This window comes from Myxocyprinus asiaticus, chromosome 20, assembly GCF_019703515.2.
Source record: "Myxocyprinus asiaticus isolate MX2 ecotype Aquarium Trade chromosome 20, UBuf_Myxa_2, whole genome shotgun sequence".
NCBI lineage: Eukaryota > Metazoa > Chordata > Actinopteri > Cypriniformes > Catostomidae > Myxocyprinus > Myxocyprinus asiaticus.
Window position 1 is genome coordinate 31,443,292 of NC_059363.1, and position 288,358 is coordinate 31,731,649.

A 288,358-nucleotide genomic window follows, 5' to 3' on the forward strand; every position below is an offset into this window, starting at 1 on the left:
ATTATTTCATCTTTGAAAACAAAAAGTAAAGCTGTCATTTCAAGAAAGTTAAAGGTGATCAAGGATCATTCATTTCCAACTAACTGTTTTCCAAAAAAAGTCAATGTCAATGTCAATGTCAGTTTATTTATATAGCATAGTTAAAACAATGACAGTTGACCAAAGTGCTGTACAATCATTGCAATATAAAACATAATTGAAATATAAAAACATATAAGTACTCAATGGTAAAAAAAAAGCTGTTCAGAAATAAAAGCTGTTCAGAAATAAAGTGCATTACACATCAAAATACACCTAAGATTGATTAAAAGCTAGTGAAAATAAATGAGTTTTTAACTGTGATTTAAAATCTTGTACTGTTTAGGCAGTTCTAATGAAAACATGTAGGCAGTTCCAAAACCTTAGAAGCCACTACCGCAAAGGCACAGTCACCTCTCATTTTCAATTTAGACATGAGGACACTCAAAAGCCTCTGATCAGAGGACCTGAGTGATCTCCCAGGCTGGTGAGCAGACAATAGATCAGAGAGATAGGATGGCGCTAGCCCATTTAAGGACTTGAAAACAAAGAGTAATAACTTGAATTCAATTCTGTAACGAATCGCAACCAGTACAGGGAAATTAAAATAGGAGTTATATGTTCACGATTGCGTACACCTGTCAAAAGCCTGGCAGCAGCATTTTGAACCATTTGCAACTGTGCAAGAGATGATTGGCTTATTCCTAAATATAGATCATTACAATAGTCAAGTCCAGATGAAATAAAAGCATGAATCACCCTTTCAAAATCCTTGAATGAGAGAAAAGACTTGACTTTGGCCAAAACTCGTAAATGGAAGAAGCTAGATTTGACTACAGAATTTATTTGTTTATCAAGCTTAAGGGCACTATCGAATAAAACACCCAAGTTTTTCACTAACAGTTTAACATAAGGAGATAGTTCGCCAAAATGAATATTATGAATACCAGACGTCTCAGAAGGGCAAAACACAATAATCTCAGTCTTAGTCTCTTAATATTTAGTTTATTCGTTTACTAAGATAAATAAATAAATGTATTATAATTTATTATAATTCATTATTATAATCACAGAAAAGTGAGATGTTTGAATACTGTACAAATAATCCATGTGCTCTCTAAATTTGAGGTCATAAAATGCACAATAGAATTAGGATAATGCTGTTTAAAACAGTTTTCCTGGAATATAGCTTGTCACACTGCAGGACACTATGGATTGGCCTATATAATCCATCAACATAGATATACTGTATATTGATGGATAAAATTGTAACAATTTTTTTTTTTTTTTGGTGCAATATTTTGCAATTATTACTCAACAAAGAGTCAGAAATGCAATTATTTGCTGTGGGAAAAAATATGCACATACCCTATAGCTTTTTTAATAGGTGTTTTTTGTCCATCATTCCTTTATACAAAATTCCTAAAACTGTGTGATGTTAAGCGTTATTTTTTTTGTAGCAGACAGCAACTCTAAAAAGAAAACAGCACCTATTTATTATTGATTGACTATTTTCAAAGCATTGACGAGCTGCTTAAAATACATTCTTTTACAGCATTTGTCCACCATTCACAACATTCAACCATGCACAATAAAATATTAGGACATTTTGGGCAGTGAAATGTTTTGCTTATAATTGTATTATAGACTATAAAATAAATGTATTATGACAGAGTTTGTGTATGAAGCTAAACTTCATATTATGAGTTGAATTTAGCTGGTTATGACGTTTTTATTTTAAATGTTTATTTAATTTTATTTTTATTGTAAACCACCAGGTAACTTATGCACAATTTATTTTTTAGCCTATATCTCTGATATTTTGAAGGACAATTCTGTTAAATGTATGACTCAAAATTATTATTCTCCATGTTTTTGCGGTTAAAGAAGAGCTCAGTGAAATTTTCTTTGGTTGGTATTTAAAGATTTCAGACTGATTGCAGACCAACGTGGCTGCCGCTCAAGCAAATATCAATTATTATAATTTTTTTTATCTTCTGCAGCAGCAGCTGCGAGATGTACATGGACGCATCAGGGATTTAGGTACACGACTTGGCCCTAATATTATCAGTGGGCTTTTCCAGTGTTTTTGGATGTAGCATTCTCAGTGAGTGTTAATTACTACTGTGTTAACTCATTTGTATGTACTGTATTTTCCCAAATCATTCGGCAGATCGAGAAAAAAGATTCAGAAAGAAATCTCAGTATAGACTATTATTTCTTTAAATTGGGATAATTTTAATTAAAACTAAATTAAATTGAATTGACAAATTAAAAATGAAGTAGAAATAAAAACTAAATTAAAATTCAAAATAATAATAACTCTGGTTTTAATGTCTAACGCAGCTTTCACTTTCTTTGGTGTATGTTTGAGTGGAGGGGAAAAAGCAACAAATTATTGAAATGTCAACAGAACGCAATAAGAATTTTGTTGAAGGACAGTTTTGTCTTCATACACATAAAGCATTTGCTTTCATTCTGAAACCACTTTGAAGTTTGTTCAGCAGGATACTAATCATAAAATGTGAATATGAAATGCAACAGAGGTGTTTTTGTTACATTTATATTGACAAACTGTTTTTCTTAGTTGTGAAGTTTAAAATAAGCTTAAAATTGATGTTGAGTTTACAGTTACAATTTTAATTCAGATTCATGAACAGATTCATTCGGACTTGACTCAGACTTGGCCTGTTATGGACTCGATCTCTCTCTCTCTCTCTCTCTCTCTCTCTCTCTCTATATATATATTAAGTATTATTATAATGAATTTTTTTTTTTACGGAAGTCTTCACATTTTTGTGAAAGAAAATCTCTGGTAGATTGTAGTCATCCGTTTCCACCACCAAGCAATCCAGTTAGTGTAAGATTCTTTGAGTCAAAGGTAGGAAATGATCTTCACCCTTTTCAGATCTCTCCAGGAACTTTTTTCCAATAGTCCTGCTCTTTATGTCTAAAAATTCCAATCTGATTGAGTGACGCTACACAATTTCCAGAAAACAGGTGGTGCAGCGGTTCAGCTGTAAAGTCCTGTTTACAAGGCACTGAGTAAATACAATGAATGTATGTACAATAGTTGAAGAATTCTGGATTTGCCAATGTTTGCAAGGTTAGTGGAAATATTTCTTAACCCTTAGTTGCAACTAATATAATACTGATATAATTTGTTCTTATTACTCTGATTACAAAGTCCACACACATTTCTGCTAAGTCTTTCTGTATTTTCTGCAATTATTTGAATGACTTGTTTCAACACTGGTCAGTTATTCTTGTATCAATTATTTCAAATAAACCTGCCCCAGGCTGGTTGCTTTCAGCTTGGTCAGATAGACCTTTCTTGTCTAAATGGTCAGTTCTTGGCCAGAATAAGCTGAAAAGTGGACCAGACTTTATATTAATAGACAAAAGTCTGGCTACGTGAGATTGAATCCTGACTGACTTCACATGCAGGGCAAAGTTGAACCCAGTTGCCTTTTGGATTATTGACTGATACACTTTTGTATTGACTAAAACAGTCAGATTGATGGTTGGGACTGAAAATCATTAGGCTGCTCCAGTTGCAGTAGAGGGTTATCCAGGACCCGTCATATAGAAGGATCATTTTTATAAATATCTATCTCCTTTGCTCTGGACCCGAATCTCCTCCCTGAGTAAATTATGTGCTCAGTATTTCATTTCAAGACAGCCACTGACTGACCAATGAAAACTGACTTCCTGCAGTAATCACACTGATGAGAGAGAGAGAGAGAGAGAGAGAGAGAGAGAGAGAGAGAGAGAGAGAGAGAGAGAGAGAGAGAGAAGAGACTTTCCATGGTGGCTGACATCACCATTCTCTCTTATGTTTTAGCCCCTCCTCTCCAGCCTTTGGAGAATCAATTCCCAATTGATAAAATTCCACCCTAAAAGTCTCAATCTACATATTTATTTTCTCATAGAATATCCTGTTTCACTCAGAAATATGTCAGATTATGGAGGTAAATGGGTTGTGGATGATTTTAAGGAAGATCCATAAATTTTTAAGAGATACAGTATAAACATTGGGCATTTTGGTCAGACATGTGAAACTATGGTGTAAAGTTGAACACATTTGTCTGATGTGTAACATCCTTTTCAAGCTCATCAGTTTTTGTGTGCTGAAGCGCAAAAAACAAGGAATATCCCCCAGGGTAGACTGCTAATTCTGCCTTTTCTGATAGGCCATCGTTCAATTGCCTGGACTAAATGCATTTCCAGACAAAGATGATCTTGCCTTAAAGCTTACCCCAAATAGTGTGACAACATGATGTCATGAAAAATGATATGTTAAATGAACCTATATAACAGCTTTTTTCTAGTTAAGACCTCAAGGTACTGTATGTGTCTACATAGAAACTGATTAACCATTATCCTACCCTGAAAAATATTGACTGGAGTAAAAAGTGAGAAAACTAGCCTGCTTCTACATCTACTGTATACTGCTGCATACTTTTCCGTTTTAGTAAATATGCAATTGTCATGTTTAATTATAAAACAGGGCAATTGACCTTTGAAGGGGTGGATTAAATGGCATATAAGCACAAACAGGATCATGGGTGCTGATACAAGAATGATCTTTTAATTCTGTAAGGATGCAGTCTTAACTGTCGCCAAAGGTACGTGTGATAGCCCCAGGTACCACTCCGGCAGCTTTTTTCACAGATACAGCATTATTAAAGGTGCCCAGGAGAATTATGTCCTGCAGCAGGACAATGTAATTCATTATGCATCGCAGTTAAACACAGAACATTTGTTCCATTCACACTTTTCCCAGCAGGGCTTTAGAGCTTTTCTACAGAAGGTTTTCCCAGTAACCGATTGTTATTTAAGAAACTATTCATGCTGTTAACCTCTCTCTCTCTAATTCCTGATTGAATCATGAGCTAAGCTCAGATGACTTGCTTCTCTAGACAATAATCATGAGAGACTTGAGCCTTTTTCCATGATGAAGGATATTTTATTGAAACATTGTTAAACCCGCCACAGTTTTGACTAACAAATGATAACAGGTTAGATGCTGCAGTCTTATTTATTTGTACTATGTTTCTGAATTTAAAGAAGCACTGTACTGGGAAAAAATGATTGTTGTGCTTATCAGAGATATTGCTCCATCTGAACAGACATGTGAAAACCATGCCTTAAAGTTTCTTTGCCATGAACATGTGTTGCAAACACATTAGCACATGCAGTTGAGAGCAGAACAACATGGCGTGTTATGGAGTGTTAAAGGTGCTGTAAATGATTTGTATAATTCCACGCATAAAATATCCATATTATCTGACAGATATCACTCAATTAGGTGTCCTGAGAAATCACACTTGTCCCCATCACAGCCATAGGCTCTGAAAACAGCAATCTGTAAGAATGAGTGGGAAGCAAATATGAGCTGCGAACACTTCTTGTTGCTATGGGACGCCAAATAAACCAGTAAATGAATCTTGCATATGAAATTTACAAGAATTTTGCAGAACAAGAGTTCCCATCTAGACTTGACTGATTTTAGCTGGCCTAAATCAGTGGCTACCCTGGCCACTCATTATTTTCACATGCAAATGAGCTTGCGATTCAAAAATATTGTTATTTGTTATTTTTGCTGTAATCCTTAGTATATTAATGTTTACCGACATTAAATAAGACCAAATTAAGACTAGGACTTTATATAAAGACAGTAAATAGGTGTCATGATTCACTGTTGTTTTGCCTCTTGTCATCTGTCTCTAGTCTCCCTTACCCTACATTTCCCATAATTCACTGCCCTGATCACTACCAGCTTTTCCCTATTGTTCTCACCTGTGTTTCATTTACCTCGTTTATCCCTGTGTATATACTGCCCTGATGTCTGTTTTACCTTTGTCAGTTGTTGTATGTTCTCTCCAGTTCTTGTACCGGCTGCTATCTTTGTTATAACGTTTGTTTTGTTTGCCTGTTCCTGTGTTTACCCTGTTTTTTTGTATTTGATTTATTTTCTGTTAAATTAAGCTGCATCTAGATCTTGCTCTCGTGACTTTCTTCAAATGTTACAATAGGGTTCATTTTGATTTCATGTTGATTTAAACTAATCATTTCTGAATACTAAGGAACTACTAGTGTTGTGTACTAGTGTTCTTACAGATAACAGCTCAGTAGCTCATGCTGCCTTCCTGACTGTAATCATGTGAATGGTCTGAATTCTCCAGCAGTGTGTGAATGTGTGTGTGTGTGTGTGTGTGTGTGTTTACTGGGCTTAGCTTTCAAGGATTGTGTCAGCTGATGAGAATTCGGTGGGTGAGGCACCAGGCAGGACAGTCAGCTGAGGGCTCAATCCCTGTGGGGAAGTATGTTTTTAATTCAGAGGATCAGTGGAGTCTGTCTGTGGTGTAAACCTGCCGCACACACAGATACACACACTTAAAATGATTACATTTTTTTCCTCAATAATCACAATCGCTACTGTAGTATATTTGAGAATGAACAGTATGTACTCTGAGTGCATTAGAGCTGGGATGTCCAGTCGGCATTGCTTAAGCTGTGTCTACCATTATGGCATATGCCACTTACACTATTTACTACAAGTCAGATAATGAATTGTTGCTTAGTGCACCATTATTGCTTTGTGCATTTCAAGGTAGTTTGAGGTAACTGTTCCCTCAACCATGAACTTTAATAATCTGTAATAAATCCATAATATGCCTAGTCATAATGATCATTAATAGAACAGAGAGGTTAATAGATCTTTCAAGGTGAGGTATAATTTTTTCTGTTAAAATACTTAGGTCAGGCCTATTCCTATCCCAACTTAATATGCAGAGGCAGCTATAAGTAGGCCATTTGTGGGTTGATTTCCCAGAAAAAAATGGTTCAACCAATGGTTTGAGTTTGCAGATGGGGGTAGTGTTTTGGAAACCTGTTTAATAACAATCATTATTTTTGCAGTTCCGTTAAGTGACACTAGTGGAACAGAAATGCTAAACTTTACCTTTAATAATCAGTTCCAAATCCATAATATCCAGTCATAATGCTAAATAATAGAACAGACGATTTCATTTTTAAAGGACTAATAAATTAACAGCATGTAATGAGGAGTAAGCCCTTGCCATATGCTTTTTGCTGCTACATGCACAATTTTGTCAGTGGAAACGTCAGGACTTGGCCGTTCTCCACCTTGCTGGTTCGGAGCAGCTTGTTCCATTAACATGGTCCTGCCCTGACAGAGCCGCCCGCATTAGAGTCACAGTAAGGGGATTAGTTGATGGACATTTCTGCCATGCCTGGTCAATTATAAAAATGAAAATCGACAAAAGGTCGGCGTTTATATACACTCCATGTCACAAAAATCTTCACTTCACTATGTAAATGCACATACATGTATGGATGTAAACAAAGAGGTTTATAGTAGTCCACTGCATGAGACAAAATGGGATTACATTTAAAAGGGATAGCTCACCCATAAATTCTGCATTCATTCACTCACCTTCATGCTCACCGCGTTCATCCAAACCCGTATGACTTTCTTTCTTCTGTGAAACACAAAAGAATATGTTAGGCAGAAGGTTATTCTCAGTCACCATTCACTTTCATTGCATCTTTTTTCCACACAACATGCAGTGCTGGGTAGATTACTTCTGAATTGTAATCTGGTACTGATTACAAATTACATTAATAAATTGTAGTCAGTAACCTAATCTCTTAGATTACATTTTAACCTGTTAATCCTCATTGACCCCACCCATGGGTTTGACTTTACTTTGCTTAAATTATGCACATCAACTTTGTAAACTTATCAATAGAGAACCCTGCTCCACCTGTTCGGGTCAAATGTGACCCAAAACATAAAATAATGTTTTTTTAAGAAATGTAATAACACTCTTCACTAAAGTAAAAACACTAATGTTATGCATTTCTTTTGCGAATTTATGGTATTTTTAATTTACCTCTAAATTACTCAATCACTCCATTCATGTTCATATAAAAAAGCACATTTTATGTTATCTTCTCTTCAATAAAAAAAATTTCAGTAAATTGAAAGATTGTCAAAACATCAAAATATTTCATGCATTGTGCATATAGTCACTTCGTAAAAAATATAATTAGCCTGATATGAAATCAGTGGAAGCCTTTGAGAGATCATTAATATAGTCAAGCAAACCTGTGTGTGTGTGTGTGTACATGTGTGTTCTGTATTGTGGATGTTTTGTAGTCTCACCTCTTCGCTTATGTGTGTGTCTGTTCTGCATTTTGTCTGATTTATTAAGTTTTATTTGACAAATAAAAAATAATGCTTTGTGTTTTAGTCTCTCCCATTCATTTCCTCTGATGGGTACAGCTCAGATTAAGGAAATCATTTTTATATAAAAAACAATAAATAATTCAGATCAAAAATGAAAAATGAATTAAATTAAGGGTTAAGGTAATCTAATCTGATTGCTTTGGATTACTTTTGGATTACTTCTGACCTAATTATTGTTTATTTGATGTCACATACATTCTAGTAGGATAAACTTTAACATAATGTTGCTTAAATGCATATTATGCAGTAAAGAAAATGTACTTAATGGATCAAAATATGAGAATTGATATGATTTTGTGTGTGTGTGTGTGTGTGTGTGCGTGTGTGTGTGTTTTACTCGCCATTTGTCTGTTTCTGAGTGAAATTTAAAAAGGCACTTAAAATGTTCTTACTTCGGCAATTTTGGCATTTCAAACCCCATCTATGTGTGATAACAGATCATAAAAAACAAAAAGTCTCAAAAGTTGTCACAAAAGCAAAAGGGCATTCATTAACATTTTTTAAGCCAAGTACAAATGCAATTTGCTAAACTAAAACTATTTTTACCACACTAATGCAGTCGTTTTGGCATTCATGTGTGGATTACCACTCCATTTTCAGCGTAATTATGGCTTTTGGCTTGTATCAGGTCTGTTTGTGCAATTCCACCCCAATGAACCATCCCTTTAATAGACGTACTGTTAGTAGAAGGTCGTCTTACCTCCTAGTTTTTCTTAGCTTCTCCTCTCTTTTTCTTTGGCATACACTATATTCTCATTCTGTATAGATGAAGCCAACTGTCATGTCCTGTGTTCATACCCCAGCGCTGTATAACAATGAAGTGGAGCATGAAATAAAGTCTAACAACCTGAACATCAACATTATTGAACGCCAGCAGAACTGTTGTGCATTTAAGGAGTCAAGCTTCACTTATTTGTAACATAGGCCTTTCTGTTATCAACAAGCACCTTGATTATAACAGCGTACAAATCCCTATGGATCAGTACACTGGTAAATGTAATCAGACGTCCTCTGGAATCAATCAAGTCTTTCATAAATGCATGCATAAACGATAAAGACTAACATCACATTTCAGTATTGCCACCTACATCAGTACGGATCTTTTCCATGACCTTTCAGCAAATATATAGGCTTAATAAACACTGTAAGACTTTTCAATGCAACACAAAAGGGGGATGTTAGGCTGAACAACAGTCACCATTGAGAGTAGCCTAACATACTGCTTAATATCTCCTTTTGTCTTACAAAAGTCACTAATTGAGAGTGCTGACTTCATATTCTGTCACTGCCTTCACATCCCATTATGTTCGTTTGCCATCATTTTGTTTACTAAGACACTTCTGTTTGACCTTTTTCTCTCTAGTCTAGTGTCATTCATGTGACTGCTAGTACTCATATCAGAGCAAACATGCAGTTGATGCTGTATCTCAGAAGTTTCAAGAGCGCGCCAGTGTGGAATGTTTGGCAGTTCTCTGTCGCCCTTCTGTGGTCTGATTGGGTAACTGCGTTCTCAAAAGAGCGTCAGTGTAATTTTATCTAAATAATGTGGGGTGATTTACAGTATTATTAATAGCTAAATTTGCTGGAAAGATCCACAGCCTTCTAGGATCCTACTAGGACTCTGCCCCTTTTATGAAACATTCCCTTTTACATGTCAATAATTCTCAAATGGCTTGAACACAGCTGCAAACCATTTAAAACTTCATGTGAAAATAGTCCAGTGTGTGATGCCATATGTTTATAATAGTTTTTCTTACGGTCAGTTACTCAGATTCATGAAGCAGAGCTTGTCTATTTCTGAACTGATGGTGATCACACTGCAGAGTCTGCATAATATAGATTTTTAAAGTCATGTTTATTGCTAAATAAATAGACACTAGGTTTACTGCACACAACACTGTTAGTGTTTTATTGAATGAAAGGGGCTGCATCATTTTGATCCATTTATATTATTAGTCAAGTTTTCTTGAACCAAATAACAAACAAACAAACAAACAAACAAACAAAAAGTCATGATTTATTTTTGTCAAGACCATTTCCTATCTTCTTTCTGCCCCTTATAAAATAAGTAAAAAAATGCCGTCTTTAATACACCTCTCATGTTATCAAATTCTTCATTAAAATGTGTTTAATTTTATTTCAAATAAATGTAAAATTAATTATAAAAATGATATTTTAATGGTGGGACATTAAAAAAAAAAAAAAAAAAAAAAAAGCCAAGGAGATATAACCATTCTGACATAACAGACAATAGAAGAAATACTAGTTTTAAAAATAATATTTTAGTGGTGGGGCATAAAAAGTAAAAAATGTTGAGGTGGTAGAACCTTCCTGATTTTGTAAAAAAAAAAAAAAAAAAAAAAAAAAAAAAAATATATATATATATATATATATATATATATATATATATATATATATATATATATATATATGTATATAATATTTCAGTGGTGGTGCATACAGTCAAAAAGAATAACAATAAATAATATATATATATATATATATATATATATATATATATATATATATATATATATATATATATATAAATAATATTTCAGTGGTGGTGTATACAGTAAAACAATAAATAAAAATTTTCCAAGGTGGTAGAACAATCCTGATATCATTAATAAAAACAAAAATTTATAATTTTAAAAATTATATTTTAGTGTTGGGGCATAAAAAGTAAAGAAATGTTGAGGTGGTAGAACCTTCCTCATATTGCAGAAGAAAAAAAAGGTGGTAGATCCTATCCTAGAAAAAAAATGATTTTTTTTAATTTTGTTTATTAATTTTTATAAAAATTACGTTTTAGTGGTGGGGCATTAAGTTAAAATAATATTGTTTTGTTTATTACTTGAAAAAAATAATATTTTTGTGGTGGGGCATAAAAAGGTGGTAGAACCTTCCTGATATTGTAAAAACTAGAATTTTAGTGGTGGTGCATACAGTATAAAATGCCAAGGTGGTAGAACCTTCCTGACCTCATAGATAACAGAGAGAGAGAAAATAATAATAATAATAATAATAATAAAAAAACATACAATGTTTTTTTTATTATATATTTGTGGTGGGGCATAAAAAATAAAAAATGTCTAGGTGGTAGAATCTTCCTGAAATTGTAGAATATACTGTATATATGGTGACATGTTAACTTATACAACTTTTCATTTAAAAAATGTGTTAGGATGTTGAAATTAATGTGAACCAAGATTAATAAAAATGTTTTGTAAAAGTATTGTTCATGTAATTTGTAATACTTACAGTATAAGTAATTTGTATACTTATGGTGTAAAGAAAATATGTTATTATTTACTTCATTGTTACACCATTCGACATTTTGAGTCATTAAATCCAAATCCAACATTTTATTGATAATATTTTTCTAAAACATATAAAACCATCTTGTATACAAAGATTACATTACATTTGTTTTAAACTAGATTTTCATAATTTCAAACATTCTTATGTATTATCAATCCATATACATCACCCTCTTTGCTTGTGATATTATTAACATAGTTAGCAGGTTTCCATGAATATAGTTGGTGCCACCCTACCTTTCAATATTAATAAGAGTTCCCAGTACACCAATTGGAAAAATGGTGTCTTGTTCTGGTGTTTAGGAATCATAGATCATATGCTTCTTATTCCTTATTGCTACTTCTCTGCAACGGGACGGGCCAAGTTTCTGAACACTGAAAAAGTTATTAAATATGGTCAGTCTTATGTTAATGTTTTAACTTTTTTGGATGTGACAAAGTCATAGATTTTGGAACAAGCTGATTTTTTAAAGCTCAGTTTCAATAGATAGACTTTTTGGACTGCGGAGGAAGTTTTGAGTTCTAAAAGTTTGAGCATGTTTACATAATCAAACTGTTTTATCTCAAATGAGCAAAGTGATTTTGTTTTTTAATGATATGACCCCTTTAACTTTGTCTTTTGACAATGTTATGGTATGATCTAATATTGCTAACACAACAGAATTGTGGGATTGATCATAAAACATATTTGTATCTCTTCATAATAACAGGACAACACTCTTAATTGTTTAAAAAGTATTTATTGTGCTGCAAAGTAACAAACGAAATAATACAAGAAACTGGGGGGGGGGGATTCCTACAGGAATTCGGAGTCCATTTTTCAACTACCCCCTTTTTTTTTTTTCATAAAAAATAAAAATCATGACCCATCTTGACATTATTATTTTTTTTTACAAGAACATTAAACACCAGTAGTATACAAACTCTAGAAGGGCTGATATTTCACATAGAAAGAAAAAATAAGAGGGTGGAGAGGGGATATGGGGACAAATTTCTAGAAGCTCCTCTGGCTTAAATTTTTCATTGGAAGGACCATTCTTTAAAAAAATAAAAAAATAAAAATAAAAAGACATTGTTGCTCTCTTTGAAGAGCCAAAAAATAAAGAACAAATACTCTATGAAGTCTTGTATTTTGAAACGCTCTTTAAGAGGCAGACGCAGCAAAAAACATTTGTGATTTGAGCTGCGTCCTCTGCTACTTTCAGTTTTTTCATTCATCAATAAATTATTAAGGTCATAGACAATATATTACATCTCTAATTTTTACCTCTCCCCCAACCATTTTGTATTTTTGTATTTTTTATTTTACTTTTTTTAAAAGTTGTTTTGGTGAGTGACACTCAAGTATTTACAACAATACTTGGAGAATGCACTAAAAAATTAAAGACTCCACCCCATAGAACCCAAATAAATGTGCCCAAATCAAATTCGGTCCGTGATGTTCGCCGGCTTTCAACCATGAACTCAAGCACAGAGTGTTCAGAGGCAATGAGGAGGAAATGTTGTTTTGTGTGGAAATTGCATTTGAACTTGAAAGTGGGCTATGCACATATCTCGGATTGCTCATTAAATATGGATGACATCTTGCTGAAATGCTGCCAAGTTTACTTTTGTAAGAGCCGTGTGGATGTATGCTTGGCCTCTCCAAAGCAATGCTCCATTACTAATTCTTGTTTACCGTTTGTCTGATGCTTTTTGATTGGTTGTGAATGGACGACAGGACTACCAATAAACTGTTTCATTTCCCCCCAAAAAAAACAAAAAACAGAAGTGTGGTAAAGAATAAAAAGGAGCGAAGGGTCCAAATCTGTGTATTTAGCCTTTAACACTCAAGGGCAAGTGCTTATTTGTGAGTTACTGTATACATTTTTAATATCTACACATTTATGTGCTTGAATTAAGGCAAAACAATGACTCTGTGCAGGGGTGTAGATTCCAGGGGGGATGGGGAGGTACCCCCTCAGTAATCAATACAAGCAAGTACAACTCCCCCAATATTTATACCATGATCAATGGAAACATGTAAATGCTTTACGCTGCAAACCCCCCCCCCCCCCTCCCAGTGTTCAAGCCAAATCTACGCCCTTGACTCTGTGGCATTGTGATGATAATACAGTAAATTATATATGAAGGCTTTGTTATAACAAGATTGTGAGTAAATTGCAGTTATAGACTCAAGCTCTGTAACAAAAGTATCATTGGGTGAATCTCACAAAACCTGTCATGTCCAGGTCATTTTTTCACTCCCAAATTGAAACTCAACATGAAATTATATTTTGCTTAAACAAAATGAAGTCTCACTCTCTCGCCTTTTCCCTTCACAAACCCTTACAGAAGATCCAACCAGCCACAACTGAAACATGAAGACTAAACATACACCAGGACTGATAGGCTAAACAAGACACAGCTGAAAACAATGAGGAAGAGAACCAGGAAACCAGACATGAAGAAGGCAAAAATACATTTCAACATAAGTGTCGACTGAAAAAAAAAAACCCCACACAATAATGATGTGACAAACTGTATTACAGTAATTTTTGTTTTGTTTTTTTACAGTGAAAAAATCTAAAAACTAGAACAAAAAATAATTGCACGCTCAAAAAAAAATCTTCTTAAGATTTACACATTTAAATTTGATCACAAATTTCCATTAAATTGGACCGAGTTATCTTTAAGAAAATCAAATAAAAAATAACTAAATATTGTACGTTTTCTTAATTTAATTTTGTAAAACATTTCACAATTCAATTTGATATAATTTTTGTGATGAAATTGAAATGCTAAAATCTTAAAAATAGGCTAAAATATGTTTTTGACTGCAATTTTAGTTTTCTTACATTAAAAAATAAATTCTAATGAACAACCACTGAGAATAATGCATGATGCAAAACAATAAATCTAAAGTAAAATATCAGGACACATTCTGGTAATGAGAATTTGGGGGAATAAATCTGGTTGTCATGAAAATAATGTTGTATTAAAAGAAAATTGTAATGGTTCTAAATTTTCTTCATGCAAAATATAATTTATAATTTTTTCCTGTTGTCTTTAGGGTGAAATGTAACTTGGACATGTTTTTTAAGATTCAGCCCATTACCACTGCACAGGGTCCCACAAGGTTGTAGTGGGGTAACAAGGGCAACTCTTTAAAGCAATTTGTTAGAAATCAAAATAAAACCAAAAAGTGCCAAGTTGTATAGTTCTACAAACAATATCATATACAGATAAAGACAAACTATTACAAAGCTACAACCCTGCCCCCTTTCCCCTCCCACTGCCCCGCCCTAACCCTCCCCCTCCCCCTCACTTCAACAGCTTATGTCCATCAGCATTCCAGTAGTTCAGACACCTGAAGGGACTCAAGACAGGGGAATGATGAAACAAGAGCTTCATCATTCAGCTGTCACATCACAATGGATGGCAACATGACATGCCTTCACTTACAAAAACAAAGGCTTTGTTCACACTGCACAGATACATTATATTTGAAACATTTGAAATCTGATCTGATCATTCAGACTGAGATGCACTTCCAAAAATCTGATTGGAATCGGATTTAAATCACATCTGCTAATGTGGTTTGAATCAGGTCTGACAAAATGTAATGTTTCCTTTTCTGTTCATACTACAAAAAAACCCCCAAAAAACCTAAATGGATTATGACAAAATATCATATTTTTGCTGCAGGTCTGAACAAAGCCAAAGTGGGCCCCAAAATATTTGAATGAGATAAGCTTTACTATTAGCAAAAACAAGAGGGAAAAATACACACACAAAAAAGGATTGAATGAGATGTTTGTCTTCTTTCTGTATCATCATCATCATCATCATCTGTGCTTTTCTGAATTATTGTCAAACAAGAAAGGCAATGGCATGCCTGTCATGATCAGTTCGCTAGTATAAATCTCGTTTTTCTCAATCATAAATACATTCATTAGGAAAATTAACTAAGAACCTTACCGATGTCATGTGTGCGTACATGTGCGTTTGTGTGTACACACTCGTACGTACATGCAAACACAAATACATACACACACACATATATACTCACATAATATTTCATGCCTTTTCTTTTTAGCATTAATATGTACATAAATGTTCCTATAATTAGTTTTGGATTTTTTAAGCCAACTTTGTTCTCAGCTTAAAAACCCGAACATAAAGGTGCCTCAGTAATGTTTCGAAGCTTCCAGAAAAGGAGGCAGTTTCATGAACAGTACAAATAAAGAAAACAAAAAACAAATAACTAAAAGCATAGTACGTTTCAAACCGCCTACCAAAAGTCATCAGATCAGATTTTTGAAGCTCATTCATGAAACACGGGCAAAATGTTGCAATCTTGTATAAATTGTTCGTAAAACCATTCTTACGTTAACTGTAGACAGTTAAGTAATTTTTGTGTAAATGGTTAGTGTAAATCATTCAAAATGTTCAATTTTTGTTTATGTCATCAACTAAAACTACTAGGATGTAGTAATATTTCCTAAAATATGAAATGTCAACAATTTGTGTGGATAGTTTAGAGAAATTACTAGTATGTAGTAATTGTTCATAAAGCCAGTCTTACTAAAATTGTCGAAAATTTTGTTGTGTAAATCGTTCATGTTCTACATGTCTGTGTAAATCGTTTAGAAATTACTAATACACAGTTATAATTGTTTGTAAAACCGCTCTTACGTAAACTCTCGACAGTTTAGTCATTTATGTGTAAATCGTTCAAACTTTCTATTTTTGTGTGAATTGTTTAGAAAAATTACTAGTATTTAGTAATTGTTCATAAAACCATTTTCCATAAATTGTCTACAATTATGTAATTTTTGTATAAATCGTTCAAATCCTTACATTTGTGTGATTATTTTTAAATTAACTGTTTTAGTAATAATTCCTAAAAACTATTCTTGCATAAATTGTTAAATATTGTGTAAATTGTTTAAATCCTTCAATTTTAGTGTAAATTGTATAGAGAAATTACTAGTATGTGGTAATTGTTCATAAAACCATTCATATATTGTTGACAATTTTGTCATTATTAAATCGTTTAAATCCAGTTTTTTTGTCTGAATCATTTAGAAGTTACTGCTACATAGTAATAGTTGTTTGTTTAGAGTAATTACTAGTATGTAATACAGTTGTGCTCAAAAGTTTGCATACCCTGGCAGAAATTGTGAAATTTTGGCATTGATTTTGAAAATATGACTGATCATGCAAAAAACTGTATTTTATTTAAGGATAGTGATCATATGACGCCATTTATTATCACATAGTTGTTTGGCTCCTTTTTAAATCATAATGATAACAGAAATCACCCAAATGGCCCTGATCAATAGTTTATATACCCTTGAATGTTTGGCCTTGTTACAGACACACAAGGTGACACACACAGGTTTAAATGGCAATTAAAGGTTAATTTCCCACACCTGTGGCTTATTAAATTGCAATTAGTGTCTGTGTATAAATAGTCATTGAGTTTGTTAGCTCTCACGTGGATGCACTGAGCAGGCTAGATACTGAGCCATGGGGAGCAGAAAAGAACTGTCAAAAGACCTGCGTAACAAGGTAATGGAACTTTATAAAGATGGAAAAGGATATAAAAAGATATCCAAAGCCTTGAAAATGCCAGTAAGTACTGTTCGATCACTTATTAAAAAGTGGAAAATTCAGATGTGGTTGTTTCAAGGAGCACAATACGACAATACTTGAACAAAAATGAGCTGCATGGTCAAGTTGCCAGAAAGAAGCCAATGCCACAAAATAGCCCAGTTACAATATGCCCGACAACACCTTAACACACCTCACAGCTTCTGGCACACTGTAATTTGGAGTGACGAGACCAAAATAGAGCTTTATTGTCACAACCATAAGCGCTATGTTTGGAGAGGGGTCAACAAGTATTGTGCTCCTTGAAACAACCACACTGTCTTTTTCCAGAGCGGCCTGTATTTCTCCTGAGGTTACCTGTGGTTTTATTTCTTTGTATCCCAAACAATTCTTCTGGCAGTTGTGGCTGAAATCTTTCTTGGTCTACCTGACCTTGGCTTGGTATCAAGAGATCCCCAAATTTTCCACTTCTTAATAAGTGATCGAACAGTACTGACTAGCATTTTCAAGGCTTTGGATATCTTTTTATATCCTTTTCCATCTTTATAAAGTTCCATTACCTTGTACGCAGGTCTTTTGACAGTTCTTTTCTGCTCCCCATGGCTCAGTATCTAGCCTGCTCAGTGCATCCAAGTGAGAGCTAACAAACTCATTGACTATTTATACACAGAAACTAATTGCAATTTAAAAAGCCACAGGTGTGGGAAATTAACCTTTAATTACCATTTAAACCTGTGTGTGTCACCTTGTGTGTCTGTAACAAGGCCAAACATTCAAGGGTATGTAAACTTTTGATCAGGGCCATTTGGGTGATTTATGTTATCATTATGATTTAAAAAGGAGCCAAACAACGATGTGATAATAAATGGCTTCATATGATCACTATCCTTAAATAAAAGACAGTTTTTTGCATGATCAGTCATATTTTCAAAATCAATGCCAAAATTTCACAATTTCTGCCAGGGTATGTAAACATTTGAGCACAACTATAAATGTTATAAAACCGTTCTTGCTTAAATTGTCGACAGTTTTGTAATTTTTGTGTAAATCGCTCGAATCGTTACATTTTTGTGTGAATTATAAAGAAATTTCTAATAATAACTGTTTGTAAAACTGTTCTAACGTAAATTGTGAAAAATGTAATAATTTTTGTGAGAAACTTTTTGTGTAAATTGTTTAAATCCTTACAAGTATTAAGTAATCATTTGTAAAAACCGTACAGAGTATTGTGGACAATTACCATAAGATCTATTTTTACGACAAATGGACACAAGCATTCATTCTGCTTGTGCTTCACAAATGCAGCCCTTTGACTTTCTTGGTAAATGTTTCCTAAAGGACACAAACTGTCCTCACTACATGTTTTCATCCCTACGAAATGAGGTTTAAAGAATCAAAGCAAAAAAAGCAGCACTTGTAAAGCATAGCCTCAAATCCAAACCAGTATCACTTTGTTCTTATGTTAACTTTGTCTTGCTTTACAATCCTTAGATTCGTTTCAGTAAATTATATATTTAAGGAGTGTAAGTCAATCTGCCCTTTGTTGTGGGAAAAAAGAGCAAATGGTGTTTGTATGGTTAAATGGGAAATGCTCATACATGTTAGCAGAGATACAACATAGAGAACCGACACATCCATTTACCAGGAAGATCTAATGTCCACAGAGTGGTTTACTCTATTGTCTTCCATTCGTCTTTTGAAGAGAAAAAAAAGCTTGGCCAAACTCACCCACAGCACTGGGGAATCAATATCTTACAGTAGCATCTCTTAAAAAAACGGGTCTGTTTGCTACAGCAGACCTACTTTCTTTCAATTTTTCCTCTTATTTTCCTCCACACACAGTTCAGCATCTCCTCTGCCTCGGGGAAGTAAAGGTCTTCTCGCCCTCCTCGTCTTCTCACCCGCTCTGGGCATATCAGATAACTCAGAGAGAGAGGCTTTGGTTCAGCGTTAAATGTTCACACAAGCACTTGTGTCAAAAATCTCTCCTAAAACTTTTTCTCTTTTCATCCGAAAAAGTAGGAATGCAGGGAAAATTGCGTTGAAAAAACAGCGGTTGTCAGAATCCCAAATGTACATTAGACTTCACAACTACCTTCAACTTATGCCTGGGCATCCACGAAAACTCACACTCACATAAAAATATGCTCAACCTATCACAAATATATTCTGGAAGAGTCCTCACTGATATAAGAAATCACACTCATAGGTGTGGTGTCCAGCTTCAGGTGAGGCTTTCAGATATTTCTTCTCTTTTTTTGGAGTGACGTATGTGAATATTATATTTGTTATTCATTATCAGGGTCTCTTCTGTCCACTTGGATTTGTGGCTTTGTCCATCTCTATAGTATTTAGTAGATGTTCGTGTGCCAAAAAATGTTTGGCAGCTGAACATAGGCTCAGTCTCTCGTTTTCGTTCACTCACTCTCTCACTCTGTTGTTGCTCACGCAGTCTGGTAGAAGTTGTCAGCTTGCAGGTTGTTGTGTTTCTGCATGCTATAGTAACCACTGTATCTTGAGTCAGGATCTGCGATGCGGAGCATGCGCTGGGAACTGTCCACCTGGACTTTCGTCCCCTTCTGGCAGTCCACATACACCAGCTGGTTATTGAGACACATGGGCTGTATGACAGAAACAACAGAACACAAACACAGTCAGCTGTCTTAGAATTTTCACATTAGCACAGCCAAATAGTTTCAGGCCAAGAAACTGCTCATATAAAACGCTAATGGCGTTTTCACACTGGAGCTTTTGTTGCGCAGTCTGTAAGACCTCAGAGTTTGTTTTGTTTGTTTGGTGTGACCGCAGTAGTATGAGCCGAAGGGCACAACAAGCAACTGCTTGTTCATGTGGATCACAGTATGGTTCTAAATTAAATTGAAAGCAATATGGCGTAACTTAGCGAAGTGAACTGCAATTGGTAACAACTAATTTGTATGACTCAACATTTCCTTTGCATTTCATATAATGCATCTGGTTTCAGTAATAAAATCAACGTGACAATACTATAAGGCACCTACTCTTTGTAAAGATGCTTTGGAACAACATGTATTGTGAAAAGCGCTATATAGATAAATTGAACTGAACTGATAAAAAAAAACATGAACATAAGTAAAAAATACAAGTCGTTACCAAATTATAGTGGTATACAGCTGCAGCTGGTACACACGGTGGTACTGTCTTTGATGACGCAAATGAACTGTTGTTCAGAGCCTAATAATATGATGTGAAAAGAGCTCTGTGGTAGGGGGAGAGGGGGGTGGAATCAAACTTAAGTTCAGATGAAGCAATTGAAGCAAGTGTGAAAACACCTGAAAATCGTGATAAATAGCCCATGTCTTGTGATTGATTGTAACTGTGTAGGAAACTGAAACATATAGGCACCTTTGTGGGTGTGCGGTAGCAAAGCACGGGGATCCACTGCTTACGCTGGTTGACCAGCAGCAGGGCGGTGATAGTGAGCATCATCATTAGGATAAGCAGTGCCACCCAGGCCCAGTGCAGACCAGCATCCTCACTTGGCAATGGCGTCTTACCATCTAGGTATGGCATTTGCAAACTCCTGAAATCACCTAGAACAACCCACAACACACCTGTTGGTACGTTTTGCTCCTTTGCTCACAGCTGACAGCAATAAGTCATTGAGGTGATGTCGAATTTTTCAGTACCCATCTATACCATATGAAATGCAAATATGGCTTGATGGTACAGTAAAATGCCTGAAAAGCCCCACAGTGGAGTCAGCAATTAAGGTAAATGCCAGAATCTTGTCAGAAAGACCCACTCACATCAATCTTTACAAAACAAACATGGGAAATAAAGAATAAATGATAGATTCCAAGCACAGAATATCAAAATAAACAAAAAGCTTCCTGAAAATCTTTGATGATGATGAAGTTTGATGTAAATTACTTTTTGAAGGTTAGAAAATGCAGATGAAGAATTCTGATTAATTTAGCTTGGATGACGAAATTTGTCCTACAAACTCTGAATGACAAGCAGATTTAATTGTGGTTGTTCAACAGAATGTATATACTGTATATAATATATATATATATATATATATATATATATATATATATATATATATATATATATATGTGTTTGTATGTTGGTATGTATCTATGTATATATATATATATATATATATATATATATATATATATATATATATATATATATGTATTTATGTATGTATGTATGTATGTAAAATATACGTACATACATACTAGAGCTGTCGATTTAACATGTTAATTCAATGTGATTAATTTTATATAAAATAACGAGTTCAAAATTATGCTGCCTTCACGTGCTATCCCTCTCGGAAGTTGCACATGAACGACCCAGCAAGTTGTAATCAATGGCCGATTTAGGCATGGGAGACATGGGCAGTCGCCCGGGGCAGCATCTTGCTGGGGGCGGCACGGACCCCTCTTCAGCATCCCCCCTGCTGAAAGGGGGGTTCGCCCAGGGTGCCATACAAGCTAGAACAGCCACTGGTCATAATTACGAATAGGAAACTCTGAGATAGTTTTGATACCCAAGTTTCCAAGATGGGAGGAGTCATAAACTTTTCAACATGGCGGAGGAGAGTATATATATATATATATATATATATATATATATATATATATATATATATATATATATATATATATATATATATACACATACATACAGTGCTGTGAAAAAGTATTTGCCCCTTCCTGATTTCTTCTATTTTTGTGTATTTTTCATACTAACTTGTTTTAGATCTTTAAACTAGATATAACATAAAACAAAGGCAACCTGAGTAAACACAAAATACAGTTTTCAAATATATATATGTTTTTATTGAAGCAATAAAGAAGTTGTCAAACACCTATATCACCCATGTGAAAAACTAACTGCCCCCTTAAACTTAATAGCTGGTTGTGCCACCTTTAGCAGCAACGACTGCAACCAAGCGCTTCCGATAACTGGAGATCAGTCTTTCACAACGCTGTGGTGGAATTTTGGCCCACTCATCTTTGCAGAACTGCTTTAGTTCAGCCACAATGGAGGGTTTTCGAGCATGAACTGCCCGTTTAATGTCCTGCCACAGCATCTCAATCGGGTTAAAGTCAGGACTCTGACTAGGTCATTCCAAAACTTTAATTTAGCTCCTTTTGAGCCATTCAGAGATGGACTTGCTCCTATGCTTTGGATCATTGTCTTGCTGCATAATCCAGTTGAGCTTGAGTTTCAACTCACGGACTGATGACTGGACGTTCTCCTTTTCTGGAAGAGAGCAGAATTCATGTTTCCCTCAATTATTGCAAGTCGCCCTGGCCCTGAAGCAGCAAAGCATCCCCACACCATCACACTACCACCACCATGTAAGTATGATGTTCTTTTTGTGGAATTCTGTGTTTGATTTACACCAGATGTAATGGGACCCCTGTCTTCCAAACAGTTCCACTTTCGACTCATCAGTCCACAGAACACTCTCCAAAAATCTTTGAGGATCATCAAGGTGTGTTTTGGCAAAATTCAGATCAGCCTTAATGTTCTTCTGGGTTAGCACTCTTCCATGGATGGCATTTTTGGCCAGTGTCTTTCTCATAGTGGAGTCATGAACAGTGACCTTTATTGATGCGAGAGAGGCCTGCAGTTCTTTGAATGCTGTCCTTGGCTTTTCTGTGACTTCCTGGATGAGTCATCGATGTGCTCTTGGAGGAATTTTGGAAGGTTGGCCACTTCTGGGAAGGTTCACTACTGTGCCAAGTTTTCTCCATTTGGAGATAATGGCTTTCACTGTGGTTCTTTGGAGTCCCAGAGCCTTTTAAATAGCTTTGTAACCCTTCCCAGACTGGTGTGTTTCAATCACCTTTTTCCTCATCATTTCTGGAATTTCTTTCAACCTTGGCATAGTGTGTTACTGGGTGAGGCCTTTTAGCCAACTTCATGCTGCTGAAAAAGTTCTGTTTAGGTGTTGATTTGATTGAACAGGGCTGGCAGTAATCCTAATTGTCACAATTTAACAGTGCATCTTGAATTATTAGTTTTTATTATTAATATATTAATAAATCAGGTTTCAACAACTTAATGGCAAGTGCTCCGAGTTAATGCAGCTGTGAAAGACGGTGCTTTGAAGTGAAATGTGAGTGAGCAGAACATTCCATTTTACAAATCCATCTTTCTTTGTTTCCTCTGTCCTTGTTTCCTTTCCTTAGATCTTCTCCTAATTTCCTAAGAGGGAGGAGCTAGGAAGTGAGGAAAAGTAGTAAGGAAAGGGAATGAGGATGCACAATTTCAGAAATGAGATGCACCCAGTGACAAGTAAAATCGAGCTTGCGTAGCTCTGCCATGACATTAGTTGGCCTGAAAGAGAAAACCGATGATAGAGAAGACGGTTTACACAAATGCCGCTATAGCGCCCCCATGCAGCAATGCTGAGAATGCAACACATACTTGAGTTGGATTATAAATTGCATTCTGACGAAAGAGAAAACTGTCTGTAAAAGGAGAAATTTTATTTTAATGCACCCCTTGCATTATTTGTTATAGCACCCCTTGAGTATGTAACCCATATTGGTGTTTCATTATGAATTGTGTTATGACACATTTCAGAATGTTACGAAGTGTAAAACAACTCTTGAACTCCTACCTCTGAACTGTGGCATGATATCATTTTCACTGTGAGTGGGCCAGGCTGGTTGATGTCTCTGCTTGTCTCCATGTTGGTCTGTCTTCTCAATTGGCACGTTTGTGGGTGCGTAAGTTTCTATAATTAAAACATCACATGGATATTCAGGCAAAGATTGAAAGAGAGACAGATTGGGACAAAGGGTGTTTAGAGTTACAGAGATAAAGTGTGACAGCACATACATACAAATTGTAACTACAATGAGAGGAATTGAGAAGTGCCCACTTGGAATAAACAGAATCGGTTCAGCGTGAAATTGCAGGACGCAGGCTAATTAAAAGCTCGTCTTCAGAGCTGCGTCTTTGACTGGGAAAGCACCAAAGAGTGAGTGATTACCCAGAGTGCACATGGACACCACTCCAAACCCCATCATTGAGCCAGAGCCAAGTGACACAGCAATAAACCGTGATCAATTGCATTATCTCCCAAATGCAAAGAGAGCTAATTTAGCCTTTGTCCAGCTTCGACTTAATCAATCCTTTTAAATGATTCATCTCAACAAGTCCGTATTTAGACGACGACCCATTCAATTAGAGAGGAGGTTCTAAGTAAACACTGCATTATGAGAGCCAGAGAGAGAAAGAGATTAAGAGTGAGAGAGTGTGAGAGAGAGAGAGAGAGAGAGAGAGACTAGTGACAGAACTAAAAACAGCATAACTGCTGGGTACGTGGAGCAGATTTATACATATATCGTATTAGAGGTCACTGGTTCTTAAACGTAATCCTCAATCACGACTACTATTGCCAAGTTTAGACACTTTAAAGACAACATGAAACAGCATTTACAACTTTTAAACTTCTGCAATGTGATGTACAGTATTTCTGAGTGAAATATATTCATCCTCAAATTAATTTGGGCAGGCCTTTATTTTATACATGATGATTTGATTGAATCCTTAGAAATGACCCAAAATATTGTTTGTTTATCATTTTTACCAACCTGTGAGGCCTTGATTATGTCAGCAGGGAAGAAAAGTAATTTCAGAGGTGGATACATTTACATTTTGATCACAGATAATGAAAATGTTTCTTTTAAGTCAACATGAAAAGGCATTTGCAACCTATTTTACTTCTGTTACGTGACATATTTCTGGGTAACAGAGAGTTTTCAATTAGAAAAAACTATATGGATTGTAAAAAGTAGTGTCTATGTGTAGGGCTGGGCGATAAAACAATATCGATGATAAACATTTGAGTAATTTTCAATATTTCAAAATATTCTACATCTAGACAATCGGATCAGGTATGTTTAGCTAAAAATGCAAGCAGTTCGGCAAAGTTAAAAACAACTAGCTAACTGAATCAGTCATATAATAAATGGGCAGTTAGGGGCAGTGGTGGCTCAGCGGTTAAGGCTCTGGGTTACTGATCAGAAGGTTGGGGGTTCAAGTCCCAGCACCGCCAAGATGCCACTGTTGGGCCCTTGAGCAAGGCCCTTGACCCTATCTGCTCCAGGGGCGCTGTATCATGGCTGACCCTGCACTCTGACCCCAGCCTAGCTGGGATATGTGAAAAAAGAAGAATTTCACTGTATATGTATAATGTGTGATGAATAAAGAAAATTATTAATTATTATAATTATAATTATTATGGTTAGGAAGTATTAGCTGGCTAGCGGCTACATAAGAGCTGCTGTCATGGAAACCAGTAATGAGGCTAAGTATCCGCTAACTAGTAGCTAGCTATCTGACAAGCAATCCAGCTATCGACTAAACACAACAACAACTCCGACGTCCGCTGAAGACAATGTAATTGGTGAAATTGAATCAAAAAAAGGTCACACACCTTATGTAGGATTTAATCCCAAATGGAGTATACTTCTTAAACTTCAAATTAAAAGGTAGCTTACCTGGTGGAGTTTAATTGTAAATAAACAAGTTATTCATTCATTTTTGAGGTCTAACAAACATGGTTTTCATGATACCTTTACTTTCCTATTAATGGTATTAAATGTTGTGATAAATATAGATATTGAACAATATATATAAAAAAAGTAGTTTGATAATATTTTGGCCATATCACCAGCATCTACAGTATATGACAGGTGGTTGGAGGTTAGGAGATGAAAGAGGGATTGGTGACATTCCCCATAAAGGAAAGTTGTTCAAAAGTTATTACATTTTGATAAAAGATTACGAAGACAAACTTTTTTCACCAATTAATTTTTCACAATAATCCTGTGGATTAATAAGTGGATTCCACAATAAGGAACGTGTATTTAAAAAGTACTTCGGGTATATCTTCATTTTGTGTTGACTTTAAAATAACATGCACTCTGGAATTATGCACAATAAGAGCAGGAACATTTATTAAGTATATTAATAAGGTCTATTTTGATTTCATGCTGTCTTCTGCAAATAACACATTTATAATACTGTACTTATAATAAGGAAACTTTCTGAAAAGTGCTAGGGTGGACGTTTAGTCACAGATCTAAATGTTTTAGAACCTTTTTTAAAACTATTTCTATAGTAAATGCTGGATCCCTCTTTAACAGGACATTCTTTCTCGAGTTTAGTTGAATGTCTAATTAAAACAGTAGTCCAACACAAGCAAGATACAACAACGCTTCAGTGTTTTTAACCACACAAGTTCACTTTCCGCAGTCTACAGGTGCATCTCAATAAATTAGAATGCCGTGGAAAAGTTCATTTATTTCAGTAATTCAACTCAAATTGTGAAACTTGTGTATTAAATAAATTCAGTGCACACAGACTGAAGTAGTTTAAGTCTTTGGTTCTTTTTATTGTGATGATTTTGGCTCACATTTAACAAAAACCCACCAATTCACTATCTCAAAAAATTAGAATACATCATAAGACCAATAAAAAAAACATTTTTAGTGAATTGTTGGCCTTCTGGAAAGTATGTTCATTTACTGTATATGTACTCAATACTTGGTAGGGGCTCCTTTTGCTTTAATTACTGCCTCAATTCGGCGTGGCATGGAGGTGATCAGTTTGTGGCACTGCTGTGGTGGTATGGAAGCCCAGGTTTCTTCGACAGTGGCCTTCAGCTCATCTGCATTTTTTGGTCTCTTGTTTCTCATTTTCCTCTTGACAATACCCCATAGATTCTCTATGGGGTTCAGGTCTGGTGAGTTTGCTGGCCAGTCAAGCACACCAACACCATGGTCATTTAACCAACTTTTGGTGCTTTTGGCAGTGTGGGCAGGTGCCAAATCCTGCTGGAAAATGAAATCAGCATCTTTAAAAAGCTGGTCAGCAGAAGGAAGCATGAAGTGCTCCAAAATTTCTTGGTAAGTGGTGCAGTGACTTTGGTTTTCAAAAATCACAATGGACCAACACCAGCATTGCACCCCAAATCATCACAGACTGTGGAAACTTAACACTGGACTTCAAGCAACTTGGGCTATGAGCTTCTCCACCCTTCCTCCAGACTCTAGGACCTTGGTTTCCAAATGAAATACAAAACTTGCTCTCATCTGAAAAGAGGACTTTGGAACACTGGGCAACAGTCCAGTTCTTCTTCTCCTTAGCCCAGGTAAGATGCCTCTGACGTTGTCTGTGGTTCAGGAGTGGCTTAACAAGAGGAATATGACAACTGTAGCCAAATTCCTTGACATGTCTGTATGTGGTGGCTCTTGATGCCTTGACCCCAGCCTCAGTCCATTCCTTGTGAAGTTCACCCAAATTCTTGAATCGATTTTGCTTGACAATCATCAGGCTGCGGTTCTCTCGGTTGGTTGTGCATCTTTTTCTTCAACACTTTTTCCTTCCACTCAACTTTCTGTTAACATGCTTGGATATAGCACTCTGTGAACAGCCAGCTTCTTTGGCAATGAATGTTTGTGGCTTACCCTCCTTGTGAAGTGTGTCAATGATTGTCTTCTGGACAACTGTCAGATCAGCAGTCTTCCCCATGATTGTGTAGCCTAGTGAACCAAACTGAGAGACCATTTTGAAGGCTCAGGAAACCTTTGCAGGTGTTTTGAGTTGATTAGCTGATTGGCATGTCACCATATTCTAATTTTTTGAGATAGTGAATTGGTGGGTTTTTGTTAAATGTGAGCCAAAATCATCACAATTAAAAGAACCAAAGACTTAAACTACTTCAGTCTGTGTGCATTGAATTTATTTAATACACGAGTTTCACAATTTGAGTTGAATTACTGAAATAAATGAACTTTTCCATGACATTCTAATTTATTGAGATGCACCTGTATTTTCCTGTAATCAGTTGATGTAATCTGAATGGCGCTGTATTGTGAATGCACAGCACGTAACTCCTGACCTGGACACATAGGGCAGCAGCTGCCCTCCACTGTGATTGGCTGATGGCAGGGTACAGCAGGGCAGCTGACAGTCGAGCATAAGGTCTGGCCTTGCAGGCAGTAGCAGTGTGTGCAGCTGTCAATGTCCCATCGCTCCTCGTCCATGTACGTCTTTCCATTGAAATGACACACAGCTCGCGGTGTGGCGTCTGGTGAAGAGGTAGCAGAATCACTCAGTCATAACCGTGTCATAAACACCCACTTATAATCAGATGACAGCAAGGCAACTGCTGATTATATCCTTTTCTCTTTCAGTAGCCACTTTTATACATGAAACCCATTATATTGGTGTAAATTGCCAAATTAACTTTTCCGATATGATATTCGCAAAAGAAACGGGTTTCGATGTTTTATATAATGTATGTATTGCTGACATTCGCACATCCTCACCAGAATGCTGTTGAAGTTGCAGTGAAGTGCCTAGATTTTAACGTCTTTCCACTGAAACAGGAAGTGGGGGCGGGACATGTCAAACGGCTCATCCTTTGCTTTTTAAATAACCAATAGTGGGGCTATTAAAAAAGCTTTTAAAAAGGACTGAAAACCTTTGCCTATTGGCAGGGGTTAAATTAGGATTTTTGAGGTGGCAGAAAACCTTAAAAACAAAAACAAAACAAAAAAACACTACCTTCTCCCCACCCCTGCTGCCACCACACATTTTCTTCCCACTGGTTGCATTAATTTGTGATAATACTGGAACAGAAGAGGGCAGCGGAGTGAGGCAGAGCTCGTGTGTGCTTAAAACAGTGCCGCTTTAAGCAAATATACTGGACCAGGTTCTGATACAGACTACAGGGAAGCATAACACTTATGTAATTGATTTTAAACGTTTTTTTCTAGTGAGCACACTCGCTAAATGGAGACAGAATGCATAAAAAAACTGAACTGGGCCTGCCTGCAGTAAATATAATGAAGTGACGAACACTGCCAATATTATTTTTCTTTTTTTAATCAGAGCTGCCTGAATGTCGTTCTGGATCGTTCCACCCCAGTTTAACCCCTGCATATTGGTTTAACTGCTGACCTATCTCACATACATCAACAGAGAAGCATCAGACATATCAGCGGAAGAGCAAGTTATGACATTTTGTATTAAAGATTATGAGGACAAACAAATATGTACGGATGAGTCCTAAGACCAGTAACATGCATTAAGAAAATAAATAGGGTAAATTTTTATTTCATGCCAACTTTAAATGTAATGTAATTTGCGGGAAAAACCCTTTAACCAGCAGTGTGTGAAATGCAGTTAGTGTAATATAGTATTTGCATTTAATGCTCAGATACCAAGAAGCTTTTTCACTTCAGTTTCAGTCCAATTTGACTAAATTTTTTTTCCACAACATAGCTAGCTGGCTAGCTAAATCGACAGATTTTTGACTGCTCTTTCAGGAATTTGTGATAAAGACGTGAGTCTGAGCTCCACCCCATCAAGCCTTCAGAATTTCTTCAGAATCCCTCAACAGTGCAAACGAATGGGCAACTAAAGTCAGATTGTCAGATTCATCAGCCAATCAGATTGAATTATTTGTTCTTGGTGGGTGTGATCTTAAGGATATGTCCCGGTCGAGGCCTTCTAGCTGGCCTTGAGTGATGCAATCACACTTAAAGTGATGTACGTAATTTGAAAGCAAAGAGTGCAAGATCGTCATCACTGCCGCTATCACCATTGAGAAAGAGATCCTTATGGATTTAAAAACATGAGATGTTCTGCATGACTGTGTGATTGCTTAATTTATTAAACAGGAAAGGAGGACTGAGCATTCAGTGTCAAATCAAGTTTTGAAAAGAAGTGCTCCATTCCATTCAACTCGGAAATTCGGATTTTACAACTTCCTACTAGGAAAAGTGCAATGGAATGCATCTTGAAGTCAGAATTACAACTTGTAGTTTCGTGCAGAAATTCTCAACTCCGATTTTGCTGAGATGCAGGGGCATGATGTCACACAAACATGTTGAAACTCAGGGAGATATACAAAGTGATAAACCTTCACTTTATTAAGTAATATCGATAAATGAGTTCTTTTCCACATTACATGATATTAAAGCTTGTTTAACAAATGCCTGCAGAAACAGGTGTATAAAACATTATAATATCTTTTGATAATCGTACACCTGAAGCACAAATGCTAGCGCTGCAGCATTGTTTAACAGTTGGGATGCCAGAAGACATCTCTAATGAGAGTCAAACCCTTGCTAAGCTAACGGGAGCATTGCAGTTTTGTTTCCTTAAACGTCATCTTCCAAATATCAGGGAATGGAATGCATTTATGGTCGGAGATATCAAGTAGGAATATCCCAGATTCAACTTGAATGGAACGCAGCATAACCATGTACCCTGACGAAACGAAATTTATTGCAAGCAACATTTAAATCGCAAATATTGTTAGATATATTTTTCCAGGTATTATAGACCTCCTTGGTAGATTCATATGAAAAATTATGATTTTTGACGTTCATTTCACAAAACAGTCATGCTGCAGTTAAAATTAGGCTTGCTTGAGCATTAAGTGTCATTTAGAGTTCTGGCTTACGTGCGTGGACGTGTTTTTAAAATGTCAGTTGGTATTATTAGTTGACTGCCACGTAATGTATGATAGGCATAGCGTCTTATTCATTGTGAAACTGTGTTTTCTTAATAGCATGAATCACACTGAAGGCCTAGACTTAAAATGCACGGCCCGCGGCTGTCTATATGGCACATTATGTAGCAATTTGTGACTGATTGTCACTGATGTACGTAAATAACGATTCAAATTTGTATCTGTGTTTCACGCAAAGCTATCAAATGGCTTCCGAAGATGTGGAATATAAAATGATGTCAACTTTATTCTGATGGCAAAGGCTATGTGTGTTAAACTGCCTAGTTTGGGCAAACATGCTTGTTTCACTTTTGCTACACCTCAGTTCAATGGTACAGAATGATTGTATTAAAAGAGTGATGCAGTGTGGTATCCAGAAATGTCCAGGCATGTTATGTTAACCTTTTAGGAGAACAAACCTAGACAGTAGGGGCAGCACTGGCCTTTCCTGAGCACAGGTCGGGGGCAGTTGACGGGTGGGCAGGACTCAGGGAAGCAACTGATGGCTCCATCCAGACAGACACAGCTGTAGCAGACATTGGGTTTCCATGATTCAGCAGCCAGGAAGATATCACCATTCTCATTCCTGCAGTAACTGGGCATACTGTCATTACTGGGCATCTGAGGGGTGACAGGGTCATCTGAAGGGAGAACAAAGAAAATTATTTATTTACTAAGAAATCACTACCACAATGTTGATGGGGAAATATATACAGCTCTGGAAAAAATTAAAAGACCACTGCACAACTATTCCCACTGCAATCCCAAATTCTGAATAAAAATATTGTCATTTAGAGCATTTATTTGCAGAAAATGACAACTGGTCAAAATAGCAAAAAAGATGCAGTGTTTGCAGACCTCAAATAATAAAAATAAAACAAATTCATATCATTTTTAAACAACACAATACTAATATTTTAACTTAGGAAGAGTTCAGAAATCAATATTTGGTGGAACAACCCTGATTTTCAATCTTTCAAAACAACTTTCATGCGTCTTGGGATGCTCTCTACCAGTCATTCACATTGCTGTTGGGTGACTTTATGCCACTCCTGGCGCAAAAATTCTAGCAGCTCGGCTTTGTTTGATGACTTGTGGCCATCCATCTTCCTCTTGATCACATTCCAGAGGTTTTCAATGGGGATCAGGTCTGGAGATTGGGCTGGCCATGACAGGGTCTTGATCTGGTGGAAGCAAGTTTTCTTGCAGGATAACCTTGTACGTGGCTTGATTCATGTGCCCTTCACAAAGACGAATCTGCCCAATTCAAGCTTTGCTGAAGCACCCCCAGATCATCACTGATCCTCCATCAAATTTCACAGTGGGTGCGAGACACTGTGGCTTGAAGGCCTTTCCAGGTCTCCGTCTAACCATTAGATGACCAGGTGGAGGATTGGTGATTATCTGGGGGTGCTTCAGCAAGGCTGGAATCGGGCAGATTCTTCTTTGTGAAGGACGCATGAATCAAGCCACGTTCAAGGTTATCCTGCAAGAAAACTTGCTTCTTACTGCTCTGACAATGTTCCCCAACTCTGAGGATTGGTTTTTCCAGCAGGACAATACTCCATGCCACACAGCCAGTTCAATCAAGGTGTGGATGGAGGACCACCAGATCAAGACTCTGTTTTTACGAGCCGCATCAATAGGTGGCAGCATGACTCAACAAACGTCAGAATGAGAACCACTCACTAAGGAAGCACAACAGGATACAGGAATCTTAAGATGCATTACTCAATGCTTTATTTATCTGAAACAATAATAAAATGTATGAAAATAATTTTTAAAATAAAATTAATTACACGATATGCCGATTAATTCGTCAAATTAATCACAGTTAAATTGCAAGCATCATTATTTGCTGAGAAAATCCCCCAAATAAAGATAATTAATTATAAATAATACATAACAATTCAAATATTTATAAATATAATATGTAGGGCCTATAATAAATATATAATACTCACTGAAATTCAGTTTGAAATAAATTGCATTATTATGGCAGATCAATAAAGCATTGATTAGACAATACAAACAGTGGTTTAAGAACTCAATATTTTGTTTGTTTTATTCTCATATCATGGAACAAGCCTACAGTTAACAGCAGTCTGTTTTGTATTGTTTGTCAATATGTCCAGTTCTTGCGGAAGTCTGTGCTATTTTTAACTGTCGCTCTATATACATTTGCGTGACTCAGACGGACGCATTTGGAGCGTGTCACTGGTATTCAGCATCATAAACACCACATTTTTAGGATGCTGTGTCAAGTTAAAATAGTGGAAATTTTGAAAATCGTATCTCAAAATTTCTGTATTCTGTTGTGCTTCCTCAGTGAGCAGTTCTCATTCTGTTTCTGCGCTGCTTGTGAGGTTTGTTGAGTCGTGCTGCTACCTATTGATGTGGCTCGTGAAAACAGATGTACTTCAAGATTAAATTGCTCATATGGTAGGAAAATCTGTACATTTATTATGGAATTTACGTACACGTTAGTGGACATGATTAATTGTGTAAATTTTTTAACATGTTTTTTATTTTATATATATATATATATATATATATAAGTAATTGTACTAAATTAACATGTTAAATCGACAGCCCTAATATTTATTATAGGGCCTACATATTATATTTATAAAAATTTGAATTATTGTGCATTATTTATATATTTTTTTGCATTATATATATATTATCTTTATTTGGGGGCTTTTCTTAGTAAATAATGATGTATGCGATTAATTAATCTGCATGTCATGTAATTAATTTGATAAAAATTGATTTACAGCCCTAATACATATATTTCTTTATTTTGGGGATTTTTGGCATTGTGACATTTTTATGACAATTAAACACATTCCCTCTCCAATTCTCATTACTGTTAAGTGTCCCGATGTTTTACTTTTTAATTCTGGGATATTATATTTACATTCTTCTGTAATACAGTACTGTAAAACAATACAATAAAAAAATGGTAATGAAAATAAGATTTTTGCCTTAAATTAATGAGAATTTTAGGGAAAAATGTGCATAGTATCACTTTGTAATAACTAATTATTTTGATAAGAAATGTGATTTGGACATGTTTCTGACAGTTTAATGAGACTTACCCTGATCATTGCTCTCAATTTAAATGAAACATTGATTCCGTGGTTAGAAAATCAGTGATATTCAGTTTACTAGTTCAAATCAGAGTCAAAACTAAACAGTTGATGATTGAAAATAACTACTGAAGACATGGATTGCCAGACAGAGGATGATGGTTTAAACTAACCACTGATATTAAAGCATTGCATCCAAGCATTAACTGAAATTATGAACTAAAAGTTTACTAAAATTGTTTCCTATGGTTATCAAGAGGCTGTATTTGCTCCACACTACAACATGTGAGTGAGAAAGTTTCTAACACGGCTTCTCATCCTCTGGTTAAAGCAAGAAATGTCAACACATTTTATTTGGCTAAAACACAGATGTCTTCAACACATCAATATTCATTACAATGCAAACAATCTCTGTAAGACACATATCTTCATTTTGTAATTTCATTAAGAAAGCTGAAACTCATTTCAGAAGGGATGAGAACATTCTAAAGAGCAAAGGAAGTTTGTTATAGTTAAGTAGCTGGAACATTTTCTGAAGTGTGCATCCATTCTATTCCTCTGTCCTCTCTAGCTCTCAGAGTGTTGATCATGTAATTGCTGTGCCCATGCACTATTCATCATTTTCCCCCAAACGCATGCATTATGCACATTCACATTGTGTTAACTTTCCTTCTGTTATAGTTTTGCAAGGTGTCTCACGCATCTACGCTCTAAAAGTCCTCGCAAATATGCACATTTAAAAAAAATATTTTTTTTGTGTCTTCCTTGATTGAGAAGATATTACATCTACCTCGACTCTTTCTTGACCTTATTGTTTTGTAATGTCCTTTTAAATAAAGTTTTTAGTAAGTTACAGCATGCCTGAGGACTTTATCTTTGGCACAGTCAATATTTAAATCTGTAAGAAACATTTCCTTAATGATCGATACATCAATTATTGATCAACACGTTATTTCCTCTGTATGTTTTTGAGGCATCAATTTATTGAAATTAGCTTACATTTAAATTAAAAGCCTAATTTGTGTGCTTTCTAATTCACTGTCAGTTGGACTTGTTTAATGTAGCATGGTGTAGTAGCTTTGGGAGACCACAAGGGGATGATATAACATTTATTGTACTTAATACTGAAGACTGTAGCACACCGGACGAGAAGCTCAGCTTCGCAGGTAGTACAAGGCACAGGTATCACACACAGTTTTTGTACTTTTTCAAGAATGTACAAAGTTAAATTTTGCAGGTAAGTGTAAATGTGCAAACTGGTGTAAATGTGCAAACTGAACAATTAAAAATGGTGACATTTATTATGCAGTTTCTATGTATATTCAAGCTGTCAAACCACAAAAAGATAAACTGAAAATACATAGTGTAGGCCATATGAAAGATACATATACACAATATATCATCCAGTGATGGCTAGAGTAAATAATCCATGTCCTTTGATAATGATTTGGGTCAAATTTAGTGGAAAACTATGCGAGTTGTGCTCCGTGTCGCTGTAGAATTTTGAGCAGCCTCCAAATTCGTAGCTAGACGTCAGCGGTGTGCGTACCTTCATAGAAAATAATTGTTTTGAATTTTAGAAGGCACCAAGTCGTCCGTGTGTGACCCCCTTTAAGTTACCCTGCTGCTCATATTTTACCAAAATTGAGAAATATATATGATGTGACATAGACTCTTGTGCAACGATTAGCCCAATTAGTATCAGGAAAAAATGCAGATATAGATTGATAATCATCAGGCAAATTTTCTAATTATTGATGTGAGGAAAAGCCTAATATCTGTCCATTTGTAACTTCTTTTGTTGACAGCTCACCTGGACAGTGAGGGCAGCAGGAATCCTGTGTTCTGATTGGACTGTGGCAAAGCAGGGGCGGGCATACTTCCGTCTCACAAAGCACACGGCCGCTGTGGCAGGTGCATTGAGTGCAGGAATCAATGTTCCATGTCTCGCCCTCCACAAAGTACTCTCCACCCGGAGCCAAACACACAGATGCCTCGCTCAGCTCTGGCTTATGAGAACTGGACTCTTCTGAAAGAGACAGTGGAGCATTAATGCAATGCCGGAAAGAGATTTTTACCTCTATGCTGAAAAATACTGTGCACTTTGCAAGATTTTTAATGTAAACAAGGTTTCAAAGGTGAATATTATGAATACATGTCTGGGACATATTTTACTCCAAAATATCTATTTATCTATTTGGGGGGGGGGGGAATTCAAATGATTATTAATGGTGATTTTAAAAAGATTCCCATTATTGTATTACAGTAAAAAAATTACTGTAGTAAAAACTATTTTTTGAATTCAGCATAAATTAAAGGCAGTACAACAAATGGTTTTATGGCATTAAGGTAATGACAATTGAGGGGGAAGGGGTGCTTAACTGTCAAAAAAATACACTTAATTTTAAATATAAATGCAAAAATAATCATATATTTTATGTTTTATATTTAATTTTTTCACCCCCCCCCCCAACATTTCCTAAATTGACTTTTAAATTAAATGCACAAAAACAGTATCATTAAGTATCCACAAATCATAAGCTTCTTTACATATTGTGAGGTGCTGACTTACCTGGGCAGGTGGGGCAACAGTGGCCGGTTCGGATGATGGGGTTGTCACAGAGGGGCACAGGGCAAGAAATGAGGGCACACATTTCTCTCCCAGCATGGCAGTAACAATCTCTACAGCCGTCATGCCAGCTCTGCCTGTTCTCATGCCTCTGGCCATCCATAGACAGACAGGAGCCCAGTTTCACTGGCGGAGCTACAGATGACGAGCTCTGATCTACACAGAGAAACATATGAAAGAACATAAACACATTATCTCAATCCCAGCATTCACAAACAATACTGTGCAAAAGTTTTAGGCACTTGTGAAAAATGTTGCATAGTGAGGATGTATTAAAAAATAATGCCATAAATAGTTTTCATTTATCAATTAACATCATACAAAGTCCAGTAAACATAAAAAAGCTAAATCAACATATGGTGTGGCCACCTTTGCCATTAAAACAGCACCAATTCTCCTAGGTACACCTGGACACAGTTTTTCTTGGTTGTTGGCAGATAGGATGTACCAAGCTTCCTGGAGAATTCACCACAGTTCTTCTATCTATTTAGGCAGTCTCAATTACTTCTGTCTCTTCGTGTAATCTCAGACTGACTCTATGTTCAGTGGGGGTCTCTGTGGGGGCAATGCCATCTCTTGCAGAGCGTCCTGTTCTTCTATTCTAATCTTTTCTATTTGCAAAAGTACTGTTTGGGAGTCTAAAATGTAGTTTTCCTATTGACACACTGAAGCTGAAGAAATAAATAACCATCTTAAGACAAATGTTTTTGTGAAACATCTTAAGTGCCCAAAACTTTTGCACAGTACTGTATCTTACAAAAGTACTGTGGCAGGATGTTGCTCTTTCAAGCTCAGGAGAAATAATGACTTCTCATTTCATGTTTCACTCAAAAATCTACTTTGTGTCAGATGCTGTCCTATGGAATGGTATCAGATGTTAACATCATGGTACTTTTTTGTATATCGTAAGACCATTTTTGTACCATGATAAAACCATGGTTCCCTATCTGCACTCACTCGACGTTGTGTCGATGTAGTGACACTAGGGGTCACTCTTGGGAGCCCCAAACACCTCTGATCTTTGAGAAAAGGCCAATGGGAATTGGCGAGTGGAATTTGCATGCCACTCCCCCGGACATACGGGTATAAAAGGAGCTGGCTCGCAACCGCTCATTCAGATTTTCTCTTTGGAGCCGAGCGGTTCTATTCATTGAGCTGAATTCATCCACCGAGTTCATTCACCTTATCTGCTGGATTTATGGTGCATTTCAGCAGCTTCTCCCCCTCTGCACCAGTGGAGTGCAGAGAACGCCCCTGGGGGCTTCGGCAGGCTAAAAGAGTATATTCTCTCTCTAAAAGAGTATATTTTCTTCAACTAAAAGAGTGGCACTTATGGGAGCGTCTTTTTAAAGATGCCTTTCCGTTTGTGTATAATTCCTGGTTGCAGTCGTTACCTCTACGCTTCTGATGGCCACGATCGCTGCCTTACGTGTTTGGGCGCCACCCATGCAGATACATCGTTCGTGGATGGGTCATGTCCTCATTGTGAGAACATGACTATGGCAACGTTTGTAAGAGGGAAAGCCACCCCAGTGGCTTCCCACCTCGGTCCTTCTACCTACGGGTATGAGGCTGCATCGGCTAGCACTGGGGGCGATTTGGGGACCTCAATGGGAGCACCTCCGCCGGGAAACCCCCCAAGGACCTCCCATTCCCCAGCACGCTCATCTGCCCTGGTTGTGTTCTGGGATGAGATCGCCGGCTCATCTCAGAGCGAGTTCGTGTTCTCATTCGGGGCTCGCAAAGAGGATGAGCTGTCGATCGCAGCATTGGAGAGTGGGCTCATCCAGTCCGATGCTGAGGCCTCGGCTGGGCTTCCACTTTGGGTATGGTCGCCCAGTTAGAGGCCGACACGGAGCGGAATCCTCCATTCTCCCCTGAACCCTCGCGGCTCGATGATTGGTTCCTAGACCCAGAGCACCGCTCACGGCCGCACACCACCCTGGTCCCTTTCTTCCCGGAGGTGCATGAGGAGCTGACAAGGTCGTGGAGGGCACCTTTCACTGCCCTATCCCAGTCTTTCAGCTCCCCCGCTCTCACTACCCTCGATGGTGGGGCTGCCTGGGGGTATTCAGAGATTCCCCAGGTGGATAAGGCGATTGTGGTGCACCTGTGCCCGCAGAGCGCCACCACCTAGCGGGGCCACCCGAAACTCCACTCCAGGGCCTGTAGGCTTACGTCGTCTCTTGCGACTAAGGCCTACAGTGCCGCTAGACAGGCCGCCTCTGCCCTGCACGCCATGGCTCTACTGCAAGTACACCAAGCCAAGGCGCTAAAAGAACTGCACAAGGGTAGTTCTGACCCGGGATTGATGCAGGAGCTGCGCTCGGCGACCGACCTTGCTCTCTGGGTGACGAAGGTCACGGTGTGGTCTCTCGGGCAGGGGATGTCCACCCTGGTGGTCCAGGAGCGCCACCTTTGGCTCAACCTGGTCGAGATGAGGGAGGCTGACAAGGCACGGTTCCTTGATGCCCCCATCTCCCAGGTTGGCCTGTTCGGCGACACCATCGAGGACTTTGCCCAGCAGTTCTTGGCGGTGAAACAGCAGATGGAGGCTATTCAGCACATCCTGCCCCGGCACAGTTCAAGACCCCGCACCCGGTCTGCTCGTCGCCAAGGGCGTCCTCCTGCTGCAACAGCACTGGCTCCGCCGCAGCCCGGTCTCGGCGTGGAGCCACTCGCAGGAAGCAGACGCCACCCGTCTCATGACCAAGAACCCGAGGAAGGTTTTGAAGCGCCCCTGAGATGGGTGACCCAGGGACGTGGAGACCCACTGCTCTGGAGCTGGTGGACAGACTACTCCACCCCCGGTGGAGGGCCGGGAGGAGAATCTTTTGTTTCCTTTTTCTTTGATTCGCTGCATGCCCGAGGGGCTGCGGTACCCAAAATTTCAACAAAAGAGCGGTTTCCTAATTCCCTGGGTCACATATCCGGTGCTAACGGCCATCGTTGTCACGACCGCAGACCACTGTTCCCTTATGGCAGGTATGGCGCTCCAGGGGCGCCCCCCTGCCCCTGCACGCCCAGCTGTGGCACAAACACGTCCACGCCAGGCTGGTTCTGATGGACTGCGGGGATGATATTCCTCCTCCCCCCTCCCTGACCGGCCCTATGGTGGGTGTCCGGAGCCAGGTAAGTGCTTCGATGTCCCTGGACTCAGCACGGCCATGGGGTCAGGCTCGAGCCCCCTCGACTTGGCGCCTCAGGCTCCGGCCCACCGCGAGGCCCCACCCGCCAGTACGTCCAACGTTATTGTCCCCTTGGTCCCCCTCGCCCAGAGTTTGGATATGTGGCTTGCGCTCACGATGGCTGACCAGGACCGTCCGACTCAGCTACGCGATTCAGTTTGCCAGACGCCCGCACAGGTTCAGCGGCGTCCGCTTCACCTCGGTGAAGGGCGAGAACGCCGCTGCCTTGCGTGCGGAGATCGCTACCCTTCTGCGGAAGGGTGCGATAGAGCCTGTCCCACTGGCCGAGATGGAAAAGGGGTTTTAAAGCCCCTACTTCATCGTACCGAAGAAAGGTGGTGGATTGCAGCCAATCTTGGACCTGCGAGTACTGAACCGGGCTTTGCACAGACTCCCATTCAAGATGCTGATGCAAAAACACATTTTAGCGAGCGTCCGGCATCAAGATTGGTTTGCAGTGGTAGACCTGCAGGACGCGTACTTCCACATCTTGGTTTTGCCTCGACACAGACCCTTCCTGCGGTTTGCTTTCGAGGGCCGGGCCCTCCCTTTCGGCCTGTCCTTGTCCCCTCGCGTCTTCACAAAAGTCGCAGAGGCAGCCCTTGCCCCGCTAAGGGAAGTGGGCATCCGCATCCTCAACTATCTCGACGACTGGCTAATCCTAGCTCACTCTCGGGATTTGTTATGTGACTCAGTCTCGATGACAGTCGGTGCTGAACTGTCTGAAAGCATTCAGACAGAAAACGGGGGTCACAATGAAACTTTTTCAGAGGCTCCTGGGGCATATGGTATCCTCAGCGGTGGCTACACCGCTCGGGTTGATGCATATGAGACCGCTTCAGCACTGGCTTCAGACTCGAGTCTCGAGATGGGCATGGCGCCTTGGGACAGATCGCATGGTCGTCATGCATCTCTGTCGCCGCCTCTTCAGCCCTTGGTCAGACCTGGCATTTCTTCGGCCTGGAGTTCCCCTAGAGCAGGTCTCCAGGCATATCGTTGTCACGACGGATGCCTCCAAGACAGGCTGGGGTGCCGTATGCAATGGGTACACAGCTACCAGCTCTTGGACCGGCCCATAATTGCGTTGGCACATCAACTGCCTCGAGTTGCTGGCAGTGCTGCTCGCCCTGCGGAGGCTCCGGCCATTGATCCAGGGCAAGCATGTGTTGGACGGACGGACAACATGGTGATGGTAGCATACATCAACCACCAAGGTGGCCTACGCTCCCGTTGCAACTCACCCGCTGTCTCCTCCTCTGGAGTCAGCAGTGCCTCAAGTCGTTGCGAGCCACTCACATCCCGGTTACGCTCAGGGGAGAGTGGAGACTCCACCCCCAGGTGGTCCAGCTGATTTGGAGTCGATTCGGTCAAGCGCAGGTAGACCTGTTTGCTTCCCCTGACTGAGGCCCCCCTTGGTACAGATGCGCTGGCACACAGCTGGCCCCCGGGACTACGCAAGTATGCGTTTCCCCCAGTGAGCCTATTCGCACAGACCCTGTGCAAGGTCAGGGAGGACAAGGAGCAGGTCCTGCGGTGGTAGACACAATCACTCAGGCTAGGGCCCCATCTACGAGGCACCTGTATGCCTTGAAGTGGCGTCTGTTCACTAAGTGGTGTTCTTCCCGACCTGAGGACCCCCAGAGATGCGCAGTCGGATCGGTGCTTGCCTTCCTGCAGGACAGGCTGGAGGGGCGGCTGTCCCCCTCCACCTTGAAGGTGTATGTAGCCTCTATATTGGCACATCACGATGCAGTAGACGGTAAGTATTTTGGGAAACACGACTTGATCATCAGGTTCCTGAGAGGCGCTAGGAGGTTGAATCCCCCCAGACTGCGCCTCATTCCCTCATGGGATCTCTCCATGGTCCTGCAGGGCCTGCGGGGAGCCCCCTTTGAGCCCCTGGTGTCAGTTGAGCTAAAGGAATTCTCCTTGAAGACTGCCCTCCTGACTGCGCTCACATCCATCAAGAGGGTAGGGGACCTGCAGGCATTCTCTGTCAGCAAAACGTGCCTGGAGTTTGGTCCGGGCTACTCTCACATGATCCTGAGACCCCGACCGGGCTATGTGCCCAAGGTTCCCATGACCCCGTTTAGGGATCAGGTGGTGAACCTGCAAACGCTGCTCCAGGAGGAGGCAGACCCAGCCTTGGTGTTGCTGTGTCCGGTGCATGCTTTGTGCATCTATTTAGATCGCACGCAGAGCTTTAGAAGCTCTGAGCAGCTCTTTGTCTGCTTTGGCGGACAGCGGAAAGGGAGCACTGTCTCCAAACAGAGGATCGCCCACTGGGTCATTGATGCCATCGCGAATGGCATATCACGGCCAGGACATGCCGTCCCACTTGGGGCTGCGAGTCCACTCTACTAGGAGTGTGGCGGCCTCCTGGGCCCTGACCAATGGCGCCTCTTTAGCAGACATCTGCAGAGCAGCGGGCTGGGCAACACCCAACAACTTTGCAAGGTTTTACAATCTCCAGGTTGAGCCGGTCTCGTCCCGTGTGTTATCAGGTACAAGCAGGTAAGTTCCGGGACAGCTGGCCGGGTGTACCGTTTGCGCATAGCACCTTTCCCCTCCCCGAGGTGAAGACGTGCGCTTTGACTCCCAGTCGTGTTCACAAATTTGTGGACCCTGGATGACTTCCTCCTTAGCCCTGTGGCAGGTGGGTTTGCGGAGAAACTTCCTGCCGGCCTAGTATGTGTGCTAACTAGGCCCAGTACTGGGGTAGGTGCTCCACATGCGCTAGTTCCCTGTAGGTAACCCCGTGTGATGTATCTTCTGCAAAATTGTTTCCCTTTTGGTAAACTGCATCTTCCTTGGGCAGAGGGCCTCTGCCCCTGGTCACCGTATCTGTAGAGCTCCTCCCCCTTTGGGTAGAACCTACCACGGGACTTTTCCACATGACATACTTCCGACAAAACTCGGTAAGACCATATGGCGTGGCACCCCCCGACGTGGACACTTATGGCCCCCAGTCGGTTAACGATTTCCACTCTTTTTGGGGAGAAAAAGAGGAGAAGAGGCCATGGCTGGACTAGCCTGTCCCCATTTTTTTGGGCAGTTGACTTGTCCCCAAGATACAGGGGACCATTCGACGCTCATAGGAGCATTGGGGGAGGTTACACAGTGGTCTGCCCGTCTCGAACCGCCAGTCCATGTAACACAGTTCAGTTCTTGTGGCATTTCGTATAGGGACCGCTAGTGTCATTACATCGACACAACGTTGAGTGAGTGACAGATAGGGCATGTCTTGGTTACTTTCGTGACCTCCGTTCCCTGATGGAGGAAACGAGACATTGTGTCCCTCTTGCCACAACACTGAGCTACCCGCTGAAATAGCCAGGACCTTGTCTCGGCTCCTCAGCACAAAACCTGAATGAGTGGTTGTGAGCCAGCTCCTTTTATACCCGTATGTCCGGGGGAGTGGCATGCAAATTCCACTCGCCAATTCCCATTGGCCTTTTCTCAAAGATCAGAGGTGTTTGGGGCTCCCAAGTGTGACCCCTAGTGTCACTACATCGACACAACATCTCGTTACCTCCATCAGGGAATGGAGGTTATGAAAGTAACCAAGATGTTTTCTTTAAAGTACCTTGGAATACTATATAAATACCATGTTTTAGGAATATCAAGCAGTATCCTAAAAATATGTGCTAAGCATAGACATTTGAATGCATTTATAGTGTATGCAAAGCATAATTCAAACTTCTTTGAAGGAGGTTGTATTGTAGACACAGAAGTTTGGTTCTAAGAGATGCTTTGGCATATTAATAGTGAAATATGGAAGCCAGAGTATTCAGAATCATATCTACATTTACATTCCAGACATTTGACCTCTTCAGTGAAACACTTTCACCGACTGCTCCTCTGCAGACAGCGTGAAATGACAAAATATGCAAGTGTTGCCTCACATCCCCCAAAGCCCAGAACACAAAACATTCTCCAATCTCATTCTATCTGCCAAGAGCTTCACCTCTCACCGCCTCTTCATAACAGCAGCCGGGCCCCAGTCAATATCACACAACCATTTCACATTGATTAAAATCCTGTCTGGCTGATCTGAGGTGGATGCACACTTTCAAAAATTCAACCCAAACCAGATTAAAAAAAGCCTCTTCTCGCTCTTCCGTCTCATTAAACGGCCCGAGCTTGTGAATATTTCACGTGCCAGCTTCATCATTGAGGCCGAATCAAATGAGAACACAAGAGGTGTATGAATAATGGAGGGGTGCGAGTAACTGTGTGCCTGATTTTGTGTACAACAGGTGGCTCTCAGAATAAATGGGGAAACATGGGGAGGGTGGATGAGTCATGCTGGAGACCCTGGACTCTGTGAATATAATGCTCAGCAGTCTTCTGTGAAACATACGGCACACGGCTCGCACTTCAACACTTTCTGTAAATTAAAGAAATAACACCTTGACATATCGATCCAGCTGCAAGGGGCTGAAGTTAGCACTCCATAACATCAGAAACCAACATTTAAAACAATCAAACCTGACAAAATTCCTTTCTTCAATTATATTGATTATATTTTTTAAATATTTTTTATTTTAAATTTTATAAGTTTAAAGGTGCTGTAAGCGATTTCAGCCATTCTACTTCCACGAGACTGAGCCATTGAATTAGCCACGCCTCCTCTTTCCAAAACTCTACACTCCAAAGATAACAAATTAGCTTTATTGAGACCAACATTATGCAGAAATGGTTGTTTAAAACAACAGCAGCAAAATAGCACCCTCAACAGACAACTGTTATGAACAACATGGCTTAAAATTGGCAGTAAGCCTCAATGATTCACTGCAACTACAAAACTATGAGAAATGCACAAAATGACTGACAGGTCGAAAGCGTCATTTTTATTTGCTGTTTACAGAATCTAGTGCTGTCACAGAGAGAGGTGAGATATCTTACAACACTTAATATCTTTCAGGGAGTACAATTTTGTTTTTTTGCATACCTTTGCATGAAAAATATATATATATATATATATTCGCTTACATCACCCTAAACAAAATTTACATTCATTCTTTATTTAACATTTTATCAAATTTGAACGTTCACAAAAAAGGTTCTGATCAGTGTTAGCTGTCTATAGCAAGGGGTGTTTTATAACATTAAATGCAGTAATAAGTAGGGCTGTTGATTTAACATGTTAATTCAGTGTGATTTACACAATGAATCATGTCCCCAGACCACTATAAGGATTATTCATACCATCAGAGCAACTCAAGCTTAAAGTATCACCTCTATTCAGCAGGGGGCAGTAAGCAAAACTCCAAATATGTAGGCAACACACAGCAGTGCAGACAACAAACCACACTCAGGTTTGCTTGACACTAGTGACAGAACAAGACGAGAACGTGTTCTTGCGTTCAAACACAGCAGGATGGAGCGCAATTCCAAATGCAGGGATCTCGAGTCGTGTTTTTCAAAGTTTCAAACTGCATTTAACTTGACACAGCAACCTAAAAACACTGCGTTTATGACATGACACAACCAAAGTGAGACGCTCCAAAAGCATCCGTCTGATTATATAATACATTTATCTTGGACAGATTGACAAATTAAAATGCAAAATGGACTGCAATGATAAGCTTTTGTTCAAAATGGCAAAGTGGCTTTTATGTTTTTGCCCAACCAACCTCGACTGTTACAAAAAGCGTCAGGACATTGTGTCATTCTCTTTTTTTTTTTTCTATTTCTATTTTGTTCTGTTGTGTAGTTCCATATGCAGTGAAATTTCATTGGTTCAAAATCCTGGTCCCCTGTAACGTTGTTGGGCAGACAAGGCAGGCAGGAACAGACAAAGGAGCAGATGAAGACGATGATGAAGTGTTGTGAACCCAAATGCAGTTAATTCCAATAAATCTAAACATGAAATACAAAGCATGAATCCAAAATGTAAAACAAAACGAAAACCTAAACATGAACTTGACCTTGACTAATAAACTTGACTGAAACTAGACTTGACTGGAAAGGACTTGAGTAGACTAAAAAAACCAACATCCTACATGCACAATACCTGCCACCCACAATAGCAAACACGATGGCATAAAAATACACGGACATTGGCAAACACATGACAATGACAACCAATAACAAGACTGAACTAATAACAAGATAATAAGACAATAAACCAATGAGAACAAGACAAATGAACATGAGGGAAACAAGATAACACATGACTAGACAAGGAAGTGAAATAATTTAAAAATAAAAGACCTGAAAACATGAACATGAATCTAAACATGAAACAAGAACACACAAATATGTTACATCCACATAGCTGTATACAGAATTTTAAACGTCAAATATGTTCTAATTGGCTTTTTTTGTACAGCATTGTGCAGCAGTTTCGCTTTAACTGCTTTCAGTGTGGACAGACAAATTACTTGTCACTGGAAACTTGTCCCAATGCACTTGATTAGGACAGTGTAACAGGCCACAAGTATATCAGCTACTTTACAGTGGCTTTGAATGTGTCTCAACCAATCAGAATTTGAAGCTGGAACCATCCATTTTATATTCGAAAATATACAATCGTTAATTTTTTACAAAAAAAGCAAAAGAAGAGGCCTACCTCTACACTGACAAATAGGACAGCCCAACTCATCGTGCTGGAAGCCCACTGGACAGGTCTTGTCACATGGCAGCTCAGGGCATTTCTTGCAACGGCAGGTATTACAGCCATGCTTGTTCTTACTGATAAGAGAAAAAGAGAGAGGGAGAGAAAACAAGATAGATTAAAAGAGACGTACAGACTTACAATATGCACAGAGAAATAAATTGCCATAAATACAGTATAATAACTAGATTTTTGCCACCATAATAACTTGATTTTTGCCACCACGATTCTAGGATGACTTTGCTTTGCATTTTCTATATAAGATTGCTTAGAAAAGTAATAGCACATTCGTAGCACAAACGGTGCAGGACATTACATGCCAAACTTTGTTCAAGTCTCAAAACCTAAGCATGAGCAATTGTAATAGTGCTTGTCTTGGCAAGACTTCTAAAAAACATGACTTCTTGTTCATTAAAGGTACTGTAAGTGATTTTAGCGTTCTGAAACTTTCACGTGACTGAGCTGTTGTATTAGACATGCCCCTCATTCCAAAACCCTGTCCATCAAAGATAATTTTGAGACCAAAATCGAGCAAAAGAGAAGCATTGTTTGTTCTTTTGGCTGTCAAATTCAACAGTGGTACAATAGCGCCCTAAACTGACAAACATTATGAATCATAGACTCAAAGATCTGCTTCAAATACAACACTATGAGAACTTGCAAAATGATTGACAGGTGAAAAGCGTCAATGTCCGCAGTTTTTTGTTACCAAATTACGTAGGTTAGTACAGGAAGTAAGTCTGGAATTACTAACGACTCGTTTCAGTTGTTCAGAATCGGTTCTTTCTTTTGGGAGTCAGTAACTCCATTTGTCGTGCACTTTGATTTTTGAAACTTTGCAGACTTTTTTATATTCACAAACAGCTATATAACACACTACGTGAAAGGTAATATTTGAAAAACAATAATAGGTGCTCTTTAATATCTTTAAGGGAGTAGCAACATTTTTGGAATATTTTTCCATGGAAAAACCTTTAATTTTGATACAGACACTGGTTCAAAGTTCTTTACAGAGACATTTTTTGTCAACAGTGTGTAAAATACCACTGATATTAGACAACTTAAAATAATGCTAAGATCAAGACTGTCAAATATCCAAACTTATTCTATAAAGAGCCAGTACTCTCTCAAGCAGACTGTGCCACATCAATGCTTTTATACTGTGCTAGCATTACACACCAGGTGCCAATGACATGGTCCAATGAGAGAGAGAGAGCAAGTGACAGAAAGGCAGAAAGAGGAGACAAAGAGACTTTGTTGACCTTACTTGGAGTCCTGTCAACAGATGGCACATTAAAGATGACAACCAATCTAAATGTTCCCTGATGGCCAAGGGTACAAACTTTTGCAGGGCACATTGGCCAGAATCCCGACTGCCCATCACGCACACATAAGCTTGTCTCCATCCCTCATCCCCTATCCGCTCTTATATCTTCTGAATAATAGGGCTGGGAAGCGGCCATGTGAACTGCGTATTTGGTTTGGTGATAAGGAGCTATCAGGTATGATGTCAGCAGTGGGGAATATCAATATTCTTTGTGCAGGTAGAGGAGGAAGCCAGTTCTAAACTGCATGCATTATTCAGGCCGCAAGCTTGAACCTCGGCCATAACTTTGAAGGGGCATAAATAGATATCTAAAATTAAAATCTCAGATGCAAGCATTTGCACTTGTGTGCTCATTCATGACGGCAGAATTGAGGCAGGGAGAAACAATGAGGGGCCACGGGCCGAGCTGTGATTAATAAAGTCTCCTCCTTACTCAACCACACCTGAAGGGATGAATCTCTGATAGGGACTATAGAGATGTAGAGCCAGTTGGAGCTGCCTTCTTGTTCTCTGCACTTATTGTAATAGTTAGCCTCTGGTCATAATCCCAACTCTAAGAGGAGATTGCTAATGATGCCCTGCAGAACAGGTCCAACCTGAGTTTGTTATAGAACCGCTGTGTTAGCAGGGTTACTTTTAAACAATATTCCTAAATGTTTACCCATGGGCAGGCCAAGAGGGACTCTGCTAAGTTCTCACATTTTTCTGCGTTGAATTTAAGGGAAGATCTGCAGAATTTAGCAAAATGGATTTAACTCTAAATAAAAAAGGTAAATGGTGTTAAAGACCCCATGTAAGTTTTGACAAATTTAAGGGCTTGTCCTTTTTTCTTAAATAACCTTAAATAGGCTTTAGTAATGTCACACCCGTGAACCGTGATTTAGTACTTGCTAGTAGATTGCAGGTGGTATTAGGAAGGGACATTCTCATTCTAGAGAGCATTTGATTGGACAAAAATCTGTATTCAATATTTTTGGTCAGTTTTCCCAGAACAGAAAAAAATACTTTTTTAAATTTGCTAAGAGTTCTATTTTGTCAACTTTTAGGAGTACAATAGCATACAGATGGCTTCAAAGCTAATAGTCTAGTGGCCTTTAAACAGAGCTGAGAGTACACTCTAACTGGTAGCTGAAAGCAAAATCTAAATATTTAACAAATGAACAAGCAAAAGCCGGGTGTCCCAATTCTGTGTCCCAATGTGTTCAGAAGGTGCAAATTGCATGTGGGCCTGCTCACTGGATACAAACTAAAAGTTTATACAAAGTAACCAATCAGCTTTCTCAGAGTCTTTGCTAGGTTTACACAAAACACTGACAATTGTCCGAGCCACGGCCTAGCATTTAGCTCATGTATTCAAACACATTGAGCCATGGTTCCCATACATATATTAAAAGATCCCATTTCCCCCTCTTCTCCTGTTCATTTCCAGTCCATTGTCATGTACAAATTAAGCAAAGAAAAGCATGTAAAAGTGACAAATGTAATATTGTAAAAGTGGCAGAAACTAAATAAAAAAATTAATAAAAAAAATAAACAAAAAAGCAAAACAAAACAAAACACAAAGCAAAGCAAAGCAAAGCATGTAAAAGTGGCAAATGCAATGTCATTGTAAAAGTGGCAAAAGCGAAAGCAACAACAACAAAAAAAAAGTAAAGCAAAAAACCAAAGCAAAGCGTGTAAAAGTGGCAAATGTAATATAATTGTACTGTGTATGTGGCAAAAACAAAACAAAACACAACAAAACAAAAAGCAAAACAAAACACAAAACAAAACAAAACAAAAAAGCAAAGCAAAGCATGTAAAAGTGGCAAATGTAATATAATTTTGGCAAAAACTAAACAAAACACAACAAATCAGAAAGCAAAAAACAAAAACAAAAACAAAAACAAAAACAAAAACAAAAACAGAACAAAACAAAACAAAACAAAACAAAACAAAACAAAACAAAAAACAAAACAAAACAAAACAAAACAAAACAAAACAAAACACACTCACACACACACACAAAGCAAAGCAAAGCAAAAACACTGACAATTCGCATCACATAATATGGAATAGTATAATTTTAGCACTGGGCACTTGTGGCGCATTTGGAGCCCAATAATAAAAATTTTAAATCAAATTACTTGCAGTCATTGGATGGAGTCAAAGAATTCGTTCTTTTCTTCTCCTGTCTCATCTTCATGCAACGCAAGGTGTCTCTTTAACCTGCTGCACAGAGTGCACAGCTCCACAGAAGTTTTTACAAATTAGCTTGGCGATCTGCCTGTGTAATTGGAGCAGATTTTTTTTCAGATGTGGAGAAGCAGTGTTTATTTGTGGTGGTGTCAAGACATGGTGTTGTGTAGATTAGGCCTCAGCTTTGCTATCGCAACTAATTTTTTACACAGTGCAATCAGATGCGCTGATCTGAGCTGGCCCTAATTAGCTGTCAGCTCCACACTTGCAGCCAAACACAAACGAGCAACGCATAGAGTTGGGGACCATTTTGTCATTCACAATTTCTGTAGACCATGTGAGGAACTGTGTGGTAGGTGCTTCGGTTTGTAAACAAACGGCTGTTGTCTTGATCGTTTTTGAATATCATTGGAGTATCATTGACATGCAAAATGAAGGATAAGAAATGACTGGAATGAATAAAAATGTTATTATGACATCTGTGAAGTGGAGATAAAGGAGAAAGTAGGACATTCTTATGCTAATCCTAACAGTGAATCACTATACATGATTGATTTTAAAAAATTGGTTTCATAAATTAATAAATTACATGTCATTTAGTTGACACTTTTCTCCAAAACATGTTTGGCTCAAGGGTGCAATAATTGTCCCTTGTGAGGTTTGAACCTATAACATTTTGGTTACCAGCCCAGAGCTTTAAACACAGCACCACAATACACCAAACTGAGCTAAAATAGTTCACTCAATAATGAAAATATTGCCATTATTTACTCAGCCTCATGCTGTTTAAAATCTGCATGACTATGCTCTTTTTGGAACATGAATGAGCACGAGTGTGGTATGAGGTCTATAGTGGAGGGGAAGATTTTCAATGAATAACAACTTAAATTTCAATCTGTTCCTAACACAAAGCTATCATATGGCTTCAGAAGACTTGGAATAAAGTGCACAGGTCATATTAATTCTTGTGCGTCAATAAAAAAAAGTTACTCAGAGGTCCTTCGAGGACAAAAATGTCCGTGTCAAAAAATGCCATAAAAATATTATATATTAATATTATTTTCCACTTTCACTGACTTAGATTTTTTAACCAACATCAGCCCTGATCATAACTACCAAATATTCATTAATTTTCAGGATTTTAACCCTTTAAATGCCAGTTTGTTTACATAATGCCACTGTTATTATTTACACACACACACACACACACACACACACACACACACATACACACACACACACTCACACACACACATACAAAATACACTCTGACATCCATACCAACACACCCACACAATTTTAGCTGCATCATTTATTCAGTTGGCCTGCAGTGCTCTATAATACAGCAAATAGAAAATAGGAAAAAAGCATGCATTTTCTCCATAGGCTAAACATGAGGGAAAATGGCGCCATCTGGTGGAAAATATTAAAAATTACAATTTTGAAGCCAGGGCTCCGGAATGAAAGCATAATATCATAGATCATCAAAGTATGTGCGTACACGCGCGGTCTGTCAATAAAGAATGCATGATCTCAATCTCACCTTAGAGTCACTCATCAACGTGAATCTGTCAAACTCGTTTGAATAGCTTAAAGGTGGACTAAGTCATTTTAATCCAATTCACTTTTTGTCAAATTCTGCAAATATCTCTTCAAAAAACTGGTGTTTGTACACAGCCCTTGTTCTGTAAATGGGAAAATAAACAAAGTGGATCAGACCGATCCATACAACACTATTGCATGTGCGTGAATTTGCGGAGCCGAGCTTCTGAAGGAACAATGATGGGAGGGGTGTGTGTGTTTGGCTGTTGATTTCAATATCAACAAGTCTTTCTCAGGAATCGCTTTATCCTGCAATAACGGCATTCAGATGCCTTCACGCAAATGCTAATTAGTGATATGCGTTACTTCACTGCAAAACAATAAAGAGGGTGAACAAATCATTATGACTTCTCACTGGAGCAGTTTTGGAATTCATAGTGGATATATCTCTCTTGTTTTGGAACATAGTATCTCAGGTGAGTGTGATGTTGAACACTCATGGAGTTATAAGTTGACTGTCTTTGACAGTGACAACAGAACTGATCACATCCGTTTTCTTTATTGCAATGAATGTGGGAGAAATTGGCTCTTTGAAAAATGTAATTTAAATTATTGAACTGTTACATCCCTAATTTAGGCTTTTATATAGGGTTGTATGATATTATATTATAAAATAAAAAATTTGTAAAATAAAAAATGTTCACTATAAAAAAAATTCTTTGCACTTCTTTCAATATTTAAGATCTCTGTGCATCAGATTTGATCTGTCTTACATGTATCCAAAGGGGCAGTCCTTGACGCAGGCCACGGCCTTGCACTTCTTGTGACGTGGACGGCACTGGCAAACCTCACAGCCGTGGATGTCAGTCTGGAAGCCAAAAGGGCATTTCAGAGTGCAGCTGGCAATTAAATCACTGCATAGCTCTTCTCCTGAAGGTTAGAAGGAAAATAGAGCAGAGACTAATTAATTACCTTTTTACACATTAATTACATCCATTGTAATATACATGTTTTAAGGTCAGCTCTATTGAGACAGAGGCAAAAACATGAGAAATACAACAAACATGAATACAATCAAAGGAAAATTCAAATGCGCTGCACATAATAAAACAGAGGAAAATAATATAAATTAATTAAAAACACACCATTTGTCATATTTCATAAAAATATAATATAATATAATATAATATAATATAATATAATATAATGTCTGCTTTTCCATCACTAGCTGGTCCAACTCATCCATAAAAAATAGTTTTGTCAAAATAAATAATATTTATAAATGTATAATATACTGTATAAACTGTATTACAGTATATATAATCCAGAGAGGGGATTTTGGTAGCATTCTTCATCAGCAAGATTAGCATAATTATCTTTTTTTCCTTTTAATTTCTGAGACTAAGATTCACCCAGCCTCACATTGCACACAAAACAATCCCTTAATCCATCTGTTCTTCAGTGTTTATTCTCATAAACAGCTCTACTAAAGCCAGTCAGTGTCTGGAGAGAATACAGCTAAAGACCAGCTGACAGCGTCTGTATGGTACAGTGAAGATGAAGCACTTTACACTTACGTGTCTTGCAACTGCACATCCGGCAGCCGTTGCCGTCCAGACGAAATCCATACGGGCAGCTCTTCTCCGTCAGCGTGCAATTGTTCAGCGAGCCGCAGGCAGGAGGCGCCATTGTGATGTAGGTGGGCTCTAGAATACAAAATTCCCATAGAGGAAGTGAGTCACTCTTGACTAAGTGAGATAGTTAAACAGACTGAAAGAGAATGTGAGGAATGCAGGGTCTCAAACGTGACCATGCTTATGAGTCATGAGAGTCAAAAGCAATTTTCCACAGACCCTTCTTTGAGCTTCAGTTAACAGCCGTGAGTAAGATGATGACGTACAACAGCATGGCAAAGAGATCAAATGTACTGTGAGCACCCGATCTCCTCTCATCTTGTCTCGTCTCCTCTGTTCGCTCGCAATGACATCACCTTTTTATAATGATTATTCCTAGTTAAAACTGATCTGACTGAATCCAAACCTATATGGCTTTTTTTCTTTCTTTCTGTAAAATACAAATGATTCATGAAGAATATTCTTGTCACTCCATTCACATACTGAATGTTAATGAGGACTAGGGCTGTCAAACTTCAAAATTAATAAATACATAAATTCAGCTTGTTCCTCACACAGAGCTACAGTAGTCATATGGACTACTGTTATGGTGCTTATTTTTTGTCATTTTAGAACTTGACAGTGCCAGTCCTCATTCACTTTCAAAAGAGTGGCCAAATGCTTCAGAAATCACTTTTTGTGTTCTGAGGAAGAAAGTCATTTACAGAAACAGAATTGTCATTTAGGATGAACTATTCCTTTAATACTGAAGCTTGCAGTGTATCAGTGACACACAAACCATCTTACCGTTAAGGTTCTGACAGCTCTGACAAGTTTCTTTTTGATTTCTGTCCTCATTGAAAATTATCTCACACTCTGTGCCTAGTACACAGATACAGATGGAAAAGAATCCAACCAAATGGGCAAAGAGAGAAACAGATAAAGTTGTCAAGGTCCATGTAGAGCCGAGGAGGGTGGGGCCGGGCTGGAATGAGACACACCCGGTCCCCAATCAGCCTGATGGGGCGCGTGAGGGATAAAGGTGGCCGGGGACGACAGTTCGAGAGAGAGAGAATTACAGACAGCTGTGCTGTGTTTTTAGTTGTGTGTTTTTGTTTGGGTTTTTGTTTAATAAATTATTATTTAAGTTGTCAAGCCGGTTCTCGCCGCCTCCTTTCCTCTAAACCCCCTTACAGTCCAAAATCAGTCCCACCAGGATTTTGTGACACCTTTTCCTTATTATTTGCCATTTGCAAAATTTGCAGTGTGTCAAAGATGGTAAAAGTGCAAATGCCTGTAATTGTTTAGGTACAAAATAACTGAATATGCAGTTAGCAAGCAAAAAATAATAAATACACATAAAAATACAATACATTTAACAGGGAAACCCCTTGATATGGCTAATGCAAGTTCAATGAAAGACCCTTAATTGTCTTTATTTGAACATTTTCTGACCATTTAGACCAGCTCTGTGAATGTTAAACGCTAGCTCATCTGTGATGTACGTGCACTGTTTAAAAGTCTAGACAAGGATTTTGATATTGAACACAAAACGTTCCGGTTTTACTTTAACATTCGTGTAATGGCAAATGTATACAAAATTGCAAGCTACCACAAATAATGCAGAGAGTGGTTGAATTTGCATTCATTCTTGCGACTGCAAGATTGCAAAATCCGGGAAAGACTGCAAAATGGTTAAAAAGATCACCCAGTTCACCCAAAAAGTTTTCCTTTCATTCTTACGTGGAACACAAAAGGAAACGCGTTAAGGTCTGTGTTTGTTTGCTTTTTCCCATTCAAAGGAAGTGAATGGTGAGGCTAACATTCTGCCTATTGGCTTTTGTATTTCACAAAAAAAAAAAAAAAAAAAAAAGTCATGAAGGTTTGGAACAACATGAGGGTGAGTCTTCATGACTTCTTATATGGTTGATGGCTGTAGTCCAAATACGAGCCATCATAAAATTTTTACTATTTTCCACAGTGGAGTGATAATCCATAATGTGCCCCTACTGAAAAACAGAGATGCTTGTAGAGCATGCAGAAATTACTGACAGAATTGATTGGTTTGTGCTTGTCAAATTGCTCATCCAATCAGCTGCTCTTGTGGTTCTTTTCTTTCTTCCAGGGAACCTTTTTTTTTTTTTTTGCATGCAGAGCTGTGTGCTGTTCTACTGTAGGGAGTCAATCTCAACAAGTATGGTGAATATTTTGACTAACAACGGAGGATCCATCTTAACAGAATAGTTAACTCAAAAATGAAAATTCTGTCACCATTTACTCACTTTCTTCTATGGAAAACAAAAGCAGATGTTAATCAGGTTGTCCAAAATGCGATACTCTATACAATGAAGAAAGAAAGGAGGAGGGGGGTGCTCCAAAAAGAAAAAAAAAAAAGCATAAAGTTTCATAAAAGTAGTCCATATGACTTGTACACTTGTTACAAGTCTTATGAATCCATACAATAACTTTTTGTAAGAACCAGATCAAAATTTAAGTCGTTATTCACTGAAATCCTTCCCCTACACTGTAGTTCTCATATATCATTCGCACTTTCACATATTCAAAAGTGATTAATCTTGTGACACGTGATAACCAATGGCATTCAACATCATTGATGTTAAATCTAGCAAGCATTCTGAGTATACATGAGTGAAAGTGAGATTTGAGAACTACAGTGAAGGGGAAGATTTTCAGCTTACATTTTGGTCTATCTTACACAAAGCTATTGTATGGATTCAGGAGACTTAAAATATAGTTTACAAATCATATGGACTACTTTTATGGTGCATAAAAATATTCATTAAAAAAACGCTGTTTCATTAACGCTACTGTAACATTTAAAGCCATTTCAACACCGGAGCCTTGCTATGTTTCTTCATGTGTGGGCCTGAAAGTAAATGAGCAGCACAACTAACCAAGCATGGCCATGTTCAAAGACTGCTACAAATAAACACTTGCATACTGTATGAATGGAAATGTAAACAGATATTTAATATGGAGTAGTTCAGGTGTAAAACTCCTATTGGTTGTGGGTTTTGCTTCAAATGCGATGTGCAAGTTTCAGGGGTTCAACCCAACCTGACAGCTTTCATTTGCTTAATTACACATGCTGCGTCTGGTACAATAACTTCCCTGTGACAGCGAGAGGGTTTCACCTTGAGGATATGAGGTCTTCTAACAAATAATAATTAGGAAATAAAAATGCACAGAGCGCAGGGGCAGCTGGCAGATGAGCTAAATTAAGCTGTCATGGGACTGGGGGGATAAAGTCAGACTGTGTCCAATAGGGTTTAGAGGACGGGCAGGGCTGGGATGGGACATGGACACGGACACAAGAAAAGAGAAGTGGGAGGGTTTCAGTGCCAAAAGACATCTCTGGAGTGGGTCTGACCTGATCATGTAAGTAACATTTAAAAGCAATGCAATGTGTGGCCTGGGTAGCTCAGCGAGTATTGACGCTGACTACCAGTGGCAAGTTCGAATCTTGGGTGTGCTGAGTGACTCCAGCCAGGTCTCCTAAGCAATCAAATTGGCCCGGTTGCTAGGGAGGGTAGAGTCACATGGGGTAACCTCCTCATGGTCGCAATAAGTGGTTCTTGCTCTCAATGGTGCGTGGTAATTTGTGCATGGATCGCGGAGAATAGCATGAGCCTCCACATGCTATGAGTCTCCGCAGTGTCATGAATGGCAAGCTGACGTGACAAGAAGCGCGGGCTGACTATCTCAGAAGTGGAGGCAACTGAGACTTGTTCTCTGCCACCCAGATTGAGGCGAGTAACCGCGCCACCACGAGGACCTAGTAAGCAGGGGGAATTGGGCATGCCAAATTGGGGAGAAAGCCAAAAAAAAAAAAAAAAAAAGCAATGCAATGTAACGCTCTAAAAGTGTTTAACCTGTAAATGAAATTACTGATAAAAATGTAACAAAGGCAAGGTGAAAAATCTACTCAGCCCTACTCAGAGATTCAAATCCATTCATAGTCTGTATGAACCACTTGAACACTTACGTCACTCAAATGCATCCTATCTATAAGCAATTAATCAATTGCTGTATATCCACAACATAAATCTAATTTAAAACCTGACAATAAAGCAAAAGCACAGGTAAACTTGAACTTTCTGTGGAGGAAAACGCAGTTCTAGTGTGAATAAGATGTTAAAACGTAGCAAAATCAATGCATTTTCAGAAGAAACCATTTTAGTGCCGAAGTGGCCACAATTTTAAAAAAATATGCTGTTCTGGAGAGCGTTTTCTAAATTCTTTGCTTTCGGTGGAGTAAAATGCTGTTCCAGTGTTGATGAGAGGAATAAACGTAGGGAATCATGAGTTTTCAAATGAAAATGCATTAGTGTGGACGTGTCCTAATACTGCGTTCATGTCATGTCAGAATTACTGTAATTACGAGATGGCAACTTTGAGATTCTACTCAGAGCTGTTCACATTTTCATCTTTGGAAGCAATTTATGTCTATGCAACACTCATATCTACAAAATATTGTGAGTATCATCATTTTCATTTATACTCGTAATTACCAACCTAGTCTCATAGAATAAACATTACTACATCTACATTTTTGCAAACTGAGTTTTACATGCAGCGTTCTACATTTCACCGCAGCTTCCTGGTGAAATAAGAGTTGCTACAAAAACGCTAACTGTGCGTTTTATTCAGTCATAGCATGTTGTATTTTGTTTATGTTGGTAAAGCTTTTATATATTTATATGAAATATTTTATTAATACATGTTTATAAATTAAAAAATGTAGGACTATTTGGCTTAAGTTTGATCTGTTACAGTTTGACAAGTTGTTGTCATTTTGCATATTTTGATAAAAGTTAAATGGAATAAAATTAAATATTATGACATTACAAAATACTGACAGCTTTTTAGACAAAAGACAGTGTAAAAAAAATGTACAAATTAACACTGTGCTACAAAAAAAACAATATGAATGTCCCATTACAGTTCCCATCAAAAGCTCTCATCACTAGCTAAGTGTGACTCATAAACATGATGTAAACATATGAATGAGAGAAATGGGAATCGGCTCTGGAATGTGTCCACCAACTCCACAAACAGCCGCATGTAGCATGCCACATGTAAATGTGAGGGCGCAGCAAGAGCAGAGTTCTCTAGTCCTTGTCAACAGGTTTGGCTGTTTAAGACCTCTGTCTAGGGGGATATCATGCATCATTACAGGGGCGTTTATTTCCCCATCTCCCATGTTTTAATAGGGCCACATATGGCACTGCTGAATACATATGACCGTGCTGCTGCTGCTTTACCAAACAAAAAGAGCTCAATCTTGAACTATATGGGGGGTCAAGGTTTGGCTGGTTAGCCTCGTTAGTTAGACAAAGCTTTTGGTAAGACATCTACAATGATATAATGGCATAATTACAATTAATGATGCTTTAAAAATGGTAGAATACACAGACTTTTGTATGGCTGTAAATGGAGATGAATTAACATGATATCAGATAGTTATTTTCAGGTATATAAGAAATCCATGGTTCTATCTCTATTATTGATTGTAAAAATGCTGTTACAAGGCTGCCGACACTGTGGCTCCGACAGCAGTAGACAACATGCTTTGTTATGGTATAAACCAACATGTCCAGAACAGTGTGTGTGACTTCAAAACACAGGTAACATAGTGTCACGGACACAGTACAAACTGTTGTAAAGGCTGAGGCTTCGGAGGCATTGAATATATTCAGTGACTATAATAACTACTGTCACAATTGTATCTGTGACAGAAGGGGCACCATTACTAAAGCAATGTTCCCGATTTGAAACAAGTTACAGTAAGCTCTAACCGCAGCATCTGTGGCATGATCTCAGAGTTTGTAAATACGTCTAGAACAGTAATCCCACAGCTAAAAGCATCATTTAGACTTTGGGCTCTATTTTCGTGAGAGCGCAAAGCGCAGCGCTATGCGTAACAAACATGCGCTATGTCTTGAGAGTGCTAATTCTAAGCGCAATTTTCTTGCCAGTGCAAAGCTCAAGTGGGCATAAGTGGGAGTGTTTGCGCACAAACTGTGGGTGTATTGTATGTTAATGAAGTGGTGCAAAGCCCGATTTGCTATTTTCCTGAGAAACAGGTTATTGTGCTTAGATGTTTGAGAAGTATGTCTGTTTTCAGCGCAAAGTCTAAATTCAGTTTTTACATTTGAAGTTTGGAGATTCCACCAGCAGATGGTAATAATGTTCATGTCCAAACTCTGAAAATATTGTGGAACATCAAATTGTCCCTGACAATCACTGTTGTAGCCGTTTTATGATAAAAAAGAAAGAAGATTTTTGTGTTAAACTATCTAGAGGTCATGGTTTATTTTTCAATTATTATTTTTATATTAACAGTACATTTACAATTGTATTTATGATATAATGTGTATTGATATTTTTCCACCTGTTATCGTAGAGTGATTTTCAAGTCATTGCAAAAAAGTTGGAGTGGGTAAAATGTTTGTTATTTTGATTATATTTTGTTTCATTTTTAGTGTAATTTGAATTTAGAAATATTTTTGTTTCAATAAATTAATAACATTTTTCAAAATCAAAATCGTCATGAAAGTACATTCTGATACAATCACTGTGAACACTAGCCATGATTTGTGTGTCAGTAGATGATAATGATACTTATATACTCTCATTCTTTATAATTTACTGGAGCATACATCCAAATCCTGACGAGAACACATTTTCCATGCGTATAAAAGGAGCGTATCACAAGTCCATATTTCTAATCTTCTAATTCATTGCATACAGTCCATATTACACTACACACAACTTCATATGAATGTGCTGTCTTTGTTTATATCGCTGGTGCAATTTCGGCAAACCCACTTACACCTATACTTAGCTTCATGGCCATTCCCATTCACTTGGCGTGTATGACTTATGGCATAGCGCTGCGCTTAGCGCTAGTGCTCTTAAAATATACCCCTTTAACTTTACACAAAATAATATAAGTACTTACGAGCTACACATTTCTGCTTTTAAGCATTCAAAAACTAAGGGTTGTCAAAAATGTTGTATGCCACATGTTGTTTGAAAAATGTTGTTAGAAGTTGTTATTACATGATTTTATCCAATTCAAAAATGTACTTTAATCAGAAAACTCAACTTGACCAATTAGGTTACAACAACAAAAGTATTTTCTACAAGTTATATTAAAGGGATGGTTCAACCACAAATGAAAATGCTCTCATCATTTACTCCCCCTCAGACCTTTGTAGCTCCAAAAGTTACATAAAGGAAACATAGAAGTAATCCATAAGACTCCAGTGTTTAAATCCATATCTTCAGAAGCAATTTAATAGGTGTGGGTGAGAAACAGATCAATATTTAAGGCCTTTTTTACTATAAATATCCACTTTCAATTTCACTTTTATATCTGTAAGTGAAAGTTAAAGTGGATATTAAAAAAGGACCTAAATATAGTTCTGTTTCTCACCCATACCTATTATCTTACATCTGAAGATATGGATATGGTAGCATGGATTACTTTTATGTTTCTTTTATGTGATTTTTGGAGCTACAAAGGTCTGATCACCATTCACTTGCATTGTATGGACCTACAGATCTGAGATATTATTTTAAAAACCTTCCTTTGTGTTCTGCTGAAGAAAGAAAGTCATACACATCTGGGATGGCATGAGGGTGAGTAAATGATAAGAGAATTTTCATTTCTGGGTGGGCTATACCTTTAAGTAGAAACTGATCCTTGAGATAACAACTGCTTTTCACAGTGCACCATCTGTCTAGCACAATACATAGTCATGAATAGGTACAGTATGAAATACTAAGAAGTTAGTCACCTGGCCATCACAGCAGAAATAATTCTAAACCGTTTGATTATTTTCACATTGATGCACTCTCGCTATGCTTAACCTTTCACTGAAGCCTGTGATGATCAGCAGGCAGACATGCTTCCTTTGATCTATCCTTTCACTGCCAAAAGAGAGAGAAATCAAATAAAGACAGAGCACTGCATTTGAGATCTATTTTGCGATGCAGAAGTCTCACATTGCCTAACATGCCTTTGGCAAAAGGCCTGGTCGACATTGCTGCTTATTCCGGTCTAGAACTGCCCACTTAGAAAGGAAGAGCCATCTGACTGACATGTAAAGCGATCAATCACAGTTCGTATTGTTTCTACTTTATGTTTAGGGGTGGGTTTTTCTGAATTAGGTGATGCCACTATAGACTGCAGTAAAAACAATTAAACCTGATGTGTGTGATTTTTGCATAATATGCAGAGTCAACCATAAGTAAGCAATTTGTAGGCTCATTTCACCTAAAAGTGTTACACTGTAGCTCTTTGGCACTTTCAAAACATATTTATTAAAGTCACAGCAACACTGGTTCGACCAATCTGTTTGTACAGATCATTTCATAGTCAAAACTAAGAAAACTTTTGTTTTGAACGTGGATATCTAGTTTTACTTGCTACTAAGTGCCTCAAACAAAACTCTGAATATCTTTCAAAGATTTGAGTTTACTAACCTGGCAATCTTTGGCAAATCCAGTGATTATTTCATCCTCTAAAGCTCTCACTGTATCATCTCGGTACCTTATAAACACATCTTTGTTTCCAGGCCGACTGAAAAACCTGCCTGCTTTCCAAGTACAATTCATTTGACTCTGCACGCATACACAGGCGGACAGCTATGGAGTTACTGTATACAAATGCAAGTATCTCCTCACACCTTCTTGTTTCCACCTTCGTCTCCTGTTGTTTAGCAGTGATTACTTCTTCTTCTAGCACTTCTTCTTGAAAGCAACGGCTCAAATGTGAGTGTTGTCACCTTGTGAACCAACTAATTAGTGCAAATAACTCCAGTCGCATGTGCATTCTGTGCGTTTAGAGTATGCGTGGTTAAAAAAAATCTGGCTGCAAGTGTTCAGTCCTCGAGCACTCTGCTGATGATGAAATTTGCATCACGCATCCCGCAGGTGGATGCTCAGTATTTGCGTCTTACTGAAGTATACTTTGGGCTTTATTCTTGGAAATTGTGTAAAGTCAGCCAATCAGTTTATAGTTTGCTAGATAGAGAAAGTACTTTCCAGTTTTGTGTGCAACATGTAATTGTCTGTGGGTGTCAGGGTGTCAGAAATTGGCTGGTTAGCATGTTCGTAAGGAAAATCTACGGACACCCCCCCGACCTGGCCATGCGTGCAGCCTTTATGTTTTCAATTACACATTGTTTCTAGTAAACTTGGACATTGAGAGCAAGACAAGATAAATCCACACTGAAGCTTGATTATTACTGTGCATTAAAACATAGTGAATGTTATCAAGCACCACATATAAGAAGTCTTGCTGGCACATTTGAGCTGTAGCAGGCGTCCATCTCTGAATATACTGTGTGCAGGAGAAGCATGCTACATTTACCCGGATTGTTAATTGGTTGAAGGTGCAGAGGGTACATGAGACAGATAAGAAACCTAATACTACTGGTGTAACTCAATTCCACTGGAATCTTCATGGAGTCCAGCCCCCACAGCTACAAAAACCCTGGGGTGTTCAGTAGCTTTTTACAAAGCCTCCTCCACTCATATTGTCAGTCTGGCATTTAGAAAGAGTTGATAAGATTATTAATCATTCTTAACAAGCTTTCCTTTCAGTGTGATCCCGAGTTTATGAGTAACAGAGGAGAAAATGTCATGTAGCTTTTTACAATTTGAGTCTTGAGAAAAAAAAAACTATATTCTCCAGTACTTTTCAAAAGATGATGTCATCAGTCTGCACACAGCCAATCCCTGGAGAGATTCATTATCCAACATACCTGCCACTCATTTATCACTCGCTTGCTTATTTGTGTGTGTGTCTGTGTGTGTGTGTGTGAGAGAGCGAGAGAGAGAGAGAGAGAGAGAGAGAGTGAAATAACCTTTACAAACCCTATCTATAAGAATGTAGTAAATGCCCCAGAGAACTGAGTCGCATTCCTGCATAGTGAGGTGTGCGTCCATATCTTGTGTTGCTTACAATGCGATACAAAACGATGTAAAGCTCACATGCCCAACAAACACTGAGCTGAATGTCAATCCAGCTGCAATGGCACTGGAAGTCCTTCTGGAAGCCTCTACAGATCTGTGAGCATGGTATGACATATCCACCTGCAGTCATCGTATGATAAGCCTCTGCTGGTAAGGGTGAGCAGCAGAGTCTAATGGTGGAAAAATCCACAGAAGGATTTTGGTGTGGCGTTGCATGATGAAGAGACATGGCATGGTAAAGATGTCAGGCAGTAAAGATTTGAGACAGTAGAGATGCTTAGGTTGTGTTGGAGGAGTTGCTGGGAGATCCAGATATGTACCTGCCTGCTTTGCTCAAACAGTCTAGTAGATTATTCACACATACTGTATGTGACTGGAAAGTCAAACAAATATAGTTGAGTGCTAGAGAACATTGTGAGGAAACAGAGGTTTATAAGCAGAAAAGTGGCTCACTCACACATATACACTTGCACTGTGAAATCTGATTCCTTTGAGCAAATACACAGGGTTAGGGGTTTGTTTTATGATTTATTTTTACCTGACGGACAATAAAACGAACAAATAATCCCACAGACTTATGTCGAAGGAGGGGGCAAGTCACATAGGGGTGTTTTTTCACATTTGGGCACTTTCATGTCCTAAGGTTGATTTTCACCTTTTTTCTTTTTGTAGTATGAAGGTCTCAATAAACTGAACTGGAAACTTTTTACCAGGCCTTCATCATTTATTTTTGGTACTTTTCAAATGCCATTTATGTATTGATTGTACTGTTTTAGCCTTGTCACTGACCCAGACCTTTTCAGCATTTATTGTGACAATGATTTAAATAAATAATTTGTATTTTGTAATTAATTTTTACAACTATGATACTCTAAAACAAAGAGTGAAATATACACAAACCACATTGATATTTATTGTGTGAAAATGATTTCTATCCCTTTTTTTTCTTCAAAAATTACCACTGTCCCAAAGTTGTGCTGTCATTTCCACCACACCAAACAATTTTGCCCCTAATAATGTCCCCCCTCCCACAAAAAAGTTAGTGTATTTGTTTACCAACTCGACAAAAGTGTCAGTGAAGAGCATGCTTGAAATGAAATATGAGACAAGTGATGTTTGAAGAAAACAAAGACAATTCAAGCTAAATATCACTTGTGAACAGAGTATTTTCATTGGATGTCATTTCCAAACAAGCTTTAATTTTGCCAAATTATGCAAAGAGTGTGAATATATTATTTAATTGTATGCATATGGATACATAAAATGTTAGCTATGAAATTAAGATTAGAAAGACAAAGGAATCAGCAATTTTATTTTAAAAACCTTTGAAAATATAATTTCCATCACAATAATTTCCTCCACATAATACTATTAAACATAATACACAAATTGAAATGTGCTGGAACTGACACTGTAGTGGGAATTTTCAAAAGTGACATGAATCTTCTGTGATGCATGCACATACACTGTTGGACATTGTTAGTGGACAATAAAAAAAAGTGACAACTTTTAGGAAATCCACATTGCTAGAAGTGCCCAAAGTTGAAGAAACACCCATATAGGAAAAAGTATATCATAAATGCTTGGGGGTGGGCTCTTTTGACTTGGGCCAGTGAGCAACAAACATCTAGAACCCTCTATCAACCACTTAATAACGCTCATTCAACTAGGGATGGCACCGATCGATACCTGGATCGGTATTGGTTCCGATACTGACGTTTTTACCTGGATCGGGTATCGGTCTGACGAGCAGGATCCAAATCCGATACCGCATGTTGGTCATTGACGTTACTGTCAAGCTCAAAGAATGACATAAATAACCTTCAAATCACCATTAAAGTAGACCATATAACTCTTGCATTTTATTCAGGCTCTTACAGTCATCCAAAAGCTTTGTGAATTGCAAAAGGCTGTGTTTAATAATAAATATACAGCCAGTATGCACAGCTAAAAAAGTCTCACTGAAGATTTACTGAACGAGCGCTGCTCTGCCGACACACATATAAACAAGCGCAGAGGCTCGTGATGCGCCGCTCAGCGCAATATGTGATCACTCCACACAAACTCCATCGCAGATGTAGATGACCAATAGTTCTGTCTGCCTATAACATGCATTGAGAACAGCACCGGACAAGCATTTTACCAGATGTTGAATGAGAAGCGTATTACACTACTGTGAATTAGCCTACAAACAAACACTCAAACACAGACTTCCTGGAGCCCTCAGCGCCGGACTTTCAAAATAAAAGCCTTAAGAAATTACAACTGAAATGTATTACCAATGTAAAATACAATTATTATTATTATTATTAATAATAATAATTATAATTATAATAATAATTATTATTATTAGAAATTACAATAAAACAAAATGGGTTCCAAAAGTGTGATTGAAAAGTGGATTGTTATACTTATAAAACTAAAATGAAATAAATAATTAAATAACTAACTAACAGAGAGAGAGAGAGAGAGAGAGAGAGAGAGAGAGAGAGAGAGAGAGAGAGAGAGAGAGATCTGAAACCATTTACAAGTCCAGATACAAGTTAAAAGGTATAAAGAGAACTGGCTTCTTTTCTACTGAAGACTTTCACTGCAATTACTGTTATTTTTGCTGCTGCATCCTGCAGACTAGTTAAAAATAAAGTTTTGCACATGCTCTTATGTAATTGTTTAATTAAATAATGTATTGTTAGAGGTTTTTGCTTCTTTACACTAAGAGCAAAGCAAAACAAAACAACGCTGGCATCAGATCGGGATCGGTATCAGCCAATACTGATAGTTCAGGTATCGGAATCGGATCAGAAGAGAAAAAATTATATGTTCTATCTCTACTTTCAACCATCTGCCACCTAGCAACTGCACAGCAATGCATCGACAATCTCCCTCAAGAGCAAGTTTTGCACAAGTAAGCACCACTCACCTTTTCTTCAGGAATGTTAAAAATCGAGTTAGCTATGTTTTTGAATAAGTTATATAGATTGTGTTAAAGATTCTCCATTACAGCCGATTGATTTTCAAGTGTCCTCTGAATCATTCAAAAGAACCAGATCAAAAGAATGATCTATTTGCATATCACTATCATACACAATCACACTCACTAGAGATCCAAAAAACACTAACACTGACCAACAAACTATGCTGAGGTTAATGGGCAAAAGGACACACACACACACACGACCCAGAAGCCCAAATCCATAAAGTGCATCTTTTCTTACCTTCACACACAGGACAGCACTCTCCTGGAATGGTGACAGGATTGAGGCAGCTGTGGCCGCAGGCGGCCGCCACACAGCGAGCCTCTCCACTCACACACTGGCAGAAGGTGCAGTCGTCCTCACGCCAGTGGTCTCCGTGAGCCCAGATCTGCCCGTTCATGTAGCAACCGGCCAAATTGAGCACCGGGTAGATGGAGTCTGCGTGAAAGACGTTACAAGAAGAAGGCTGTTTATGTACTAACAAACACATTTAAAATAAATAAATGCAGCATACGTGAGGGATAAGCCAACAAATTCATCCTAGAGCGACGGATGAGTATAATTTTTCAGTCCTTGGTTGAAATGATTTATCTTTTCCATAAACCAAGACTGCATATGAGCTTATGGATTGTTTATACAGATGTACAATTAGTGTTAGCCTTCCAACTTTAGTTGGGAAATTTCATTTGATTTATTCAGCGCAGTAAAAGTCTCCAGAGAAAAGCTACAAGGGAAAGGGGGAGTTGCACTTTAATTACCTACATAACGGCAAAATCATTCGCAGACTAATCTCAATGCAGCCACAATCTGATAAATACAATATGAGCGAGAAACGTAGCAAGGTAATACCGAGCTGTAATGCATTGGACAACAGAGTCTACCCATGAGAGATGCATAGCAATCGAAATTACACGCTATTACAGGTTGTATACAAAATAAAACAATGAGCAGTTTTCTGAACTAATTAGCCATGCATGCTCATTAAATTTTGAGAACACATGCACACAAATAATTTAATTTGCAAATTTAATGTCCAATCGGCAGAATCTTTCCTATCATGTAACGTGAAATGCAGACTATCTTTCGTGACGTTGAAAATCCAGTCATGTCTTAATTGCTTTAGGATTTCGCTTTGGTTCTGAATGACATTGCTCATTAAAATAAGAAATCAAAAAATCACCTTCTGAATCAATTATAGGCAGAACATAAACAGAAAATGCTAAACAGGCCCTAAGGCACGATGATGCTAAAGACTTGTGGAGATGATGCTTATTCTATATACAGCATTTATAGTGTGGTGTGTATGCCTGCTTATGCTATTGATAAACTGTCAGAATGTATAATGGTGCTTTCATAATAGACCTTCATGACAGATTTCGGCTCATTGGTGTGAAAGCAGATTGTTGAACCATTCCCAAGTCTACTTGAAAAAGCGGCCTGGGGTTCCGTTCATGAGAACTCTGTGTGGTTTGTAATTGGTATGAAAACAATCTGTTGTAACTCATGGAAGAATTCAGCTATTGATGATGTATAATTTGCATCTTTGTATGATCACACCCAGTCACACCCAGTTGGGTTCAGACCAAACAATCGCACCAAGTGTACAAACCTATTGAACATGAATATTTTCTTTCACATAAAAGGAAGTTGAGTTGCATCCCATTTAAATGATTAGTTCACCCAAAAGTGAAACTTCTGTCATAATTTACTCACACTCATGTAATTCAAAATCGTGTTAATTTTTTTGCTATGAAGAAAAAAGGACCAAAATATATCAGAAAAGCAGTCCATGCCATTCGTGCATCATATTCTAAGTCTTTTGAAGACATACGATAGGTTTTGATGAGAAATGAACCGAAATGTAATTATTCAGTGAAAATCTTGACATCTTTTGTGCTTTCACAGCGGCACCTGTTCAAGCGAGAACTTGCGTTATTTAGCACTAAAAACAACACTAGCTCTCACATGAATATGCATGCCACTTTGAACAAAGCTTCTCTCATAGCGTTCAAAAATTTCGGACGCCTTCAGAACACTTGGAATATTACACATAGGTCGCATGAACTACATTTATGAAACTTTTCTATTAAAAATGCGGACCGGGATTTTCATTAAAATATCTCCTTTTGCGTTCCAAATAAGAAAGTCATACAAGTTTGGAAAGACATGAGAGTGAGTAAACAATGACTGAATTTTCTTTTTTGAGTGAACTACTCTTTTAAAACAACAATCCTGCTACTTTTGGGGTCATCTAACCTTCGCACACAGGACAGCACTCTCCGTCAGGTACGTAGTAGCGTTCGCAGTGCAGCACACCACACTGTGCCGTAAAGCACACGGACACCCCGCCCTGACAGCGACAGAATCGACAAGCATCCATCCGGAACATGTCTCCATCGTGGTACTCCACACCGTTGAAAGTGCAGGCCTGCTTTGTCTCTGTAAAACACAGTCATCCACACACATTGCATTAGAGTTTGTTGCATATACAGTATGATTGACAGCCCAACAAAACAAACAGGGCTCTGATGATAGTGCCATGAAGAATAGATAGTTATGGGGTACGCAGGGACCTAAACGTGATGCATTTGTGTCCGAGAGAACTTTTAGCAGCTGAGTTTCAGATAGCTATAGAATTGATGCACCCTGGTCACCATGGCAACCCTCAGATTATGTGTAACAATGCCCGCGATTGTGCAAATGGAATTGGCCTGTTTTTTTGCTCAAAAGTGAAGCTTGATGAAGATGTCTTTAAAGTATGTACCTTCAAACTCTGATAACTTTAAGCACAAAAAAAAAATAAAAAAAGAAAGACTGGCTGTGGCTGTGATAGAGAAATACGAGCAAAGAATTAGCATCTATTTCTTGTTTTTAGTAGTAATATTTGAATGTCCTTAAAACTAAATAAATTCATACAAATACTAAAATATACAGTGTATAATGTGTTATAACTCTCTGTAGGTCCATGCAATGTAAGTCAACAGGGTCCAGAACATTGAAGATCAAAAAAGCACATAAAGGAATCATAAATGTAATCCATACGACTCCAGTGGTTAAATCCATATCTTCAGAAGTGAGTGGGTGATAAACAGATCAATATTATGACCCTTTTTTTTACTATAAATTCTTCTCCCTGCCCAGTAGGTGGCGATATGCATGTAGAATGTGAACTGCCAAAAACAAAAGCAGACAAACCCTTAGGAGAGAAGAGCACTTAGGAGGGCTGTTTGAAAGTGGAGATTTATAGTAAAAAAAAAAAAAGGACTTAAATATTGATCTGTTTCTCACCACACCTATCATATAGCTTCTAAAGATTTGGATTTAACCACTGTAGTTGTATGGATTAATTTTATGCTAAAATGCATTCTTTTAGAAATATATAATCAGTAAATATATAATCAGTTTCCTCTCCTTGTGCTGAAGTCAAATGATGCTGAAACCGTCCTTGAAACACCTCTGTAAACACCTCATAAATAGTTCCCAGATCACAGTTGTAACGCAGAAGGAACCCTCAGCCTGCCACAAATATGAGGCCTTGGACCATTCTGTGCAATTCTTTCAAATAAATGAGTGGCAGAATTTCAAAGCAATCCATCAGTAGAGGAATTATTAGAAACCTGGAGTCCACAAAAAGCACCCAGAGCCATGTGGAAATTGATCTTTGCATGCTTAGCTGTTGAAAGTTCAGCCAATGCGGCACACAGGGTTTTTAATTCCAGTGAATAATTTTGTCAATTAGTAGAGGCTCAATGAATTACCCAATAATCTGGTGTGGCAACTGCAAGGTTGTCACACTAGACAGGCTTCACAGAGGGCTATGTGAATTTGCTCAGTTTTCAAATCAAAGCTTTTTTGTTCCATGTGTTCCAGGTCTGTCGCTCTTCTCTGGGTGACTACTACTGCTTCTGACAGTAGCAACTAATTGGAAAGAACTGCATATAAATCAATGCACAAAAGAAAAAAATTAAACCTTTCAAAAGTAATAAAACAAATAATATTATCCCCCTGACATTAGGCATCTGTAAACTACTTCAAAGTGCTAGAAAGATTTGCACAGAAGTGTACAGATGGATATACAGACGTTTATTAAAGTCTCCAGGAGCTTAATATCGGGTGTTTTGTATGAACAGGTGTTTTCTGTGTTGTGTGGCTGTAATGATACATACATAGGAACAGGTACAGAAGGGCTTGGATGTGCCTTATTGGGGCAATTAGTGAAGGATCAGTAGGTTATCAAGAGGTCATTAGGTTTGAGTGTGAAATCCATGATGCTGAAGAGATTACTCTTGTTACATTGATCACCTGCTATCACAGTATAAATATTCCCTACCCAATAACATTCAAATTCTTCTCCAAATCCTACACATTCCCAACCCTATCCTACCCCATCCCCACCCTAACTTTTTCCATTTAATTTTTTTAATTCTTGTTTCCAATAAAAATATATACATATCATTTAAAAAAAAAAAAACTTTGCCATTTAGGAAAGAAAAATGAACTCGCCCTACCTTTGAATGAAATTTATTTTTCTAATCCTATTAGCAATTAGTTTTTCTTTTTTTAAGCATAAACCTCACCAAAGTCTCTTAGATTTCATAACAAAAACTTGTTTTACATCTTGTTTTAAAGACGTTTTCAAATATATATATATACAGGTGCATCTCAATAAATTAGAATGTCGTGGAAAGGTTCATTTATTTCAGTAATTCAACTCAAATTGTGAAACTCGTGTATTAAATAAATTCAATGCACACAGACTGAAGTAGTTTAAGTCTTTGGTTCTTTTAATTGTGATGATTTTGGCTCACATTTAACAAAAACCCACCAATTCACTATCTCAAATAATTAGAATATGGTGACATGCCAATCAGCTAATCAACTCAAAACACCTGCAAAGGTTTTCTGAGCCTTCAAAATGGTCTTTCAGTTTGGTTCACTAGACTACACAATCATGGGGAAGACTGCTGATCTGACAGTTGTCCAGAAGACAATCATTGACACCCTTCACAAGGAGGGTAAGCCACAAACATTCATTGCCAAAGAAGCTGGCTGTTCACAGAGTGCTGTATCCAAGCATGTTAACAGAAAGTTGAGTGGAAGGAAAAAGTGTGGAAGAAAAAGATGCACAACCAACCGAGAGAACCACAGCCTTATGAGGATTGTCAAGCAAAATCAATTCAAGAATTTGGGTGAACTTCACAAGGAATGGACTGAGGCTGGGGTCAAGGCATCAAGAGCCACCACACACAGACATGTCAAGGAATTTGGCTACAGTTGTCGTATTCCTCTTGTTAAGCCACTCCTGAACCACAGACAACGTCAAAGGCGTCTTACCTGGGCTAAGGAGAAGAAGAACTGGACTGTTGCCCAGTGGTCCAAAGTCCTCTTTTCAGATGAGAGCAAGTTTTGTATTTCATTTGGAAACCAAGGTCCTAGAGTCTGGAGGAAGGGTGGAGAAGCTCATAGCCCAAGTTGCTTGAAGTCCAGTGTTAAGTTTCCACAGTCTGTGATGATTTGGGGTGCAATGTCATCTGCTGGTGTTGGTCCATTGTGTTTTTTGAAAACCAAAGTCACTGCACCCGTTTACCAAGGAATTTTGGAGCACTTCATGCTTCCTTCTGCTGACCAGCTTTTTAAAGATGCTGATTTCATTTTCCAGCAGGATTTGGCACCTGCCCACACTGCCAAAAGTTGGTTAAATGACCATGGTGTTGGTGTGCTTGACTGGCCGGCAAACTCACCAGACCTGAACCCCATAGAGAATCTATGGGGTATTGTCAAGAGGAAAATGAGAAACAAGAGACCAAAAAATGCAGATGAGCTGAAGGCCACTGTCAAAGAAACCTGGGCTTCCATACCACCTCAGCAGTGCCACAAACTGATCACCTCCATGCCATGCCGAATTGAGGCAGTAATTAAAGCAAAAGGAGCCCCTACCAAGTATTGAGTACATATACAGTAAATGAACATACTTTCCAGAAGGCCAACAATTCACTAAAAATGTTTTTTTTATTGGTCTTATGATGTATTCTAATTTTTTGAGATTTGAGAATTGGTGGGTTTTTGTTAAATGTGAGCCAAAATCATCACAATTAAAAGAACCAAAGACTTAAACTACTTCAGTCTGAGTGCATTGAATTTATTTAATACACGAGTTTCACAATTTGAATTGAATTACTTAAATAAATGAACTTTTCCACGACATTCTAATTTATTGAAATGCACCTGTATGTATGTATATATATAATTATTTATTTATTTTTTTACTTAAAAAATGGCAATAACTTTTTTGTTTTTTGCATTACACCTAAATTATTTCTAACTCAATTCCCTACTCATATCCTACCCTTTTCTAGCCTTTTCCTACCCAGTTTTTTACCCTATTCATAATCCCAATCCAATTCCCTTTCCTATGCTATCTATTCCCAATCCAATTCTCTATTTTACCCATTCCCAACTCAATTCCCAACCCAACTGCCTACCCTATCCAAATCATTCCCAATCCAATACCCTTCCCAACCCAGTTCCCAACACTAATTCTCTATTTTATCTCAAGCCAACTTCTTACTCTATCCTACCTATTCCCAACCTAATATTTTTCATCATTCCATCCCAATTCCCAACCCATTACCAACCCAATTCCCTCCACAATTAACTATTTTGTATATGCGTTAATCTAAAAGAGTAAACAAAATCTAAATGCTCATTTACACTCATATACTCAATGCAAGTAATAATGGTAAACAAGTTTGGCTTGATATCTGAACCGATTGGGCTCACTCTTAAGACTCAATTCAAGCAATAAAATGCCCCTCTGGACCTAATTATGGAAATAAAGATGGAGTTGGGGTGGTCGAACGAGTGAAGTAAGAAGCTGTTTACATATCTTTTATGCTGCGATTGTGAGGGTTTATGAACATGCTCCTCCATTGTGTTTAATTGGAAGTCCATTTGATTTGGAATTCGGAATGAAAATTCCAATGCAACTCCAATCTTGGTGGTAACAGTTTCCTGCTTTTTGTTATTAATTGCAATAAACACTCATTACATCTTAATGATTAATGGCACAGTGTTTCTAATGAGCCTCCTTGTCCTACAGCTAGCCCACAGGCCTTACGGTGGGGCCAGAGCCTGATGACGTGATATGGCAGAGGTGAATAATTAGCAGGGTCATGAGTGATAGTTACGTCAGCATCTTGACCTACCCATATGTTCAGTGCAATGACCCCACCCATGGATCTAATTCTTTAAGAATGATACAAGTGCCCACATCACAGTTAGCCTTTTAAATGTGACTCGAACATGGTGTGGAATGCTGTCTGAGGATGGGGGCAAGGTATTAGCAATTGTTTCTTTTTTTTGTCTCTTTGAATACCATAGTTTATGTAAAACCACTGCTTTATACACCTTCCTGCTGAATCTCGTATATTTTCAAGATAAAGCCTGACCCAAGCCATCTGGAAGCAAAGAGAGATCTGTAGGAGAGCAGATAGTGTGCTCGCCCCCACTTGTTTTGCTGGTTGTTATGACATCATACCAGAAATAAAACCTGCAGATATAAGGTCCCTACTGAAGGCCAGCTTTTCCGAACATGAATTTGCATGCTGGTCCAGGCTGGTTTATGCTGGTTTGGTGCTGGTCTAGCTGGTGGAGCAGCATAGCCATGCTGTTCACCAGCAGAACATAGCTGCTAAAGCTGGTCGACCAGTATGTTTTCAATTTATTTATTTATTATTATTATTTTTTTTTTGTATGAGCTTAACATGCAGAAATTACAAAGTTATATTGTCACAGTCAGGTGCCTCAGCCAGTCGCGGCTGGCATCATCCAAATTGGTGAAGTTGCCGGGGCACCTGAAGCGGGAGCAGGAATATAAAATGTGGTCGGCCGTCTGCTCCTTGCCATCGCCGCATTTGCAGATTGGGTCATCAGTGAGACCCCACTCGTGAAGGGTGGCCCGGAAACGGCCATGTCCAGTTCTTATTCTGTTCAGCTTGACCCAGGCTTGTCTGGGTAGGTCATTTACAGTGGGTTTGTTTCAGTCTGTGGTTGTCATTATTCCATGCATCTTGCCACTTTTTGTTAGCCCAATTGGTGTCATTGTCATTATTTGCTTCTTTCATAAGGTGCCTCATTGTGTTAGAAGTTTTTTTTATTAACTGAAATAATAATAATAATAATAAATACAATTAATTGGTTTTAGTTTTTAGTATATTTTATAATTTGAAACTTTTACAACATGCCCTTGATGAATCTAGAAGGGCAAAAATAGAGTCTGGCTGTCCTGTTGCATTTCGGTTTTTGAAGGGCAAGTCATAAGTGCTGATGTACAAACAGCTGGCTCAGGCTCATGTTGAGCTAGTGTCTGAGCAAGGGCTTATCCCTCTCTCACCATAGCAGGACAAGCAGTCTGTAATATGCAAAGTTTGTCAGGCTTGAACTGGTGGCTGCTTTTCTTAACCCACTGGCTGCCTTGATTTGGGATTTTACTCATCCCAAAGAATTATACAACAGTAACAAATTCCTTCGTAGTTTTATGGAAAAGTCTTTGACTTGGAATCCTCTGGCATTAGGGATTGGACTGCATGTAGGGAGAACAAACTTGAATGGATTTTGTTTAGTATTTGGAATGTCCTTTCAGAGCTGTAATCCTCTAATGTCAAGAAAGGAAATGCTGATTCAAAGACTGAGTTAACTTTTTGGAAGTACTTCGGAAATGGTCCAGATTGTTCTAGCCAGGAATGGGACAGAATGGTTGACTAGTTAGTTGGACGGCTAGTCATTTAGCGATTAATGCGACTAACTAGGTGTTTATCTAAATCTTTTTTTGTAATTCTATTTTCAGCTTTAATATTACGGACAGTATGGTAGCTTTAATTATAACTATATGGACTTTTACAATTAGTATTAATATAAAATTATATTCATAATTCAAGGTTCATATCATGTGTTACGAAAGCAACATACACCGGTCTATTCTGATGTTTTAGCAAGCTAAAAGCCTCTCCAAAAATTTCACAAAAAAGTGAATTTCCGCAAAGTGAAAATGCAATTTAAGTAAATTCCCATCAAAGTACTGCCACTACAGCCATTAAAAGACCACTTTTGAAACAAATCCACATTCCTTCCCAACAGATTTAAAGACAATTATTTTTGCACAATGTTCCCTTTAGAATGTATAATCCGCCTCTTGTGATGACTATGATAGTTTTGTGCAATAAAAGGTTCTAGTTATTTATCTGATTTTAAATAGTTTATTTTTTTATTTTTGCAAGGACCATTATAGTTTTGTGCAATAAAAGTTTACACTATTGCTATTAACTGTCACGTATTCCCTGTTTTTGTGTTGACTTTTATGTTGAAATTCTTGTTTAGTTCCTGTTTCCTGTTAGTTTGTAGTCCTTTTGTAGTTTCATTTTATGATTGGTTTTCCCCTGATTGTTTCCACAGGTGTTCCTGTTCCCTTGTTTGCCCCATGTATTTAAGCCCTTGTTTTCCCTTGATTTCTTTGTCAGTCTTCATATGTGTTGTCATGTTCTGTGCCTGGTTTCCTATTTATTTATTTATTTATTTATTCTGAGTACTTTGTTTATCTTTGATTTCCATTAAAAGCTGCATTTAGATCCTCATTCCTCACCTGCCTCCTCACATTAACGATAGCCCAAATTTCTTTTTTTTTTCTTCTTTTTCTTTTTTACATCAATTATAGTACACCATTTCATCTTTTTCCAAACCTGTGATGGTCTTAGTCACCATTCAATTTAATTGTATGGAAAGAATATGCAATGAAATTGAATGGTGACAGAGGCTAACATTCTGCCTAACATCTCCTTTTGTGTTCCATTGAAGAAAAAAGTCGTATGGGTTTGTAAAACCATGAGGGTGAGTAAAAGATGACAGTATTTTCATTTTACGGTGAATTATCTCTTTAAGTCAGACTAACTGTCAACCCACCGGATAGTCGAAGTACTATCCGGTGTTAAGTGCTAAGTACATTACTGTACATGAAAACATGTACAGTAGTTCTAGAACAGTGGTTCCCAACCCTGTTTCTGGAGGCCCCCCAACACTACACATTTTGTATATCTCCATATTCAAAAATTCTTGATTCAACTCATTGGCAAGTTAGTAAAGACTCTACGACCTGAACTGGGTGTCAGATAAAGGAGATATACAAAATGTGCAGTGTTGGGGGTCCTCCAGGAACAGGGTTGGGAACCACTGTTCTAGAGTTTACCTCAATTTATTTTGTTCTTTGCTGCCAAACAAACAAACTGTTAGCCTGGGAGGTATTTTAACACAGCTAAGGATGCAGCAGTAGTCCTAGCCCAAGAGATGCAGAAATGAATATAAGATCTAAGTTAGTGAATAATGCAAAGAAGGCAGTCAGTTTATGACCAGTTGAAGACTCTGGTATCTCCACAAGTTCATCCAAAGTCAAACACAGCTGAGCCTAAATAATGAATTATTTTGAAAACCACATATCCAAGGGCCTCAGACCCAATGTCGTAAATGACAACCCACTGAACCAAAAAGGCAGAAGTCCAATCCCACACCAACAATTTTGGCTGCTGAGTGTGCCAGGGTAAATTAAATTCAATTCACAAAAAACCTTAAGAAACACCTTTAAAATCGACTTCACACCACTGCAGCAGTGAAGTCACAGTGATTTACACTTGTGCCCTGTCAACATTTCTCTCACTCTCTGCAACTCAATTTCTGTTTGGTGAGAGGAACTACACATGAACAGGTATTGAAAAATTGCACAGTCTCGTTTCTACTCTTTAGCTCTAAAAATTAATCTTTTCTGATTGGCTTCAATTCTCGATGAGTACCAGTATTCTAGTCTTAACAGTTAAGTCGAGACTAGTCTATTTCATACCAGGCCTAATAAAGCTTTTAGCCTCTGACTGAGGTATATTTACATGCATGTAGACAGATGGAAACTGTGCATGCAGAAAGCTCCACATACTTCTGAAAGATGTTCGCCATTCTCAAAGTTCCACACACCTCAGCACTTGAATTTTCTTTTCGTTTTTTTTTTTTTTTCTCTTTTAATTAAAATTGACACCATTTACTTTTGTAATGCATTTTCCATGGGTGGTCATTTTTTGCACTAAAAAAATCTATAAATAAATAAATAAACATAATAATTATAATAATTTTAAGATTTACACATTTCAATTTCATATCAAAATTCAATTAAACTGAACTGAGTAAACTTTATAAAAAAAAAAAAAAAAAAATATATATATATATATATATATATATGTGTGTATATATACAGTATGTGTAAGTTTATATAAGTGTATATATAAGTGTTATTAATTTGATTTTGTTCAAAATTACACAATTTGATTTGATGGAATTTTATGAAGTTAAAATGCTTTAGTCTTAAAAATAGACAAACACTTTAGTAGAATTACCTTAGTAGAATTTAATGCAATGCAAATGAAAATCTAATAACTTGCTGCACCTCTAAAACAACTTCTCAGCTGATGTTACCAATTCCTCTTTTTCAACCCCTCCCCTCCAACCACCTGTCACATAGAAACTACCTTTTACAATCAAGTCAATTACCATTGGACAAAATTAAGCCCTACATTTTTCTCCTATTTCACTTGGAAATACACCACACTACCAAAGTAAAATGGGTTACAAATGCCACTTAATGTTGACTTTAAATATTTTGCCTAATTTGATTATACCTTCATCCACCGATAACCTCCATTTAACACATTTTAGCATATTTAAATCCATTCTGCAGAATTCCCTCTAAAATCAACACAAACAATTTGGAAAAAAAATAATCTGCAGATTCCATCTTGCCCATAAGCAAATCTGAATAATGTACAGTGTTGAATATAGGCATTATCTGATACAAAACCTCACAGGAGCTTCTCTCCCGTCTTGAAACACCATACCTCTGTGTAAATTATTGGAAGAGATTGGTAACCATGGAAACACTACCCAGAGACGCTAAATCCTAGTTTTTTCTGTCTCAAGACTGATCCAACTGGTCTCCTACCCTCTGAGGCCTTGAGGTCAACAGTTGTTAACTAGCCCCACCTGAATTGTTTGAGTGCATGACTACACTAGCAGAGTTTGGGCAAGATGAGGTAAGTGGCAGAAGTCAATTATGTAATCTACAGTATATGTCTGCCCATCCCTCCATATATATGTAAAAGCAAAAAGTAATGACACAAATAAAGAATGTCTATTACCAGTGTTCTCATATGAATTGCTGAAAATCCAGATATACAATCACACTTACACAAAGAGAGTTTTTTTTTTTTTTTTACACAAACTGTATCTGAAGCATGCAGAAAAAAAAAGCCCATTTATATTTAACTCTAAGACAGAATTGTGAAGAGGCAGCAATGAATTTCATCATCTGTAGATTAAAACACCTCCACATATCAGTCTCACAATACCCAAAAACAGCACCAGAGTGTGACCTAAAATAAAACATCCATTATCGTTAGGAGTCTGCTAACGTTCAGTTGCAAACTTGTCCTCATACAGATACCTAATCAGTGTTTAATTTTATGTAGCAGAAGAATCATGGCCACTGGCCAGTTGTTCAGTCTCAAACCAGGCACCACACAAGTCTTTAAAGACTTCAAGTCTTAAAAGGGGCTATATTATCTACTTTAGCATTTTATATTTCCCCTGAAGTTCACTTAAACTGTAAGTCAAGGTTCCTTGCATCTATAGCAGTCATAATTTAGTTTTACAGTTTTCCACCCTCGAAACATATTCTACATAAGCGCAGATGTGGATGTTAGGCCAATGCATTACAAGTGTCGCAGTTCTGTTATGCATACTTAATGTGTATTCTTGCATAACAAACCTCAGTATTCAGCATGTTTCTATCCAAGTTGCAAATGTTATTTATATATATCAAATATCAGAATATTGCAAAAAAAAAAAAAAAAAAAAGCTTGCGAATAAAGCAGTTTCCTTCCCATGCGTTTAAAAGGACTTCTGGGGAAATTGGCGAAAAATAGAGGTGAAAATGGAAGTTGAACCTTTTTGTCTTTTTTATTAAATGTAATAAATTACTTGTGGGTTAGAGTGAGCAGACAAAATGCTCTGACGAACCTCACGCTTGCTAGCCGTCAGTGGCAGATGCATGATTGAAAGTGTGTCTAGCAGTTCTGTGAGGTAATAGTGGCAAATCATTTTTGATAACAGGCTTTGGCTCCGGCATTTAAGAATGACCAGAGCAACATTTGAGATGCTATGCGATGAAATTGAAGATATTCTGAGCAAATTATGCTTTCACATGGCTTGTTGAGGCAAAGTCACATGACTTTTTTGAAGCACATCTACACTGTAGATACACATATATATCTATTTATTCATGCAATTATCAAATCAGACAATCATGTGGAGCAGTGCAATGCATAAAATCATTCAGATACAAGTCAGGAGCTTCAGTTAATGTTCACATCAACCATCAGAATAAAAAAAAAAAAAAAGTGATCTCAGTGATTTTGACCATGGCATGACTTTTTTTTACCAGACAGGCTGGTTTGAGTATTTCTGTAACTGCTGATTTCCTGGGATTTTCATGCACTGCAGCCACATGATTGGCTGATTAGATAATTGCATGAATAAGTAGGTGCACAGGTGTACCTAAAAAAGTGGTCATTGAGTGTATATTCCTCCAGCAAGCGAGGCAATACCTTCAAATGCCTGTGCCTTTAAAATGTATGTGTTATTCAGGTAGCGAGCTCTAAACATGTTGACTATTAAACTGACTTGCTCAACAAGATTCTCTTTAAACTATTGTTTCACCATGACAGAAGTTGACCTGAAAGAGAAAAATGACCGTAGAAGAGGAAGGCTTGCGCAAATGCCCACTATAGCGACCCTTGTGACAATGCTGAAATGCAATGCATACATATGTTGCATTATGGATTGCGTTCTAACACTTGAATTCGAGCTTGTGTTATCCAGAAATGTCATCATCCACTTACTTGCTTAGAGAATGTTTCAGGCATTATGTTAGAGTGGCTGTAAGTTAATGTGCTCATGTTTTTTGATGTCAATACCGTGACCATTTTTTGAACAACCCATTTTTGCAACTCAGTTTCAATAAATGTCTGGATGGACAGTGAAGAGATATTTGTGTTGTGGATATTAGAGTATGTATACATCGTAGATTGTATTCTTCTTTATAAACAGAAAAAAAATTCTTGTTTTTCATGATATGTCCCCTTTAAAACATCTACATTCTTTTGCGATACAAAGATCTAGTCTCACCCTTGGGAGAGGGAAGAAAACACTTTGAACCATGAAGAAGAAAAATAATCTGAAGGCTGAGGAAATTGAGATTCACATCCTCTCAGATGCTTGAGGTGATTTTTTTTTTCCATATTAGAGAAGAGAGAGCCTCTCTAGAAGGACTCAATCTAGGATTTCTTTTTCTCTTCCTGTCCTATAGCTTAACAGGAGCTGCCTCCCAGTGTTTTGCAGTCCTCCCTTATGCTGCAGGCTAGCTTGTTTTGGCTGCAGCTACTGAGAGACAGACTAAATAATGTGATAACGCGCCGCTTCGCAGTTGCACTTCACACTGCCAAGACCCACCACTGTTCTGGACATGCAAATCACTACAACTGCACAACACCTGCAAATCAAGGCTTACTTGTCAAGAAACAAAACAAAACGGTGACTTTGTGTGCATGTTTTTCCATCCTTTATCTGTGAAAGATACTGGCCGCTGCATTGGAGCAGACATAAATAAGAGCCGCGTATAAAAAAAAGAGTGAGCATTGTGCCTTCAGGGCACTGTCAATCATCACAGGCTTCACAGCGCACACGTTATGTGGATGGCCCCTGAGTGACTCCTTTTCTAGCCCTACCTTAAAATCACTTTCCTTTTCCGACAATGCTTTCTCTGAAATGAGAGACAGGCGAAAAATACATGCTTCTCACTGGGCCATGATGTTATGTGTTTTCACTACCAGTTAAACTCTGAAAATGTTATGTCACTTTCTGGTTGAGCCTAGCAAAAAATGTGGTTTCAAGGCGTATAATCTCTAGGAAGAATGGTCAGCTGTTTAAGTACTTTACTTTAGATTTAGACTACATAATCCATGCTTGTCCTCTGAAAGGGAGCCCATTGTTCCCTGATTTCCGTACGTCATTTAGGGCAGAACAACAAGCTACTATTTACAGAGCTATCCTAATGCTAACTGCTTGAGCACTGGCAAGCAACCAAGCTTCTACGAGCTACACGAAACACTTTCGTCTTGAAAGAAGAGGGATCTCTGAACCGAGAGCATGAAACCAGGTCTTATAACCTCCATTACCTTGCTTTCTATCCCCAAGTTAAACAGCTTGCGCAAAATGCCAATTATGCCCTTCTCCATGACAACCCATCTCTGGGTAAACATTAGTGTAATGATGGGTCTTGTAGCAGTAGGGCTGTTTGAATGGGGACTGACAGGTGCACCAGTTCATGTGTAAAGATGCACAAAGCTAATCAGGGGACTAAAAATTTTGCTAATGACAAGCCAAATCTACCATCTGCAAACAGGACAGAGTCACTGCTAAAATCAAACAACAAGTTTGCAAATTCACTTGTTAATAAACACTTTAATTTTATGGAAAAACTGTGCACTTGCAGCTGTCAACAGTCAATGCGATAAGAGGAACAAAGCTGCAATTTTAATGAGTAAACTAACTCAGTGCCAAGCACCTTAATTTAAATGTGCAAGTCATGAAGCGCCACAAAAAAACAGAAAGCAGAAACTGTTGAGGTGCTTTACTTCCTCAGTGTTGTCAAAGAGGATAAGGTACTGCCAGTTCACGAAAATAGAGAGTACTATCGAGCATTTGAACTTTTGGAAAAGAGGTGCCGATTAGCTCAGGGTGGGGAAAGTTCCAGATTAGACTCATACATACACTCGCTAATCAAACTCTTCTCCTTATTTGCTCCCCAAGAGGGTGACATCACTGTCTGAGAGAGGAATCTGGTGCATAAACTTTGTCTGAGAATTATCACTCCTTTGCCATCCCAAACACTTGCCTTTGTAAGTGCATACGGGGGCCTTGGAGCTTGAGGGAGAGATTGGCAGAGCAAGATGGCATTCTGTCTGTCTGACATGCTGCAGCAAGAATCATAAAGCAGTAACTCTGTTTGGAAATGGCTCAGATGATCTACTCAGATATTCAAAACTGTGCTTCTTTAAGCCTAGGTGCACACAATAAGACACTGACCATGGTTTTGCTCTCTGAGACAAAGTGCAGAAATTGTAAAAAGATTTCTTTCCTAAAGGGAAAATCAGCAGTCTTTGATTGCTTTTATGACATGCTCAGTGTTGGCAGATTAACTGACTTTGCAATGAATCTTTGCCTCTGACGAAGTTCTAAAAGTTATTTCGTGTTCCTTTTACTATCAAATTTACTTTAAGTTCGTCCTGAAAAACAAGCATTCCATGACAGACTTTCTTTTCCAGTCAAAACTTGAGTGCAAGGTAGTGTCACTTCAATGAAATTACTGACATAAATGTTTGCTGACAAAAGTTTATTTTTATTTTGTCAATGATCACGAAGAACAGACGAAAAAGAAGCAACATGAGAATAAGCAAACAATATTTACATTATGCTAACAATTATTCTTTTTTTTAACTTTCTTTTTCTTTTTATTTGTTTCTTTTTTTATAGATACATTTTAAAATAATTGAATCAAATAATTCAAACTGCTTCACAAACGGGTTAATTACCTCACTCAAATGCATCCTATATATGTACAGTATACTATAGTATGAGATTAATCAGCTATTTCCGCAACATAAATGTAATATTACAACTTACATCATCAAACAACTTACATCTGCACAGAGCTGTGTCGATACAATCAAATATTGATATATGGTGTTACTTTTTCTTAAGATATTGTATCAATACTTAGATCCATGTATCATGGTATATCATGAAATTTTCAGTGCAGTCAGAGATGCTTCTATGAGGCACGAAAGAGACTGAAATTGATCCTGCAGATTCACGGTTTCTCTCATGGACATTCTGGACTTCTTCTCATTACGCTGATCAAAAAGGACTAGTCGAATGCAAGACAACCACTCATCGATCTCAGTAACAGGTCAAATAGAAAAGGGAATACAGAGAGAAACTACTCCAAAAAAAAAAAAAAAAAACATCATCTTGGCTTGCATGTGGATGGATTTCCAAAATGTAGGATGGCAGGAGAAGACACATTCATATTTATAAGGAAAGCTCTTCCTGAATGGGTACAGTTAGAGGTAGGGCTATAGTTTCTCCGACCAATCAAGTAGCACTTTCCTAAAAAATATTACTGAATCGTCCAGTCAGTATCGCTTTCATTGTGAATGTAAATAACTCTTCCCCTGCCAAACTACATTTGTTGTACATTTGGATACATTGCTGCACTACCATGTTCTCGTAAAACATCCTCGTGCTCTCTGGCAATGTGACGCTTAATATTCCAAAGGGAATCTTTACTAACTCTCACAGTCTCTCCACTCCCTTTCAAGTTCTTCTCCTTCCTCGTTCTTAGCTTTGATTTTTTACTTTGCATTTATGTATACGGTTTGCAACTTCACTAAAACAATGTTTGAACTCCATAACCTCAGGCCTATTGCTTAATTTGCATATTCCCAAACCAGCATGTCACGAATCACGTTCTGGGTTGAGCGAGCAGCGCTGATCCGCTCCGCTCACATGCTCTGTTACATAAAGTATGAAAGAAATTCATACTGTATGTAACAGTTTTAGGCCACTAGTGAAAAATGTTGCATAATTAGGATTCCTTAAAAAATAATGCCATAAATAGTTCCCTATCTGTCACTCACTCGATGTTGTGTCGATGTAGTGACACTAGGGCTCACTCTTGTGAGCCCGAAACACCTCTGGTCTTTGATAAAAGGCCAATGAAAATTGGCGAGTGGTATTTGCATGCCACTCCCCCGGACATACGGGTATAAAAGGAGCTGGTATGCAACCACTCATTCAGATTTTCTCTTCGAAAAATCTCACGCCTGTTCATTCACCTCTGCTGGATCTGACGGCGCATTTCAGCGGCTTCTCCCTCCTCTGCACTAATGCACTGCAGAGAACACCCCTGGGTGCTTTGGCAGAAAAAAGAGAGTATATTTTTCTGAAAGAGTATATTTCTCTAAAAGAGTGGCACGCACGGAACGTCTTTTTAAAGACGTGTCTTTTTAAAGATGCCTTTCCGATTGTGTGTTATTCCTGGTTGCGGTCGTTACCTCTCAACTTCAGACGGTCACAATCACTGTCTTTCGTGTCTGGGCGCGACCAACACGGAGGCAGCGTTCATGGATGGTTCATATTCTCACTGCGAGAACATGACCATGGCAACGTTGCGGTCGCGGCTTGCTTTCGTAAGAAATGCCACCACAGCAGCTCCCAACCTCGGTCCTTCTAGCTACGGGTTTGAGGCCAGCGCGGCTAGCACTGGGGGCGATTTGGGGACTCCAATGGGATCGCCTCCGCTGGGTATCCCCCCGCGGACCTCCCATTCCCCAGCATGCTCGTCTGCCCCGATCGAGCTTCCGGATGAGTCCGCCGGATCGTCTCACGGCGAGTTCGACCACTTGTTCGGAGCCTGCGAAGCTGATGAGCTCTCGAGTGCAGCATTGGAGAGCGGGCTTGTCCAGTCGGATGCAGAAGCCTCAGCTGGGCTCCCCCCTTTGGGGTCGATTGCCAAGTCACAGGCTGATGCAGAGATGACGGACATGCTTTCCCGGGCGGCCGTGAGCGTCGGGCTAGAGTGGAACCCTCCACTCTCCCCTGAACCCTCACGGCTCGATGATTGGTTCCTGGACTCGCGGTGCCGCTCAAAGCAGCCACGCCCCGCTCCAGTGCTTTTCTTCCCGGAAGTGCACGAGGAACTGACAAAATCGTGGGAGGCACCTTTTACTGCCTGGTCCCGATTTCTCAGTTCCCCTGCCCTCACTACCCTCGATGGCGGGGCGGCCAGGGGCTATATGGCAATTCCCCCGGTGGATAAGGTGCTCACGGTGCACCTATTCCCGCAGAGCGCTGCCACCTGGCGCGGATGCCCAAAGCTCCCGTCCAAGCCCTGTAGGTTCACGTCTGTCCCTGATGGCCAAAGCCTACAGCGCTGCTGGACAAGCCGCCTCTGCCCTGCACGCCATGGCTCTCCTGCAGGTCCACCAAGCCAAGGTGCTAAAAGAACTGCACGAGGGTAGTTCCGCCCCAGATGTGATGCAGGAACGGCGTTCGGCGACTGACCTCGCTCTCCGAGTGACGAAGGTCACGGCGCAGTCTCTTGGGCAGACGATGTCCACATTAGTGTTCCAGGAGCGCCATTTTTGGCTCAACCTGGTCGAGATGGGTGAGGCCGACAAGACACGGTTCCTTGCTGCCCCCATCTCCCAGGCTGGCCTATTCGGCGAGGACCGTTGAGGACTCCATCAGCAGATGGAGGCTATCTGGCATATCCTGCCCTGGCGCGGCTCAAGATCACGCACCCCGTCTGCTCGTCGCCAAAGGCGTCCCCCTGCGGTGACTGCACCGGCTCCACTGCAGCCCGCCCCTTTGGCCCGGCGTGGAGCCCACCGCAGGAAGCAGACGCCACCCGTCTCACGGCCGGCCGCTAAGAACCCACGAAGGTCATCAAAGCGCCCCCGAGACGGGCAACCCAGGGTCGATGAAACCCACTATATTGGAGCTGGTAGTAAGACCACTCCATCCCCGGTGGAGGGCCGGGTGGAGAATCTTTTGTTGCCTTTTTATTTGATTTCGCCACATGCCCAAGTGGCTGCGGTACCCAACAGTTAAGCAAAAAAGCGGTATCCTCCTTCCCTGGGTCACATACCCAGTGTGCATGGTCGTCATCACGACCACCGTCCACGGGTTTTTCCTTGCAGGATTGGCGCTCCAGCGGCGGTCTCCCCGCCCCTGCGTGCCCAGCTGTGGCACACATCCGCCCCGGATGTGACAGTCTCCACAGGTTGCGAGGACAGGCCTCTTCCTCCCCCATCCCAGGCTGTTCCGGGGGTGGTCACAAGGAGCCAGGTAAGTGCTTCGATGTCCCTAGACTCAGCATGGCCACGACATGGTATGGTACCTCGAGCTCCACCTGCCAGTACGTCCGACGATGTTGTCCCTTTGGTCCCCCTTGCGTGGAACTTGGATGCGTGGCTTGCGCTTTCCTATCCGTCGCGATGGCTGGTCTGGACTGTCCGACTCAGCTACGTGATTCAGTTTGCCAGGTGTCCGCCCAGGTTCAGCGGTATCCACTTCACCTTGGTGAAGGACAAAAATGCTGCTACCTTGCGCACGGAGATTGCTACCCTCCTACGGAAGGATGCGATAGAACCTGTCCCTCTGGCCGAGATGAAGAAGGGGTTTTACAGCCCCTACTTCATCGTACCAAAAAAAGGCGGTGGATTGCGGCCAATCTTGGACCTGCGAGTACTGAACCGGGCTTTACACAGACTCCCGTTCAAGATGCTGATGCAAAAATGCATTCTGGCGAGCATCCGGCATCAAGATTGGTTTGCGGTGGTAGACCTGAAGGACACATACTTTCACGTCTCGATTCTACCTTGACACAGACCCTTCCTGCGGTTTGCATTCGAGGGTCAGGCGTATCAGTACAAGGTCCTCCCTTTCAACCTGTCCTTGTCCCCTCGTGTCTTCACGAAGGTTGCAGAGGCAGCCCTTTCCCCACTAAGGGATCTCGATGACTGGCTAATCCTAGCTCACTCTCGAGAGTTGCTGTGCGCACACAGGGACCTTGTGCTCCGGCATCTCAGCCGACTGGAGCTTTGGGGCAACTGGGAAAAGAGCAAGCTCTCCCCGGTTCAGAGCATCTCTTTTCTCATTTGGTCATGGTTACTTTTGTAACCTCTGTTCCCTGATGGAGGGAACGAGACGTTGTGTCGATGTAGTGACACTAGAGGTCACTCTTGGGAGCCCCAAACACCTCTGCTTTTTTTTTTGTGCTTAGGAGCTGAGACCAGGTCCTGGCCATTTCAGCAGGTAGTTCAGCGTTGTGGCAAGAGGGACACAAGATCTTGTTCCCTCATTATGAAAGTAACCATGACGTTCCCTTTCTGTCACTCACTCGACGTTGTGTCAATGTGGTGACACTAGGGGTCCCTATACAAAATGCCACAACTATCTGAACTGTGTTACGTGGACTGGCAGTGCGAGACGGGCAGACCGCTGTGTGCCTCATAGCCAACGCACCAGGCCTTCACGTAACCTCCCCCAACGCTCTTATGAATGTCGAACGGTCCTTCAGGAACAAGTCGACTGCCCAACAATAGGGACAGGCTATCCCAGCCAAGGCCTCTTTTCCTCTTTTTTCTCCCCAAAAAGAGTGGAATTTGTTAAGCAACTAGGAGCCATAAGTGTCTACGTCGGGAGGTGTCCCTCCCAAGGGGAATACAGCGCAGAGACCACATCCCGCCCAAAAGGAGGGGGGTATTTTGTGTGGAATACGTCACATGGTCTTACTGAGTCTTGTCGGAAATATGTCATGTGGAGAGATCCCATGGTAGGTCCTACCCGAAGGGGAAGGTGTTTCTACAAAGCATGGTGACCGGGAGCAGAGGGGCCAGTGCCCAAGGAAGAAGCAGTTTACAGACAGGGAGATATCACATGGGATCGCCTTCGGGGAACCAGCACATGTGGAGCACTTACCTCAGTACAGGGCTCCATTAGCGCACGTACTGGGCCGGCAGCGAGTTTCTCCGCAAACTCAACTGCCAGAGGGCTAAGGATGAAAGTTATCCAGGGATCACAGTCTGTGAACACGACTGGGAGTCAAGAGCACACGTCTTCACCTTAAGGGAGGGGAAAGGCACTATGCGCAAGCGGTACACCCGGCCAGCTGTCCCGGAACTTACCTGCTCATGCCTGCCAATACACGGGATGAGACCGGCTCAACCCAGAGATTGTAGAACCTCGCAAAGGTGTTGGGTGCTGCCCAGCCCACTGCTCTGCAGATGTCTGCCAAAGAGGTGCCACTGGCCAGGGCCCAGGAGGCCACCACACTCCTGGTAGAGTGGGCTCGTAACCCCGCAGGGGTTGGCATGTCCTGAGCCTGATATGCCATCGCGATGGCGTCAACGACCCAGTGGGCGATCCTCTGTTTGGAGACAGCACTTCTTTTCCGCTGTCCACCAAAGCAGACAAAGGGCTGCTCAGAGCTTCTAAAGCTCTGCGTGCGATCCAAATAGATGCGTAAAGCTCGCACCGGACACAGCAATGCCAAGGCTGGGTCTGCCTCTTCCTGGGACAGCGCTTACAGGTTCACCACCTGATCCCTAAAAGGGGTCATGGGAACCTTGGGCACATAGCCGGTCGGGGTCTCAGGATCATGACCACGTGATGTGTCCCGCGGCGCCATGCCCATCTCGTGACTCGAGACTGAAACCAGTGCTGAAGCGGTCTCATATGCATAAAACCTAGCAGTGTGGCCACCGCTGAGGATGCCATATGCCCCAGGAACCTCTGAAAATGTTTCAGTGGAACCGCTGTCTTCTGTTTGAACGCCTTCAGACAGTTCAGCACCAACTGTGTGCGCTCGTTCGTGAGGCGCGCCGTCATCAAGACTGAGTCCAACTCCAAGCCGAGAAAAGAGATGCTCTGAACCGGGGAAAGCTTGCTCTTTTCCCAGTTGACCCAAAGCCCCAGTCGGCTGAGGTGCGTGAGCGCCAGGTCCCTGTGCGCACACAACACATCCCGAGAGTGAGCTATGATCAGCCCATCGTCAAAATAATTGAGGATGCGGATGCCCACTTCCCTTTGCGGGGCAAGGGCTGCCTCTTAGACCTTTGTGAAGATGCGAGGGGACAAGGACAGGCCAAAGGGGAGGACCTTGTACTGGTACGCCCGGCCCTCGAAAGCAAACCACAGGAAGGGTCTGTGTCGAGGTAAGACCGAGACGTGCAAGTACATGTCCTTCAGGTCTACCACCACGAACCAATCTTGATGTCGGACGCTCACTAAAATGCATTTTTGCATCAGCATCTTGAACGGGAGTCTTTGAGAGGCCCGGTTCAGTACTCGCGGGAAAAAGATTGTCCGCAACCCACCGCCTTTCTTCGGTACGATGCAGTAGGGGCTGTAAAACCCCTTCTTCATCTCGGCCGGAGGGACAGCTCTATCGCACCCTTCCGTAGAAGGGTAGCAATCTCCACACGCAAGGTAGCGGCATTCTCGCCCTTCACCAAGGTGAAGCGGACGTCGCGTAGCCGAGTCGGACAGTCCGGGTCAGCCATCGCAACGGGTTGGAAAGCGTGAGCCACGTGTCCAAACACCGGGCGAGGGGGACCAAGGGGACAATCACGTCGGACGTACCGGCGGGTGGGGCCTTGTGGCGGAGCGGAGGGGGAATATCATCTCCACAGTCCGTCAGAACCAACCCGGTGTGGGCATGTTTGTGCCACAGCTGGGCGCACAGGGGCGGGGGGTCCGCCGCTGAAGCGCCAAACCTGCCAAAATGGGACGGTGGGTGGCGGTCGTGACGACGGCTGTGCGCACCTGACATGTGACCCAGGGAACCAGAAAACCACTCTTTTGTTGAAGTTTTGGGTACCGTAGCCACTTGGGCATGCGGCGAAAAATGAAACAAAAGATTCTCCTCCCGGCCTTCCACCGACGGATGGAGTGGTCTGTCTACCAGCTCCATAGAAGTGGGTCTCCTTGTCCCTGGGTCGCCGGTCTCAGGGGCGCTTCGAAGCCTTCCTTGTGTTCGCGGGGGCAGGCTGCGGTGGAGCCGGTGCTGTTGCTGCAGGAGGACGCCCTTGGTGATGAACAGACAGGGTCTTGAGCCATGTCGGGGTAGGATGTGTTGAATAGCCTCCGTCTGCTGCTTCACCACCGAGAACTGCTAGGCAAAGTCCTTGACGGTGTCGCCGAACAGGCCAACCTGGGAAATGGGGGCGTCAAGGAACCGTGCTTTGTCAGCCTCTCTCATCTCAACCAGGTTGAGCCAAAGGTGGTGCTCCTGGACCACCAGGGTGGACATCGCCTGCCCGAGAGACCACGCCATGACCTTCGTCACCCGTAGAGAGAGGTCGGTTGCCGAGCACAGTTCCTGCATCATTCCCGGGTCAGAACTACCCTCGTGCAGCTCTTTTAGCACGTTGGCTTAATGTACCTGCAGGATAGCCATGGCGTGCAGGGCGAAGGCAGCTTGTCCAGCAGCACCGTATGCCTTAGCCGTCAGAGACGACGTAAACCTACAGGCCCTGGACTGGAGCCTCGGGCACCCGTGCCAGGTGGCGGCGCTCTGTGGGCACAAATGCACCGCGAGCACCTTATCCACCTGGGGGATCACTGAATACCCCTTGGCTGCCCCACCATCGAGGGTAGTGAGAACGGGGGAGCTGAAAGATCGGGATCAGGTAGTAAAAGGTGCCCCCCATGATCTTGTCAGCTCCTCGTGTACTTCCGGGAAGAAAGGGACCGGGGCGGGGTGTGGCCGTGAGCAGCGCTCTGGGCCCAGGAACCAATCATCTAGCCACGAGGGTTCAGGGGAGAGTGGAGGGTTCCACTCTAGCCTGACGCTTGCGGCTGCCCGGGAAAGCATGTCCATCATCTCTGCATTGGCCTGAGACTGGGCGACCATACCCAAAGGAGGAAGCCCAGCTGAAGCCTCCGCCTCAGACTGGACGAGCCCACTCTCCGATGCTACTCTTGATAACTCGTCGTCTTCCCGTGCTCCGAATAAGAGGTCGAACCCGCCCTAAGACGAGCCGGCGGTCTCATTTGAGAGCCCGACCAGGGCAAGCGAGTGTGCTGAAAAATTGGAGGTCTGTGGGGGGTTACCCGGCGGAGGTGCTCCCATTGAAGTCCCCAAATCGCCCCCGGTATTAACCGACGTGGCCTCATACCTGTAGTTAGAAGGACCGAGGTGGGGAGCCGCTGAGGTGGCTTGCTTTCTTACGAAGGCAAGCCGCAACTGCAACGTTGCCATGGTCATGTTCTTGCAATGAGGACAAGACCCATCCACGAACGATGTCTCCACGTGGGCAGCGCCCAGACATGTAAGACAGCGATCGTGGCCATCAGAAGAGGAGAGATAACAGATGCGGAGAGATAATGACTGCAACCAGGAATAACACACAAATGGAAAGGCATCTTTAAAAAGACGTTCCGTGTGTGCCGCTCTTTTAGAATTTAAAATATACCCTTTTAGAATATACTCTTTTGTTCTGCCGAAGCGCCCAGGGGCATTCTCTGCACTCCACAGGTGCAGAGGGGGAAGAAGCTGCTGAAATGTGCCGTAAATCCAGCAGTTTGAGGTGAACGGTAGGGAGAATTGAATTCAGTGCACTGAATGCAACTGCTTGGCTCCGAAGAGAAAATCTGAATGAGTGGTTGCATACCAGCTCCTTTTATACCCGTATGTCCGGGGGAGTGGCATGCAAATTCCACTTGGCAATTCCCATTGGCCTTTTTTCAAAAAGCAGAGGTGTTTGGGGCTCCCAAGAGTGACCCCTAGTGTCACTACATTGACACAACGTCGAGTGAGTGACAGACAGGGAACCAAAGTCCTTGGGTAGCATTCTTTGTCTCTTTTATTTGCTACGTCTTTCATGTTCTGTATGCTCAAGGCCTGGCCATAGGAGTAGCATTGAAATATTCAAAAGTGTGCTTCTTTACATAGATCTCTTTTCCTGCTCTCAAACTATACTGTTGAAAAGATCATGTCATACCAGCTTAAGGGGGTAAAAGTGGTTTCGGAACAAACTAGCTGGTTTGTTGCTTGCCCAGTGTGGTCTACCAGCTCAAACCATCTTGGCCAAGATGGATAACCAGGTTGAATGCAGTGGTAATCCAGCTGATAAACCATCTAGACCTAGTCTCAGCAATAACGTCAACGTACCACCCAGCCCATTTTCTGATTGTCTGATGGACACTGTATACAAAAAATGGCAACCACTTGCCCAAATTACAAGCTTGTTTTGTCTGTAAAATTATCGGTACTTAATCCTTGGATAGACAGAAATTCTGATCACACAAATCTACACACATTTGTCCTTTATACTTTTTGGTGTTTTCCATGCAATGCTTCACAACTCACTGACCAAGACTGCTGTGCTATTGTTTCACATTTCCCACACCAGTCTATTACTGTGCTAACATTTATTCCAAATTTCCACATTTTTGTGCTTCCTTGTTGATACACATGTGCTTAAAATGAAAGCGACTGCTGCCAAACAATGAATATGGAAAGTCAAGTCCTTAGGCAGTGCAATATTTTCATTGTTGCTATACTGTATCCAATGCCACAACGATCAGCCACATCATTCAAACCACCTGACTAATATTGTGTAGGTCCCCCTCGTGCCACCAAAACAGCGCCAACCCGCATCTCAGAATAGCATTCTGACATGATATTCTTCTCACCACAATTGTACAGAGCGGTTATCTGAGTTACTGTAGACTTTGTCAGTTCGAACCAGTCTGGCCATTCTCTGTTGACCTCTCTCAACAACAAGGCATTTCCGTTCACAGAACTGCTGCTCACTGGATGTTTTTTAGTTTCTGGCATTCTGAGCAAATTCTAGAGACTGTTGTGCCAATCATGTGGCAGCAGTGCAGTGCATAAAATCATTAAGATACAGGTTTGATCTCTGTGATTTTGACCGTGGCATAGTTGTTGGTGCCAGATGGGCTGGGTTGAGTATTTCTGTTACTGCTGATCTCCTGGGATTTCCACACACAACAGTCTCTAGAATTTACTCAGAATGGTGCCAAAAACAAAAAACATCCAGTGAGCTGCAGTTCTGTGGATGGAAATGCCTTGTTGATGAGAAAGGTCAACAGAGAATGGTCAGACTGGTTTGAACTGACAAAGTCTACGGTAACCCAGATAACAACTCTGTACAACTGTGGTGAGAAGAAGGTTGGCGCTGTTTTGGCGGCACGAGGGGGACCTACACAATATTAGGCAGGTGGTTTTAATGTTGTGTGTATGTATTAGGTGCCCTAAGCTTGGCTGTAGGAGAAACAGGAAGGAAATAAACAACTAGTGGTGAAGTGGAATTATTTGAGTCCTTTTATTCAGAGCAACCACTCCTGAGCTTTCGTGTTTGGATGGAGCCTTGATTCTGTTGTCTTTCTGTCAGTGGTTGTTGTGAATATGGAAAAGACCTAAAGAACAGCATACGGCCTGGTGCACGGCGATGTTTCCAGCCTTGATTTGGTGCTAATTTCCTGTGGCTTCTTCCACCTGTCCCCTACAGTCACTTCATCTGAGAGACTTCTCCCCCACCTGCACCAGTGGTGTGGTCGGGGCCATATTCATGTATATGCCATATGCTTACTTTTTCGCAGGGCTGTTTGCATATAACAACTTAAGGATCAATATTTGCATATACCCTCGGTATACCCACTTGTTTTGCTGCTTCAGAAGTCCATAATCTACTGTTGTGTTAGTTTCCCTTTAACTGTATTGGATGCTGTTTCGTGAAACTGGTGATTCTTTGTTGTAATTGGTGCATTATCACTTGAATTCTACCATTACCCGCCCCTGACAACTGCTGTCACTGCCGTCATCGACTGAGGGAATTTATGGAAGTGAGTGGAGAGAGAGAGAGAGAGAGTCACCCTCATGCTGAAGCAGTAGTGTCAGGTAAAATGAATTAACAAAATATGCCAAACGTCCTGTAAAATAAGGAATTGTAACGTAATTAAGGGAAAAAATTGCGTTCGTATGAAATCCATACGCAATGCCATTTGTCCCGTATTTTAGCGTCACACACACAAACTGCTGAGAATGTTTCACAAATTGAGAGAAATTGTCCTGAAACACACAACTTTCGCGTGAGTTGTGTAAGACGGACGGCTTCACACTGAATGCGTTTTTGTGTCCATCCATGCTGTTTTGCAATGTAAAGCAGTGTCTTGTGCAGGAGCGTCTGTATAAATGGGTCATTCCTACAATTCAGTGACATTAAGTCCCCAGTACAATTGATATTGTTTAATTTCACCCAATTACAATTTTAATAGGCTTGTTTAAAAGAATAAATACTTTTTATAATGTTACACACTTCTGTTGGCTTAAAAGTTACATTTTAAATAACTGAAATCCTTTTCTATTGCACTGTGTCATTTCCTCATGTCCCCAAAACTGCACATCAAACATCTTTGACAAAAATAAATGCTAAATCATTGGATTTCTCAGTACACAGTATTTCTGTTAACAGAAATAAAATCTAAAATATTAGTTTACAGATATGATTGCTAGATATCAATCACAGTCTGACAATCAGGGACTGTGTTTGTATGGGTGTGCACGGTGTAGACACATACAACACTGTGATCATTTTGTCGGCTCTTGTGAGTGTCCCTACCTTCCTTCAATCCTTCTCACACACACAAACATACAGTTGCCCCTCTTAAGCCAGACTTGTGTGAATGTATGAATGTTGTTGCATTATACGACAAAATATCAAACCATGTGACATTTATCTTAAAGATATACAGCACAAACACTCTTTTTTAGCAAAACATTTTATAAAAAGATATTTGAGAGAAGGTTTAGCATCATTTGTTTGCAAATGCCACTTGGTTTGATATTTTGTATCTAATGCAATGACAATAAGGCATTTTAAAGTGGGACTTAAGTGTCCACATACTTCTTGGGGACACTGTACGCTTAAATTGTAAATGAGGCCTCTTTTTAAAGCCATGTCCACAGGGGATTTAAAAAAAGCAGATGCACAAAGTCATAAACTTGCAGTGTAACACTGTTTTCTATCCATTTGACAAAATGTTTAATTTGTTTGGAAATGGAACAGACAGTCAAATATTCATCAACAAAACTCTTTTTTATGTTAATGTGTAACAGTGTTTGATCTCCACTTGTCAAAAATACACAAAAATCATACTTTGAGAACTATTAATTAAGTCAAATATGGTCCAAAATCCCCATCTCCCTTTTCAATATTTAAAATTAAGATATGCAATCATATGTAAGTAGTCTTTTATAATATGAAATAGTTTCTCACAAAGCAAATGCAAATTTCAAATTAAATATCAATTTAATAAACATTCTAAATCAAAAGTGACATTTCAATATTTTTGAATTCTTAAAAAATCAGAAAATGATTCTTAATGTGCCTCTAAAAAGAGCACACAAAGAACATAAAAAAGTCTAGAAAGTAATCTTCTAGAAGTCTAGAAAATAAATAAAAAATGATAAGCTATCCTATGTTTGGTTCATTTCAGCTTTTAAATTTAAAAATCTAAAATTCATTAAATATAATTCAAAACATTGAAATAGATAGTTTAAAGATCAAACTAGAGACTGGTGTAGGTGTGTACTGTAGCTGGCTGTGTTTTGTGGGTGTGTATGTAATCTGTCTGTGCGAAGCCCGGTCACTATGGCAGCAGTAACAGGGTTCTATGCACTGACTAGATGACCTCTCCAACACACCCACACATAAACACTAATTAACACACACACACACACACACGCACAAAAAAACGAACATACCGTTGACACACTCAAACACATCGCAGCACCTCCCAGGTGTTCCATCACCACGGGACACGACCTGAGGGGAAGTCCCTGCTGAGCATTGTGAGAAGGTGCAGATGCCAGGCAAACATTCACATCTGAGTGGAGGAAGGAGAAAGAGAGAGAGAGAGAGAGAGAGAGAGAGAGAGAGAAAGATGGGGAACCTGTAATTCCCAATTCATAACAACAAAACTGACTCCTACTGTTGCTTCTAGACGTACAGTAGTGGTGTGAAATGTATTGTGAGTGTGAAACAGGTGTTTTGTGAGCACGTGAGTCATTTTGGGAAATCTTTTTATGTAAAAACTGAATTTTGAGTATGAGACAGTTGTAACCATCTAATCTGAATTTTGAGTGTCAGACAGGTATAACAGTCTAAAGTGGATTATAAGAGGTAGACAGGTGTAACAGTCTAATGTGGATTGTAAGCATGAGACAAACTGTCCAACCTGGACTGTGAGTGTGAGACAGGTTTAACGGTCTAACCTGGATTGTGAGAGTGAGACAGGTATAACGTCTAATCTGAACTGTGAGAGGTAGACAGGTGTAAAGTTTTATCTGGACTGTGAGAGGTAGACAGGTTTAAGACAGGTGTAACAGTCCAGTGTGGATAGTGAGTGTGAGACAGTTGTAAATGTCTAGTCTGGATTGTCAGAGTGAGACATGTGTAACATCTAATCTGGAATGTGAGAGTGAGACAGGTGTAATATCTAATCTGAATTGTGAGAGTGAGACAGGCATAATGTCTAATCTGATAGAGTAAGACGGGTGTAACGTCTAATTCGGATTGTGAGATTTAGACAGGTATAACGGTCTAATCTGGATCCTGAGAGTAAAACAGGAATAATTTCTAATCTGAATTGTGAGAGTGAGATAAGTATAATGGCCTAATTTGGATTGTGAGAGTGAGACAGGTGTAATGTCTAATATGGACTGTAAGAGTTAGTGTGACACAGGAGAGTGAATGTGACACAAGTGTAACAGTCTGATCTGAATATTAAGGGTGAGACAGGTGTAACGGTCTAATCTGTAAAGTGAGAGTGAGACAGGTCTAACAGTCTAATCTGGATTATCAAAGTGAGACAGGTGTAATATCTAAAATGGTTTGTGAGAGTGAGACAGGTGTAATGTCTAATTTGAATTGTGAGAGTGAGACAGGCATAATGTCTAATCCAGATTTTGAGAGTTAAAACAGGTGTAACGGTCTAATCTGAACTGTGAGAGTTAAACAGGTGTAATTTCTAATTTGGATTGTGAGTGAGAGACAGGTATAATGTCTAATTTGGACTGTAAGAGTTGGAGAGTGAGTGTGAGACAGGTGTAAGACAGGTGTAACAGTCCAATTTGGAGAGTGAGTGTGCAACAGGTGTACCAGTCCGATCTGAATATTAAGAATGAGACAGGTGTAATGGTCTAATCTGGATAGTGAGAGTGAGGAAGGTGTAACTGTCTAATCTGGACTGTGAGAGTAACACAGGTGTAAAGGTCCAATCTGGGCAGTGAGAGTGAGACAGGTGTAATGTTCTAACTTGGATTATCAGAGTGATACAGGTGTAATCTCTAATCTGGTTTGTGAGACTGAGACAGGTGTAATGTCTAATCTGAATTGTAAGAGTGAGACAGGCATAATGGTCTAGTCTGGACTGTGAGAGAGAGAGGTGTAACATCTAATCTGAATTGTGAGAGTAAAACAGGTGTAATGTCTAATCCAGGTTGTGAGAGTTAAAACAGGTGTAAAGGACTAATCTGGATCGTCAGTAACTTCTAATACAGATTATTAGATTGAGACAGATGTAACATCTAATCTGAATTGTGAGAGTAAAACAGGTGTAATGTCTAATCCGGATTGTGAGAGTTAAGACGTGTAACTTCTAATATAAATTGTGAGATTTAGAAAGATGTAACATCTAATCTGAATTGTGAGAGTGAGACAGGTGTAACGGTCTAATCTGGAAAGTGAGTGTAAAAGAGGTGTAACAGTCTAACCTGGATTGTGAGAGTGAGACACATATAACAATCTAACCTGGTAGGAAGGGTGCAGCAGCCATCTGCTGTCAGTCTGACCTGAGTCTCATAGCTGTCTGCTGGACACTGGACGGGCTTCACTGGAGGACATTCTACTGTGCTGCAGTCTACACTGAACACTGAACACATGAGACACAACATTTATCACTCCTCATCAAAGCCACCAATTATCACACCTCATCAAATCTCATCTAAGAACATGATGTGCCTTTAATCTCAAACCTCAGGCTTCAACACTTACCCTTTACAGTGGTTAAACTGTTATGTAGTCTGGGTTTAAAGGGCTAGATTACCTCAAAATGAAAATTCTGACATCATTTTCAGTTACACAGAAGAAAGTCAAACGGGTTTCGGAACAATATGAGTTTGAGTAAACGATGACAGATGTTTTTATTTTTGGGTAAGCTATACCTTTAAGATTTCAAAAATCAAACTGAAAAAATATCAGATTTAGTTTTAAAGTCAATATGAAACACTTTGTCTGTATCCCATTTTATTTCTGTAATGTGACACTTCTGAGTGTAACAGGACATTTAATGAGAAAAACAAATCTAAGAAGGGACTTAATTTGATCCATCTAGAATAAATTGGATCATAAAAAAAATGGCGCTCCATGTCAAAATGGAGCCAGACCTGAAAGCGAGTTTAGAATCAAATGTGGAGGAATACTCTCCCCCGAAACACCACCAGCACTACTTTACTATTACTATTTTATTTCTGTTTAAAAGTTAAAATTTACAAAATTACTTACAGTTGTATGTAAGTGTGTTTATTTCATTGTTTTACTTTGTTGTAGAGTGGTATTCACTGCTAGACTTGTGCTGTTTGTTTACTGTCATTTACTGTCATGTGTTGGTGTGTGTGCTATATTGTTCTGACTTGTCCCAGGGTATTCACTGCTAGATTTAGAGTTGTTTGTCCAGTGTGTATAAAACCATTGTTGTTTTTAGTGTCTATAAACAGTGCTTCACTTGTTTTAGAGTATTATTTATTGCTAAAGTGTAGCATAATTTATTTGCGGTGTACTGAAGTCGCGTTTGTTCCCGCACTTATCACCTCGCGCAACCCATAATTTTGGTTGCCCACGTGACTAGCTTTGTTGTGCTAAGTAGCATTAAGGCGTGTCCTGCTTTTTTCACTGTACAGCTCATAAGCATCGTGTATATATTTGACTTGAATGCTGACACGGAAGCAGCAGAAGTGGTAGCCCTCGTGTAAAGCCCTCCTCATGTGAAGACCTACTTGTGAAAAGACCAGCGAGTCTACCTGTGTGAGTCCACCGAGCAAGGACACGACAAGGCGCCACTCACCATTGCACTTAAGTATCTTTTAATTTGAGCTCTTTTCTTATTTTCCTTCTACATACTAACATGTCTACTTCACGAATAACATATGCCTTCAAGCACATCCCTGTTATCTGTTACAGACTGTTTACACAATATAGATGCAAGACAAAACACAACCCACACAACTTACGGCCACTTTGCACTTCTGCACCTACTCCACTCTCTTTATCAGTTGGACTCTGGAACTTCCAGTCAGCTGTGAACAAAGCTGACTTCATTCCAGCCTTTACCACACAGTCCACCCTCAGCATCCTGGCACTGGCAGAAACATGGATATGTCCAGAGGATACAGCAACACCTGCTGCTCTCTCCAACAATTTCTCCTTCTCTCACACCCCTCGACACACTGGTAGGGGTGGGGGAACAGGTTTGCTCATTCATAACAACTGGACTTTTTTACCACACTCTTCTCTATGTAACAATACTATTTTGAATTCCATGTTATTATTACAATGCAATCCACATAAATACATGGTGTTGTCATCTATCGTCCTCCAGGTCGGCTGACAAACTTTCTCGAGGAGTTGGATGTCCTGCTGTCCTCCTTCCCAGAGGATGGCAGGCACACTTGTGGTTCTTGGTTATTTCAACATACACCAAGACAAGCCCCAGGCCACTGAACTGAATGCTCTTCTGGCCTCATTTGACTTAGAAAGACTAAGCACCACAGCAACTCACAGATCTGGCAACCAGCTGGACCTAATTTTTACACATAACTGTACCAACTCAAATATACTTGTTACTTCTTTACATGTCTCTGATCACTTCTTTGTTCAATTCAACATGACTCTCCCATCTACATTAAAACAGACTCCACCTTTGGTTTCCTTTCTCTGTAAACTCCATTCTCTTTCACCCTCTCACCTTTCCACTGCTGTCTCTACCTCTCTTCCCACACAAAATATATTTTCCACCATTGATGTAAACACTGCCACAGACACATTAAGCTCTACTTTAACAATCTGACTAGACAACATCTATCCTCTCTCCTCTAGGCCAGCAGGTACTACACCACCCAGCCCTGGGCTGACGTCCTTCGTGAACATCGGACTGACCTCAGGGCAGCTGAGAGGAGATGGTGGATATCTAAAGATCCAGCAGATCTAGGTAAGTATCAGTCTCTGTTTGCAATTTTTTTCAGATAACGTTAAATCTGCAAAAACTTGCTATATTGCTATATCGCAGCTTGTTTAGAACATTCAACACACTTCTCTGCCCTCCCCCTCCACCACCTGACACATTACTGACAGCAGATGTCTTCGCAACATTTTTTACTAATAAGGTTACAACCATCAGCAATACATTCTCAGCACCACACCCTGTCAAACACCTGTCTCCTCTATGCAACTCCTCTGTCTCTATGTTCTCTACACTAACACTGATGTCTCTAAACTCCTCCTCTCCAACCAACCCACCACCTGTTCCCTTGACCCCATTCCTTCTCACCTTCTCCAGGCCATCTCTCCGTCCATCCTACCTGCACTCACACACATAATTAACACTTAATCTCTTAATTAATAAATCTCTACTTACAGGCACTTTTCCCACTATATTTAAGCAGACTCGAGTAACCCCGCTGCTGAAGAAACCCACACTTAACCCCACACAAATAGAACACTACAGACCAGTCTCTCTCATCCCATTCATGGCAAAAACACTTCAAATCTCTGCCTATCTCTCACAGAAAAAGCTGCTGGATGACAATCAGTCAGGCTTCAAAAGTGGACACTCCACCAAGACTGCCCTGCTGTCTGTCACTGAGTCACTGAGACAGGCGAAAGTTGAATCCAGATCATCCGTCCTGATTCTGCTGGACCTTTTACACCGTCAACCATCAGATCTTACTCTCCACCCTCTCTTTGCTGGGCATCACAGGAACTGTGCTTGACTGGTTTAATTCTTATCTCTCAGGTAGGTCCTTCAAGGTAGCCTGGAGAGGTGAGGTGTCCAAGCCACATCAGCTACTTACTGGGGTACCTCAGGGTTCAGGGCTTGGGCCACTTCTCTCCTCTATATACACAACATCACTGGGACCCATCATTCAGGCACATGGTTTCTCTTACCACTGCTATGCTGATGACACGCAACTCTACTTGTCTTTCCAGCCCAACAACACCACAGTGACTGCTCGAATCTCTGCCTGCCTGGCAGACATCTTGGCCTGGATGAAGGAACACCACCTGCAACTTAACCCAGCCAACTCCTTGTCTTTCCAACCAACCCTGCTGTTGAACACAACATCACCGTGCAGCTAGGGGCAACTACAGTAACGCCTTCCAAAATGGTCAGAAATCTTTGGGTAACCATCAATAACAAACTAAACTTCACAGACCACATCTCAAAGACCGCAAGATCATGTAGATTTACACTTTACAATATCAGGAAGATAAGACCCTTCCTCTCTGAACATGCCACACAACTTCTTGTTCAGTCAGTTGTCATAACTATACTGGACTACTGTAATGCTCTCATTGCAGGCCTCCCTGCATGTGCAGTTAGACCCCTGCAAATGATCCAGAATGCAGTAGCACGTCTGATCTATAATAAACCAAAGAGAGCGTATGCTACACCACTTCTTGTCTCTCTTCACTGGCTGCTGGTTGATGCACGTATCAAGGCTCTGATGCTGGCATACAGAACAGTAACTGGGTCTACTCCAGCATACCTAAAATCATTTCTGCAGAGCTACGTGCCCACTAGAAGCCTGCGGTCGGCTAAGGAATGTCGCCTTGTTATACCAACACAAAGAGGCACCAAAACACTTTCCCGGACTTTCGGCTTCATCATACCATGTTGGTGGAATGACCTTCCCAACTCCTTCTGTGAAGCTGACTCACTTTCTTTCTTCAAAAAATGGCTAAAAACACATCTTTTCCATGAGCACTTAACCAGTCACAAAAAAAAAAAAAAAAAAAAAAAAAAAAAATATCTTGCTGCACATTAATCTGTTCTGAATACTATTCTGATGCTAGTGAAACTTTGTAATATGGCACTTTTCGTACCACTGTCTCCTTAAGATGATTTGCTTATGTTTTCCTCTTTTGTAAGTCGCTTTGGATAAAAGCGTCTGCCAAATGAATAAATGTAAATGTACTCAGTGCACCTTTAACCAACAGGCGGCATAGCCTAGGTGATACCAGTCGAAAAGGAAAGTCCTTTCAGAAGTTTGGCAAGTTATTACATTTTGATTAGAAATTACGAAGACAACTTTTTCTTTGCAAAAATGTGATCAGTTTAAAAGGAGTGAAGTAAACAGGGTCAATTTTAATTTAATGTTGACATGTCAGAAAAGTGGCTTCTACAGTATAAAAAGAACTTAAAACAGATGTTTCTTATCCACAAACACATCTGTGCTTTTAGTGTGTCTCAAAAGCGTATTTTTTTTTAAGTCATGTTGAAGCCGAGTATTTATCTTTGCTCAAGGCTGCCATATTGTAGCTAAAAGCAGAATGACAGCAGAAGAGAAGCAGCAATATTTAAACTAACACACTATGACATCATCTTGGAAAAACCCTGCAAGGAATTCAAATCTATCACTATCTGGGTCCTAGTGTGGATCTTCAAGACTCCACAAACACCCATCATTGCTTTTGCCACAAAAGGAGTTTCTGAATATACTATATAAGTTGCCACCTTCATGCTGTTTTGCGCCTGCTGAAAATACCACTAAGATGGTTTACTGATTTTCTAGCTGTTGGACCAGCAAAGCCATGCATAGCCACGCTGTTCACCAGTTTGTCTTGTCAGACAATCATATACCTAACCCTAAACTCTACGCTAACCCTAACCATTAAACACAACAATATATTAAACACCCTTAAAATCAGAGAAGAGTAATAGGTTGATTCTAATTTTGTCAAGTCTCAACCTTGGCCTTACAACTAACCTCAATTCTGACCCTAAACCTAACACTACAATCTGACTGGCTGATATGAATGTTGCTGTAGGACCAACAAGGATCCAGGAACATTGCAAAATCACACATTCTGCTCATTCACACAGCTCAGTGCTTCACACTGGACTTGCTCAACTCATAGTTACCTGGCTTGCATTCATAGAGATCACAGCACTCGCCGGGTTTGCCTGAGCTCTTGGACACGAGGATGTTGAGGTGTCCAGGCTGGCAAACTTTCCTCAGACACCCTGCTGGGCTGCACACGCAGCGGCTGGGCAGGGGGCAACATTCCCCTGGTGGAGCGTAGCCCTCAATTAATGTGGAGTCTTCAGGACAGCGAGGAGAAAACTGAACCTCACATCTCGCCTTTGAACAGTCTGGTCTCTCCTCTGCAGAGAAAAAGAACAGAAGTTTGTCAGTCTGTAAATAGTTATTCTTTAAAAATACATACAGTACATAGCATTGAGGATTAACTGAGAACTGGTCCTTATTCAGAACTTTTTACATTTTTCCAAAATAAATATTGGGAACTAATTATTTTTGTGGTATTTGTTGCTGTTAAGTGGAATCAGAATCGCTAAATTCTTTAAAATTCCCATTCCTAAACATATATTTCTCTCTCTGTTTCTTCCTAGTAATGTAAGAAAACATTAATCAATATTCTAAAAGTGGCACAGACTGACATTTCGCTCTCACAAATAAAGAGAAACTATGAGCGGCTGCCACACTTGCTTATTTCAAATTGAATATTGACCATGCATGGTCAAAGTCCAGCATTCAAGGTATGACTTGCTTTATTCATCCATTACAAGAGAATAACAATGTAACAAAGGATGAAGGAAAGAAATTGAAAAGGTGCATGGGACAGATATAAAAAAGAGCCACAGACTAGAAACCTCATGCTGATGTGAATGCGAATGAACGCAAATGTCAGCGGGAGAAACGCAGCTGGCGAGCCGTAATGCTGCTGTTGCTTGTGTGCAGTCTGATAACACACGAAAGAGGGGCTGTGTAATGGCTCTGGGCATGCCGCTACATGTTGAAATATAGCCACAGCGATTTTAGTATGTAAAAAGTAGGCTGATCTGGGATAGTGTGGCTCTGCTACTTTAAATCTTAAAGGGATAGTTCTCCCAAAAAAAGAAGACCCTTATGTTGCTCAAACCAGGTATTTTTCTCCCTTGGAATGTAAAAGGAGATATTTTGTAGAATATCCTAGCTGCAATATAACAAAAGTGGACATGTGAGAAACAAACTATTATTCACAGCGCATGGGTCATATGGACTACTTTTAGGATACTTTTATGGTTTTTTAATGGTACTTTTTTTTGTCCTTCTGAATCTTGACAGCTACTGGTCACCATCCACTTTCATACTATGGAAAAGAGCAGCATGGACATGGACAAAAACTTTTTTTTTTTTAAATAAAATTTTAGTTTTGTAACGAAATAAATTAATATGTTGGCACAATTATATTTTTGACTACAAAACTAATTTCAAACATTTAACCATATGCCTTCAAATCAAAAATCCAAAATACCCCCCCCCCCCTCTTTTTTTGGCAGGGTGTGGTCTCCATGGTGCCTTCCCCTTGGGAGGGACACCCCTGACGCAGACACTTATGGCTCCCAGTCAGTTAACAAATTCCACTCTTTTTGGGGAGAAAAGAGAGGGAAATAGGCCTCGGCTGGGCTAGCCTGTCCCTATAGTCGGGCAGTCGACTTGTTCCTGATGGACCGTTCAACGCTCATAAGAGCGTTGGGGGAGGTTACGAGATGGCCTGGTATGCTGGCTACAAGGCACACAGCGGTCTGCCAGTCTCGCACTGCCAGTCCACGTAACACAGTTCAGCTAGTTGTGGCATTTTGTATAGGGACCCCTAGTGTCTCTACATCGACACAACGTCGAGTGAGTGACAGACAGGGAACGTCCTGGTTACTTTCGTAACCTCCATTCCCTGATGGAGGGAATGAGACATTGTGTCCCTCTTGCCACAATGCTGAACTACCCACTGAAATGTCCAGGACCTGGTCTCAGCTCCTCAGCACAAAACCTGAATGAGTGGTTGCATACCAGCTCCTTTTATACCTGTATGTCTGGGGGAGTTGCATGCAAATTCCACTTGCCAATTCTCATTGGCCTTTTTTCAAAAAAGCAGAGGTGTTTGGGGCTCCCAAGAGTGACCCCTAGTGTCGCTACATCAACACAACATCTCGTTCCCTCCATCAGGGAACGGAGGTTATGAAAGTATCCAGGATGTTGTCCTTTGTCTTTGAAGACTGTCGTGTACACCTTTGTATAAAATCTTCAGTTCTTTGACAATTTCAAACATTGTATAGCCTTCATTCCTCAAAACAAGGATTGACTGATGAGTTTCTTGAGAAAGCTGTTTCTTTTTTGCCATTTTTGACCTAATATTGACCTTAAGACATGCCTGTCTATTGCACACTGTGGCAACTAAAAAACAAACACAAAGACAATGTTAAGCTTCATTTAACGAACCAAATAGCTTTCAGCTGTGTTTGATATAATGGCAAGTGATTTTCTAGTACCAAATTAGCAATTTAGCATGATTACTCAAGGATAAGGTGTTGGAGTGATGGCTTATTTTTAATCATTTGGGGCACGGTGACACACGGCCCTCTCATGTGCCTAATTGTTGACAGCATCGTACCACTGGAATTTATCCTTTTCGTCCGATGAGCTGCCAGATTTAAGAAGCGCATCCCGTACCTTCAGATACTGAACCCGCAGTTTTGTCAGCTTGTCGTGTCATTGCTCAGTGGTTCTTTGGTATCCACGAGCATGAAGATCGTTGCAAATTTTACCAAATATCTTGTAGTTCTTGTGTGTTGTATCCAGTTGTTCCTGTATAATCCATCATTGACGTCATGTTTCGAGTTCCGTGCTCGGTCACAGTTAGCGATCACGCTAGATGCGTACCGTGGCTGAGCCAACTGAACCGTGCCCGAGCCCACCTCTTCAAGCGGGCCAAGGCACGGTTCAGCGTACCGTGCCCGGGCATGGTACGGCGCGATCACACTAGTCAAATGAACTGGACTTTGGGGGTCAAACGTGCTTGGGCACGGTACAGATTGCCTAGTGTGAGTACACCCTAAATCAAGCTGTGCAGTTACTGACTGGTTGTTCATATGACAATGTATAATTAAAAATACACAAGTTTTGTTGTAATAAGTGGAATTTTATCAAATAATAAATGAATTGATGAAATATGCCATCACATTTCTTGTTGGTTTAGATTTCTTTATTTAAAATAGTGTAAGGATCTATTATTGGATTGTATTTATCTCTCTAAAAAGTTTGCAAACACATCTTTTACAACAACTGTATTAAATTTACCTCTGATTTGTTATATCTGCTTTGTACAAATCTGAAATGATCTCATTATTTGGTAACAGAGAGCAAAGTGTAGTAAATGCAATAATAATTGCATTTCTCATTTCTAAATAATTCTTTAAAAAAAAGTACTAAAATAATTACTGGAACTGTTAAGGAACCGGAATCGTTAAGAGGAACTGGAACCAGAATCGTAAAATTCTTTACGATTCCTAACTATCTCTCTCTATATATATATTTGATTTGATTTGATTTGATTTGATTTGATTTTTTTTGCAGGAAATTGTCTCTGAACCCTTAATGAAATAGTTCACCCAAAAATTTTAATTCTGTCATATCATTTCGAACTCATATAAATTACTTTCATCTACAAGAGAAGAAATGTCAAAGAATGATGACGCTGTTTTTTTGTTTTCATACAATGAAAGTAAACTAAGTCTGTCAGTCCCTTACATTCTGCCTAAAATATCCTTTTGTGCTGCATAGAAAAAAAAAAGCCATATGGGTTTCAAACAACATAATGGTGAGTAAATGAAAACAGAATTTTTATTTTTAGTTGAACTATCCCTAAGCATTCAATCAATTTCCTGTAGAAAAACAGAAGTATATAATGGCCAAACGATTCTTCTGAATTGATGAATTGGAGAGAAGAAAATGCACAGCAGGGCAAAACCACTGACTTTGTTGACTGAGGTTACAGTACATGCTTTGTAAGCATTACTACGACAATGATTAATTAACTCGCTAAACTTATTATATAGGAGATTTAGTCAAGCCATTAAAAACATTGTTCAGCTATTTGTTTAATCTTGTAGCAAAATCATATCTGATGTATGTAATGCTTGTCTTACAAAGACACTATGGACTATTAGTGCCTTTTGATGTGTTTGGAGGAAAGAGTCCTCCATAGAGATGCTCCTTTTTGAGAGACAGAGTGTAATTACAGTACCTCAAACGTTAGAGAGAAAAAGAGAAAAGGTTGAGAGAAAGAGAGCATTATGCTTACAAATACACAAGAAGAGGAGTGAAGTTAGAGACCTTAAAGCTCCTCACATTTAAGCCCTGTGTTTATATGTCATTATACAAGTGCTTGGGCTATTTGTTTTTGCCCAGGATTTATGGACAATTATGACAACATTATTTTCATTTGCAGACAACTGCCACTTGAATGTGAAATAACTTAATGTATGGAGATGTGATGGGTGGAAATGAGACAAGAGAGAATAAGTGACTTGCAGAAGGGTCAAATGGGACAACCTGTAACACAAATGAGACAGAATATCACCTTTGCAATGATTGACATGCCAATTACTCAAGCCAATGAAACATTTAAAGCATTTTAAGGTATACACTTTTACTAGTATGTGTTTCCTTGGGAATCAAACCCATTTTTTTGTACACTGTAAAAGTGGTAACCTGCAATTGTTACCTCAAGGAACTATTTCTATTTGATCTAACCCATAAAATATATTTTCAATTGAGTAACCCAGTTTGAGGTACATTTAGTTATGTATTGATTAAATACATTTTTTTGACTTGAATAAAACCTTTTAATTTAGATGTTACCATTTGAAGACAAGACAAAGACTCAGTGAATAAGCAAGGAACTTCACATTTGTGGTTTTACTTAAAAATCATGCTTTTGTTTCACCCCAACCACTTAGTTCATAGCAGATAAAATTGAGTTCATTTCAAGTTCATACGTTCATGAGTCCCCAAGTTACCATTTAAACATTTTCTGAGAAAACACCACCATTGAGAGCACTTCCATCCACTTCAGCATCTGTCTTTTTCCTCTGTTAAAACCATCTCAGTGCTCTCAAAATATCCAACAATCCCCAACATATCACCAAATCTATCCTTCAGTGTCCTATGTGTGTTCTGTCTCAAGAGTGCAATTCTGTAGATAAACAGCCTTTAATTTTTTCTAATGCTCAAAGCACTCCAAAACATTGAGGCCCAAGAGTGTGTAAACGTTTTACAACTCATTCCGGAATATTTTTACCCCAACCAGATTGAGGGAAAGGCCCTGATAGGCTTTTCTCTCAGGTATTTACCCTGCAAGCATTTAATAATATGCATAATAACTAGGGCTGTCAATTGTTTCATGTCAGTCAAATGTAATCAAATTAATCACAATTAATTAACGTCCCCAAATGAAGATAATTCAAAGATGTTTATTATTATTATTATTATTATTATTAGTATGGCAGGTAAGTAAAGCATTGAATAGACATTTCAAAAAGTGGCCTATGAAGTCACTATACTGTATTATTAGTTTTAATTTCATTTTATTGGACGTAAGCCTATCAGTGGCCTACAGTCCACAACAATCCAATTTGCAATTGAGTATATCAGTGAGTCTGTTTACATGCACACCAAATATACTGATTACTCCCAAAAATCAGCTTATTTAAAAAAATCTGACAAAGCAATCTGGGTTTACATGATATTTTAAATATTCCTGTTATTCTCTGCTTTTGATATCAAACTGTGAAGAGGCATGCACACAACATGTGTGCACACTGGATACCGGTCAAGGTGTTTACATGCAATGTCAGGCATGAGGTATCATTTGAAATCTTAGAATCTGAACTTTTCAGAGAATACCATCACCTTTGCATTCATGTTACACAAAATAACAAAATAAGGCCTGAAAACATTTGCGTCACAAATTAGCGCCCTCTAGAGGTAATGGGGTAGAAATATTCATTTGAATATAAAATATTTCACTTTGCACTTAAATGGACAAGTCATATATCAAATGAAAGCTCTCATTCTGAGGAATGTGATGGATCCGTTTATTTTGTTACCCTAATAACACAGTTTGAAATATTTTCAAAATAACCACAAAATTAAATATGATTTTTGTAAGTCATCAAATACATACGTCTAATTTGTGCATGGATTATTGCCGCTGTAAGCCCCAAATAGCTAAAAATTTTATATCTGCTTTTACCTTAGGCAGTTGTCTAAACAATGCAACATTTTGTACTTGTCTGTGAGGTTGCTTGACTGAATAATCCTATGATATATCTTAGATGCCCAGAACAAAATGTGCCATCCAGCAGGAAAATATGTTTTAGACTATTGATGATAAAATATTATATATCATCAGATCTTAGCTTAATAATGACACCTAGATTGAGCTTCTAGTCCACTCAGAGGCCGAGATTTTCAATGAAATGATGAGGGTGGTGCATGAACTGAAAATTAGACTGAATGTCTATGGACGAGCAAATCTGTGAGAGCTAAGATGTGTTAGAGCGCCACCTACATTACAGATCTGCATATTGTGATAGAATGTGAAAGAGAAAAAAAAAATATTTTTTCTAGTAATTTCTGCCATCTAGTGGAACAAAATAAGACTTTTCAAAGTGAAACCAGAATTATATGCTTACAAAATTGGGACAACAACAACAACAAAAATTCTGCTTATCATAAGATTATAAACACTCTTCTGAAAAAATTTAGACCAATTTTTGCATTTAGTCCACAGTGTGTGTGAATGTTGAGCTTTTAAATTTGAGTGTGAAAAATTGCAGGAGGCAGTACAAAAAATGTATCAGAGTTTAACGAGTTAATGCGTTTACATGACCACACACGTTGTCAACTTATTAAGCATAATCAGCATAAGAATGTGTATGTAAACAAGCTTAGTCTGTCCGAGGTAGACTTACAGGCCACACCATTCACACAGGACATGTTTTTTTTTTATTCTTGGTCAAAGTTAGACAAAAGTCTTTTGCCCAATACATCGCATTATATTTTCAAGATGCAGTCAATTTAAATGTAGTTCTTTGAAAGAACTTTGAAAGAAAACACATCCTATGTGAACGCCCCCTTACTCATTCTGTGCTGCCTATTTGTGGTAAGTGTGGTTTATCAGGTTCAGGGGCATGAATAATTTTTTATATAACAAAAAAATTTCATATTCGTTTTAGCATTAATTGTACTAAACTAACACATTAAATTGACAGCCCTAGTATTAAGAGAATACCACAAATTACACTGACATCAACATGGCAGGATTGTAGTGCACGCTGTTTAGTTTTAATGGTCACAGTCTGTCTCCCTCATGTCTTCAAGGACTCTTATTTTGAAGTTTTCAACTGGACTACATCTCCCATAGTTCACTGACCTAATCACTTCCATCTGTTCATCATCATCCGCACCTTCCTTCCATTCCCTCATTAGTTAACCTGTGTAAATATACCCTCTAGTTTTGTTCATCATTTGTCAGTCCTTGAAGTGTTGCGTTGAGTTAATGAAGTGTTGTGTTAATGAAGTGTTACTAAAGTGCTAAAGTGTTTCTTTGTTTTGTTATCTTGTGAAGTCAGAGTTTGTTTCCACTCCAGCATTTGTTTCCATTCCAGCAATTATTATTAAAAAGATTTAAAGAATCTACTCCTGCGTCTCCTCTCTTCCTCTTCCAGACACCAACATTACAGAAGGACTGACCTAACAAAATGGATATACCAGCAGTAGCAATCCTCCTCCTCGAACAAGTTGAGGACCAGTTGAGGATCACATGAGTGAGTTTCTCCATCTCGTGAATTTGGTGCACTATGATGACCATGCTCTGGTGAGTTTCTTAAGGGCAGGCCTGAATAGTGCATTGAAGGAGCTGATGCCTCCATTGGGTCCTCACTGGACGGTGGCTCTGCAGCACAGCTTTCACTGTGGGTATGGAGGATGAGGACTTTGTATCTCCTCCCACAGTGGACACCCTCCAGCCTTCCACGGCTCCTCCCTCGAAGCCTTCCCCAGCTCATCCCCCAATGCCTGCCACGGTCAACGAGCCAGCGCCCACACCTGCCGCGGTCAACGAGCCAGCGCCCACGCCTGCCACAGTCAATAAGCCAGCGCCAGTGCCTGTAGCCTCAACCGTCCCCGTATCCATGCTCCCTGCTGGCCAGAAGAGGAGAAGGAAAAGGACTCCTCCTCCCCAGTCTCTGCCCATGCTCACGACCACGGAGGTCGTTCCTCAGACTCTTCCTTGGCTCTGCCCTCAGAGTCTTCTGCGACTCCGCCCACTTCCCCAGAGTCTCCTCCTCCTGCGGTTCCTCCTCCTGACCCAGTCCCTGCCCTGTGGCCACCTCCCAGGCTTCCTGACCCAGTCCCTGCCCTGTGGCCACCTCCCAGGCCTTCTGACCCAGTCCCTGCCCTGTGGCCACCTCCCAGGCCTCCTGACCCAGTCCCTGCCCTGTGGCCGTGCCCCAGGACCCTGGATCCATTCCCAGCCCTGAAGCTGCCGCCTAGGCCTCCTGATTATCCTCCTGCGATCCTTCATCTTCTGTTTCACCCTACCCTCCTCATCCGTCTTTGGGCGCCAAAGGGGGGGGCGGGGGGGGGGTAAATGTCACATTCTGTTTCCATGTCTTCAAGGACTCTTATTTTGAAGTTTTCCACTCAACTACATCTCTCATAGTTCACTGCCCTAATCACTTCCATCTGTTCATCATCCGCACCTGCCTCCCATTCCCTCATTAGTTTCCCTGTGTATATATACCCTCTAGTTTTGTTCATCATTTGTCAGTTCTTGAAGTGTTATGTTGAGTTACTGAAGTGTTGCGTTGAGTTAATGAAGTGTATTGCCAAAGTGTGTCCTTGTTTTGTTATCTTGTGAAGTTAGCTCCATCATTTGTTTCCACTCCAGCGATTATTAAAAGATTTAAAGAATCTACTCCTGCGTCTCCTCTCTTCCACTCCAGACACCAATGTTACACCTTGTAGTTTTTTCATCCTTTGCTGTGATTTCTCTTTTGGCAATGACAGCTGTTCACCACTGATCACATGGACGTTGTTGCCAGGCATCTGCTGCAGAGATGGAAACAGATTGTTACAGATAAATTCAATCTGGGAGCAGCCTTGACCCATGGGAATCTCTACCTCCACCTCCTGAGAGATCCGACAGAATACACTGTCTCTGGCCACTTAATCCAATGAAGTCCAGAAAAAACTACACAATAGATAGCTAATGCCTACTAGCAGATAATCTACACTAGGGATGTGGGAAAATATATATTATCAAAAAACTAGTCAGTCCTAAAGGATATATATAAGAAAAACATATAGATAAACTAGTCGAACTAGCTAAACATCTAGTCATCCAACAACTAGTCAACCATAATGAACCACCCCTGATTTATGCGGTTTACATCAAAGAGCAAATTACTGGGCAAGGACACTTAGATGTTGATTATCATGCAATAAATGTGCTTGTTTGAATTTAGACTAATATTTTGACCAATGAAAACACCAAACACGCATAATTATTGCCTATAGAAAAGCAGTTATTCAAAGCACGTCATCAAATCTGCAGTCATTGACAGAGAGAGGGCTCTGGCTGAGAGCAGTAGTTTGGCTTGGCACTGTAAAGTCATTACTTGATATTCCACAGAGCCCGTGCAGGCTGTAAAGTCCTATGTGGCCACAGAGACAAGGGAGAAAGAGACAGAGACAGACAGTGAGAGTAAAAGTCTTTGGAGAATAAATAAGACCCAACAAACTACAGATAAAAAAGCAGACAGCTCCTAACACAAAACAGCATGCAATTCAGTAAGGATCAAAATTTTGGGTACTTTCTCTAATGTTTTTTTATTTTTATTTTTTTTTTTTTTTATACAATGATAGAGATCACTTATTGCCAGCTATTATAAAATTGTTTTTTCACTGTGCTACATTCACCATTTGTTTCTTCCTGCTTGCACCGAAAAGCCAAGTTCCATCGTGGTGCTTTAAACCATGAAGACGGCTCATTTTATCATATAAAAATTAATTTATAACATCAGTCAAACTCTGATTTTCGCTTCTCCCATGTCAGCGATCCATTTAAATGCAAAATGACAGCAAGAGGATGAAATGTAAATAAGGAAAGTGAGAGAGCAGTTTTCTCAGCCTAAGGCAAACACGAGTGAAGAATGATTTGAAATGCTTCGTGTTTTTCTCACTATGAAGCCGCTCTGAATGAATTAAGGCACTTCTGTACACTGTGTGCAGTTAAAGCATATTAACACTGGTGCCAGAAGGGCTGATATGAGTATTTCTGTAACTGCTGATCTCCTGGGATTTTCATGCACAACAATCTCTAGAATTTACTCAGAATGGTGGCAAAAAAAAAAAAAAAAAAAAAAAAAAAACATCCAGTGAGGGTCAGTTCTGTGGGTGGAAACACCTTGTTGATGAGAGAGGTCAACAGAGAATGGCCAGACTGGTTCGAACTAACAAAGTCTACGGTAACTCAGATAACCGCTCTGTACAATTGTGGTGAGAAGAATCAGGTTGGCGCTGTTTTGGTGGCATGAGGGGGACCTACACAATATTAGGCAGGTGGTTTTAATGTTGTGGCCGATCTGTGTTTATATACACTGACAGCCAAAAGTTTATAATAATGTACAGATTTGTTCTTATGTTAAGAAATGGGTACTTTTATTCACCAAAGTGGCATTCAACTGATCACAATGTATAGTCAGGACTAGGGATGTGCGAGACTAGTCGACAATTCAACTAAACGGTTCTGATGCTGCTAGTAAGCAGTAAGCTGAAGACACGTAAGGTGTCTATTTCTCAAACTAAAGACTCTGATGTACTTATCCTCTTGTTTAGTTGTACATCTGGCCTTCCACATCTCTTTCTGTCCTTGTTAGAGCCAGTTGTCCTTTGTCTTTGAAGACTGTTGTGTACACCTTTGTATGAAATCTTCAGTTACCTATCTGTCACTCACTTGAAGTTGTGTCGATGTAGTGACACTAGGGGTCACTCTTGGGAGCCCCAAACACCTCTGCTTTTTGAAAAAAAAGCCAATGGAAATTGGTGAGTGGAATTTGCATGCCACTCCCCCGGACATACGGATATAAAAGGAGCTAGTATGCAACCACTCATTCAGATTTTCTCTTCGGAGCCAATTGGTTCTATTCATTGAGCTGAATTCACCGAGTTCATTCACCTTGTCTGCTGAATTTACGGCGCAATTCAGCGGCTTCTCCCCCTCTGCACCCGTGGACTGCAGAGAACACCCCTGGGTGCTTCGGCAGAACAGCAAAAAGAGAGTATATTCTAAAAGAGTATATTTTACTGTATATTTTACATGTGTGCCACTGTAAAACAGCGGCACACATGTGTGTTATTCTTGGTTGCGGTCGTTATCTCTCCACCTCTGATGGCCATGATCGCTGCCTTACGTGTCTGCCTTACATGCAGAGACTTCGTTTGTGGATGGGTCTTGTCCTCATTGCGAGAACATGACCATGACAATGTTGCGGTCGCGGCTTGCCTTCGTGAGAAAGCAAGCCACCCCAGCGGCTCCCTGCCTCGGTCCTTCTACCTACGGGTATGAGGCCACATCGGTTATCACTTGGGGCGATTTGGGGACTCCAATGGGACCACCTCCGCCGGGTAAACTCCCATGGACCTCCCATTCCTCAGCACGCTCGCTTGCCCCAGTCGGGCTCTCGGATGAGAATGCCGGCTCGTCTTAGGGCGGGTTCGACCTCTTATTCGGAGCACGGGAAGACGACGAGTTATCAAGAGTAGCATCAGAGAGTGGGCTCGTCCAGTCTGACGCGGAGGCTTCAGCTGGGCTTCCTCCTTCGGGTATGGTCGCCCAGTCTCATGCCAATGCAGAGATGATGGACATGCTTTCCCGGGCAGCCGCGAGCGTCGGGCTAGAGTGGAACCCTCCACTCTCCCCTGAACCCTCGCAGCTCGATGATTGGTTTCTGGGCACAGAGCACCACTCACGGCCGCGCCCCGCCCCAGTTCCTTTCTTCCCGGAAGTGCATGAGGAACTGACAAGATCGTGGGGGGCACCTTTTACCACCCAGTCCTGATCTTTCAGCATACCCTCGATGGTGGGGCGGCCAAGGGGTATTTCGGTGATCCCCCAGGTGGATAAGGCGCTTGCGGAGCACTTGTACCCACAGAGTACCACCACCTGGCGCGGGCGCCCAAAGCTCCCATCCGGGGCCTGTAGGTTTACGTCATCTCTGACGGCTAAGGCCTACAGTGCCACTGGAAAAGCCGCCTCCGCCCTGCACGCCATGGCTCTCCTGCAGGTACACCAAGCCAAGGTGCTAAAAGAGCTGCACGAGGGTAGTTTTGACCTGGGATTGATGCAGGAACTGTGCTCGGTGACCAACCTCGCTCTCCGGGTGACGAAGGTCACGGCGTGGTCTCTCGGGCAGGCGATGTCCACCCTAGTGGTCCAGGAATGCCACCTTTGGCTCAACCTGGTCGACACGAGAGAGGCTGACAAGGCACGGTTCCTTGATGCCCCCATCTTCCAGGTTGGCCTGTTCGGCAACACCATCGAAGACTTTGCCCAGCAGTTCTCGGCGGTGAAGCAGCAGACGGAGGCCATTCAACACATCCTGCCCTGGTGCGGCTCAAGACCCTGCATCCCGTCTGCTCGTCGCCAAGGGCGTCCTCCTGCAGCAACAACACTGGCTCTGCCACAGCCCGCCCCCGCAGACCAGCCCCGGCGTGGAGCCCACCGCAGGAAGTAGACACCACCTGTCTCACGGCCGGCCACAAAGAACCCTTGGAAGGCTTCCAAGTGCCCCTGAGACGGGCGACCCAGGGGCGAGGAGACCTGCTTCAGACCACTCCATCCCCTGGTGGAGGGCCAGGAGGAGAATCTTTTGTTTCATTTTTCGCTGCATGCCCAAGAGGCTGCGGTACCCAAAACTTCAACAAAAGAGTGGTTTCCTTGTTCTCTATGTCACATGTTGGTGTGCACGGCCGTCGTCATGACCACCGTCCACTGTCCCATTTTAGCAGGTTCGGCGCTCCAGCGGCGGACCCCCCGCCCCTGCACGCCCAGCTGTGGCACAAACATGCCCACACTGGGTTGGTTCCGATATTCATCCTCCCCCTTCCCCGGCCAGTCTTATGGTGAGTATAAGGAGCCAGGTAAGTGCTTCGATGTCCCTGGACTCAGCACGGCCACGGGGCTCGAGCCCCCTCGACATGGCGCCTCAGGCTCCGCCTCGCTACGAGGCCCCACCTGCCGGTATGTCCAATGTGATTATCCCCTTGGTCCTCCTCGCCCGGAGTTTGGACACGTGGCTCATGCTTTCCAACCTGTCGCGATGGCTGACCCGGACCGTCCGACTCGGCTACGCGATTCAGTTCACCAGGCGCCCGCCCAGGTTCAGCGGCATCTGCTTCACCTCGGTGAAGGGCAAGAACGATGCTACCTTGCGTGCGGAAATCGCTACCCTTCTACAGAAGGGTGCGATAGAGCCTGGCCCTCCAGCCGAGATGAAGAAAGGGTTTTACAGCCCCTACTTTATTGTACCAATGAAAGGCGGTGGGTTGCAGCCAATCTTGGACCTGCGAGTACTGAACTGGGCCTTGCACAGACTCCCGTTCAAGATGCTGATGCAAAAATGCATTTTAGCGAGCGTCCGGCATCAAGATTGGTTCTCGGTTTTACCTCGACACACACCCTTCCTGCGGTTTGCTTTCAAGGGCTGGGCTTACCAGTAGAAGGTCCTCCCCTTCAGCCTGTCCTTGTCCCCTTGAAGGTCGCAGAGGCAGCTCTTGCTATGCTAAGGGAAGTGGGCGTCCGCATACTCAACTACATCGATGACTGGCTGATCCTAGCTCACTCTCGAGAGTTACTTTTCACACACAGGGACCTGGTGCTCAGGCACCTCAGCCGTCTAGGGATTCAGGTCAACTGGGAAAAGAGCAAGCTCTCCTCGGTTCAGAGCATCTCTTTTCTCAGCTTGGAGTTGGACTCAGTCTCGATGACAGTGCACCTCACGAACGAGCGTGCACAGTCGGTGCTGAACTGTCTGAAGGTGTTCAGACAGAAGACAGTGGTTCCACTGAAACTTTTTCAGAGGCTCCTGGGGCATATGGCATCCTCAGCGGTTGCCACACTGCTCAGGTTGATGCTTATGAGACCACTTATGCATCTATGCCTTGAAGTGTCGTCTGTTCGCTAAGTGGTGTTCTTCCTGACGCGAAGACCCCCAGAGATGCACAGTCGGATCGATGCTTTCCTTCCTGCAGGAGAGGCTGGAGGGGCGGCTGTCACCCTCCACCTTGAAGGTGTATGTAGCCGCCATTTCGGCACATCACGAGGCAGTGGATGGTAAGTATTTGGGGAAGCACGACTTGGTCGTCAGGTTCTTGAGAGGTACTAGGAGGTTGAATCCCTCCAGACCGCGCCTCATGCCCTCATGGGACCTCTCTGTAGTCCTTCGGGGTCTACGGGGTGCTCTCTTTGAGCCCCTGGAGTCAGTAGAGCTTAAGGCACTCTCTTTGAAGACTGATCTGACTGCGCTCACTTCCATCAAGAGGGTAGGGGACCTGCAGGCGTTCTCTGTCAGCGAATCGTGCCTGGAGTTCGGTCCGGGTTACTCTCATGTGATCCTGAGACCCCGACCGGACTATGTGCCCAAGGTTCCCACGACCCTGTTTAGGAATCAGGTGGTGAACCTGCAAGCGCTGCCCCAGGAGGAGGCAGACCCAGCTTTGGCGTTGCTGTTTCTGGTGCGTGCTTTACGCATCTATTTGGATTGCACGCAGAGCTATAGAAGCTCCGAGCAGCTCTTTGTCTGCTTTAGTGAACAGCGGAAATGAAGCACTGTCTCCAAACAGAGGATCGCCCACTGGGTTGTTGACACCATCGTGATGGCATATCATGTCCAGGATGTGCCGCCCCCCGTGGGACTACAAGCCCACTCTACGAGGAGTGTAGCGGCCTCCTGGGACCTGACCAGTGGCGCCTTTTTAGCAGACATCTGCAGAGCAGCGGGCTGGGCAACACCCAACACCTTTGCGTGGTTCTATAATCTCCGGGTTGAGCCGGTTTCATCCCGTGTATTGTCGGGTCCGAGCAGGTAAGTTCTGGGACAGCTGGCTGGGTGTACCACTTGCGCATAGCGCCCTTCCCCTCCCATGAGGTGAAGACGTGTGCTTTTGACTCCCAGTCATGTTCACAAGTTGTGATCCCTGGATGACTTTCCTCCTTAGCCCTGTGGCAGATGAGTTTGCGGAGAAACTCGCTGCCAGCCCAGTATGTGTGCTAATTAGGCCCTGTACTGAGGTAGGTGCTCCACATGTGGTGGTTCCCCATAGGTGACCCCATGTGATATCTTCCGCTAAATCGTTTCCCTGTTGGTAAACTGCATCTTCCTTGGGCAGAGGCCCCTCTGCCCCCGGTCACCATGTTTGTAGAAACTCCTCCCCCTCGGTTAGGACCTACCATGGGACTTCTCCACATGACATACTTCCGACGAGACTCGGTAAGATTATGTGACGTATTTCCACTCAAAATACCCCCCCTCTCTGGGCAGGGTGTGGTCTTCGCTGTGTCTTCCCCTTCGGTGTAACACCCCCCCCCCCCCGATGTAGACATTTATGGCCAAATTATAACAAATTCCACTCTTTTTGGGGAGAAAAATGAGGAAAAGAAGCCACGGCTGTCCCTATTTTTTGGGCAGTCGACTTGTTCCCGAAGGACCGTTAGACGCTCATAAGAGCGTTGGGGGAGGTTATGTGATGGCCTGGTGCGCTGGCTACGAGGCACACAGCGGTCTGCCAGTCTCGCACTGCCAGTCCACGTAACACAGTTCAGCTAGTTGTGGCATTTTGTATAGGGACCCCTAGTGTCACTGCATCGACACAACGTCGAGTGATTGACAGATAGGGAATGTCCTGGTTACTTTCGTAACTTCCGTTCCCTGATGGAGGAAATGAGACATTGTGTCCCTCTTGCCACAATGCTGAACTACCCGCTGAAATGGCTGGGACCTTGTCTCAGCTCCTCAGCACAAAACCTGAATGAGTGGTTGCATACCAGCTCCTTTTATACCCATATGTCTGGGGGAGTTCCATGCAAATTCCGCTCACCAATTTCCATTGGCCTTTTTTCAAAAAGCAGAGGTGTTTGGGGCTCCCAAGAGTGACCCCTAGTGTCACTACATCGACACAACGTCTTGTTCCCTCCATCAGGGAATGGATGTTACGAAATTAACCAGTACGTTTTTTGCCTATTTCAAGCATTTTATAGCCTTCACTCCACAAAACAATGATTGACTGACAAGTTTCTATAGAAACCTGTATCTTTTTTGACATTTTTGACCTAATATTGACCTTAAGACATGCCAGTCTATTGCACACTGTGGCGCCTCAAAAACAAACACAAAGACAATGTTAGGCTTCATTTAAGAACCAAATTGCTTTCAGCTGTGTTTGATATAATGGCAAGTGATTTTCTAGTACCAAATTAGCAATTTAGCATGATTACTCAAGGATAAGGTGTTGGAGTGAAAGCTTCTGGAAATGACTTTTTTCAAATAGTGATGGTGCTGTTTTTTACATCAGTAATGTCCTGACTATTCTTTCTGATCAGCTGAATGCCACTTTGGTGAATTAAAGTACCAATTTCCTTCCAAAACAGCAAAATCTGTACATTATTCCAAACTTTTGGCCGCCAGTGTATATAAATATATATAATATATATATATATATATATATATATATATATATATAGAGAGAGAGAGAGAGAGAGAGAGAGAGAGAGAGAGAGAGAGATACAGTAGATATACTGTATATTACTGCTGTCAGTCTGTGATTAATCATAGATTTTGAAACTGTTGAAATTTTACTCTCTCTATATATACTCTATATATGTTTTTTTATTTTTTTTTATTTTATATGATGTACAATGCATCCGGAAAGTATTCACAGCGCTTCACTTTTTCCACATTTTGTTATGTTACAGCCTTATTCCAAAATGGATTAAATTCATTATTTTCCTCAAAATTCTACAAACAATACCCCATAATGACAACATGAAAGAAGTTTGTTTGAAGTCTTTGCAAATTTATTTAAAAATAAAAAAAACGAAAAAAATCACATGTACATAAGTATCCACAGCCTTTGCCATGACATTCAAAATTGAGCTCAGGTGCATCCTGTTTCCACTGATCATCCTAGAGATGTTTCTACAACTTGATTGGAGTCCACTTGTGGTAAATTCAGTTGATTGGACATGATTTGGAAAGGCACACACCTGTCTATATAAGGTCCCACAGTTAACAGTGCATGTCAGAGCACAAACCAAGCCATGAAGTCCAAGGAATTGTCTGTAGACCTCCGAGACAGGATTGTATCGAGGCACAGATCTGGGGAAGGGTACAGAAAAATGTCTGCAGCATTGAAGGTCCCAATGAGCAAAGTGGCCTCCATCATCCGTAAATGGAAGAAGTTTGGAACCAACAGGACTCTTCCTAGAGCTGGCCGCCCGGCCAAACTGAGCAATCGGGGGAGAAGGGCCTTAGTCAGGGAGGTGACCAAGAACCCGATGGTCACTCTGACAGAGCTCCAGTGTTTCTCTGTGGAGAGAGGAGAACCTTCCAGAAAAACAACCATCTCTGCAGCACTCCACCAATCAGGCCTGTATGGTAGAGTGGCCAGACGGAAGCCACTCCTCAGTAAAAGGCACATGACAGCCCACCTGGAGTTTGCCAAAAGGCACTTGAAGGACTCTCAAACCATGAGAAACAAAGATTGAACTCTTTGGCCTGAATGGCAAGCGTCATGTCTGGAGGAAACCAGGCACCGCTCATCACCTGGCCAACACCATCCCTACAGTGAAGCATGGTGGTGGCAGCATCATGCTGTGGGGATGTTTTTCAGCGGCAGGAACTGGGAGACTAGTCAGGATCGAGGGAAAGATGAATGCAGCAATGTACAGAGACATCCTTGATGAAAACCTGCTCCAGAGCGCTCTGGACCTCAGACTGGGGCGAAGGTTCATCTTCTAACAGGACCACGACCCTAAGCACACAGCCAAAATAACAAAGGAGTGGCTCTGGGACAACTCTGTGAATGTCCTTGAGTGGCCCAGGCAGAGCCCAGACTTGAACCCGATTGAACTTCTCTGGAGAGATCTGAAAATGGCTGTGCACCGACGCTCCTCATCCAACCTGATGGAGCTTGAGAGGTCCTGCAAAGAAGAATGGGAGAAACTGCCCAAAAATAGGTGTGCCAAGCTTGTAGCATCATACTCAAAAAGACTTGAGGCTGTAAATTGTGCCAAAGGTGCTTCAACAAAGTATTGAGCAAAGGCTGTGAATACTTATGTACATGTGATTTTTTTTCCCCCCGTTTTTTATTTTTAATAAATTTGCAAAGATTTCAAACAAACTTCTTTCATGTTGTCATTATGGGGTATTGTTTGTAGAATTTTGAGGAAAATAATGAATTTAATTAATTTTGGAATAAGGCTGTAACATAACAAAATGTGGAAAAAGTGAAGCGCTGTGAATACTTTCCGGATGCACTGTAGTTCGATTATCATATCGCAAGGGCTGTGATTTAATTGAATAAATAAATAGTCCGCACACACTTACCGCTGTGTTTACTGTATGTGTGCAGCTCTGTTCTTCATGTTACACATACTCAAAGCACGTGTGAGGCTAATGAGCTGAGCACATTATATTTATTGCACTCTAGATTTACTAATTGCACATTTTCATAGTTCAAAATTAGCTTTGCCATTAAAAGTTACTATCCAAATCTGAAGTAACCCCATACCACCAGGTTTTTATGGATAGAAGAGTGGATAAGAGCATTTTGCTGCAGTAAAAGGCCATTGTTAACTCAACTACAAACAAACAAACATCTTCCTTCAGGTGTTCCACCAAAATAAAAGCATTTGTCAAAATAAAGGCTTAAGGCTTAAGAGTATTGGTTTTACTGTACTTTTTATTTATTTATTCTGGTTCTTTTAAAAGGACTCACATGTGAACATTCTTTCCTGAACAGTATTTCAATTGGCAGTAAAGAATGTTTGTCCATGACTTAATTTTGGTCAAAAGGAAACACTTACTAGTTGTTTTTTTTTAAAAAAAAATGTCAATAATCATATTGCAGTTCAAACTGCAATCACAATATTTTTCAAAATAATCGCAATTACATCTTTTTGTCCAAATCCTTCAGCCCTAATCGAAATACACTATTCAAGTAACATTAAAGTTTTCCCTAAGTCTAAGTGGGAGGTTGAGTAATAGAAAGAACTAGTAAGAACCCCATAGGTTGCGTATTCATTGCAATGCACATTAAATCTCTCAAATCGTGAAGCCACTTTCACATGATTCACTTAAGGGCTTTTAATGCAATGCTCAATATATATACAGCGATCAGCCACAACATTAAAACCACCTGCCTAATATTGTGTAGGTCCCCCTCGTGTCACCAAAACAGTGCCAACCCGCATCTCCGAATAGCATTATGAGATGCTATCCTTCTCACCAAAATTGTATAGTATGGTTATCTGAGTTACCGTAGACTTTGTCAGTTCGAACCAGTCTGGCCATTCTCTATGACCTCTCTTATCAACAAGGCGTTTCCATCCACAGAACTGCTCCTCACTGGATGTTTTTTGTTTTTGGCACCATTCTGAGTAAATTCAAAGACTGTTGTGTGTGAAAATCCCAGGAGATCAGCAGTTACAGAAATACTCAAACCAGCCCATCTGGCACCAACCGTGCAAGGTTATTTGATGCTTTGTTGTCTTTGCCAAAACTTGTGCTCCATATGCATCATTAAACTTGAGGTGAACCACGGTGCCTATGCTTACCGATCCATAGGTAGCGAACTCCATGTTTTTTTGTTTTTTTTTTGTTACAGAGAACTGTTATATACTGTATATACCTAATATATACTATATACATTATATATGCCTTTCTGGAGCGAGAACCTGAAGCAGAGGAGTATGCACACGAAGAGAAATGAAATTAAAATGGCTGTACATCAACACAGCCCTCTGATGACTCATTACGGCCACTGATACTCAAGACAAAGCACTCTACAGTCCAACAATATACTCCACAATACCCTGACACGCTGTAGGATTGACACCATATTTAATTTGATGCAAATGAAAGTGAAGCTGTGAGGGAAAGACCCCCCACCACCCACCCCCATTAAAAGAGACAGCAAAAGTTCATTTTGTACCCTATTTATAAGACTATAGTTCAGTTCCTCTGGGGCTGGTTGAAATATAGTTTGCTTGAGCTGAAGATGAGAAAACAAGATGGAAAATTGAGGGGAGTTCAGGGAGTGGTTTTACAGCCAGATAACTCGCCGTTGCTGTGTAAGCCACACACCCCAATGAGCAGTTTACTCTCCATTAAATGACACAAACACAGACCCACTGCCTGCTTCTCTCTCAGAATGTAGGCTTCTTTACCAGACAATATGCTCAACATTACAGTCAACAAACAGCAAATCTCTTCAACTTGGTGCCATTAAAGGGATTATTGGCATTTTCTTGTAAGTACTTTACCTGCTCCTTGGGGCACATACCCTGCTGAAACAAACAGAGTATACCAGCCTAAGCTGGTTAAAGCTGGTCTTACAGCTTGGCCAGGCTAGTCTGTTTTCAGGTTTTTATAGGGGTTTTGATCAAGTGCTGCAGCTGGGAGACCACCTGGCCGACAAGCTAAACTAGCTAAGCACCAGCTTGTCCAGGAAGGCAGAAAAGACAACTAAACTAGACCAGCTAAAGACCAGTTTCGCCAGGATGGAGGACCAGATGGAACAGATAAAAACAGCTTGGCCAGGCTGGGAGACTATCTAAAAAACAGCTCGGCCAGACTGAGTGACTAGCTAGACAAGCTGAGAACCAGCTTAGGGTGGTTTAAGCTGCTTTTTTTTTTTTTGTTTTTTTGTTTTAAGCAGGGTCCATACATTTAATCAGAAAGTAAAGTATATATTAGGGGTCGACCGATATGTTTTTTTCAAGGCCGATACCGATTATTAGTAATCAAGGAGACCGATAACCGATATTTGGGGCCGATATACATTTGCAGTAAAAATTAACATTTTTGTGTCAAAATTTACACTAACACAAACTCCAACACAAAACGTCCTTTAAATGCCTATTAATATATGTTTAATAAAATACTGTAAAACAGAACATTTCAATATTATCTTTTGAAAAATACTGGAAAACAACTTTTCAACATTATTTTTTCAAAAATAAAGTGGAGTGAGGACCTAGCTGCATTTCTTTTAAACTGAAACTTTAAATATACACTGCATGGCCAAAAAAAAGTTGCATACTCTAATATTTTGTTTGACTGCCTTTAGCTTTGATTACGCCACGCATTCGTCATGGCATTGTTTCGACACCTTATGAAACGTCACAACATTTATTTCCATCTAGAGTTGCATTACTTTTTGGCAGAGATCTTGTACTGATGATGGAAAAGTCGATCCACTCCGTTAAGTCTTCTCCAGCACAACCCAAAGACTTTCAATGGGGTTAAGGTCAGGTCTCTGTGGTGGCCAATTCATGTGTGAAAATGATTCCTCATGCTCCCTGAACCACTCTTTCACAATCTGAGCCTGATGAATCTTGGCATTGTCATCCTGGAATATGCCCGTGCCATCAGGGAAGAAAAAATCCATTGATGGGATAACATGATCATTCAGTACATTCAGGTAGTCAGCTGACTTAATTTTATTGCCGCATAACGCTTCTGAGCCTAGACCTGACCAATTGAAGCAAGTGCAGATCATAACATTGCCTCCAGAGGCTTGTATAGTAGGCACTATGCATGACTGGTGCATCGCTTCATATGCTTTCCTTCTTACCCTGACGTGCCCACTGCATTGTAATAGGGTAAATCTGACCTTTTTACATTGCTCCACAGTCCATTCTTTTAGCCTCACTAACAAGTGGCTTTCTTGTGGCCACACAGCTGTTTAGTCCCAATCCTTTAAATTCTTGTCGCATTGTGCATGAATGCTCTTACTTTCAATATATAACATAATCGTGAGTTCTACTGTCGATTTTTTTACAATGTGACTTCACCAAGCGTTTTAGTGATCTCCGATCACGATCATTCAAGATGTTTTTCTGACCACATTTCTACCACGAAGCTGACGGTTCACCACTATACTTCCAGGTTTTAATAATGCATTGGACAGTTCTTCACCCAATTCCAGTGATATCTTTCTTGATGCAGGCCAATATTTTGCCCCATCTGAAACACAGTAACATCTTTTCCACAACCATGCGATACGTCTTCCGACATGGTTGTTTAAGAAATGAGAAGCTACACACTGCATCAGTTAGGGTTAAAAGAATTGTTGCCAGCTGAAACATATTAATCACTGCAATAATGATCCAGTCATAGGCTCTTAAGTATCTGCTTATTTAAAAATCAATCGCCGAAATAATCTACCAAAAACAAACAATGTACATAAAAATAGTGCAATTTACAAACACTGTTTGCTATAGTTAAGTATAAATGGGCTGACTATCAAATAATGGAAATGTTTTTCATCATAAGCAGAGAACATGTAATTTCAAAGTTTTGGTTGTGTTTTTTGCCATCCATACCAGAAATTATGTTATATCTGACGCTCAAAACATGTTGATTAATAATGCTAATTTTAGACGGAAATGTTTTTTTCTAGTCTAAAGGCACTCTGGAACCATGATAAATTGTCCTGTCTCAAACCTTGCTTAGCTGAATTGTTGGAATAATTCGGCTGAGCATGTACAGTACTGTGCAAAAGTTTTAGGCACTTGTAAAAAATGTTGCATAGTGAGAATGTCTTCAAAAATAATGCCATAAATAGTTTTCATTTATCAATTAACATCATAACATAACATAACAGTCCAGTAAACATATAAAAGCTAAATCAATATTTTGTGTGGCCACCTTTGCCTTTAAAACAGCACCACTTCTCCTAGGTAAACCTGGACACAGTTTTTCTTGGTTGTTGGCAGATAGGATGTACCAAGCTTTTTGAGAATTTGCCACACTTCTTCTATCTATTTAGGCTGTCTCAGTTGCTTAAGTCTCTTCATGTAATCCCAGACTGACTCGATGTTAAGTGGGGGGGCTCTGTGGGGGCAATGCCATCTCTCGTAGAGTGTCCTGTTCTTCTATTCTAATTTTTTCTATTTGCAAAAGTAATGTTTGGGAGTCTAAAATGTATTTTTCCTATTGACACACTAAAGCTGAAGATATAAATAACCATCTTAAGACAAATGTTTATGTGAAACATCTTAAGTGCTAAAACGTTTGCACAGTACTGTATTTCTGGTAGAAATTGCTGCTTTAAATGTGAAAAGATGACCCTGAAAGCAGATCCTGTTTTGGAACAGATGGTGCAGAGGAATAATGCAGTAAGAACACAGGAGGAGAGGGCAGTGCCACCAGGTGTGTCTCCTCACCCCCATTCAAGCCCCATCCAGTGAAAATCCAGCCACCGCTGTGCAATAACACCCAGTACAGGGAGTGTCTGTAACAACAGCCTGTCTGTCTATCAGTGCAGTGTTCCCATTAGCCCAATCAGTGGCTATTTCATTGGAGTGTTAGATTACAAGTCCCACGGAGAGGTTGGTTTGCTTGTTCATTATTTGGCCTTTGAAGCTGACAGTGCTACACTGTGTTGTCAAGTGCCCTGCAAACTAGAATAAAGACTAGATCTCGATTTTTTAATAGATGGGGTATAAATACAAAGACCCAATGAGGCACTACAGTAGGGCTCATTTAGTGCCCCATATGAGATATTTTTGTTTTGAGATACTGATTATCATTGCACCTGATTTAGTTTACAGTATACAGCAACAACCGTCTGATGTAGATTGCACACAAAAGTGGCAAGAGCTTTCTCAAAATGCCATGGTTTATGCTGGCTCTACGCAATGTCCCAGAGTCAAAATGCAGGTAAATGCTTAGGGTTCATTTGTGTTTACAAGTTCCAGGGCTGCAACAATTAGTGCTTCTGTGGAAAATGTAATGGCTGAATTTGAAAAAAGTTTGCAAATTTCATGGCAGTGAATATTTAATGAACTAAAAGATATTTAGAGGGACTTAGAGGTACTTGGTAGCAAATGAACAAGATTTCCTTGATCACATCCCTGCTGAAATTCCAAACTGATTAAGCTTGTTGATTAAGATAAATGATCACACAGGAAATCAACATGCAGCTTCCGAAAGTTCATGTACCTTGAAATCAACCCCATACTGCCGAATTGCTGACAGGTGCCATCCCCTATCAAACATTTTTACATATTTCAGTTGTGATTATCTTTCCCTCTAGCGCTATTTACAGTACTTTACTTGAGCCAGGAACCAGGAAGTAATTGCATTCACATATGCCTTCCTGTTGAGTGCATCATCATTAAGAAATAATAATACAAATTGCTTTTGGTGCCACTCTGTGGAAATTTTACCTGGAATCTAGAGCTCACATGTGCCAGTACATTCAACAACACTTACAGCTTCGGCAGTGATTTGAATTTCGGTAAGCACAGACCAACTTCAGCAGCAGAATGTTTTACATACTGTAACTGAATTCACAGTGTGATCAGTCTGGATCAATGTAGTCCTGCAGGTTAAGCTAGTTAAGAAGCCTGGTAGGGACACTAACAGACCAGCATCCCATGCTGGGGGCCAGCATCCAAAACACAAGCTGGTGACCAGCAGATTCTGGTCTTTTTAGCAGAGAGGGCCAAAGTTCTCAAGTTTGTGTTTATAATTCCCAGGCTGCTACATTGAGAGATTCCAAGGAAGATTGCACACAAAAGTGGCAAGAGCTTTCTCAAAATGCCATGGTTTATGCTGGCTCTACGCAATGTCCCAGAGTCAAAATGCAGGTAAATGCTTAGGGTTCATTTGTGTTTACAAGTTCCAGGGCTGCAACAATTAGTGCTTCTGTGGAAAATGTAATGGCTGAATTTGAAAAAAGTTTGCAAATTTCATGGCAGTGAATATTTAATGAACTAAAAGATATTTAGAGGGACTTAGAGGTACTTGGTAGCAAATGAACAAGATTTCCTTGATCACATCCCTGCTGAAATTCCAAACTGATTAAGCTTGTTGATTAAGATAAATGATCACACAGGAAATCAACATGCAGCTTCCGAAAGTTCATGTACCTTGAAATCAACCCCATACTGCTGAATTGCTGACAGGCGCCATCCCCTATCAAACATTTTTACATATTTCAATTGTGATTATCTTTCCCTCTAGCGCTATTTACAGTACTTTACTTGAGCCAGGAACGAGGAAGTAATTGCATTCTCATGTGCCTCCCTGTTGACTGCATCATCATTAAGAAATAAAAATACAAATTGATGGCTATGTGAGACGCGGCAGCCCTACATTTCTGTGGTTCAGTGGTCGAGAGCTTATCTCTCCATACACTGCCAAACAGATCAACTACAGTGTTTGCTGAGGAAAATGCTAACAGAAGAGATTTGGCAAAATCTCCTCCACCGACAGACCAATAGCCACTGCTGCAAGAGATATGTACAACCGATAGGCTGGATTAAAAATCAGTTAATTTTATATTTGCTAACAGTTGAATATCAGAGCAGAATCTAAGGAGCAGACTGAGAAAAGAGTAAAGCTTTCATAAAATAACCAAATGCCTCCAAAAAGGTCCTCTTCACCCATAACAACCCCATGATTTGAATGTACTTGACTCTCTGTGACAAATTCAATACTGAGCAGCTCTTTAGAGATATGTGTGCCTTACAGGTCTTGTTGTGAGAGAGAGAGAGAGAGAAAGTGAGAGCAATATGTAGATAGCCAAAAAGTAAAAGACTCAGACACAGTAGGAGGTAGAAGACAGGCAATCATAGCAAAGCAGAGGCAGAGGAAAAAGTTTGATAGATGCAGCAGCAGTCTATCAGTGAGACAAGGGAGCAGGGTATCTGCAGGTATCAGCACATCCAATGTAATACTTTTTAATACCCTTTTCAAGAACTTTTAAAAAATATTTAAGACTTGCATGTCACCTCAGTCTATCAGGGTTAATGCATATACTGTACTACTCACCACTAGATGCAACATGAAGTCACATATTAAAATGAAACGTAGCTAATATGAGAGTAAAGGGCTGGTTTGATACTATATGCCTACTGTGTGTATTTGTATGCAGACATCTGCAGTAGTTATTAAAGTTAATTACTTATGCTTATGTTCATTACAATACCCAAGGTACCTCAACTGGACATCACTCCAAAAATCTTACATAAACATCCATTTTTTTTTTTTTTATTGCACTCATTGAGCAAGCATAGTTATCTTTTGTTCCAAACTGCATATAGACTGCATTAATAAGTACATTTTTACCATTATCTATGTAGCAGATTTTAAAATTCATTTTCAATTATTTGTATTTTTTGGTATAAAAAAAAAAATATGGATCTAAAATTAATTTCACCATGTTATGGGATATCCTAAAATAATATATATATATATATATATATATATATATATATATATATATATATATATATATATATATTTTTTTTTTTTTTTTTTTTTTTTACAATTTTATCCCCTTTTCAATTCCCACTACATAGTACGTCCTCATGGTGGCGCGGTTAATCACCTCAATCCGGGTGGGGGAGGACAAGGCTCGGTTGTGCATGACACCGTGGAGACTCTACATGTGGAAGCTCATGCTACTCTTCGCGATCCTCGCACAACTTACCTCATGCCCCACAAAGCTCTTTCTCTCCAACATACAGCACAAAAAAACATGAACGAACATCCGAGGGGTTGAAAGATACAGTACAACTTACTGAAATTTGTCTTGTCTCATGTAATCGCCCAGTCTGTTAATGTTGAAATGACAATGGAGAAAATGAATGGGGAATATCTCGAGCCCTAGAGCAGCACTCACTGGATGAGCGCTTATGCACACTGCATGCACACACCAAGTGACAATCGTGCACCCACTCTATTCTCTACTATCTGTGAGGCGTGGAAGATTTTCCTTCGTACGGGTTTTCATTCAACCTTACGACCCAAAAAGTAGTTCAATAAATGTTCAATAAAAATAAATAATAATAATACCTCGGTGAATGTAATTTAAGACTTTTTAATAGCCTTAATTTTCACCAAATTGATTCATTACCTTTAATAAATTTTAATGACCCGTGGATACCCTGAGGGAGGCTGTGCCTCCTCAAAATTTATTTTAAAGGAATATAACAACTAAGTGATAAATTAACTGTTGTTTTAATAATTTTATCTACTAATGTGCATTATGCAGATGCATATTCTGTAATGTAAAATATGTATTTTTTACCTTCTTTCATGCATATAGCCCAGGTAAATTTTAATCAATATACAAATGCAAGAGGAGACTGACCAATCAGAATGGAGATAAATGTGATTAAAATGTGGCCTAACATAGGTAAAAGGGAGGGTAAAATTAAATTGCCCTACTTCAGTATCAATAGCCAATTATAGTCAGTTAACATTTTCAAGCCAAATAGCTTTCAGTATCACTTTTGTGGGTAATCAAGCCTTGTAGTTAACACAAGTAAAGAAAGTTTTATATATATATATATTTATAATAAATACAGGATTTCGAAACAGGTGAAAGACTAAATGACAGGGCCATATAAAGTATACATTTGAGACAATGAAAGATCTTGGATAAGAGGAAAACAGATGGAGTGAGGTGACAGAAACGGGAGAAAGCAAAAGAGACAGACAGAAAAGGATCTGTGGGAGAGGCAGGGAGAGGATCAATCTGTCTCTGACTACATGAATAATGCAGCCTCATTCCCGGCCGTAGTCCTGCCTGTAATCTGCATTGTGAGAATGACTTTACCCTCAGGTTGCTGTTCTAGCCATTGTTTATTTATTTAATAACTTTAGTTCATCAGGACGCACAGACCCATAAGATCGCACTCATTTCCTGACAGGCAAGCTTGGCATGCTGGGCGGATGTGAGGCACTGATGAATTACAAGGAGTGATGAATTTTCTTCATTTCTGCATTTATTTCAGATTTAGTGTGTGTATGTGTATGTTAAAAGGAGAGCATTCCATCTTAAATACCTTGAATATTTGAATATCTGCTTTATGCAGAATATAATTTCTTATATTTTTCTTTTGATCTTGGGGTGAAATCTGAACTTGATATTTCTTGACAGTTTTGTGAGATTCACCCATATAAATTAGGGTGACCATACGTCCTCTTTTTCCCGGACATGTCCTCTTTTTCGGACCTTAAAAAAGCGTCCGGCCGGGATTTCTAAATTTGCGAAAATGTCCGGGATTCGGCTTTAGTTACATTATGATGTGCATCTGGTATAATACTTCATTGTGTGTGCGTGCATATTTACATTGCTTTAACCCCTCTTTGTAAGACCCACCTTCTCGCACACCAATTGGTCAATTATAAGAGGCTTGCAGCAACTATTGGCCAAATTCCTGCCTGTCAATCTCTCCGCGAACGCACGTAGCGCTGTTGTGTTCGGCATCAAACAGTTGCTTGACAGTAGCAGCAAATGACAGCTGAGTTGAAACAATGCCCAAACAAAGTGAAAATTTACAGAAGATATGACAAAATCCTAGATGGTTTACAGAGCTGACTCTGAGCTGACGGTGGCTCTGCAGACAGGGCGGAGTTAAGCTGTGTCTCCTCACGGTAAGTTGCTAACTAGTTTGTGAAATACATATTGGAACGTTAATAAACAATGACCCCATCATTTTCCCTTTTCATTATAACTAATATAACGTTAACCCTGTCCCTGACAACCATGTCACTCAAGTTTATCTTTGCTATTGTTTGCTGTGTTAGCCAGCTATAGTTTGTCAGTGCAATCAGTAATGTAGCAAATTGAAAGGTAAATATCAGAGCATCTTTTTGTAGCTCAGCATACAATGGTGTGGTGGTGGATTGTGTCTGTTGAGTGTTGATTTCATGCTATGTTATTACCTAGTTGGCGAGACACAATGCTGGAAAATAAAATATACAACGTCCGTCTTTTACTCTCCGTGACAACGAGCTCATAGCTAACTAGCTAATCACGTAGCTACTTTCATTGTTGTCAGCTGAGTGGAAGTTAATGAGTAAACATGTATTCACTAAACTGTTTTGTTCAGGATTCACAGTTTTGTACCCCCTTTAACCAAACAATTCCAGTCGTTGCATTTATAAAATGTAATATTTAAAAGTCTAGTTCCCTATCTGTCACTCACTTGACGTTGTGTCACTCTTGGGAGCCCGAGACACCTCTGGTTTTTGATAAAAAGTCAATGAAAATTGGCGAGTGGTATTTGCACGCCACTACCCCGGATATACGGGTATAATAGGAGCTGGTATGCAACCACTCATTCAGATTTTCTCTTCGGAGCCGAACGGTCATGCTTACTGAGCTGAACTCCCACGACTGTTCATTCACCTCTGCTGGATCTGACAGCGCATTTCAGCGGCTTCTCCCTCCTCTGCACTGGTGCACTGCAGAGAATGCCCCTGAGACCTTCGGCAGAAATAAGAGTATATTTCTCTAAAAGAGTATATTTCTCTAAAAGAGCAGCACACACGGAACGTCTTTTTAAAGACGCGTCTTTTTAAAGATGCCTTTCCTTTGTGTGTTATGCCTGGTTGCGCTCATTATCTCTCACCTTCTGATGGTCACGATTACTGTTTTTCGTGTCTGGGCACTGCTCACGCGGAGACAGCGTGTGTCTCCTTCGGGGATGATTGCCCAGTCACAGGCTGATGCGGAGATGACGACATGCTTTCCCGGGCAGCCATGAGCGTAGGCTAAAGTGGAACCCTCCGCTCTTCCCTGAACCCTCGTGGCTTGATGATTGGTTCCTGGGCTTGTGGCGCCACTCAAATCCATGCCCCGCCCCCGTTCCTTTCTTCCCGGAAGTGCATGAAGAGCTGACAAGGTCGTGGGAGGCAATTTTTACTGCCCGGTCCCGATCTTTTCAGCTTCCCCGCCCTCACTACCCTTGATGGTGGGGCGGCCAAGGGCTATTCGGCAATCCCCCAGTGGATAAAGGTGCTCGCAGTGAACTTGTGCCCACAGAGCGCCGCCACCTGGCACCACCTGGTGCCCAAAGCCCACATCCAAGGCCTGTAGGCTTACGTCATCTCTGACGGCCAAGGCCTACAGTGCCGCTGGACAAGCCGCCTCCGCCCTGCATGCCATGGCTCTCCTGCAAGTCCGCCAAGGCACTAAAGGAACTGCACGAGGGTAGTTCTGCCCTGGGATTGATGCAAGGACTGCGCTCGGCGACCGACCTCACTCTCCGAGTGATGAAGGTCACGGCGCGGTCTCTTGGGCGGACGATGTCCACATTAGTGGTCCAGGAGCGCCACCTTTGGCTCAACCTGGTCGAGATGGGTGAGGCCGACAGGACACGGTTCCATGCTGCCCCCATCTCCCAGGCTGGTCTATTCGATGACACCATCAAGGACTTTGCCCAGCAGTTCTCGACGGTGGAACAGCTGACAGAGGCTATCCGGCATATCCTGCCCCGGCACGGCTCAAGATCCCGCACCCCATCTGCTCATCGCCAAGGGCGTCTCCCTGCAGTGACTGCACCAGCTCCACCACAGCCCGCCCCTTATTTGTTTTATTTTTATTTATTCTTTATTTTAATGGTCAGCATTTGACTGATACTAAACAGTACTGATATTTATTTTGCTATTTATTTTATTTTGTTTATTCTTTATTTTAATGGTCAGCATTTGACTGATACTAAACAGTACTGATGTTTGTTTAGCTATTTATTTTATTTTTATTTATTCTTTATTTTAATGGTCAGCATTTGACTGATACTAAACAGTAATATTGTTATTTATTTAGCTATTTATTTTATTTTTATTTATTCTTTATTTTAATGGTCAGCATTTGACTGATACTAAACAGAAATACTGATGTTTATTTAGCTATTTGTTTTATTTTTATTTATTCTTTATTTTAATGGTCAGCATTTGACTGGTACTAAACAGTACTGATATTTATTTAGCTATTTGTTTGATTTGTATTTATACTTTATTTTAATGGTCAGCATTTGACTGATACTAAACAGTAATACTGATGTTTATTTAGCTATTTGTTTTATTTTTATTTATTCTTTATTTTAATGGTCAGCATTTGACTGATACTAAACAGTACTGATATTTATTTTGCTATTTATTTTATTTTATTTATTCTTTATTTTAATGGTCAGCATTTGACTGATACTAAACAGTACTGATGTTTGTTTAGCTATTTATTTTATTTTTATTTATTCTTTATTTTAATAGTCAGCATTTGACTGATACTAAACAGTACTGATGTTTATTTAGCTATTTGTTTTATTTTTTTTTATTCTTTATTTTAATGGTCAGCATTTGACTGATACTAAACAGTAATACTGATGTATATGTAGCTATTTATTTTATTTTTATTTATTCTTTATTTTAATGGTCAGCATTTGACTGATACTAAACAGTAATATTGATGTTTATTTAGCTATTTGTTGTATTTTTATTTGTTCTTTATTTTAATGGTCAGCATTTGACTGATACTAAACAAACAGTACAGATGTTTATTTAGCTATTTATTTTGTTTTTATTTATTCTTTATTTTAATGGTCTGCATTTGACTGATACTAAACAGTACTGATATTTATTTAGCTATTTATTTTATTTTGTTTATTCTTTATTTTAATGGTCAGCATTTGACTGATACCAAACAGTACTGATGTTTGTTTAGCTATTTATTTTATTTTTATTTATTCTTTATATTAATGGTCAGCAATTGACTTACACTAAACATACAGTACTGATGTTTGTTAAGCTATTTATTCACAGTGTTCAGTTCTAGAATTTGTTGACTTTATAATAATAATGTCAAATATTCTTTGATAAAAATATTTAAGAAAGCAGCCTTCTGAGTACCTTTGCATAGTCATATCGGTGCAAAATCGGTGAAAAATCCACATAGAAAAGGTCTGTTTTCATTCCAGCTCAAAAATTAACTATGTCGGCCACCATATCGGTAATCTGTGAATTTTCCCTCTCTAAAATCAGTATCGGTCTCAAAAATCACATATTGGTCGGGCTCTAGCCACCACACACTAGCTAAAGGTGGAGAGGAGAGTACAGTGATGTAGCCAAATCATATGTATAAGGGATTATTAGGAAGCAATGATGGATAGAGGCCAATGGTCAAATTTGACCAGGACACCGGGGTTACTCTACTACTCTTCACGAGAAGTGTCCTGAATTTAAATAACCACAGAGAGTCAGGACATTGGTGTAACGTCTCATCCGAAAGACAGTGCCTTATATATATATATATATATATATATATATATATATATATATATATATATATATATATACACACAGGTATATATATATATATATATATATTAGTACCCACACAGACCATGCTGGCCTCCCTGATACCTCTTTTTGCAGCAATCTTAGTTTTCTGTTTGCTGGAGACCACCCCCATACAGAAATCAGATATATGACCATATAATAAACTTTTGGGCCATTCAAATCACAAAAATATGCTGGTGACCAGCAATGGTGGCGAAACGCTTTCTGGCTCAACTTTTGCTATGTTAAGACAACTGAAGTACTTTGCACACCAAATCCAAATTTTCGCAGCGATTTCTTGCCACGATCAACATTTTGAATCAAAACAATGCTAACGAGCCATTCACACCTGGAACTAACATTCATGCCGAAATGCGCAACGACAAAGCAAAGCTTTTTCATGGTGAGTGTGTAAATGTATTTTTCTTTGCCTGGTGAAGAAATGCCGCATTTACTAAAACCAGTGCAACAGGTAGCGCTAAACCACAGAAAGCTGTTTTGACCACAGACATTAAACGCTGAAGGAACTAAAGGAGGAAATCCTGATCAAGTAGCAGCCCTCTACATAGCGAGTAAAACACACGCATATGCAACCAAATTTTGTGCTTTGCGACTAAAATCTGAATTTTATTAGCCACTGGCGAGTAAAAATTCCGATTTTACTCTCCCGAGCTTGAGCTGTGTAGTGACGAAGAACTTGAGCGCTGCAATCCTTTTACTGAACAAGAAGGCTGCGATTAAGAAGCTGGATTCAGTCTCATCTTTTACAGCGTGTTGTGTCACGTGAGCGCCCTGAGGGAAATTGACCTTATTTGGCTGCAGTGGCCGGATCTGTCGTCATAGCGCTGTCTCTATCACTTTAGTTGAGCCTTGGATTGTTACTAATATTGCATTTAACAACGTCAACTCTGATTTTGGTTAAACTGTTCCACGGACTGTTCATTTTCAACATTCTACGTTTTAAAGCAAGCCTACAGAGCAGTTATGCGCCTGTTGGACTTCTGTTAGAAGGTAAAAGTGTTGCAAAACTCGAGAGCTTGTAGATTTTGAGAATGTGTACAATAAATATTTCTACAAGCTAGTCAGTACAGATTATAGAAGTAAAAGTTTCCTTTTGCTTCATTCTGTGTATTTTGTATCCAAAGACGAGACCCAGGCACCCCATTTTCATTTCATGTCTCTTTTAATATCCTTTCTGTTATATACAGTCAGTTGGTGATCAAAAAGATAAAAATAAACTTTTTCTTTTTTTTCTCATTGGTTATTTGTCACATTTAATTAGTAACGTGCAGGTTTTTGAGCAAATGTACTGTATAACACAAGTAGATATACATGGCAATAAGATACAATCAGTATTGTTCCAATTGACAACATTTGTTTTAACAGTCATTATATGGGTAACACTTTACAATAAGGTTCCATTCGTTAACATTTGTTAACACATTAGGTATCATGAACAAACAATGAACAATATATTTTTTACAGCTTTTATTAAAAGCTTAGTTAATGTTAGTTAATGAAAATATAATTTTTCACTGTTAGTGCATGTTGGTTCATAGTGCATTAACTAATATTAACAAATGCAACTTTTGATTTTAAAAAATGATTAGTATATGTTGAAACATTAACCAAGATTAATAAATGCTGTAAAAGTTTTGTTCATTGTTAGTTCATGTTAACTAATGTTAACAAATGGAACCTTATTGTAAAGTGTTACCATTGTATGTGTGTGCATTACACAATGATTTTAAACTAATGTACTTTACACAAGTATACAGAATATACAGAGAAAGACATCCTGAACCTGCAGTAATGATGTGTATTTCACTTGCATCAAATGTCTTAAAAACGGAAACACATTTTCTCATATGGGTTCTCTAAACATGTAAATGATATTGCTGCATCACTACCTTACATCCCCTTTTAAAACAACTCTCTAATCTTACGTGAATTGTCTTCATCATTTCAATATTGCTAAATTTTATTTTGCCTTTGCATTTAACCTTACAGGAGTTCTCTTATATCACTAAAATAATATTTATTGTGGCATCTTTTCCTTAGTAGCACCTTTTTTTCATAAGCAACTTTGATCTTGAGTGTTTTTCTTTGCAAAATATTAATTATTTTAATTCTATTGCGGTGACTATCTGCACTCTGTATAAATGTCTTTGTATCAAAATGCCTTTCAATACCAAAAACGTGGTGTCTCCGTAAAATTATGTATTCGTTATTGCTGTGCTTATCATTTACAGTCATCACCAGCTGTGCTATCAAGTATAATGTATAATATATCATTAATCACAAAGTATCTAATAATGTGTCAGACTGAAAATGGGTTTTGTTGGTTAGGAATTTTGTTTTACTGTGTGCATTATATAGACTCCTGGAGTGTTTAAATGTTGTCACGTTTAAGGGATTTGAACAAATGTATAACACAAATAGATGTAAATGGCAATAAGATTCAATTAAACATTTGTTTCAACAGTCATTATATGAATGTATTACACAGTGATTTTAAACAAATGTACTTAACACAAGTATATAGTATCTGTGGCAGTTGTCAATCAGTCACATTTGTTCAAAATGATTACACGTTTTAACCGTTAATATTATTTTTTACACTCGATTCTTTCTAATAATCCCTCAGACTGTGTAAACATGATAATACTGCCAGTCATCTTGTCCTGCAGGTGAACTGAAATGGTTTGTGAAGTGTCTCAAATGTTTTCTTTTTTCATTGAACAAACTTGTCAATGCTGCTATAACTTGTAGAGAAATCAGTTTTCTTTTTTTCGATCATTCGCTAGATAACTCTGTTTGCTTGTCATTCTTCTCATCCATGATGGGTGGAGGACAGACCAGCTGATAGGTGCTTTGGACCACCAACCGTATCAGGGTAAAACTGCTTGCCGATTAGTGCCACCTTCTGTAAAGGCATGAATGTGCTAACTGTGATAATTTGCGTTGCTTTTTATGTGAAAGGGCATTTGTTGGCAATTCACCTCTCATAATTGCATCGCCTTTGGTGTGCAAAGGCCTTAAAACAGTAAAATGCCAAGAATTCAACAAAAATCAAAGAACAGACTTTTTGATTGCCTTCACCCTCTGTGATACTGAGCTACATTCATTGAGCTAAAGGGCTAAAAATATGATTTTTTTTTACAGATGCAAAACAACATTAGTGAGCTTTCCAAACTAAATTCCTCTAGAGATTAAGTGTCCTCCATAAAAGTAAATAAGCCAGACTTGATTCTCAGCTTTGCAAATGTTGCAGCAAGGAGCAATTGAAGAAAAAATAAACAAAAAACAAAAACAAAAAAAACAGCACACTTCATCATTCTGTCTGCTTTGCCCGCATACGGTGTGTCTTAATAAATACCATTGATTTTTTACAGCTTTCTCAACCGTAAAGTCTACATATGCATCGATCACAACAGTCAGGTCATGGCACCAGATCTAGAGAAACCTCACAGGCAACTATCTCACACAGCAAACACCTGTACACTGATAAAAATCTCATTATTATTGATGAACCGCTTCTTATCATGGAGAAACAAACCGTGGGATGTGAAACCTTGAAATGGGAACAAGGGGTGGAGCAAACCAAAATTTAAAGCAGAAAACCAGCAGTCTCTCTCCGACATGTTTCCCTACTAGATGACCCAGCTAAAAACAGGTTTGATGGTAGAAGGCTTTACATGGTTTCTAGCTGTTCTAAGCTGGTCTATAAATTTGACAGGTTTCCCTAGGCCATGAAAATCCTGGAAATAGCAGGGAATTAAAAAAAAATGTTAGTAGGCCACTAAGGCATGGAAAGTCATGGAACTTAATAAATTCTTAAATGTACATTGAAAATACATTTTTCAAGTACCCTGTTGAGATATTGTTAAAGACATAAATATATTTATTGTTAAAAAATGTATAAACTCCAAGGACTGGTAACTGACCATGGAAATATGTTCTGGTAATCCAGTATATTCAAAAATCATAGAAAAGTCATTGAAATTCATTAGTCAAAAGGTGTGGGAAAACTTTAGCTGATCAAAAGGACAACCAGCTAGTGGAGCCATCTTGGTCAAGCTAGTCAGGGCAGGTAGACCACCTTGGACCAGCAATAAAACCAGCTACCATGTTCCAGAAAACATCTTAAGATGGTATAACATAGTTTTTCCAGCAGGGTTGGGCAATGTTATGGAAAAAAAATATCTTGACTAGCCTTTCAAAACTCCATGATGCAGTTGGGCAATTTTCAACAGCAGGATTAGAGTTTCCATGACAAAAAGACACAATTTGGCACTCCTCTTTGTTCGGTTGAGGCCTAGAAAGTTCTAGCTCTCATTTCTTCACATGCTTCCTAATGAAACCTAAAAATGTGGAGGAAGAGAAAGACAGAGCAGCAGAGGGGAGAAATGGAGGAATACTTTCAGAATGACTCTGTCCTCAGTAACGTACTTCACCCACACATTGTGGCAAATGCCGCATTTGATCATGTATGTCAGTCCAAAACACACAAACGCATACACACACTTTCTCTTGCTTTCTTATCTCTCTCTCAGCTCTCTTTTTCTAATTCATAGACAGTCATCCTGCCCTGCTGTAGTCCCTGAGCTCGGGTGACCAGTCTTCATCAAAAGTAAGACAGTGAATGAGTTGTGTTGGGTTGAAAAGAGCTGGAGTGTGATATGAAGGCTTCAGATGGAATAGAAGATGAAATTGCTCACTCGAGTGTGTGATTTAAAAAGGTTCTGTTTGGAATGAAATCGGCACCCAGTGTGAGGAAATGACTTGAGAGATTGCACAGCATTGTGTTAAAAAGGAACAGAAAAGCTGAAGCTTCTTCGCTGCAACAGCCTCATCTCCATGATCAAGTTGCTTGATGCCTTAAGTTTCCCTTTCAGAGCATTAAACTTGAGTATGAAGAACTCTCCTAACTGTTTCTGCACCGCTTGAGCTACGAACATGAATGATACCTCAAATTATGTGGCTTGTTGAGGACAGGTAAATGATTACTTTTCTAAGTGATCAGACTTATGATTTTTGCCTGATGGATGATAAAACTGGTGAAAAAATGCCATAGATTTACATTGAAGGAGGAATCCGAGCCATATCTACGGCTAATATCATAGAGTGGGGCGATCAGTCCCCTAGCAACTATTCAGAACACACTAGCAATCACCAAACAACATGCTAAAAACCACTTGAACCACCTTGGCATAACAATGCTCTGTCAACCCCCCAAGCACCATTAAAATCATAAAACATTTCCTTTGAGTTACTCACTTGCTTCAGTTATAAAATATATTAGATTGGAACTTGAATCCTTGTTAACTCTACAGTAAGGTGAATTAATTGGCTGCTTGAGGTATCAAAATAAGATTCATTAGTGACATAAGTTTTACTAAGTTTGATGAAAAGTATCCTAGTAAAAATTCAAACCAATTAAAAATAGCAGGGGTCTTTGTAGACACTTCAGATTAATGTGTCCAAATGAAAAAGTCAGATTGGACAATTAATTTATTTTAAAAATGAAGGGACTTGCATACTTTTAATAAAAAAATAAATAAATAGAAATGTTTTCAACTAGACAAAAAATCAGATTCAGCTAACCGGTTACTGGTAGAGCATTTGATTATCAAAATAATCAGTTGCTGGGGAACCTCAGGCTGTTTTTACATCAGTCTTGCAGCCGGCAGATCTCCACATCTGAAAACCAATCCACAGTTTAATGCATTTGACCAAAGACAAGATACAAAACAATTCTGTGAGCTGACAGAAAAAGATGTGATGCAGAGTATAATTCATTACCAAAATGACAAAAGAGACACCACAAGCTCTAGACATCTAATCTCAACATTATTATAGCTGATAAGAGACACTTGCTTTTAATACGGGAAGCAATTATGAGCAGCGACTCGCCCTGATAAGTCGACTATTCAAACGTTCAAATGTTGTGAGAGTGGTATCGCATGAAGTATCAAACGTACTTCGAATGCCAGTACAATCTTTTCTGTCCCCTTTACAACAACGTCAAACACTGTGACTGCTGAAAAAACACCTTAAACCAGCTAAGACACTTTGCAGATCTCAGTTGGTCTAGCTGATTGGTCAGCTGGTCTTCCAGGCTGACCATCTGACAAGTGCCCAAAACATCTCTAAAACCAGCAAACCAGACCAGCTGGACCAGGCCAAGCTTTTATTTTATTTTTTTTGCAGGGACAGTTTTGTCGCAATGTACAAGGAAAGTTAATCCACAGACTCAAATGACACCACTGTCGTGTTTGTTCTTCACTTTTTCTATCTTTCACTCTATCCTGACACTCGTTCACCCCTCATTCTCTGCATTCTTCGAATTGTCCTTGATGTGCGTCATCCTGCTACCTGCTGCAGTGCCACACTTTCTGCATTCCAGCATGTGGGCAGTCATGCAGAATGCAGCGCTGCTTGGACTCACAAATGATTTTTCAAAATGTGTTCTTCTGGGTTATTAATAAACACAGTGGCATAGAGCAATGCCGGGGCTCTGTACAGGAATTGCAGTAAAATGGATTATATGGTATAAATCAACAGTGCCCAAACAGAACAGCATATGTGTAATGTAGTTAAAACAATTATGTCTGGATACTTTTCAACCTTTTGATAATATCTTGATTTTTGTGCAATATTTATGTCTTTGAAACAAAATGGCATCAAGGTATGTTTCCACACTTTTCTTTTACTAAAAATATAAAAAATTATATTTATTAATTTATTTATATTTGCCAACATAAGATATATGCCTATAAAAACAGCAATATTTACCTTCATATACTGTAGGATTCACAAAAACATTAAATACGTGATTAATGCAATCTAGGGACTTCCATGAACATTTTTGAGTAATGACACAAAAAAATCTTTAAATCAGACTTTTGAACTTATTAACTGAAACAGACTAGTTTGAATTGATTCATGGACATGAATTTAAGTTACTAACCATCTGTAATTTTGGTACTTGCCATGTTTAATTTCACAAGCGCCACCAAACAAATTAAAAAAAAATAAACATTGTTTTCAAGCAGCTTCCAAATATGCCTCCGTCTTCTGTTGATCGAGCAAACAAATTGTTCCGCCCCCAACTCTTGCCCCTGGTTGAGTCAATGAGCCTGTTTACATGCACACCGATATGCTGATTACTCCTAAAAATCAGCTTATTTAAAAATCAGACAAAGCAAGAAATCCGCGTTCACATGATATTTGAAATAATCGTGTTCTTCTCCGTTTTTGACTTCAAACAATGAAGAGGCATTCACACAAGTGCTCACATTGGATAAGTCAGGGCCGTTTCTGAGCATATGGAGGCCCTAAGAGAAATCCCCCCCCCCACCAACCCCCAACCCCCAAAATCCCTTTGAGTATGCACCTGCCTGTCACATCTACAGTTAATTCAACTCTCTCTTGCAGTTACATTCTTTCTTCCCTCTCAAGCCATAAGGGGGCCCCCTATAACTGTGTAATTGAGCCATAACAGCTGCCTGAGTCTTACTCGCAGCTTATAGTATATATAAAAAAAAATTACTTTGCTTTGTGGGGGAGCTTATACCACTTATAGCTAGAAAAGACCCTGGGATAAGCTGGTAAGAATGCAGATTAAAGTTTTTACATCCAACACGAAATCGGGGTAATTGTCAAAAATCAACCTGTGTCAATTGGTTTATTCTTACGCCTTTTATGGCTTTACAACAATAAAGGAAAGCCATTCAATGCATCTACATGAACGCACACATTGTCTGTTTATTAAGCATAATTGGTGTAAGAATGTGCATGTAAACATGCTTGTTGTTGTGTCAGGCTGGAGGAGTTGCTCAAAACAAAGAGGAATTTTTATAGCACCAGAGAGACTCAATGTTCACAGTTTTTGGGAAAATTAACATTCATATGGCTTCATTATAGTTGTCTCTGCATATTAAGCTGGGATAGGAGAAAGTATTTAAACAAATAATGTTACATTCATGTTGTTGTTGATACACAACAACAACAACATGAATGTAGCATTCTGGCCTTTGAAAACATGACTCTAATATATTGAACACCCCCAATGTAATGTCACCGCTAGTTGTGTCTGCTGCAGTCTGAGGGCTGTGTACATGCTATTACAGTTAAGGTTCAGGTCAGGGCACTCCCCCAAAGACAAGCATAAAAAGAGTGACAAACAGCCACTTTCCACATTTCCTCTTTCTTCAGAACACTGCCGTTATGTTCTCTGTGAGTACAGTTTGCCTTGGAAAGACTCAGCACACAACTGTCACCTGTTAACATGTTTGCATCAGGCACAAGGACACATAAAGGCCAGAGTGGCAATAGTCCACCCCGATTGATGACTGGTCCACCCAATCAAATCTGCAGGAATATAAGAACATTTTGCAAATAAAAAGAAACTGCAGGCAAAATAGCTCACATGCAAGATAATCATCATATTCCTGTTATAAATATAGTTTGAAAAATTTGTTTTTATTTCAAATAAATCATTTGATATGATTATGGTGAACTGAAATGGGTTGCGGCACGCTTCTTACCGAGTCGCTCATTTTCTCTGCACTGTACAGCTCTCTACAGTCATGTCTGTAAACAGATCCGCTTACTGCACTTAGCACCAAGATAATGAAGCCACGTTTTGTCTCACTTAATTTATTATTAGGGCCCAAACACTGAAAGTGCGAGGACCTATTGTTCTTCTAAAGATTCGTATTATTATTATTCCGCTTTTCGCAGTTTTTGGTACTTTTGGGGTACATAACATGCGTGAAAACTCTTTTTGTTTGCACACACATTAGAGTCATTGGCCATTAGGGCTTGGCAAAGTTGTAGGGGGTCCATGCAGGGGTGGCTCTCCAGCACCACCTAGAACATGGAAATGTTCAGGGGGCTCTGTAGCACATTCCTTTTGAGCTACAGTCACCAAACTTTGTACACATATAGATCTCATCAAGCCAGAAAACTTTCATGCTGACAGTTATAAGCTCTGCCCAACAGGAAGTTGGCCATTTTGGATTATTTGAAAAATGCATGCTCTGGAATTTAAAATACTCCTCCCAGGGATTTCATGTAACAGGTACCAAATGTGGGTGACATCATGCCAAAACATTGACGATGCTAAATTGTGAAAGGATTTTTGATATATCGAACGGTGTTGCCTTGGCGATGCAATAAAATAATGTCAAAAAATTGGAATAAGGAAATGTCTCATATCTTCTGCGTGCATGGTGTGATTTACATCAAAATTAGGCCAACTGTTTGTCCTTGCAGGCTGATCACATTGATGTGACTATTGTGGGTCACGGTCATAGCGCCACCAACTGGCAGCAGAAGGTGTGGCACTTACAACAGACTTTGAAAAATGTATCTTACATTTACCCAAATTGCTTAAATGGTTTAGACACTGTTGATGGAAAATTTTGTGAAGTTGTAGTCAAACTGGAATGGTGGCATATATATATATTACTCATTGTATGATTAAGGTCCAAGTTTACATTAATGGTGAGTTGTTGCTGTGTCCACATTGCACTGTTTTCTGAAAGCCAGTAGGTGGAAATGGACCCATGGTGCTTGGGCCCGTCATTGCTGCTCGCAGCTATATTTATTATTATTATTTTACGTGGGAATGTGGTAGATATTTCTGTAAATGACATGGCAGGGTATGAAATTAGCGGGTAATTTTGCTTGTCATCTACCCGCAACTGTGTGGCAAGCGACCTATAAGACTTCTCAGAGTGACAAATGACAAGAAACGCTGTTAGACACAAATACGCACGTTTGACGAAGCACACTTGATCATATTTTGTAAAACAGACGAAAGAGAAGCCATCGATGCACGTCTCTGATTCGCTGTGTGTATAGAGGTTTATTGGCTTGCGGAACATGCGCATATGAGTTCTCACTATTTCTTCGCTGTTCGTAATCTGGGAACAATTTGCAGGAATAGTGTAGTCTATGAGAACGCAGAATATGATCTCAGACCGTCTCAGGATGCAAGGACATTGGGACGACAGGTGAATTGTCATATGTGTCATAATTCAGTAGCTACAACCTAAGAAATGGTTCTTGAACAAGAAGTTTCTCTTCTGTGCTTGTCTACTCTTTAGACTCCATTTGATTGTAACATTCCCCAAATCTATTAAACACATCTGTTAAATAGAACATCTGATACACTCATGTTTTTCACCAGACCTCTTATTCTACATAGACTACTAATCAAAAGAAATATTTTGCGATATTGTAGCAGCTCCACGAAGCCCAGAATGTAAGCCAAAGGAGAGTTGTCAGATTTTAAAAATTCTATCTTTGGGGAAATAGCCAACGCTGGGTTTCCCGATAATGTTGCAACTTAAGCCTTTACAATCATCTTAACTGATGTTGTACATTATTTTACAATGGAGCAACGCTTGTTTCCCAAACCAGCACGTAGATTGCTCGTTATAAAGTTGAACTTAAGTACTTCGTTACGGGAGCTGTCCGGTCCAAAGGTGCTGATCACTTGGCAAATATGTTCAGGTGTTTGTCTTCTCAAAATGAAAATAATGAGGAAATATGTATTTGTATATGTATTTTGTTTTGTATGAAAGTGTATTGTATGCTCTCTTCTCAAGCTACCATGTTTTATGTGTATTAATGTTTGATTTAATGTTCATCCTCATTATACAACATGCATGAGCATGATTACTAAGACTGACCACCGTTTTTCAATGCGTTTAAACAGAATAAAATCCACCAAAGGCATGAGATGGTATCAATCGAGTGCTTTATTCAACACAACGCAGAGACAACCCCATTACAATTGCATCGATATGAACTATTAAGGTAAATTTCTAATAATAAACTTAATAATTGTTAAAAAACAAAACAAATAATTATTGCTATTGTACATGTAATTATGCAACTCTAAGTATTAGGTAAATGAGTGAATACTGACTCATAAAGGCTGAGGAAAGGGGCGCACTTCATTATATTCACGATGACATTAGGCACAGAATAGAGGTCCACCCTGTTTCACCAAGGTCCACTCATATGGAGATTTCTGGCCTCACCCCCAATTGCTAGTAGTGAACAATATCCTATGACCACGTCAGTTTTGGCCAGTATTTATTTATTTATTTTTATTTTTTAATTATTATTATCGTCATATGTCTGGTGTCTGGTGTGGCAAATGATGGAAGCAAATAATCACTGAAAAGTTATCTATCTGTTCTATTGTATAATCTTTTGATCCATGATTTCATTAACATTTTTGCATTTGGCGGAACCTTTTAACCAAAGAGACTTGGTGTCCATTTTATCAGAATGTGCATTCCCTAGGGATCGAACCCATTATCTTGGCATTGCTGCACTCAGGCCCACCCATAAGTGGGGGGGGGGGGACAGCTTTCAGGGGCCCAGCCATTGAGGGGGGCCCAAGAGAGATAGATCAACACCCATGATATTACTACGACATCCGGAGATTGCTCGCACACATTGCCTGCAACAAACACCAGTGCTCCAACATATACCAGCATGTGCATCAACCCCCCTCCACCTCCACCTTATAAATGTTCACTCTGGTTTTACTCCGTGCTCTGTCTCTTTGTCTTTTAGCAAGTCTCCGAATTTTGTTTCTTCTGTAACACGTCTACCATGGTAGCCATGCCCCAAACTCACGCTATAGGTTTAAATAGAAAGGGATGGACCTGAGCGGGCTGCTCAAAAAATAATATTGGTTCCTCCCTCCAACTCTTTCTGAAATTGTACATTATATGTTAATGTATGCACATTTTTTTAGCTGACTACATAAAATGGCACCTTTTAAGTTCCAAAAAAAGCCTACAATGATACATCGACAGTGACTTAAGGAATGCACGAGTGAACAAAGTCAAAGTCAGTTTTATTGTAATTTTTACACATTTCAGTGTAATGAACAAAACAAAATGAGGTTCCTTTGGGAAACTACATTGCAACATTTTACATCCAAGCAGACAAATGATACAAAGTACGCTATCTCCATTGCAGTAAATAAAGACAATTCCGCAATAGTTACATGACTGGGTATATGATAGACGGATGCGTATGTCATGTTGCATTACCTTATTAATATTCATGAGCCAAGCTGATAAGATTTATAATGTGTCCTCCCACTTCTCGGATTGTTTTAATGACCCTGCTTCCCTAACCTAACCCTAAGCATGTAGTACTCTGAGCTCTCTTTAGCACATTTCCCACTTTTCCTATCAAAATCATCACAGAAAATAAAACAAATATGCAGATTCTGTCTGGTCCTGGCCACACATTAATTTAATTATCAGCATTGAAAAAATAAATAAAAATAATAATAATAATCTGTATTAGTCCATTCATACAATTTACTCCTGTCAAGAACATGCTAAATGCGGCAAAACAAAGTCACAGCAGATCACTTAGAGTAAGTGACATCAGAGGTGTAGTCCTACCAAAAAAAGTGCTTTACTATTGCCCAGTCCCTGTTCGCCTGATGGGGTGTTGACTGTTACTATGGACTGTAATTTACTGTTACTGTAGACTGTGTAATCTGTGTATAGAGAGCTGCGGAACTGCAAATCTGTACATATCGTAAATAGGTCGTTCCTACAATTCTGTGGCATTCCGGCTTTTAAACTTTTGAAAAATATAACATACTTTTACAAGTTTCTTCATGTTTCATCATTACATAATCATACTGATCAAGCTAAATTAATAAAAAATTCAGATGTCCATCCAGTTACGTAAATGGGCAGCATCAGGGTGGACAATAACAGGGTGGACATTCAGTGGATAAATGAGCCACTACATTCTCTGTGATTGATATCTAGGAAACATATTTGTAAACTAATATTTATGATTTTATTTCTGTTAACATAAATACTGTTTAGTGAAATGTTTTAATTATATTAATTTCCCATATATCTTCCCATAATAGGGTGGACATTTTATGCTTGACCTCATATGACTAACACCACAAAATAAAGGAAAACATAAATAAAGCAATAGAGTTATAAACTTCAAATAACTCAAAGAAATTTTGCAGAATGGCTGATGTTCACCTCCAGTGTGTGTGATGTCATTTCCTAACATATATCTTCAATGAAAGGTCATGGTATCATGACATAACAAAGTGCGCAATAAATCAAGGGACACACACACACACACACACAAAAACTCCACTATCAGTGTTAAAATTACACATTTACCACAAATGAATACATGTTAGTGAGAGAATGTAACACTAAACTCAACTGTATGTGGGGAAAAAATTAAATCCAATGATTTAGTATTTATTTTTGTCAAAGATGTTTGACGTGCAGTTTTTGTGACATGAGGAAGTGACACAGTGCAATTATTTAAAATTTAACTTTTAAGCCCACAGATGTGTGTAACATAAAAAGTCTTTATTCTTTTTAACAAGCCGATCAAAATTGTAATCAGGTGAAATTAAACAATATAAATAACACACACTTGTAATGGGGACTTAAATGTCAAAGAATTGAAGGAATGAGCCATATTTACAGGCGTTCCTGCGCGAGATGCTGCTTAACATTGAAAAACAGCACGGACAGACACAAAAATGCGTTCAGTGTAAACATCCCCTACTAAACTTAAAACTAAAAACGCTTTAATGCAGAAAAGGCTTAACATGAAAATAGAGTATTTCTCATTGGATTAGAGTAGTTGTTTTGGCAGTAAATAGTGTTTATCATAAGGAAAATGTAAGAAAATCATGTTATGTTTTAACTAAACCTGTACTACTGTACTTTTATTTTGAATTAATGCATTAATGCAGTTTTTATTACCTCTCTCTCTCTCTTCCAGAACAAGCTCTGACATATGCAATAAAATGTAATGGCATGTCATGAATAGATGTGTTTACTGGTGTTTTAAAATCCCAATGGTGGGAAACAATTAACATGCACTCGAATGATATATGATTTTGACAAAATTGTCTTGCTTCTGACAGAAAACATGACAGAAGACGTCTACTGATTGTCACTGATCTTTCCCCTAGCTGTTTCTGTCAAGTGTAGGGTCCGTGAAAGCAACATCCGATATCTCACACAACTCAAGCGAAAGGTGTGTGTGTTTCAGGTCCATTTTTCTCGATGTGTGAAACATTCTCAGCAGTTTGGGTGTATGACGCAAAAATATGGGACAAACGGCATCGCGTATTGATTTCATTTGGAACTAAATGTTTTCCCTTCAATACGGGACAATTCTGTAAGGAGTGAAAGTGAGACAAACAGACCCAAATGCAGAAGAACAGTTCAAAGGATTTATTTACAATAAATGTGAGCAGTCGCACGTGAGCTGTAGATGTCGAGGAATAAATTAGTGGAATCCTCCGTTGAAGATTAGTTAGGTTCAGAATGACGGCCAGCAAGGTAGGGCAATCTAGCTCCCGACACACGGGCAAAGACGAGGTTTCCTTCGTGGAAACCCAGCTGACACGCAGCAAACTGGAAGGCAACCACACACCCAACACGCAGGCAACCAACATATACACGAGACAGGACCAACTAGGCAGAGAGAGTGAGGTTAGTTACTTCACACCAAACAACAATCTAGCCAGACAATCAGTCAACACTGAACTACATTTAACATTAAATCAGACAATACAGCGCAGGACATGACACACGAGGGGATTAATATAGGCATGAACAAACAAGGGACAGGTGCCGCTTTCAGCTGAAAGTTGGCATGATCAGCGTTCCCATGGAAACAATCAGGGTTCCCATGAAATGCTGATTCCGCATGCCAGCGGCACCTGAAACACATGACGGCAAAAATGTCAACACGCTTGGAACAAAACAAACAGAACATGAATGGTTAGTCTCTGGATCCCGACATGATTAAAACCAAACCAGACAGGAAGTCAGGATCCAGACACCATGCCCCGGACATGAAACACAAGACAGACAGGGAACGATGATCATCATCGGAGAGCGCACAGCAGTAACTTGTGCATGGTGGTCACTAACAACTGGACCCATGCGCTCACACAAAGAATGTACACGAAACACGAGACAGACAGGGGACGATGATGCCATGGTCCCGTCAGACAGAAACCCAACCTGACAAGGTGACAGGACCGTGACAGATTCCTTATTTTACAGGAAGTGAGGGTGACTCTCTCTCTTCACTCACTGTCATAAATTCCCTCAGTCGATGATGGCGGTGACAACGGTTGTCAGGGGTGGGGAATGGTAGAAATCAAGTGATAATGCACCAATTCCAACACAGAATCTCCAGTTTCACAAAACAGCATCCAATACAGTTAAAGGGAAACTAACACGACAGTAGATTATGGAATTCTAAAGCAGCAAAACAAGTGAGAAGACCAACGCAAATATTGATCCTTAGAAGTCATTATACACAAACGGCCCTGGAAAAAAGTAAGCATATGGCGTATACATGCGTATGGCCCCGACTACACCACTGGGTGACATAATACTGCCAAACTGTCAAATAAATAGCTGGCTTTTAATAAAAAATTGGAAGTAAGTACAGCCTTAAATGCTTCAGCATACATCTATTCATCAAATCTTTTATCCCATACTCAAATGGGAAAGGGACTGTAACAGATGTTCATATTTGGATCAAAAGAAGGAAGCAGAAGACAGCTTCAGTGAACTACGTGAGTTTATTTCCACACTCTGAATGCAACTCAAACAAAAATAATGCTTTTCAGCGGCCAACGTAAAACTGCTGCTTTTCAGCCAGACAGTGAAGCTTTCATAACACACACACTGTGCTCAGGTTCAGCTCTCTCTCTATCTTTTATATCTCCAGACTCTCACTGTGAACACAGAAATGGTAATTAGCCACAATTCATCTCAGGTGGATGTCCTTACTGCTTTCTCTCTCGCCAGACAGGCACTCGACCACGCCCTCACCTCCACAGGGACATTGAAATCCCTCTCAAATCATTTTTCAGAAATGCATTATGCACTCACACACACACACACAAACACCCAAGAAAGGCACGCCGCTGTTACTGCACAAATACTGTGGTTGAAAAGAGAAAACAACACACTGAGTGAAAGAATCATTTCATTAAGAAGCCAGCGAGTGGTTCAGCAGTGACAGATCAGTTGATTGCCATCTTTGCCTCTTTCTTCTTGTTTTTATCAAGGCGCCAAAATTGCGTCCCGTATTGTTTCGATACGGGATGCATTATTTCATATTTAAATACGGGACGATCCCGTAATTTACAAGACATGTGGAAACACTACCTGGAGGTCTAATACATTCTCATGAGCAAAGTGTTGTTGCGGAAAATCGTGTTTATCGGAATAAATTGTAAATCGGGAGTACAGCGGGAGGAGGGGTGGAAATATGGGAGGAACCCAGTAAAATCAGGAGTGTTAGCAGGTATAGTTTTATGTATTGTGTTCTCTCTCCTAAGATGGGCGCTCGACCATGCCCTCCACATACCCCCACCGCCCGACTCAGGCTGGGGGAACCGCCTGGACTGCCCACTCCCCCCCACACTTTTCTGGAGAGGAAGTCCACAACAGCCATCTGTGCCCCCCGTCTGTGGACCACCTTGAACTTAAACGGCTGGAGTGCCAGATACCAACGGGTGATCTGGGCGTTGGCATCCTTCATGCGGTGGAGCCATTGGAGCGGGGCGTGGTCCAAACAGATGGTGAATGCTCGTCCCAGGAAATAGTAGCGGAGGGTGAGGACTGCCCACTTGATGGCCAGACACTCCTTCTCTATGGTGCTGTACTTCATCTCTCACATAGAGAGCTTCTGACTAATGTACAGCACCGGGCGCTCCTCCCCCTCCACCACTTGGGACAGTACAGCACCCAGCCCCCTGTCTGATGCGTCCATCTGCAAAACAAAAGGGAGAGAGAAATCAGGGGAATGCAGAAGCGGCATGCGACCTCAGAATGGACCCAGATGCTCCATGTGCCGCTGCCAATCATTACTGTAAATAATGACTCTGTCCATCAGATGCTGAAATGTAGCCGGGGCCCCAAACAAACCGAACGGAAGGGTCAAAAATTGGTGTAATCCAAATGATGTGGGGAAGGCCATTTTCTCACGGGACATCGGCGTTAAGGAGATCTGCCAATAACACTTTGTTAAGTCCAATGTCGGGTAAAAGCGAGCCATGTCCAACCGATCAAGCAGTTCACCAATACGAAGCACTGGATACACATAACACAGCATTAACTTTTCTATAATCCACACAGAATTGGACCGAGCCATCACTCTTAGGTACCAGAACCACCGGGCTGTCCCAATAATTGTGGGATTCTTCTTTTAACCCCATATCAAGCACAGCTTTTAATTCTTCCCATACTACCTGTTTCTTGTGTGCAGGTAAGTGGTAGGGATGGCTATGTACCACTACCCCAGGGTTTGTTTCAATGTGGTGTTCTGTGAGGTTAGTGCAGCTGAGGAGAGGCGAGAACACGTCAGAGAAACTTATTTGTAATCTGGTAACCTCCGTACATTGTGACCACAAGGGACCGGAGTGAACTGATTGGCTTTTAGACTCACCTCCAGACCGAGCTCTTCCCTCTCCGGAACTACCATCGGCAAGGATACGGGGAGCGCCTCCCTCCATGGTTTTAGCAGGTTGAGGTGGTAAATTTGACGAGCCCCACCCCTATCCGTACGCACTACTTCATAGTCAACTTCCCCAACTCGCCATGTGACCTCAAAGGGCCCTTGCCACTTTGCGAGTAATTTAGAGCTCAATGTGGGCAGCAATACAAGTACTTTATCTTCCTGAGCAAATTCCTGTAGCCGTGCTCCCGTTATACAGCCGGGACTGACTTTCTTGAGCCTGTAGCAAACTCTCCTGTGTTAGACACCCCAGTGTGTGGAGTTTTGCTCTCAGGTCAAGAACGTATCGAATTTCATTTTTGCTTTGTGAAGGTCCCTCCTCCCAATTTTCCTTCATGAGGTCTAACACGCCACGGGGCTTATGCCCATATAACAATTCAAATGGGGAAAACCCCGTGGAGGTTTGCGGGACCTCTTGCACTGCAAATAACAGGGGTTCGAGCCACTTATCCCAATTCCGAGCATCTTCGTGTATAAACTTACGAATCATATTTTTTATTGTTTTATTAAATCGTTCGACCAAGCCATCCATTTGTGGTTGGTACATGCTTGTCCGAATTTACTTAATACCTAATAATTTGTACAGCTTGTGTGGTGTAAGTTACATGAAAGTAGTGCCCTGATCAGTGAGGATTTCTTTCAGAATCCCCACTTGGGAGATAATTTTGAAGAGTGCCTCCGCAACACAACATACTGAGATTTTGCGAAGAGGCACTGCTTCCTGGGTATCACATTGCGTAGTCCACCAGAACCAACACAAAGCGATGCCTGCATGCTGACTGTTCTAATGGCCTGATGAGGGCCATGCCAACTCTGTCAAAGGGAACCTCGATCAATGGAAGATAGCACAATGGCACTATGGGAGTGGCCAGAGGATTCACCAGCTGACATTCGCGGCATGTCGCACACCACCGACTAGCATCCCCGCAAATTCCCAGCCAATAAAAATGGGCCATGAGATGGCTTAATGTTTTCCCCTGTCCCAAATGACCCGCCATCGGACTATGATGAGCTGCCTGGAACAACATTTCCCGACGGCTCCTTGGTACTAACAACTGGGTTGTATCTTCCTTTGTCTGAGTGTCCTGCGCCACTCGATACAACCGATCGTTTATTATTATTATTAAGAAATAAGGAAATGTGAGTGCAATGTGCAGCTGAATGCGTTGACCATCAATTACTTTCACTTGGTCAAACGCGTGCTTATAAGTGGGAGGTGAGCTTCCCTCCCTCCAGGAAATATATACAAGGCGGTGTGTGAAAAAAGCTCAGAGGATCATCAGAGACTCCAGCCACCCGAGCCATGGGCTGTTCTCACTGCTACCATCAGGTAGGCGGTATCGCAGCATCAGGACCTGCACCAGCCGACTCCATGATAGCTTCTTCCCCCAATCAATCAGACTTCTGAACTCTTGATCTCCCACGATCAAAATACATCAGCACCGCACTTTATTACCCTTACTCTTATATAATCGTAAATATCCCTGTGCACACACCTCAACTTCATCTGATTATCTGTATTCAATGCCCCATTTTCAATCAAACATTGATGAATAGAGGTTTGGTTACAACCTGAATCTACCAAGGCTTGGTATGTACCCCCCCTAGTACTCATGGGTATTTGGTTCATCCCAACTTGATCGGGGGCAGCCTGTGGAGTGTCGGGGACCCGGATCAACATCCCCTCCTCCATCACCGGGCACTGTTCGTGGATGTGACCCGGCTCATTGCAACTCCAACAGACTGGCCCGAACCTCACAGCTTCCCCCACCTGAGAGGAAAAACTGGTAGAGCCGGGCGAGAGAGAAACAGGAGGGGATTGTTCCACCGTTTCCGGGGGAACGGGATGGGTTGGAAGGAAGGAGGGGAAAGGGCGGGGGAGGGGGAGGGATCACAGAAAGAGAGAGCGGGACACACCAGCCCCTGGGTAAGCCACTAAATGGTCCTCCACTAACTGCACTGCTTCATCCATCCAGCCACTGGACCCACTCCGCCAAACCTTTCGGTAGTCAGGAGATGAATTGCTCCAGCACCACGAGATCGATGACATGCCATGGAACTGTTGAGTGAAGGCAAACGGGCAGCCGACTTCGCTCAGCGTCAGGGATCGTAACCGCTGGTGGTGCTCCTCTGGACTGCGGCCGACCTGCTACAGGATGGCATTCTTCAGCTTGGGGTACCTTAGGAGGTTGCCGACTGGGAGCTGTTGGGCCACGAGTTGGGCCTCCCTGGTCAGTAGTTGTAAGAGGTGGTCTGCCCATTGTGCCCGTGGCCATTCCAGGGCTCTGGCCGTGCGCTCAAAGAGCTCCAGAAAGGCCTCCAGATCATCTTCGCGAGCAGCACATGGGGGTTTGCTGCTGCCGGGGTCGTGGCGTTCGCCCCCTCCTGAGGCACCAAGCTCCGCAACGCCCGTTGGTCCTTCTCTTGGCATCGAAGGAGTGTTTTGAAGCACTGTTGCCGCTCCACCCGCAGATCCATTAGGGCCTGGTATTGAGCCTGGTGGATGCTGGCGAGGGATCGGAACACTTCCTCCAGCGGCAAAGATGACTCCATAGCAGCGTACTCTTCCTCCTTGTTCCGGGTTTCGGCACCAATGTAACAGATGTTTGTGTTTGGATCAAAAGGAGGAAGCGGGAGATGGCTTCAGTGAACCACGTGAGTTTATTTTTGTATTTATACAAAAATAATGCTTTTCAGCAGCCAACATAAAACTGCTGCTTTTCAGCCAGACAGTAAAGCTTTCATAACACATACACTGTGCTCAGGTTCAACTCTCTCTCTTTTGGAGGACTGGGCCATCTTTTATCTCCCCTGACTCTCACTGTGAACACAGAAACGGTAATTAGCTACAATTCATCTCAGGTGGATGTCCTTACTGCTTTCTCTCTCCTCAGACGGGGCACTCAACCATGCCCTCACCTTCACAGGGACACAGCATGCATGGATTGAAATCCCTCTCAAATCATTTTTCAGAAACGCAGTACGCACACACTCACACACCCAAGAAAGTCACACCGCTGTTACTGCAAAAATGCTGCAGTTGAAAAAAGAAAACAACACACTGAGTGAATGGATCATTTCAATAAGAAGCCAGCGAGTGGTTCAGCAGTGACAGATCAGCTGATTGCCATTTTACGAGCACTACAGTACCGGGTTTCTCTTTTCTTTGCCTCTTTCTTCTCGTTTTTGGCAAGGCACCAAAATCGCATCCTGTATTGATTCGATACGGGATGCATTATTACATATTTAAATACGGGACGATCCCATAATTTACAGGACGGGTGGCAACCCTACCTGGAGGTCTAATACATTGTCATGAGCAAAGTGTGGATGCGGGAATCGTGAGTTTAGCGGGAGAAATTGTAAATCGGGAGTACAGCGGGAGGAGGGGTGGAAAAATGGGAGAAACCCGGTAAAATCGGAAGTGTTGGCAGGTATGGTTTTATATATTGTGTTATTTAGAAGAGTTTCTGTTATGTTGTAGTGTGGGGGTTACCATCTTGGTGAAGAGAGAAGCAGGTTGTTCTAAACAGAATTTCCAATAACATTTTTTATTTCTGAATGACCATTATGTTTGAGCCCCACACCTTTCAGCCCTCTGAAACTCTCACAATGGAGGTTAAAATCTTTGAAGGTAATAGGGCATGGGGAGGATCATCTCTGAATGGAACGCACCAATGATCTCTTACACTAAATATACCTGTATAATGTGCAGCTGATTTTATTTATTTATTTATGTATTTTATATAACAAAACAAAATTCTATTACCAGTTTAAACTCATTCTGTATGGTAGGAATCCTGAACTAGTAGCCCACAGGCGAAAACCGGCTCGTTAATAATTTTTTATAGAGCCATCAGATTGATTTAGATAAAATGTGTTTTGGTTTTACAGAGAGAGAGAATGAGAAAGAATTGACATTTACTTTTCATTTATAAATGTATTATTTATGTAAATTGACAGTACAACATTAGGTTATTTATTTTATATGGTCAAAATAAATGTATTTATATTGTCAAAGATACTGACTTTTTATTAAAGATATTTAAAGGCCTTTTTCACTGCCATCCGAACCTTAGTGCGCACCAAACAAGTGGACAAAGACTCCCTGAATAGTGGGTCACAGTCCGCTTCCAAACAACCTCTGGTGCGGTTTGACTGATATATGAACGCAGCATGGACCAAAGACGTCTAAACGGACCAATAACAGGAAGTAATTTGCCTTTAATACTGACCTCAAGCATACCTGGTTCTTCTCATCATAGGAGCTATGTTGCCCATTACAGTTCAGTACAGGCGTTGGAACCGCCATCAGCCGTCCTTGCAGCATATCTTCGTTTGTGTGTGCAACGGAGGAATTCCTGGCGCTGTTTTGACTCCTTTACACATTTTATTAGCTCTTCATCTGTTCTCAGCTGGTAAAAATACCACCACATTTAGCCCAGCAGACAGCATTGTTTTGGATGTTCGGCAAGTTCAGTCTCAAAATATACATCATAAAAGCTGTCCAAGCAGGTTGTGACCTTATTCTTATGCCTTTTGTTTTGTATCTTTAGGTTCGATGTTAAAAATGCCATTGTGAACGCTAAGCGAACCAGGACTAAATGTATCATTTTCTTTTTTGGTCCGGACCAAGAGGACCAAAAGAACCGAACTACAAGTGTGAACACACCCTAAGTAAACGGGTGCCATCAGGTTGCTGGCTATTTGATGGTCCAAAAGGCATATTTAGGCAGCATAAAAGTAATCCACACCACTCCAGTTGATCAGTTAATGTCTTCTGAAACAAATTGATAGGTTAGTGTAAGAAACAAATCAATGGTAAAAAAACATTTTTTACTTAAAATCGCTGCTTCCACCCAGCACTGTATTCCTGTTTGAAATTAACTAGCTCTGCTCAGCGTTCCTTCCTCTGTTGTAAACAAAACGTGCGCTTCTGACTTCTCACATGTACACGCCATAGCGCTTATGTCACTGATGTGTCAATTTGTTTCTTACACTAACCTATCGATTTGTTTCAGAAAACATTCATTGATTGACTGGAATCATGTGGATTACTTTTATGCTGCCTAAATATGCCTTTTAGTCCATCAAAAAGCCAGCAGCCTGATGGCACCCGATTACTTACATTACAACATTTTTCAAAAAATCTTAATTTGTGCTCTGCTGAAGAAAGACAGTCAAACACATCTGGGATGGTATCAGGGTAAGCGAATAATGAGAGAATTTTCATTTTTGGGTGAACTAATCCTTTAAATAATCTGGCCCTTGAAACAAAGTTCATTGGTATCATTGGCATGAATATCATGATTTTAATAGAAAAATGACTTAAATTTTAGGTTGTTTTGCACTAAAGCCTATCATATGTCTTCAGAAGACATGGAATATGATGCATAAGTCACATGGACTACATTTATGATACTTTTGGATCCTTTTATAAGCTTTATAGTGAGGCACTAGCCACTGCAATTGTTTTGAAAAGACAGTCCGCATTATTCATTAAAATTCATAATGAATTGATTATAAATTTAACTCATTATATTCATCAATCTCCTTTTGTGTTCTGCATTAGAAAGAAAGTCATATGGGTTTGGACCGGCATGAACGTGAGTGAATTATAAAATAATTTATATTCTTGGATGAACTATTCCTTTAAGTAACTAAACTGCTAACAGTAAATCTTTGTTGTATGTAGGTAATTATTTTTATTATTTTGTCACTGTTTTCTACATAACATCACAGGAAAAAGTTGTAATGTTGTGAAAATAATATCCTACTTTCTTGTTTATATGACACACAAACTGTGGCAAGAAAAGTCCCAGGAAAATTATGACAATGTGTGACAACGTCTCTTCTGCTGTGATCTCGCCTACCGAATTTACTGTTACAATTTGCTGCGGCTCACAGTTGTCACAAGCCTTCCTGTCAAGAGCAAACCAGTCACACGTGACGAAAGCGTGGCACTATGGGAATTCATTGTGCTTCTGGCAGGGGCTACTGTCTGCTTTAATGTCCTATATTTCTTCAATGCTTCGCTTGTTCAGTAAAATCCATCCCCAAATTGAACACTACCTCAAATAAAGGCAGACAGATGCCAACATAAAAAAAAGTCCTGCTTGAAGAGGCCATGGTTTTGAACCAGCAGTTTCAGCATTATTCTGCTTCTAGCTCAAATTCAGCTACATAATAAAGTTGAGGTCAGTACTGGTGTATATGTATTTACTGCTTTAATATTGTTCTCTGATATTATTAACACAAAGTTAAAAGTTAAACCAACTCTCATTTGTAATTTGACTATAAAGAGAAATGCATGAATAGTCCTGTAGAAAAACGTAATTTTGCTATGTGTTTGGCAGAATGTAGTACTCTACTGTAAGGGTGATTACCAAGAGGGCAGGTGGAACATGCCATTATGATGATGTTGAATTAGTGATTATTAAAGGTCATTCTGAGTCTCTCAGTAGAAAATTGCACTCTGCCTGAAAAAGCTGTGCTGATATGTTCCTCAGGGCGCTGGAGGTGATGGTTCAGGATGTGATCGGCCACTTAAACCAGCTGTACGGCTGAGCTTTCGACTCATAATCACTACAGAGGAGCACATCCTTCAGACCCACAGATAAAGCAGAACCACATGGTTACATAGTCCACTCATAGTCTCATATGGTAATTCTACTGACCACACACAAAAATATTCATCAACAGATATTTCATAGGCAGATGCTTTTATACAAAGTAACTTTGTATAAAAGTAACTTTCAGTGCATTTAAGGTATACACTTGATCAGTATATCTGTTTTGTGGGAAGTGAACCTATGATATTAGCATTGCCAGCTACATGCTCTACCAGTTGAGCTACAGGAACTTTGCAAACTTTGTGCAAACGCTGCCACTAATTAACAGCAAGTTGGTCAAAAATGAAAAATTTTCTGCAAGGGATGGAAAGAGCTGGTGAAATGGGAAGAGCTGAAAAAATGGTAAGAGCTGTTGAAATGGGAAGAACTGAAAAAATGGCAAGAGCTAGCGAAATGCCAAGAGCAGGTGAAATGGTAAGAGCTGTAAAAATGGCACAAATGAACAATTTTCTGCAAGGGATGGGAAAAGTTAGAGAAATGGTAAGAGCTGGTGAAATGGAGCGAGCTAAAAAAAAAATGGCAAGAGCTGGCAAAATAACAAGAGCTGTAAAAATGTCAAGAGCTGGCGAAATGGCTAGAGCTGGCAAAATGGCAAAATTGCCGGTTCCAATCTTATTAGCTATCTGCTACACAACTTCCAGGAGTCAAGGGAGATGGGGCACCAGTTTTTATTAGTTTGACTAATAATGAGTTCGTTTTTACAAAGTTTTAAAGTTACCAGGCTGCTACAAAGTTTTCAGAGGAAGATGTTGCTCCTGTGTTCAACAAAAAGATATTCAAGAATTTTTCTTGAAGAAGTTAGCTTTAAGTAATCAATACATGCTTGAGCACAACTGTAGGGGAAGTGAATCTATTAAGCCCACGAACTATATAAGCCTACTGTTTTATTCTGCAATTTAAAAAAGACAGAACGCAAAAGAAAAAACATTTTGTTGCAGAGGAAATGCACATAATCGTTGGTATCAGTTTACTCAAATGCTAATCAAATGTTTCGTTCTCGAGTTATTTGGGATCACATGCTACCACTATTTGGCGGCCATTTTGGATTTTTGAAGACCTCAAAAAAGGTAATTTTTCTACAGTTAGATGAACATACTGGGTGAGTATTGATACAAAATTTTAAATTAAGTAATTAATAAATCAAATGCAACTTGATATTATCCATTTACTTTTTATTTAACAGCAATATTTTGTATTTGAAAAGATGGATTACATGAGTATCTGGAGCTACTGCAGGACACTGCCTGAGTGATGCTCACAAAGATAGATGCAGTAAAATAATTCTTTTTTTTTTTAAAATAAAAAAAATAATGACCACATTAAATGAAAATATTTGAGAAGCTTCTTGAGCTCAAACAAAATGTAGTGTTCTGTCTGTAATTATTATCCAGAAATATAACTTTCTTTTCATGAGGGATTATAAGAACAGAACCTTTGAAAAGCCTGTTTGCTCATGGCATAAAAGCAAAATTATTATTTTATTTGTTAAAACACCAAGTCAAGTCACTTTTATTTGTATAGCGCTTTTCACAACACACATCATTTCAAAGCAGCTTTACAGAAAATCATGCATTAACAGAAAATGATACTGTAATATCTATAAAGTCTTAGAGTCATCATGTAGCAGTGGAGTCCGACACCAAACAAGGAACGGACCTGGATCTGGATGGTTCTGGTGACACAGGGATACAAATAGAATAATATTAGCATAGATGCCATTCAATTTTTTGCAGAGTTACAGATCATGATAAATGTTTCTGGTTCCGGTAAACCTAACTAAAGCAGCCTAATTGTGAGTTGATGGATAAATTAGGTGTATGCCTGGCTAAATAGATGAGTCTTTAGTCTAGAGTTAAACTCAGTGAGTGTGTCTGCATCCCAAACAGCATTTGGGAGACTATTTCATAGTTTAGGAGACAAACAGGAAAAGGATCTACCTCCTTTTGTAGATTTTGATATTCTAGGAACTATTAACAAGCCAGAATTTTGTGATCGTAATGAACGTGACGAAATATAGCGTGGTAGAAGGTTACGTAAATACTGTGGAGCTAGACCATTCAAAGTTTTGTACATAGTTAACAGAATTTTAAAATATATGAAATTTAACAGGTAGCCAATGCCCAACGACAATAAAATGGGGCTAATATGATCATATTTCTTGGTTTTAGTCAGCACTCTGGCAGCTGCATTTTGAACCAATTGAAGATTATTTATTCAACTTGCTGGACATCCTCCCAGTAATGTATTACAATAATCTAGTCTTGAGGTCATGAATGCATGAATTCATTTTTCGGCATCAGCAACAGAGAGCATGTGTCGAAATATTTCTGAGGTGGAAGAATGCTGTTCTACAAACATTGGAAAGTGTATATTCAAAGGACAGATTGGTACCAAATATAACACCTAAGTTCTTCGCTGTAAAAGACAATGTAACAGTACATCCATCAAGAGTCAAATTATATTTTAGCTCCACTTTCTGAGCTGCTCTCTTGAGAGCATGAGTGTGATCATTGTACCATGGTGTGGGGCTTTTTTTCTTTAATTTGCTTTAATCAAAGTGGGAAACACTATCAAGAGTGCTAGAGAAGACTGTATTTAAAATTTCTGTTATTACATCAAGTTCTTCTAGACTTTGTGGCTTACTGAGTATATGAGATAGATCTGGAAGTTTATTAGTGAAGCTATCTTTAGTGGTCGAAAGTATAATTCTACATGAATGATAGCATGGTGTAGATTGCATAATATTAGCTGATCGCAGCATACAAGATATTATCTGAGATGTCATCGCTCTGTGGCAGAATTTCTATAGTATCAACATCAACTCCATGTGACAGAATTAAATCTAGCGTATGATTATGATGATGAGTTGGTCCTGTCACATTTTTTCTGACTCCAAGAGAGTTGAGAACATCGATAAATGCTAATCCCAATGTGTCATTTTCATTATCTATGTGAATGTTGACGTCACCAACAATTAAAGCTCTATCCACAGCAACTACTATATCTGATAGAACATTTTCAAATTCACCAAGGAAATCAGAATACGGCCCGGGTGATCTATATACTGTAGCAAGGTCAAAAGACGACAGAGATTTTTTACTTGTATCTGATGGTGTCACGTTAAGCTTTATTAGTTCAAAAGACTTAAACTTCCTCTGAGTAACACCAAAAACTTCACTGTAGATTTTAGCAACACCTCCACCTCAACCCTTCAGACAAGGCTCATGTTTATAACAATAACATGGGGGAGTAGATTCATTTAAACTAATATATTCATCCAGTTTAAGCCAGGTTTTTGTCAAACAGAGCACACCCAAATAATGATCTGTAATAATTTCATTTACAATTAGTGTTTTGTTGAAAGAGATCTAATGTTTAGTAGCCCTACCTTTATATGTTTATCTTCAATTTTTTTGTAATTTCAAGTTTTACTGTAATCCAATTTTTTCTAAATAATTTAGTGAGAGTTTTGTGTATGGTAGTTCGGGGAACAGACACAGTCTCTATATGATATCTAGGTGAAAGTCTCTATGTGTTGTAGTTTATGTGACCTGTGTGACATCTCAAGGCAGCTAGCAGACATTCGGATTCAGTAAGTCAAATACTATCACTATTAAATCTATGAGCCAAATTACTAGAGAGGAGAGCAGCACCTTCCCTGGAGGGATGGAGTCCGTCTCTTTAGCAGGTCAGTCCGTCTCTTTAGCAGGTCAGGTCTACCCCAAAAACTCTTCCAATTGTCTATTAATCCTATGCTATTCTCTGGACACCACTCAGACATCCAGCCATTCAGTGACACTAATCTACTATAAACATCATCACCATGACAAGCAGGGAGGGGGCCAGAACATATTACAGTGTCTGACATCATTTTTGCAAGTTCACACTCCTCTTTAACATTATCTCTAGTGATCTCCGACTGGCAAAGCCGGACATCGTTAGTGCCGACATGAATAACAATTTTAGAAAATTTATGTTTAGCATTAGCTGCACTTGTAAATTTCATCTGATGTCAGATGCCCAAGCCCCCGAAATGCATTTAACAATAGTGTCTGGAGTCTCTATTTCCACATTCCTTACAATAGAATCTCCTGGTTCACCAGGGTGCTTTTTAACATGATTCTCAGTGTGTGCATCACTGAGTGGGGAGAATCGACTGGAAACCCTAACAGGAACGGGAGAGTGGTGTCGCTTTGCTGAGCAAGTATGCCGCCATGACGTCACCCAAACACCCTGCTGCAGGGGCTCTACAGCCGGAACCAAAGCATGTGTGTTGCTCGCTGTACTACCCGCATCCAAAACAGAATCTACCGGCTTCTCTTTCTCACTGACCTCCACTAGCATTTGGATGCGTGTCTCTAACTCATTAATCTTCTCCGTCAGCCTAATTCCTTACATTTATCACATGTAAATCCCTCACTGCTGATGTAAGAAGCTATTGTAAACATGTGGCATGTAATGCAGGATGCAATAACATGAGCAGATGCAATGACTTACCTTACCTACTTGTTTGTCATTGTTGGTTGTTCCCGAGCGGCAAGGGTTTGAGATCGATGTGAATCCCTCACGCAATTGTTTGTTGTTATGGTTGTTCTTGATAAGCGGTGCTTTGAGATCGATGCAATAATCCGTGTAACACAGAGAAGAAAATGGGTGTGCAATAACAATAACAAACATGTGGGTGCGCAATAACCAATAACAAACAAGTTCTACATTGTGAAATACAGGGGGAGGTTCACTAAGAATTAATTGTGGCCATAAAGCGCCAGTTTTTTGCCAAAAAATCGCTACTAAGCACAGTTTGCATGCGCAATTCTGATCTTGCAGTCTAATTCTGAGCACTATATAGCACAGGATGCCGCAAACCACCGCATTTGACACACATTGCCAGGACTGTACAGTATCACTTTGATTCAGACACCTGGATCATCACTTAAACATGCAGAATGTGTTTGACGACATCATGCATCTGGATATATGGCAGGTTATAATGCTTTTCATTTGATGATAATTAGTTTAATTACTGCTGATATCAGAATCAGAATGAGCTTTATTGCCAAGTGTTCTCATGTACACAAGGATTTTTTTTGGTGATAGGAGAAACAAGTGCACACAGAACATTACAGTGAGACATAATATAAAAAGGTAGGAGTATAAATAGACATACAAATAATAGGACATATAACAGAATGGCGTATGTACATGTGCAAGTGGTAATGTATGTGCAAGGTAGGGGTATATACAGTTATTTAATTAAATATGTGAATTTACATATGTACATGAGTGTGGCAGTGGGGGCGTGGTCGAGCGTTCGTCCAGAGAGAGAGAAAGCGGTAAGGGTGCACACACCTGAGTGCTATAATGTCTAACACCTGTTTCTGATTGCAGTAAGCACTGGGGAGAGCGATAAAAAGGGGCCACGCCAGAGACGAGAGAGAGAGAGATCTACCCATCTGAAAGAGACTCTGTTGAGTTTAAGCTAAAGAGTGTTATGCTGAAAAGCCCCTTTGAGTTTATTAAAGTTATACCTTTGAGTTGAAGCCAAAGTTTCCTGTGTCCTTTCCCTCCCTTCATTGAACATTTACAATGAGATATGTATTTACATTATTGCACTATGGGGGAGTCCTGAGGCAGTTTAATTGTTCATGTGGAAAATGGTCTGAGGGTAAAAACTGTTTTTGTGCCTGGATGTCCTGGCGCTCAGTGCTCTGTAGCACCGGCCAGAGGGCAACAGTTCATAGAGGGAGTGGGCAGGGTGTGTGGGGTCCAGAGTGATTCTACCTGCATGTTTCCTCATTCTGGAGACAAACAGGTCTTGGAGGGTGGGCAGGGGGGCACCAATAATCCTCTCAGCAGTCCTGACTGTCCATTGTAGTTTCCTTCTGTCTGATTTGGTGGCTGTACCAAACCAGACAGTTATAGATGTGCACAGGACAGACTCAATGATGGCAGAGCAGAACTGTGTCAGCAGCTCCTGTGGCAGGTTGAACTTACTCATCTGGTGAAGGAAGTACAACCTCTGCTGAGCCTTCTTCACAATGAAGTCTATGTGGGTGTCCCAAGAATTCTCCTGAAGTCCATGAACCTCATATTAAAAAAAATATATCTCGTTAAATTAATTTACAGGTGAGAGTTCTCCAAAGACAGATGTAGAAACAAAGTGGCGAGTTAAGTGCATACACTTAAGTCAAGTGCACAAACACGACTGTTTGCAGACCAGCTGTATCAAACACATGACCATTTGTGCCCGAATGAAACTACGATCCCGAAATTCTTTCACAAACCCATGCACATAGCAATGGGAGAGTTTATTTGTGATAACAAGCCAACAAATAACATGAAAGAGGAGCTCGCACCATTATTGCACTGATTTGCACACGAGGCAACGGTTCGGGAGATGTTGGTGATGTTTTCATTTAATTCTTTTTTTTTTTTCGATGCCTTACTCTACTCTTGCGCTCTCTCCACTTCATTGGCTTTTGCTTTATTGCTGGCCATTGCCGGTCACTCGCTTGTCAGGACAGTGCACACACCTGATGATAAAGGTTTTAAATCCTTCGTAGCTTTTACGACAGGGTCGTGCGATCTTCTACTCTCAGAGCAAACAGATGGAACAGTGCATACGAGACGCTTGATAAATTTCTGAAGCAACAACTGCGCTATTTAAACCGCTTTACTATCACCTGTGCAGCTGAGGAGAGGAGAAGCTGACAGCTGCACTCTCATAGAAGCAGATATATCTCGCATCCTGGACCAGCAACTTCCCGTTGTGGTTAAAAATGAATAGCATGGCATAGATTAATTTTAAATAATAATTAAATTCTAGTAAATGATTTACAATGCTTAAAAAAAAAAATAATAATAATAATAATAATAATAATAATAATATAATCAGTTGAAGTAATAGTATTCAGTGTGTTTTAATGGAGAACCAATATTTTTTTTTCTTGTGCATTTAAGAGATTTTTTATAAGGTTCTAAAGAAAGAAACTGAAAAACTGAGATACACTTTAAAACTATAGAACTATTTATTTAATCTTGTAGATGTTCCATGTTTTGTTCACAGCTCATACTGAATGTAAAAGGCCAGTTTACTCATTCTGATTTTTTAAAACAGCTGTTAAATAAAAAGCTGAAAGGGAAAAACTAGAGAGTAAAAAATAAATTTTGAAGAAACTGAAAAAAGAAAGAAACTGTAGGACAAGATGCATCGTGATGCATCGAGAACCATTTTATAATCGAATCATTACCCTTTGAATCGTAATCGAATTGAATCATGAGGCCAGTGAAGATTCCCACCTCTAGTATTAATGGAAGCGAATAAAGCATGAAGTGTAGTGTGACTGTGGCTTTACACAAAGATTACTATGCCTTTATTTTAATGAGCTGTTGTACTTGTTGCTGTACATCGTTCTAGTAATGTGGTATCGATTTCAGATTTACACCCTCCTAAATGACATGAAAGAAAATACAAACTGATTGTTCAATTTACAGATGGTTGGTCAGATGGCCCTTCTTTTCTACTTGGGCGATTCTTGGCCAGAGTAAGCTACAAAGTGGACCAGATTTTATGACAGTAGTCAAGTCCAAATTTTGGAACCTAACTGTCTCATCTGAAGTACAGGGTGTGAACTGCCACAAGCCCATTTGACATGTGCCTCTGTGCATTACAGCTTCAGCCTTCAGTCTTGACAGGCCCTGACACCCTGCATTAATCCACCCACTTTCTGCCACATACATGTTATAAATGAAGGACGCCAGTGGAACAGCGTGGGGAACGTTTCATTTTTCCAGTTGTGTTTTTTCTGCTGGGAGGGCAGATGGGAGGTTGATAGATGTGTCCATGTGAGGTCTGGGCAGGGAAGGAGCAAATGCAAGAGCCTGCTGAGCCAGCGTGTACCGCCCCATGGCGTTGAAAATCCACCAGTCACACAGCATGCATAGATCAAAGACGACAAGCCGGAAAGAAGGAGTGGGCTGACAAGCAGATAACCGTGGTGCAGACACGTCTATCAATCAAATGTCATTATTCGTCATGTGATGGTTTGTTTTTCACACGACTGGACATCTAGGTACATATTTGTTTTTCTGAGTAGATGTAGCTTTCTTCCTCATTTGAGAGCTACACATTAAAGGGCTAGTTCTCCCAAAAAAGAAAGTTCTTTCAAATTCCAGGTTCGACATCAAATGCCATTGCTTCTTGCATGTCTCATAATCATGATTATACAAATTTGATATGTATACATGATTATCAATGAATAATGACTTGGTTAATAAATGAAATTTCTTTTTTGAAACGTGTATGGAAAAGAAGTGAATATATAATGAGAGAATGTTACATTTCTGGGTAACTAACCCTTTAAATTTCAGTCTGTTCCTTATACAATGCTATTGTATGGTTTCAAAAGACCTGAAATTTGGCACACAAGTCAAATGAACAACATTTATGTTCTTTTTGTAGCTTGACATCCACTGTTCAAAATAAGCAGCGTGAACATTCTTCAAACTATCTGCTTTTGTGTTCCACTGAGGAAAGAGAGTCATACAGGTTTGGTACGACATGAGGGTGAGAGTGATGAAACAATTTTCATATTTGGGTGAACTATCCTTTTAAATACAAAGTCATAGTTTTTTTATTTATTATTATTCAAGAGACTCAAGAGGATAAATTAAAAGAAATTTTTTGAGCAACATCTATAGTGTTGGGTAACACTGAAGGACTTCACATCTAGCTGATTAACATATAGCCTTCTGACATTTACAATTTATCTTAGTGAGGAAATATATAAAATAAAACAGAGAATTAAGATTGACATTTCAATTCAAAGCATCCGATGTGTTTCTTTTGTGCGTTAATCTGATGAAAAGGAATGGCAGCCATTTTGCATTTCCCTGGGAGACCAGTGGTTAAGTGGTGGGAAAAGGATCACAAGAAAGGCCCCTTCCAATTCAAAATAACATCTCAAGGATAAATAAGACTCTTAGAGCGCTTATATTTCACCTGTTATGAGGAGTATTTGAGATGGATACTATGTCGATCACATTAATGTACAAGCTTTGTGCAGACAGATAAATCTGTAGTTAGCCATGTGGCATTTCTAACATTTGTGCCTGTCTCACAGGGAATCAATATTGTTGACCTTTACTGATGGCAGACATATTGAAAGGCAAGCTATCATTTGCTTGACAACACACAGGCAAAGGTATTGAAATATTGAAACAGGCCATTTTTCCCTTTGGGTTTATATACAGCATGTTCGTGCATTACCAAGGCTTTAGGGAGCCAATGGTGATTTTCCACATTTTAAAGGGGTCTGAAATTCAATACAATGGTCAATAAGTGGCTGCTTCAACTCTATGAGCTAGGAGCAGGCGAAATACAAGTTGAAACAATAAAGTGGTAGAAATTTGTCAACCGGAATCGTTGTATCATTTCTATGCTGTTAAGAAAAATGCTGCCGCACAGTTGATGATGGGTATTCATATCACTTTACCTTCAAAGAGAAAACTGACATGTATGCCATGGAAGACTACATCCAAAACATGTAGTTGGCCAAAGAAATATGTGACTGACAGAAAAATATCACAGTCAACTAAAAAGAGAGAAGCCTCTTTTATTTTTGGTTGTATCGAAAAAAGATGCCTAGAGTATTTGATAAAAGAATCAGAATCAGAATGAGCTTTATTGCCAAGTATGCTTACACATACAAGGAATTTGTCTTGGTGACAGAAGCTTCCAGTGCACAAACAATACAGCAACAAGACAGAGATAATAATAAAAATATCGAATAAAAATAAAAGTGAATGGAAAATATAATATATATGGAAATACACAATAGGACTATATAGATATAGATACAGATATAGATATAGATATAGATATACTGTATATTCAAGCAATATAACATGAGCAAGAGGCCCTACATCAGCACTGCTGTGATTCGGCTGCAGGTAATTGCGAGTGTGATATTGCTGATATACAACAGTTCAATAAACAAGTAAATAAAAAATAAAAAAATGGAAAAACTGAGTACGGTCATAAAATCGCATTTGTGCATGGAACTACTTTCTTATGTGACGGATCAGAATTTGCCATTGCTGGTTCAAACCAAATGATGCGTCCAAGCCTTCATTAGTAATTCAAAAATGTCACTTCAGAAATAGTATCACGGCCTGTGCTATTTCTAACAAGTTATTGGAGAAACAAGGTGTGTGTGTGTGTGTGTGTGTGTGTGAGAGAGAGAGAGAAAGAGAGAGAGAGAGAGAGATGGAGTGTGTGCGATCACCTGTTGCCACTCCCAAGCAGAGATGCTGTCAGCTTTCTGAAGATCAGCTTTCTCAGTGGAAAAATAGCCATCCAAGCGGGGGTATTTCTCCCTATTTCGCAGTAGCCGCTGTGCAAGAGTCATTCACTATAGAAACCGCAATCTCCTCCGCCATTTTAAACAGCACGTCCTCTCCAATGTGGAAAGTCTGGTAAGAGGTAAGCACCTATTTTTGTGTAATTAATCAATCTGTAGTGTTGTTTAAAGCTTTTTCCTAGCTTTAGTAGTGTAGTAGTAATACGAGCGATCACATAGAGCTGTTGCATGTAAACACTGACTGACGCGGATTCACTTCATCAGCTGGCTCATGTCACATACAAAAATGATCTTTTGCCACCACCTGCTAGCTAACAAATGTAATGTAAAAAAAAAAAAAGAAAATACATGTAAAGAGACACATATACAGTAGCTCTTAACACATCTGCACTGCTTTTGCACTTTAGTTTAGAACGGCACGAACACAAGCGGAGTGATACATACAGTGAAGCGTCCGAGTGCTGATGGTGTGATACCATCAGTACTCATGGAACGTCTCTCGTCCAATCAGATTCGAGGACCGGAACTAACTTGGAATGTAATGGCAGAAGAGGTGTGGTATGTTGCATAAATATAAATAGACTAAGCTGTGTATTTCAAATAATTATTGCTCAATGGGGCAGTTTTAACTGGATATCCTGAGGGAAGAAACTGTTCCTGTGCCTGGCGGTACTGGTGCTCAGTGCTCTGTAGCGCCTGCCAGAAGGCAACAGTTTAAAAAAGGTAGTGGGCTGGGTGAGTGGGGTTCAGAGTGATTTTTCCAGCCTTTTTCCTCACTCCAGAAGTGTACAGTTCTGAAGGGAGGACAGGGGGCAACCAGTAATCCTCTCAGCAGTCCGAACTGTTCTTTGTAGTCTTCTGATATCTGATAGCCGGACAGCTGTCCGACACCTGTGTGTGTTCGTCTTTTGATTCCGTTTATTATTTAAATATTATTTATATCGTTAAGCCAGTTCTCGCCGCCTCCTTTCCTTCTACCCTGTTACACTGGTGCCGAAACCCGAGAACGATGAGGGATGCGGCGTAGTAGTAGAGTTCTCGCCGCTACCATCCACCCCAAAGGAGCAACCGTGGCCATCCCCCAGGGAAAGAGGTGGGGGGGGTGGATGTATTTCATGCCAGGGGCTCCCCAGCCTGAGAGAATAGGGGAGGAATGTGGCAGGGCGGAGGGCGGGGCCAGGTCGTGATTCCACACCATATGTCAACCACCAAGGCGGTCTGTGCTCTCATTGTATGTCACAACTCGCCCGCCGTCTCCTCTTCTGGAGTCAGCAGCACTTCAAGTCGCTGCGAGCCACTCACATCCTGGGCAACCTCAACACTACAGCGGACGTGCTGTCACGGCAGGTTACCCTCAGGGGAGAGTGGAGACTCCACCCTCAGGTGGTCCAGCTGATTTGGAGTCGATTCGGACAGGCACAGGTGGACTTGTTCACCTCCCAAGAATCCTCCCACTGCCCGCTCTGGTACGCCCTCACCAAGGCTCCTATGCAAATATGCGTTTCCCCCAGTGAGCCTGCTTGCACATACCCTGTGCAAGGTCAGGGAGGACAAGGAGCAGGTTGTCCTGGTAGCACCTTACTGGCCCACCCAGACATGTTTCTTGGACCTCATGCTCCTCGCGACAGCTCCCCCCTGTTGAATTCCCCTGAGGAAGGACCTTCTTTCTCAGGGACGGGGCACCCTCTGGCACCCGTGCCCAGACCTCTGGAATCTCCATGTCTGGCCCCTGGACGGGACGTGGAAGACCTGCGGTGGTAGACACAGTCACTCAGGCTAGAGCCCCCTCTACGAGGCGCCTGTATGCCTTTTAAGTGGCGTCTGTTCGCTAAGTGGTGTTCTTCCCGATGCGAAGACCCCCAGAGATGCACAGTCGGATCGGTGCTTTCCTTCCTGCAGGAGAGGTTGGAAGGGAGGCTGTCCCCTTCCACCTTGAAGATGTACGTTGCCGCCATAACAGCACACCACGACGCAGTCAACGGTAATTTCTTAGGGAAGCACGACCTGATCATCAGGTTCCTAAGAGGCACCAGGAGGCTGAATCCCTCCAGACCGTGCCTCGTTCCCTCATCGGACCTCTCTGTAGTTCTTCAGGGTCTACAGAGAGCCCCCTTTGAGCCTTTGCAGTCAGCCGAGCTTAAGGCACTCTCCTTGAAGACTGCCCTCCTGACTGCACTCACTTCCATCAAGAGGGTAGGTGACCTGCAAGCGAAATGTGCCTGGAGTTTGGTCCGGGTTACTCTCACGTGATCCTGAGACCCCGACCGGGCTATGTGCCCAAGGTTCCCACCACCCCTTTTAGGGACCAGGTGGTGAACCTGCAAGCGCTGCCCCAGGAGGACGCAGACCCAGCCCTGTCATCGCTGTGTCCGGTGTGCGCTTTACGCATCTATTTGTATCGCACGCAGAGCTTTAGAATCTCTGAGCAGCTCTTTGTCTGCTTTGGTGCACAGCGGAAAGGAAGCGCTGTCTCCAAGCAGAGGATCGCCCACTGGCTCATTGACGGCATAACTATGGCATATGTCTCCCAGGACATGCTGCTCCCGGTAGGGCTATGAGCCCATTCTAACAGGGGTGCAGCGGCTTCCTGGGCCCAGGACAGGGGTGCCTCTCTAACAGACATTTGCATAGCAGCAGGCTGGGCAACACCCAATACCTTTGCAAGGTTCTACAACCTCAGGGTGGAACCGGTTTCATCCCAGGTAGTGGCACGCAATACAAGCGGATAAGCCCGGGATAGCCGGCCGGGTGTATCGCTTGCACATAGTGCCTTCCACCTCCTTTTGAGCTGAAGACGTGCACCATCAATTCCCAGTAGTATTCACAAGTTTGTTCCCTGGTTGACTTCCTCCGAGCCCTGTGGCAGTCGAGTTTTCAGAGAGATTCGCTGCCGGCCCAGTACACACGTTAACTAAGAGTCCTGTTCTGGGGTAGGTGCTCCGCATGTGGCGGTTCCCTGTAAGGCTAACCCCATGCGATATATATCTTCCGCTAATTCGTTTCCCTGTTGGCAAACTGCGTCTTCCTTGGGCAGAGCCCCTCTGCCCCAGTCTCCATGTTTGTAGTAACTCCTCCCCCATTGGGCAGGATCTACCTTGAAGACGCTCCACATGGTTGGAAAGACCATGTAACGTATACTTCCACTTAAATATCCCTCCCTCTCTTTGGGTGAGGTGTGGTCTCTGCTGTGTCTTCCCCTTGGGAGGGACACCCCCCGACTAGACCTGGCGGCCCAGTCGGATAACCCCCCTTCTTTTTTAGGGAGTGGAAAAAAGAGAAGGGTAAAAAGATGCCACGACTGGGTTAAGCCTGTCTCTATCTTTTGGGTAGAGACAGTCTCTTTTGGGTAGAGACAGACGAGACTTGTCCCCAAAAAGGGCCGTTCGACACTCATAACTATGTTGGGGGAGGTTACGTGTCGACCTGGTGTGCTGGCTATGAGGCACACAGTGTTTGCCCACCACACACCGCCAGTTCACGTAACACAGTTCAGCCAACTGTGGCGTTTCGTATAGGGACCCCTAGTGTCACTACATCGACACAACGTTGAGTGAGTGACAGATAGGGAATGTCATGGTTACTTGTGTAACCTCCGTTCCCTGATGGAGGGAACGAGACGTTGTGTCCCTCCTGCCACAACGCTGAACTACCCGCTGAAATGGCCAGACCTTATATCGGCTCCTCAGCATAAAACCTGAATGAGTGGTTGCATACCAGCTCCTTTTATACCCGTATGTCCGGGGGAGTGGCATGCAAATACCACTCGCCAATTTTCATTGGCCTTTTATCAAAGACCAGAGGTGTCTCGGGCTCCCAAGAGTGACTCCTAGTGTCACAACATCGACACAACGTCGAGTGAGTGACAGATAGGGAACTGCATTATTTTCAACTCTGCTTTTAAAAAAGATGTAGGTAAATTACGGCATGGATACACCGAGCTTTCAATTCCTGTCTCTGTGTCTAAACAAAGTCTTAAGTGAACTGCATCAAGTTCTCTCTCTGTGTCTGAAACAGGCCCAGTTTTCCTCTGAACCCACTCGTTTCCTTCCTCCTTTAAGAATGAGCTCACTGAGAAGAATATATACATAACTTTTTCTCTTTTTTTCCTCTCTGCCATGAAATTTTTTCCAACGAGACAACAAACTTTCTTTCTCCGCCAGACCGCCAGTCAAATCGGCACATGACCCACTGGGCCTTTTCACTGACTGTGAACAATAAGCTCTTGTTATTGCACATTTCATTACTTTCCCCTCACAGTTCCTTCAGGCTTTCGAAGTAAATTATGACCTCTGAGGAAAAAAAGGTTAATTTGCACCATCCAACCCACGTCTGCTCGTAACCCACACACACTTTTGTCAAAACAAGTATGCACACACCCAAGCTCACACTTTTCTGTGTACACTGTAAACAGGCAGCATTGACCTCTGAAATAGGTTGACAGAGATCACTCGCTAACAGCAAAGCTCGCCGGTTGACTCTGCTGAAGGCCACAAAAATACATCAGTATTTAAAGAGTTGAGAGCAAGGCCAGTGAGTGATACATACTTATGAAATGCAAAAAGAGCACATTTACCCCTGAGTGTTTGGTCAAATGTTCAGCATCTTGATCCTGAGAGAGTGAGAAGTGTGTATTTGAAATAAACAGACTGACTGATACAGTACCTTGGATAAAATTGAGTGCCATAGGCCTGAGTAACTTGATGAAATAAATATTCTTGATTAGAGTTTTTCATCCTTGATTACTTCACAGTGAGGAAGGAACACACAACACAGTAAACAGACGATGGCCCCACTTGCCAACAATAATTGGCAAAAAATTCAAAAGCCTTAACACATTCAATTAAAGCTGACAGACCTATTTACCGACAGTGTATAAATATGCAAAACTAGTATGTTACAATACCACTTTCTATGCAAGAATATCTGACAAGTGTAGAATTATGTGTATTTAACACAACAAAAGCAACCAGAGTTATAATAATAATATGTCACTGATAGAAGTGAATAACTTGAAACACCTAAAATTTCAGGTTCAATATTTCAAGATGTACCTCATCTTTAAAAAAAACAAACAAAAAAACAAAAAAACATCTGGATTACAGTGAAGCAATTACAATGAAAGTGAATGGAGCCTTTCCAACTTCCAAGATTTTCAGTGAATAATGACTTTCGTCTGTTCTTTACACAAAGCTATCATATGTCTTCAGAAAACTTGGAATATAGAGCACAAGTTGCATTGACTACTTTTATAGTGCCTTTGTTTTGTTGTCATTTTTGCAGCTTGATAGCCCCTGGTCAACATTCAATTTCATTGTATGGAAAAGAGCTTCGTGAACATTCTGTCTAACTCCTTTTGTGTGCATGGAAGACAGACAAGCATAGGGGTTTGGAACAACATGATGGTGAATTAATAATGACATAATTTTCTTTTTTAGGGGAACTTTTCCTTTTATAATGCTTATAATGAATAGAAAATGACATTTTCTGAACCATTTGAAACAAAGTTGGCAGTGATGATTCATTATTTACAGTAAACTATTCAAGTAATCCTTATAAATATAACAAGAGCTGAGAAAAGACTGTAATAAATGCATACATTTTTTAAATATCTCGACAATTAGAGGTTCTGTACAGTTCTGTACAGCTTCTGTGTTTTTCCAACTCATCGTTTGATTAATTGTCTGAAGCCCCAGAGTGCCTCATCTATTATCTTCTCTCAGATTCAAGACAACAGGATGTGTATGGTTACTCTTTCCTGGAAATTTGAATATGTAACCTCTTCCTCAGAGTGTATCTGTGAAAAAAGGCATACTGCTTTTAGCCCAGACAGAGAAATCTTTCAGTGGCTCTAGTGGCACTTCACAAAGCAACAAAGCCTTCTACATCAGTTACAATTTGACCTCAAGCTTTTAAAAAAAAAAAAAAAATCCTGAAAGACTAATTACAACTGACATGGTCAGTCGGTCCAAAATACAGCAATACATTTTTCTCAAAGCATCTGACTGAATGCTCAGCGTACACAGAGGAAACAAGAAACACTCAAGGACCAGACTGGTAGCCATTGAGAGGAAAAAAACGGTTTCTTAATGGTTTTGTGTTATTTTAACCAATTTAAAGGACAAATGAGTGGCATGCTTCGATGGGCCGCAGCGTGATTCTCTGTCAGTGAACCACACCAAACCCTCAGACCAAACTACCACCAAACACCACAGGGACACCAGAATGTCAACAAGTGACTTCAAAATAAATTGCCTCACTTCCCCCCAAAATATCCTCACATCTGCCATTTTAAATCCATAGCCGATGCATCCCACATCTGCTCGTAGTAATTGCTGGCCTGCAGCTGACATCATCAGGAAACAAGCTTATCACAAACACAACAGTTTTATAGCTCTAACAGGAAATGAAATAAACTTATAAAAGTAAATATGTTTTCTGTAAAGAAGGCAATCATTGTAGGCAAGTGCATGCCTAAATGTCAGTCTTTTAAAAGCCCAGTTCAAGGTACATGTTTGCTCCATTCCAAAACCTTCTTTAAAGACCACATTTTAAGACATCATAGACTCACTCGCTCGTATGGCAAATTTGTGAGGCAGCATGAACTTTAGTCATGGTAGAAGCCATATTTAATTTTTCCCAAATGAAAATGGGGCTCTGACTGGTAGACTTAGGACACGTCCAAACCAATACATACGTTTGAAAATGCATTAATTTAGCTACGAAATTGAAAACTGAGATTTCAAACAAAAACAGATTAATGTGGATGTGGCCTTACAGTCTGTACTATGGCATGCACAGCCATTGTATAAAGGTCCTAGATCACATTACATTTTCACACAACTCATGTTTTCAGGAGTTTTTTTTTTGTCTTCTAAACATTTTTGGCAAGCCATATTTTCAATGTTTCATCAACTAAACAATCCACATCAAATTAAACAACAGTACAACTACAACACACTAAACATTGTAATGCTTATAAGGGTATCACACCGTTAGCTTAGCAACATGCTAACATTAAACTCAAATAAATCGTAAGTGAAGTCTCCCTTGTGAAGTTGCTGCCTATGTATCATGTTCCAAGTCACCTAAAAGGTTCCATGATAGTTAAGATGCTACCATAAAAAGCAGCTGCCTATGTGGGAAGTAGGCTCTCTAGGTGGAACATAGCTATAATTTTATCCTTTACTGTCAAGGAATCTTTAAGAGATTTTTCACTTCTAATGCACTGTGGCACTGCGGCTTTTTAACTGGGTTCTAACTGGTCTTGAGCACCACAAATTATATTATGTACATTGTTTGAGAAGATACACTTGATCAAAATTCTTTTGAAATTAATTTGATATCCTTTCATAGCTGACGGTTACACTTCTAGCAAGTGGCTCTTTAGTTAAGCTCTAGCCGTGCACTACTCCAAACACTGTCCCGTGAAATAATTGGGGATTAACAGCACTGATGTCTCTGTTGTAAGGAAGGGCATATTGCTCACTTTGTATATATTGTTGGTTTATGTACACATGCATCGGATGTGAGGTGGGTAAAAAAATAATTTTTCAATGCATCGCAATCTTCATTTGAACGATCTCAATATCGACTCTTAAATCCAAAGATCGATCTTTCACTCAAAGCGCAACCCTCTTCTACAATGAGTGGAAATCGCTTGCAGTTGCACCAAATTTTGCTTTATGCGACTAAAATGTATATATTTGGCAACTGGCTGGTAAATGTTCAGATTTCACTCATCAGTGATTGTGTAGTATAGTGGTGGAGTATACAGCAGCAAGATCTTTTCACTGTGTACTGAGAGTAAAAGTTGTTCTGTGTAATGTGTGTCCAAACACGAGATCCACGCGACCTATTTGTCATTGAATAATTTCTCTTTTAATTCCCTTTCTTTTCTTTACAGTCAGTTGTTGATCAAAAACAACCAAAAAATTAACATTGAATTCTGATCGCGCATTGCACGGAGGAGATAAAGTCATTCAAGATTATTTTGTTAACATGCGCTCATTTACAGTTGGTCTTTACAGACGCTCTTTACAGAAATGCTGGTTCAAGAGACAATACCGGTTTTCAGCACGTGTTCAACAAATGAATGTAAATACCTGTAAATAGTACAAATTATGCAATTAAACAATAAACATGTGAAAAAATAATATATGCAATATAATATCTATATCATATTCATAATATTTATAATCTGCAATAATTATTTATAAATGCAATAACTAAAACAAATAAAAACACATCTTTTCCATGAGCACTTAACCAGTCATTAAAAAAAAATAATAATAAAAAATACATTTGTTGCAATTTATTCTATTTTGAATACTATTATGATGCTAGTGATACTTTGTAATACAGCACTTTTCATACCACTGTCTCCTAAGATGATTCCCTTATGTTTTTCTCTCTTGTAAGTCGCTTTGGATAAAAGCGTCTGCCAAATGAATAAATGTAAATGTAAATGTAATGTATTAATAAATAATACCACATTTATTGATGAATACATGGATTTGTCCATTTTTAAAAAAGCTTAAATGTTTCTAAAACAATGAAAAACTAAAAAAAAAATATAATTAGTAAAGTTAATATTTTCATAATGTTCCTAGTTATAGGAACCTGTATAATCTAGTCCTAGTATCCTAGTCCCCTGTATAATTAACAGTATTAGCTGGAAGAGAATTTCTTTCATATGTAAGCAAAAGGGACATATGAATCGATATTGAATTGGAATCGAATCCAATTGAGGGCTTGTGAATCGGAATCGAATTGAATCGAGAAGTCTGTATCAATACCCAGCCCTAGTCAGATGCATGCCTTTGGCTGTTGCATCGAGTGTTGCTGTTTTATGCTAGTGGTAGCGTCTTGCGCAATAAGCATTGCATTCTTAAGATGGCATGTCAAATAAAAAATTGTTCTTTTAAAAAATGTTTCTCAAAAAAAGCCGTGCGCTCATTTTCTTTCAGTTGCCGGACAGCTGTTTGAAGAGAAGAACCGATTGTGTGTGTGTGCTCTCCTGAATACTACAGTTTACACTGTGTCAGAGAATGCTGCAAATCCATTGATTTCAATGGGGATAGCAGAGGATTAATGCAAGGGTTTGTGAAATTGAATGTGCACCAACACATTTTGATGTTGCCATTTGTTGACCAGGGAGAACTTTAGAGAGATGGGTTCAGTTGTGCTTTCGGAAATCCAGTTTGTTGAATTACTTTATCATTTCGAATTACCCTGGCACTTTCCACAGCCTCAGAATACAGCATACACATTCCTATCGTCAAATGCATTTTCTAGTGTGTAGGGGCCCTTATATTCTCCAGTACGTTGAGTGCTGTTGCTGGTTGATGTGCCAGAGTGAAAGTCATTACCATGTAGAGTGCTGACACTTGGGATGCCACGGTGTGAGTTTTTGATGGTTAGATTACAGTCTGAGAAAAAATCACAGTTAACCAGTTTTACGATTATTTGCAATTTTCCCTATTATCCAACAACACAGATGCAAAAAATGCATGTCATATCACAACTGAATGTCTTAGTGGACGTATTTCTGGGGGATATGTGGATGCTAAAGGCAACCCTACATAAGAAAACTAATAAATATACAAAAAATAAATAGGAGGTACAGTATATAATAAGAGACGCTCCTATAGGGCACGACACCGCTTATGCGCATCCCGAGCTCAGTGATGTGCTTCAATGTAACCAGAGTGCTTCAAAAGTGTGAAAATGTAACATTATTGTGTACATGTAGCCTAGTTCACGGCATCCAACAGTTTTTTTTTCTTCTGCAACAGTTTATTAAAGTAATCAGTTGTCTGTCAGACATCTCAACATAAAGAATTGGCAACAGACTCTAAAAATACTGTCCAAAACACTTTACAAATAAACCTGTGGACTATGCATATAATGGGAACATTGCTTACAACAGGCAATTTAAAGTCCAATAATGACTCAAATTTACATTTATAGTTGAATGCGATGAATTTGTATAGAAGCAATGCTTTCAATAATTAGGATGATTTCAGATGCAACTTTTCAAAGTTCACTCGCTGATAGTAACTACATGCAATGCGCCGCATGCTGTCAGCACGCTTAAACATTACAAAAAGTTGCATCTTTTAATTAATCACTTTTAAATCACCACAGCTAAAAATATGAAAATTAACAGTTTGTTGTTGTTTGTAAATGTGTTTCTTTCTGCATAATTTACATATGTCGTCTTCAGTCCCAAACAGCTCTTTTTTTTTGGTGGACATTAGTCTGGTAGATCGAATTCCTGTTATATTTTGTAGTTTGTGTGTATCAGCCCCAGTTTCACATGAATTGAAAGTTCATGTTCAATCCGCGACACCTGGCCAAGCACCACACAGCCACCTTCCATAACCATAGCAACAGCTCCAGTACCCACAGGGGCACAAGAGTTTTCTCATTAAGGCTTACAAAATCTTATGAATAACTCTTTTATATTATATATTTATACATTATATATACAATTTTTGCCACTTGTAAATAAAGCATTTCACGGTTTTGAACCGTGGTTTCTAAATTAATATGGTTAAATTAACTGTGACATTTTTAATTGCGGTTAATAGTAAAACCGTATAATTGCGGCATCCCTAGTTGACATAGATAGCTGATAAATCTAGACCAATTTATCACAGAAAATGACACAGTAACCAATTACAATTTAAAATAAGGAACTTTTTCGACACGTTTGTCTATATCTGCTACTGAATTTCAGTTTAAATCAGTTTAAAATGTTTAGAAATGTCAATTCACACAATTGTTGTGTTTTCAAGATTGATCGTTGTTGTTGACCGAGATCAGGTTTTACTGATTAATCAGTGCTGATCGTTGCTTTTTGGAACTATCGGTTATCAGCAAAAATCAAAGGCGAAAGATTTTTTACAAATGTTCCTCAGTGGCCAAAACCCTTAATCTGGTGAATATAGGGTACAACAGGGCTAAAGGCCCTGCGGGGTAAAAGGCTCCATTGATTTTATTTTCTCCCAAAACACTAAATAGCATCAAAAATTACCACAGCAATTTCCTAAACACCTGTTTGTCACTATGCACTGCAAAATTCTCCTTTTCCTTTTTAATATTTTGTTGAAAATGTTGAAAATTTATGTAGCTAATGAAAATCCCTGAAATTAACATTTCTTTTGAGACAAACTACTTGTTTATCATTTTCAGTTTTGTTTAAGGTCATTAAATAAAAAATAAAAAATAATATCTGTCCAATAAGTGAAAGAATAGTATTTGGGATAAAAAAGCCCCCATGTTGCAGGGGCTAAAGGCCCCTATTAAACACATTGTTTTTTTAAAGTGGAAAGAATAGATTTGTTATGAAAAATCTTCATAGTGGGCTCACATTGACTCATCCAATCATAATAGAGATTTATTTGTTTATAGAATAATTGAGAAGTAAAAGAAATGCCAAATGTGCTTGAAATTAACAGGAAATGGTTGACTTTTTCTGAAGTAGTTATTTTGAGTAAGCATCATCTTAATTTATTACTCAAAAAAAGCATCTTGGTATCTCAAAATTATTTGCATTAGTTGACAAATTGTGCCCTATAACTATTGACCCGGTATCTACGCAATATCACTTTAAACCCCCTTGGGGCCTTACCCCAAGTGAGGGAGCCTTTTACACCAGGTGTGGGGCAAAAGGCTCCCTCACCACCTTTTTTAAAAACTGAATTTTAATCAAAACAACCTTCCATTATAATTTCATTTCACACAAATTATGTTGTTCTATCAATGTTCAATGTTTTGACCTTGATACATTTTGTGACCAGAAAAAAGTACAATTTCCTTAAGGGGTGCCTTTAGCCCCACTGTACCCTATACAATATGCTACAAAATCTTAAATTGGTGAATATTTACATATAGAGCATTGTAACAGAACCAAGACTCTGTCACCATAACTGTTTATGGACTAATTCACGAATATTAATGCAAAATGTAAAAGAAAATATTAAAAAAAACAACATGAAAATTGACAAGCAATTGCTGATGATCTACTATTGATGAATGATGATCTACTGTTGATAAATTACTGCTAATACAGTATTTATTAGCCCATATGACAATGTTTACTTTATAGTAATTCTATTGTGATACACATTGTAGATTATTTTAAGATTGCATGGGTGCTTCTCATTGCTAAGAAAGCTTTCTCGTTCTTGCGTTCTTGTGAAAATCAGTCTTGCCTACTTTAAAAGAGCGAAATCGGAAGACATGAGGACGTGAAATGCATCTATGCGTGTTTTGAAATGTGCTGCAATATGTATATTCAACAACCTCTTAACTATTTTCTTTTCTGGAGGTGGGTGATGATGACGTCAAACAAGTCCCAAGTATATTTCGGGCTTGTTTAAAAGTCTCACTTTATGCACCAAATCTTATTTTTCTGATTATTATTGGGATTTTGCTTGCACAACAAACACGCATCTGAGATTTTACCTATTTTGGACTCTTACAGCCTCTATGTCTATGCCCGTCACAGTAAGGATAGAGTAAGAAAAAAAAATGTATTCCAAAATGTATTTTAAAAACTATCGGCCGATCTTTTCCACCACCTCGTTATCTGTATCGGCAAAACTATCAGTCTACCTCTAGTTGTTACTTCCGAATGTTTGAGTACTTGTGCCTATCCCTAATCTGCAGTTTAGTTAAAGGTATCCACATGTGTCAAGAATCTCTTAATTAACTGATGTGAACCAGGCTGCTGGACCCATGTCGATGTATGACCTGTCCTACATACTTCAGAGGCATGAAATCTTCCACACCGCTGGAGCTGTCAGTACAATAAACTGAGAGATCAGAGTGATAACCATTAAGCCAGCTGTGAGGGTGTTAACAGATGCTAATAATTGGAATAAGGCCACTGTGCAATTGGTGATTTCAGATAAAGTGATTCGATTGTTATTGGTTCAAAACCACAAAGGGCACACTGGCCCTAGTGGTGCAAGAGCATGTAATAATGTAGTTCACTGGGCTTTACCAAGGCCCTGACTGGGTCACAACACTGCTGGGGGTGGCCTCAATGTTGGCCTCATGCCTGAACTATACCCAAAGGAGACTTTTATTGCACAAAGGTTGCTCTTTCATAGCTAACAAGACCTAATGGGGTTCTTGTAGAGTTTTATCTAACATTTGAGTTATAAGGCTTTTAGTCCAGGTCTGTTCGCTTTGTGCTCTGTATGCTAGTATAGTCCTAAAAGTTTTCGAAATAAACTTTTAGCACATTTCTGTGTGTATATACTGTGAATATTTATTTTGTAATTATTGAGGAGAAAAAGACAGAAACAAACGAGACAGAATAAAAGTATAGAAAACTCCATAACGTTGATAGCAAAGCTCAGATAATTTGGTCTTGGAATTATTTGTCACGGCCCAGTCACCTTGTCAGGTTGAGGTTCTACCTGACTGGACCGTGGAAGTATCAGCCTGCCTTTGTTTTGTGTTCTCCCTTTGTGTGAGCGCACGGGTCCGGTTGTTTGGACAGCCATGTGAGCATCACCACTGTGTGCTCTACGGTGATGTCATGGTTCAACCGGTCAGGTTGGGCTTTGTCTGACGAGGACCATGACATCATCGTCCTGTCTTTTCTTGTGTTTCGTGTTCGTGTTTTGTGTGGGCGCACGGGTCTGACAGTGGGTTATCGCTGTGAGTGATCTGCCGCCGTGTGCCCTCCGGTGATGTCACGGTCATGGTACCTTGCCAGGTTGGGTGTTACGCCTGTGCAGGACAGTGGCATCATCGTCCCTTGTCAATTTTGTAAGAACATGTTTACATTTTGCCCTTATGGTTTTCAGCTGCCACTACCATGCTGAATCAGTGCTTCCATGGGAACCCTGATTGTTTCCATGGGAACACTGATTTGTTACAACCAATAGCTGCAAGCGGCAGCTGTCTCTTGTGTTTCCCCCTATTTATTTCCCCTCGTGTGCCATGTCCGATGTTGGATCATTGTTTCTGTTAGTGCTTGCTGTTGTGAACGTGTTAATAGTGTTTCTGTTATTTGTCAGTGTAGATGCATTGCATGTTTCTCACCTTGCAGATTGCCTTCACACTTGCCAGTGTTGCACCTGTCTGTTGGAGGATGATTCCTCGGATCTGTGCCCACGTGTCGGGAGAATCACTCACCTGTGCTTGAAATGCACACACCCATCTAACGAACTCTCATCCCTTGCTCCTTATTGAGCTCAGACGAGCTGGCACTGGAACGCCTTTTGTGTTTTTTGTGTTTAATAAAAGACTGACATTTATCTCCTCTGCACTTGGGTCCTGTTTCCCCAGCACTTCCCCAGTTCATATTGAAATCTTTTTGGGATCTTGCAACACACTCTCATGGTGAAATCGTAAGGATTTGTACAACTTTTCTATATTTGGCTAATTCGTATGTTATCGTACGACTTCACTCGTATGAATTCGTATGACTTTCATTACAGCCAATGACGTCGCTTAACATCGCTTCCATCTAATGTGCAAAATTACTTGCTTCTGTCACACACAGCAGATTCCTATCAGGTTTACACACTCTACTGATTGGTTAGGTTTAGATAAGGGGTTTGGGTAAGGGCATAATATTAATAAGCATGCCTTGATGCCTTGCAAACGAAATCATATGAAATAGCTAACTCATATAATATGTACGACTTTTCATGAGATCAGGTTGGATCTTGACAAATCGGAGAACAGTTTGTGAGCTTGTTGAGATCTATGCTAATCAGGGTTTGAAATGAACTTTTTGGCTCACTGGCCACTGTGGCTCGTAGTTTCCAAGGTCACTAGTCACTCAGCATTTTTACTAGCCAAAATCCCCTACCTCGCAAAAACTTATAAGGTTAACTGGAGACTGTAACTGCATGTATTTGTTTGGACATTTTATTTGAACAAGAATTATATTAGTTTAGCAGAACACAAGCCTAATGATTTAAGTCACCATTAAGATATCTGAAGGCAAACTTGACCAGTTAGAACAGGAGTGTTATAGATCAGGTCAATATCTGACCTGATCTATTTTTCCATAATCCATGGTAGTTTTTACCTCTTCATTACCATTGTTCTATATTGTTTAACAGTGGCATGTATAATGATAAGGCCAATAACACAGGTAAGAGCATAGATGGCTCCATATTACTGTGGTTATGTTAATATAGTCTTGATAGTCTTTTCTAAAAAAAAATAAACTAAGATTGGTTATAAAAAATAATAATAGCCTTAACACATTTAGAACCTATAACTACAATGTTCACAGTTGTAATAAAAATGAAGTGTAGTAGTTTATCCCTAATAGATTTGTAAAGGTTTCACCAGGAAGGAAGCGGGAAGCAGGTTGGCAGTCCAGGTAAATCAGCTTTTATTCAGCGTTCAGCTTCACAGACCAAGTATAGGCTTTTCAGCTTCATGCAACAAAGAGCAGGCTTTTCAGCTTCACGTAACACTAAACAGATTCTCAGACACAGACGTGGCTTTCAGCTACACGCAACTCTCTCTCTCTCACTGGCGTTCTCAGCAGCCTTTTTAAGCCCATCTCCATCATCACTGTAACGAGAAACAGGTGTTATGCATCATTAATAACCAGGTGATGGTCCTTACTGCTTCCTCTCTCCCCAGTGACAGACACACGACTACGTCCTCCACAAGATTTAATATGAATCTGTACAAGTTACAAGTTACAACTATTACTGCAGTGAAGAAATAATAATAATAATTTTAACCTTTTAGTATTTTAAAAACTTAAACTTAAAATTTGGATTTCTCCACATAGAGATTTATACTAGAAAGTTCTCAGTAGAATTCAAAGTCATAAGTTTTGTGCCCTCTGCCGGCTGCTGCTATTTCGAACTCTCTGTGCTGTCCCAGCGCTCTGGTTCTATCTCTGGAGCACGCTGATGTGTGCTGCAATGGTCATGCAAAAGCACACTTTGTTCGCCCTGCACAGATGTGCATGTAAGTTATGAGAGGAATGAATACCATTAAATTTGCTTCAGTAGCGTGGCTCCAAGTCGCCCGAATTTCAAAGAAATTTAAATGCAGGAAAAACTCTGAAAATGTCACCCACCAAAGTGGCTAGTAAAAGTGATGGAGTTACCCACCACTGCCGATTTTTAAACACATTTGGCAAGTTGGTGGGTGTTAATTTCAAACACTGATGCTAACAGAGAAGACACATGTGAGTTTTCTCTGGAGAGAAAGCAGGAACCGTAAGCAAAAATCTCATTACTGTCGAGAAGTAATTGAGATATTAGAATCTGCATTTGGGATTTTTCTTTCCTATTAGTCAGTAAAGGGTGACGACGTTGAAAATACTTTGTAATCATTTTATCAATTGGAAGTCAAGGTGTAATTCGTACAAAGCTCCTTATACAGCACCCTGGGTAATAACATGTCACTGGCATATCGGCAAGGTCATTCTACTAAAAGGTCTCTGGTAGAACATTGCACATGGCAAACGTGACAGAATCAATGGTATTAACAACCCTAATTTTCTTCCTAGGGAGAACGAAGAGAAACTACTCATGTCTTGCAGTTCAGCTGACCATGCATATGTGACAAGACTGTATCATATTAACATCTGTTTGCAATGTGGCGCTCTGGTTCGGACTATGGCTATCGTGTCCTGTCACCAGGATAGATTGATTTAAGCAAGTTTTGAAAGCAGCATCTCCTCTAAATCTTGGCTCCTTCAAAGAGGAAAAATACGTTTGTGCTGGACAGACAGCTGTCCCCAAACAATCACAACTGCCGATGTCAGGGGAGGAAAAAATAACATGTAGAAAGAATGCTGTGGATCTGTTTACAGAACTTTCAATAACCACAGAGATTAATTACATTCTTCCCCCACAAATAATCAATTAACATACATGCCAATAAAGTAATGTAAGTAGTCATTTTTAAGACTGGGCAGTCTCTGTTGAATGAGATGTTTGTGATTATTTTTCTGGCAATATAAAATGAAAGATACAGTGTAGTGATGTCCGATTCTTGAACGAATCATTCTTTTGAGCTGATTCTCAAAAAGTACCTGGTCGAGCTTGTTCACAACATCAAACCGAATCGAACTTTAGTTCCTGGTTGATGATGCAAGATGCACAGCTGAAGTACATGTACTGGCTATGCAGCACGTCAAACTGTCCGACTCAAAAAGAAACAAATGAGTCAGTCTCACTAACTGTCGAAGTTAACAGAGGATTTCCGAGGACTTGCAATGTGTTGAAATGTTAGTGGCAATAGCCGGATAAAACATTTATAAACCTAGAGATGTTTGTTTCTGTGTTATACATTGAATTATTTAAACTATTTGCAAATGAAGGTCTTGAGACTCAAGTATACATTTTTACTCAATTATGTTACTAATACAAATGATTAAAAATATATTAGTTTTCTAGTTGTGTTTGTATTTTTTACTTAGACTTAATGAATTGTGTAGCGAACTGTGATATCTAAATCTAAATTTCCTTAACTTATGTATCAGCAATAACATACTAAAACTAAACTAAATGCAGATGACTATTAGCCTGACACAGAGTTTGAAATGAACGAGTTGGACTCATACAGGCAGGCAGCTCTTACAAGTTACTAGACCGGTTATTGAACCAAAGAACCCATTCGAAATTAACAAATCAAACCTACAGGCAGAATCGAAAGTCAGCTATTCGGTCGTGTCTGACTCAAAAAGAACTGAATGAGCCAGTCCCACAAAAGGTCGAAGTTTGCCGAGGATTACCGAGGAGTCTGATGAGTGAGCTGCTGATACTATGAGCATGTGTGTACCGAGGCCTTGAATGAGCCAGGGGTGAAATTTAAGTTGATTTACTGACAAACAAAACGTACTGGAAATATGCTTAGGACTATAGTTTTATTAAATAAAATTTGTATTAAAACATGCCAAAACTTTCCAATCGAGAGATGTAAATGAATTTTACTACAGTTTATTATGCATGCAGATTATATTTTAAATTGTTATAAGATGAATCATGGTTTCTGGTGAGCTGATAAAGTTTATTCTCTTTATATGCTTTAGATACATAGAACATATCCACGTATGTACATTCGTGTCTGTATTGGGTACTTTAGGTGCAAAACTGTAATATAGAAAACTTATGCAAGATGTAATAAATATTTGTCCGTTGTATACGACATGCAGGATCACAGAATGAAATACTGATGACAATAAATGCCATTATTATTATAACTTAATTGAATAAAATGTAATAATCAGCGATATGCATTCACATATGGCTTTATTTAAATGTTTGAGCGTGAAAACCATGACTCCGGGATGTTAGAATTCCGTACTAGTGAAGTCATTACGTGATGACATAAAAGAACCGGTTTTTGAACCGGTTCAAGGAAAAAAACTGACTGAAAAAACCGGTTTGTGGAAATTAATCGGACTTCCCATCACTAATACAGTGTGAAGTTTTGAAAAAATAAACATTGATGTCAAACAGATTTCCGAATACACTCTTCATCTGCCACTGGTCAAACTAACTGATATTCCAGCCCAAAACTCAGGCCATTGGTTGAGCCAATTCACGTGTTTAGGGCTGGCCGGGCTGCTCAGACAAACAAAGCAATATTTAAAGTGTCATAGAGCCAAAAGTGGTTACACTGTTTGGGGAAATCTACCTATGAATGGTTTACTCATAACTGTGTCTGCATAGTAAGCTGGGATATAAGAAAGTATTTTAACATAAAAAAAAATTAAAAAAAATCCACACATCAGCACAAAGTTTTAAAACACTTTTTATTTTTATTAAGTTTCCTAAAGAGCATGTAATTAGACTATTAAAGAAATTCCTTGAGGGGTGTTTTAATAAAGCCTCTGATTTAAACTTTAGTAGCAAATGGAGTTGGTAAGTTTGATTCATGTCATTTCAAATACACCGAAATAAACGGTTTCAAAACTCTGATTCATTTGTGTTGGGTAAGTTATTCTCAAGTAATCAACTACAAATTACTAATTACTTCTCTAAAGTTGTAATCATATTAATTCATTGATTCCTCCAAGTAATTTCCTTTAGTGCAAATATGATCAACATTTAAGTACTTTTTAACTCTAAATCATTGTTTCTGGTCAGCAGCGGTATGTGCATGTGATGTAATCTTGTTGCCATGTGAGATATGCGAGAACTGACACACATGTGACACTCTGAAGAGCAGTGCTGTTTACAACTGAGTAGAAGGAATGTTGTACAGAAGCTTTGTTGGTTTAGATCTGTATTTGTATCTGTTTCTTTACTCACAATGCATTTGTTTGCTTATCCTGGATGTCTCAACCAAGAAAAGAACGTGAGATTACGTTCGTAAAATGGCAACGCGAATACGTGACACGAGAGACACACCATCACTCCACCCTCTCCTGAAGCTCCAGAAGTGATTGTTCATACTTAAAAACCACTTAAATATAGTTTTATTTTATTTTTTTCGCACAAAAGATGATTGTGTCGCTTTAGAAGACATTAATTTAACAGCTGGAGTCATATGGATGACGTTTATACTGACTGTCTGTGATTTTTGGGGCTTCAAAAGTCAAATAATTACCCATTTGCATTCTACTTCAACTTCATTGTCCCCACAGGGCAATTAACTGCACTACAGTGGCATGAAAAAGACAAAACATACATACAACACTCGACAAAATAATTAATAATGAGTAAAGTAAAATATGATATAAACAGCTTGCGGTGCACCGGCTCACTTATGGAACACAAATTCAGCAAATCAATTCATAAAAAAAGTCATAAATAGGGCGGAAGTATTACCTGTTCCTTTTGGAATTGAGCAAGGAGATGAGTGATAGGACAAATGAAAATGTATATCTGTTAGTAAAGGAACTCTATAGTGGGTACCCGATGACAAGGTCTGAAATCAGATTACTTTGTAATCAGATTACACCCAACAGCACTGGTGATCAAATTTTAGCAAAAATTTATGTAGGTAGGTATTGCTGTTTATAACTGTGCATTGTTATTTTGTTAACTTCTTTTGTTTGTTTGTTTGTTTGCTTTTTTAATTAAACATGTTGAAATGATGGTTCCTCTGATTGAAAAATGCCATTTCAGAGCAAGTACATATTGTAAATGTTATGACATATATCAAATATCCTCAAAAGGATGAAAAATATCAATAATTATATATTTTATATTTATATCATGTATATCCCAGCCCTAGTCATCTTTTTGATTGAATTTCATCTTGTTGCAGTTTCTTTATGGTGTATCCACCCTCACACATGGAGCTCTGCCCATGTTCCACATCAAAACAGTTGAATGCCTTTGCCTCAACGGAACAAGAGGGAAAGTCAAAGTACAGTACTTTCAGGCATTCCGATCTTGGGTTTGGCCCACCCCCCACACTTTCTGAAAACAGGACATTGTTAAAACAGAAACATTTTGCTTTTGGCATGAGAGGCTGCTCTCTCCCTGCATTCAACGGGGCCTGCAATTAGCATGGCCGGCTCCCCAGAACAAATATTCTCTACTGTAATCCTGCCAAGGCAGCACAGACAAAGCTCTATTGCAAGAATGCTTGGCATTTCCTTTAATGTGCTTTGGCTGAGCTGGGTCACAGAAAACCAACACTAACACAGATCAGAGTCCCATAGAGCAAAACTTCCTGTTCTCGCTCACTTTCTCTCTAAAACGCACACACTTTCTCAAAATAGAGGAAAGCCCTCACCCTCTCACCCTTATATAATACTTACATTCCTTTGCCACATTCTTTTTACCTGATACGGTTGTCAACAGGTTTTCATAGAAATGTCTTAGAAAATATGAAAATATGGCATTCAATTGACATTGAAAATATGGCATTCAAATTGGCATTCATATAATTGCCATTCATCCCAAGCCTGGAAAAAAACAAACAAACAGAAAGTGAAGAGTTTAAGACTTTTGGATCCCACTGTATGTGTATGTATATACAGTGTATATATACATATATATATATATATATATATATATCACAATTTCTACAGAATCTTTCTATTTCGATAGAAACCTCTGGCTAAATATCAAGTATATATATTTTCTAAAAGTAGTGCATCCATCCACTTACAGAATTACTGCAACCTCTGGGTCAGAGGGCTAAACTGGAGCGGTGCAAGACTACCATTCACCTCCATGTTAATTTCAAATACAGGCTCTCTAAAAGAGTAGCAGCACTTTCCCAACATTTCCTTTACTGTCGTTTAGCCCAGTCATTTCACAATGACAGTAAAATTGCCCTGAATAACCAAGATCCACACACTCAGAAGTCTTGGTTAATCTAGAGAAGACTGTAAGTTTAATAGTCAAACGCACTCGATGAAAAGTGTCAGACAAGTTGAAACTTTGCCACCCAGATTTTTCTATGTAAACATGCACTAGACAGACGTCTTTGACCATTGCCATGTGTCTTGTGCCACTTTTAAAAGATGCTATGTCAAGTTATACTGTAACTTCTAAAAGAAGACCCCCATTCTGCGTCTTGCTGTTTTGTGTATAAACAAGTCCAAATGCACGTATTCTTGCAACCACCTGTACTATTTTAAAATGTTGGCCTATGTGAACATCCACAAGATGGGCGTCTTGTGATGTGCACCACGTTTTAGGAGCGAAACATGTGAAACTTCTAAAAACGCATCTTGTTCTGCTCCATTCCATTGCTGATTGGAAAAATTGCACAAGACTTCACAGAACTTCTTCAGTGTGTCTGTTATCAGAAGCTCAGCTAACAGAGCTACTCCATTAAAATAATGGAAATAATGGTTTGAAATGTTAGATTAAATAGATTAAATAGATAAAAAGATTACATTTTAACTGTATTTGGGAGAAACAGTGCCCCGTTTCGCGCTTTTTTCTTTTATGACTTATTTGCTTTTTTTTTTATCACAATTTTTTTTACACAATGATAGTGATTGATGCATGTCGTCATGAAATCAGAGACCCTGCCCTCGAAATCAGAAAACAAGTGTCAGAGGAAATGCATTTGAGCGACTAGGTGTAAACAGCAATGCATCTTGCCTGACCACATGTGATCGGATCACCCAGGAAGCTTCTTAATGCCAGGTTTAAATAGGGCCTAAGACACAATGTACTGTAAATGGGATCACCCAAGTCACAACCAGGTGTAAACAGGACCTTAAGGTCAATTTTGTCATCTTCCCATCATGTCTGTCAATGATTTACTGATGAACATTTTTTTTTTACATGAAGAGAAAATCTACTTAGACATGAAAGGTCAACATATTATTAGAGTTCTATTGGGCATTGATTTCTTGAAGTAGCAACAGTAGTGAAGAATATGGATGTCATTTGGGAACCTTGAAGAGGGCAGTACAACACTACTATCAATCTCCACTCCCCTTTCAGGAGACCCTCTCATCACAGTACCAACTAAAGAAATCCTCGAGGTCACACAGCACAGCTCAAACTGGGGCCTGTTCTCATCCGCCACTGATAATAATCAATACCACTAATCTACTCAACATTCGCCCTTGTGTCTGCCAGCCTCCAGTAAATACAAAACATTCCTCTAGGTGGAAGGACTTTTTTTGTCAGGTGAATAAAGTGAACGACCTCAGAGAATGAGCACATTTGAACTGATTGTGATTTGGTCGCATGTCCAGTCATTTAAATGCAGTTCTGTCTCTCTCCTCCGCCAACAACGCAAAGAGAGGAGTGGAAGTGGGAGCGTGTGATGAAGTTTAATCATATTACGGAGACAGCTCCACTTCTATGTGACAGAAACAATTGTTTAATGTAAAATCAATAAGATCTTGCAATGTCTGCCGACTCTAGACACAAAAGATGGCCAGGTTGATGAATCACGACAGTAATGTTTTCTTACGCAAATGATAACTGCTGAGCGCATACCATTACAGCAGTGCAAAACATGTGCCTTGGCCCCCGCTCCTGCACGGCACTGAACACAAACAGATGTATGAAGAGATCTGGAGGAAAAACAACTTTACGCAACAGCCAGAAAACGGATCACATTCTCAAGAACAAAAAGTGTATTATATCCTGTTACCTGGCACCCCCACTTTGGTGAGGAACGGGGTAAATGACATACACAAAATAATAGGTTTACTGCTCATGAGTCCCTCTGACTACACACATAATCAAGCAACTTTAGAAAGCTAACACTTGAGACTTTACTATGAAATCTTCAGAATTACTCCATGTGTTACTAACACAGAGAAAACAAAATCATATTTCATACTTATTATGAAATAAATACACAATGCTGTGGGATAGACACATAAAAACATAACAGTCTAAAGCCCTAAGTCTTACTAAGCTATGTTTCAAATTTGAAGGTGATACTAGCAAAAATGAGCTTTCTGTAAGCCTTTATCTAAGTGCTTGTCTGGGTGCCTTTCGGAAAAGGCCAGTGTTGTCAAGGAGACTGAGCGCGCGTGTTTGAATCTTCCAATGAGAAGTGTTCTCTCTTATGAAATGACATGATAATTTATGTGAACTATCAACACCCACATATTGCCGTATTTGTAATTTCATGTCCTCATAAATTAGAGCCCAACCGATATGTTTTTTTTTTTTAGACCGATACCGATTTTAGAGAGGGAAAATTCACCGATTACTGATAAAGCAAATTTTTGAGCTGGAATGAAAACAGACCTTTTCTATGTGGATTTTGCACCGATTTGCACCGATATGACTATGCAAAGGTACTCAGAAGGCTGCTTTCTTAAATATTTTTATTAAAGAATATTTTACATTATTATTATACATTGTCAACAAATTCTAGAAATGAATACTATGAAAATAAAGAATAAATAAAAATACAATAAATAGCTTAATAAACATCAGTAATGTATGTTTAGTATAAGTCAATTGCTGAACATTTAAATAAATAAAAATACAATAAATAGCTAAATAAACATCAGTACTGTTTAGTGTCAGTCAAATGTTGACCATTAAAATAAAGAATAAATAAAAATAAAATAAATAGCTAAATAAACATCAGTACTGTTTAGTGTCAGTCAAATGTTGACCATTAAAATAAAGAATAAATAAAAATAAAATAAATAGCTAAATAAACATCAGTACTATTTAGTATCAGTCAAATGCTGACCATTAAAATAAAGAATACATAAAAATAAAATAAATAGCTAAATAAACATCAGTATTGCTGTTTAGTATCAGTCAAATGCTGACCATTAAAATAAAGAATACATAAAAATAAAATAAATAGCTAAATAAACATCAGTATTGCTGTTTAGTATCAGTCAAACGCTGACCATTAAAATAAAGAATAAATAAAAATAAAATAAATAGCTAAATAAACATCAGTACTGTTTAGTATCAATCAAATGCTGACCATTAAAATAAATAATAAATAAAAATACAATAAATAACTAAATAAACATCAGTACTGTTTAGTATCAGTCAAATGCTGACCATTAAAATAAAGAATAAATACATATAAAATAAATAGCTACATAAACATCAGTATTACTGTTTAGTATCAGTCAAATGCTGACTATATTAATACTGCCGAGACAAGAGATAAAAGCGTCAGCGGTGTTACACTGTATTCTGCTATACAAGTTTAGGGAAAACTTTCAACGGTGGAAAACCAGACTTTTAAATATTACATTTTATAAATGCAATGACTGGAATTGTTCGGTTGAAGGGGGTACCAAACTGTATTTGGTACATTATATGTTCTGAAAAAAAGTTTTCTTATCTGCGCATATCTGTAAAATATACGCCGATACCGATATATCGGTGAAAGGCTAATATCGGCCGATAATATCATAAATTACAACTCTCTAGAGTGCTATTGGTAGATTTTTTTAACCGAACAAATTTGCCTATGAATGAACAGACGTCATCAGAAATGGCTGTTCTCATGCGCTATTTTCTAAAACTATGAAGCCAGTTTTATTCAGAAAACATCAGAGGTGCAATACTGCTGTTCCAGACACTCTACTAAACGCATTTATACGGTTTGTTTTATCGAAGGGCATGTTAGATACGCATAGTTTGTCGAATAAAAAGGATGACGTCATCATGTTTACCGAATTTCATGATGTAAACAATGGAAGTTCTATGGATTTTTATACAAGTTCGCGTGTTTTGGGGCAAAGATTTACTATGGATGTCGTGCAATGGACTACTGCAGTCAAAACAGATGGATGTCATTATTGCTTGATCAAAATCTACATTGCCATAACATAAGCAAGGTAAGGACTTCCTGCTTTGTTGTTGTGTTGTCTATTGTGCACTCTTTACACAAAATAAGAAATCATCAGCTGAAAGTCATTTAGATTGATCAATGCCTTCAATGGAAGGAATCTGCAGCCTTAGATCTTTTAAATGGTGTATTGGTTGACCAGGTTACTTAATAAAGCGATACAGTACACATGTGCTGAATGTAAACAATTGAAAACACAAGGCCGCCCACGGCCTTCGGGAATAAACTAGATATTGGCCAACTAGGTGTTTCAACATGCCCTATTAAAAGATATTGACGTTATTATGTTGCTTTGTGCTAGTATTGAGAAAAAAAAATATATTTTTACACTCATAACTGCATTAATACTTTTAGATCTTCAGATTAGTGGTGGCAACTTAAAAATATATGAAAAAATAAAAATAACAAATAAAACAGTTACTGACATTAACTGAAATTAAGTTTCTATTAGACAAAACATCTCTGCCAAATTATGACAACTCAACACATAGACAGCCAAAACAACACCCCCGAACTAGACACAACATCAAAATAAACAAGTGACAACAGCATAACAGACATCAACTCTAAACCAGCAGTCAAAACAACAAGACAGGCACCTATTAGTACAACAAAACACAGGGAGAAAATCTTCAAAATAGCCACCGCCTGCTTTGGAGTTGACAAAAAGTACACCTGCCGCAATATAACAACAAGGGCCAGCCCCCGTTGCTAAGACTGTTGTGATAACAAGCCTGTGTTTTGGTGTTTAATTGCCAGTGTGCCACCAGCTCAGACTGAACGCACAGGCATGCTCAGAGAATTCAAGCAAGTATCCATCAGGGAGCACATTTTTCAACGCAACATTTGCATTCTGATAGCTCTAAAAGGAGCCTTATCAGCTTCCAGTAAATCAGCTTGTTTGTTTGTTTAATCACAGGCTTCTGAAAAACCTGTCATATAAGCAAGACGGGGTGAAGAAAAAGAGGAAAATACTCTTTCACTAACCCACCCTTTTCAAATGAAAAAGAATTAGAACAAACAACCAAATAAAAAAATAAATAAAAAACATTGCACCAGGGATTTGAAACACGTTGTTATGCAGTGGCTTAAAGAAACTAACAGGTCACAGTAAAACTTTTGCAAAACATTTTGTTTGGGGTTCATAATTTAGTTTGAACAAGGACACAAGAATCGTTACAAGGACTTGGGACATACGGTGCATTTGCATAAAATACAATAAAAAACGCACCACAATTAAACATCAATACACATTGACTGAGGCTGACATTCTCATCTTTTATTAATATCCATTCATATAAATTAGTTCAGAGGTTAAATCACCCCTTCATTGATGCTGAAAATTAGTGCTTGGATTGATTACGCTCTGAATATCTCAAAACTAATAAAGGAAGCTTATTCCAATTAGCAGAGTAAATTGCTGATAATTATGGCTTAAGAATGTATCATAGCCTTGATATCCTTAAAAATGTGTGAGAGTTTCATGAAATTAAGCTGAAAACACTTGGATGCACTGCAGAAGAAACAGCTTAAACCAGCCTGAGGTGGTTTAAGCTGGTCAGGCTGGTCTCCCAGCCTGGCCAAGCTGGTGTTAAGCTGGTGTAGCTGGCCAGAAAGCTCTTCTGCCTGCCTGACCAGCTGACAAGTGTCCAAAAACCCTCAAAAACCAATCTGTCCTGCTGGAGACCAGCAAAGACCTTTTAAGCTGGCTTTTCCAGCAAGCTTGGGACATATCGCTCATTGAAAGAGTGGCTATGCTCACAAAATCAAACAATCTGCAGTTCAAATGCATACTTTAAAGACTAAACCAATCAAAAATGCATTAACCAGCAAGATAAAATTGTGAATACTGCAGAAAAGAATGCACATGTATGTACAAGTCTATTTTAATAATAGGGATGAGCACGAGTACTCGAGCACTCAGGTACTTGGACATGGCAGCAATGATCAATCATGAAAACGAAATCCAGTGACAGTTACCTGACAACTAAACACAAGTGTGTCAAAGAGGAAGCTTATTTTTAATTTTGAGATTGATTACGTTGTGATTTTGAGGGGTACATTGATTATCAGAGACGTATCATAGCAACCAAACTGATATACGACACTGCAATGCTATTGTTACAATAATCAAAAGAGAATGTAATTAACCGTGTTTTGAACACCTGTCTCTGCAAATTATCATTTAATGCAAGAACTTTGACTCATTAATGGACATTATTTAATAAAAGGGAATGTTTGTCACTGACCGTAAACCTCCCTGCCCTGGGTGGCGTCATATTTGCGTGATGTAACACACCTGCATCTCGACGAAGTGAATGAAGATTTCCGCATGAGTTTCTGAGTTAGATGTCCGATATAAAGTGTCATTTCGTTGCACTTTCCCCAGTTGAAAGGTGGAAATTCCGACTCTCCGAGTTGAATGGAACGCTTCATGACTCACAGCAACAACAATACGAAGCATCGAGGCTTTCCCCACAACAGCGAACACTTGGACGCACGCACACACACATGCACACACACACGCGCGCATACACACACACACACACCGGCAGTATGGCAGTAGACTCAACGCGCTGAAGCAACGCACATACAGCAGGCGAGTGTTTCAAACACTTTGACAGAGTGCAGCCAATGGAACAGAATGCAGCATCTTCAAAACTGAACTTCAACTTAACACGCATATTAAAAACGCGATAGTTATTGCGTCTCCTGATAAGCCAAATGCGATTTGAAAATAGACGGTTCATACAGTCACTAAAAAAACTGGTGTGCACTTACAAAGATTACTATGGTAACCTGAAGGAAGAACACACAGACGTGCATTGTGCACATTCTTTCCGAGCATCACATAATGACAAAATATGATGCATTATATTTTGATTATGCAATCTTTTGTACATTTTATAACATTTTATTTTATTATTTTATAACAACCTATAATGATGAATAGACAATACACTGGAACAACAAGACACAAGGCAGCAGCTCTAAATGTTTGTCAGACATGTTATTATATATAAAGTTATGAACATGTCATTGCCCCTCAAGTACTCGACGAGTACTCGAGTAATTAGTCCGAGTACTCGAGTAGACAAAATGACCAAAATGCCCATACCTATTTAATAAGGAAGCAGACAAAGAGAGAGAGAGAGAGATAGAGAGATAAAGAGAATGGAAAGCGAAGTAAGAGTCGCACCTTCAATCTTCTGCAAGGCCTTATGACAGGCTTCCTGACTTGCGAACTCAAATGGGTTGTTGCATGTTCGCACACTGTCACATTCACACTTCCCATCAATGATGTTACAGCCCGTAACCAGGTTTTCATTGCATGGCTCGAAGCCCAAGAGTTGGTCGTCATCCCAGTTTTCATCTGAACAAGAGTGAAAGAGAAACACATATCAAGTAACAAAAAACTTGTAATAATAAATACCCAGTTGAACTGCATTTTAAGATTCAGAAACAGACCTGGTACATTTTCATGGTATCATTAAGCTAGTGGGTTCGCCAAAGCAAAGAGGTCTGGTGATGCTAGTGTAATGAGGCTACTGAATACTAGAAAGGAGCACGTGGTCAATTAAATATGAATTTAAGAAGCAAGGGGTACCGTAGAAGCTCAGAAATTGAAGAGAATGGAAAACTGCAAAATTGCATTGCAAAATAATAATAATAATAATAAAAAAATAATATATATATAAACTCAGCAAAAAAAGAAACGTCCTCTTACTTTCAACTGCTTTTATTTTTAGCAAACTCAACATGTGTAAATATTTGTATGAACATAAAAAGATTCAACAACTAAGACATAAACTGAACAAGTTTCACAGACATGTGACTAACAGAAATGGAATAATGTGTGCCTGAACAAAGGTGGGGGGGGGGGGGGGGGGGTAACAGTCAGTATTTGGTGTGGCCACCAGCTGCATTAAGTACTGCAGTGCATCTCCTCCTCATGGACTGCACCAGATTTGCCAGTTCTTGCTGTGAGATGTTACACCACTCTTCCACTAAGGCACTTGCAAGTTCCCGGACATTTCTGGGGGGAATGGCCCTAGCCCTCACCCTCCGATCCAACAGGTCCCAGACGTGCTCAATGGAATTGAGATCCGGACTTTTCGCTGGCCATGGCAGAACACTGACATTCCTGTCTTGCAGGAAATCACACACAGAACGAGCAGTATGGCTGGTGGCATTATCATGCTGGAAGGTCATGTCAGGATGAGCCAACAGGAAGGGTACCACATGAGGGAGGAGGATGTCTTCCCTGTAAACGCACAGCGTTGAGATTGCTTGCAATGACAACAAGCTCAGTCCGATGATGCTGTGACACACTGCCCCAGACCAAGGACCCTCCACCTCCAAATTCATCCCGCTCCAGAGTACAGGCCTCAGTGTAATGCTCATTCCCTCGACGATAAACGTGAGTGCGACCATCACCCCTGGTGAGACAAAACCGTGACTCGTCAGTTAAGAGCACTTTTTGCCAGTCCTGTCTGGTCCAGTGAAGGTGGGTTTGTGCCCATAGGTGACATTGTCGGTGATGTCTGGTAAGGACCTGCCTTACAACAGGCCTACAAGTCCTCAGTCCAGCCTCTCTCAGCCTATTGCGGACAGTCTGAGCACTGATGGAGGGATTGTGCATTCCTGATGTAACTCGTGCAGTTGTTGTTGCCATCCTGTACCTGTCCCGCAGGTGTGATATTCGAATGTACCGAGCCTGTGCAGGTGTTGTTACACTTGGTCTGCCACTGCAAGGATGATCAGCTGTCCTTCCTGTCTTCCTGTAGCACTGTCTTAGGTGTCTCATAGTACAGACATTGCAATTTATTGCCCTGGCCACATCTGCAGTACTCATGCCTTCATGTAGCATGCCTAAGGCACGTTCATACAGATGAGCCGGGACCATGGGCATCTTTCCTTTGGTGTTTTTTAGAGTCAGTAGAAAGGTCTCTTTAGTGTCCTAAGTTTTTATAATATTGACCTTAATTGCCTACCGTCTGTTAGTGTCTTAACGACGGTTCCACAGGTGCATGTTTATTAATTGTTTATGGTTCGTTGAACAAGCATGGAAAACATTGTTTAAACCAGTAGTTCTCAAACTGGGGGCCACCAGATGGCGCCAGGGGGGCCGCATCGAAATTCTAGAACATTAATAATTTTACCTGTATGTAAATCAGGATTGTCAACCTTTGAACTATGATGTACATAAAAATGAGAAATATTAATAAATTAAATCAATTATACACAGTACACTAAGCTGCAACATCACCAAACACAGACATCCATTGATATACTGTACAGTGTACAGTACTGCTAACCACACACTGATAAAACCTAAGACTATTTAAAATGGATATGTTTTTAGATAGAGGATGTAGTCTCTCAGCTGAAAAACGTAATAAAGAAGAGCCTAGCATGAAAAAACTAAATTGAGAAAAATTTATGACTCGTACATAAAATATGATTTCATGGAATACAGTGACGGCAGACCATAGTGCACGCTGTGCTTGAAGATTTTATCCGTTGAAGCGCTGAAACCATATAAACTCAACTGACATCTCACAACAATTCATCAAATAAAACTGAGGATTTTTTTCCAGAGAAAGAAAGAATATGTAAAGCAAAAGGTATGACTGACTAACATCACGACAATTCCCAAGAAAGCACAGCAAGCATCTTATCTTGCAGCCCAGCTAATAGCCAAATGTAAAAAGCCGCACACGATTGGGGAGGAATTAATACTTCCAGCAGCAGTGGATATGTGCAAAGTGATGGTCGGGGAGGAGGCTGCAAACAAGATTAAATCCATACCACTGTCCAACGATACAGTTGGCAGACTGATCAAGGACCTCTCTTTTGATGTGAAATCTCAACTGACTGAAATATTGCGATCGTGTGAGCAGTTCGCGCTTCAGCTTGATGAATGCACTGACATAGGCAGTGCAGCGCAGTTGTATGTTTGATATTCATGGGATGGTAAAATTTTGGAAGATATTTTATTTTCCAAAGAACTCAAGGGGAGAGCTACAGGTATGGACATTTTCAAAATGTTGGACACTTTCATGGTAGACGAACATCTGAGTTGGGAAAAGTGTGTGTCTGTTTGCGCTGATGGTGCGGCAGCAATGACTGGGCACAAGAGTAGAGTTATCACCTGAATTCAAGCCGTAAATCCAAAGATCGTAGCCACTCACTGTATGCTTCATCGTCAAGCACTTGCATCAAAACCAATGGCACCTGACTTGCATGATGTGTTGGAAGCAGTAGTTTCTTTTTAACTTAACTTTGTTAAGTCAAGACCAATGAAGTCACGTCTCTTCGCAAAACTATGCACGGAGATGGGGGCATCTCATGATCGGCTACTGTTCCATTTGGAGGTGCGGTGGCTCTCACGCGGGAAAGTTTTGGAGCAAGTGTTCGAATTGAGACATGAGCTCCATGACTTTTTGAAAGCACATAAACCTGACCTTGCAGACATTTTTAGTAGTCTCAATGGACTTAATCTGTCTATTCAGGGATCTTATTCCACAATATTGGAGGCAAGTGACAAAATTATTGCATTCAGGAGAAATATTGATCTGTGGATACGTAAACTACAAACAGGCATCACTGACATGTTTCCAAATCTATCTGAATTTTTGGACTCAAACATTATGGGAGTGGACTTCATGCTCGACACTGTTAACACTCACCTCACCTCACTCAATGAACATTTCAGTCACTACATCAGAGACATTGACATGGAGAAATATGACTGGGTTCGAGATCCCTTTTCTTGTGATGTGATGGCCAGTGGCTGAGGATGAACTTTTGGAATTATCCAATGATCGCTCTCTCAGGATGAGATTTAATCAGCAGACCCCGGCGGAATTTTGGCCCATGGTTGAAACGGAGTACAAGGAGGTTGCTCTTCAGGCCATAAGAATATTGTTGCCTTTCCCAACCACAAATCTTTGTGAGACATCTTTCTCAGCCATGATGACAATAAAGACAAAATACACTGCACGGCTTAATGTGGAAGATGACTTGAGAGTTTGCCTGTCACCAATAACACTCAGAATTGATAAGCTCTGCAAAGAAAGACAGTCTCACCCTTCCCACTAAGACAGGCTGTGTGCTTTTGTACAGAAGTTGTTATTAAATTGATGTTCCTGCATTGCATAATTTATTTTGAAAATATATTTTAAAGCTATTTCTTTTGAGTAGACATATTTTATTTGTTTCATGGCAAAAAATATAAATAAAATAATAATAATAATAATTCAAATATGCGTTCCAAGTTGCAAACAAAACCACTGAGCCACTGACATTTTACTACAGTGCTTAAAAAACTACTATTTTTGTCAAAACAGTTTTATGACAATCTGTTCCGTTTTATGAAATATAGAATTTATCATAAATTCTGTGTAATCAAACATCAGAGAAATAAGGCTACCAACCAGCAGAATTGATGTTCCAGCATTGTATAATTTAATATGTTTTTGGTTTAATTAAAATTGTAATTGTAATTGTTTGAGATTGATGTGGGGGGGGGGGGGGGGGGTTGGTTGCACAAAGGGATGCACCCTACTCAAGGGGGGCCTCATGCTGAAAAAGTTTGAAAACCACTGGTTTAAACCCTTTACAATAAAGATCTGTTAAGTTTTTTTTATTTATTTTTTTATCTTTAAAATACAGTGTCCTGAAAAAGGGACGTTTCTTTTTTTGCTGTGTTTGTATACATTGGCAGCCAAAAGTTTGGAATAATGTACAGATTTTGCTCTTATGGAAAGAAACTGGTACTTTTATTCACCAAAGTGGCATTCAACTGATCACAATGTATAGTCAGGACATTAATAACGTGAAAAATTACTATTACAATTTGAAAAAAAAAACTTCTTAAACTACTTCAAAGAGTCCTCATCAAAAAACCCTCCACGTGCAGCAATGCCAGCTTTGCAGATCCTTGGCATTCTAGCTGTCAGTTTGTCGAGATACTCAGGTGACATTTCACCCCACGCTTCCTGTAGCACTTGCCATAGATGTGGCTGTCTTTTCACCATACAGTCTAGCTGATCCCACAAAAGCTTAATGGGGTTAAGATCCATAACACTCTTTTCCAATTATCTGTTGTCCAATGTCTGTGTTTCTTTGCCCACTCTAACCTTTTCATTTTGATTTTCTGTTTCAAAAGTGGGTTTTTCTTTGCAATTCTTCACATAAGGCCTGCACCCCTGAGTCTTCTCTTTACTGTTGTACATGAAACTGGTGTTGAGCGGGTAGAATTCAATGAAGCTGTCAGCTGAGGACATGAGAGGCATCTGTTTCTCAAACTAGAGTCTCTGATGTACTTATCCTGTTGTTTAATTGTAAATCTTGTCTTCCACGTCTCTTTCTGTCCTTGTTAGAGCCAGTTGTCCTTTGTCTTTGAAGACTGTAGTGTACACCTTTGTATGAAATCTTATTTAATTTTTTTGGGCAATTTCAATCATTGTATAGCCTTCATTCCTCAAAACAATGATTGAATGATGAGTTTCTAGTGAAAGATGTTTCTTTTTTGCCATTTTTTTTATTTATTTTTTTTATTAACAATTTTTATTGATTCCATTCATAAGACAAACAAACACAACATAAAATACGTAATCAATTATAGACATTAAACCCCTCCCCACGAACATTACCCCCACCCGACAGAAACACGCACTACAGTGGTCACCAACAATTAGAACATAAAAATAAAAACAATTTAAAAACATTTTAAAAAAAATTCTTTAAAAAAACAAGAATGCACATACACATCTAAACTAGAAATCCCTCTCCACTGCCCCTCCCCGCCTCCAAAAAAGCCAAATATCCACCCCACTTCCTATCAAACAAATCACCTCCTCGAATGCTGCCACCCCGCCCATCTCCCCACACCACTCCCAAAATGAGGGTGCCCCAGCCGACTTCCACCCCCTGAGGATGATTTGTCTGTCGATCATAACTCCGGCTAGGACCCAACTTTTTAAATGACTATCCCCAATATTAATGACTACCCCATCGCCTAAGATACAGAGTCTGGGGCAAAATGAAAATTGAGTGTCCAATACGTCACACATAAAGCTCTAAACCCTCAACCAAAATTCTTGGATCTTAACACATCCCCAAAAAATATTGGTTGTGTCCCCGTCTTCTGATTGGCATCTCCAGCAGGTGGGTGTGTGTTTAAGACCAAGCCTATACAATCTAGAGGGGGTCCAATAGACTCGATGTAAATTCTTAAATTGTATCAGACGCACCCTTGCATCTCTAGATGTAGACTTGACGTTTTTTAGAATCCTAGCCCACACTTCCTCCTCCAATACCAAGTTTAAATCTTTCTCCCATAATCTCTTAAGAGAAGTTGAAGCTCCGTTCCCCAGACTCTGAATTAACAGGGAGTAATATACTGATGAGGTGGAAGCGACAAATGAGCCAAATGTCTGAGACCAAAAGCATAATAATAAAACAAAATCTTGGGTAGGTCTAGCCCACCTTTGTCAATCGGCCTATTTAACTTATTGAAATGTAATCTGTGACACTTACCATTCCAAATGAAGGACTTTGCTATGCTATCAAATTGCTTGAAATAAGAGAGGGGGACATCTACAGGGAGAGATTGTAGCCGGTAGTTGAATTTTGGAATACAATTCATTATAATAACATTAACCTTCCCAATCATAGATAAATGTAGTGAAGACCACCTGCCCACATCGCTCAAAAACCTTTTTATTAAGGGGTCAAAATTAACTTTAACTAAATCACACAAATTTGCTGGGAATAAAATGCCCAAATACTTAATGCCCTGTTTGGGCCACTGGAAGGCGCCCGGCTGAAAAGCCATTACTGGGCAAAATATTCGGATTTAGACCAATTGACCAATTGAAGGAATTAATAATTCTGTGAAGGCAAGGCATAGATCTAATGGGGTCAGAGACGAATAATAAGATATCATCTGCGTAAAGCAAAAACTTATGTGCCATACCTCCCGCCACCACCACTGGAAAATCATCTTCCTTTCTTATCGCAGCTGCTAATGGTTCCAGGGCAAGACAGAACAATAATGGGGAAAGAGGGCAACCAAACAGAAAATAACTTTCCTTCTTTTTATGGGGTGCCCAAACCCATTCACATTCCACGTGGAGAGAGACAATCCACTCATACTAACATCTGACATTTTGACATATTAGAAAAATAGATTGTGTGTCAAAAATACAATTATAAAGACCACATTCCACATTAGTGCACCAATCAAACCCCGAACTTCCCCCCGAACCAAACAAACAGAAAAAAGAAAAACATGCGCATTAACCCCGTGCACGACAGCGCGGGGTTAATACGCATGCTTTTCTTTTTTCTGTGTAGGCGTCCATCCCTCTAAATTCAAACAGTCCATGTACGCCTACGAGAGCCCCCGCAACAACTTTGCCATCGGATTGCTCAAGTCTGGTGTTTCTATACAAACTTTGTAGGACAGAATTAAACAACAGAAGATAATCTATAAATCAAACTCCAGCCAATAGGCGGGATAAACACAAAGAATGTGTAGGTTCATCCACAACCCTATCCCAAAGGAGTGCTGCTCACAAAAAACCAGCACAAAAAGAAATAAAAAAGGCGCTCAGCTTCCTCAGACGATCAAGTGGATGTTCAGTGAGTCGGTTCACTTGGTTGCAACATGAGAACCACAAAATAACTTACTCAGTCAATTGACTTTATGAAGTACATTGCTTGCTGGGGACATGTAAATACTTTACGGCCATCCTTAGTATATATTCAGGTCGTCTACGAGTCATTTAGCACCAGGTTCTCCACAAACGTGTGGTGCGTGATGGGAGAGGGGCAGCACTCATCCGGTCGTGCACAAGCCCCGTCTCGAATGGCTCTCCTCACCGGGCCCTCGCGGACAGGCTATCCTGGGCCAATCAGAGTCCCACGGCGCTGCGGTATCATTACGTTTAGGGGGGATTCTGACTTAGAGGCCTTCAGTCATAATCCCACAGATGTTAGCTTCGCACCAGTGGCTCCTCAGCCAAGCACATACACCAAATGTCTGAACCTGCGATTCCTTTCGTACTGAGCAGGATTACTATGGCAACAACACATCATCAGTTGGGTAAAACGAACCTGTCTCACGACGGTCTAATAGTATCTATTCGCATGGCGTCACGTGACTCCCCCTTTTTTTGCCCTTTTTGACCTAATATTGACCTTAAGACATGCCAGTCTATTGCATACTGTGGCAACTAAAAAACAAACACAAAGACAATGTTAAGCTTCATTTAATGAACCAAATAGCTTTCAGCAGTGTTTGATATAATGGCAAGTGATTTTCTAGTACCAAATTAGCAATTTAGCATGATTACTCAAGGATAAGGTCTTGGAGTGATGGATGCTGGATATGGGGCCTGTCTAGGTTTGATAAAAAAATTATTTTTTTCAAAAAGTGATGGTGCTGGTTTTTACATCAGTAATGTCCTGACTATACTTTGTGATCAGTTGAATGCCAGTTTGGTGAAATAAAGTACCAATTTCCTTCCGAAACAGCAAAATCTGTACAATATTCCAAACTTTTGGCTACCAGTGTATATATACAGTATTTTTTATAACTGCTTACGTTGGTATAAATTTTTACAATAAGGTTCTACTCATTAACATTAGTTAATGCATTAGGTATCATGAACTTACAAGGATCAGTATATTTTTTACAGCATTTATTAAGCTTAAATATTTATCAATGTTAATTTACAATACAATTGTTCATTATTACTTCATGTTAGTTCATAATGTAATAACTAACGTTAACATATACAACTTTTAATTTAAAACATTTATTAATACAGTTTACGTTGAAATGAACATTAACCAAGATTAATCAGTGTTGTAAAACATTGTAAATTCATGTTAACTAATGTAGGTAACTACTGTTAACAAATACAACCTTATTCCAAAGTGTTACCAAAATATTCCTCTAGCACAAATGACACAAAACGATTCATGAGAATGACCCAGTCTTGTTATAAAGAATTTTTGTTTCTCCATTCCTGGCCTCTCTTTACTTACAAGATAAGATAAATTGTGGCAGAGAGCACACATTTTCATAAGACGTGACTATTTGCCAGCAGCATTATGAAGTCTTATTTACAGTGCAAACACACATTGCTGATACAAGCGCTGGTATTTCAGCCCACTGCATGTTAGCCCTATTATTGTGCGTGCATGTTTGTGTGCTTAGAATGGATAAATACACAAAGACAGGTGCATACTAAGTACTTGTTCATGCATGTAGATGCATTTTCATGCATGTAATTTGTGTATTTTTGTCTCTGAACAATGCGGCCCGCGTGTCAATAAATAAAGGGCCTTTCGCGCCCTTTATTGTATTAACTCTTGTCATTCAGACAGTGTTTCTCTAAGAACTGTCTTTTTGTAGCATGGGAGCTCATAAAATTTGTTAGATTAATTCAATCTTTTTGATGAATCATTGAAAGAACTGGCTTATAAGAATCATTTGTTCAAGAATCAGACTTCACTGTAGTGAAACTATAGAAACACTGTGTTGAGTCCGAGCTGTTTCTGCAGAAACCTGGCTTTGCACTATGAAGAATCCTAGACTATAATGGTGTTTAGCAGAAATTATACAACATAAACTACTCAATGACTTTGTATTGTAGCTATAACTTCTCAACCCCTGGGTGGGTCACTTAAAATGCACTGAGGATAAATAAGTCATGGAAAAACACTCTCAGAGCCACCCGCCCTATGCATGTTCACTGCTGGGTCAGTCGTGTGTTTAGCCACTGGTGATACAGCTGCACACTTATAAGGGAAGCGGCTCAGTGCTATGGCCTTTAGGTCGCCAGGATAAGATGGGAGTGATTACAGCTGTACTGCAGACAGCCCAAACTGTGGGCTGTGAGGACACAAGGGTTACGTTCACACAGTCAGTGTTTGAAATTGACAAACTACTAACTGGTGTGACTCTCGATTGCTGTATGAATGTAGGCAAAGTCTCTATCACTTTCCTGCACTGGCAAAACATAAGTAATTGTAACTGCATTTTTGTAAGGGAACTGTGAGTGTCATCTGCAAATGATCAAGGACTGGAAACTGATGTTCAAAAGCCCTTGTGCTTGTTGTTTTCACCAAAGCCATGAGGGTGAGATCCCTGAATAGCTGCTGTCAACAGTTGATTCTTCTGTAATTAAGCATGGCTCTCCAGACTAGCCCTGGGTCATTTAGCAGGGTGAGGAGGATTGAGTCCCCTGTCAAACAATGTTGCAAGTGGCCTGGCATAGGGTTCAAATGATAAACACATAGCAGAGGTGTGAACCACACACCAGGATTCAGACAGGCACAACCACATGCAGCATTATGTTGCCTTTAAGCCCTCCAAGGAAGTTTCTACTTAAGAGCTTGGAAATCATAATTACAATTTGGTCTCATAGAATGACATTACTATACCTTTATTTTTAAATAATCTTTTACGTAGCTGGTTGTACGTCTCGCAACAGTTTCCTGGTAAAATAAACACTACAGGCGCTACAACAATGACTTTTATTTTCTTTCGCACAAATCACGAGTAAAATGGCAGATCATCAAATTACATGGTAGCTCAACTGATAGAGCATTGCACTAGCAATATAGAGGACCAGGGTATGAGTCCTGAAAAGCACGTGAGTCAACACGCGAGCAGAAAGTGTCATAGATGCATTACAAAATAATGTGGTTGCTTCAGAAATCACATTTCTCATCTCACATTTGCTTTTAATTACAGGTTTAGGGTAGGGAGGTACTATAGGTAGGTTTTGTTGATATAAAACTCAATAGAGCATTGGCCTTTAAAAAACTCATGTTTGGGAGAAAATTTAACTTAGCTTTAAGTGCCACAGAGTGGACATTTCACCTCTGAACTGTCACAAAACGTGTAATGAACTACATAATATAAGTAAAAAATTTTGCCACTGTCACATACTTTAATGTAATCAGGCAGAATTAAATAGATGTGTTGGGCAATTGCGTATTTCCTTCTCTCCTTTTTACTTCCCGACAAACAAAGGAAGTTTTTTCTGTGCTAATGCAACAAAATGAAGTGTAATCAGCTTTATTGTATTAGTTTTGTGCCACAGACAATTTGTTTTTATTTTTTATTTTTTACTTAATCCAATTGGAATAAAATTCCTTAACTTTGTTCACATTTGGTATCTGAAAACACAAAAAATACATGGACCATTTTCGTAAATTTTTTTTTGGTTTAATTTCACTTTGTTACATTTGTTGTGTTCCCTGTCAAAAATGACCAGCCATTGGAAATGAATGGATTAGACTACAAAATACAGAAATGTAGTGTTCAAGAGCATCCCAATACTTTAGATGAGCACATATGTGGATGTGTGTTTGCACATACAAAGTACTCAGACATGCGCACACACAACACACACACACACACACACACACACACACACATACACAAACACACACTCACACATTCACACAACCACCTCTGGCCCGGTAAAAGCTCAATTCAATTAATCTTGTAAATAAAAATATATTTAAAAAATATGTATATGTTAAAAAAAGGAGTATAAAACCTGTCATAATTACTAAAAATATAAGTTGATAAAAAGATCTAATGCAATATCTTGTGATAATATATGCAATATGAGATATTTATAAACAATCTTACTTGGCTGATCATTTTAAACCGGGAACAAAAAATGCATTAGCACAAAACTAACACAACACAAGGGTTAACTGACACACCCCCAATACTGAAAATCTCGTGTCTGTGAAAATCCAGTTTCCCACTAGTAATTTCAACATCCTGATGGTGTTCATTATGACCTCATCTCTTAAATACGATCATTCCAACATGACCTGGCCGATCATTCCAACATGACCATTACTGTATTCACAAATCTAAAACTGTATGAAACTTCTCAAGTCCTAATCCTTGCTTTCCATTCTCTAACCAAAGATGAAACATATATTAAATGTTAATTTTAAATGTTTTTATACTCTCTATTTGAAATATGGCACTCATTAATGTGGTTAGAGATACTGAGCTATAACAATATAATTAAAAATTCTCAAATGAGACTTCTGTTCTTTCTCCTAGATTCTCTCAGGAATTCCAGTTGCTTGATATTTGTATTGAAACATTTTTCTCCTGCACATGTCCTAAGTAAAAATACCAACCTCTCACATTACCTAATATAGATCGACTGGTAGACAGAGAGCTATAACGGTCTCACAAATGGCATGTGAAATTACAAAATCCAAAGGATAAAATAAACCCAAAATCAACACAGCGGTTCTTTATAAACAAGCACAGAAAAAGTGTTGTTTTGCTGACATCATGGCATAATATCAAATCGTCTGCCAAATCCTCTGCTGGCTGATACCTAACCTTCCCACTTTACTCTGCTGTTGCACCTGGTTGTTATCGAAGCTGGAGTTCTTCCTGAAGCAAGAGACACTTGGTAATTGGCAACCAAACCTATTAATTACTCTGCCGGGAAAGGAACATTTTTAACACCATAACCGTTAAATGCAGTATTACAACTAATGTAGGAAACTGCAAAAAAGGGAAATGAATATGCCTGTTATAAATCATAAAAGCTATTAATGCTCCAAATTTCATATTAAGGATGGAGGGTTTTTTGGTAAAAGTGGCAGTGTTCAGAATAGCATACTACCACACTCTTACTATACCTGCAGTATTTAGGGCAGGGGCACACAACTTTGGAAAGCCGGGGGGCTGCAAAGCAGGATCCCTTTAGCCTCGAGGGCTGAATCTTTTTTCTTTAATTTAAAGGTGCAATATGTAACAATTTTCATGTAATATTCGCCTTTTTTTTGCGTGAACGGCTTGTAACGCAACATAAAAAATTAGCCCTTCCCGGACTTCCTAAGTTGCCTGTAGACTGATTTTCATGTGAAGGGAGCGGGTCGCTCTTGCCGGGACAATCCAAAGGATGTGACGTTTATGCGCACTCCTGAGAGCCTTGCCTCAGACAGTAATAGCTTCTCTTCCGCTATTCAACAGCGACAACAAACTGCAACACTAGGTAACATTATCTTAGAGATGGAATCCAGCAAATGTCCGGCTCCCAGCACAACACAGACTCCTACACAAACTCAGAGTAAGCCAAATAAACATTAATCAACTGAATCCCATCTGGCTAAGCGGGAACGTGATCGTGGTCGAGTGAAAACTAGAGTGAACTAGAGGGACCTTCGTTTGGTTTTGGGGATCAAAACCGACCCTGAATTGGCATTCATCTTATTGGACAGGTAAGCTTACATAACTGTAAAGCATGTGAAATATAGTGCCATAAGGACTGATCTGTGTAATTTTAGCTAACTTGATTAACTAATTTTCCCAGTTCGATTGCTAACTTGCCTGCACAGTAACTATCATAAACAATGTTAATCTGTAATTATTCAGCAAGGGAAACTACAATAACACATTAAATGAATGCTAGACAATGTTCAAGATAATGCAAAAAGACACATTCATTAGTGTAACGTAACTTGGTTATACAGAAAATATATAAATTTTATTATTATAAAATAATAGCGCATCGATATATCAAAATTACAGTTGTGATAGACTCTCATCAATACTGAATTGTCAACATATTTATAATGTACATTCTATTTTACAAACAGCTACTGTCATCATCCACCATATTTAGCTAACAGCTATTGATAAAGCTGGCCAGCTAGCTAATGCCGACATAGGCTATCGTATAAATGCAGTCAATGTATCATGCAAAGAAAAGTGATTACTTCAAATTACAGTCTCGCATAGTCAGACCTATATCCACACTTTATTTTAGCCCTGTTCCAGCACTGGAAAGTCAAATATAATATACAGTCTCAAAGTTTGTAGTAAAACAATCATAACTGTGTAATTTTAATTATGCATCTGTCAGCATGATGCTGGTGAATTACGTTGTCTCTTTGTACATTACGTCATTGTTTCGGCTGATGCTCGCTCACTCGCGTCCCCATGGAGTGTGTGCAAGAGTGCGAGCACGAGCAACAGGTAGCTGGCTGCAGTTCACTTAACGGCCACAGGTGTCTTTAATAACAAGGGTTTCTGAATCTTACATACTGCACCTTTAAGCTTTAATTACCTTTTTATTTTAATTAGGCAATTTGAATACATCATTCCAACATGATCACACAGGAAGTAGGCATATTGTTTCCAAGAGTTCCGGTACCGTAGGATATGCCACATTATGGCAACTCAAAGATAAGTGGCAACTCCTAACAGACATTTTTTACAATGACTCCTGTGTGTTCACCTCCCCCTGTGGAGCAACTGGAAGTGCGCTGCATCAGCAAGGTAAGAGACCCGGGTCGGATCCTGCATTGAAACCAGGAAGTAATTGCGTTTGCATAATCATGACGAGTGCGATTCGGACCTTGTATTTTTCCCTCTAACATTTACATTTTTAGATTTAGTTTTGGGTTGGGGGGGTACATTTAAAAAAATATATGCATTTCTCTTCACTGTATTACTGCCTGTACAGCTGAAAACAACTCGCTTCACAACTCACTTTTGGCGCCCCTCTGTGGACATAATATCTGGAAAATGGAGCTCACACATGCTCATACACCCAATAACACTGGGGGCAGTGTTTTGCATTTTGGTAATCACAGAACTATTTTAGCTAAAGAAAAGTCAACCTACTGTTTGGGATTTTAAAATCATCTGTGGTTCTTTGAAAAATAAAAAATAAAAACAAGCTGTGTATGTAGGCCTATTAATATACTGATCATACACAGTAGGCCATTATGTCTTGTTTTGTTGTTTTCAAAGATTCACACTTTACAAGCAGACCATATACTGCAGCAAAATGCACCACTCTAAAAAATTACAAAACTGGACAATTTTGTAAAATATTAACATTTATTGACATATATAGAAAGCAGATAGTAGCTCCAGAAGTGCCTCAATGAGAAATCAATACTATATATGATTACCCTCTTTTAAGGTTTTGTTTAACGGAGATGTGCAGTATGCTCATTGCGAACGGTAATAATTTTTTTGCGTTACTAACATTAACCCCTAAAAGACGGTAATCATATTTAATGATTTTGGTTCTGATTACTCTTAACAGTTCTGTAGCAGAGATCTAAAACAATGTAGCATACTACATTCAATAATGAATACCGTTTTACATACTTTTTTAAAAAAAAGATTATACAGTACTCAATGTATACGGCGTAGTATGTGGTATGCTACCTCTCCATTCCAAATGTAGCCAGTGTTTCCTGGCTGCAGCCACCACAAATCGTACAAACATGCTCGGGGCCTCCATGCACCACATGGAGGCCCCCTTGACACCACCTTTCAAGCCTCTGACTGATAACCACCAAAAAAGTCCCTTGGCCCTCTCCACTGGCCCCTACACTGCACCACCTAAGGACACTTAGTACTCTGAGGAGCAGAAGAGGGACTTCTGGAAAGAGCGTGACATGGATGCTGTCGAGAGGGGGGGGGGGTACACATTTCCGCTTGTCTTCACTGACTACACAAGACAAGCAGATTCTCTCAACAAATTTCAGCCTGCCTGCACTGTCCCCTTCTGTGAAGAAAAGAAAAACATAAAGACATGCACTTTGGCATACAACGATGCTCTGTTTTAAGAGAAAGAGAAAACTTTAAAGAAAGTTTTGACATCTGTAAAGAAGAGATTGAGTTAAGTTAAGTCAAGATTTATACTATGGAAGAAGCCGAACTTTTTTCTCCAGGATGAACTAAAGCACCCATAGGTGAATGAAGCCGGCATTTATACAACACGTGGCATTGTTTTAGAATTAGTTCATTTAGGGTGATGTCACTGTTTTTAACATACTATTCCAGCCATGGAAGTTGCCTTATTAAACTTGTCACAGAGACCCTTCCACTTTCGGTGACAAGTTATTTGATCTGAGTTCATAAAAACTTCAATCTCTCTCCACGCATTTGTCGTGGCCATGCTTTCTTTGTGGCGTTTGACCTGTGAATCATATAAAAAACATACTTCTACACAATCTCTGAGAGACGGCTTCAAATTTATCAATTTTAACGACAGTAATCTTTAGGTAACATCTCCTCAGCAGGCACGCATGATTGTAAATAAAAAAAAACAACACGTCTAATCCACACCCACATTTAGTTTTAACCAATCATCTACACTCTTCGACAGATCAAGAATTTCAGAGATGTGCTTGAACAGGAGAAATATCAGAAAACGACCACACTGGCAGAACAAAAACGTCACTGCATTCTGTAATCATCTGTATGCGAACAAAGCGAAGCCAGTTTGCCCAGTAAGTATAAATTAGTCTTTACATATCAAACTTCCACTGCTACTAAACTAACAAAAGTCCCCAGTAATGACAACACCTGCATGAAATCTCTGCCACAACATTCTACAGAAAGTTCCAGAATGTGCAGATTTTCCACTGATGTGGAGAGAACCCCATACTAAAGTACTCAGTGTTTCCTGCAGCGCAATTCCACCGCAATGCTGTGCCCCGCTGCTGAATCCACAGTTTGAAACACACAGCGCAAACAGTAAGTCTGATTCTCAAGTAAATTACTCAAATGAGCTGGTTCTTTTCCGCGCGCAACACACAGCGCTACCAGTGTAGTCCGGTACCTGAATGAATGACTCTTACAAGCAGGTTCTTTTGAATCTACAGTGCACAACATACAACACTACCAGAGAAGTCCAATGCTAGAGCGAATTACTCTTATGAGCCAGTACTTTTGAATCTACAGCGCACAACAAACAGCGTGACCAGTGTAGTTTGATTCTTGAAAACAAAAACTTATAAGACGTTTTTAGTGAATCAAAAGCATTTAGACATCAGTCATAGCCATTACTGAATTAATTTTATTGACGTGCACATTGTTAATATGACAACATGTAGCTCAAAATACACGTGAGTTTTGTGGTAATAAGTGGAATTTCTAAAAGAATAAATGAATGAAATAAATATATCACTTTTTTTGTCTGTGTAGAATTTGAATTGATTTTTAAGATCAATTATTGGATTGCATTTGTGCCTCTAAAACATCTGAGTAATCATGGCTTTTTCAATTATATTACATTTATTTCTGATTCAGTAGTTCGTATGTTAATGTAATCTTGTGTTAAAGCAGTAAACGTATTTGGCTTGCTGTCTGTATAGTGGAGGGCTCGGAGCTCGAGACTCGACTCGAGTCCTGATTACCCCCAAAAAAGGCGTTATGATGAAAGAACAGTACCATGACTATGGCAGGAACTATTTAGGACAGCAAGCCAGCAACAATTCTATTTGGTAAATTGGCTTGGCGGACGCTTCTGAATTGTTCTTCCCCCAAAATCTGTATAGAGGGAGTGCTTTACACATTTGTTTGAAGGAGTGTTCTTGTATGATGGCTGGTCGAGAGGGCTGTGATTCGAACGAGAGACCACCACTCGTCATAGAAGTGAAACAGGGAAGGCTCGTACTGCGTTCGAAAGGGAGGGCTCACACTGCGATTCAAATGGGAGACTGTTCTATGGAGAGAGAGAGCTCACAGCGTTCGAACTGGTAAGCCCAGCAAGCAATCGAACTGAGAAAATAAGAGCTAGAGTTGGCTCGTACTGCATTCGAAAGGGAGGGCTCACAGTGCGATTTGAACAGGAGACTGTTCTATGGAGAGAGAGAGCTCACAGTGTTCGAACGGGTAAGCCCAGCAAGCAATCGAACTGGGAAAATAAGAGCTAGAGTTGGCTCGTACTGTATATACAGGTGCATCTCAATAAATTAGAATGTCGTGGAAAAGTTAATTTATTTCAGTAATTCCACTCAAATTGTGAAACTCGTGTATTAAATAAATTCAATGCACACAGACTGAAGTAGTTTAAGTCTTTGGTTCTTTTAATTGTGATGATTTTGGCTCACATTTAACAAAAACCCACCAATTCACTATCTCAAAAAATTAGAATACATCATAAAAAAAAACATTTTTAGTGAATTGTTGGCCTTCTGGAAAGTATGTTCATTTACTGTATATGTACTCAATACTTGGTAGGGGCTCCTTTTGCTTTAATTACTGCCTCAATTCAGCGTGGCATGGAGGTGATCAGTTTGTGGCACTGCTGAGGTGGTATGGAAGCCCAGGTTTCTTTGACAGTGGCCTTCAGCTCATCTGCATTTTTGGTCTCTTGTTTCTCATTTTCCTCTTGACAATACCCCATAGATTCTCTATGGGGTTCAGGTCTGGTGAGTTTACTGGCCAGTCAAGCACACCAACACCATGGTCATTTAACCAACTTTTGGTGCTTTTGGCAGTGTGGGCAGGTGCCAAATCCTGCTGCAAAATGAAATTAGCATCTTTAAAAAGCTGGTCAGCAGAAGGAAGCATGAAGTGCTCCAAAAGTTCTTGGTAAACAGCTGCAGTGACTTTGGTTTTCAAAAAACACAATGGACCTACACCAGCAGATGACATTGCACCCCAAATCACAGACTGTGGAAACTTAACACTGGACTTCAAGCAACTTGGGCTATGAGCTTCTCCACCCTTCCTCCAGACTCTAGGACCTTGGTTTCCAAATGAAATACAAAACTTGCTCTCATCTGAAAAGAGGACTTTGGACCACTGGGCAACAGTCCAGTTCTTCTTCTCCTTAGCCCAGGTAAGACGCCTTTGACGTTGTCTGTGGTTCAGGAGTGGCTTAACAAGAGGAATACGACAACTGTAGCCAAATTCCTTGACATGTCTGTGTGTGGTGGCTCTTGATGCCTTGACCCCAGCCTCAGTCCATTCCTTGTGAAGTTCACCCAAATTCTTGAATTGATTTTGCTTGACAATCCTCATAAGGCTGTGGTTCTCTCGGTTGGTTGTGCATCTTTTTCTTCCACACTTTTTCCTTCCACTCAACTTTCTGTTAACATGCTTGGATACAGCACTCTGTGAACAGCCAGCTTCTTTGGTAATGAATGTTTGTGGCTTACCCTCCTTGTGAAGGGTGTCAATGATTGTCTTCTGGACAACTGTCAGATCAGCAGTCTTCCCCATGATTGTGTAGCCTAGTGAACCAAACTGAGAGACCATTTTGAAGGCTCAGGAAACCTTTGCAGGTGTTTTGAGTTGATTAGCTGATTGGCATGTCACCATATTCTAATTTTTTGAGATAGTGAATTGGTGGGTTTTTGTTAAATGTGAGCCAAAATCATCACAATTAAAAGAACCAAAGACTTAAACTACTTCAGTCTGTGTGCATTGAATTTATTTAATACACGAGTTTCACAATTTGAGTTGAATTACTGAAATAAATGAACTTTTCCACGACATTCTAATTTATTGAGATGCACCTGTATATTATATATATATATATATATATATATATATATATATATATATATATATTACACACTACCGGTCAAAAGTTTTGAAACACTTGACCGAAATGTTTCCCATGATCTTAAAAATCTTTTGATCTTAAGGCGTATGCTTAAATGTTTGAAATTAGTTTTGTAGACAAAAATATAATTGTGCCACCATATTAATTTATTTCACTATAAATCTAAAATGTAATTAAAAAAATACGTTTTTGAAATTGATGACTTGGACCAAATAATAAAGAAAAGCAGCCAATAAGTGCCCAACATAGATGGGAACTCCTTCAATACTGTTTACAAAGCATCCCATGGTGATACCTCAAGAAGTTGGTTGAGAAAATGTCAAGAGCACATGTCTGCAAATTCTAGGCAAAGGGTGAGTACTTTGAAGATGTTAAAATACAACACAGTTTTGATTTATTTTGGATTTTGTTTAGTCACAACATAACTCCCATAGTTCCATTTGTGTTATTCCATAGTTTTAATGACTTTACTATTATTCAAAAATGTGAAAAAAAAATTATAATAAAGAATGAGTAAGTGTTTCAAAACTTTTGACCGGTAGTGTATATATATATATATATATATATATATATATATATACGCATATATGCACACGCACACATACATACACATGCACATACATGTGCACACACGCCCACGCACACACATGCATGCACACCCGCGCCTATACGTACGTGTTCACGTATGCGTGTGTGTATATAGAATGTATCGACACGGTGGCAGGTGGTGACGTGAGTGATGGTAACAGGTGGTACTGATAAGGAATTTAGCTGATTAGTGTTAGCTTTCCTGATGTGGAAACGATTGGATCCGATGTAGTTGTGATATGTGTCTGAGGACCAACGACCGAGAGATTGAATTTGTTGTTCTGATAAACCTTTTTGGGCAGCGGCGGTTGCTGCGCTGATACGGAATGAATGACTGGAGTAAAATTTTGCCGGGATGCCGGAATGGAGGAGGACGGATTTAAGGTGCTTTTGAAACCAGAATCTTGAAACTGCATGGTTATTATCATCAGAAAATAGCAGATCCAGAGGGGACTTGATGTGGGAATGTCTGTAAACGAGAAATGAAGCAAGAGATTGGTAAGGTTGGATGGGGGATGGCAAACTGAAAATGTAAATCGAATGCCCCTTTTTAAATTGATCTGTTTTGCTTTGTTTAATGAAGAGTCTGATTGTTTCGTTATCAATAATTTGCAGGTCTAAGAAGGTTTTGGGATCAAATTGAGTGTTGACAGTGATTTCTGAGCAGCGCAGAAAGCCGAAAAAAGCTAGAATAAACATAGCGTCAAGCGTGTGGTCTGTGTTTAATGAATGGTAACCAAGGCGGAGGGTTGGTAGGCATTTTGTCAAAATGTCGATGGTTAGAGGCATTCTGTTATCTGGACGCGCAGGTTGGGATTTTTTTAATTCCTTTAATTAGCAGAGAAATTTGGGGGTTATTGATTGCTGGGGCTAACTTGCCAAATATTAATTTGTGGAAGAAATGTACGCCGCTCAGATAGCCTTTGATGGTACCTGGTTGAATGCCTTTGAATTGATTTAGGAATGAAATAAAAGATTAAATGGATAGTAAGGAAAAATTTGGGAACTGCAGCTTATAGGTTTGGTGAAATTGTTTGAAGCTTTTCCAGGCTGTCAGGTAGGTTTGGAGAGTTCTCGGTGAGTCAAGTGATGCGGTGAGAAGTTGTTTGAGGGGATGGTCTATAACAAAGGTGCACAATTGGCGGACCTCTGTCCGGGTCCAGACCGAGCGAAGATTCTATCTGGACCTCGACACATTTCTCATGAATAATTGTTAAATTAAATACTGATGAAGCAACCCTTTTTTTCAATGTACACATACTGCGCTAGTTCAGCACAGCTGGGAAGGTCCTGGACAGCGCCACATACTACTGTGTGTTGTCCAATCACATGCGTTATTTAAATCACTTCATGAAACTCAGCCAATCAAAGCGAATGTTTACAATGCATGTTTGGAGACTGATGTTTTCAGAGAGAGAGAGAGACAGTGAGAGAAGCAAAAGCGAAGTGAGAAGAGAAATTATAGAATGGCATGCACAAAAGTCAGGAAAGTCGATACAGAAAATTGAGCTTTCAAAGAGGAGTGGAAAGCCAAATATGCCTTTATCCTTCCCGCAGCGAGTGTCAAACCACTCTGCCTGATATGTTCAAAGACCGTGGCTCTAATAAAAATTGCCAACGTGAAGTGCCACTATGAGAAAAAGCACAGAACTTTTGAGCAAACATATCCACAGCAGTCTGAGGTGAGGGCACGCAAAATAAACGAACTCAAAGCCCAGTATGATCGGTACACCAGAGTCAAGCAAAAGCCTATTTCTCTCACTAAAGAAGAGAGATGGAGAAGTGAAGTGGGAGAGAGCTGGAAAGATAAATATTAAACCTGTGTTTTCTTATTTGTTCACAAATCAAAGCAATTTTTTTCAGAAACAGGCACTTTTGTTCTTTTTTTGTAAAGATACAGTCTTGTTTTGCTTGAAATGAGAACATTTGTGATAGGCCTACTTTTATTTATGATTAGGCTGCATATTTATTTTACCTCATGTTTAATGTGTCTGCATTGAAAATGTGCAATAAATATTGTTGAAATGTTACTGAAATGTAGTAGTTTATTAGCTATACCTATACAAAAATGACATATAACACAAATCATAGCGCACATTAGACATTTTAATGGTTTGGACCTTTGGGGGGAGAAAATGTTAGTCACTGGACCTCTTTGAATTCTAATTGTGCACCCCTGGTCAATAAGAATCTCAGCTCCGAACACGGAGGTACCGGGATTGGAGTCGAGTCTGCCTCTGGAGCTAATGCTCTGAATTTCTGAAAGGAAAAGTGGGAAAGTGAGTCAGCAATTTGGATCTTTGATCCTGGTATGTGAGATTATGTATTGGTTACAGGCTGAAATACAAATTAGAAGTCTCAGAAACGGCATGATTTCAGGGGCACGAGAACAGCTCTTGTTGATGCAATGAACTATAGCCAGATAATCGCAGTGGACTATGATGCTTTTTGAAGTCCATTCATTTCCCCACAGAAAGGCTGCGACCACGATGGGGTATAATTCGTACAGGGCTGAGGAAGCTGCTGATTGTGGCAGGCTGGAGAGCTCTGGGGGCCAGGTGGAGGCGAACCAGAGACCTTGGTAGAATCCCCTGTAGGGCCTTGGCCCACTCAAAATGGCAGCAGAGACCGCATGGCCCTTTGTTCTGTAATCAAAGGAGAGACATTGAACTCAGTTTCCCAGGATCCTTCACAAATTCACAACTGGATGCGAAGTCCCGACCATGGACCCAGTCTCAAACGCATATGACCGATGACGTCATCTTGTCAATAAAACCAGTGGACAGATGTAGTTCGGCCTCTCTGTGCTAAGCTCTGCCTGGCTGTTAAGGGACAACTGTACTGTGCACGTACTGAAGGAGTTTTCCCTCCGTTTTGGACTGAGAACAAAGAGACCACGTTTTTCTAACCTCACCATTTGGCCACGGTAGAGTAAGATTAACTTAGCTTTGTTCAAGTCTTATAGTATACTTATAACAACTGGTTCAGTTTCACTGTAAAGCAACAGTGAATTTATTTTGAAAAACGGAAAGGCGACCAGTTTCCCTTCTCTCTCTTTTTCATCCAACGTTGACTACTTTCTGCATTCTTCTCCATCGCTGGATCCGAAGAATAAAGCAGAGACACGTCTTTTCGCTGATGAGCGTAAGACAAGGGACCATCCAGACCGTTTCTCCTGACCGCTAAATGCAACAGGAATTCCAACGGACAACCCTACTGAAATCACACAGGATTTCCCAAGTAAGGCTTGATATCTGGGCAGATTTAGTTTAGAAACTGTGGTTTTTCTTGTGAAACTAAATCGTATTTTTGATTCTAAATGCTGATGTTTTGAGTATATTTGTATGTTAAACTCTGCTCGCTGTTTCGAGAATTTTCTAGTCACTACCCCATGGGGCTGATGTGGAAGGTTTTGAAAGGGGGGGGCTTCGAATGGGCCAATCATAAAACCTGATTTTAGCTCTTTATGGATTAGTTCATCCACCACTTCGGGTTCAGCTAGCGCGGATTGCAAATTATTGCAAATAACGCTAGTGGAGGGCAAGCTTTCTAGCCCGGGGTTAAAGCCAGATTTTAAACCATTCAGGAGATAGTTTGTAAATTGGCTGGAGGGATGGTTTGCAAGTTCTTTAGCAAGAGAAGAAATATTGACAGGAGTGCTGAGATATTTTTTAAGATTTTTATTTTTGAAAGGTTTCAATACAGGGCAGATAGGGCGGGCAAGCGCACTGCCGCAATGGGAACAGACATGTAGGAAACGACAGCGTTGCCTAGGGCAACCAAATTCATTGAAGTTGTTGCAAACTTGTCTGCCGGTTGAAACTCTTACTACGCTTCCTCTGAAATCGCGATCTGGTTGATCGAGGGGAGGGTTGTTGGAAGGTTAGAATTTATGAGAGGGCATAGTTCAGTTTGATGGTCTGATGATCTACATACTGCGCAGGAAATGCTGCGGCAGCCCAGGAAAACTGTATTATGGAGATCTAAGTAGAGGGCTCCCCAGTATGGACACTGGTTCCACTGCGCAACTCGAACAGCGCATTTGGCAGAGAACATTTTATGGTAGGTGTAGAAATGACTGCCGCTGAAAGAGAGAGAGAGAACTCTGCAATGATCGCCATGTAATCATTTAGCTCACGTCGTCTGTGTGGAAACACAGAGCAAATAACTTCTGTATAACGGCTGAATGAAATACAGAATTCTGCCAAGGAGAGCGTACAAGTGGAGGCGATTTTTGTGTTTTTTAGCATTACTGAAAAGTCGCCGCAATCTAAAAGGCGTTGCGGCTCGTTGGTGGGGTAGAGAGAGAGGAGTGCAGAAAGGTCTATATCTGCACCTGACAAAATCTGGGTCCGGAGATTATTGGACACTTGCGGTGGTTCCATGTCTGCGGCATTTGGGGGAATAGCTAGCTGTATGGAGGGTGAAAGTAGAGGAGTGGGCTGGTTGAGGCCCGCCGAGATAGAGTGAGGGCGGAGCCGGCTCTGAAGGCGGAGGCATCCTCATGCCTGGGGCGGCTCTGAAGGCAGGATAGAGTGAGGGGGAGGAGCTGGAAAATGTAAATATTGGACTGGAGTGTTTGTCATTAGCGTAGGCAGCCTCACGCTCGATTTTGCTCCGAAAGCCCAAGGGTAGGACGGGGGAGAGACCTGGGGAAGGCAGGTTGAGGAGAAGGATTTAGAGCCTCTGAGGTTGGCGATACCGCGAGCGGTGGCAGCGGGCAGACTCCTGCGTCAGGGTGCCTAGTGGTTGAGAGCGAAGTGAGCGGAGGCTGGAATGGGAAAGAAAGGAGAGGTGGTGGCTTGCTAGGCGCTTGGCCTGACCCCGACGCCACGCTGGCTGAAGGCCTTTTACGGAATGGAAGTTTGGTGAGGGAGAAATGGCCTGTACCTGAAACCCCAGAGGGTTGTGAGCAGTCGGGGTGTTTGCGAGCTGAAGCGTCGCATCTGGAGGAACTGGCAGAAGGTAAGGATTCGGCTATCACGTTTTCATGGGTTTTAGAGGTAGAAGGAATGTCATATTGGGAAGAGACATATAAATCATATAATTGGATTTTGCTTAGCCTGCGAGAGAAGTGGATGTTAGAAGCTAGAGCTTGGCGAAGTTTATTAATCCATTTTGAAATGACAGGTATAGCTGGGTGGTCGGCAGAGGTTGAAGATCTGAGAGATCTGGACAGCGGAGGAGAGGGATGATTCCTAAGTCTTGGAGTGTGGGCTGCTGAGCGAGAAGCTCTGCGTCCTCAGCTTGGAGCAGCTGGATCGATGATGCCGTTGGACGGAGAAGTGTCTTTGCTGGAATCGGATGGATGTGATGAAGCAATGATGGGAGAGTTGAAGAGTTCCTCGTCGGAGGGAAAGAGATCCAGTTCAGACATCTTGCTGGCTTGAGGGTAGGACCCATATGTCAGGAGAGTTGTCACAGGAAGCAGGTAAACAGCGGCTTATATACTCCTGCCCGTTGGCTGTGATTTGTCAGATTAAAATTAACATGCTGCTCCCGAACCTCTGTTAATTAACTCCATTTTGTTATACAGTTGAAATCAAAAGTTTACATACACCTTAGCCAAATACATTAAAATTCCTGACATTTAATTGTAGAAAACATTCCCTGTCTTAGGTCAGTTAGGATCACTACTTTATTTTAAAAATGTGAAATGTCAGAATAATAGTAGAGAGAATGATATATTTCAGATTTTATTTCTTTCATCACATTCCTAGTGGGTCAGAGGTTTACATAAACTTTGTTAGTATTTGGTAGCATTGCCTTTAAATTGTTTAACTTGGGTCAAACGTTTTGGGTAGCCCTCCACAAGCTTCTCACAATAAGTTGCTGGAATTTTGGCCGATTCCTCCAGACAGAACTGATGTAACTGAGTCAGGTTTGTAGGCCTCCTTGCTCAAACACGCTTCTTCGGTTCTGCCCACAAATTTTCTATCAGATTGAGGTCAGGGCTTTGTGACGGCCACTCCAAAACCTTGATATTGTTGTCCTTAAGCCATTTTGCCACAACTTTGGAGGTATGCTTGGGGTCATTGTCCATTTGGAAGACCCATTTGCGACCAAGATTTAACTTCCTAGCTGATATCTTGAGAAGTTGCTTCAATATATCCACATAATTTTCCTTCCTCATGATGCCATCTATTTTGTGAAGTGCACCAGTCCCTCCGCAGCAAAGCACCCCCACAACATGATGCTGCCACCCCCATGCTTCACGGTTGGGATGGTGTTCTTTGGCTTGCAGGCCTTACCCTTTTTCCTCCAAACATAATGATGGTCATTATGGCCAAACAGTTCAAATTTTGTTTCATTAGTCCAGAGGACATTTCTCCAAAAAGTAAGATCTTTGTTCCCATGTGCACTTGCAAATTGTAGTCTGGCTTTTTTATGGTGGTTTTGGAGCAGTGATTTCTTCCTTGCTGAGCAGCCTTTCAGGTTATGTCGATATAGGGCTCATTTTACTGTGGATATAGATACTTGTCTCCCCGTTTCCTCCAGCATCTTCACAAGGTCCTTTGCTGTTGTTCTGGGATTGATTTGCACTTTTCGCACCAAACTACATTCATCCCTAGGAGACAGAATGCGTCTCCTTCCTGAGCGGTTTGATGGCTGCATGGTCCCATGGTGTTTATACTAGCGTACTATTGTTTGTACAGAGGAACGTGGAACTTCAGGCATTTGGAAATTGCTCCCAAGGATGAACCAGACTTGTGGAGGTCCACAATTTTTTTTCTGAGGTCTTGGCTGATTTCTTTTGATTTTCCCATGATGTCAAGCAAAGAGGCACTGAGTTTGAAATTAGGCCTTAAAAAACATCCACAGGTACACCTCCAATTGACTCCAATTAGCCTATCAGAAGCTAACTGGCTAATCCAAGCTGCTTAAAGGTACAGTTAACTTAGTGTATGTAAACTTCTGACCCACTGGAATTGTGATATAGTCAATTAAAAGTGAAACAATCTGTCTTTAAACAATTGTTGGAAAAATTACTTATGTCATGCACAAAGTAGATGTCCTAAATTACTTGCCAAAACTGTAGTTTGCTAATATGAAATCTGTGGAGTGGTTAAAAATGAGTTTTAATGACTTCAACCTAAGTGTATGTAAACTTCTGACTTCAACTGTATCTGCGCTGTCGAAATCTGAAATTATCTCATCATTTAGGAACAGTCTGCTGAGGGCAGTGAATGCAGAATGAACTGCATTTTTTTATTTCCAAATAATTATTCCTCAAAAGTCCAAAAAAGAATCGTTAATGGAACCGTTAACAGGAATCAGAAGCAAAATTGTTCCTTATGATTCCCATTCCTTTTGATATATCACAATTCTTTTCTAACAATTTTACATTTTAGATTCTTTTATCTATATTTTTTTATTTATGGGTGCATTCATGTCATTTCAAACAATTCACTTTATGAAGAAGCAGGTTGTCTAGATAGGTGCAAATTCTGAAATCTACATTTTCTATTGTGGTGAGATCGAATCTATATGGCACGCGTACAGGACAAAAGTTATATTTCAGTCACAATCTAAAATATTCCATTATTTACATCTGCTAATGACAAAAAAAATTAAACTAGACATGATATTAAGCTGAGTTTAATCACTCTGAACTCTCTAATTATGTCTTCTTTCTAAGTTCACTCATATTGTGAATTGCATAATGTTTCACAGCCTTTGCATAACCTTTAGTTTGATGGGTCATTTAGCATTTTGGCAGAGGAATGCCCTGCACAAAAAGAACCCTGGTTGACAGTTATTAAGATCATTGTGGAGCTTCTTTGTTGCAGACAGGGCCCAGTGTTTGTATGGGTGACATTAATGAGTGCAGGCTTGAGGCATTCTCCAGGTGTTCTCCGAAAAACAGATTGTGTATAAAACTCGTTCCATTCTTCCCAGTCTGATGCCACTAAAATGATAAAGACCTCTGATTTCCCCCAAGTCAAGTAGATTATGATTTGAGCTCAGGGCTGTATTAATTGTAATGTGGTTCAGGCAGCTGGGGGTAGAATTGGTGGATGAGGTGAAGCTTCAGTTCACTGACAAAATAAACAGCCACATAAACATTCAGAATCGGTATGTTGAAAATGTCAATCATGCATGTTGCCATCATAAAGGATGTCTGCTACACAAATTAATAAATTATTATTTTCTCCCAGCATGGCAGGAGTACATCAAAAGGTTGCCCAGTAACTGTGTGAATACAGTATGTGCTTAAGTGTGTATTTTTATTTTTTTATTAGGGCTGTCTATCATTTAAACTTTTTAATCTAATGAATTGCATGATATGCTGATCAATTAATCAAAATAAATTGCATACATCATTGTTTTGTCACGAATGAAGCAGAGGCAGGACCCAAACACAGAGCAAACAGCAAAGGCTTTATTATTACAAAAATAAACTAAGACAAAAACTCAAACTACTCCAAGGGGGAAAAAACAAGGTAAAGGATGGGCTGGAGGAAGGAGGAAGAAGGAAAAAACACACAGTACTGACTGGATGGGGAACAGGACCGACTCAAACAAGACTTGAGGAACAGGACCGACTCAAACAAGACTTGAGGAACAAGACCAACAAACAAGACGAACTGGCACTGGACAGCACACACGAGGAGACTAAAATAGGGTGAGAAATCAAACAGGTTAACAAGCAGGGCAGGTGTGACTAATGAACTAATAATAAGCAAACAAGGAGGAGGGGTATGACACAAGAGGCAAAACAGAAACAAAACAAAGCCACGTGCTCTCACAAAAACGCAGACATCCAAATTGCACGAGCGCATAACGACAAGACAATAGGCAACATGCTCTCATGCCAACCGAGAGAATGCACGGCAACTCTGACAAAGCAATTCCATGCATCCTCATGCTAGACAAAGCCTGAGCATACATCGCGAGGCAAACACCACGCGATGCACGCAACAGGCGACAAAACGAGACAGGACACTTGTGCGAGAGTTCAGCCACACACAAACCCAACACCTCAGACCTCAATACTTAAATATTGATCTTTTTCACACCAAAAGTGATCGTATGCTTTAGAATACATTAATTTAACTGCTGGAGTCGTATCAATGACGTTTATGCTGATTGTCTGTGATTTTTGGAGCTTCAAAAGAGAAATCTCCATTCACTTGCATTTTAAGGACCTACTGAGCTAAGATATTTTTCTATTTTTCTTCAAATGTGTTCTGGTGAAGAAAGAAAGTCATACACACCTGGGATATCATGAGGGTGAGTAAATAATGAAAGAATTTTCATTTTTGGGTGAACTCAATATATTGTTTGTTTTATTCTCATATCATTTTACAAGCCTACAGTTGACAGATTTGCATTGAGGTTGTCAATGTGTCCAGTTCTCACAGTTCACATTCTTGCGTTCCACCTGCACAATTTTTTGTTTTCACTCTATGTACATGTGCGTGCCTCAGATGGACGTGTTTGGAGCATCTCACTGATATTCAGCGTGATAAACGCCACATTTTTAGGACTTTGTGTGAAGTTAAAAGTAGTGGACACTTTGAAAATCACGTCTCAAGACTGTATTCTGTTGTGCTTCCTAATGCCAAGTTAACACTACACGATTTTAGGCCCAATTTTCACTCGCCGACAGTTTTGTGGAGATCGCCGTCAAAAGCACGAAATCATAGGTAAATCAGAGCTCGCTCCCGTGAGCGACGAACGCAATGTATGAATTATCAAAGACGTGATCTGAGAGAAGCGCCGATGCGTCGCCGATCTCAGCAAGATATCTAGCATGTTAAATATCTGGACCTGTCTGCAATTCCAAATGTGAAATGTGTTTTGACTGAATACAACAGCAGCATTGACCTACAGCCAATAGGAGAGCAAGAAACGGGGCACGGGAAGTTTCAGTGGGAGGAGTCCTGATGTACCTGCAATAGAACATCAACTAGCATGGCTGCGGTATCAAGTAAGTCTCATTGGACCGAAGAAATGGAGGAAAAATTAGTGGAACATTGGCAGGAGCACCAGTGCCTATTTGATGTTTCCACTGAACTGTAATACAACTGGGTGGAGAAAGAGAAGCGTTGGAGAGAAATTGCCAATTCTCTTGGACAGTCAGGTAAGCAAATAGGTAGATTTTTCAATAGGAGGTACTTTTTCATATTGTAACCAATAAAATATATGATGCCTTTACACATTATGTAAAGGCAATTAAAAACATACACATCATATTCTGAAATGCATAACATATGATCATGCATTTGTTTTCATATCTCGTATCACTTCTCGCGTGTACTCTGTTGTGAAACATAATTTGGAGTCCAGGCAGAGTCGCTGAAGATTCGTCAATAGTGAAGTGTTTTGTAATGTGTTCACCCCTGTCGTCGATTCCTTGTGTAATTTGAAAACCCTACGACTTCCATGACAAGACAGACAGTTGTGTAATATGAACGATACCACAATCCGACGTCTTTGAAAGTCGTGTAGTGTGTAGGAGGCATAAGTGAGTGGTTCTCATTCTGCAGCTGCGCTGCTTGTGAGGTTTGTTGAGGCACGCTGCCACCTACTGAAGTGGTTCGTGAAAACAGATGTACTTCAAGCTTGAATTGCTCCTATGGTAGGAAAATCTGTAATTTTATTAAGGAATGTACGTACGCGTCAGTGGGCATGATTAGTTGCATTCATTTTTCTACCACGCTATTTTTTATGTACAATTAATTGCACTAAATGAACGCATTAAATCAACAGCCCTAATTAATGTTAAAAATAATTTCTTCTATCGCAGCTTGATATGGAGAGAAAACTATCAGCAAGTCATTACAAAATGATCAAATAGGAAATCGACATGCAGCCTCTGAAAGTTCATAAATCTTGAAATCAACCCCATACTGCCGAATTACTGACAAGTGCCATGCCCATCATCTGACCAATGGAAAATGGGGGGAATATTTGAGAAATCTGTCATTAATTTTGCAACTACTGTACATTTGGTGACACAGTGGTGCTAGTGGTGCAGAAAGTACACATTTCACAGTTAAGTCAGCCTATCTGACAAACAAGATTGTTTAGACCAGGGGTTCAGCAACCTTTTTAACATGAAATGCCATTTTTATTTTTTGTCAGTACTATGCTAAATCAACCCCCATATCAATAAATGATATGCATGAACGCTATTTCAAGACATTGCATCCAGTAACATTCCCTGATTTATACAAAGTACTGCTTCTGAGAGCAAAAGGCAACAACAAAGCAGAGCTTTGCTCAACCCACTGACAGTGCAGGCGGACCAGTACCTATACCCTGTAAGTTTCGCTCTACACTATCCAATGATGGCACTGCATAGTTCATTTAGGTAATGCATCTTTGTCACACTTTTAGAGAGTTTGGCTTCCCATACAGCTCATTACTAAAACAGGCTGCAAGACCATGAGGAAGGATTACTGCAAGAGGTATTTTGGCATTTTTGGGGGGATTTTCATTTCTACAATAAGTAAAATTTTAAAATAAAAGAATAATAATAATAATAATAATAATAATAATTATATATATATATATATATACACACACTACCGGTCAAAAGTTTTTAAACACTTGACTGAAATGTTTCTCATGATCTTAAAAATCTTTTGATCTGAAGGCATATGCTTAAATGTTTGAAATTAGTTTTGTAGACAAAAATATAATTGTGCCACCATATTAATTTATTTCATTATAAAACTAAAATTGTATAAAAAAAAAAAAAAACGTTTTTGAAATTGATCACTTGGACCAAATAATAAAGAAAAGCAGCCAATAAGTGCCCAACATAGATGGGAACTCCTTCAATACTGTTTAAAAAGCATCCCAGGGTGATACCTCAAGAAGTTGGTTGAGAAAATGTCAAGAGTACATGTCTGCAAATTCTAGGCAAAGGGTGACTACTTTGAAGATGCTAAAATATAACACAGTTATGATTTATTTTGGATTTTGTTTAGTCACAACATAATTCCCATAGTTCCATTTATGTTATTCCATAGTTTTGATAATTTTACTATTATTCTAAAATGTGAAAAAAAATTATAATAAAGAATGAGTAAGTGTTTCAAAACTTTTGACCGGTAGTGTGTGTGTGTGTGTATATGTGTGTGTGTATATATATATATATATATATATATATATATGTAGAGCCATCTGAACTTCTGATACTGGTACAATCTGTCATAACCATCAAACAACGAATGAATGTCAACAAAACAAATAAAACAGTTCTACAAGAAAAGCACAGTAAGCAAAAATAATAAACTTGTCTCATAGATTTGACTGTGTCTGACTTTTTTCTTTTAAAAAAGGTTTGATAATAAATGTATGCAACTGTTCACTTGAAGATGTTTAGATTCACCTGGACTGGTCCTAACTGCCTAACATTTCCTTTTTTGTTATCCACAGAAGAAAGTCAGTCACACAGATTTTGAACAAGGGTGAGTAAATGATGACATAATTTTCAAGTTTTGGGTGATCTACACCTTTAGCACTGGTGTCAGAGACCTGTTAAGTAAAGTCGGGTTCAAGCAGAGACCCCTGACCGCTCTCTCTGAAAGTGGAACTGGGAAATTACACATTGCTTCACAGGGAAAGCTCACCTGGAGGGTTCTGACACAAAACCCCCTGGGTGTTCCATGTGATGTGTCTGGTACACCCGTCTCCAGAAGAGCCTGCTGGGCATTTCAGGACCATCATCTTGAATGTATGTGTTCACTGTAAATAGCCTGTCCAAGGTAATCTCATGCTTTGGAATGCACAGGAATTAATGGGCTTGGACATGGGCCTTACAGTTAATTCAAACAGAAAAATGCATCTGTTGTTCCCTCCTTCACCCCTGTGGATTGCGGTCATGGGCCTGTACAAATCCTTGATGTCATATGATACACAAGACTGCATGATATTCATAATTCGGGGTGACACATAAGAGGCACAGTCTATGGCAAGCGTACTTAAAGGGATATTTCACTCAAAAATGAAAAGTCTCTCATAATTTACTCACATTCATGACATCCAAGATGTACAGTGCTATGCAAAAGTCTTTGGCACATAAGATGTTTTACAAAAGCATTTGTCTTAAGATGGTTATTTATATCTTCAGCTTTAGTGTGTCAATAGGAAATATAAATGTTAGACTCCCAAACATTACTTTTGCAAATAGAAAAGATTAAATTGGAAGAACAGGGAGCCCTGCAACAGATGTCATGGCCCCCGCAAAGCCCCCCATTGAATATTGAGTCAGTCTGAGATTACATAAATTGACAGAAGCAATTGAGACAGCATAAATAGATAGAAGAACTGTGGTGAATTCTCCAAGAAGCTTGGAACATCCTATCTGCCAACAACCAAGAAAAACTGTGTCCAGGTGTACCTAGGAGAATTGGTGCTGTTTTAAAGGCAAAGGTGGCCACATTGAATATTGATTTAGCTTTTTTTATGTTTACTGGACTTTGTATGATGTTAAGTGATATATGAAAACTATTTATGTCATTATTTTTGAAGACATCCTCACTATGCAACATTTTTCACAAGTGCCTAAAACTTTTGCACTGTACTGTATATGACTTTCTTCTGCAGAACACAAACAAAGATTTTTAGAAGAATATTTCTGCTCTATAGGTTCATACAATGCAAGTGAATGGTGGCCAGAACTCTTTAGGTCCAAAGATCACACAAAGGCAGTATAAAAGTATTCCATAAGGCTCAATGTTTTCTGAAGCAATCCAATCGGTTTTTAATTGATATGAGAATTTCCATTTTTTGGTGAACAATTACTTTAAGAACAGTGGTTCTCAAGAGGTTTAGCGTTAGGACCCAGATTTTACATTGGACACCAAGTGGCAACCCAACAAAGTACCAGAATTGTTTATTGCTCAAAATTAAATTAAAATCTTTTTAAAGTCTTAAGCATTATTTACTTGTGAACCTGTTTTTAGTCTGGGTCGTATTTTATATATTTTTAGTAGTTTTGTTCATGGTTTTTGAGGATGAGGGCACATCTCACAACCTGTCCATGTTGGCATCTGCATAATTTAGCTAGCTTTAACCAAGTGAGCTGAATCTGTGCCAAAATCTTGTAGCATTTGATTGGACTTTTCTTCTCCCTTTTAAAAGTTAATTAACGTATTTATTTTGCTATCCTAACTATGCGATGATTAAATGGTTAATTCCATTTTAATATTTTAATTTAGCTTTTTTTTTTTTTTTTTATGTTTGTGACCCGATTAGAACAGAACTGAAACCCTAAAAAAACTGAAAGTATTTTTGGGTTCCAACCAACCAGTTGAGAACCACTGCTTTAGAGACTAATTCATTAAGTTTGTTAGGAAGTGTGTTTGGAGGTTAGCAGGACGTGGCTTATACTGGCAATCGCTGCACTGTCTTTGATCTGACTCATTCATTTGACAGCTGAGGCTGTGGCACCCAATGCCGCAGTGTCTTCTCGGCTGAATTACAACAGATGTCACCCCGGCAGTTACATGTCAAATGGTCGAGACGCCTTCAATTTTCATAGCCAGGCTAAGCCAGTCATGCTGAAACCTGACCCGTGACATTGCAATGAGTGTCTTCTGACCAAGTCGGAGTTCCAATTGAGACTATGCTTAACAGGCAGCGGGCCTCTTCAGAGAAAAAGTACACAGATACAGCATGCAAGCATGCATACAGTGTTATGCTCTATGAGAAATCTGTCTAAATAATATGATTGGTAGTTAAAGGGCTGGGCAATATATAGAATATTCACGATATAATCGCAATGATTTTGCTGACAATATCAAATGAAGCAATATCGTGAATACTGCAATATTTCAAAAGCGCTTTTTATCTGGCTATTAAATGTAATTAAGAGCGCATCAGTAGACAAATTTAATCATCAAAATGATATGGTCATCTGTGATTATTAAACCGCAAAAGGCTGCGATAAAGGTGCCCTGTTCTGGTGCACGAGCTAGGCTCGTGTTTTTACCGTGTTTAGAGCAGCTCACGTGCATTGTGAAAGCAAAGTAGGCTACTGTATGTTAAAGCATTCACGCAATTCCAAACATTTACAAGTTATTATACAAATCTACAAACGTGGCACAGTATAACAGAAAAAGAAGGGGATGACAGCATTTCACCAGATGTGGAACATCTGCAAACTGTCAAATACACAGCACTTTCAGTGTCAAAATAAAAGCAGGTGAAATTAAATAGGACAGAAATATATTACATTTGTATAACACAAATTTCATTATCAAAATAATTATAATTCAGTATTATATTATAATAATTAACTTGACTTGGTCCCACACTAATAATTTAGTACTATGCAATATTTAACAGGGCTAAAAAAAAAAAAAAGTGAGTGAAGTAGTTTTTGCGCACACAATTTTTTTGTACTTTTTTTTTTTTTTTTTTTATGAAAGTAAATAATGCTTTTTTATTAAGATCCTATGTATCATTGTATTTTGAATGTAAATATAAAATAAATAAATATAAAAGTGCATATCAAAATCTCTTATTTCTTATCACTAAAGTTTATTTAGCGAAAAGCTATGGGAAACCTGTCTTCATTATGTTTAAATAGATTTACTTTTGAGCCATTTCACAGCAAATATATAATTATCAAGATATATATTGAATATCATAAATAGGCTGGAAATACTGAGATATAATTTTTGAAGCCATATCCCCCAGCCCTTTATGACGATTGTCATTTTGTTGAGATGAAAACACATTCTGGTTGTTTCTTCATCAGTTTGCAAGGTCTGCATGGTTTGTTCGAAGAATTATGGCATTCATTCTTTCCTCAACGAGTTAAATGCAACCCAAGATTTAAAAAAAACAAAACAAAACAAAAAAAAAAAAAACAGTCTTGGCACCTTTAAAGGCATGGTCACACATACCTTTGCACGGTGCAATTCCGCGGGCGAAATACAGGCTCTGTCTCGTTTGGAAGGCTGCATGCTAGGTAGGACGCTTCCTTTGAAGGCTACAGTATACCGAATGTCCTCCTTTAAACAAGCCTTGTTTAAACGAGACGGCCTTCGTAGGACGAACGGAAACATAACGTAACATGGTTGCTATGACAGCACGCCACTCTTTAACAAGCGTGAGTGCTTTGAGTGAGAAGGGAACAAAGTCCCTTTAGAAGGGAATGTATGAGGTAGATTTTAGGAGAGTTATAAAGATATAAAGAGAAAATAAAATAGATTTTACAGGTGTACTTTTAGTCTAATACTTTATTTTAATTATATATTAATATAATTATACATATTATGTACTCTGCACCCATCTACTGAGGTACTTCAACTTGGGAATTAACATTCCTCGCGTTTGAACATCATATTTACAGGCAAATTGGCATTGTTATTTTTTTTAGACATTTCCATTGAAGCAAAGAATTGTGGGTTGTGAGTGCCCACGAAGGATACACCTCATGCACCCTCCGAGTTCCCGTGAAAGGTTGCATACGAAGGCTGCATTCGAAGTGTCCTACTCATTTTTCTGAAATGAGACAGCCTTGATGACATATGCGGCCGACAAATGTGACCTCCGGAGGATGCAGCCTTCCAATCGAGACGCAGCCACAGTCATCTCAATGGGAATCCGCGCGAACATCAATTTCGCGCGATGGGACTTTCTGTGGCGAAGAATTTCCTTGTGCTGATTTTGCCTCAAGTTCAAGTTTGGTGAACTTTGACAGGTGAAATTGCCGCGTTGACCAATAGGAAGCTGCTTGGTTTGGCAGTGACCTCTGTGTGGGCGGTGCTTCGTAAACAGCTACACTGAATATTCCCAATGGACAAGGATATAATTTTAGCGGTGAATTTTTACTCTTTTTAACTTAAGTCTCATTGAGTATAAAGTGCAGCATTAAAAAGGCTGTTTGACAATTATGTTTTTGCTGGTTTTACGCGCGATCAATGTCCGCCCGCAGAATTTCGACGTGAGAATATATGTGTGACCGCGCCTTAAGTCAATATTAAATACAAATTTGCCATACACTTTAATAATGCATATACTGTACCTAGTTATATTGTGCGTGATTCAATGATGCAAGTATTCCAAATACAGAAAATTGTCTTATCTTTTATCAAAATGCAGTAATTTACTCCGCCTCTATAACAATGCTCCTTTTTTGCTGACATCACCAAGCCCTCTTACTTTTTGACCCCTCCCCTCCAAACACCTAGCTGCATTCTGGTATGCAACACCCACTTTTCATAATCGGATCAATTTCAGATGGATTGATCAAGCCCCATGCAGCATTTTTTGTTCTTGTTTAATGTCCTGTTTAACTCGGAAATGCCCATTGGTAGGACATGGCCTTGGGTTAGCATAATCCTGGTTTATCTTGTTCCAAGTTTCTCACTGTTCATACTTAACCCTGTGTTAGTAGACTACTACACACTTTATATCTGTCGCAATTCAAGGTAGGGCTTCATAACCCAGGGTTAAAAGCAGAGATATGCCCCTTTCAGAATCGCAACCCAGGGATAAATGTGGCGTTAACTTGGGGTTAAAAAAGACGTTCGCCCTATTACGTCAGTAAGTTGTGACAGTACAACTGCTTAAATCAAAGTCAGTAAAACACATCATGAAGAAAAGGTGTTAGTGGCTTAAGTCCCTCGGTGGTCCGATGTAAAATGTACATAAGTTAAGTTGCATAGCAGACCTTCCGATAAAAAACCAACAAGCCTCGGCGGAAAGCGCGAGGCAGTCACCGCGTCCAAAAACATAACGGAATCCGTTAGACATAACCTAAAGAAACGGAAAACCGACATTCTGCAAACTCATTAACCAGCTCGCCTCTCTCGCGCTCTACTCCAACAGACTGTAATGGTACAAGGCATGGCAAATGTTGTGTTATGCAGGCAGCGGCAGCGACGCTTACATTTAAGCCTCGTGCTGTTGAAACACAAGACTATTTACTCTCCTCGCGATAATGGCCTTACAATCAGATTAGGATATATAATGATCCCTACTAATGGTTCGTTTATCTACTCAAATGAAATAGCTGTAATCTTGATTCATAGTTTCTTTGTTTTTCTTTTTTCGAAACCAAGTGGCAGCAGCTGCGCTGTTCACCAGGCAGGTTAATATAAATCTCATTGAAGCAACAACACCTTGCATCGCTCGTTTAGTAGCCTACCTTGACCAATATTTAAGGTGAATAGACCATATTCTGCTTTGCTTTAGTTTCGCTATTACAGATGGAGCCAAAATTGCTGTGATTTATTGCTTTAATACGCCATCATTAGGTCTGGTTAAAACAATAAACAAAGTTGGCAAGTTTTTAAAAGAGCCAAAGACACGTATTTAAAGAGACAAGGGATTTACAAACCTTCACATACTCCGACCTCATACTGCGTGATGGAGCCGCCGTTTAACGGGGGTCTGATCACGCACCGGAGCCCCCGGTCGCAGGTCCCGTACAGACCGTAAACGCCGCCGCAGCTCTCGTTCTTCTGCTTGGCACATACCGAACAACAGCCGCAGATTCCCAGCACTACCGAACCGCTACAGTGCTTGGGCTCCTCGCATTTGGACTTATCACAGGGCAGACATATGAGCGCACGACTCAACGCAAGTTGGGAAAACAGTATGCATGTCATAAAAAAATACATCCTGGAGGAGGCCATGAAGGAAAAGTGGAAAAACATGAATATATCCAATAACCCACTCCCTGTCCCCCAAATTAAAAGATGATGACCAGATTTGTCAGCAAAAACAGCGCGAGCGTCAGAAAGGTTCCGTTCAGAATTACGCGTTTTCTGTCGAATAGAGTAAGCGTTCCTGGCTTTAAACTTTTGTAGAGGTTGACGAAAGCCAACAAAAATGCATTCCCTTCAGATGAAAGCCAACAGAAGAACTGTCCCACGTTGTAACCAGTGCATGACTTATGCGTCAGGATTTCTGCACAGTTCCAGTTTGTTTTCGCGTAGGAAAACTTTCCTCACGCGTCTCTCTCTCTCTCTCTCTCTCTCTCTCTCTCTCTCTCTCTCTTCCTTCCTTTGAGTCTTTTTTAATGCAAGCCAGTGATTTCTTCCTGTCCTGCACCTATGGAGCCAGAGCAAAAAGCGCGATATTTTTCAGTAAGTTCCCTTTCGAAGGAAACGCGGTCATTCAGCAGCGTGAATAAACGTTTCCAGCTATCGCTTGCGTCTCATGTTTATCTCTCGCTCTCTAGTTGAGTTCTTCTCTCCGCCAGCTGCTGAACGTTCAGCTCAGTCCCTCACCGTGACCTCATAACAGAACCACTCCCATCTCGCATTTCTTTGCTCCATTGGAGAGTTGTTCGTTGTAGATAATATGAGACAGGAAATGCTGGTAATGGGGCATAGTTTCCGCGGTGGATGGGGGGAGGTAACCCCCCCAAATAATCAAAACAAGTAAGTACAACCCATATAAAGGCAACATAAAAGCAGTCCATATGACTCCAGTGGTTAAATTCATATCTTCAGAAGTGATATGATAGGTGTGGATGAGAAACAGATCAATATTTAAGTCATTTTTTACTGTGCTCCTCCTTGCCCAGTATGTGGCAATATGCATAAAGAATGCAAATCTCCAAAAACAAAAGAAGGACACTTATGAGAGAAGAGTGCTCAGGAGGGCTGTTTGAAAGTGGAGATTTATAGTAAAATAAGGACTTAAATATTGATCTGTTTCTCACCCACACCTATCATATCGCTTCTAAAGATATGTATTGAACCACTGGAGTCATATGGATTACTTTTATGCTGCCTTTATATGCTTTTTGAGCTTCAAAGTTTTCGACCCTGTTGACTTGCATTGTATGGACCTGCAGAGCTGAGATATTTTGAAACATCTTAGTTTGTGTTCAGCATAAAACAGAAAGTCTTGCACATCTGGGATTGCATGAGGGTGAATAAATGATGGATGAATTTTCAGTTTTGGGTGAACTATCCCTTTAAAAATACATTTTAATTTTAGCTGAAAACCTATAACTTCAATATCAGTCTTGCACTTTCTCCTTAGAAGACGTGACAGTTCCAGCATCAAGTAAATTTTCTGTCCTCACTGCAAGTGAAATCACAGATGGGCAGGATTATGTTAATCACCTTTCTTAGTTTCTTGCACCAAAACAGTCGTAATTTACTTTTGCATGACCGTTTTTCACCCTCTCTCTGACCCTACATTTCAACGGAATGTTTTTTCTATTGTACTTTTAATAGTTCTATATCTCTGTTAAGATTAGCTAACCCTTTCACATGTGAAATAAGTAGCATTGAACCCTTTTATTTCAAAAGATCAAGCAAAATTAAATTTTTTAATGATATGAGTGTTATGATATGGAGTGAAATTTTGGACTAATGAGGGTGGAGCTATACAACATGAAAAATAGTGTTTTGTTGAGCATTGTTTGTCCACCAATTTTTAAACTATTTGTTTAATGTTTAAATCATATATATATATATATATATATATATATATATATATATATATATATATATATATATATATATATATATATATATACTACCGGTCAAAAGTTTTGAAACACTTGACTGAAATGTTTCTCATGATCTTAAAAATCTTTTGATCTGAAGGTGTATGCTTAAATGTTTGAAATTAGTTTTGTAGTCAAAAATATAATTGTGCCACCATATTAATTTGTTTCATTATAAAACAAATTTAATTAAAAAAAAAAAAAAGTTTTTGAAATGTATGACTTGGACCAAATAATAAAGAAAAGCAGCCAATAAGTGCCCAACATAGATGGGAACTCCTTCAATACTGTTTAAAAAGCATCCCAGGGTGATACCTCAAGAAGTTGGTTGAGAAAATGTGAAGAGTACATGTCTGCAAATTCTAGGCAAAGGGTGACTACTTTGAAGATGCTAAAATATAACACAGTTTTGATTTATTTTGGATTTTGTTTAGTCACAACATAATTACCATAGTTCCATTTAAGTTATTCCATAGTTTTAATGACTTTACTATTATTCTAAAATGTGAAGAAAAAAATTATAATAAAGAATAAGTGTTTCAAAACCTTTGACCGGTAGTGTGTATATATATATATATATATATATATATATATATATATATATATATATATATATAACATTTTGTAACATTTTAAAATTGTGCTACCCTTTAAATGCATGAGGTAGAAAATTGTGTTGTTATTGGCAGCAGGCTTTATCTTCCATTCAATGTTCCATAATGAAGCTTTTTATTGCACAGTTATATCAGTGCTATCAGATGTCATAAGGCTGTAGATGATGAGTGATACATGCGGTAAGAGCCAATAACAGAGTCTCTCTTTTAGCCTCAAGAAACCATTACAGACATCTTTGAAGAAATCAGATATCGTTGGATTATATGTGCCGTTCTTTCATCTCCACTCTTTGGCTTTGGGCATTAGCCAATTAGCAATAGCCTCTACACTGGTTAATTATGAATATCAATGCCAGGTAAAAGATCAGAGGCACAAGTTGGCATCAAGGTATTGTTTTAGGCTGTTTGGTTGTGGTTAAAGGGATATGATAGCAGCACATTGCCTCTGTTAATTCGTTTGTCTATGCAAGCTATGCCAGTCTCTAGAGGGCACAAGCTTAAGATGTGGAGGCCTTTTTTGATGCTGTTTTTATCGATCAATAAACCACAATCTTGGCCACCTTGGAATTCTATTTCCTTTCAATCCTTCTCCTTTCACATCAGATTCAATCTCATCTGAAGGATTTCTTTTGGTCTGTCCTCATTGGTATCAGATAATTTAAAGAGTATCTGAATACAGTGAAACTCAAAATACAGTAAGTATACAGTATTGAGTACTTTTTTAGAGCTAAATCATACAGTTCGTTCACAGGTGGGACTATATTTTGATATTATTTCCCAAAGGTAGTAAAACTAGAATACTTAGACCCTATGAACTATGACAGAGCAGGAGTAATGTGTGGATTGAATATTATCTGAAATATACTGTAATAAAGTATCGCTTTCAACCTTGGCTGCACTTAAAGCAGACAGATATTATTTTATTTATAGAGCTTTATATTAAAAATGTTTATTCCGGGTGTGCCTTATGCAATTCAAGATTTTACATCGATTCTATTGGACCCCCTCTAGACTGTAAGGCTTGGTCTTAAAGACACAGCCTCCTGCTGGCGATGCCAATCAGAAGATGGAGTCACAACCCATGTTTTTTGGTGGTGTGTTAAGATCCAAGAATTTTGGTTGAAGGTTCAGAGTTTTATGTGTGACGTATTGGGCACTCAAATTTCATTTTGCCCCAGACTCTGTATTTTAGGCGATGAGGCGGTCATCAGTACAGGGGATAAACACAAAAAATTGGGTCCTAACCAGTGTTATGATTAGCAGACAGATTGTTCTAAGGGGATGGAAGTTGGCTGCTGCGCCCTCATTTCAAGAGTGGTGCACAGAGATGGGGAGGGTGGTGGCATTCGAGAATATGTCATATGGAAGGCTGGGGAACTTAGATTTATTTGATAGGAAATGGGGAAGCTATTTGACGTTCTTGGAGGGCTCTCGGGGAGGGGCGGTGGAGAGAGAAGTGTGGTTTTAAATGTTGTGGCAGTGAGGGCATGGTCAAGCGCCCGTCCGGAGAGAGAGGAAGCGGTAAGGGCACTTACACCTGAGCTAAATTATGCCTAACACCTGTTTCTAATTTCAGTGAGCATGGGGAGAGCGGCATAAAAGCAGCCACACAACCAGCAGACGAGAGAGAGCCTGCGTCCAGAAAGTTATTGTTGTGAAGCTGAAGCGATTATTATTGTGAAAATAAGAATTTATTATTGTGAAGCTAAGAATGTATTATTGTGAAGCTGAAGAGATTAGTGTGTGAAGCTATGAGTGCTGAAGTTTGGTCATTAAAATCCTTACCTGTGAGTGGAGCAACCTGCATCCCGTGTCCTCCTTATCAACCGCCTTCACAAATGTGTGTAATTATTATTATTTATATATATATATATATATATATATATATATATATATATATATATATTTGTGTACTCATGTGTGAACACGGGGATGTTTGTTGGGGGTCACGGGGTTGTTGGGGATTGGGAGGGGTAATAGTGGGGGTTAAATGTTGATTCTGTGAATATATGTTTTGATTTTCTTTGTTAATTGTATGAATCAATAAAAACTGTTAATCAACAGTAAAATTGCAACCCATTTTTTTTACCACAATGTGACATTACTCTGAGTAATACAGGATATTCAATGGCCCTGTCCCAAATGGTGCACTTGATGTGAACTTCACTAACATGCATCCGTAAAGTCCACAAGATCATAGGGTTACAATCTGTCATTTTACGATTCGGTGGGTGCACACGAGTGCCACCTTTGCATCCGTTATTCTTAATATGCTCTTTTGCCAAGCCCCAAGGGTTGCCATTTGGGACAGGGACAATCTGAAAAAAATTGTGCGGGACTTGATTTTATCCATCCGGAATTGGTTCTGATTGGTGAAAAGTGGGTGTTCCATACCACAGTGGAGCCAGATCTGAAAGTGACTGGTGGATTAATACTGCGTTCCATTCAAAGTCCGATCTCCGACCATAAAGGCATTCCACTGCCAGATGCTCGGAAGATGACGTGTAAGGAAACAAAACTGCAATGCTCACGTTAGTTTAGCAGGTGTTCGACTGTCAAAATGTTTAATTTTTTTTATATATAAGGCTCTATAAATAAAAACATATCTGTCTGCTTTAAGTGCAGCCATGGTTGAAAGGGATACTTTATTACAGTATATTTCAGATAATATTCAATCCACACATTACTCATGCTCTGTCATAGTTCATAGGCTCCAAGTATTCTAGTTTTACTACCTTTGGGAAATAATATCAATATGTAGGCCCATCTGTGAATGAACTGTATGATTTAGCTCTGAGAAGTACTCAGTACTGTATACTAATATTGAGTTTCACTGTATTCAGATACATTTTGAATTATCTGACACTAGTGAGGACAGAACAAAAAATCCCTCAGATGAGATCAAATCTGATGTGAAAGGAGAAGGATCGAAAGGAAATAGAATTCCAAGGTGGCCAAGATTGTGGTTTATTGATCGATAAAAACAGCATCAACTGAGCATAACTTGTATTGAAATATTCCATTAATATCATGTAAGGTTGGAATATTGACTCATTGATCTATATTGTTTAATAAAAGTTTGTCTCTAACTTTGTAAATCCCTTTGGGTGATGATATGTTTGTGCGACATCAACACCTTCAATCAGCGTTGAAGATTTCAGCACAAGTTTCCAAGTTGGAAGTCCAACTACAAGTGGCATTCCATTTCACTTTTCCTAGTAGGAAGTTTCCGAGTTGAATGGAATGCAGCACAAGACAAGTGGTCATGGAGGGGATGAATGGATTTGTTTTGTAACTGAAAAGGAAAGATTTTTTTAGAGTTGGAGCAGTTTATTACATTTTTATAGAAGATTACAAAGACTATTTTTATTTTTATTTTTATATTTTAATAGAGTGCACCAATAAGAACAACATGTTTAAATTTATGTTAAAACATATTTGGAAACTATATCTAAAAGTAAAATTATGAAAGCAATGTGAACTCTGCAACTGTTTAGAACTGTTTAGAATGCAACTATATAGAATTGTTTTCTAAAAATTTGTGTTTCTTAACTTTCATAACATTTTTCCCATATAGCCTTGACATGTTTATTTTATAACAATGTTGGTAGCACTTTATTTTACAGTACTGTTCTACATTTACATACTATATAATTACAACAACTACAGTAATTACTAGGTACTAACCCTAAACCTAACCCCAGCCCTAACCTTAACCCATAGTAAGTACATGTAATTACCTAATATTACTCGATACTTTCTTGGGTAAGTACACTGTAAGTGTACAGAAAGGACATGTACTGTAAAATAAAGTGCAAGTGTTTTTTTTTATTTTTTTAATTGTAATATGTACTCTTGTTTTGTACAATTTGAATGTTCTAAAAAAAAGCGAAAGAGAGAGAGAGAGAACATCATGTGCAAGACAATAGGGTAAATTTTTATTTCATGTTGACTTCAAGGAGGAAGAACTTGGCTCTAAAAATAATATTTCCATAGTATGTCATATTTTATATAAATGTATTTAATAATTTCTTGTTTGTTGTTTTTCATCGCAACACTTTTTTGGACAAAGACTCTGACATTGTGAAGAGTTAACAGGCACGATGTGCTGTGCTGTTTTAATTTGGATGTGTCTAATTGTTTAATGATGTTTGATGCTGGCTTATTGAACACCCACTGCTCCAGCATTAATTTGTTTGTTGTGATAGTTCTTGGGGAACAGCCACGGGTGTTCCTGCACCCTGTTGAGAAATGGTTCTTATCAGCCATCTCCTTACCATCAGAATTTGACTCTCACAAGTCCTTTCTTGAAACCGGCAACATTATGTATGCCAAAGACGATGAGGAATGCTTCCGAATGAAAGGTCTCCTGTGCAATCAGCATAATCTTAGTGATCAGCCCTCACATATCATGTTTAAATGAGGGCAGAATCTCTCAAACGTCTTGGGAAATGTTTGAATTTCAGCTCATATTTAGTCAAACCACCCCAATCCCATTTAGCAGGTTTTTAACAGCTGTAGCCATCAACAGTTCAAATATGTAGGCTGTGCTCCTGCTGAGAAACAAGATTAGATTTTCTATTAAAACAGCCAGCATGGCATAAATTCTGGCTTAGTCTTTTGTGACTCAAGACTCGATTGAGAATTCCCCATTATTTTGTGGTTTTGCAGTGTAGAGGTACTGACATGTTTACCTGTCTAGGTTGTCACATCAAAATCAAACACTGTTGAGCGCCATCTCACTTAAACGACCACAGAACGTCCACCTGTGGCGATACAGACATCTGTCAAAGGCTAACACCATTAACGCCGCCTCCCTCAAAATAAAGCTCAGCACTCAGCACTAACGTCCATTCAATAATCATTAAGTCTTTTCTCTCTTGGCCCCCTGGCCTCATTGTGATTTCCAGGTACTGAATGGCGGTTGGCTATTGTACGCCAGACAATGTCCTAGACAATGCATTCTCTGTAGATCTGAGGACAGTCTTTGGTTGTATTGTGTTGTATGTAAATGATCATCTCTATGGCATCTCTTTTATTGGCACTGCTGTATTTAACAGAGATGATTTGATATTGTCTCCCAGCAGTGGGATTTGACAGCCTGTATCAAATTCATGGAGGTCAGTGTGAGAAGAGAGATGGAGTGTTGGATAAAGCAGTGGAGCGGCTGATGTTTTATGGAGATTTGCAGCCTTGTGTCTGTAATCATTGGCTGATCCTGCTATTACCATCAGGCTCATTTCAAAATGTTTAGCTCCCTTATTCTCTCTAACATAGCTACCTTTTATATTATTTGTGCACACAAAAACTAGGGGTAACTCGCTAAGAAGGAATTGTGGCCATTTATATTGTTGTTTATTTGTTCATGCTCTCTGCCTTGTTTTAGCATTCGATTCACTAAAGGAATTATGCAAGTCAGGTGACAATTTGTTACAATTTGTACTTTGCAATTGCTGACCTTGCAGGCTGGTTTTGAGTGCTCCACTGTAAAGGATGCAACAGACTAAGGCAGTATTTACAGTATCTGCTATTTACTGGGACTGTAAAGCATCACTTCACCACTGTCATCCAGACACCTGAATCGGCACTTGCTAAAAGCATGCTTTACAACACTGCACATCTGAAAATATATCCAGTTATAACACTCTTTACCATCATTTGATCATCATTTTATTAATTAATGCTGTTATGATGAACAGAATATGTACATGTCCATCTCCTTTAAAGAGCACCTATTATGGTTTTTCAAATATTACCTTTCATGTAGTGTGTTATATAGTGGTTTGTGAATGTAAAAAGTCTGCAAAGTTTCAAAAATCAAAGTGCACGACAAATGGAGTTATTGACTCCCAAAAGAAAGAACTGATTCTGAACACCTGAAACGAGTCGTTAGTAATTCCAGACTTACTTCCTGTACTAACCTACCTAATTTGGTAACAAAAACCCGCCTCTGGTCTTCATTGGCTGCTCGTGAACAGCTTTGACCCGCCCTCAAACACTACACTAAGCGGTAGACCAATCACAACAGACTGGGACATCTGACCAATCAGAGCAGGCTCTCTGAAAAGAGGAGTTTAGAATGAATCCTTTAGAACGGATCATTGAATGAGTCGTTTTTGACACTGGGAAAAAAAGGTAATGCTGCAATTTAAATTATGAGAAAATTAAAGTTTTTTGACCTTGGATGCATGTAAATCTATTGTATGAGACCTTTAAAACAAAATTAGGCACGTTTAAAAACCATAATAGGTGCAATTTAAACAAAATTCAATGTACTGCCTGAGTTTTTTCTACATCAGGCAAATACCGCTGAGTTTTGTGAATAAACCGCAATCAAGTATAAGCTTAATTTACATAGAATGAAGACGTGTTTATAGTGAAAATAAGGACAATTACTTAATTTGAATATGCCGCAGTGCTAGTGCATTTATAGCACCTGATTATACTGGATTGTGGATGGATAATATATGTATATAAGACTAAGGTTTTTTTTCTCTGAAATACTATGCACAACAGTCGTGGTACAAAAGTTTAGGTTGATTTGACGCATACGGCATTAAAGGAATAGTTCTGATCGTATGCTTTAAGAACCCTTGGAATATGATGCACAAGTTTCATGGACTACTTCTACGACACAATTGAATGCTTTTTGAAAGTTTTAAAGTGAGCCACTATCAACTGCCACTGTATTGAAATCAGCAAATGGGACATCCTTTAAAAGTCCTCCTTTTGTGTTCCTTAAAAGAAAGAAAGTAATACGGATTAATGAGTGTGAGTACATGATAACAGAATTTTCATTTTTGGGTGAACTATTCCTTTAAAACGATAGTTCACCCAAAAATGAAAATTCTCTCATTATTTACTCACCCTCATGATATCCCAGGTGTGTATGACTTTCTTTCTTTACCAGAGCACATTTGAAGAAAAATGGGATCCAAAAATCAAGACAGTCAGCATAAACGTCTTCCATACGACACCAGCTATTAAATTATTGTCTTTTAAAATGATACGATCACTTTTGGTACAAAAAATATCAATATTTAAGTACTTTTTAACTATAAACACAAACACACAAACACACCATTGTGAGTAAAGCAGATAAATACAGATATAAACCAAAACCAACCAAGCTACTGTACAGCGTTCCTCCTTCTCATGTAAACAGCGCTGCTCTTCCAGCTGTGACGCACGTGCCTCAGTTCTTGCGTGTTTCAAATGCCAATGTGATTACGTCACGCACATACCGCTGCAGAACTGAAGCATGATTTAGAGTTAAAGAAGTACTTAAATATTTATCTTTTTTTCACACCAAAAGCGATCGTGTTGCTTTAGAAGACATAAATTTAACAGCTGGTGTCGTATGGATGACATTTATGCTGACTCTCTGTGATTTTTGGAGCTTCAAAAGATACATTTCCATTCATTTGCATTTTAGGGACCTACTGAGCTAAGATATTTTTCTATTTTTCTTCAGATGTGTTCTAGTGAAGAAACAAAGTCATACACATCTGGGATGTCATAAGGGTGAGTAAATAATTAGAGAATTTTCATTTTTGGGTGAACTATCCCTTTAACAGTTGTTAATCTTGCTGTCCCTCCCATGATGTTTATGCCCAGCAAGTGTTTGCTTTGTTACAGAATTTCCTTTTTTGCTTTGGCTCCATGCACACCACAACCATGGCTTAGATTAATGGCATATCTTAAATTAAATAACAAAAGCCAAATCCAATCTACTAAGGACAAGGCGAAAGAAGCCCCCCCCCCCCCCTATAAAATAACTCATAAGAAAACAAATAATTAATGTTGCACATGGAGTGACGGCTCCAATTCATGATGCAATTTTATTCCCTAGCCACTGAGACACATAAAAGCTGTAAACGTTAGGCCAGGGAGCGTCATAAGGGTGCAGAGAGCGCTGATGACAGCCAGTAGACTCGTTGTGACTGGAGCATTGGCTCTGCAGCCGCTGGGCTAACTGCTCCATTAATCATCTACACAGGTCTGCACACCACCCCCCAAATGCACAGCAGCTAAAAACCAGGCATTTATCCCAGAGTGCTTCTATAAGGGAAGGAGTACTGGAACCTGTGTACCCCTATCTGTGTTTGTTCTTCAATTAAAAATATCTGCTTAATTGACTCAACTTTATATATACTTCTATGTCAAGTTGAATCAATTATACTGTATACTTTAAACAATTCAATGCAAACTGTAGACTAGCGTATAGATTAAATCTCATTGCTGTAGGAGAAACATCTCAGATATCAGAGACGTCATTTGTGTTGTGTCTTCTGTGGGTAAGTGGATAGATAAACATAAAACAAAACACAGCATAGCTTCCTCTTATCTAGACTCATGTTCACATGGTTAAGGTATGTGAACCATGAGACAATCCACTAAGAATAACCCTTGTAGAAACTGTCTCATGTTAAAAGTATCTACATTGAATAAACATTTTGTTATGACATAACAATTACCTCATAATTGAATTTAAGGCTCATTGTCCATGAGGCACAGTAGGCTTGAGGCTAATGGCTTTCATTCTACTGACAGGCAGCATTCATCTGCACCCATCAGAGCATTCCTAACATCTCAACCATTCCCCAATGCTCCAATGTTTATACAATGGAATGCAAGTAAAATGAGATTGATAATTATTAGCATAACTTTGGATTTGATCATTTTAGACAGTGTACAGTTGAACACATTCTTCTGTGCTAATGAGATACAAACATGTGCATTAAAGAAAAATAAAGATCATGTGACTATACACGTAACTTCTAAGACACAATCTCAAGCAATTACTTGAAAATATTGATTTATTTATATTCAACCATGCACTACCATGTTTATTGTTATAGGGGAGGCCGGGGCTTGTTGTCACACTCCAATGAATATTTCTCAAATTAGGTTTATTTTTGTGAGTCACAAAAAAAACACATTTTGTTAGTAATGTCTTTATAATTTACAATACCTTACACATACCTTCAAGTCTAGACTAAATGTTGAACATTTCTAGCATTATTGCCCAGGTAAAAAATATACTTATACTAATATACTCATTAAACACACTATTTGGGGTAAGTTGTCACAATAAAACCAGCATTAAAACAGCATAGGCTTTCCAGCTAAACTTAAACAGTAAAACAGTTATGAACAAAAATATTAGACCTTATTCACGCTAGCGGCATCTTTGATTTTTAATGGGAATGACAACGAGGCTGCAGTATAATGGTATAAAGCTGCTCCTCGATCACATCTGATTTTCCACAACTCATGTTGTCTAGAGTTCTTTGTATAATGAATGTCCTTGGACAGATATTTTATCAATGTTTTGTCCGCGGAATGATCCAAAAACCATTTAAACTGCAGTACAGCCAACTGAAGAGACTGTAAAGCTGCCTTTTCACTACATTCGACAAACGACAGATGATAGACCGGAAGTCATTCGTTTCCAATGGAAAGTCATACGGGGACTGCGTGAGGTGCCAACTGTCTCCGGATGCATCATTTTCGGATCCGATTTATGCCTCGGCTGCGTTATAATATTTAAACTCGTGCGACTAGACCATATGCAACCGCCCGACTGGAAGTGATGTATTCATGCAAATCTATCAGCACGAAGTGAGAAATATCAATCCACAATATTCCTGAGTCCAGTGACGATTTGCAGGCGATGTGGGCGGAACTTCCGGCTAATCGTAAACAATCGTTATGTTATGTACTAATGCAGCATTAAAAATTGCAGACACTTGAGAACAAATGATCACAGAATTATAGCGAGGCAATATTGTTCTTCCCCACCTATCTGTTAAGGATTATGGATTTCAGGATGATGGCCAAATAGAAGCATTTTAGTTATTTTTTGAGCCTTTACAGCTGTGAAAGTGGACATGTTTTGAGAGCTATAGATATTTATGTTTATTTTAAAGCATACAGGTGCATCTCAATAAATTAGAATGTCGTGGAAAAGTTCATTTATTTCAGTAATTCAACTCAAATTGTGAAACTCGTGTATTAAATAAATTCAATGCACACAGACTGAAGTAGTTTAAGTCTTTGGTTCTTTTAATTGTGATGATTTTGGCTCACATTTAACAAAAACCCACCAATTCACTAAAATCTGTAAAAAAGCGAATGTTGGAGACAGTGAAAAGGCGGCTTAAGTCTATCCCTCACAGCCTCCATGTCATTCCTATTAAAAATCAAAGATGGTGCTAGTGTGAATAAGGTCTTTTTGTGACAGCAAATATTATAATTAACTAGATAAAAATTTAAATAACAAAATTTGTAAGACAAAGAGAGTGTCAGTTAGATAAAGAGAGAGCGAGAGAGCAACTTAAAGCAGATTAAATGCCTTGTGTGGGTTTGTTTACATTTTAATTTTTAACAGCTGGAGTTTGAATTAACGAGCATTCTGTTGGCCTATTTGAACATCCATGTAAGTTTATGGGATTTTTCCAAATTTTGATCATCTGCTGTCAAAAACCGAAAGTCCGATCGGTTAGAAAAGACATAGCATACTATTCCAGAACAGTCTGAAGGTCTGTGCCAAGTTAGGTGGATGTTGCTTGTAAGCTTTGAGGAGTTACAGTCAGAAATGTAGGTCTTGATTTAGGGATTTTGCTAAACAAAGTTTGTAGAATAACAGTATGTTTGTCATAATAAATTGTAGAAATGTATTTCATTTAAAACGCATGGAAAACTTGGTCTGAACTGACATTAAAAAATACCCTTATCACAGTTAAATTATTCCTAAATAAATCCTAGTGTGGTTTTATTGTGTTGACTTGTTTATCCCACAGCTACTATATATATATATATATATATATATATATATATATATATATATATATATATATATATATATGTGGCATTGACATTTATGTTTTGGAGAATAGATTTCACAATTCAGTAAATTCGGTTTTGAACTAGGTGTTTAAAACCAACCAACAAAGCAAATATATTTGTAAAATGTGACAACAAACCTTACAGTCACTGAGATATAACCCTTGTGACAACTTCCCTTTGTGACAACTAGCCCTGATCTCCCCTATTTACAATGTAGTCCCATCTTGAAACACCAGTCAGAAGCATTCATTGTAACACACTGTAATACAGCAAGGGTTAACCGTAACTATTTTGTTCCCTCTTGTCTCTCATCCTTTTTTTCCTCGTCTTTTTCATGAGCACATGATGAAAGAATCCATGGAATGCCAGTGAGCATGGCACCAGCAGCATTTCCAGTAGCACTGACCAATGAGAACTGGGAGGGTGGAGGCGGGGTCGAGTGTGGAGACTGGATTCTTTTTACTGTGTTTGGATAAATTACGAATTTTTTCCATATAAAGAAGTGCATTCCACTGCCTGACTGGCAAACTAAGCCTCTTGCTTCGTAAAGACAGAATTAAAGACAAAGAGAAAGAGACATAGTATTTTCAGAGGGGAAACACATTCCTATATCGAGTATGTATGCAGCACTTCAAAGTATACAGTGACAGGAAAAGGCTTTGAATGAGACCAGTAAGAGCATTTGGATGTATGACATCACTTCCTAAAGTGCACACAGAGGTCAAATTTTGAAACAAAACATGAGGTCTATTTGAATTTTTAATGATAAAGAATGTTATATTTAAACTATAAGAGACAAGATGCTGTGCTATATTTTGGCTAAAATGTAAGATCCACAGCATCACAATATATACACTATATCAACAATATAGCGCAGCCTGAAGTGCCTCATTGCTTTTGGAAAATGTTTACCACAATATAAAAATATTACGGGCACAATTAAGCAAATTCAAGTGCCATAGCTCATTTAGAAGTTTAAAGTTAACATGAAATCTGCATTTGCCCTATTTGCATTCTAGATACATGATTCTGAGAGAAAACACATCCGCCTACTGTTGCTAGAGTAACAAATGCAACGTTCATCCGCATCTAACTGGCAGGCCAAACTTGCGCTCTTATTTCAATTTTGTTGTTAATTTTGGTGGTTAATCATTATTTTTCGCAATTGCTGCAGACGGCTTGCTTTGGTTCAACAGCATTAAATTAAAGAGGGTAAACTTTATCATATCAACTGAAATGTGCACATGCATTTTAAGAGACTTATGTAGTGTTCTGCGCTCTGTCCATGCACAGAATGAATGCATATTTTTATAGCACATTTATTTAAACCGCTCAGGCAGTGTCAATAGTATGACCCACTTTAAGGGTGGCCGAAATTACAAATCAAATGAAAATTTGAAATCAAACTGAGCTCTATAAAAATATTTCTTCATATTTAGAATGAAAGTTTCCTAGTACGAGTACTTTTTACCACCACCCTTTGGGGTGTTCAAACCTTAAACAGTATACAGTACACCTCAAATATATGTTGCTAGTCTTATTGATTTTAACAAGTGTTTAACAAATAAATGTGTTTCTTCGTAATCTTTTATCAAAATGGAAAAACCAAGCCCTCTTATTTTTCAACCCCACCTCTCCAACCACCTGGCTCAGTTCTGGTATGGAACGCTTACTTTTCATGATCCAGTCAATTCCTCATGGATAAAATGAAGACCTGCCATGCTTTTTTCTTATTTAATACTCTTTTTCACTCAGATAAACGTCACAGTTCTGAAGTAAATGTGTTGCGAATGACATGTTGACTTGAAGTCTCTGACATGTAAAAACTAATTCATGCATTCCTGACCTCAAGACTAGATTATTGTAATGCATTACTGTGAGGATGTCCAGCAAGATCAATAAATTAACTTCAATTGGTTCAAAATGCAGCAGCCAGAGTGCTGACGAGAACCAAGAAATATGACCCTATTAGCCCCATTTTATCATCGTTACATTGGCTACCTGTTAAATTTCGTATTAATTTTACAATTCTGTTAACTACGTACAAAGCTTTGAATGGTCTAGCTCTGCAGTACTTAAGTGACCTTCTACCACTCTATATTCCATCACGTTCATTACGATCGCAAAATTCTGGCCTGTTAATAGTTCCTAGAATATCAAAATCCACAAAAGGAGGTAGATCCTTTTCATATTTGGCTCCTAAACTATGGAATAGTTCGAGATGCAGACACACTCACTCAGTTTAAGTCTAGACTAAAGACTCATCTATTTAGCCAGGCATACACCTAATTTATCCTTCAACAATTAGGCTGCTTTAGTTAGGTCTGCCGGAGCCAGAAGGTTATTTTTCTTCATTAACCAACATCTTATGGAGTTTTGTGTTCCTTGCCACAGTTGCCTTCGGCTTTCTCACTGGGGTTATAAATACAATTATTAGTTAATTATTTTTAAACACAATTCACAATCGTATTTTATCAAACTACACAATGGTGACTCTAAGACATTATAGATATTACAGTTTTATCTTCTGTTAATGCCTGATCTTCTATAAAGCTGCTTTGAAGTGATGTGTGTTGTGAAAGGCGCTATACAAATAAAATGACTTGACATGTAAACTAAGGTTATTAGTTGGCCTCTATGGGTGCTGCGAAAATACAGTATTTACAGCTAGATAATCGGGTGTTTCACGTGATAACTGTTGCTATATTGTATTTTGGCATGGCTGGAATATTGCCCATTCAGCATTTAGTGACCACATTGAAGTTTTTTAATGTGTGCTTTGTAACTTGATTTGGGTGTAAGAAACAGTATTGCCTAAGAACAAATAAACAAGTTTTTTTTTCTTTTTTCTTTTTTTCCAGAGGCTTATCATACTTAATGTATCCATTAGTAAGCAATCTTTTAGAGCTTGGAGAAAGATGCTGCTGTTTAAAATAAGACTGAGATCAAATGAAGGAATATACGCAAAGGTGCCCATTTCATAAACAGCTTGAGGTCATCCATTATATTATGAGAAATTTGAGGTGATAAATACGAAGTCCTCCTTCTGGTAATGCATGCGACTCTGTCTTGGACATGGATAGCAGTTCTGTCAGATTCTCTGAAAGAAGATTTAATTTAATTTTACGTTCTCTCCAGATACAATTCAAATCACATTTTGCCTTTATTTGATTCTTTTCAAATGCACCAGAGCATTGCAAAAGGTAATTCTACACTATCGCCTTCATGGTCGTGAGACTTAATCTAGTGAAGCATTAGAGTCTTTTTTTTTTTTAAAGTAAATTATATACTTTTCACCTGCTTAAGCTCAGACTAGCATGCATAGAAAGCAGCCTGCCTTTTCAAATAAGCTATTGGTTGTCATACTGAATACATTTTTGTGCTCTCCTCAATATTCATTGTCTTGTTATTTGTGTGACGTTTTGAGCATTTAAATATTACTTTGTCCCAGACTCTGTATTTTGGGTGATGGGGCGGTCATAAATTTGGGGGATAATCACATTAAATATTGGGTTCTGACCAGTCTCATGATCGGCATGCAAATAATTTTAAGGGGTTGGAAATCGAATGGAGCGCCCTCTTTTTCGGAGTGGTGTGTGGAAATGGGGAGGGTAACTGCATTTGAGGAAGTGGTAAGTAGAAGGCTGGGGTTTAGGGACTTATTTGTTAAAAAATGTGGCAATTATTTAGTTTTTTGGGGGGACTCTCAGGGAAGAGATGTGGAGAGTGTAGTTTAGTTTAATTATGTATGTTTATTTTTTTTCATTATTTATTTATTTATATATTTTTTGGGTCGTGTGTGTGTTAATATGTGGGACCACAGGGGTGTTCGTTGGGGGTCAGGGTGGGATTGTATTAGTGGGGTTTGAATGTAAAATGTTGATTCCTTGTATATTTGTTGGGTTTTTCTTTGTCATGTACATATGAATCAATTAAAACATTTTTAATTACAAACAAAATATTCACAAAATATTTTTTTGGTTCAAATTTTACTTTTAACCATTTCCCCCCGATTTTTACTAATTATTTGCACTTTAAATTTATCATTTGATAATTACCAATAGTAAACAAAACAAGACTGAGGCATACCTGTGCAAACAAAACCGCAGTTGCTGGGCCCCTCCAGGGTCTCGCCACAAAAATACGGGACAATAGGCATACCGTACGGGCTGATGTAATTTCAGACAAAATATTGGGCATACCAGCTAATACAGTTGGGAACATACCCCCAATACTATGCTCATCAGGCTTGGTTCCCTTCGTCAATGTAACTCTAGGTCTCAGGGATTTTATTTAGCCTGTTTTGTCATATGCCAGACAAAAATCCAATTATTTAGAAAAGTAATGGTGCACCTCCCCTCAACAAGCCACACAATTTGAGATATACAGTGCTGGATATTGTTAAAGGAATAGTTCACCTAAAAATTAAAATTTTCTCATGATTTACTCACCCTAATGTCATCCCAGATGTGTAAGACTTTCTTTCTTCTGCATAACTCAAATGAAGATTTTTAGAAGAATATTTCAGCTCTGTAGTTCTGAACAATGCAAGTGAATCCACATAAAGGGAGCATAAAAGTAATCCATACGACTCCAGTGATTAAATCCATGTGTTCAGACATGATTTGATAGGTGTGGGTGAGAAACAGATCAATGTTTAAGACATTTTTTATCATAAATTCTTCCACCTGTCCAGTAGTGGGCGACATGCACGAATTATGTGAATTACTAAAATCAGAAGGAGAAAGTGAGAGTGAAGGAAAAGAGACTTAAATATTGATCTGTTCCTCACCCACACCTATCATATTGCTTCAGAATATATGGATTTTACCACTTGAGTTGTCTGGAGTACTTTTATATTGCCCTTATGTGGATTTTGAAGCTTCAAAATTTTGGCACCCATTCACTTACATTGTATTGACATACAGAGCTGAGATATTCTTCTAAAAATCTTTATTTGTATTAAGCAGATGAAAGAAAGTCACATACGCAAGGGTGGCATGAGGGTGATTAAACGATGAGAGAATTTTCATTTTTTGGTGAACTAACCCTTTAAAATGATTATCCTACTCAAATGAGTAGGATCAGATGAGATTACCCCAAAAATGAAATCTGCAAGATTACGTTACTGATTGCATTTTTGTCATGTAATTTGTAATCAGTACCAGATTACAATTCACAAGTAATCCGCCCAGCACTGGAGATATCATTCATGATCAAACGTTGCAAGATGAGTTGCATACCAATGTTTTATACTTAGGGTTAGGGATTTGAACATACTCCTAACTCTAAGTATGAGCAATTGAAATAATGATGGTTGCCTTACCAAATACCACTAACTAACTAAATACTTTGAAGGCAAGGTAAACTAAATAAAAAGAACCGGATCATTGGCGTCACATATTTTAGTATATTTGCTGTACAAATATATTATAATCCTCCTTTAGATTTGTTGTTTTAATGTATAACAATAAGCAAAGCCATAACATTGCATTTGGATTTGAACTAATGCACTCTCTTTTCATTTCGGTGATTCTCCTGGGTTAACCCTCACAAAAACCTCTCAGCAAAGCAACAAAGCTTAAATGAGCGCGAGAAAGGGATACAGTCACAGCACTCATTTCTTTCTTTATTACATTTGAGTGCTGCTCCACCTTCTCACCGAATATGAGGGCTGATTCTTCCTGAAACAGCTCTGAGAGCTGAGGGAATCAAAACAAGTCAAAGTTCTCACACCCTTCAAGGTTTCTGTGAAGGAATGATGAGCGGGATGAAAACACCATTAGAGAAGTTACATAGGTTTATTCTTCCCATTACACTTAATAGAAATAGTTGACCCCAAAATAAAAAATCTGTCATTATACTCACCCTCATGCTATTCTAAACCTGTGACCTGTTATTTTTTTAGTAGAACACAAGAGTAGAAAACAAGAACAATTTTTAAGAATTGTTAGATACTTTATGAAGAATTTGGTGATCAATAACTCTACTGATGCGCATGTCTTGCCCACATCTGCATCCAGATTTAAAGCTGGTACATCATAGTCATTGACACCAAACGTCTAACATGATCACATGGAAAATTAAATATGTAGTTTCCAAAAGTTCCTGTAACCTGAAATCAACCCCATATTGCTGAATTTCTTACTAGTGCCATCCCTCACATTTTTGTATCAATTCAGCTGTGATCACCTTTCTCTGTGGGGTATGGCATCATTTTTATATCACCAGAACTTGAATTTGAAAAAGCCTCTGAATTCATAATCTTGAAAAAAGACAGTGTAATTTGATGTTATCGAAAAATGTTGCTGTTCATTTTAATTATTTGAAACCATTTTGTGTGAATTCACCTAAAAAAAATTCAGGCTGTGAAATTCAAGTTTTAATTATTCAAGTTGTGGATTTCAGGTCGTGAAATTCAGGTCTCAATATTCAGGTTGTTGAATACGGGTTGAGAAATTCAGGTGGCAAAATTTGAGGATGATATCCGGGAATGCAAGGAAGATCAAACAAGTGTTGATGCAATCCATCTCTCTCTTGAACATTCACAAAGCAATGGAAACAGCTCAAAAGTCATTTTAAACAACTGTGACAACAACATTGTGAAAACATAAAAAGGTATGCTTTAGGGATAATTATTACAATGTTTCATTAATGTGTTTTGAAGAACAGATCAACTTAATCAGTAAATTGGATCCTTCACCTAACAGCAAGTTTCATCAAGAACCTTATTTCATAATGATATGGGCAAAGGACATTTACCAGTGGAAATGAATAATCAAACTACCTCTTTTTAACTGCAAGTCTGCAAAAAGATAAAAAATAAATAGAATTTTAGTAGTCGATAAGTATTAAATAATAAGTCTAAAAATAAAAGATTCATATTTCTATACATCTGTTAAACGGTTGTGAGATAAAAAATATTTGAACATTTATATAACATACAGTATATATATATATATATATATATATTTATATATATGGGGGGGGGGGGGGGTGCTACTCGCAAAAACAATACAGAGCAGGTGGTGCAGCTGTAAATACCTATAAAACTGGGATCTGGGAATCCCAAAATGTTGAACCAAATTCTCAAAAGATCTCAACACTCCACTCTCATACAAGTCACCATGTGTATTAACCTCCCTCACAATCCACTCTGACCAGCAGAAAGGGGACTTATTAATACATAATTTAGGGTTCAGCCTTATGCTTGAGGCAACATTTAAATTAGCATCCGAATTAAACACTCTGGACACTTTTGTCCATACCGAGTGCAAATGCGAGATAACAGGGTGTAACTTAACTTCTCCGATTAGTTTAATAGAAAGGCTTTGCAATGGCAAAATTGGGCAAGAACTTCCTGTTCAATACAAAACCAGGGAGGGGCTCTTTCAGGTGGAAGCGACCAATGAGCCAAATGTCTGAGACCGAATGCATAATAATAAAACAAAATCTTAGGTAGGCCTAGCCCACCTTTGTCAGTTGGCCTATGTAACTTATTAAAATGCAATCTAGGACGCTTACCATTCCAAATGAAGGACTTTGCTATGCTATCATATTGCTTAAAGTAAGAGAGGGGGACATCTACAGGGAGAGATTGTAGCAGGTAGTTATATTTTGGAATACAATTCATTTTAATAACATTAAGCTTCCCAATCATAGATAAATGTAATGAAGCCCTCCTGCCCACATAGTTCGAAAACCTTTTTAATAAGGGGTCAAAATCAGACACATTTGCTGGGAATGAAATGCCCAAATACTTAATGCCCTGTTTGGGCCACTGGAAGGCACCCGGTTGGAAAGCCACTACTGGGCAGTATGCTGGCAGAGCCAAAGCTTCGGATTTAGACCAATTGACTCTGTATCCCGAGAACTTAGAAAAGGAATTAATAATTCTATGGAGGTAAGGCACAGATCTAATTGGGTCAGAGACGAATAATAAAATATCATCTGCGTAAAGCAAAAGCTTATGCGCCATACCTCCCTCCACCACCCCTGGAAAATCATTTTTCCTTTCTTATCACAGTTGCTAATTGTTCCAGGGCAATACAGAACAATAATGGGGATAGAGGGCAAAAACAGGGTGCCCCTATCCAGAGTAAAATTATCTGAAATTAATCCATTTGTTTGTACCGCCGCTACCGGTTATCTATAAAGTAACTTAATCCATCCAATAAAAGTATTCCCGAACCCACATATTTCCAAAATCTTAAAAAGATAATCCCATTCTATCATATCAAACGCGTTTTCGGCGTCAAGTGAGATGGCCGCGACCGGAGTCTGATCATTCGCCACTGACCACATAATATTGATGAAATGCCTAATGTTATCAGAAGAGCTGCAGTCCCGAATAAACCCCACCTGACATATATGTATAAGGGATGTCATAACTTTACTTAATTGATTAGCCAGTATTTTTGACAATATTTTTACATCTAGCTGGATCAGGGAAATTGGACGGTGTAGCGAATTTGATAGTATAAATATACACGGGATGGGTTAAAGTGCCAGCGTACCTCCACCATTATATGTAGTGAAATTATATGTAAATAATTAATTAATTTGTTTATAAATATTGGCCTCATTTGACCACCATTATATGTAGGGAAACAGTATGTGTGAGCTAGAAATTAAATTAAACTGTCCTTATCTACATTATTATGTAAGGAAATTTATGATGGAATTAGTCGCGTTGGACAACCATTATAAATTAGATAAATGACAAATAACTAGACTATTTGTCTGAATAAAATTCTCCACCATTAAAATCATAATGCAACGTCTCGTTGTATCCACTCACAATTTCTATTGTAAGGAATTAGCTTTAATAAGGGAATTATGATTAATTCTCTTATTGGAGTAATATTATTCTCATGGCTTATTGAAAATTATATTACACATATTTAAGTACAGCTTTGAAGCGAAATCTTTTAAAAACAGGGATGAGATTATTTATCAAAATATACCACAGTCAAATTATCTTTAAAAGGGGAATATGAATAATTAACAATAACTCATTATAGTTCATTATAAATATTTGGATCAGTCAATAGAATTAACTTGATGTAGCTGAATTAATATTACAATCAATTAATCTGTTTGTCCAGCGAACACTCAGTATTGATTATCTATCAACTCTCAGAAAGTATATTTTTCATGGCCACAGAAAAATAACTCTTTCTTAGCATGTAGCTGTGATCAAATCGTTAAATTGACGTTGATGTACAAGCAGACCAGAATCAACTCGCAAGAATGTACACAAAAGCTTTATTTAACTACATCACGAACACATAACTGATCTAAACAAACACATGCACACAAATCATGCATACATGGGAAATGGAAAAGTGAAAGTGAACGAAACCGGAATAGAACAGGGGAAAGAAGCTATGACAAGAGTAATTTAACCATTTGAAAAAACCATCAGTTTCTTACTTCAAAGCACCTTTGTTAACAAAGGAGTTCACAGCTTATACTAAACCTCTGTTTAGTTAGTTAATTATACGATACTTGCAATGCCTTGGCTGTTGAGAGAGCCCGGATGCAGTCTCAGGAGAAAGTCTTGGTTTCGATGGTGTTGAAGTTGCAATCAATTTCTTCCACATTGAATGAAGAAATTATGATGAACTTGCGTGTTAGTTTGACTCAGTTATGATCGAGGAAGTTACACATGGCTTGATGTGTTAAGGCCTGCCGACCCGCGACCTCGTGGTCAGACCGGGTGTTTCCGGTCCCACATGAGCAGCAACCATGAGCAGAAGGGAGAAAGAGAAGAGGGAAGAGAGAGAGAGAGGGGTCACTCCGACAGTGCCCTTTAACTCCTGAGAGAGGTCACTCCTCTCAAGTTTGGCTTGACCAATGTGAAAGATGCAATTTTCCAACGGGAAAAGTTCCTTTGTTTGGAAGCTGACTTATTTGCATGATTGGAGTAAGCTAGCAGTTTACACCCCTTTATGCTCTGATTAATATAACAAGCATACAATGCATGCTATAAGGAGATGCTATACTCCAATGTTTAGGGCATCACACAAGGATTAATTTGATAGGAAGCATGATACCAACAATTTTACATTATCTAGTGGTTCTGTCATAAAGCATGCACAAAACGGTATACAGTACAAAAGACACTATATGAGACAGTAATAATCATACACACAATGTCCTGAGGATATGCATGTTCATTTATAGAACAGTTTGTCTATAAATTAATGAAGAAAAGTCTGTTTTATGGGCTTTATGTGTCTTTCCTATGGGGGAGTGAGTTTCTTCTCCACATTCCTTTGCTTTTGCATGTGGCTACCTTCCCCCACCTGAGATGTCTCTGAGGTCCACTAGTTGCTGGACCAGTGTCAGCAAAGGGGGAGTAAGAGCTGATAATGATTAGTGGGAGAGCAGACATCTCGGAGTCTGCTTGGGCCTACTTGGACCTTTGCTTGTTACGGTCTTGAGACGTCTGTTGGATTACTTATTAAATAATGAATAATTGTGTGTCTGATTGGTCCAGATGCTACAACGATAACTCTTACACTCACATGGATCTTTGTCCTTTTTAAGAATCAGACTGATCCGGGCTTGTGTCATGGTTCGCGGAAGCTTTCCTTTCTTTAATGATTCCGTACAGCCAGTTCTGTAGTAAAATATATAAAAAATTCAGCGGCAAAGCCATCTGGCCCCGGAGCCTTGCCTGTAGGCAAGGCCTTAATTACCTCGCCAAGCTCTTCCAAGGTTATCTCAGAATCAAGAGAATTTTTTCGCTCATTCGTCAATTTAGGGATTTCTAATGGTTCAACAAAGTTTCTAATATCTTCATCAGTAGATGAAGACGTGGAACTATAGAGATAAAGATAGAATTCTTTAAAAGCATTATTAATATCAGTGGCTGAGGTAAATATTTCACCACCAGCAGCTTTCACTGAGGGAATGGTAGAAAAAGACTCTCTCTGCTTTATATATCTAGCCAAAAGCTTCCCTGCTTTGTCCCCCGACTCAAAATATGACTGTCTTGCCCTGAATAGTCAAAACTACACCTTCTGCAACAAAATAGTATTATATCTATATTTCAATTGGGTCAATTCTCTGAGGCCATCAGAAGACATTCGGCACTTCAGCTCTGCCACAGCACTTTTAATATTCCTTTCCAGCTCCATGATTTCCCGTGCTTTGGTCTTTTTGATGAATGAGACATACTGTATGATCCGACCCCTAAGAACTGCCTTAAGTGCCTCCTAAGCCAAACCCACAGAGGATACTGAGGACCAGTTGGTCTCCATATAGACATTGATTTCAGCCTTTAGCATTTGTTGGAATTCAGGATTTTGCAAAAGGGATACATTAAAGCGCCAACTATATGATTTATTTTTGTGTGATCTGAGACTAAAATGTTTCCAATTGAGAATCAACAACAGATGAAATGAGGGACTTAGATATAAAAAACAAACAAATCTATTCTAGTATAAATCTTATGGACTAATGAAAAAAATGTATAGTCCCTACCAGATGGGTTCAAAAGTCTCTAAATATCTGTAAGACCAAGATTTTTACACATCCTATGAAGCATCATTGTTGCTCTAGGGGGCACTTCTTCACTATGATCAAGGACTGAATCCATAAATAAATTAAATTCTCCTCCCAATATTATATTATGAGGGGTGCCAGCGGCTTGCAACCTCCCTTCAAGATCTATAAAAAAGCCCTGATCATCAGCGTTATGTGCATAAATATTAGCCAAAATCATCCTTTGCCCCTGAATTTCTGCTAAAACAATAATAACTCTTCCTAATTGATCTTTAATCTGTTTGAGACATTTGAATTGTAGATGTTTCCTTATCAGTGTAATGACTCCTCTGCTCTTACTTTAGCCAGCACTAAAGAAAACATGTCCACCCCATATCTTCCCAAATTTTTCAGCTTCCTGCGGGGAAAGATGCATTTCTTGAAGAAACACTATATCATATTTCTTACGTTTAAGAAAAGACATAACCTTCCTACTTTTTATGGGGTGCCCCAACCCATTCACATTCCATGTGGAGAGAGACAATCCACTCATATTAAAGGTGCAGTATGTAACAATTTTCATGTAATATTCACCAACGCAACTTAACAAATGAGACTTCCCCGGACTTCCTAGGTTGCCTATTAAAGCCTGTAGACTGATTATTCATGCAAAGGGAGCAGGTCGGTTTTGCCGGGAAAATCCAAAAGATGTGATGTTTATGTGCACTCCTGAGAGCCTTCTACTGAATCCCATCTGACTAAGCGGGAATGTGATCGTGGTCAAGCGAAGACTATTATGAACATCGGCAAGGCATTTGATTCCTGGAGGGAACTTCATTCGGTTTTGGGGATCAAAACCGACCCTGAATTGGCGTTCTTCTTATTGGACAGGTAAGCTTACATAACTGCAAAGCATGTGAAATGTAATGCCATAAGGATTGACCTGTGTAATTTTAGTTATCTTGATCTTACCTGCTAATGCTGACGAATTGCAAGCTACCTTGTTTTGTAACTTTCAAATAATTTCAATGATCTTCTCTTTATACTAAAAGTCAGGTATACAGGATCAATTTAAGCAAATACGCTGGTTTCTTGATCGTAGTACAACATATGACATACAAAACACACAATAGCACAACATAACAGTGCAGTGCAACAGTAAACTGTCTGGTATAGTTCGGTAGTATGTAGCTGTTTGTGTGTATCAGTATGCTATGTTAGCTGATAAGCAGTTTTAGTTTATTCTCAAAGTTTGTAGTAAAACAATCATAACTGTGTAATTTTAATTATGCTACCTCATCTGTCATGATGCCTGTGGATCACATTCAGTCTCTTTGTACATTACGTCATTGTTTTGGCCGATGCTCGCTCACGTCCCTATGGAGTGTGTGCTAGTGATGGGTCGTTCATGAGCGATTCGTTCATTTTGAACAAATATTTTATGTGACTCAGAAGAACAAGTAGTCTCAGAGAGTGATTCGTTCATTTTGTGTTGGCCGCGCATGTGCATTGTGCAACCTCCGTTCGTTTGTTACGTGAAAACCGCATAGGTGCTGTACAGGAAACAGAAATTATTAGTTCACTTTTCAACTCTTTTGGTCCAAGTCGTTCGTTCTTTTGTCACGTGACAGCTGTATACGCACGTGACAAAAGAACGAATGACTTGGACAAGAAGATTCAGCCAGAGGTGAACTAATCATTTCTGTTTCTCATAATCTGCCCTTGGCTGCATTATCAATTTTTCCTTATTGGGACTATAATCAAAGTTTGCATAAGTAGACGTGTTGGGTGGTATTTGACTATTGAAAATTTTTAATTATAAATTAATTCTGCTCAAATGAACGAAATGAGATAAATGACTTGAATAAAGATTCACTCATTTTGCTGAACGAGACTCAAAGATCCAAGTCAGTAAAATTATCCGATCTTCCCATCACTAGTGTGTGCACAGGCGTGAGCACGAGCAACAGGTAGCTGGATGCAGTTCACTTAACGGCCACAGGTGTCATTAAAAACAAGGGTTTCTGAATCTTACATACTGCACCTTTAACATTTGGCATTTTGACATATTAGAAAAAATAGACTGTGTGTCAAAATTAAATGATAAAGACCACATTCCACATTGGTGCAACAATCAACCCCTGAACTTTCCCCAGAACAAAAACAAAAAAACAGAAAAAAGAAAAACGTGCACATTAACCACAACACAGCACCAACCGGCACCCATCCTCTAAACTCAAACAGTCCATGTATGCCTACGAGAGCCCCCACGACAACTTTGCCGTCGGATTGCTTAAGTCCGGTGTTTCTATATTGTAAAACAGAATTACACAACAGAAGATAATCTATAAAACAAACTCCAGCCATTAGGCGGGATAAACACATGGAATGTGTAGATTCATCCACATAACTGTCCCGAAAGTGTGTTCCTCCACAAAACAATCTCCAGCCTCTAGAGAATCAGCACACACACACACACACACACACACACACACACATTATATATATATATATATATATATATATATATATATATATATATATATATATATATATATATATATATATATATATATATATATATATATATATATATATATATATAAGGTCCATTCAGTTTCCTCGGACAGTCAAATGAATGTTCAGTGTGCTGGCCCATTCGCCGTTACATGAGTGGAACAGATTCCCTAATCACTCTAATGATTTGCAAGAAATATTACACAAAACAGACTCCATCCAATAGGAGGCATAAGTACAAAGAACGTGCAGATACCTCCACAAACTTTCCTGAAGGAGTGTTATTCCACAAAACAAACTCCAGCCGCTAGGCGGAACCAACACAAAAAGAAACAAAGAAGGTGTCCAGTTTCCTCAGACAGTCAAGTGAATGTTCAGTGAGTCAGGTACACTCGGCTGTATCAAGAGCATCACACAATAACTTACTCATTCCATTGACTTTATGAAAGGACAATGCTTGTTGTGAGCATGTAAATGTTTTGCAGCCATCCTTAGTATCTATTCTCAATTTGGCCGGGAAAATCAGTACAAAAGCGACCTTCCATTGATGTAAGAGTTTCTTGCATTCCTTGAATCAATCACATTTCTCTCGTCGAATTCGCAAAGTCTGGGAACAAGAAAATGTTGTGATTCTTCCAAGAAAGCCTTCCTTTACTCCTCACCTCGTGTAACACAAGATCTTTATCGGATGATCTCAGAAATTTGGCCAGAATTGATCAGGGCCTGTCTCCCTCCAAGGATCTCTGATCCGGAACTCAGTGAGCTTGCTTGATTTCCAGTTTATGGCCCGTTATGTCGAGCAGACTCGGAAAGAGCTCGTCTAGGAATTTCACCATATCTTGGCCTTCTTCTTTCTCAGGAATTCCAACAATTCGGACGTTGTTTCGTCTTTTAATGTCTCCAGAGCCCGAGGGTTTTGAATTCTTTGACATATTGTCTTCATAGAACAGTTATGGATCAGGGTGTATTGAATGTCACCAGTTTATGATACAAAAAGTATTAAAAACTAGTAAAGTGCACAGAGCTCACCATTCACACATCTGACCCTCGCATGGTGCCACATGAAGTCATGTTTGATCAAATCTAGACAGGCCCCATTTTCTGCAGCCATCACTCCAACACCTTATCCTTGAGTGTTCATGCTAAATTGCTAATTTTGTACTAGAAAATCACTTGCCATTATATCAAACACAGTCTAAAGCTATTTGGTTCATTAAATGAAGCTTAACATTGTCTTTGTGTTTGTTTTTGAGTTGCCACAGTATGCAATAGACTGGCATGTCTTAAGGACAATATTAGGTCAAAAATGGCAAAAAAGAAACAGCTTTCTCTAGAAACTCATCAGTCAATCATTGTTTTGAGGAATACAATGCTTAAAACTGCCAAAAAACTGAAGATTTCATATAAAGGTATACACTACAGTCTTCAAATACAAAGGACAACTGGCTCTAACAAGGACAGAAAGAGATGTGGAACACCCAGATGTACAACTAAACAAGAGAATAAGTACATCAGATGTACTATTGAGAAATAGATGCCTCACATGTCCTCAGCTGACAGCTTCATTGAATTCTTCCTGCTCAACACCAGTTTCATGTACAACAGTAACACCAGTTCTCTATCTGTCACTCACTCAACGTTGTGTCGAGGTAGTGACACTAGGGGTCACTCTTGGGAGCCCCAAACACCTCTGTTTTTTGAAAAAAACCAATGGGAATTGGCGAGTGGAATTTGCATGCCACTCTCCCAGACATACGGGTATAAAAGGAGCTGGTATGCAACCACTCATTCAGATTTTGTCTTCGGAGCCGAGTGATTGCATTCAGTGCACTGAATTCAATTCTCCCTACCGTTCACCTCAAACTGCTGGATTTTATGGCGCATTTCAGAGGCTTCTCCCCCTCTGCACCCGTGGAGTGCAGAGAACGCCCCTGGGTGCTTCGGCAGAGCAAAACAAAAGAGTATGTTCTAAAAGAGTATATTTTCAATCCTTAAAGAGTGGCACACACAGAACGTCTTTTTAAAGATGTCTTTCCATTTGTGTGTTATTCCTGGTTGCGGTCGTTATCTCTCCGCTTCTGACAGCCACTTTCACTGTCTTACGTGTCTGGGTGCTGCCCACGTGGAGACATCATTCATGGATGGGTCTTGTACTCAATGCGAGAACATGACCATGGCAACATTGCGGTCGCAGCTTGCCTTTGTAAGAAAGCAAGCCACACCAGTGGCTCCCTGCCTCAGTTCTTCCACCTATGGGTATGAGGCCACGTCGGTTAGCACTGGGGGAGATTTGGGGACTTCAATGGGAGCGCCTCCGCTGGGTAACCCCCCACGGACCTCCCATTCCTCAGCATGCTCGCTTGCTCCGGTCGGGCTCTCGGATGAGATGGCCGGCTCATCTCAGGGCGAGTTCGACCTCTTATTTGGGGCCTGGGAAGACGATGAGTTAGAGCGTAGCATCGGAGAGCGGGCTCATCCAGTCTGATGTGGAGGCTTCGGCTGGGCTTCCTCCTTCGGGTATGGTCGCCCATTCTCAGGCGAACATGCTTTCCCTGGCAGCCGATGACTGGTTCCTGGGCCCAGAGTGCCGCTCACGGCCACGCCCCGCCCCGGTTCCTTTCTTCCCGGAAGTGCACGAGGAGCTGACAAGGTCATGGAGGGCACCTTTTACTACCCAATCTCAATCTTTCAGCTCCCCCTAGTATTCGGTGATCCCCCAGGTGGATAAAGCGCTCGCGGTGCACTTGTACCCACAGAGCGCCGCCACCTGGCGTGGGCACCTGAAGCTCCCATCCAGGGCCTGTAGGTTTACGTTGTCTCTGATGGCTAAGACCTATGGTGCCGCTGGACAAGCCGCCTCCGCCCTGCACGCCATGGCTCTCCTGCAGGTACACAAAGCCAAGGAACTAAAAGAGCTGCACGAGGGTGGTTCTGACTCGGGATTGATGCAGGAACTGTGCTCGGTGACCGACCTCGCTCTCTGGGCGACGAAGGTCACGGTGCGGTCTCTCGGGCAGGCGATGTACACCCTGGTGGTCCAGGAGCGCCACCTTTGGCTCAACTTGGTCGAGGTGAGAGAGGCTGACAAGGCACAGTTCCTTGATGCCCCCATTTCCCAGGTTGGCCTCCTCAGCGAAACCGTCGAGGACTTTGCCCAGCAGTTCTCGGCGGTGAAGCAGCAGACGGAGGCTATTCAACACATCCCTCCCCGGCACGGCTCAAGACCCTGCACCTCATCTGCTCATCATCAAGGGCATCCTTCTGCAGCAACAGCACCGCCCCCGTGGCCCGGCCCCAGCGTGGAGCCCACCGAAGGAAGCAGATGCCACCCGTCTCACGGCCGGCCGCCAAGAACCCAAAGAAGGCTTCAAAGCGCCCCTGAGACGGGCGACACAGGGACGAGGAGACCCGCTTCTATGGAGCTGGTAGACAGAACACTCCATCCCCCGGTGGAGGGCCGGGAGGAGAATCTTTTGCCCAAGAGGCTGCGGTACCCAAAACTTCAACAAAAGAGTGTATTTCTTGTTCCCTGGGTCACATGTTAGGTGCGCACAGCCGTCATTATGACCGCCGTCTACCATCCCATTTTGGCAGGTTCGGCGCTCCAGCTGCGGATCACCCTCCCCTGCTCGCCCAGCTGTGGCAAAAACATGCCCACAACGGGTTGGTTCCGATGGACTGCGGGGATGATATTCCTCCTCCCCCCTCCTTGACCAATCTAATGGTGGGCATCAAGAGCCAGGTAAGTGCTTTGATGTTTCTGGACTCAGCACAGCCACGGGGTTCGAGCCCACTCGATGTGGTGCCTCAGGCTCCGCCCCGCCACGAGGCCCCACCCGCCGGTACATCCGACGTGATATGACGTGTGGCTTGCACTTTACAACCCGTCGCGATGGCTGACCCGGACCGTCCGACTCGGCTACGCGATTCAATTCACGCTGATCTGTCACCGCCTCTTCAGCCCTTGGACGGACCTTGCACCTGAACTGGCCCGCGGCTGCGTTGGCACATCAACTGCCTCGAGTTGTTGGCAGTACTGCTCACCCTGCGGAGGTTCCGGCCGTTGATCCAGGGCAAGCACGTGTTGGTCCGGACGGACAACACGGCGATGGTAGCATACATCAACCGTCAAGGCGGTCTACTCTCCCGCTGCATGTCACAATTATCCCACAGTCTCCTCCTCTGGAGTCAGCAGCGCCTCAAGTCACTGTGAGCCACTCACATCCCGGGTGACCTCAACACCGCAGCGGACGCACCGTCACGATAGGTTACACTCAGGGGAGAGTGGAGACTCCACCCACAGGTGGTCCAGGTGATTTGACAATAAATAAATAAAGAAATTGATTTTGAAAATATGACTGATCATGCAAAAAAAGTCTTTTATTTAAGGATAGTGATCACATGAAGCCATTTATCATCACATAGTTGTTTGGCTCCTTTTTAAATCATAATGATAACAGAAATCACCCAAATGGCCCTGATCAAAAGTTGACATACCCTTGAATGTTTGGCCTTGTTAAAGACACACAAGGTGAAACACAGGTTTAAATAGCAATTAAAGGCTAATTTCCCACACCTGTGGCTTTTTAAATTGCAATTAGTGCCTGTGTATAAATAGTCAATGAGAATGTTAGCTCTCATGTGGATGCACTGAGCAGGCTGGATACTGAACAGAAAAGTACTGTCAAAAGACCTGCGTAATAAGGTACTGGAACTTTATAAAGATGGAAAAGGATATAAAAAGATATCCAAAGCCTTGAAAATGCCAGTCAGTACTGTTCAATCACTTATTAAGAAGTGGAAAATTCGGGGATCTCTTGATACCAAGCCAAGGTCAGGTAGACCAAGAAAGATTTCAGCCACAACTGCCAGAAGAATTGTTCAGGATACAAAGAAAAACCCACAGGTAACCTGCTCTGGAAAAAGTGTTGTTTCAAGGAGCACAATACGATGATACTTGAACAAAAATGAGCTGCATGGTCGAGTTGCCAGAAAGAAGCCTTTACTGTGCCAATGCCACAAAAAAGCCCAGTTACAATATGCCTGACAATGCCTTGACATGCCTCACAGCTTCTGGCACACTGTAATTTGGAGTGACAAGACCAAAATAGAGCTTTATGGTCACAACCATAAGCACTATGTTTGGAGAGGGGTCAACAAGGTCTATAGTGAAAAGAATACCATCCCCACTGTGAAGCATGGTGGTGGCTCACTGATGTTTTGGGGGCGTGTGAGCTCTAAAGACAACTATTACAAAAGACTGCACGCTGTCATTGATGCTAAAGGGGGCAATACACAATATTAAGAACTAAGGGTATGCAGACATTTTTTTCATTGTTGCCATGTTTGTTTTATGATTGTGCCATTCTGTTATAACCTACAGTTGAATATGAATCCCATAAGAAATAAAAGAAATGTGTTTTGCCTGCTCACTCATGTTTTCTTTAAAAATGGTACATATATTACCAGTTTTCCAAGGGTATGCAAACTTTTGAGCACAACTGTAATTCGAAAACGAAGAGCACGCGAGGCGAGATCAAGACAGAGACGGCTGTCTTCACTCACATCCGTTATCACCATTGAGAAAGAGATCCTTATGGATTTAAAAACCTGTGACATTCTGCATGACCATGTGATTGCTTAATTTATTAAACAGGAGAGGAGGGCTGATTTTGACTTCATTAAAATGGTAAGTGCTTTTTGCATTGTTTTAGCAACATCAAGAGTTTTCAAAGTGTAAATTAGGACATCTTAAGCATTCAGATAAATTTATTGCAAGCAACATTTAAATCGCAAAAACGTCTTGGTTACTGATGTAACCTCTGTTCCCTGATGGAGGGAACGAGACATTGTGTCGATGTAGTGACACTAGGGGTTCGCTCTTGAGAGCCCCAAACACCTTTGCTTAAAATATAAAAGGCCAATGAAAATTGGCGAGTGGAATTTGCATGCCACTCTCCGCCCTGGACATACGGGTATAAAAGGAGATGGCATGCATCACTCATTCAGATTTATGCTGAGGAGCCGATAGAGAGTTCCGGCCATGTCAGCGGCTGGTTCAGCGCCACGGCAGGAGGAACACAACATCTCGTTCCCTCCATCAGGGAACAGAGGTTACATCAGTAACCAAGACATCCCCTGTCTGTCACTCACTTGATGTTGTGTCGATGTAATGACACTAGGGGTTCCGATAGGAAACGCCGCAGGCGCTGAACCGTGTCACGAGGCACAGAAGAGTGGACATGGGCAAGCTGCTGCATGCCTCGCAGCGAGCGCTCAACCACGTCATGACCTTCCAGCGAGTTAGGTAAGGCATCTCCCTAGTCCCATTAAGGGGGCAGGAGGCACTTACCCAAGTAGGCTACCGGCGGTGCCTTTCTAAATTTACTGTTAAGCAATCACCTGAATAGCACTTTCTAGAATAGCGCTGGGAAGTGCTCTTCCCTCTCCAGGAAGGAGAGCACTACGGAGACCACATCCTGCCAGAGGGAGGTTAACATGTGGAGCATACCTCACATGGACTTACCAATGGGGAAGTACACATATGGAATGATACCACAGGAGGACCCTATCTACAGAGAGGGTACGCAGCACAGTGGCCAAGACAGAGAAATCTCTGACGAGGGGAAACACAGGTTTCACCTAAGGGGGAAACCGAACAGTGGAAACTCATCATACGGGATTACCAAGGGGGAATCACCATGCATGGAGCACTGAGCCCGAGCACACGGGCTCACCTGAAAAGAATACCACGAGTACTGGGCCTGGTGGCATTACTCCTCCGCCGAGTTCATCACCGAACTGTTGTGGACAAAAAAGCGCACATTATAACCTTTGAAAAAAGGGGTAAGGCACAATGCAAGCGGTACACCCAACCGGCCGCCCGGTCTACCTGCTGTTACCGCGTAACACTCGCGTCTAAACCAGGTCTATGCGTAGGTTATAAAACCTCGCAAAGGTAATGGGTGTAGCCCAACCCGCAGCTTTGCATATGTCTGCTAGAGAGGCCCCCCTTGCCAGTGCCCAGGAGGATGCAACACCTCTAGTGGAGTGCGCCCAGACTCCCAAGGGGCACGGCAATTCCTGAGACTGATATGCGAGGAAAATGGCATCCACAATCCAATGGGCTAATCTCTGCTTGGAGACAGCTTTCCCCTTCTGCTGTCTTCCAAAACAGATAAAGAGCTGCTCCGAGTGTCTGAAGCTAGATGCGCAGGGTGCGAACTGGACACAGCAACTACAAGGCCGGGTCTTCCTCCTCTGAAGGGAGCGCTTGCAGGTTCACCACCTGGTCCTGAAAAGAAGTGGTGGGAACCTTGGGCACGTAACCGGGCTGGGGTCTCAAGATCATGTGAGAGTGTGCCGGCCCAAACTCCACAGAGTACCAGATAGTGCCTGCAGGTCCCCCACTGTCTTGATGGAAGTGAGCACCACCAGGAGGGCCACCTTCAGGGACAGAGTGCTGAGCTCAGCCTACTCCAGGGGCTCAAAGGGGGCTCTCTGTAGGGCTGGTAGAGATCCCAAGAGGGGATCAGGCACGGTCTAGGAGGATTCAACCTCCTCGTGCCTTTGAGGAACCTGTTGATCAGGTCACGCTGTCGTGAGGGTCTCCTGTCCAGTGTATCATGGTGAGCTGCTATGGCAGCCACGTACACTTTCAGGGTAGAAGGAGACAGCCATCTCTCCAGCCTTTCCTGAAGGAAAGACAGCACAGACCCGATGGCGCATCTCTGTGGGTCTTCCCCATGGGAAGAACACCATTTAGTGAAAAGACGCCACTTCAAGGCATACAGCCGCCTCGTAGAGGGGGCCCTGGCATGAGTGATCGTGTGTACCTGCTAGGTCTTCCGTGTCCTGTCCAGGATCCAGACGTGGAGATTCCAGAGGTCCAGCCATGGGTGCTGGAGCATGCCTTGCCCCTGAGTGAGAAGGTCCTGCCTCAGAGGAATGCACCAGGGAGGTGCTACTGTCAGGAGCATCAGATCCGAGAACCAAGTCCGGTTGGGCCAGTGCGGCGCAATCGAACAGACTTGCTGCTTATCCTCCCTGACTTTGCAATGAGGCTCACAGTAAGAAACGCATACTTGCGTAGCCCCCGAGGCCAGCTGTGCACCAAGGCATTCAAGCCTAGGGGAGCCTCAGACAGGGATTACCACAGGGGGCAGTGAGAGGAGTCTTGGGAGGTGAGCAGGTCTACCTGTGCCTCCCCAAATATCTCCCAAATCAGCTGGACTACGTGGAGGTGGAGTCTCCACTCCCCGCGGAGCACTACCTGCCATGAGAGTGTGTCCGCTGCACGGTTGAGGATGCCCGGAAGGTGAGTGGCTCACAGAGACTTCAAGGTCTACTGACTCCAAAGGAGGAGGTGGCGGGCGAGTTGTGAAATGCGACGCGAGCGTACGCCGCCTTGGCGGTTTATGTGCACTATGGTCGCTGTGTTGTCGGTTCGGACCAACACATGCTTGCCCTGAATCAATGGCCGAAGCCTCCTCAGGGCAAGCAATACCGCCAGCAACTCCAAGCAGTTGATGTGCCATTGGAGTCGGGGCCCCGTCTAGAGCCCTGACACTGCCTGCCCATTGCACACGGCGCCCCAGCCCGATTTCGAGGCGTTGTGACCACGATGCGCCTTGAGACCTGCTCTAGGGGAACACCTGCCCGTAGAAATGCAATGTCCGACCAAGGGCTGAAAGTCTGATGGCACTGTGGCGTGATGGTCACACACAGAGTGCCGTGGTGCCATGCCCACCTCGGGACTCGAGTCTGTAGCCAGTGCTGAAGCGGTCTCATATGCATCAACCTGAGGGGGAGAACCACCGCTGAGGATGCCATACGCACCAGGAGCCTCTGAAATTCTTTCACTGGTGCCGCTACCTTCTGCCTGAAAGTCTTCAGGCAGGTCAGCACTGACTGAGCACGTTCAATCGTAAGACGTGCCACCGAGTCCAACTCCATACCGAGAAAAGAGATGCTCTGCACAGGGGAGAGCTTGCTCTTCTCCAAGTTGACCTGAAGTCCAAGTCAGTCGAGGTGCTGAAGCACAAGGCCCCTGTGCGCACACAATAGATCTTGCGAGTTAGCTAGGATTAGCCAGTCATCTGTTATGCTCGTCCCTCGAAGGCAAACCGAAGAAGGGGTGTCGAGGAAGGATTGATACATGAAAGTACACGTCCTTCAGGTCGATGGCCGTGAACCAATCCTGATGTCATACCGATGCCAGGATGCACTTCTGCATTAACATCCTGATTGGAAGCCTGTGTAAGGCCTTGTTCAAGGGCACGCAGGTCCAAGATTGGGCGTGACCCTCCCCCTCTTTTGGGCATGATAAATTAAGGGCTGTAGAAGCCCTTGCGCAACTCGGCTATGGGGATGGGCTCTATTGCTCCTTTCGCCAGAAGGGTGACAACCTCCACTCAAAGGACGGAGGCACCCTCGCCCTGCACCATAGTGGAGAGGATGCCACTGAACCGGGACGGGCGTCTGGCAAACTGGATCGTGTAGCTGAGGCGAATTGTCCTGATGACCCACCGCCGGGGGCTGGGGAGCGCTAACCAGGCCTCCAGCCTCCGCGACAGCAGCACCAGGGGGACGACTGGACTTACCGTGCCCGGGCAGGGTGGTTCGCAGCAAGACAGAGCAGGCGCCCCACCTGGAAGACAGCCCAGGGGAGACATGCTGCTCCGCAAGCCCGCAATGGTGGCCGGTGACTGGGGCAGGCGAGCAGCCCCAGATACCAGCACACTTACCTGTTCTCCGGCTGTCTCTCAACGGAGAATGAGGAAAAAGACTTCCAGAGCCTGGCTGTTGCAAGTGCACTGGCCCAGGGAATAAGGAAACTGCTCTTTTATTGATCATGTGGGTGCCGAGGCCCAGAGGACACTCGGCGATGTAATACTCACCACGCGCTGGCCCCGGGGCGATGGTGGGGCTGGAGAGATGCCCCGGGCCAGACCGGTCAGGAGAAGTTGCCTCATCCCTGGGCGGCCCATGTCAGGACCGCCCCGAAGCCCATCTGGGGTTCTTGGGGGCCGGCTGATGGGAAGGTGGAGCCGACTTTCTGTGGGAAGACCTTTTTCTCTGAGGCCAGTGTGCGGGCTCCGATGGTACAGGAGCCGGGGCCAGCACCGCAGGGGAACGGCTCTGGCGAGAAGCAGACAGGGTGTAGGACCTCGGTGGCCTGAAGGCGGCTGGATCGCGCCATGGCAGGATGTGTTTAATCGCCTCGGTCTGCTTCTTCACCATCGAGAACTGATGGGCAAAAGCCTCGACGGTGTTGCCAAAAAGCCCCCTTGTGAGATGGGCACATCAAGAAAGCGGACTTTCTCAGCGTCACGCATCTCTGCAATGTTGAGCCACAGGTACCACTCTTGGACCACAAGAGTGGACATCGTCCCACCCAGGTTGTGTGCCGTGACCTTCATCGCACGTAAGGCGAGGTCGGTTGCAGTGCACAGTTCCTGCATCAGCCCTAGGTTGGTCCTACCCTCGTGCAGATCTTTCAGTGCCTTAGCCTGGTGGACCTGCAGGATGGCCATGGCATGCAGGGCGGAAGCGGCCTGACCCGCGGCCTTGTAAGCCTTCGTCATTAAAGAGGAAGAGAACTTACAGGCCTTGGAAGCAAGCCTTGTTCAGTCATGCCAGGTGGCTGTGCCCTGAGGGCATAAATGCACTGCTATGGCACGCTCTACCTGGGGAAGCCCGACATATCCCTTAGCTGCTCCGCTGTCGAGGGTAGTCAGAGTGACGTTTACATACACTAAGTTAACTGTGCCTTTGGAGCTTGGAAAATTCCAGAACATGATGTCAAAAACCCTTTCTTCATCTCGGCTGGAGGAACAGGTTCTATCGCGTCCTTCCGTAGGAGGGTAGCGATCTCCGTGCAAGGTAGCAGCGTTTTCGTCTTTCACCAAGGTGAAGTGGACACCACTGAACCTGGGCGGATGCCCGGCGAAGTGAATTGCGCAGCTGAGTCGGATGGTCCGGACCAGCCCTTGTGACGGATTGGAAAGCGCAAGACATGCGTCCAAGTTCCGCGCAAGGGGGACCAAAGGGACAACGTCATCGGATGTACCGGCAGGTGGGGCCTCGCGGTGGGGTGGAGCTCAAGGTGCCACACCACGTCATGGCCGTGCTGAGTCTAAGGACATCGAAGCACTTACCTGGCTCCTTGTGACCACCCCCGGAACAGCCTGGGACAGGGGAGGAAGAGGCCTGTCCTCGTGACTCGTGGAGACTGTCACTTCAGGGGTGGATTTGTGCCACAGCTGGAGCGCCAACCTGCCAAATGGAGTGGTGGACGGTGGTCGTGATGACAGCCGTACACACCGGATACGTGACCCAGGGAACAAGGAAACCACTCTTGCTGAGCTCTTGAGTACTGCAGCCACTTGGGCATGCAGCGCAATTAAATGCAAAAGGTAACAAAAAGATGAAGATCTGCTTACCAGCTCCAGAGCAGCGGGTTTCGTTGTCCCGGGTCGCCCATCTCAAGGGCGCTTTGAAGCCTTTCACGGGTTCTGGGCGGCCACGAGACAGGTGGCGTCTGCTTCCTGCAGTGGGCTCCACGCCGGGGATGGGCTGAAGGGGCGGGCTGCATCGGAGCCGGTGCAGTCACCGCAGGGGGATGCCCTTGGCGATGAGTAGACGGGGTGCGGGATCTTGAGCGCCGGGGCAGGATATGCCGGCTAGCATCCATCTACTGCTCTACCATCGAGAACTGCTGGGCAAAGTCCTCGATGGTGTCGCCGAATAGGCCCACCTGGGAAATGGGGGCAGCAAGGAATCGTGTCTTGTCGGCCTCACCCATCTCTACCAGGTTGAGCCAAAGGTGGCGCTCCTGGACCACTATTGTGGCCATCGTCCGCCCGAGAGACCGCGCTGTGACCTCCGTCACTCGGAGAGTGAGGTCGGTCGCCGAGCACAGTTCCTGCATCAATCCCGGGGCGGAACTACCCTCGTGCAGTTCCTTTAGCGCCTTGGTGGACTTGCAGGAGAGCCATGGCATGCAGGGTGGAGGCGGCTTGTCCAGCGGCATCGTAGGCCTTGGCCGTCAGAGACGACATAAACCTACAGGCCTTGGACGGGGGCTTTGGGCACCCGCGCCAGGTGGCGGCGCTCTGCGGGCATAGGTGCACCACAAGCGCCTTTATCCACCGGGGATTGCCGAATAGCCCTTGGCCGCCCCACCATCGAGGGTAGTGAGGGCGGGGAAGCTGAAAAGATCGGGACCGGGCAGTAAAAAGTGCCTCCCGCGAACTTGTCAGCTCTTCATGCACTTCCAGGAAGAAAGGAACGGGGGCGGGGCGTGGCTTTGAGTGGTGCCGCGAGCCCAGGAACCAATCACCGAGCCGCGAGGATTCAGGGAAGAGCGGTGAAATCCACTCTAACCAATGCTCACGGCTGCCCGGGAAAGCATGTCATCATCTCCGCGTCAGCCTGTGACTGGGCGATCGACCCCAAAGGGAGGAGCCCAGCTGAGGCTTCCGACTGGATGAGCCCGCTCTCCGATGCTGCGCTCGAGAGCTCATCACTTTCGCGGGCTCCGAATAAGAGGTCGAACTCGCAGTGAGACGAGCCGGCGGACTCACCCGGAAGCCCAATCGGGGCAGACGAGCATGCTGGGGAATGGGAGGTCCGCGAGGGGATACCCAGCGGAGGCGGTCCCATTGGGGTCCCCAAATCGCCCCCAGTGCTAGCCGCGCTGGCCTCAAACCCATGGGTAAAAGGACCGAGGCGGGAGCCTCTGGGGTGGCTCGCTTTCTTTCGAAGGCGAGCCGCGACCGCAACGTTGCCATGGACATATTCTCGCAATGAGAACATGACCATCCACGAAAACTGTCTCCGCGTGAGCAGTACCCAGACACGAAAGACAGTGATCGTGACCGTTAGAAGGTGAGAGATAACGAGAACAACCAGGAATAACACACAATCGGAAAGCATCTTTAAAAAGACACGTCTTTAAAAAGACGTTCCGTGTGTGCGCTCTTTTAGAGAAATATATATTCTTTTAGAGGGGAAAAATGCTCTTTCAGAAAATATACTCTCTAGTTTTTCTGCCGAAGCACCCAGGGGCGTTCTCTGCAGTGCACCAGTGCAGAGGGTGGAGAAGCCGCTGAAATGCACCGTCAGATCCAGCAGTGTTGAATGAACAGTAGTATTCAGCTCAATGAGCATGACCGTTCGGCTCCGAAGAGAAAATCTGAATGAGTGGTTGCATACCAGCTACTTTTATACCCGTATGTCCGGGGGAGTGGCATGCAAATACCACTCGCCAATTTTCATTGGCCTTTTATCAAAGACCAGAGGTATCTTGGGCTCCCAAGTGTGACCCCTAGCGTCACTACATCGACACCAACGTTGAGTGAGTGACAGATAGGGAACTTCTGACCCACTGGAATTGTGATATAGTCAATTAAAAGTGAAACAATCTGTCTGTACAAAGTAGATGTCCTAAACGACTTGCCAAAACTATAGTTTGCTCATATTAAATATGTGGAGTGGTTACAAAATTACTTTTAATGACTTAAACCTAAATGTATGTAAACTTCTGACTTCATCTGTATATATATATATATATATATATATATATATATATATATATATATATATATATATGTATATAGATATATACATATATACATATATACATATATAATTATTTACAACTGTTTAATCATTATATATTGAACTGATTTTATTTGGTGGATTCTGCAAATATTGATATATGAGATTAATTGTGATTCTTTAATTATTCAGCATATCATGTAATTAATTTTATTTAAAAAACATTTTTATCAATTGACAGCCCTTCTAAAAATACAGCTCACTTCTGGTGGCACTCTGTGAACATTTCACATGGAAAATGAACCTCATACTTGCCCATAAGTTCAAGAACACTTCCAGCCACAGCCACTGGGGGGCAGTGATTCAAAGTTTGGGAAGCAAAGTTAGATTCTAGCAGCAGAACTATCGACCTACTGCCGTTAAATTGGCTAGTTGTATTAGACGCCTTGTTTGATTTCTGGTTTACAGAGTGTGGGCATAACCACTTCCGGTTTCCCTGGATGCCGGTCCAGAGACCACTAAAAATGGCATTTTATATGATATCATTATATGAGGTGTTTACAGAAAAGAGATTTAAAATGTACTGTAGTGTCGCAATGAAGACACTCGATGCCGATCTCATAAAGAGTGTGTTTATTTAAGGCTGTTGTCGGCCACAGCCACGCCATAAAACAATGGTGAACATTGACAAACAGTCTCCCCTGTGCACACACACATACATGAAACATTCAGGAACAGCTATCAATGCAAGACATTAAAACCCAGTAAAATGCATAAAACAAACAAATTCCTCTTATCCGTTAGAATAAGACAATAAACAGCATGTCAACACGTTACAGTATGTATGCTGTTACATCAATGAATATGAAATGATAATAAACATCAGAAACAACTGTAGCTCATCTAAGTTTCTGTGAACATGAATAAATAATGCTAGGATACAGATTCAGTAAGATATACAATTTGAAGTTGGATATACAACTGCAGGGTAAATAAGGTCATAAGTATCCTCTGTTGGACAACAACCAACACATTTCTGTTTGCATCTCACGTCTGATTACACGTGCAACTTTTTGGTAACAATAAGGTTCAATTCTTAAACATTGGTTAATGTATTTGGTATAATGAACTTACAATAACTATTTTAGAGCATAAATCTAGGTTAGTTTAATTTAAATTTACTATTGTTCGTTGTTAATTAACATTTGTTCATATGCCCCATGTTAATGTGTAGATAGAAATGAACATTAATCAAGGTTAATAAATGCTATAAAGGTATTGTTGGTTCTTATTTCACATTAGCTATTGCATGCTGACGTACAGAACCTTATTGTAAAGTGTCACAGTCCACACTGTGTATTTTCACTCAGTTTCAATGATCAATCATATGACCGGACGTAAACTTTGATTTGAGAAAGCTCACAGGCGCTGTCTTGTGCAACTAGCCAATTCACATTGTGACCAGTCTGAAACGTCATTGGTTTTCACGTTTACAGTTACAGAATGTGATGTGTTGTTTATTAATTCTGGATGTGAATGTGGGCTAGATCTGAGCTTTAGGAGAGGGCAAGATTATCAGAGAATCATTACTTAAATTTTGTTCTGTTACTCACACAAACCTACTGTATGTCTTTAGAAGACTTGTAATATAGCACCCCCATTCCCCAAATTGCAGCATATGTTTTTTGAATGACATAAGGATGAGTTAATGATGGCAGAATTTTCCTTTTTGGTTGAACAATTCCTTTAATGAACAATGGCAGCCAGACAAACCCATAATCTGCCAATGTGTTGGGCCCTCATAGCAAGCTTCACTGAGAAGCTATGCTATAATGACACTTTTGCCCTATCGTTTCCATGTGCATGGTGGCGTGAAAGCTTCACAACATAGAAACAATATGGACATAGATGATGTTCATTTCTGGCTTGGTAAGGTCAAATAGAGCATAATTTCTTATCAAAAAATCTAGCCTAATTCACATTACCAATCCCTCTAAAATACATTTCAGTTTTTCTTTAGTACAAGACTGGTTTTCAATTTTCGCATCACAGCCCAGAAAATCTACTGACTTTACCTTTTTTCTAATGGTGTAACCTCGTAATACCCATTATGAAAAAGAATTATAATAATAAAAATAAAACTATTAGTTCTCCAAACACTTTGAAACATTTGTATCTGTAATATACCCCAATGCACTTTCAAGATAGGCAGTTAATATATTTCTGGTCTTTTAATGCACTCCATAACCTCATAACCTTCAAAAAACACTGTGAATTATCTCGATAGAGAGCAACCATAACATCCGCAGTGCCATTTGGTTCAGCATGCATATTAATTTAGTATGCTTCCTTTTCTATTTATAGTGGCACATTGCTTGTCACATTTGAGAACACAGACAGAATTCCCTGTTTACGGGATGGTGCATTGTCAAAGTGATATAATTAGATATGTTCTCTTTAGCACAACACCAGATGCAGCTCTGTACACCTCCATTTCTCTTCCCTGTTTAGACCATCTTCCCAACAGGGTTTAAATCCCATCAACCTCATTTGTCCTCAAAGAATTACCTGCTGCCCAAAAACATTTGCATATATTTTTTCCATCTGAAAGGACTAAATATTAAATTAAACAAATGACAATAAAATGCAAAGTAATTTCTTCAGTAATCAAAATACATTTTGGATGTAACTGTAATCGAATTACCAATGATCCACTGTAGTGGAATACAGTTACTAATATTTTGTATTTTAAATACGTAATCCCATTACATGTATTCCGTTACTCCCCAACCCTGTATGTGTGTATATATATATATATATATATATATATATATATATATATATATATATATATATATATATAGCATATATTCTCTATTAAAATGTACAGTCTTTTTCTTCCAAGAAAATGGACCAAAAAATACTGATAACACCATCCCCAGCTCAGGAACGTATACAAATGTTTGGTCTAGTAAAATGTTCTTAAGAATGAGAATGTGTTTATCCAACATATCCTACCTCTTCTGCCATTACTTTCCCTTGCACTATTTGTATATAACATATTTGTATTTGTATATACGTGTATATATATATATATATATATATATATTTGTCTTATTGTGTATTTCTATATATACTTATATTTTCTATTCACTTTTATTATCTCTGTCTTGTTGTTGTATTGTTTGTGCACTGGAAGTTTCTGTCACCAAGAAAAATTCCTTGTATGTGTAAGCATATTTGGCAATACAGCTCATTCTGATTCTGATTCATCTCCCCCTAATACCACCTGCCATGACTGACAATAGCAAATAGCAAATCATGGTTTTGCCACACTTTGATTTGAACTGAAGGGAATTAGCTATTTTTTAAAAAGTATGAGCCCTTCAATCCTACCCCAACTTTTCAAGTTTCAGTAAAAATATGTTAATACACGAAAATATGTTAACACAGGGATGAAAGTAATGTTTCTAAACCCAAAAGGGGGGAGAAGATAATCTTCACATCTTTTTGCCATATAATGGAAGGTAATAGTGACTCCAGGCTGTTAAGATCCATAAAGGACAAAAAACCACAGTAAAAGTAGTTGATGCAACTCGTGCTCTATTTTCCAACACTTCTGAAGCCATATGATCACTCTGTGTGATGAACAGAACTAAGTCATCTGTGGCAGCGGGGGCGTGGTCAAGCGCCCGTCCGGAGAGAGAGAAAGCGGTAAGGGTGCTTGCACCTGAGCTAGATTATGTTTAACACCTGTCTCTAATTCCAGTGAGCATGGGGAGAGCGGCATATAGGCCACAGTGCTCCTGAAGCTGTTACGTTTTATCTGTTATGTTTGTGAAGCCGATGTGTTTAAATTACTACATGCCTGTGAAGCTAATGAGTTTAAGTGACTATGTGCTTGTGAAGCTGATGAGATTGTGAAGTTGTAAAGCATTGAAGTGGCCGATTAAAAGTCCTACCTGAGCCTGGAAAAACCTGCTTCCCTGTGTTCTCCTTCCCTTCTGCTTGTGAATCTGTGTCCTCCCGTTGCTGTCCGGGGAAGCCCAGCTCGTAGCACAACAACTGCCGGCGGCAAACCTCCTGACTTATGAGGACCTGAAAAAGACCATCCTGCAGCGGGTTGGCCGCAGTCCGGAGCAGCATCGCCAGCTCTTCCGGTCGATGAAATTGGAGACGACCGGCCGCCCATTTGCCTTCACCCAACGGCTCTGAGATGCCTGCCGGAGATGGCTGCTGGCGGGGGAGGCTGTTCGATTGGTGGAGGACCATATGGTGGTGTACCCGAGGGCAAAAGAGCCCTCCCACTCTCTCTCCCCTCCCCCTGTGTTTTCCCCGTTCTCTTCCCCCTCCCCTCTTCTCTCTCACTCTGCTCTCTCCCCAGAGCCAGTTCCTGCCCCGCAGAGGTGAGGAGTCCTGCCACCGAAGCCAGTTCCCCGCGTGCGGGGCGTTGCATCGCCCACAGCAGCGACAGTGCCCCGCCGCTCTCCCCTTTGGTGGAAGTGTCTGCCGATGCAGGTGCGGGCATGGTGCCTGGGCCGGTCTGCTGGAGTTGTGGGGATCCGAGACACTTCCGAGATCAATGCCCTGTGATGGAGCTGGGAATGGTGGTCCAGATCCCCGACACTCTGCAGGCTGCCCCCGATCGGGCCAGAGCGTACCGGATTCCGGTAAGTGTCAAGGGGGGTACTCACCAAGCATTGGTGGATACAAGTTGTAATCAAACCACTATCCACCAGGGAGTCTGGGTAGCTCAGTGGTAAAAGACGCTGGCTACCACCCCTGGAGTTCGCTAGTTCGAATTCCAGGGCGTACTGAGTGACTCCAGCCAGGTCTCCTAAGCAACCAAATTGGCCCGGTTGCTAGGAAGGGTAGAGTCACATGGGGTAACCTCCTCATGGTCGCTATAATGTGGTTTGTTCTTGGTGGGGCGCGTGGTGAGTTGAGCGTGGATGCCACGGTGGATGGCTTGAAGCCTCCACATGCGCTATGTCTCCGTGGCAATGCGCTCAGCAAGCCACGTGATAAGATGCATGGGTTGACGGTCTCAGACGTGGAGGCAACTAGGATTCGTCCTCCGCCACCCAGATTGAGGCGAATCACTACGCAACCATGAGGACTTAGAGCGCATTGGGAATTGGGCATTCCAAATTGGGAGAAAAAAATAAATAAACTCACTATCCACCAACGCTTGGTTCAACATGATGCTTTGGGCACAGCTAAAACTGTGAGGGTGAAGTGTGTGCATGGGGATATTCACAACTACCCTGTGGTGACCCTTGTGATTAAATTTCGGGGAACAAAACAGAGTGGAGGCCGTGGTTAGTTCCTGCCTCACCCATCTGCTGATTTTGGGGACTAATTGGCCTGAATTTAGAAATGTATTAAAGGGAAAATTCGCGGATGGGTCCTGCACTAAAGCGATGAGATGTGAAATGTGCGATGCTCTGGCAGGGGAGGCGGAGCCGGGGCCATCTTCATCAGCTCCATGTCAGGATGCTGTGAGGGGGGGAGAGGCTGCAGTCCCGCCCATCCTCAGGGGATTTCCCTTTGGAGCAGTTGCGAGATGAGACCCTCAAGCACGCCTTTGACCAAGTGAGAGTGATCGATGGTCAACAACTCCAGCCGAATGTCACACTTTCATATCCTTATTTTGCAATTATAAATGAGCGGTTGTATAGAGTGACGCAGGACGCTCAAACAAAGGAAGATATAACCCAGCTCTTAATACCATGGAGCCGTTGGGAAATGGTGTTCCAGGCGGCTCATTATAATCCCATGCTGGGTCATCTAGGGGAAAGAAAAACACTGAACCACCTAATAGCCCATTTTTATTGGCCGGGCATTGGCGGTGATGTCTGCAGGTGGTGTGCAGCATGCCACGAATGTCAGCTGGTGAATCCACCGGCCACCCCAAAAGCGCCATTGTGCCCCCTTCCACTGATCAAGGTCCCCTTCGAGAGAATTGGAATGGACCTCGTCGGGCCATTAGAGTGGTCAGCATGCGGACATTGCTTTATATTTGTCCTAGTGGACTATGCAACTTGATATCCGGAAGCAGTGCCTCTGCGCAACATCTCAGCACACAGTGTTGCGGAGGCACTCTTCAAAATAATCTCCCGGGTGGGGATTCCGAAAGAAATCCTCACCGATCAGGGCACAACCTTTATGTCACGGACACTACGCGAGCTTTACAAATTATTGGGCATTAAATCAATCCGCACCAGCGTTTACCATCCACAAACAGATGGCCTAGTGCAGCGATTTAATAAAACCCTTAAAAATATGATTCATAAGTTTGTGCATGAGGATGCTAGAAATTGGGACAAATGGCTCGATCCCCTGTTATTCGCAGTACAAGAGGTCCTGCAAGTCTCCACGGGGTTTTCCTCATTCGAGCTGCTGTATGGGTGGCGCCCACGTGGTGTGCTTGATGTCATATGCGAAGCTTGGGAAGAGGGACCTTCAACCAGTAAAAACAAAATTCAATACGTTCTTGATCTTAGTGCAAAACTCCACACTTTGGGGCAACTAACACAGGAGAATTTGCTCCAAGCCCAAGAATGACAGTGCCGACTGTATGACAGGGGAACTTGGCTACGGGAATTTGCACCAGGAGATAAGGTACTCCCACATCGAACTCCAAATAACTCGCCAAGTGGCAAGGACCCTTTGAGGTCACACAATGAGTGGGGGATCTCAATTATGAGGTAAAGTGAACCGATAGAGGGGGTGCACGTAAAATATATCACCTCAACCTCCTGAAATTATGGAAGGAGGCAGTCCCTGTGATGTTGGCTACGGTAGTTCCGGAGAGGGCGGAGCTCAGGCCGGAGGTGAATACAAAACACAATCATTTCACCCCGGTCACTTGTGGAGACCACCTCTCACCGTATCAACTCGCAGAGGTTGCCAAGTTGCAACAGGAGTTTGCAGATGTGTTTTCCCATCTACCGGGTCATACGAACCTCATCCAGGACCACATTGAGACTGAGCCGGGGGTGGTGGTACGTAGCCATCCCTACCGATTGCCCGAGCACAAAAAGAAAATTGTCCGGGAAGAATTGGATGTAATGCTCGATATGGGGGTAATAGTGGAATCCCACAGTGATTGGTCTAGCCCAGTTGTTCTAGTTCCTAAGAGTGACGGGTCTGTAAGGTTCTGTGTGGATTATAGAAAAGTCAATGCGGTGTCTAAATTTGACGCATACCCAATGCCTCGCGTTGATGAGTTGCTCGATCGGTTGGGCACTGCTCGATTTTATTCGACACTGGATTTGGCAAAGGGTTATTGGCAGATCCCCTTGACACCAATTCCTGTGAAAAAACAGCCTTCTCAACACCGTTTGGATTATACCAATTTGTGACGCTTCCGTCCGGGTTGTTTGGGGCCCCAGCTACGTTACAGCATCTCATGGACCGAATCCTCAGACTGCATTCGGCGTACGCTGCTGCATATTTAGATGACATCAATTTACAGTAATTATTGGAAGTGGCACATGTAGCATATGAGGGTGGTTCTGAGATTGCTGCGATGAGCGGGACTCACAGCAAACCCCAAGAAGTGTGCGATTGGGCGGGTGGAGGTATGATATCTGGGGTTCCACTTGGGCCATGGGCAGGTGCGCCCCAAATTGACAAGACTGCGACAATTGTGACCTGCCCGAGGCCCAAGACCAAAAAGGGGGTGAGTCGGTTCCTGGGGCTGGCTGGCTATTATAGGACATTCATGCCTAATTATTCGGATGTCACCAGCCCGCTGACTGATCTCACTAAAAAGGGAGCTCCAGACCTGGTCCAGTGGACGGAGCAGTGTCAACAGGCATTCACACAGGTTAAAGCCGCACTTTGCGGAGGGCCGCTTTTACATTCGCCCGATTTCTCTCTCCCTTTTGTCTTGCAGACGGGCGCTTCAGACAGAGGGCTGGGGGCCATACTCTCGCAGGTAGTGGAGTGGAAGGAGCGCCCGGCGCTGTACATTAGCCGCAAGCTCTCACTGAGGGAGACTACGTACAGCACCGTAGAAAAGGAGTGTCTCGCCATCAAGTGGGCGGTCCTCACTCTCCGGTACTACTTGTTGGGGTGGGCCTTCACCCTCTGTTTGGATCATGCCCCACTCTAATGACTCCACTGCATGAAAGATACCAACGCGCGGATCACCCATTGGTATCTGGCTCTTCAGCTGTTTAAGTTCAAGGTGGTCCACAGACCGGGAGCGCAGATGGCTGTCGATGACTTCTTTCCAGAAATGGTAGACAGGCTGGATGTCTCCCAGGCCTGAGTCGGGCGGTGGGGATAAGTGGCAGCGGGGGCGTAGTCAAGCATCCGTCCGGAGAGAGAGAAAGTGTAAGGGCACTTGCACCTGAGCTAGATTATGTTTAACACCTGTCTCTAATTCCAGTGAGCATGGGGAGAGTGGCATATAAGCAGCCACGCGACCAGCAGAAAGAAAGAGAGAGAGTCTGGCACAAGGAAGGCCATGGTGCTCCTGAAGCTGTTACGTTTAATCTGTTATGTTTGTGAAGCCGATGTGTTTAAGTGACTACGTGCTTGTGAAGCTGATGAGTTTGTGAAGTTGTAAAGCATTGAAGTGGCCAATTAAAAGTCCAACCTGAGCCTGGAAAAACCTGCTTCCCTGTGTTCTCCTTCCCTTCTGCTTGTGAAGCTGTGTTGCACCATCATTCACTCCCAAATGAATTCAAATCAACTCCTATATCCTGCACACAAATTAAATATAGCAACACATCAGTAGCATCAAACATCATTGGTACATGTGTCAGAAAAAAAAAAACCTTTCAAGATCCTTTGGTCTTCCAAAGAAGTAACAAAGTCATACAGGTTTGGAACAACATAAGGGTGAGTAATAATGACAGAATTTTTTAGTGAACTATTCCTTTAAGTGCTCTGCAAAGCTTGCTTTGTCAAGCGCCTCTGACAACTACACAAAAAAGATTTGTGCGAGACAAGCCACAAATGTAACAGGAAAATATACATGCTCTACATCAGTGCAGGGGGTGCACAAAAATAATTGAATTTTGCTTTGTTTAAAAATAATAGGGAAGGGTATAAACATAGATTTTAAGATTAATCGCGATCTTAATATGAACAATCTCAATTCTTAAAATCCCAAGACTGATCTTTTAATATGTGAAGTTAAGCACAGTGATCCTTTCACTGCGTGTTGAGAGTATGGTTTGACCTGTGCCAAGGACGTTTGACACCTGTTCAAAGACAGCAATTTAAGACTAATAACAATTTGGCGAGTAAAAATAACAAGGCAATGTGAAACAGGAGATGTTAAGTAGGTGAAGCAATCATGTCATAGTATATAAGGAGCCTCCAAAAACAACCTAATCCTTCAAGAGCAAGGATCGTTTGAGACTTGTCAATTTGCCAACAGATGCTTCAAATAATCCAGCACTTTGAGAACAATGTTCCCCAAAGACAAACTGGAAGGAATTTGGGCATTTCACACTCTACAGTGCACAAAATAGTTAAAAGATTCAAGGAATCTGGTCAAATCTCTGTGCGTAAAGGGCAAGACGAAAACCACTTCTGAATGCGTGTGATTTCTGATCCCTCAGACATCACTGTCTTAAAAAACGTCATTCATCTGTAATGGATATCATGAACATGGGCTTGGGATAACTTTTGTAAACCTTTGTTAGTCAACACCACTTGCCGCTGCATCCACAGATACAAGTTAAGACTTTACTATGCAAAGCAGAAGCCCTACATCAACACTGTCCAGAAGTGCTGCCGACTTCTCTGGGCTCAGTCTCATCTTAGATGGAAAGTAGAACAGAGAAACCATGGGATGGGTAACTCGCACATCTGTGAGGGCAATATTAATGCACACAGTAATGTAAAAATTTTGGAGCAGCATATACTGCCGTCCAGCACAGTCTTTTCCAGGGACATCCCGGAATTTTCAGCAGGACATCTTCAAATCACATACTGGCCAAATAAGCAGAGAGTGCGGGTGCTAGATTGGCCTGCCTGCGGCCCTGACTATCTCCAATTGAGAATGTGTAGAGCCCGTACAATTGTGCAGCTGAAGACCTGTATAATATATGAATGGGGGAACAGGATGTCTTCAGTGCACAAATGCTTAATAAGTGTTATTAGAAGAAATGGTGATGTTTCACAGTGGTAAACACTCGACTGCCCCAACTTTTTTGGAGCGTGTTGCAATCATCTGATTTTAAATTACTGTACATTTAAAAAAAAAAAAAAAAGACATTTATGAGGTAAAACATCATATAATGTTTAGTTTAGTGCTTTCAGCAAAGGGTGAATATAATTTATAAATCACTCCTTTTTGTTTTTATTAGCATTTTTCTTACTGTCCCAACTTTTTCGGAATTGGGATTGTTACGTGAAGGCCTTATATGCACTCACTGACCACTTTATTAGGTTCAGCTGTACACCTACAGTATTTATTCATGCAATTATCTAATCAGCCAATCTTATGGCAGCAGTGCAGTGCATAAAGTCATGCAGATATGGGTCTAGAGTTCAGTTAATATTCACATCCACCATCAGAATTGGGAAAAAAATTTGGTCTCAGTGATTTTTTGACCATGGCATAATTTTTGGTGCCAGACGGGCTGGTTTGAGTACTTCTGTAACTTCTGATCTCCTGGGATGAGCTACGAGCTGACAGAAAGGCTACGGTAACTCAGATAACTCTGTACAATTGTAGTGAGCAGAATAGCATCTCAGAATGCACAATGCAATGAACCTGGGCTACAAAAGGAGAAGACCACGTTGGGCACTTTTTTAAGACCAAAGTGTGTACACATAAATATGTATACGTGTGTGTGTATATATATATATATATATATATATATATATATATATACATACA

General features: G+C 40.3%; 1 protein-coding gene and 1 long non-coding RNA gene across 2 annotated transcripts; one reads left to right on the forward strand and one right to left on the reverse strand.

Annotated features, from left to right (window-relative positions):
- Positions 1-18,179: 18,179 nt before the first annotated feature.
- On the reverse strand, positions 18,180-237,197 carry LOC127411303 (cysteine-rich motor neuron 1 protein-like). The gene is made up of 17 exons (XM_051646782.1): positions 236,321-237,197; positions 198,225-198,398; positions 102,874-103,116; positions 97,485-97,605; positions 95,438-95,559; positions 68,191-68,373; positions 66,175-66,372; positions 52,916-53,044; positions 52,112-52,268; positions 46,247-46,368; positions 36,425-36,637; positions 35,666-35,881; positions 31,180-31,401; positions 28,139-28,327; positions 23,846-23,962; positions 20,602-20,789; positions 18,180-19,838 (listed from the first exon to the last, which is right to left on the reverse strand). Exons 1-17 carry the CDS (start codon positions 236,637-236,639, stop codon positions 19,662-19,664), a joined length of 3,090 nt encoding a protein of 1,029 aa, XP_051502742.1. The 5' UTR covers positions 236,640-237,197; the 3' UTR covers positions 18,180-19,661.
- Positions 99,686-102,991, forward strand: LOC127411373 (uncharacterized). Its single transcript, XR_007892266.1, has 3 exons — positions 99,686-99,939; positions 100,517-100,743; positions 100,938-102,991. It is a non-coding gene; the product is annotated as an uncharacterized LOC127411373 (long non-coding RNA).
- Positions 237,198-288,358: the final 51,161 nt, after the last annotated feature.

What these genes read in the sequence shown, in the direction of transcription:
- LOC127411303 (XM_051646782.1), bottom strand. Translation starts at nt 236,639, where the DNA reads ATGTTTTTCCACTTTTCCTTCATGGCCTCCTCCAGGATGTATTTTTTT. An exon ending in TCTCTATGAATGCAAGCCAG is followed by an intron (nt 97,606 to 102,873) that starts GTAACTATGAGT and finishes TCATGTGTTCAG; the next exon opens with TGTTCAGTGTAGACTGCAGC. An exon ending in GTGCTGCCCCTACTGTCTAG is followed by an intron (nt 28,328 to 31,179) that starts GTTTGTTCTCCT and finishes CCTCTTCACCAG; the next exon opens with ACGCCACACCGCGAGCTGTG.